This window comes from Ammospiza nelsoni, chromosome 7 (assembly GCF_027579445.1).
Source record: "Ammospiza nelsoni isolate bAmmNel1 chromosome 7, bAmmNel1.pri, whole genome shotgun sequence".
Classification (NCBI taxonomy): Eukaryota; Metazoa; Chordata; class Aves; order Passeriformes; family Passerellidae; genus Ammospiza; species Ammospiza nelsoni.
The window spans coordinates 33200659-33467274 of NC_080639.1; the positions used below are offsets into that span (position 1 = coordinate 33200659).

The following is a 266616-nucleotide window of genomic DNA, read 5'->3' on the forward strand; positions in this document are numbered from 1 at the left end:
TCGAGAAAGTGAATCATCATTTTCTGTCCTGTGTGGAGAAATCCCACAGGAATGTCACCAAACACCAGCAGGGATTTTTGTCCACTGCCACCAAACCATACCCATTTTCTTAATTAAAAAAAAAAAAAATTATTTCCTAACCATTTCCTGAAGATTCAAGGCATGTGATGAATATTGCGACAGAGATAGACCAGAGTTCTGCATCTCATTATAACCTACAGGCATGTTTATTTAATTTACATGAGGTTGTGGAGGTGACCAGAAACAGTTTTTTACTTTGATGTTTGTCCTTATGAAAGAAGGCTGTATCCATACAGAAGAGCAGGATTGGCCACGAGATGTCACCCAGCCTCTATGAGCTCTGAGGCAGGCTGGAGGGAACAGAGACCGCTCTGAAGCTGAGCCGAACGAGAGACTGTCCAAAGCAGTCACCTCCTCCCTGCACCAACACACCGCTTCCTCTGCGCTAATGGCTCTCACAGGCCAACTTCTGGTGCCGTGCAGAGCGTGTTTTACGGACAGCCTAAGCGGCTGAACAGACACAAATACCTCATTCTAATGCTTAGGAAACGTGTGGGCCGGGGTAACGCGTCCGCCCAGCGCGGGCAAAGCCGCGCTGCTGCCGGCGGCTTTGCTGAGGGACACCCTCGCAGGAGGGGGACGAGCCCGGGGCGGCAGAGGCCGGGAGCCGCCTCCGCTCACTCACCACGGCGGGCGGCGGCTGTCACCGTGCCCGGTGATCGTGGCCGTGCCAAAACACCCATGCCCGTGCCCACGGCCGCGGCCATGGCCGTGGCCGGGCGGTTCCCCTCAGGGCCGCCCTGCGCGCTCGGCGCCCGGGCACGCACTTTGCAGACGCTCCCTGGCTGCGCCTCGCCCTGTCACAGGCGCTTCCGGCCGCGCGCGCTGCCCCCCCCCCCCCGCCCCGCCCCGCCCCGCCCCGCCCCGCCCCGCCGCGCTGCGCTGCGCCCCCGTGCGCGGCCGGCACTTTGCAGACGCTCCCCGGCGCCGCCCGCCCCCGCCTGGCCCGTCCCCCGGCGGCGCGGCCGCGCCTCCGCCCGCGCTCGGCCATGGGCGCTGCGCCGCGCTCCGCCCGGCGCGGGGACCTGCGCGCCGCCCGGACAGGTGAGGCGGCACCGCGCTGCGGGGCCACCGGGGCTCCGCCGCCGCGCCCAGCCCCGCCGCGGGGGTCGCTGCAGCCGAGCGGGGGGGGCCGCACGCTAACACCAACACCAACACCCCCCCCGCCCGGCGGCATCGCCCCCGCCTGCCCGGGCGCGGCGGCGGGCGCGGAGCGGGAGGGATGCGGGCACGGGGGCAGCGCCCAGCGGCCGCCCCGGAGCGGCGGGGCCCGTGCTGGCCGCGGCCCGGCCGCCCCCGTCACCTTGCGGAACGACCTTCCGCGGCGGGGGGAGCCGCGGGGCCCCGGGCCGGGCGCGCCGGGCGGCGGCTGCGGGCGGGGGGCGGCCCCGGGCGCACCGAGAGGGTTCGCCGAGCGCGGCGGCGGTGCCGCGGGTGGGAGGATGGATGTTGGGCGAGAGTCTGTTGAAATCTCCCCCTTGTGATGCCATTTACAAGCTCTCGGTTCCACCCGGTTTGGTGGTTTTGTTCCCTCTCCAATGCTTTGTAAACCTCTAGGAAGTGAATTTGAGAAAGAGGTTTTCCTGAAAGCTGTCACCTCGGTGCCAAACGTGCCTTGGGCTGCCATAGCTACTACTTTTTCTCTTTTTTTTTTTTTTTTTTTTTTTTTTTTTTTTGTAATTTGCCAGAGGTTTGGATTGGAAAACACAGTGCTTTTTATTTGCCAGCTTCAGTGTTTCTGTCACATCAACATCACCTTGTGGTTTGGTCGCAGGGATTTCTGTGTCAAAATCACATCAGGCTGACCTGATGTGATTGCATAGGTGTGCGGACCTACATTGAACAAGCATTGTATTGTTTTTTCTTGAGTTTCAGCAACTGTTTAATGCAAAGTTACTTTGTAGCACGTTTAGGGGGAAAATAAGTGTCACTCGGTTTTGCGGAAGTAAATCTTGGTCGAGGCTTTCCCCGCTGTCAAGAGTCTGTAGGTTCCATCTTTCCCAGCTGTGCTACAGTATCAGTCTCATCTTTGGAGAGCATATTTTTCCTGCCGGCATTGGGGTCAGCAAACCTGAGAAAATGAATTCTCGATTCTTGCACTAGGTCTTGTTACATCAATCTCTCTTGATAACTGCAGCAAGAATAGAACACTTTAAATGAAGGCTTACTCTTGAGATTCGTGTTATTATTCAGTCTTATTTGCCTAAAAAGCTCTGTAGCCTTGTCCCCATGAAATAGTGTGATGGCTTTTTCAACAACATGACTCATAATCCTAAATACAGGAATGAATTTTGACTTAGTGCTGTGCAAGTGCTTTATCTCAGCAAACAGCTTTGTGTGTAAAATGCCAGTAGGGTGGAGGGAGTCGCTGGCACTCATCTGCTAATCTCTGTCCTCGGGAGGACAGCGTTTAAAGTTGCTTCCAGACTGGGGCTATGTCTTTGCTCCCAAATCAATGAGGTGATCTCAGTTCTTCCAGCATAATTTTGCCCTTTCATAAAAAGCTTTCAAAAAAACGGTTAGTTCTTGGTTTCTACATTATTGAAACCATTTTGCCTGGGGACGCAAAGTTCAATTTAGTCTGAATGGATGATTTACCTTTTTCCTTCTTGATCTCTGTGTAATGACTCTGACTGTAGTTCATGAGAAACCCTGCTTGCTGCAGCACCCACGGTTCACATAATTACTGCTGCTTGTACCAAGCCTAGCAATAGGGGAAAAGCCTTCCACCTTTCTTTCTGGTGCTTTTATTGCATTCAAGGTACTTTCACTTCAGCTTTCCCTTCTTTGCCAATCTGAGGTGTAGGGAGTAGTTTGCTCTTTAAAAGGCCCGTGGAGCAGTATGTTTACTGAAAGAAATGTCTATTCTTCCTGATTTAACATATGCAGGCTGTTTCCTGTTGCTCTTATGTAGAATATGGATTTATTTTGTACGAACAGAATAAGGATTAAATAAGAACATATGCTTCCTCTTTTCTGAGTGATAAATCCATCTTGCTGTCCCGGAGGAAGGCAGCTTATACAGCCTGGACTGAAAAGATGCTGAAAGACAAAGTGACTGAGTGCTGAATATAAGAAGATCAGGTTGTCTAAGCTCCCCAAACTAGACTGCCTAAAACTTGGGAAGCAGCCAGCAACACTGGGTGCAAATCATGTAAAATCCTTAATCTGCTTCATGAAATAGAACCTGGCAAAATAGTGAAGCGTTCTGAATTCTTAAAATGACTTAGAATAAAGACAATTGCTCATCAGTTTTAAGTCTTCTCCCTCCAAACAGATTCCCTTCTGTTCCCTTGTTTTAAAAAGTAAAAGAAAGCTTTGCATTGTTAATTTCTACGCTTCAGATAGTACGTGGAATTTTATTAGCACCACTCCCTTCCCTTCAAGTCTGAAATTATTCCTTTTTTTTATTTCATATGCTGGGTTATGTTTTTGGCATTGTATGCTCCTGTCATCTAACAAGTTCACTGCTTTTGCTTCTGTTGAGTAAAATAGCTTAGTGTGCAGTTTCATTCCTCATCTTGGCTCCAAAATTTTAATAGATTTATTTAAATTTATTAGCTATGTGGTGGGTGTTTTAAAGGCTTATGTGAATGCAGTGTTCATGTTTTCATGCAGTGTTCATGTGAGAAGATGAGACTTGGTGTTTTATGAGAGAATGGGAAAATTAGTTCAGGTTTTTTTTTTTTTTTCTGAGGAAGAGCAGTCCCGAGGGAGATCCAGTGGCAAACATCATGGTTATTTGCCAACAGATTTTTTGACTTAGTGTTTGCTTAGTCTCTTAAGTAGATGTGGAAACAAATACACTGATGAATATCAAAGTGCCAGGTTCTGATTGCATTTTCACTTCTATCACATTGTCCCCAAAGTATCTGCAGAACTCTTCTGCTTAGCCTGTTTTGGAACCAGAGTACTCCAGCAGCAATTCTTGGGGAAAAATATTGGAAGCAGCTGCTGAGGAAATGAAAATGCTACACAGTGCTAATCAGCTGGGAATCTGATGAGTGGAAACTCTTTCAGGAATCAAGCAGTTTTGCTATTACTGCATCTTCAATTTCAAAAATAATTAACTGCTTGGAGTGGAATAAGGTCATTCTTTATTCCTCTCTACTTTTGCAAAGTTAATATTTGTGCATCTCTGTCTTTCATATGCCACATAAACAAAACAAAAAAAATAAACAAACCACAAACCCAGAATACAAAAATCTAACAAATCTCTTGTCCTTCCATACTTCAGAAGAAAGAGTGGAATTTTGCATTTGCTACCCTCTGTATGCCTGCACACTCAAAATCCTCTTGTTTTCTTTCATCTGTACACCTTCTGTTATTGGCATAGAATATTGAAATTTTGAAGGTTTCCTTATCTATTTAACTTTTATTTCTTGAAGAACTCAGACCTATAATGTAATGAAGTATAATTTCTCTGAGGTATAAATCTCACTCAGATCATGTTTTGATAGATTTCTGTTGCTTTTGACCCTGTTTTGTTTTTTACTATTTCTTCCTTGTTCCTGTGAGTTGATAATTTACTGTAAATTATGGCTACAGAGAGGGTGAGTAGAGTTTTGTACAAACTTAGACTAGTTCAGTGGAGGGTTTTGGATAATGAAATAGCCTCTCTACAGTGGATGTGGTTTGAGGAGGAGCAACCATAATGACAAAGCACTGGCAACACAAGCACTGACGCAGCCTCCAGGTGTGAGGCAGTGCCTTTCTGTGGCAGTGCAGATTTTGTCACAGTGGATAGCCTTCTTCTTTTACTCGAGCTGGAATAGTCCAGCTGTCTTGAGATGAATTGTGGGGTTTTGTTCTTGCCTTTCCACAAGGAGAAGTCTTGCTGCTCTAATCAGGTCAATCCTTCAAGCCCAAGGTCTGTGCATGCAGTCAGGCCATGATGCAGCTCTTTCTTTTAGCAACTTCTGCTGGAGAGATTTCATACCTGTGTGACAGCTTGTGTACTAGGGAGACACTGCAGTGAAAGTACAAGAGGAAATGCTTTGGGGGACAGGGATTCCCTCTTACAGTACTCTAAACAGCAAAGTCCTTTTCTCGAAAGCTTAAGTCAATGCTGTGATTCATTTGATTTATTATTTATGGTTTGTATGAGTTAAGAATCCTGTGATCCTGGCCCTTTGAGTCTCACAAGGACCTCTTATTCCTCTTAGCCAGCTGTATTTTTTCATATATCCCACAGGCATTCCAAACTGTTTAACCTTGATTATTTGTCTAACCTGCTGATATTTGTCCTACTGATTTTTATATCCTGATAAAGTCCTGTAATCTTTGAAAGTGATCAACCACTTCTTTTGACCTTGTCCTTTAGATAAAAGGATTTCCCTAGATTACAAGTAGCAGGCTGAACTTGATTTTACTTTAATTGGTTGTTTCTCATGGGTCATGTAGTTTGTTACATTTCTTTATATATAATCTTTGACATGAAATGTATTCCTTGTGGTTATGTTTCTCTAGAATAGTTTTAAAGCTAAAAGCTTTTTTTCACTCTTGTTAGAGTTAGGTAATGAGGTTATTGCTGCTTGTTCCCATTGCCTATTGAGGTTGTGTTCCTTCTTTCCTGTGTGCACTGTGACTGGTTCAGCTTTTTATTTAACCTGAGCTGCTAGCAAGGCGTTCTCAGACAGCTGCTAATGGAGCAGTAGATTGCATACAGGTAAAACTCCTTCACCAAAAGGGTTTTCAGGCTTTCAGAATGCCCAGGGCTGAGTCAGCATCCCTGGAGGTGTTCAAAAGACATGCAGACCCTTGGACTCGATGTTCTCAAGCACCTTTTCCAACCAAAGAGATTTTGTGATTCTACATTGCTGTAAAAGGTACAAAATGCAGTGAATTACCGTTCCTGCCCAAGATTATGTTGTGAGAACTGGATGGTTTTTGATCTTTGGAAGATGCTGAACATTTGGGTTCTGCCACATTGTGTCATAGTCCTCTTGTCTGCAATGTGTGACCAGAGTGGATTAACACATTTTTGCTGTTTTTCTAATAAAAATCTTCTGTATGAGCATATATTCCCTTGGGCAGTAGTTCTCTTGAGTTTGAAATGCTGTCTTATCCCTCACCTCTCTTTTTTTTCTGTCCTCACCCTTTCTCTCTGATCCTTTTCTGCAGAGAACTATTACAGTTCAATGCAGCTTCAATGCAGTTTTTGAACTCTGCAGAATGCATGTGATATGCCTGGAAGACAATTTCAAGTATTTAAGGACCCACATAACTAAACTTTTATTTTCTCTTCTGTTTTGACCTTCTTTTTTATAAAATGAAGCATAAAATGTATTTTGATTGAAGATGCACTGTCTGAAACATTTCATTAGACACATAAACCTTGTCTGCATAATATACATAACTCCTTCATTCAGTGAATTTGAAAATTGGTATAGTATTCGTAATAAACATCCTTGAAGAGATAATCTACCTCCTAACAAGCTTATGTAATTGCTTGTTAAGTAATTTCTGAGTCTCTCTTGATAGGCCCTGTTCAAGTACAGTTTGTGCAATGACTTAATTTTCTGTATTCTAGATTTAGAAGAGTGAAAACACCAGCTCTAAGTTACACCAGAAAGTTTCATGCTGCACCACTACACCTCTGTATCAGGAATTCAAATTCATTTCCTTTCCCCTAGTCTCTGCTTCTCCCTGTACAGGTTTGATCTGACAGTATAGGAAAAAGGTGTGGAACATGCTGTAGAGAAGTAAAAAAAATGATTTCTCAATCTTTACCTCTCAGACTTCAGCCTAGGTGTCTCAGCATATTTGACCCCATTATTAAAGCTGCCTTGTTCCAATCAGTCCCTTAGCACATTGTTTTGGGTTTCTAAGTTCTTGTAAAAATGAGCAGTTTGCTTCCCTGTATTTATTTTTGTGAAATGCAGTTTCTCTCTCAGGATTATTGATCCTCCAAGGGCATGGTGAAATGCAGCATCATTCTGTTTACACTTCACATCTCTTTCTTTCTGCAGTTATGCAGCTGCTTTTCTTTTACTAGACTGCAAAAAATCATGCAGGAGCAGAATGCTTCCAGTGGCTTTTCTGCTGAAGCTAACAGCTATTTTACTACACATTAAATTAACCAGTTTTGAATACTTAATCTAATTTTAAGGGCTTGTAATCAGGTTGCCATATTTTATGGTTATACTTTAAATATGTTTATGGTTATAGCTTAAAATAAAACATTCGCTTGTTACTTTTAATAGAAATTTTCTTAAATACCAGTAGAGTTTTTTTAAAAAAAATCAACAATAATAGTTAAAAAAAAGAATTCTTTTGATAACTTAACTTCTTTTGAAAGACAAAATGTGCTCCTTATAAATAAGCTGTGGGTCTTGTTGGAGTACTTTCCCTGAGTTTTTTCAGCAGCTCAGCATTCCTAAGTTCACGAAATTGGATAATCAGTAAAATAAAAACTTCTGGCTGTATTAATGATGTGAGAAATGAAACCAAATTGAAGCAGTGCTTGGTTCCACAAAGTGATTTGACCTGTTACTGGATCTACATCCTGGTGGTTTGAAGCCTCTGACAGCTTATTGAATCACGTTTTGTTCCCAGTTGTGAATCTTTGTGAAGTCTTTGAGTGTCTGAAGTGACTCCCCTTGGACTCTGGATTGATAACTTAAAGGGATTATTATGATTCCTTTGAGGAAAAGGTTACAGTAACTTTCACCTGACCTATCATAGTAAAATTCTCCCCAAGGTAAATTAGAGAATATTTGAGGGAGCAAGGAGGAGCTTCAGGCTGGAAGGTGCTCAAGGGCTTGGTTTCCATCACAGGTTTCTGCATACTTGCATCTGTGATGAAGTTCTGTGGAAATTGGACTTTCCCAGTGTAAGTTTGGAATTCCCCTTGGGTGGGTGATCCCGTCTGGCTCCTGAACCTGCAAAGGAACAGTTGTTGCAGCACTGCTGATTTGTTACCAGCAGGGATTCAGTGTTGCCACAGGTCTGTGGTGAAAGGGCTGGAGCTTTCCGGTGATGTCAGGAGAGTTTAACCGCAGTGGGTGAATTCTGTAAAAGGCACATTGCAGTTTACTTAAGCTCTTTTTGACTTGATGCTGCTTAAACCTCTGGCTCTGTGTACTAAAACCAGCACAATGAGGCCCAAGTGTACACTTAAACTTTCCTTTGAGGGCTGTACTGGCTGATGCAGAGCAAAAACTTGTACCAGGTTTAGCTTCTGTTCAGTTTCCATTAAAGACCTTGTACCTTGATTCATTTCCTGGCATCGTAGTTTCCATATGTACTGGATGCATAGCTTTGGCACTGTGTAATGTCACAGAATGCCACTTCTGAGTCGCTTAAACATGGCTGGGAGCACTTTCTTACACACTGAGATATTGGCATGGATGTGGCCGCTTCTAGAGCAAAGAAAACTGTGAGCCTTATAAAAGGAAAAAAACTTCATTTTTAAAAAGCTGTACTTGAAAAATAGTATTGTAGTTTAACTATGTGTGGAAAACTGTTCTACATCAATTTTACATTTTTTAGACTTAAGAAGAGGGTTAGATGGAGATCTGAAGAATCTGTTTTCTCATTATTTGGGATTTAAAAATATTTTAAGAAGCAGGGGTTCTTTTTTCCCCTACATTTGAAGTGCAATTTTTCTTCAACCTTTGTACCTAAAGAAAGGATTTCTTCCCCATCCCCCATTAGTACTCTGGTTTGTTAGAATTGTCTTGGACTCTATTCAGACTGTTGTTTGTACCTCAAGTCTGTTCTACCTTTGAATATTGTTTCCATGGTGGACATGGAAAACTTGAGCTCCATTGCCTACTATCAATATACATTTTTGTGTTTATTTATCCAAATTTAAAAACAAAAAAGCCTCCTTACTGTATAAATTCCTGATGTACAACTCAGATTTCACAGTATTGATTTTGGTGTGCATTATGAAAAGGGTTTTTTAATGAAGGTGTACTCTTGCCCTTTGACAAGCTACAGAATATTTTTAAGTATGCCACCCACCTTATTCTTTAACTGAAATTTGACATTTAATTAAAGAGACTGCTGATGCAGCATTGTAGTTTGGCAGAAATAACTGTAGGAACTTCACAGTCTCTACCTTGCCTGTACTATGGGGATCAAGCGCTTTGCTCAGGATAAAGATGTTTGTCCAGGCCACAAAAATGCAGGATTAAAACCTTCTCATTTGTTATTTTTTAGTGACCAGCTCTGTCGTCCTTGCATTTGACAAACAGAGAAAGAAATCTGTCAAATATTATTTTCATACTTCTTTTTCTTTTGCTAATATATTCTCACTTGTGTTGTGTGTGTGCCTCAGAGCAATGCTAACCATTGTCCAGTTTACTATGGTGTTCAGGTCTTTATTTCTTTTATTGAAATTTATTTAGGATGTCATGATAATCTCTCAATCTATTGCATAATTTGGGTTTGGTGTTGTGGGTTTTGTTATGTGTGAGGAGGGCTTTCTAATCCCCTGTTCTGCTTGTAAAAACAGCATGATTTCTATGTTAATCCAGACTTCTGAATGGCTTTTGCTATTTCACTCCAAGCATTTTGTCTTCAGTTTCTAAAACCTAATATTTTTTATTTAAAAAGTTAGGAAATGTCCTTATTTGCCAAACTCCTTGACTTCTTGAATTGATTAAAAGAGAACTCGCTCATCCTGCTCCACCCACTGGACACGCCTAAATAGAATTTTTTTTTCTGTACAAGTCAAAGTTGATGAAGTCTCTGAATGCTGTATGTGCAGTTGTGCTGAATCCTTGTTATAATCATCTAATAATAGGTTCTAGCTTACCTTGTACCTTTCTGTTGGGTTGCTCATTACCTATTTATGAAAACAGATGATTTGAAGCATTGATTTCAAGCCTTCACAAGGACAGTTGGTCTTCATCTTTTTCTTTGTGCCAACAAAGTTTCCTCACAGTTCCTCTTTCCTGGTTTGCTTTTTTTTTTGTTTTCTGATGAGGCTTTTTCAAGTGACCTCAGGATGTCCATAATGATTGAGGGTGTTTTTACTGAAGGTCTGACTCACTGCCCACGTTGCACAAGTTTTGAATTCACAGAAAATGGAAGTAGCACATTGAAACTGGGTAATCCATGAATGTCCAGTAATTTGTCCTAATCTACAGAATTTTTTTCCCTTGGGATTATTAGCACCAGAGTTATCTTCCATGGTTTTGCTAATATAGTCAATATATTACTGGAATAACATATTTGGCTTGATTGTTATAAATGTTTGTGTAGAAATCTAATCTAAGGCTATCATTATACCTCCCAAAGAGAGCTAGTCAGGATAAACAAATGAAAATATTATGGAGAAAATTTAAGTTTGAAACTTTACATTGTCTCAGTGGTCTGTTAGAATGCAGGAAAGCTGAGCAGAGCAAGGCAGCAAAGAAATCTTAATTTAGACAGCTTTTAAAATTCTATCTTCTGAAATGTCCAGTAAATCCATGCTAGCTGCTGTCATGTCATAATTAAGCTGCTTCTTTCAGTCCTGAACCTCAAGTCATATGTTGAGTCCAAACTGTAAGATATGAGTTTTCCCATTGTTAAAATAACAGTCTAAGCTGGAAACTGTTAAGTGATAAAAGGAAGAAATATCATATTCCTCTGAAATACAGAGGAAAATGTTATTGAAAAAATTTATTCTTTCTTTTGTGAGGCTAGTAGCTTGAACTGCTCTTCTCTTTAAGACCACACCTAATAATAGGTATCATAAAATAAGAATAATAATAATAAATAATCATAATTGACCATAAAATCACAGAATGGTTTGTGTTGGAATGGATTTCAAGGCTCATCTCATTCCAGCCTTCTTGCAGGAACCTTCCACCAGACCAGCTTGCTCAGAGCCCCATCCAGCCTGGCCTTGAGCCCTTCCAGCCACTCCTGCAGTGAGGGCTGGGGTGTTCTGGTGTCCCCCTGCAGTCAGAGCCCCTGGTGGCCTCTGATGGCTCAGGTACACATTTACCCACTTGAGCCAGAAGAATTTGGGTGTAAGGATACCATGGTCTGTGTTGGATCCTCGTGGTTGTAGCTTACACAGCAAATGGACTGCTCAGGATGTTGAAATGCGATAAGATAATGCCTGAAATAGTTATTTGCAGGTTATCTGTCAAATCCTGGCTGCTACAAAGATAAATCAATGTAGCCCAGTGATACGCAGTTTAAAAGAGAAAGGCTTTTTGTATCAACTTTTAAGATGTGTTTGCCAGCACATTTCCCCTGGGAGTTGAAAGGAATGAGTATTTTCATATTATTAGAAAATCTATTCCTCTGTCTTTGCCTATCTTTTTCTCTTCATTAGGTTTGACTAAACAGTAAAGAAATCCATTCATCTGTGGTAGTATCAGGAAAGTGTTGTCTGTTTTCCTCTCTGCTGGTACTACAGTACTGTTTCAAGATCATTTACATTCTGCTCAGAGCTGTAAGTGATCTTTTTGGCAGCTTTGTGCATTTACATTAACTGCTGGATTGTAATAATTTTCAAATGGATTGTCTGAAAATAGATGGTTTTGGTTACATATTTATAGATGAGTATTCCTGTCTGTGGGTTTATTTTATGTCTTGTACATTTACCTAACTAATATAAACGTGGCTCTAGGAAGAACCTTGTTAGATCAAAATGCAGAGCTTTTCACTGTCACCATTCTGGAGATGGACAATATTGCTTATTGAATTTCCTTTTTTCATCTGGAAACCATTTGGATTTAGGAGGCTATTTAGGAGGGATTTTCTAGAGATTTTTTAATGCTTGAGGGAGAAGAAAGGAAGCCTTGGTGTTTACATTCTATGGTTTATAATGTTTTTGTATTGTTGAAACACAAGAGAACAAACCTAAATAATACCCTAATGTTTTTGAGTGGACCTTGGAAGTCTGACTTGTAGCTCTTATCCCTGTTATTCAGATAATGTTTGACAAATACGTGGATATTTTGTTGTACATAGGTAGTGTTTTCAATTTATATTAATGTCCATCTGCAAGATATTCTGCAGCAACATTTTCTGCTAGAAGGAACATTTTTTTGTCTCTTCCATCCATACAACTATGAGTGGCAGAGATTTGTGATTGCTAAATTTTATGTGACCCTTTTAGAGAATAGCTACCAAAGTGAACACATTTCTCCTTGTTTTTGGAAAAGCTTTTTATTTAATGACAGTGGTTCAGTTTAAACCAAGTGTTCTAAGAACTGGTTTGTGTTCCCAGCACTGCAGAGGGAAAAGCTCAACGTACATGTTTGAGAACACTGAAGAGCACACGTGGGGGAATTCCAGGACTGGTGAAAATTTCAGAAGGTAGAAGGTATTTAACATAATTACATAGCTTCAGATTGTATAAACCTTGTACAGTTCAGACAAGTGCAGAATTACCTCACCAAATTTTCCCCCTTTTTTTTTTTTATTTAATGTGTTTGAAAAGCTGCAGAGGACTGAATTTCTTAACTGAGTAAGTTCAGAAGGTAGACAAGTGAGGTAAATAACCTTCTGATATGATTCAGGCTGGAAAATATGAAATTAAATCCATGACAACGCAAGTATAATCTCATTTTTGAGTTACATAAGACTGTTTAAAATGGGTCATTAGTGTTGGGGAAAAACATGTTTTAATTTTTTAGGCTTTTTCCCCGTCCTCCCCTTCCCACACTAGAGGGAATGCTTTTCTCTAGGGACAAAGATAGGATGAAGCTAAATACATCACTTGTCTACTTTATTCTCCATCATATTGCTTCAGTGGTAATCACTTGTTTGAGATTCACCTTCAGAGATTCTGCCTGACATATGGTGATGTGCATAATGAATATATGCAAACATATAGCAGTTTGAAATTCATTCTTTATTGCACTTAGGTTTTAGTTCACAAATTGCTTTAATAATTAAAGAGATTTGGTAAGCATTAATCTATGCACTTATGGGAAATTTCACCTTAATTATTTATTATTTGTGTGAGATGAAAAAAAACCAATTTAAGACCTGCCTTGAGAGTTTGGCTTCTCTTGTTTCCTAATTTCAAATTATGTACAGGCAGATTAGGTTTCTATATTTTGAAAGTACCACCACTTTCTGGGGAGGATAAGAATTTGGTTGTTTGAGAAATGTCACCTGGGTGGCTTAGTTAGGGTTTTGGTTGATGTTCAGTTTGGGGGTTTTGGGACATTGTTTTGTATTAGGTTGTGGGGTTTTTTTAGAATGGGGTAGGGAATGTTTTATTGTTTGGGATTTTTTCAGCTACAAAGAGATCTTGGCTAGAAAGTGAGTGGCTTCCTCAGCAGCCCCTTAGAACTGAGACATACAAAGGGAAGTGCACCCAGGTGTTCTCTAGACATCCAAGAATGTAAACCTCAGAAACCAAAAACCTGTTCTCAAAAACCGGTTCTCTCACAAACTCTTTATACTGTGTTGTGGGTAACTGGGGAAAGGACTGAAATGTTCACTTTCCCATTGGTAACGTGAACCATGTGATAGTGATGATGAGCAAGAACTCAACTGCTGCAAATCTTGTTGAAGCTGTACCTCTTCCTTGGGTACTCCTGACTGTCAAAATTGTCACAATTGGTTGCCAGCAATGGGAGTTGCATCCACAAAATCCAGCTCACAGCTTCTGATGATTGAGATAATTTACTTTGAATTTCCATTCAGTGGCTATGTCCTATTAATCCAGCTTCTTATTCATCCTGATTTTACATTCTTTATAGGAGCTGACAGTAAAACTTTTCAGTTCATGCTGAAAATTACATGTTGGCAAATAAACAGGTAACCATTATAACACATCAAATCAGCATCTATTCAAACTTTGTGCGGAGCCTTTGATCAAGTACTTGATGATAAGTCATGATGTCAGTCAGTGTGCTGAGCCAGAAGAGGACAACAGGATGATTGTAGGAGAGATTCCTGCAACCTTGATGGACAGGCCAGTCTACACAGCCTGAACTATGCTAATCAAACTAGCAGGACCAGATTTGCAGCTGAAATAGCAAATTAATTATTGCCCTACTTAGTTTGCAGTAAGGTCTAGGGAACGCTGAGGTAAATTCTGTGGGCAGATGTGAGGGGGCAGCGAGTTCTGGTTGGAGAAGTGGAAGTCTGCTGGCACAGATGGAGTCAGAGTAGCTCGTGTCTTCCTCACTTAAGCTTGTCACGCTGAGAGATTTAAGCCATGCATACTGAATCACGTGTCCCACGTCATTTCCATTTGTCAAATCACAAAACCATTGTCCCTGTCACTCTCTCCACTATTTTGACTTGACTGCAATAGTTTCTCTTACCAAAAATGGCTGCTGGTAAGCATGAGCATTTCTGTGTTTTCTAAATTATTCTTCATGATCAGAAAGAGATTAAAAATTTGCTCATGCTATGTTGTAAAGCACTGTTTTGAAGAACAGAAGAGCAAAAGCTTTGAATGAGTGACAGGCAATAATGATTCCCTGATATTTGTGCTGTAGAATATTGGGGTGCACAGAGAAAGGGAAAAGAAGGGATGAAAGCACATCCTAATTTGAATTTAGGAAGCTCAGGTCCTTTTGTAGTCAACAAAGATGAGGCTTTTGGGGCTGATAATTTGAATCATCCCATAAAAGGGGGAGAAGGTCTAAGCTAAACATCTCTTTGCTACCAGAAGATACAATTTCTCCTTTTCATTTTCACCAGCCCTGATATGCACCTGACCCATCTGTTAGACAGCTTGGTTTGTGAAACAAGCAGAAAGCTAATGTAAGAAAAAGGCTTCTTTTGTTTTCATGAGCTGAATCAGCTCATGGAGGGATCTGTTGATTTGGCACATGTAGCACAAAGGGGGGTGTGAGCAGCAGGGTGAGTGCAGGGAGATCAGGCTGTTCCTCAGCTGTGAGCAGCTGGCTCTGCTCAGCCCTCTGCTGTGCCTGACCCTCTGCTCTGGGTCCAGAGGCCTCCAAAGACCCCAGATGTCCTCACTGACTGGAGTGACAAAACGACCCACTGCTTCCCCTTCTGCTCTGGTGGCAACACTGGCTGCTGTTGTCATCTTTGGATGTTATATTTTCCTTCCTCTTCTTTCATCCTGTGTAATCATGCCTTTTTTTTTTTTTTTAATATTTGAAATCAGGAAGTATAGTAGCCTTAGCAAATCTTTCTACCTTGTTAGGTATACCATCAGTAAGTAAATGATGGAAGGGTTTCTGTGGCAAATAAAACTAACTTTGTCTTCTTGATTGTAAGTAAGATATTGCAGAATTTCTGTTTTATGGCTGAACTTAAGAACAACACACTTAAAATATGCTGCCACACCTGTAACCATGTCAGAGTTCAGTGCCAAGCCTAGTGAAGCTCCCTTTCACTTGTGTCACATCTGGGTTCTTTGCCTTTTGGCAAGCAGTCAAAACCTGATTTTAGCCCTTTGCAGGCATTAAGTCTTGCTCTTAGACATCCTAGCTCAAAAGACTGTGTCCAGTGTATGGTGTGAAATTAATCAAAAGGAAACAAAATTAATGACCTGCTGTGGTGCCATCCATCATGATATCACTCAGCAGGTGTGAAATTAAGTTGCCTTGCCTGTGGATTAAATTGAACGGCGTGACGTGAACCTACAGGAACTGTTTCCACTAATACTGGGGAGCAAGTGTTTTTAAAGAGTCCAGTTAATGAACTGCTTATGCCATGCACTGCATAGTCTTATGATCATTTAACAGCATGAGTTTAGATTATGCTCCCTAAGAAGATCAAGTATTACTGTATCAGTAAAAATTGTTAAAGGCAGGCCACAGAAATGTGGTTTTAATTTCTGTAATTACTGTGCACCAGATGGTGGATGTATGCTTTTTTCCAGCATAAGTACTTCAGCTCAAATATAAGCAGTTGTGATCTTTATTTACAATTCATCAGATTTTAACCTAGGTGATAACAATTCCTTTGTTATGGCCCATTATGATGACCTTCAAAGAAGTATGTAGATAAAACCTCACTATTGTTTGTTATGGTTACAAAAAACCTTTCTTCTTGGGTTTGTTTGGCTTTTCTTTCTCCCAGATCTTAGTAACAGAGATAGCAAAAGTATGCACTAACTTTGTTTTGGAATAAGTTATCTAATGTTAGAATATGTACTTATAACATTTGGTATAAGTTATCTAATGCTAGAATATGTACTTATAACATTTGGTAAATCTTAGTTAAGAGCAATACTACAAAATACATTAGAGGTTGCTAACAACTTGAGAGAAATGAGGAAAATGAATGAAATGTATTTCCCTATTTGAATCTGAAGATCTTGTTTTTCTGCCAATTATTTTCTTCTGTCCAGTCCTATTTGCTTATGTACATGCACTTTTTCCTCCATAGTTGCTCTGATAATTGTTTTTCAAAGGATCTATTATCATTGTTGTGGAAGCTCTCTTTGACTTCCAAGTTCTTAGTGCATTTTTGCTGAATGTGCCCAGAACAGCATCCTCTAAAATGTTCAGAGTCATCTCAGCCCTTTAGAGAATGCCTGATGTTTTTGCCCTTGGCAGAAAACAAGTCATGTATGGGTTTCTTGAGGTTTTTGTTTTTTTCTTTTTTGTCTGCCTGCCCTCCCCCTTAAATTCTGAAGAGTTAAGGAATTTTCATGTTTGTGATTAGAGGAGGGCTTAGTTATGACTCGCATGGTGGTTTTCTTTGAAGTAGGACTGGCATGCAGCCATTAATACATTTTCAGGATAAGGTGTCCACAGTATATTGGCACACACCTGAGAAACTGGTCTTTATAAGTTGATTCATTTGACCTCTTATTAAGAGCCGTCTGTACTTTATACAAGCAGTACTGTTTTGTTTAAATATTGTTGATAAGAAAGATGTTAGATTGGTGAAAGTTAATTCATTTGTCGTGGTTGTTGTTTGGTGGATTTTGTGTCAGAAGATAATTCTGACATTAGCATTAGTAGGTTTTGGTTCATAACAAATGGTGTAACTACTGAGAAATGTAGGGGTTGTTTTAGAGTAACCCTCTTCAGGTGCTGTGTCACTGGCAGGGCTTTCTTCAAGGACAAACCCATAAGTAATAGCTCTAGGATCATGGGATCAGTGCTGTTGGAACTGAAGAGCTCTGTAAAGCTTTTGGGTAGAGCTGACAAGATATTTTAGAAGTTTCTTCTTTCCTTGAAAAGAAATACCTTGTTGCCCATTTCAAAATGAGGTAAGCAATTGATGGAGGCCTAATGTTTTGTGACATTACAAACACTAACAAAGTCCATCAAGTTTTTAACAGAGAACAAAGGTTATGAGATTACTATTCAGTCTATATTTCAGCTGAGGCTTTGAACTGCTTTCTTTCCTGCATTAGAAAATTATTATGTTGATATGAGTGTAAAGAAATTTGCTCTTAAGGCTTAGATTGTAACACAATGCTCTTTCCACCTTCCTTATATTGACATCAACCCAGGGATACTGTGTTCAATTGTCTGCCTGCAGTTTGGGTTTTACATTACTGGGTTTATTTAATTGTACTTCTCCCTGCCTCTTGTTGATGGCTTTTATAGTTCTTTAAGCTTTTTTAATTAATTCGTAGCTCCAGGGGAGATGGGGTGAGAAGAGGAAAAGAAATAGATTTACCTTCTTTTGTGAAACTTCTAGTGACAAGTGACAAGCCACGCAGGAGTGCTCTCTGACAGCTGTGGCAGCAAGAAAATTTAACTGTCCAGGCTAACCTTTTTGTCAGCCCACTTTGGCAGGAAAAAGGCCTCTCATGCCTGTCTTCCATGACAGGCTGTACAAGCTGGGTCCCACAGCTCTTCACTGGGCCTTGCATTCAAACTGAGTTTGTGTTGGCTGACTGTGCTTTATCCTCTCATAGCTGTGATGTCCCATCACAAGAGAGCATGAAGTGAAGGTTTCTTCACTGCAGGGTTTGATTGTTTTTTATGCATCACTGCTAGATTGTGGTATGAAGAGAACTCCAATTTCTCTGCTTTGCCTGTAGCAAGAATATGCAAACTTGGTTTGTCAGAGTTAAGCAGTGTGATGTTACATGCCTGGGAGTATGAGTTCCTGAGAAACTATTTGGATTTGGCTGAAAATGACTGAGAACTGCAGCTAAAATTAGCAGAGATGGTCCACTGCAAGTAAACTGATCCAAGGGAGAGAGAAGCAGAACAAAGTCAAACAAACCCCCTGCTTGTTCAATGCCATTTGCACCGCTGATATGGTGATATAAATGTCTGTTGGTTGCACCCTGTGTCTACAGAGCATTGTTCATGTGCCAGGTCATGCTGACAGTACTTTACCTTCTGGTGGGCCCAGAGCACACAGGGAAATGTAGATTCTGTCTACTAGCAAAGATGAGGCAGTAGAAGCTGGTTAAATCATTGGGCAGGGTTTTATTGTTGGGGTTGTTTTGGTGTTTTTTGGATGTGGGGTTTTTGGGACATTTTTGAGGTGGTTATGTGTGAGGAGTGCAAAATTTGTTTGGCTTTTCTCATGACATTTTCTATATTTTCTCAAACTGCAGTCGGTAAATGTCCCTTCCCAAAGGAATTGGTGGTCTGTAGACTTGTGATTGTCATTGTAACTCAGCCAGGGATAGACAGAAACTTGTTATATAAGAAGTCAAAAATGATGATATTTAATAAGAGGTTTATTCTGCATGGCAAGGATTTAAACTATTGTTTAATTAGGAGGCGAACCACTTACTTTGCCCTCTAGTTCGTTATGTGTTATGAAGGCTTATGACACTGACTCATATAGCTTATTACAGCTCATAAATGTCACCATAAAATTAGACAAAATAAGAGTGTTGAAGTGTACTGCCACCATTAGCTACCCAGTTGGTTTGTCTTTGGTGACAAGTTTGTAGATAAAGCGTGAATTTTCAAGTTGAAGATATCATAGGACTTGAGTATCACGCTGCTTCTCATTCTGGAGTCAGCCTCTATCTAAAAGTTGTAGATAAAACTTATTTTCTGGTCATAGCTGCTCCTTGCCAGCAGTGGCAGTCAGTGAACTGCACCAAGGTTAAAAGCCATTAAAAACTGTGATAATTGTCAGTAAGTCAGCGATGCCACTTCTGGGAACACAGTACCAGTGAGATGCTTTCATTGGATATTTGTGGTTTTGCCCAAATGGCACTCAGTCAAGGCAGGCAGTCAACAATGTGAGCTGAAATGGCCACTACATTAATAGTGCAGCTAATGACTTGCAGATGGAAGTTATTGCAGTATGCTCAAATACTTCATGTGTGTCCTGGAGTCTGCATCTTGCAAGACTCTTGTCATTGTGAAAAGGTGTGGCTTTACACCAATACATTTCAAAAATTGTCAGATGTTTTATACTGTTTATTATTTTTTACATATAGAAAATAAGATTTGGGAATGTACAAGGAAAGTAGTCCATGGCAGTGACAGCAGAACTGTCACCTGATCGCAGATCATTTTAAGGAAACAAAAGCAGCCTGTCAGATAACTTTGGTTTGCTTGCTTGATGGGGTGCATTTAGAGATGTAGGTTTTAAGTGACTGAAGATATGTATTTTTTTAAACTGTCACAATAAACTAGAATGTCACTTTTAGTTAGTCTCTGTTTGGAGGCAAATCTCCTCTGTTTTTAATAATTTATGTAGGAATTGTGTGACAGATTTAAAATGTGACAGCTCTGAAATAAGAAGATTGATGCTACTGTAGTGTGATCTGATTTGGATTCTGACCTAATTTCTTTTAGTTAGTGATTGGTATTGGACTTGTGGGGTGCATGAGCTTATGACTTTTGGAGATTACTGACTGATATTTTTAGGTTACCAGCTAATCCTGTTTAGGAATGGGATTTTCATCTGAAAACAGACAGCTCCTTAAATTCTTCCTGTTTTAATTTAGAATGACAACTGGAAATTGTACAGAAAAAGCAATGGATTGTTTGCTTAGTTCACACTGTCTTGTGCTGTGGCTTTCCGCTACACGATTATTTTATGTGTGCACAAGTTTAAAAAATGGTATTTTTCTTTAATATCTAAATAAAAGTCAGATGCGCCATTGAAGCTGTTCATTTTGCACATGCTGTAAAAGAGGTATGGGAAAACATTGTGTACACATTGCCCCAAAAATGCTCTGAGCCTTTCTGTCTGGGTTTTCCTTACATTGCCTTGTAGCTGTTTGCAAAGCAGCCAGACCATAGATACACTAACAAATGCAAATTCCCACTTCCGTTTGCTTATTCAACAACTGTGTTCCATATATAAACACTCTCCTCCAGATGTTTTTCTCCTTGTTAGCAGTACCTTTCATGTGCTTGTGAGGGATTGCAGAGAGAGCCTTGTTCCTCAATTCCACACTTAGCGAGGGGTTGCCATCTGCTGTGTGTGTGGCTGTTTGGAAGGTAAGCATTTTGTCACCTGTTCCTACAGATTGAGACCATAATGCTTTACCAGCCTTATTTATGAGGTCACCTCTGTGAATTTTTATTCAACTTTGTGAAAAGTGTGAGGAAGCAGAAAAATAAAGGCTATTGTAGCTTGAATGTTAGAATGTTATGTGGAGGGTTTTAGCTGCTGTAGCTGTTTTATTTCCTTTTTCTGTGCCCTTTATGATGGGAAAGGAAGCCAAACTGAGGTGGAGAGATGATAATTTGCACTATAAGTGTGAAGTGTATGAGTAATATCGTGCTGTATTGACAACATTGTTTAAACTGTGTGGGTTTTGTTGCTGGCTTGGCATGCTAATATTGATAGGCTTTGCCCATTTCAGTGAAAAGACATGTATTGGACTGAGCTTGATGTAAATTTCTGTGGGTGCTCCTGCCCCAAGTTTTACTGCCTCAAAAGAGCTGTTGCAATGCACACTCTGTGGCACAGAGAATTCCCCTAATGGCTTGGTGAGGTTTTCATCTCTCTGGAAAAGGGGGCTGAAGTGAAAGGCAGGGAGTAGGAGGATGTCACATTCACGAGGGAGATGTCATGCCTGAAGTGACATCCCTGCATCCTAGAACCCAGTTCCAGTCATGCTCCTGTCTTCTGCAGGCACAGAAGGTGCAGCTCTGGGGGCACTGTCAGCAGTGAAAGGCAGCAGCCAGGTCCCAGGAGCTCTCCCACTCAAATCAAAATGAACTTTGCAGGGCTTTTTTCCCCCCGTGCTTCCTTCCACAGCAACTCTTGAGAGTTATTGCGGGTTTGTTTAAGGAAGAAATCAATTCAGCTACTGTTCTTCAACAGCTGTTGGGGTATAGGGAGCATTATCTCTCACTGAGGCTTTACGTGCCCCTTTTGTCCCTTCAGAATTGCTTTAACTGTCCACCTCTGCTTCCTTTTCTTCCTTTTCCCTTCCATTTCCTCTGCAGTTCCTGTTTATCATTTGTCATTCGTTTTGCTTTTACTCACACAATATAGAAATAAATAATATCAAATATCTGCAGGACTTGATTGACTTGTATTTCTTAAATCTGAAAAAGCTGAAATTGTAGAGATTTGGTAAACTTACTCAATAATTTCCAGGAAGATGATTTGAAAACTGTATAAATCACACAGAGCTTCAGCTTTCTGCTCTTTACTTACCTGGCAGCAGTCACATGGAAGAGAAAATACTGCCTAGATACTCAAGTTCTTTGGATAATTAATTTACTTTATTTTTAATAACTCAGATTTTGAGGTATCAAAAGGGGGACTGTTTGTGGGAATGGCTTTAACTTAATTTGTATGTGTATGCATGGGATAAGCACATTCATTACACTAGTGGAGACTTGCATCTGATATAAGAGATGCTAGTCAAGTTTTACTCAATTTCAGTAAATTCCTGAAGACTGCATATATCCATGGATACTTGGTAAACAGACTTTTTAAAGCAGAACTTTGAAGTCTTACTCATAAGGCAACTCAGACAAACCAGAATCCTGTTCTGAAGATGAAGGTACCTGGAGGAAGGTACTGCTGAAAAGAGCCAGTGGGAAGATCTTTAAAAGGGACCTGAAATTAGGTGTGCTGTATTCTGGTCTTGCCTTAACTTAAATATGAGAATTGACCAAGCTTGTCTTTAATCACTTGGGATGAAAGTAGATCCTTTTCAAACGCTTAATGATATTTTGCAATGTATTCTGGGACTGTGTGGGAAACAGAATGAGTTTGACAGTAACCTGCATAAAGTTTCATTGATAAAATACTGCAATTATGGAAAGCTGTTGAGTGGAAGAATATCTATGGCTGTCCTTTCTTTCATACTGGATATACAGTTCTTTCAAAGCATTTTAAAAAGACTTGTATCATTTACTCGGATAAAGGCAGCCAAGATTTGAGGCCAAAATACATTTACTTGTGTGTAGGAAATTGTGTTGATGAAGGAATGCTTATTGCTTGGAGGAAAAAAAAGGTTTTGCAAGATGTTAATGGCTTTTTCTAGTAAATGGTTGCAAGATTTGTAGTGTTGGCTCCAAAATTCTTTATCTGCATGGGTTTTTTTAAAAACTAACTGTGCATAAATCAAGTAAGATGCTTGGAATAGATATTTGAAGCATGAAACTTATTAATTTAGTCTTTGAAGTTTTAGTAAGCCTTTAAAAACCTATACAGTGTACCAGCTTGGTACCTTGGACTGTGTCTCCAATGTGTATGTTCTCATTTGGTAGACTTTTACTGCTGCTCTTATTGCTGACTCTCAGTTTGGTTACATACAGACTTATGTTGATGCTGTTCTTACAACTGTGTTGAAAATATTTCACTTACAGCAGATCAAGATGGGCAAATGTCAGCTTCTGGTAGTAAAATTCAAGTAAGTGTGAGAAGCATCAGAATACCTTGGTTTTTTAAAACACTTTCAGAGTTAACAACTCAGTTGAAGCTGTAAATTGTGCTTAACCTCTGAGTCATTTTATGCTTATTATGTTATTCTGTATTACAAGTACTATATCTATGTAAGGAATAGTATTTAGTTTTTCACAGATGATGCCATGCTAACAAGAATAGTAACTGAATTGCTGCCACAACATTTATGGATACTTCTAGAACTCCCATGTTCCTGTGCACCACTTTGGGTGCTCTGTGTGGTTTGAAGTGTTCAGGTTTGAGTGGTTTTCCACTCTGTCAAAATGGGTTGCCCTACCTACTTAACTTTTGACTGGAGAAGTTGTACCTGTAAGGGACTGCAGCATCTGCCATGGGATGAGAGGCTGAGAGAGCTGGGACTGTCCAACCCAGAGAAAAGAAACTTTGGGAGGGAATCTTATTAATTTTTATGAATGTCAGATAGAGGAGGTGTAGAGAAAACAGGGGCAGACTCCTCCTGATGGTGCTCCATGAACATATGAGCTGCTTTAAGATAGTACTTGAAGGCAAATTTGCTCTATTTGTTTCTTGTATATTCCACATACACATCTATGTCAGTGAGTACTATCACAAACCTTGTAGTATTTGTTTGAACTACTTTATTGTGTGATGGACTTAATAAAAAAATTAATCACAAAACCAAATAAAAAATTTACAGCAATGGAAAAAAAAATCTAAAATCTAAAAGCAGAACACATAAAAAAGGCTTTCTTATATTTTAATAGCAAATTTTCAAGTAGAAGTATTGACTGTGTGCTGGGTGAGATTCATGTGGCGGTGGCCCAGTGTGTCAGTAGACTAAGGCAATTAAATACTTAGGAAGGGCAAGGGGAGGTCAACTGCCATTTGAAAAGCTGGATATGAAATCCTACACTGTCAGAAAAAGTCTTGCTTTTATGCAAGCTACCACTTAACAGGTGTTGGAAAACAAGGACACCTTTTGTCCTTTTGTATTGAGAGACACCATGTTCATGTTCAGCCAAATGAATGGTTTTTTAAGAAATTGAAAGTAGGTTTTTGGGGGCTTTTTTTCCCAATACTTTTTTTTTTTTTTTTTTTTTTTTTTTTTTTTTTTTTGGAAAACCAGAAATTGAAAGAGATGCTCTGTCGCTTTTCAAGGCTGTAACAATGGGTCATTGCCAGGCACTGCAGTAGGGGTTAAGGACGATGGAGAGATCAGGCACAATGCTGAAAACAGAAATGAAAAGAGAGAAATGCTGACTTGGGGTCAAACTTTTTCTTTTACTTCTTCGAGGAGTATATTGTTAAAGATCTTTTATAAAAAGAGACGTAAGTGCATTCAGTGGGTGGGTTAACCACTCAGTGTTTTATGTTTTATTTTCCTAAATGAAACGATCTGCTACTTTCACTACTTAAGAATAAAAAAAAAAAGAAAAAAAAAGGAAAAATGCATGAGTGTAAGTGATTTTATAGTAGTTTTCATTTTCTCTGTACTGTAAATGAATGCACTTTCAGTTTGAGTAACATCATTTAGATGGATTTCTGATTGATGGAAATTATGCCCTCTCAAATTGCTGCAAGCCATGATGATTTATTTTCTTTTGTAACTGACAAGTTCACCTCTAAACCATGTCCCTAAGAGCCATATCCATGTGACATTTCCGTCCCTGAGGAACAGCGGCTCCCCCACTTTCCAGGGCAGCCTGTGCCAGTGCTTGACAACCCTGTCAGTGATCACCCATTCACCTGCTTCTGCTGTTAACTAATCTACTTCAGTTTGCAGAGGATAGAAGGCTTTCCAAGGTTTGTCTTCTCGTCTGTCTCCTTACCTTGACTGCAGCCCTGGCTGGGTCCCTGTGGGCTCTCACTGTCACCGTGCCATCAGCTCTGCAATGCTGGGGAGTTCGAGGGCAGCACAGCAGCAATCCCTGCCTGCTGCAGCCTCTGCAGGGTCCTGGTCAGGCTTGTCCTGTGTTCATGAGGACCACGTTTCTTAGCAATGTGAACTCCTGGAACAGCAATAAATCCTCTTGCAGGGGAGGTTTGGTGCACAAACCTTGCAGCGTTTTGGTGCACAAGTCCTGGCTGTGATATCTGTATTTATAGGATTTATTATGATCCTGCAGGACCTGAGGAAGTTGTAATACTATTAGGTCTTCAGATTTGAGTGACTGACCCAGTAAAACTTTTTCTGAACTAACTGGAGTCAGAAATGTGCAGTGTTCCTAAACTCTGCTGTCCCATCTGCCTGTGGGTTAAATGAGTCCTGTCCTGGAAGGTCAGTCTGTCCTGCCTGTGAGCCACATTTTTATTCCATCTGTTAAGATGAATGTTGTGAAGATGATGCCAAGAAAGATTTTACTAAATATACACACTTTTTATGGGAATAGATAGTCCTTGAAGTGATCATGTTCTTTTCTGAATACCACAATTAAACAGATTTTGACCACCCTCTCAAAAGTCAAGTGCTGGAAAATGACTTCACATATACTTTTATATATATATATATATATATATATATATGTGTGTGTGTGTGTATATATACATATATGTGTATCTATATATATAGGTATATATAGATATATACGTGTGTATATATGTATATATTTGTATATATGTGTATATATGTATACATATATATATTTATTTTTGCTTCAGATTCTTCTTCATTCATTATGCTAGTCTGTTTTTCCATAAAATATATTGTATTTTATTTTTATTAATATATATTATTGATTATGAAGGTATTTATATTCATAACATATAAAATGCACCACTATAAAAATATCTTAAATTCAGGTGTTTAACTGACACAATGTAAAAAGGCAGAGCTGTAAACTTCAATTTCTTCTTATGAGGAAAGTTGGGAATACTTAAAACTTAAAATGCAGGCTCTTAATTTTTTTTCTATATTCAAGCAAACCACAAAGAGCAGCTGAAAAGATAACTTTCAGTACCCGTATTCAAATCTCAAACTTTTTTTATTCTCATGAATTCTTGTTACAGCTATGAATTATATTTCCAAATGTAGCAAGTAAAATATTCCAAATCCTGAAGAAATTTTTTCTATTTCGCTCCTTCTTTAACACGTTAAGAAGGATGTGGGGAGGGAGAAAGAAGAAATTAGCTGGTGCTGAAAAATTCCAACTTCACTCCTACTCTTTTATAAATTGCTGTTAGCATTCCTGGCTCCATGTGTGAGCCCGAGGTCTAAGCTTGAAGTTTAAGCTATAAACAGAGATGAGATAATTTTGTACAGGAATAAATGTGCACAGATGGAGATAATCAGAAGTGACTTAAATGTGTGGGCTTTTCTGGAGGTGCCAAAAGCCCACCACACCACACTGACGTCGATGGGGACTGCAGGTGTGAATTATGCTCAGCCGTTCCCCGTGTCTGCTTTGTAGAAGGTGAGCTGACACCCACAGGACTACCCAGGAGTGTCTCATTAAATGCTGTGGGAGTTAGTTGGGTATTTGGGCGTGTTCATAAATCTCTTAGACACCTCTTTGCATATTTATTGAGATTTCTGTAAAATTCTTGCTGTGCTGTTGACAGTTGCCATAATTAAAGTGACTTTTTTTTGTCCCCCCCCTCTCGCTTGTCTTATAGTTCTCAGTTAATTAAAAGAAATCCTAATGTTGTAGGCTCAAAGATAGAAACAACAAAAACTTTCAAGGACAGTATTTTGCATAACATGAAGGATCTCTCTAGGATTCTTTAACCTGTTGGATACATTAAAATTCAGGAAAAGGACCTTTTGTGCTTTAGAAGTCTTAATGATAAAGGCAAAAAGCAGCCTTTTTAAAATAAAAGCAACACTTCTGTAGATGCACCTTTGAGACATCAATTCTTTGAAATTTAGGAGGAAAAATATTTTAGAAACTGTTAACAAATTCTAGGCATTTTTTATTGACAGTCGTCTGGCATGACTGACAAAAACCCCTTTATTTTTCTTTGTGCTACTTCCATTTAAGGCACACTTCTGTAGTAAAGGAAGATGTTGGTATTGGCAAAGATTCAGATTTTTTTCTCACTCCTTGATAGTTATAGTGATTAAATGTAGATAGTAACAGAGCTTTTGATTGAAGAAAAAAACCCTGTCAATTAGTATTAATTTTGCAGTGACATACTCTTGCATGTAAGTCCTATATTGCACAGTAAGCCTCTATTAGGCTAATAAATCAAATTTCATTTTTCTTGAAGTTGTTTTCATCTCCATTCCCACTCTTTCCCAGCCACAGCAGCAGCCTCTCTTTCCAAATTCTGAATGTGAGAATATTAAAAATAAGAATAAAAAGGCAGAAAACCCCCAAGCGTGAGTCTTGCAGAGTTTTGACACACTTTCTGTGAGGTATAGCCTGTCATGCAGCATAAATGTTTTAACAGGCAAACACACCTCCCCCTTCCTAGTCTCAATTTAGTGCAAAAGCATTTTTCTCTGGCTTTGCTGTGCTGACAGCTCCCTGTATTTCCCTGTACACACTGGTCTGACCACGTTCCCTTTCCCATCCTTTGCTCCCCTCCTGTTCCCCCACTGACACATCATCATTTTGTCTTCACTTGCCTGTCCCCATCCTCCTCCCCAGCAGGGTTTGGGAGGTTTCCTACCTCCCCCAGCCTCGTGCTGCCCACGGTGGCTTTGCCTGGAGATCCACTCTGTGAAAAACATCTTTTTGCTTTCTGCCTTCTTCCTCCCAGCCACAGATGAGAAATCTCCCTTTAATCTCTGCAGAGCCTGGCCATGCTCAGATCTCTTCTGAGAACTCTGCTCTGCTGTGATGCCTACAGGACCAGAAGGAACTGAGACTCTCGCTCTTGTCAGCAGTGCTTCCTGAGGTTTGTTTCTTTGTGGTCCAGTCCGTCCCCACGTTGTTATCTCTGGTTGCATGGCTTGGTTGCTGGGCACAAGACAGAACATTGTCCTTGGTATCAGAGAGAGCAAAGTCTCCTAATCCTCGAGCAGGATTTACTGTGGTGCAAATGCCAGTCTGGAGAGGTAGGTGTGGCTTTAAAAACCTTTCTGTATGATAGGAGGTGTTCACTGTGTACCTCAGTGAAATCCAGGCTTGGCAAGGAGGGACCTATGGTAATTTTCCTCTTTTTTTAAAATTTCTTTTGTTGTTCTGTGGCCTATACTGTATTTTCCAGTTTGATGCATTTCGCTACCTAGAATCTGACTTTCCAAGCAGAAAAATACACATGAGGGTTGCAATTTGACTTGTGAAAAATATGGTCAGGGTTGTGGGGCTTTTGTGAATTGGAATTGCGTTTATACGTTTATATTATTTCATACATATATGTTAGTTGAGCTGTGACGTGTCCTTGCAATATCATTTTATTTATTCACTTAAAACCTCTTGACAATTTAGCCCTTAACAATACTGCTAGTTTCCCCTCCTGCTTTAATTGAAAGCTTAGGTCAAATGGAGATGAATGGATTGTCTGCAAATTTTATACATTTTATTTCCTTTGAATTCTGATTATGTTGTAAATGGTACATGAGGTAATGTGTTTTGTTGAAAACTAGGGGTTATTACTTTTGTTCTTCACCTCAATTCATCCTTTTTTGTTTGGGTTTTGTTTTACTCTGTCTTAGCTGGTCCCATTTGTTTGCTTTTCTTGAAAAATTGCACAACGGGTATTTAATTAAATATTCTTTCCAGACCTGAGCTTCCAAAACTTTCTTGCCATATTGCAAGAATCAATTTTTCATCCTTTCAGCAAAGGATGAAAAATAGAAAATGTTAGTGAATATATTTAAAGCAAATTTAATTCAGTGGATGACTATTTTTTTTGGAGTTATGCAACACTAAATTTAAAAATGAATTCTTGTCAAGGTTCTTGAATAAAAATTGTGGGATGTCTTGGCGCCTTTCTCTTTTTGAAAGGAAAAACTCTCTGCTCTTGTACTTTAAAAACTACTTTCTTGGAATTGGCTGAAGTGTGGGGAGGTTTTTTTGCAAGTGGTTTTGCTGACATTTCTCTAAGTCTTGCTTGCTTGCATTTTTAATCTTCCTGATGTTTATTTGCTTGCAGTGTTCGCAATGTCACTTCAGTTTTGCACATAAAACTTCCTAAGCATTTATCTTTCACCCACTGCTAATGTTAGATCTGGGTTATTTGTGGTTCCTGCTTTGTCCTTCAAACTCCTTCCTTCTCCCTATTGTCCAGAAAAATAAAGATGTTGACTTAAGTGGGGAAAAATGCCAATGCACCATATTTTATTTTTCATTATCATGCAGTCTGAAAGATAGATTCCTTCTGTATTTTTGTAAAGCAGATTTTGCAACAAGTCCTGTATGGTGTTTTTTCTTTAATCATTATATACACATGCCCACTATGTTGTGTATTGATTTATTTTTTTTTGCCCCAGTAAATTTATTATTTTAAAGTGATGAAAGTGTTATTTGACTGTTGAGAATTGCCTCAGAAATAGCTGACCTTCAGGGAATAATGAGATATTTTATCTAATGAAGTTTCATGCATTATAATACTTAAAAACTAAATAATGAGAGCTGCTGCTTCTACAAAGCTCTGTCAAGTACCAAGTATTTGGTGGTTTATTCTTTTGTTTTGATTTGAGGTTTAGATGGCATATAAGCAAAGGGGGAGAAGAGCGAGATGAGATATTTAAATTATACTTAAGTAAATTTTATCAGATTTGAAAAATCTGATATGCAGCAAAATAATTTTGTTCTCTAGCAGTATGTGCTTCTTGGTTAGTGCTTATATAAAAATGCAAAAAGGGTGTTATGCAAGGGAGTGTTTCTTTGCTTGACACTCACTACACAGCCACTGTTGAAACATGAAAGATTCCAGTGCAAGCTCTAAAGCGTGGCTGCTGGTGATCAAGCATGTTTACCAACCTTCAGGAAGCATATTCTGTTGTTAGAAAAGTGCAATTTGAAAGCCTGATCAAGTGAATGCATACAAATGTTGGGGGGAGTGCATGGGCTGGGAGGTGGCGTTGTGCTAGTAACAGGCACTGAGCTGCCAGCTGATTCCTGTGAAAAACTGCTTAAACGTGACTCTGCACAAGGGTGGGTTTACAAACATCTCTTTGGACATCTTCAGATTTCATAGTATCAAAAAAAGCCTCATGGCACTCTTGTGCAATATTTAATGTGACAACACTTGACTCATGTTCTAACCTCAGTGTCAATAAATGTAATTAATTATGCATTGTCAGAGCATTGAGGGGAATTTATTCTCAAAATAGGAGCGGAGGAACTAATGGAAACCAGCAAAGTCTATAAAGGATGTTTGGTTGTCTCTCTTCTGTCACCTGTGGTTAGCTATGTGGGTGTGTGGGGTTTCTGAGTATCTCCTATGTGACACTGTGTGTGAAATGTGTGAAAGAGGGTGGATGCTTTTGGAACATTTCAAAGTATTACTGCGAATTGCCATTGACCACATGAGATGATTTTCACCAATTTCAGTGAAATGGGACCCTAGACCTTGGACTTCTTGAGCCATAAATGCTTAATATGTCATTTAGACCAAATACTTTCATCATAGTCCATGTAGATCTTGAATATGTTCTTGCAGTGTCTGTGGTTTTGTTTCCTTTTACCATCTGTCTCCAGAATCCTCTTAACTGCCCATGAAGCAACATCTAGATGGACCCATGATGTCTTATGCAAAGATAATGTTGCATTTTGTCCCTGAGGACTGCTAAAAGCTAGAAATTATTAGAATTTATTATACTAGTAGAAATTATTATACTAGTAGAAATTGTTATTCTGGTGAATGTATATATATGTAGTAGAACAAATCCTATTTACTAAGGACTGGATCCTTATGGTTTGAATCAATGCAAGTGTTTGGAAGATAAATTACATAGAGAGCTGACCCTATGAAAAGTTTTTGGGGGTTTTTTTGTGAAGTTGATGTATTGATAAGACTAATGGTAATATTGAGGAATAGTAATTCTGATAACCTTCCCCATTATCTTAAATATTTTATGTTTAAGGGAGGTGTTGATATAGGAAGTTCTATTCACTGCTTGTGACTTTCTCATAAACTAAAAGCTCGACCTGTTTCCCACTCAAGATGAAAGGTGTAGCAGCTGAAGTGTATCAGGAAACAGCAATAACTTTTGACAAGCAAACTATTTCCTCTTTCAGTGGTTAAAGTCCTATTTGTTTATGGGAATGCATTAGTTCTGCCTTGCCACTTGCACTTGCAGTCTTTGTGTTTGTTGGCAAATCACTCACAGTGTTGATTTAGCATTATTTCATGTTCTGTGTTTTCTTGGTCTTGCCTGACCTGGTGTATTCATCCATTCAGTTTGTGTAGCCCTTGTCTGTCAGGCTGCTCTCTTTAGTACCTTTACATCTCCTTTACATTCATTTCCTTGACTCTCTTAGACTTGAATTTAGATATTTGCTTACCTCATCTCACTCTGGGCTTTTTTTTCCTTCCTCTTTCCTCATATTTCAATTTCTTTACCAACTTAATACTTTGTGTTTCTTACAATGACTTCCCCACTCATCAGATTTTCAAGCTTACCTACTGTTTTCTATAGAAATTTCTTCTCCTATCTGCTATTCTGAAATTTTATCTATTACTGCATCCATGAAATGCTGATGACATTTGCAAGTTCTTGCTCATAATTAAGAGGAGGAAGAGTTTAGCTCTGCCTTCCTATTGATAATATTATTTATCTGTAATCCGTTGTACCTAGATTGTGGAACACAAAATTTCTGCCTCTTTAATTTTATTCTATTGTGACTTCCCAATGAAACAAGACTCTTTTAGTCATACAGTTTTTTCCTTCATACTTCCAATTCCTGTTGGAATTTCAGTCAAATTGGTGATGAAATTTCTACAAGCTTTCTGTGAATCAGTAGCTGGCTGAGAAAGCTTCTGCTTCTACAGTAAGGGAAAATAGGGAGCAAGAAAAAAGTAGAAGAGGTGGAAAAAAGAAAATTGCAGAAAACTGAGTTGGTATTCATCTTTGCAGTATTTGGATTTCGTTGCGATGGTTAGGGCTGTAAAAGGGGGAATACCTGTTGGGGCAGCCATAGGATGTTACAGAGCTGCAGGAGCTCAAGAAACCCTTTTGGATAAAGTTAAAGCTCATTCATGCCTGAGCTGAACTGTTTTCAAGTGCACTCTTAGTAAATCTGCAATTGTGTGCTGATCCAGAACCAAAATGCATGTGAAGGAAGCGATAGGGGTTTTGAATATCTTTTTGGCCATTAACATTACAAATTGCATTATGTTCCTTGAGAGAATAACTACAGGCAACTGATTTATGAGTTTACTTACTTGGCAGTTTTCTTGATGGGATCTATGACATGAATTACTTTGGTAGCTCAGAGAAGTTTAATGTGCTCAAACATGGGTTTGCATGAGACATGCCTTGGAAGTGAATTGATAACCCACTAATAACACTTTCATTTATATATATATATATATATATATATATATATATATATATATATATATATATGTACATGCACATAATGGACTACTCTAGGAGGCCACAAACTGAGCTGCTCTGTAATGAAAATATTCCAGGAATGCAAGTGATGTCCTCGAACTGTTGGTGTTTATTCTCCAAAGCCAGATTAGATAGAATCCACAGCACCAGTGCTGACAGACACCCACACCTCTGAGCTGAAATGCTTTTGGTGTGAATGTCACGTCCTCAAAATCTGTTGGGTTCTTTTGCAGATGTGCTCCTGTTCTGCTGTGGTGTTTGCTCACATAAAGAGAGATTTCAAGACCTAAGTTGTGATTCTATGTCTATTAAAGACAGACCTCAGGCTTTATTTTCTGATTTACTTAAGGACAACTTATTTATTTGAGTTTATCTAGAACCTTGGAGAAGGGAGGGGAAGCTCCTGACTACTCAAGCATTCAATATTGTAAATAATTAAATTTTCCAAGATGTGAACGTACATTGACTTTGAAACTGCATTGCAGGGGGAATAAAGGTTTGCTTTCAGCACTGAAAATGAAGCTACTTTTGCTACCAAACCTGGAATGGGAGTATTGATAATAGCTTCAACAAAGCATGCTTTGGAAAGGAGGCCTTTCTTGTAATTAGGATTATTTATTAAAAGCACTGAGGCATTAAAGAAAGTTCATTACCCAGACCATTACTGCAGTGTGGACCAGAACCAGCAGATGAAATAGCTTTTTTGAGTAGTAGCTTATCACTATCTAGAGAACCTGAAAACCTGGGAGTGAGAGAGGCTAAAAAGAGGAATGTTGTTGTTAATGACGGTGTGTAAGCAATGAGGAGAGCTTAGGGAGTTCTGTGTTGTTCCTTTAGTACTGTGTTGTGCAAAACATCAGCTCAGAAACCTGTGCTGCTTGCTAGGACATTTTCACATTATTTTTTATCGTGGTGGTGGGGTTATATGTTGTCCTGCCTCTCCCTGCCTAGCAGTAGTCTGGGGAGAAACCACAAAATCCTATTACTAATTCATTTTCCTTATGCTGCCTGTGCCGGCTGTTTTCTGCACGTCACTTCTTTCTTTTTTTTTCCCCATTTAGCTTTGTAAGGGCTACAGCTGAAACAGAGCTATTCCTCAGAGTTTGCCAGTACAAGTTGTTCTACAGCTGTCTGGGGATGCTGAAAGAGGGGAGGCTGTTTTCCACCTACTCAAAATAGTTCAGAAGTTGTGCCCTGTGATAAACTAAGTACAGCTTATTCGTTTGCAGAGGAAACTTGTGTGGTTTATTGATCCTGCAGGTTATTGGAAAGCTGATGCTCTCCCAGCACAGCAGTGATTACAGTCAGTGACAGGTTATGCTTGCCCTCACCTGGCCCTCCTTTGAAAATACTGTTGGGGTCATGGCCACATTGTTCAGTGTTTGTCATATTTTCTCACGAAGCTTTAAAATTCTTAACAGTGTTGTGAGAATCATGTGCAGAGGTTTTGTGTGAAGGCTCATGTTATTACTGCTTTATGGCTGAATGGGTCAGAACTGTGTAGACAGTGAAACTTTTGTCTAGTGTTTCCTCTAACATTACTTTCAAGCCCTTTGGTATGAGGTTCTGTCTTCTGTAACTGTGGGTTTCTAACGGGGCTTCATTGCACATGTACAGAATTTCATGTATGTCCCTTTAAACATTTTGACACCTCTGTGTGACAAATTGTTGCTCCTTACAAAGAGAAATAAGAAACATTGGCAGTTTTCATTCTTTGATTTCAAAGTGCTTTTCTAATCTTTGGTGCTATCAGCTCTTGAAAAATACCAGTGTTAAGCAACAGGATATATGCAGGAAAGAAGTTAAAATACTTTGCTGCCCTACTAACTTTTGAATTAGATTACAAATTAAAATTTCATCCTTTCAATAATAAAGGTCTTAAATGCAGAGTGATTGAATAATCAGCAGCACTGTTGCTTCCAAACAGGTGACAGTACTGAAATTTTAATTCCATTAAATTTTGTTCTCTGGAGATGCAGCTTGTGCTTTCAGCCATTTGTCTAGCCACATAAGCTGGAATGTGTTCAACATGCTTGCCAAGAACAAATCCATTGGAAGAAATGTTATACTTTGACCCAAGTTCAAGAAATTCTAAAGCAACAAAAGATAAATATTTCTGAAGACTCATTTAATGTTCAGCTTTGCTGTTTACTTTTTTTGTCCTCCCTGTGATCTGATATGCACTTGCTTAATAGCATGCACATAAACATTTTCTATATATTTATTTCTGCTTTCCTCTCTTTTAATATTACTCTGCTGTCTTTTCCCTTGGTGTTTGTCCTTTGCAAAAGGTTTGTGTGTAGAATGCTCTAGCAACAATTAATTTAAATCAAATTAAATGAGAATTTATATTTGTTTTGATTATCTACAATTCCCCACAAATGGTAGAGAATTCAATAAAATTAACTCATTTACACAGACATACTTATATTCTTTGTTTTATATTTTTGAAAATTTTTTTCAATAAGATGTACTGAGTATTTTGAGCATGAACATGTTTGGATCTTTCCTTAGAACTTGTGGGGGGTTTTTTTGGCTATCTGTCTGGGGTCCAGCACAATTGCTGGAGACCACATTCAGTGTGTTGACCATGGATTTGAGAGGGGATGATATCTGGGCATCCACATTGATGAGAGCTTTCTTGCTGACTACAAAGAAGGTTTTGACTTTCCTCTGAGAGTTGGACAGAGCTCCTGTTGAGAGTTGCTTGTTTTTCCTCTTGGAGAGACCGCAAGATGTGATGTAACAGGCTGATTTGTGGTTAATAGCAGTGGGTGAGATTGGAGCCTGGAGTATCAGCTTGATGCAAGAAATGAGCTAATGGATCCAATTTCTATGTAATAAACTTAGTCATTCTTGGAGTGCCTCATAATTTGGTTGCTTTGATTATAGGCTGAGGTTAATTTTATTATTCATTAAAAATAAATAAAGCTTTCTGCATAAGCTCGTAGCAATGCTTGCAGCTCTTGCTGCCACAGATACTCTGTGCACTAAAGAAATGGGAGAGCATTAGCAGAACATGGGGTTGTTGTGTAGGAACCAAGGAGGTTTTGCTCGTGACTGTGGAGATCACCCAGGTGATCTGAAAAGGGCAAGGCCCTGCTTCTCTGCAGGTGCCATGGTTTCACCCTTCAGAGGACAAGTGTCAAATGTAAAAGTGAGAGTGACACAAGAAGATGTCATATATTAGCCTTTCTCTGGGAGGAGGGGAAGAGAAAAATAGATGTACTTTATCCACACTAGAAATAGGATAAAACTTATTGGCCACAAGTCCTATTTTTAAAATTCATTAAAATTAATGAAGTAACTTAAAGGTTTATTTGTGCAGTGGGCTTCAGGGACTCTTGAAGCCATGAAAGCATGCTCATGGGTAATTTTTTCACTGGTTTTAAAGGGTTTTGTAGATGGTGACTGGGACTCTCAGGCTCTGTAAGTTACTTTCTTGCAAAAAAGAAAAGCCAACCAAAGCCCAGAAAAAAACAAAAACTGTTCCTTAATCTTCTTAATCTCTTGGTCAGCATGCTGACATTCCAAAATGTTCTTTTCACTGAGAAAATGCTATTTTGGGCATATGGTTTTAATGCAGCAGCAAGAAGAAGGTTATTAATATTCCCTGTCCTTTGACTGTAAATGGCTGTAAAAATGTTCAAGGTCAGGAACATTTCTGATTTTCTGAAGTTCACTGAAGTCCTGTTCCTAGTCCTAACATTCATTCAGTTTATTGAAAGATCAGGTTAGTTTGTGATTATGTTCTTAAATGCATTGCCTAAAGTGTTTCTAATCAGTAAACAGTGTATGTGCCATGAGGATTTCAACACATACGGATTTTTCCTTATGGATTTTCTTCTGATCCTTTTTCCCCTTATCTGTTGTGTTCTTTCCTTTTCTACTCTTTCCTCACTGAAATATCACAGTAAGCAAACAGCATGAAAGGAAGAACATCAGATGGTTTAATTTTTGTAGGACTGAACTGCAGCAAGTGATGTGCCAGGTAGAAAATTTGAAACGCCTCAGAGCTCTCTGTGAAAGCACAGACCCACATGGGGGAATTAAGGTGGGACGCCACCCAAATTGTTTCTAAGTGGGAGAATTTATTTTTGAACGTGAAGGCAAGCTGCTTGCTCAAGATGAAAATTTACTTGTTTTTATGGCACCTTATCAGAGACTGTTTTCCCTTCCTTCAACTTTCATCCCACCACCTCCTGCCAATTTGTACTACATGCACATGCACAAAAGCAAACATGCCTCTCCAACCTAAAAAAAAACCCAAACCTGGAGTATTTATACTCTTAGTCTCCCTCAGTCCATCTGTCCTGCTGCTTCTGTTGTGACCCAGTGTTGTTTTGCTTTTCTCACTCCATGGGATTACATCCCAAATTGCCACTTCAGGCTCAGTACATGGTGCCACATCAGCTGTAGAGGGGTGGTGAGCGAGAAGACACAGTGACATCTGTCAGCTAGAAGAAGAGAATGGGTTGGCAGAAACATTGCTGAAAATAAAATTGAGCAGCAGTAGGAACAGCAAAACTAAGACTCCATCACGCAGTTAAGGGAAATTGTTTCAGGCATTTATTTTCTATATTAAGGAATGTAAATTATAAAATGTGCAGTTAGCAAAAGTAGGCATAAATCTGGGATAGTTGCATGATTTTTTTTCCGCTACCTATTTTTCCTGAGGAGCCTGTGAGGTGTGTAGGGAATATTTACAGCTTCTACCAGTTGGAAACCCTCACCTAGACCTAGGACTTGCAGATCTGAGTTAGTATTATCAGCTTTGCTCACATGCTTCTGCTCCTTCCAGGATGTTCTATCAGCTTTTTTATCAGACATCTGCTTTTATTGGACTGATCACAACTGAATGAAAGTTTGCTTTAATATTAACAAAAGTGTTTTGAAGTGGCTTCAAATTTATGACTTGACCTATTGAAATGAATGTTCTTTTGTTTCTGTGACCTACTCAGGCAGGATACAGCCCTTGGCACCCTAAGCAGGTGTGGATTCAGCCTTTGCTTGTCCTGCTGTCTGACCTCTGCTTTATGCATTTGACATGGGCAGTGGCAGAACAGCAGCTAAACTGCTTCTGAGCACTCAGTGTAACTGAGGCCCCTAAGTTTTGTTTAGATGAGTGGATGGTTTCATGTTAATGGAGAATATTTCCTAAGTGTGTCAGTTAATTAATTGCAGTGTCAGTACTGGAGTCAAGATGTGTGTGGTACAAAGACACTTGACAATGGTATGAGCAGACACTGTGTCTAAATGCAAGTAATCTTATCAGGAATCAGGCTTCTTTTTCTCTTCTCTGATCCTTTCTTATCTTCTACCAACAGAGCATGTGACTGTTCTTTGATTTCACTTGCCTGCATTAAGTGGGAGGCTGTAAGTTATCGTTGTTAGTGCTGTGCTTTGAAAGAAGGAAAGGTAGAAAAGGACTGAGGGAGCCAACATCTCACAGTCACAGCACAGCTTACACTGTTTCAGAGCACAGACTGGCCAACTGGGGTGGGACAGTTGCTGGGATGTTCCCCCAGGAATAAACAACCGCAATACCAGGAAATCAGTAATTTGCATTCGGTTGGGGTATAGTGCACATCTGTTTAGGCAATACAGCTGCAGTAGGAGAACTGTGGTTAACATCAGCCTGGAATTCCAGTTTATGTATACTGAAAGTGTGTCTGGCTTAAATTCTTAAAACGTAGCACTCCCAGTTTGGACTCATTACTCCTAGAAAAGAAGTTTTAGAGGATTTTAGGGCGTATTGCGTCAGTTTCTGCGTGAAGCCTGACTCCTGGCACCCCTTAGCAGAGGAGGTCTGGGATAGGCAGGTGTTTTTACTCACCCTGTGTTTGCTGTCTGTAGCTGTGGTGTGCTGTCAGCCCACAGGCTTCACACTTGAATTATCATCAGCTTTTAGGTTAGCACGCCCTTGGTGAGAACAGAGGCGGTTCATGTCTTGGTGTTTGTCCTTGGCTGCTCTGCAACAGCTTGTTCTGCAGAATCAAACAGTTGCAAACAGAAGGGCAGCTTGCCCTCTTCAGGAAACAATCTGGAAAATAGGTCAGGCAGGGTGGCCTGAGTGCACCTGAATGCACATTGTGAGTGTCTGCATGGATATATATATGTAAGAGGAGAATGAGAGATTGCTGTGACTAAAGGTTTAGGAGGCTGATGGAACAAAGCAGATTAAAACCAGCTTTAAACTTTATAACAAAACTTGAGTAGATTGACATTCACTGAACAATACCTGTTACTAAAGGCTGAGTTTTACTCATCCCTGGTCATTGCTACTGCATAGTCAAAGCAATTAGTGTGTAAAAGTTTCATTATAAATTGTGAGCAGAGGGTACTACAGAGCTGGTGCCACGGATTTAGCACTGATGGGCCTGGCACAGGTGCCATTTCTTATACTAAGCAGTACTATGCCTCCTGTCCAGCTTTTGCTGCTGTAAAAAGAAAAGCAGGGTTTTTTTCCAAAATTCAAGGTTGTGCCTTATCATTGATTAGTATTTGACCATTACTGAGTAATTCACAATTTTTTGGCCTCTCCTTTCAACCTGTGCCTGTATTTCCCAGCCCATGGTTCTTATCACATATCTAAGCTGTTTGCTGTAACATGAGGCACCTGGTACCCAGCTCTAGCTCATACAATTATTCCTAGGATAATTTCTGAACCATAAGAGGCCAGAATTTGGGACTTGCATGTTTGGCATTGGAATACTGGTCTTTTCCTAGCAGTGGCAATACTATTTTTACTGAGCCACATGGTAAAAAAATACACACACTCTATTTACTAGTCATGATGTTTAAGGTTGCTTAGGTTTGAGTTTATAACAAACTAATAATTAAATACCACTCAAGCTGCTGGTTTTATGGGTGCAAGAGCTTCTGTTTTGGTTACAGACAATTAAGGTTTTAGAACTGTGTAGCTACTGATGAATGGTGCATTCAGCTGATGAAGAGTTTAATCCTGAGTATCCTGATTTAATTCTGAGTATCCTGAGGATAGTGGTGTTCCAAGCTTACCCTAAGTACCATTTCTAATATAGGTACAGATTGGACAGAGAATATCAAGCTGTGTATATTTACATACTTATAAAGAGACTTAGCTTAATCTCTTGTAGATGATTAATTCTCCTCTTTAAAAAAATGAAGAGGAATACGTGGAGATGTGTCACCAAAATTTGTTTACATGAAGATGAACTATTTGTACTCTATTTTAAGCAAGGAAAAAAACAAAAGAGAGAGAGAGAAAGGTAATATCTTAAAATGCTGAGAAATGTGTGGTTTGCACCCTGACATACAGATCACTTTATTTAGGGTACTTATCTGAGATGTTTTTGATAGTGTGAGGCTTCTTTTGTAGCAATGACATCAGCATGGTAATGTTATCCTCTTTAACTCGTGAATTGACCAGCTGTTGGACAGGATTTTTTAAATACAGAACAGAAAAAATGTCTTTCTGATGAAGTTATATAATAGTACTTTTGGTACTTTGAAATTCTTGTGCCTGGTTAAATGGGTGTAAGGGTTAGCCCATTTTCAATGAAATATGTGAATAATTTTTGTTCACGGTAGGGGCAATTGAGTTGTAAATTGTGGTATGTTTTTCACAGAAGCTGTAATGAGTTTGTTTAAAAACAGCCCCAAACACCTGCCTGCCACCCCACAGAATGTCGTTTCAGTTGTGGTGGGATTTTGGCTGGTTAGACTTGAATTTGAGAAAGAACAAGACAAATATTGTTTATTAGAGGTGTTCTTGCCCCATGTATCCTTTCACTTTCATCCTGTTTTTCACACTTAGTGTTTAGTTTTTGTACATTACCTGCTTTGACTAAGTCAGGAGGAATTCTCTTCCTACTCTTCCTAACAGTTTCACAAACAAACTCACAACTAAAGCATCCAGTTTCCAGAGGGTGCTGGAATTATTTCAAGAGACGTCTTAGAGTGGGACCACATCTTTCCAAAGCTTAAAAAAAGGGGTGGGAAGTGGGGAAAAAAACCCCACCTGTCATTCTTTAGAAGCACAAATAAATATGGGTGTCATATCCTTGTTAGGTGTGTGCATTTGGAGACTAGACTAGGAAAAAGCCTTAGTAATTAACAGGATTGCCTCCTTTGGAACATTTATAAGATGTGCAGGAGAATAAGGGAATACACTACCACCTGGAGTTTTGGGATGTCCTACTTGGTATGGGCAGAGAGATAACTTGTCAGTCAAAATCCATCAGTGATTATGGTAGACAAATGTGTGTTTATTGCTTCAGCTCTTGCTCAGTTCAGCTATTAATTTCCTGTCAAAACAGAAATACGTGGAGACATTTCTGTGCTGCTGTCTTCATGCATTCCACATCACCCCTTGATATCTCCTGTCCACTGTCCACATAGGTACCAAATAATGACTCATTATGGGTGTGGTAATCATTAACTGGGGAATAGTTGTGTTGCAGTCCTTGACAGCTGTCAGGTCTGGGATTAATATATACCAAAGTCATATAAATATTTATTAAATATGTACCAAAGTTAGTGCAGCTGCCCATGGGAGCACCAGGATTCTGCTGTGCACTTTATAAACCTCCATGGCCACCAGCAGGGCTGTAAAGTTAATTAGTTGAGTACATGTCGTTGGGAGCTTATCAGGTTGCTGGCCACTGAAATTGCTTCAGGAAAAATAAGGCTTGTTGGTGATATTTGGGTTTAGGGTTTTCTGTTTGTTTGTTGAAATCATGGGGGCCATTGTTCCATCTGTTATTGAACTTTAGTCCTCTCTTATGGCAAAGGTTTAATATTTGCTGTCTACCTTCTTACAGTTTTAAGTGGATTTATTTTTCTGCTGATAAATAGAACAGAAAAGTCAACACCTCTTTAAGGAGGTCATTCTCATAGTTCAGTGTCATTACACTATTTCTTATACCATCTTTCTTTCTGTTCTAGAACTTTAAAAAGAAGACTGTGAAATACTTGCATTTTTAATTGCTGTTTTTAATGTTAATTATGTTCAGAGGTGTTTTTTTCCATTATCAACTAGTCATAAACAATCATTAGCACTTGTCTGTTAAAACATGGTGGTGATAGGTTTGCTTTCTTATTCAGTGTTTTCTGCTTCACAAACAAGTGATAATTGAGGAAGAAATATTGACTGTTTAACCACAGATCTTATTGCTTTAGAGGATGTTGTCAGTGCTTTCTTGAAATTAAGTCACTGAGGGAGTTTATCTGGAATATTTTAGATTTTTTTAAAAGTCATTATATTTTTTTAGACCATGGATTTTTCTATATTTTATCGCACCCAATAATGCAAAAGCATAGCAAAACTTCCAGCTTTTAATGAAGTAATAATATTCTGCTATTCAATCAGACCCAAAATATCTTAAGACGATAGTTAAACAAACAGAAAGAAGTCAAGTTTCTCCCTGCCATTTCTTGGAAAATTAACTGAAATTTATGTAGAGCAGCATTAAACAGAGTCCTTAATTTTCTCTTTTGAAACTGTTCATTTTCTTTCCTGAGATATTTTCAGTGTGAAAAAAGCCAACTTGAGGGCTTTATGATGTTTTTCACCGTACTTGCAATTAATTTCACTGCCCCATTCCTCCTTAACCAAAAGGTGGCTGCAGATTGTTCATTAGCAGTGTGAGTGCACCGGACAGTGTCTGCCTTGCCTGCTTTTAGTTTAAGTAATGTGCCTTCACTTCTACAATCAGTTTAATCAGTGATGTGCGATGTGCACACCCAAGTCACATTGAGGATAAGTGCCCCAAAGGTATTTCTGTCCAGCTGCACAACTCCTGGTTAACTGGAAGCAGAAGATCTACAGGGAATTTTAACAAGCAGGGAGCACTACTAGCAGGGATCTGAGTAATTATCCTATTAAAACAGAGCAACATCTGCATTATCTGTGCAAGCACAGAATGGAAGGGAACATTATGTTCTCTAATCCTGTCTGGGAGCATTATGAAGTTAAAAGGATAACATTTTACCAAATCTGTGTTCTAACATGATAGGTTACACTTAATTACCTTTAATTACCCCTCTTTTAGTTGGACTTTAGGCTAAGGACCCTGCTTCTAACTCTCATCACAGACCATTTCTTGCCTTTGGATTCTTCATGCCATGTTTTGTAACTGATTTTACTTTCAAAAGTTGGTCCTACTGTGTCTTGAAGGCCTTTATTACAATTCCTTTTCCCTTGTGTATGAAAAGCTCTGAGAATATTAGTTTCTATATAAAAGACATGTTGCTGCATTCAGAAGTTTGTGTTTTCAATTCAGTTGCAAAGAGCCACCTCATTTGGAATATGTTTTATGACTGAGGAATAACAGCACAGCAGAGGCCACACAGGAGCAGGACATTATTCCAGCCTCCCAACTGCTTGCAGTGGAAGCCAGGAGAGTGTATTGGCTTAAATAATGTAGATTTCTTCTTTCCTCTTTCCCCCTGAGGGAGTCTGATTTCCTGATCACCTATCTAGCCATATGCTGTAGCTCCTGCCAGGAACTCCGAGCAGTGTCACTGCCAGCTAAAATTACTTGTTTTCTGAGAACTGAATTACATTGAGAATTGTCTTAAATTGCTGCACTGGCAACATCGCAGAGTTTTGCATACACACACACACACAAATAAATATGTTACAGCAGCCTTACTTTGAAATACAGCTTAGAAACCACTTCAGGCAGGGAATTTGATCCAGATCCTGTGAGGTGTTCTCCACCTGCTTGGGCACATCACTCCTGCTTTGTTGTCTTTCCAGTGCTTTTCTCAGCCCCTTTTTGCTCTGGCTGCTACAGTGCACTGATGAGACATGCAAATTAACCATTTACAAAGCAAGCACATTGTCTGCTCCTGATTTGTACAGGTTAGAGGGAAGAACTAGAATGGATAGTAAAAACTTCAGTGTGCTAACTGTGCCTTTTTTTTCTCTTCTCTTGCAGCAGGATGGAACTGAAACACGGATATGTGTTGACAAAGGAGTTGGAATAAGACTGAGTCCTGCTCTGTGATATTTATACACCTGGACCATGAACTTGCTGTTTGGCTTCATGCTTTAGGAACCTTTGTAGTAACTGTGTGAAGCTGTTGGGAATCATGGCATTCTCTCCATGGAAACTGTCCTCTCAGAAACTAGGCTTTTTTCTGGTGACTTTTGGTTTTATTTGGGGAATGATGCTTCTGCATTTTACTATTCAGCAGCAAACACAACACGAAAGCAGTTCAGTCCTGCGTGAGCAAATTTTGGATCTCAGCAAAAGATACATCAAAGCATTAGCTGAAGAAAATAAAAATGTAGTTGATGGGCCTTATGTTGGGACAGTGACAGCATATGGTAAGTGTGTTCTCTGGATTATTTGATAATCTGATTAAGGCTTGTTCCTCAATTGCCCAAACATTTTGCTTCATAATGCCGCTCAATTAGCAGTACTTTACTCTGTGCATTTTCTGTACAAATGGAGAAAGTAGCCTTTCCTTTTAAGTGGGACAAACAAACATTTCCAGTGTCTGCTGATTTTTATTATGTCTGTCTAGTACCTCTGTCTAGTATACTTTAGGTTATTTGTTAGAACTCAGTTTTAAAAAACTTTTTTGGTGTTTTTGAGAAAGTTGGGAGGCTTTTCAGTTTTCGTTTCAGTGATGTAAGAAATTACCTGTGAAAAAACTTGCCTTAGTTTAAAATGGAGGCCTGCTACTTATTTCTTCTTTCCCATTTCACTTCTTTGTTCAGTCAGTTTACTTAATGTTTAAGTTTATTTATCTGATATAATCCTAATTAAGCTTAAGTATATCCTATTTGCCTCAGGGCAGAAAACTGTGAGTTTTAGTGCTTTGTTTGGCAGTTATTTCTAATGCTTACTCTCTTCCAGTTTGTACATGAGAGTTCAGCTTTTGTGCATGTGTCAGACAAAGCAAGCAGAAAAGAATGAAACATATTACCTGAAAATATTGCTAAAAATAAAATATAATCAAATTTCAGGTTAGGCATGGTTCCTTTTCAGTCTAAGATCACATAATGCACCTTACTTCTTTAGCAATTTTTAGACTCACTTTCTTTCCGACTTACCTATGCACTTTCAGAATGTCTGGAAAATTAGTAATTTACATTTGTTTTCTTTTATAGTTGTCTTATTATTCAGCTCTGAAGAAATTGAGTAGATAGTTGTTTTATGTTTAGACAAAGAATATAGACTAGGATGCAACAGATGGAATAGCTGCCCTTCTTTCTCTAGTTTTCTCTTAATACTCTATACTTTTTGGTGCATGCACTGAAAATATCTTGCTGGAAGGTGTCTTGTTTCTGTCAAAAGTACTTTTTCCTCTGAAAAGCAAAATTTTGAGTTGGTGTGCATTTGTTTGCCTGTAGGCATGAGATTATTATCCCCAACATAGCTAACAATTAAATTGCTTCATTGCTTAAATAACAACCTGCCCTTATTCTGTAACTCCAGATTTGTGGCTGCATGTTGAGCTATAGTGGAACTGTGGCTTTACAAAGCAACACAAGTAAAACAGAGTGGCGTAGATCAATATTTGGGTTGAGGATCTCTGAGCCAGTAGACATCCTTAGAGGATTGTGTGATTAGGCTCAAAACAAAACTTTATCTGCTGTATAGCCATTGCCAGTGTCCTGTTACTGTGCAGGGGTGCCTGATGGTGGATGAATTGAGAAAGAAAATAGACAACAAACCCCAAACAATCTGGCACCAGATATTGAAGGTAACTGGGTTAATGTGGATACAGGATATCCATAGGCAAAGTTCCCCCGGCAGCTTGTTGCCTGTGGCATTAATTTCCTGCTCCAAATCCTGCTGAGGAATAAATTGACTTGCCTCCAAACACTGGTCAAGCTCCCAAGGAGAAGTTAAACTGCATTTGGAAGCAGGTGAAATAACTTTGTGACACTTCTGTGAAGGGAAGGCCAAGGTTTGTGTAGCAATTTTAAGTCCATGGCTGACAAGATTTTTAAGATTAAAGACTTAAATTTAAAGTTTGGCCAGATGTTTTCAACAAAATAGTTTGGAAAGATGGAAAATAATAATAATGCAGTTATTTAAAATATTTCAGGGAAAAGAACTAGGGTGAGGGAATAACACCATATTAAATAATAGTTTATGAAATTGGGTAAGGTAATTACTTAATAAGTTAATTTGTCCTGTTTGGCATACCAAATGACTTGCTGCTAGCAAATAATCAGGTTAGCTCTTCACAAATAAACACATTAATAACTGATGTTAGTAATAATTGGTAGAGGCTTCTTCAATATTCTGTGAAAATTAATGCTCTTGCTTATTTAGCCTTTTTATATTTCTTAATGTTATCCTCTGATTGCTTTAAATGAGCACAGTCATGATTTCCATGTTCAAGTATAAATTAAATGTTTGCTGGTTTTGGCTGCTTTTACCCACCTGAAAGGTTTTCAGTCATTCCTTAATTGTGGTTGCACAGCTTGTTTACTTTCCCACTTTTTCTTTCTGCCCTGTATTCACCTGTTAGGTAGGTGGCTCAAGTATTTTCCTTTTTAAAGTTATAGTTCAGATATACACAGTGAATATTAGATTTATAGCAGTGAATGGCTCTTTTACAAAAATTCTGTGAATCAGTGCTTCTTCCCTCCCCTTCTCAAAGTAGCCTCCACTTCCCTTTTTTTTCTGACAAGATGTTTCTCATATCAGTGTGTTGGTATAAGAATTAAAAAGTAATTATTTTGAACCTCTTTTGTCTTTTTGATCAGTGTGTACTTTTATGTAGGCTATGTTTCTTCCTCACTGTTTCCTGAGTTATTTTTACTACTTTTTTCCTTGATTTTTTTCTTCCTTCTGTACCGTGGTTTTGTTCCTGTTGAGTCCAGAGTTTCCTTTTCTTCTGCACACTATGCCATTAAATAACTTTTGGACCACTTTAAAGGACCCAGATATGTGGACTAGTGCTTCACATTCCACCTTCTGATCTTTACAGGACAAAGGAAAACACAGCTATGATGAGAAAGGCTTTCTTTATGGCACCATGAAATAAATATGATTCTCCTTTTGTTTGGAGAAAACAATTATAAAAAACTTTCTAAAGTAATAGTCTTTTCTTATTTATTATCTCATTTGCACAAGAATTGAGATAGTCATAGGAAAAATTAAAAAAAAAGCGCAGAATGAATGTGGCAAAAATAGAACTGCTGTAGAGGCCGTAGAATGTCTTCAGATGTATGGAAAAGTTTTCTAATATAGTTCAGGATATTATTTGATTTGAAAGTTGTGTAAAACAGAAAATACATTATACCAAAACACATGCAATTATTTTATGTAATTAAATGGAAAAATAATGTAAATTCCTTGTACCAAATTCTTTAATCATTACAAGGGTAAATGAACAAAGGACAATAGTTTCATCTTCTTTGGCTTGTTGCCATTATAATTATACGGTTTTGTCTGATAGTTTTTTCCTCTTGCCCTTTGTTCTTGCCAAAGTGTCTTGTGTTCCTTCAAGGAATCTGAACAAAATGAAAGCCAAGGAAAAAAATAAGAAAATAAGAAAGAATTTTAAAATGAGGAAAAAATAAGGAAATGAAAAAATAAGGAAAAGTAAAAAAATGAGGGAAAAAAGAAAACTCTTTCTGTGTTGTCATTTGATATGCAAATTCCTGTCATTGTTCATTGCCCTCCATGCCAAGGAAGCCCTGTGTCTGACCAAACAGAGCCAATCACCAGACTGAAGAAAGGAAATGTGATTTTTGGGGTTATGTGAATACAGCAGAAAGGTTGAACTAAAATTTTTTTTTAGAAATTATTATCTATTTTTAATTTGCCAGTGCAGAAGCTGGTTATGTGGAGGAGGTGCAGGAGAAGGTTTTTGTACTGGCTTAAAGCTCTCCTTTTTGGGAAGGGGATTTTTGTTCCCAGGTGACTGAGTATCAACAGACAGTTCCTCTGATAGTGTTTGAATATGGATTTAGGTTTAGCCTCATTATTATTTAAGCAGCTTCTTATTACTTGAGCCATTGCAAAGCAAGCATTTTTCTGTTCCTGTAAAGGCTCACATTTCACCTTGAATGTGGATATCTACGAGTAGCACTGTGCTTCATAAAATATACAGGCTGACAAGTCCCATGGCCAAGGAAACTTGTATCTGAGGCTGAACAAAGTGGGGAACATGAATGCATAGAGTTGCTAATGGCAAAGATTTGCGCTGAGAAAGTGTGTGTGTATATATATGTATGTATATATGTCTATCTATATATCTCCAGTCTCATTCTTGTATCTGTTGTTTGATTCTGTCTGACAAGTGTGCACTGCATTATTAAGCAGTTTAACTTTTCATTTTCACTTGCAGATTTGAAAAAGACCCTTGCTGTCCTGTTGGATAATATCTTGCAGCGCATTGGGAAGTTGGAGTCCAAGGTGGAGAATCTTGTACTTAATGGAACAGGAGCAAACTCGACCAACAACACCACCACTTCTGCTCCCAGCTTGGGAGCAGCTGAAAAGCTTAATGTAGCAGGTGTGTAAGGCAATTACTAAAATTATTTATGATAATAAATAATTCTCTTTATCCTTTTCTCTCTTGAGCACGACATGATTTTTCAGTGTTAGATATTTGGAATGTCTTAGAAAACAAAATTCCAAGTCTAGCCTTTATCAATGACAAATTGAAGTCCAAGCTTAGTGGAAGATTTTTTTCTGTGGTAACTTGAACACATTAGAAAATCAAAATCTCTTCTCAAGGGAATAGTTCACCCATTTATAGTTGATGTTTCATGCTTTAAGTGGTTGCATTTTAGAATGATGAAACTGGGGAAATCTTTTCTCTCAAAGCCTAACTATTTAGGTTGGTATCAATCTGCTTTGCCATTCCACCATATGCACTTTATTGGTTATTAACTGAAAGAAAACATTTATTATATTTGTTGGTCATGGTTTAAAAATGTCTTTCCCTACAGTGTTTTATGGCTCTTAGGATTTGACACAGGGAGATCACCTACCTGGTACATTCAGTTAAAATAAAAACATGTTTTGAGATTACATTTGAAGTCATTAATTTTATTTGCAATGAATGGACTGTTTTGTTCTGCCACCAAGTTGAAAGAGATACTGGCAGTCCTGACTCATAGGAAAGTCTGAGTGTAAGTCCAATGATCTCTGCAGTCCCAAAAGAGAATAGAGCAGATGAGTTAAGGCAACTTGGTAAATAAGTTGATAACTGTGCTCCTATGTCTTGTCTGTCCTTGGGTTTCCTGCAAAAATAAATATTTCTGTTGAGAAGGTGTTACTTGGTGAAATTCTCAAAACAGAGAAGCAAATGCTGCCTTTGGTAGGGAAATGCCACTGGAACAAGTCTAGGAAAGCAGATTTGCAAGTGACTGCCTGATGACAGTGTGGCAGCAGAGTTGCTCAGCCCTAACTGCATTTATCTGTACCAGGGGGCTAAAGTCATGTTATCTCTTGGTCAGACAGACCTTTCCCTCCCCAATCTGCTTTGCCTTGGCAGAATTGAAGGCAGGTGAGGAACAAGTACCTAAAGAGGTGAAGCATCTGCAGGGTGCTGACAGGCTGTGCCACCTTCCTGCCACAAGGCATCCAGCACCAGATCTTGGAAAAACTTCCACTGAGATGGAAAGTGAACGAGTACAGCACTGTCAGAGTTTCTGGGACATGTATATATATAATGAAAAACATCCCTGTATGTTTTCTTTTTGTAGCTGGACAAAAGAGAGTTATTTCCTTAGATTTACAGTTAATTGGAACATGTATGCTCAAGTTGTTGCTTTAAAATTTATAGGCAAAGGTTCATTGTTCTTACCTGAGAAGGAAACATCTTTCATCAGTTCTTAGGGTGATTTGAATGTTGTTTATTATTCTTGGAGTGGGCTAAATTCACAGTTTTGGTATTCAGGAGCAGCATTGAATGAGCCTGGTAAGAGTTTTCCGTTTGCAGTGTTTGCATTACTTTGTACTGCCTGAGGCTTGCTCTGTGGCAAAGAACACAATTCCTCTCATCATGGCCACAAGTTTTTACCTTTGACTCCTGGTACCCTGAGTTTAAAATGTCTGAAGCAACCATTAAACAGCAGCAACAGGAAAAACCTTTAGGTAGGAGCTCCTTAAGGTTCAGTTAATGTATTGTGCTGATGACTGGATGATGTCACTGCTCAGGTACCTCTGGACTGGATATTACCTAGGGTCAGAGTTTGAACCTGATCCCTGTTTAAAGTGCCTGCTCTTCATCCATTTGAAGCAATCAGTGGCAATTACTCACATCAGAGGCAGCCAAATGGAAATGAAAAACTTGTCTCTACTTCTTCTTTCATGGCAGTTTCCTGACAGCATGCTCTGGAAGCCATATGATTCCAGCATAATTGTAATATAAGTATCTTCTCTGTTGGGAAGGAATTGTTCAGAAAATAAGCTAGGTGAGGGCATTGTGATAATACCAATGTTGATTTTGTCTGTAATATTTCAATAACATCCCTTTTCAATTGTGTTAGAGCAATTGAGGTAATGTGAAAATTGTGGTGAAGGCATTTTGTTACCCACAGTTTGTCATTTTACTGGAGTTGAAAGAGGTATGTGTACAAATACAGATGATACTTTTCTTTATAACATTCAGCTGTTACTCTATGCAGTGATCACAACGAACGTGTTAGGATTACCCTTCCTCTCTTTACCAGTTGTAATATTTTAATGCTGACTTTAGACAAATTCATGTTAGTGATTGTTAATAATTTTGGTCTTTGTGTGTGGACAACCATAGTGTTTGTGAAGCATCTGATTAACATAATGTTTAATAATTTTGATAATCTTTTTTAAAGGCTTCTTGAGTTGCTGCTTAAAACTCTGCAGTAAATTGTGTTTTATAGCTTTATTTGTCAGTGAAACAGTGCAATGCCATTAGCAGACTTTTCTAAAAGAGTCCTGCTTCCAGTGGAGCTACATCATGCAATAATATAAAGATGCTTATAAAGCTTTGGCTGATTGGTTTCAAAAGCAATAAAGCTGTATTTCCTTCTCTCTTTTTCTATTTATCTAAGTAGTATCTGAAAAGCCTCTGAGATATTTGATAGCCATCCTTTTTGCATCTGTGGGAAGTAATATATTCCCATATACACAGGAAAGTATTAATCTAAACTTTGGGTCTAGGAGATAAGAGTTCTCATCAGCCTTTAGAACAGGAAGCTTTGGGCCACTGCCACAAATGATACCCTAAGTAGATTTAAAGTTGCTGTTGTAGAGATGATTAAACAGAAAGGGGGAAATACAAAACCATGGCACTTTAAAGCAGAGCTTGTCTACAGGGCTGCTACTGTTGGAGCTGCATCTTTGGTTCCATGTGACAGGCACAAGATCAGTTTGGTTTAGGCAATATAGTTTTTACTATATTTACAATACAGTTGTGCTTTTCTAAGATAATGATAAAGAAATCCTTGATTTTTGTGGGACAGAATTGCACTATCATGGTTCATCAGATAGGGAGATCTGCACAAACATGATCAGAGAATCAGTCCTCTGTTTTCTTCATGTGATATTTTTGTAAGCAATGGAAGTGGGATTAGTGTTGTGTTGTGGGATGGGTTTCTTTAAAGGTGGTCATTGCTCTTTCTGTGCTTGTTTAGTGACAAGCTAAATTTTTTATAATCTTGACCATCTAACAGCCCAGATATAATAATTGTACTGAAAACTCTGCCAGACTGGTTGTTTACAAAGCGTTCTTTTGCCTTGAAAAATGCTGCTTTGAATGATTTTAATTGTGCATATTTGATCCCACAAAAATGAGCGAGTGAAGGTTTGTGTTAAATCCTCCTCAGCCTTTTCCTTGGACACAACTGGTGCTGGGGGGACCCTTGCAGACCCCAGGCTCAGGCTGCTGCATGGAACACTGCACAGTGAGGGAGGACATTGCTGTTCAAAGCTTCCATAGCTTTGCTGCCTTGTGCATGAACTCGTTCTGCTGTGTTGGCTGTTCGGTTCCCTTCTAAGAACTTCACTTATAACATCTTTCAAGTCACTCATTAAGATGCAGACTTCAGTGTATACTTGTCATTTAAGACATGATGGCTTGGATGCCTGTCAGATATCTGGCGTCCTTCGTGAATATGTAGCAAGGCAGGCTGACAAGTCAGCTTTGGCAATGCTACAAGGCTTTTTTTTGTAATGTTACTATGGTGAGAAGGACCTTTGTCGTGGTATTTCCATGCCCTTATTCCTGAAGCCTTGGGGCTGCCACACTGAAGCCTTTTAGGTCAGGGGGGAAGGACTCGGGTAACCTCAGCATCAGTGGATTCGTTTCCATGGCTCTCTTGATTAATTTTGTTACACAGCCTCATTGGGTTTAGCAGTCTGCAGCCACAGTTCCACCATAGTCCTGTACTTGCAGAGATTAAAAAAGCTAAGATACTGCATGTTGGTTTGAATTCCAAAGCTGCCCTCCTGCCTTGAGAGGACTAGAGTAGCTTTTTTCAGTCAGCACAGTGTGTCAGAGCACAAAGTGACTGTCCCCACAGGGCACCAGTGTGTACCAGTTGTAGCAGGGTGTGGGACTGCGTTGGTTTTGATAGTCAAGATAGCAGCTTCCTGGAGGTGATGTTTTGTTTGACTCGTGTTTACTGTGCCTAATTCACTGTATTCTTTTCCCACACCGTACCTGTGTATTTATTAAGATTTCCCCCCCTCCCACAAAGGCAGTTGTGTGGAGCTGGGGAGTTTTGTGTGTCCTCAGACCTGGCTGTCACAGGCAGAGGACCACTGGTGAATATTTTCCACTGCAGTGCAAAGCTGTGTTAATAATGCTGAAGGGGGCTCTTAGTGGTCCCCTGGGCTGCATTTTGATTAACCACTTGACTACTACTTGAATTCTCCTAACACTGCATTGATTTCAGTAGCGCTAATGGAACACAGCAGCACGGCTTGTGTGAGGATGGACTAGAGGTAGAAAAGTTAATTTTCTTTAAATCATACCAACACAAGTCTCTAAAATGTTGGTAGAAAGCATTTTGTGCTCTGCATTTAAAATCTTGAAACCTTTAGCTCATTTGGTTGAATATGTTGTTAGTGCTTTCAGCTCACACTGCAAATTCTCTCTTTAAAGAAATCTTACCAGCTGGAGATTAAAAATGTGAATTGAATTGAGAATGTGTTAATTAGTTGGAGAAGGGAAAGAAGACCTTACACAAACTAAACCAGCCTTAACTACAGACTGTGTCTAACCACAGATACCAGATTTCAGGACTGAAATAAAAACAAAAGAACAGTTTCAGGAATTAAAGTAAGAATAGTACTTATATTTAATGATCAAAACCAGAAGGAGAACAGAGATAAAATTGGTGAATAGATTTGATCGGATGTGATTACTCTGACCTTATAATACTAGAGAGGTTCTGAATTTTATGAAATCTGCTGATGGGAACACTTTTGACTTGAGCTATTATCTGTGCTGTATATCATCAAAAAATACTTTAATATGCACTAGTCTAAAAACCAGAGTTTAAGCCTCAAGGTTCCAAAGTACATCATTTTTAGTGTCGTGTTAAATTCTTAATACATTTCTATTCTCAGAAGAAGACCAGGCTGGTCCTTAGCAGAGTAGATTGGCTGCTGGTGTCAGCTTGCATTTTCAGCTGTATTGCAGCCTTTCCATTTGCTTTAACCAATATTGCTATTTTAAAACTCTTATGACAAACAGAGCACCTATCAAACAGCACTCACTGCTGAGTGACTAATTATAACTCTTATTCAGAATACTGTCTTAGTGGAATATTTCTAGACTTCCTAACTGTCTGATGGAGGAAAATTGAAGCAGAATTTTTTTAGCCTATTACAAAGCACATTATTTGAAGAATGTGCAACATAGAAAAGGGAGGAAATATGCATGTAGCACTTACTATTGCTTATTTTTACTGTTTTATTAAAGAGCAACCTGAAAGCAAACAAAAATCAATTCCCTACCACAGGCTGTGCTTTTAGCCACATCGTTCTCAACGTGGGTGTTGTAAACCTTCACTATTACAAATAAAACCTGTGGAATTGAAATGCAGGAGGCAGTGAAGAGCTGCATCTGTGGGCTGGTATTTAGCAGGTGCAGTGCTCACAGCAAGCAACAGGAGAGAAGCTTCTTTTCCAGGGCAGGGTTGGTGATTTAGCTCAGATGTGCCACGTGGTGCATGCTGACGTGCCAGACTTTGCACTGAAACAACTGAGGATTGTTCACAAGTTCAGGTTCACCTGCTGTGCTCCAGCGACGTCTGGTGCAAAGCTGTAGATCATTTGTGAAGGGAACATATGGTTCCTTTCTAAACATGAGGATGGAGTTTGGTAGTTATATTTTAAATATCCCAGGACCTCACAAAGAGTGTTTAAAGAGGTCTTTTAAAGTCTGCACTTGGTGGGTGTTTTATCAATATTTTTCTTTTTCTTTTTTTCCAGGATGACCTGTACCAACTGCATGCTTTTTGTTTTATAATGTGCTGTGTTCATGTTTTTAGTGTGTTAACACATTGACTTTTAATGTAACATCATATGAGATAAATGTTTAATAATTATGTATTTTCATAACAGCAGTCAAGAGGAGATAAGCTATGCATGAATTCAAAAACACTTAGGTGTGTGCAGAACATAAATTAATATAATGGCTCACATAAAGTTTAGGAGAAAAAAGTGTGTTTATTAACTGCTGTTGTTTTGTGCTAACTTGACAGCTGTATTTCTAACTTTTTCTGGCTGCAAGTTCTAAGTTTTGGCTGGGAAAAGAGATTTCAGAGCTTGCATTTTAAATTACATAAATCCTAATTAAGGGTAAAAATTCTTGTGGTTTCTCAAATACTATTTTTCAAAAAAAGTAACTTTAATGTCTGGCTTGGTTTTCCCCTTCAGGAAAGAACTATCCAACATGAATTTGCTAACAGCATAATACATCTACCCAGACTTTTTAACAAGAATCCTCATGAGATATTAGGGTTTGGGGTTGATGGAAACCTCATAAGTCTTGACTTGTATGTTAATGCTTTGGAAGATCCTGATGTGTAGATGTGGCATCCCCAAGGTTCCACTTCTTCATCTCCCTTGTCTTTATGATCACACTCAGCAGTGTGAATTGCTGGTGTCTGGTTGAGCTTGGTCTCAGCTGCTCGTGGGAAACACAAGATTTGTTCACATCTGGATTCCTGTGTAAGGAGAGCCAGCTATGAGGTGCTACCAGCAAGCTCAAGCACACCTCCATGCTGAGTTCAAATGAGCAGCAGGAGGAGCAGAAATCAGAACCTTCATACAGGGTCTGATCATTAAGGAAAAAGTTGGGAAGCATGATTCTCAACGTAGAACTCCCACTGCCAGTGGCCAAGACGAAAGGGTACAACCAGAGCAAGAACTGCCAGGATTATTCACTGGGGAATTCAGAGCTCTGCACTGAATTCTCAGGCTTGTGTGTGGAAACCAGCAGTGACTTGCCCATTTCTGCAGGCAGTTGTTGCTTTGGACAGCAGTGCTTAATGTAGATGTGTTTCCAGTCTGACTGCATCAGCTGGCTTCCTGTTCATGGGCACTGAGGAAAGACTGCTTCTCCAGGGAATACTCAGATGGAACACAATTACATTTCTCTGTTCCTTCTCCTGTTCTTTCACATTCATTTCCTCTTGTATGCACATATTGCTACATTTTTCCTGCTCTGGATAGCAGTTTTATGGAAATTGTTTCAGGGGACTATTTAAGTTTTATAGAATTGCCTTCACTGTGCTATTACCTGATCAATAGCTGAGAATGAAGCTAGTGAAAGCTGATGGAGGTGTTTGGGATATAGATCCATGGTAAGGCTGAATGGGAAGCTGGTGATTGTGTGAAGCATCTCCTCTGTCTGTGGACTATGGTGGAGAAAAAACATGAATATCTTTGAGGAAGGTGAATCCTAAGAGTGTTTACTGTTGCTGGCAAGAAGGAGGAAAGATGTCAGACACTCTTGGTAATAGTCCCAGACACGTTAATATTTCAACATAGTTGGAGGTGATAAAGGTGGGCATTAGTGTTCCATGTTCCCTGTACAGACAGATTAGCCTGGAGAGATCCCTGCTCTGTTTGTGTGTAACCCATCCCTGTGGAAGAGCAATAGTGGGACTGCTCTGAAAAAGCCTTAGCGCAGGAGGCCACAGGGCAGACCAGAAGGCTGAGAAAATCTGCATCTTGTGCTGAGAAAAATGTCTGTCTCTTCCTTTTTGCTTCTTGGTATAGGCAGGAGCAGGGAGGGCTGGCAGGGTTTGTGCTTGGGAAGTTTCTGTGTGCTTCTGCCACGGCTGATGGGAGCGCTGGAAGTGTGAGGCTGGGCAGGGTGTGAATGTTGGAAGAGGGGTTTTATTCTTGCAGGTAAAACCTTGTGAGTAATGAACAGCAGCAAAGATCTTTGCCTCTCAACAAAAACACACTGGGATGCAGAAAATGTGTTCGCACATGACAGAAGCAAAAATGTAAAGTGCAGTTGTGTATTTACCAAAAATCAGGCTGCTGTCTGGATTTTGGGCGTTTTTCCTCCATCTTTTCTTCCTTTAACAAGCCATGAAATCCCCATTAAAATGAAATATGGTATAAGTGATGGACTTGGCACTGTGTGCTGTAAAATAAGGAATTATAGCTAATGCTTATGTATTACCCTGTACTTAATAGGACTTAAGTAGAAGAGAGGATTTGCTTGACTAACCTTCTGAAGGGAAAAGACATCATATGATAGCATAATTAACTTGAGATAGAAGACATTTTTTTATTTTAAATGACAAAATTCATGGCTCATTCTTGTTGGCAAGCTATACCCAGACATTCAGCATTTTCCATCCTAAATTTAGTATGGTGCTGAAAGTTAAACTTTTTCTAGGGTTATGCTGCAGCTATGATGTACCAGAGATTTCAGAGGTCTTTTTTTCTTTTAGGAAGATCTTGAAATTGACATGCCTTATGTAAAAATGATATTTTGCATTCAGACTTAGGAGCAGATAAAAAAAAAAATGTCCATAAACCCTTTTAGACCATAAAGGTCTTCTAATGGAAATTTACTGATTTTTGAAAATTACCATATAGTAACCATGCCTCTTTATTACTGTTAGATCTCAGGTACTGATTCTGGTGTGATGCAAGTGGAAGGTCTGATTCCTGAACTGCAGTGAAGCAAATAGTCCTATTATTATGTAGCTCTACTGCCTGAATTGAGAATTTACTTCAAATTGCTGCTATCTGTGTGCATGCTCTGTATGTTCTTATTCAGAGCAGAAATCAGAGCCTGTCAGTGGTCTGGTCTGCAAGAGCCCCACAAGGATGAGAAGATAGGCAGAATATTTTGAAAGTGCTTATTGATTTGAAATTACAGAGTCATTGTACAAACCACTTTGCTTCAGTGCAATTGTCACTGGCAATACAGCTCAGTTTGTCAAATCTCTCCTGCTGCACAGGCTGACAAAGGCGTGGGGACTTCCTGCCATGACTCTTCTTTCCCCCATCAAGTTCATTTTGCAATGCTTGGCTCACATTTCAAGTTTTATCTTTAAAAGAAGCTATTTGCAAAAAAATGGAGAATAGATAGATCAGGTCGTGGGTTTTGCATATAAGGATATAATGCGACATTTTAACTTTTACCCACAGATTTTTGTTGCTATTCTATTCTAATACTGCAACTTTTTTTTGTATTTTCTTCTGGGCTCTCTAATTAGCATATTCTGGATGAAATTGTGCACAGTTACTGCCACACTGTAAAGTGCTCCCAGGTTGATGGCTGGCTGACTTTAATGATCTTGATTCTTGCCTGTAGAAAAAGCCAGAAATGATGCAGGTATAATTTAGATAGCTGTGGGATGAACTACCTAAATTGAAAACCTCCTCCACTGCCTTTGGCAAGAATCTCTCCACCATGGTAATAATTTTTCTTGCCTTAAAGGCCTGCATTAGAGGGTTCTTCTAAGAAAGTCCCTTGGAGCTGAAGGAGTAATGTCCTTTAAAACTACTGCTTTTTCTTTGGCTCATGGGCTAGAAATCCTGCTCTTTATTACAGTCTTTAATGCTTTGCAATAATCTAGAATTAAAAAAATATTAAAATGGGCAAAAAAGAAGAAAAAAATACCTTGGGAGACCATAGGAAATATTTCTTGTGAGATGTGATGAAGTGCTACTCAGTTGTTAAATTAGATCATATTGCAACATTTATTAATTGGGTCATATGTCTGGTGCCAAGTTTCGGATGGTGAGTATTTGATAAAGTGATAGCAGAGCTTGAAAAACTAGTTTTGTGTTCAAGAGCTATATATATCCTATAAATGTTTGACAAATGAAAACAAATTGTTGCAATTTAGTAGTTTCCAGCACACTTTGATTAGGAAATTATTTTCTTCTTGTTATTTTCAGTATGGATTACTTAATTTTTGAGTCTTTATACATCAATTTTTGTAATTCAGCACTTTCACTTCAAGTCAGAGTTGAAATCTGTGCAACCATTTTCTCATGTGGTCAAAAAGGAGCACACTGAGTTTTAATGTTGTAACAAATATTACCCAGTAGGACCCTTCAGTCAGTCTGGGCTGTGGATTCATGAAAATAAAAGGCAGGATTAATCTGGCTATCTGTCAGAACTGTGAAATGAAGCTCAGTTATGGTCTGTGTTTCTTTTTAGATCTCATAAATGGAGCCCAGGAACAGTGTGAATTGCCTCCTATGGATGGTTTTCCTCACTGTGAAGGGAAAATAAAGGTAAGTGAACTGGTTTTAATCTTATGTGCATTCCATTAAAAATGGAACATATGTTGCAAGAGGTCTCTACTCAGAGGTGTTAAACAAGAACAACTGAGTCAAAAAATAGGATATTTAGGACTGTGTGTCACTGCAGCATTGCTCACCTCAAGCCTTTAATACTACTGCTGCAGAGAAATAAAGTGGCATCCTCTTAAATCAGGAAAAAATTGCCATATTAAAATGCTATGTTATTTACTGAATGCCTCCTTGTTATTCAGAAATTTCTCCTTTTGGAAAAGCCCTGTTTTTCTCCCCATGATGAGTAATTTGCTTAAGATGATGCAGTGCCTAAGTGTACAACCAGAATTCTGGGATTCACAGTGCATTCTACATAAGTCCTGTATTTTACTAATAATGCACTTGGAAAGGCTAAATATTACAACCCATCAGACTTAAGCTGGAAAGAAAAGAAGAAAAAGGCAACAAAAATAAAGAAACACACTCCAACAAACTTCCAGAGATTGAGGTTTTTAAGGGATTTTTTTCCCCAAGATATGTTTCAATACTGATTTATTACTGTGAATGCCCCATCCCTAAAAGTTCAAGGCCAGGTTGGAAGGGGCTCAGAGCCACTTGGTCTAATGGAAGCTGCCCCTGCCCATGGCAGGTTTATTGGAATGAGATGATCTTTAAGCTGTCTTCCCACCTGTGATTCTATGATTAGTGGTGGACCATAGTAAAATTTCTGCTTGCTTAAATACCCAAGTATTTGTAAAATTAAAACTCTTTACATTTTGAATCTCTGATCTGTGTTTTGATATCTTTTGGCAAACAGGCTGCATAGTAACTATGTAATAAATTATTTGAATATTGAAAAATGAACTGAAGTCAATTATTTGCTTCTGCAGAAATGGCAGATTTCAGTTTTGGTAACTGAAATGTTATGTGAAATTCTAGCGGGAGCATATCGTGGTGGGGAACACACAATGCATTCAACTCCAGCCAGAGCCAAATGTCTGGATCCCAGTTTTATTCTCCTGATATTTGTCTCTGCTTGCCTGGCTGCCAGTTTGTATGAGCTGTGCTCACATCTGCTGTGCTGTTGCTTCCCCAGTATTTCTGAATGCAGGCATACAGTGCTGCTAATCATTAATAAAATTCCTGATTTGTAATTTGTGATATCTATAGCCACTTTGTCACTTCCTCCATTACTCCTGGGTGTAAAACAGAGCTGTTTTGTTGTACTTTACCCTAATGAACTTTTGTGTCTTTTGTTCTTTGCAGTGGATGAAAGATATGTGGCGGTCGGATCCCTGTTATGCGAGCTATGGTGTAGATGGGTCCACGTGCTCCTTTTTTATTTACCTCAGTGAGGTCAGTAATCTTCTCATCTGCAGAATTGGAACATCATATTGCCTTCATAGCTTTAGTAGCTGTGCTTTTCTCAAAAAAATCATCATTTTGTTCAGAATAATTGGGTAAAGAGGAAAAAGTTATTAAAACTGAATTATTAAGTGTGTTGCTATTATTCATGAACTCTGCAGGGGTTTCTAGCCTGAAGAATTCTAATGTTCGTAACTGCAGTGATGTGAGTAGCAGCTCTCCAGGGAGGCCATGTTGGGTATCCTGTTAAACCTGCATGTGAAGCTCAGTCAGAGATCTTTGCCTTTAAACACTTTTTCTGTTGCTTTTAAGGCAGCTGCTGACGTACTAATAGAGAGCATTTGGAATGAAAAATTTAGAAAATGGTGCTTGATGGGCCATTGTCCTGAGCAGCATGGCCACTTCCTGCTCAGAGACTGTTTGCGAATTGTGGAATCACAACAAAAGAACCTGAATCACAAAAAAAGAACCTGAATGTCACGTTTTTGAGTGAAGTTGCAGCTATATTGGCTAAAACCTTTGGTACCTGTCACAGCCTAAGGTGTTTTGTACACAGCTGAGTAAGGTACTTGTCCTAGTGAGGTTTTATTTCTATTTCCTGGGTAACACTTCTTTCCCAAGAATGAATTTTGTCAGTTAATTATCATGAGTTCTATTACTGGCTTGGAGTGTGCATGCACCAGAAATAGTCAGGTGTATTTGATCACTCAGCCTCTTATAAGTGAAATTTTGATAACTTATGGCAACTAGAAGGAGTAGATAAGTTGATAACTTATGGCAACTAGAACTCTTTAGAAGGAGTATTGATATCCAGTGGCTCCCTGCTTGCAAAGAACTGAAAGAGCCAATGTGGCTGCAGGATTGCAACCAATAATAACTTTGTAGCTTCTGTAGGATTGGTAAGATTAGGCTGGGATCTTAAATTATATATCTGAGATTAAAACAGTAAGTCTGTTATAATAAATGACTCAGTTGTAATCAAAGCAGTTTCTATTGATTTACTCAGTTGACTGTCACTGAACTTCTGGGGGTGTTGCTTGAAGCAGCAATAGTTAAATGCATATCCAAAACATTTATCTGAAGGCATAACAAAGGCTGGGTTGAATCACAGTTTTGACTCATTCCATTTCTAGCACCAAGTGTTGATTTATTTATTTATGGGCTGTGAAGCTGTAGAAGGAAAAGATAAAGTACAACTATATTATTTATTTTGTTATTTATCATAGAGGCTAGAGATATGGTTCCATAATCATCTGAATTTAATCTAAGGTTTCTACTAGAAGGTTTTGTTTTAGCATCAGAAGAGCTATGTTTGGTCATTAGTATTCTGTCAACCAGCAGGTGCTTCATGGTTTTAATGCAGATATATCTTTAAAATGATGATGTATCTCAGCTGAAGCCAAGACTCCAATATTATTCAATGACATTTACTATTTTGCATTTCTGTTAAATCCCAATTTTTTACATTGCAATCATCAGTCTTGAAAAGTCAGTTGATGGCATTAGCTCTTTGATAATTGATCTTTCATGGCCAAATGTGAGCAGACTTTCAGAGGCCAAATGGTTTTTTTTCAAGGGTCTTGGGATTTGAATTTTTTATTTAAGCAGCAATATTTAATTTGTTCAACTTTTCATTTCATGAAGGAATAAAAGTGCAATTAGCCCATGTGCATATTTGTTAACTTCAGAAAGAGGTATTGTCCTTTTTTTTTTCTTTTAGAGTGTTTTCTTATGACAGAATGTAAAACTAATATTGGGTGAGTGTGTTATTAACCTTTAGTTTAAATTTGGCATTCTTAATCCTATGATTAATTTCATGATTAATGTCCAGCAGCAGAGGTTGAAAGCTTAAATGTTTACGAATGCAAGCATGAAATGAAATTCTAATAACACTACAATGATGTGGATTTATGAGGTGTGTTGGCTGCTAGGGATAACTTGGAAATGCTGTTGCAAGAGTAATTTGTCAATGTGGACAGTGATGAAGAGTTGACAGTTTATAGCATGGTTGCACAGCTGAATGATAAATGTGCCTACAGAGCTCTCAAGTCAGAACTGCTGATTTAAAATATTAAAATGCATTAGGGTAATGGAAAGAATATTACTGTTAAGATTTTTCTTTTTTACTTCAAGGTTAGACTGTTGGAGTGAGATGGTTGTGTATGTGCATGTTTCAAAAGGCAATATATGCATCACATTATGTACAACCTCAGTTTGGAAAAACAATGTGCATGAAATCATGCATCTATCTACTTCTACTCTTCAAATCACCTCTACAATCTAGTGTGACAAGTGTCTTTCATACTCCTATGTGGTTTACTTTTTTTATTCTGAAGCAGTTCAGTTAGGGTGTTACATTATGCTCATCCAGTACTCTTTGTTATGTGATTTTAAACTTGTAAACAAAGGAGCCCATAATGTTTCATTTTGGTGTGCAATATGGATCAGAACCACAGAGACCCAAAGTAATTTGTCCACAGTTTATGTAAAGGTTTAGAAACAAAAGTCATAAACCCCAGCCTTTGGGTATCAGCCATGTGCTCTGTTATGTTTTCCTCCTGTGTCTGCAAAACAGAAACAATGCTGACAAAATCCAGGCTGCCCCAGGTGTCCCCTCCTGAAGAACCTGCTCAAGGGCAGGTCCCAGCAGTTCTGCCTTGCTTTGGGTGGCAAAAACCCCTGCAGGAGCTCAGGAACAGCTCTTCTGCACTGCTCTGTGTCTTGGCTGCTTGAGAACGGGAGGCAAGCATGGCAGCCCAAGGAAAGCAAGAACCAACCCAGCATGTCCAGGCTTCTGCCTTTTATTTAAAGCTGTCCCCTGTGCAAATTTGCAGGTGAAACTGAGAGAATTTTTGCATTTCTTTCTCACTGTTTTGCTTCAGGCACTGGATCTTCCCTGGAGTGTGACATGCAGCTGTGTGGTCACAGACCCATGGAATGGCTTGGGGTGGAAGGGGCTTTAAAGCCCATGGTTGTTCACATCCCTGCCATGGGCAGGGACACCTTCCACTGTCCCAGGTTGCTCCATGTCCCGTCCAACCTGGCCTTGGACACTTCCAGGGATGGGGCAGCCACAGCTGCTCTGGGTGACCTGTGCCTCCCCACCCTCTGGTCCTCAGAACACAAATTGTGCTGGAATCTTTGATGAGTGGATGAAGTACAAATGGCCTGAATTGCAAAACCAGGCTTACATCCTCTTGAATACAGAGCCAGACAGGGATTAGAAATAGCCAACATTAAACAGCAAGTTAAACTTGCTCCCTTTTAACTGTGATGCCCATAGAGAAGAGTTACTTACTTTTAAACTTAGCTCTTAGTTATGAAAAAGGCAGTTGTTTAACACTGTAATGGCATTGGCACAGTTATCATTTTCAGAGATGGCATTGCCTCTGGGCAGAAATGTGAAAAAATTAATTTCTAGGCAGTACAAAAATATATTTCACTGCAAAATGTCAGTTTGCAGCTGAAGAATGAAGCTTTTAAAAATATCTTCTAGAAAATGAGTTTTTCACACTATTTCCAAGCTTTTAAAAAGTGGGAAAAGTGGAGGGGACTTATAGATCTTTTTTTTTTTTTTTTTCCTTTATCTACATCCATGTTTCTCTGAGAGGACTGCTTTCCACACAGGAGTGGGACTGGTGGTCAGCTGATAGCTGTGGTGCAAGTTGCCCTCTGCCATTACACTGGTGCTTACTGCTAGAGCTGGGCAGATCTCTCTAAAATCCCAGGCTTTGGATCTCCAGCCCATCTTTCAGGTTCATGTGTAATTTTTGTTATCCATCTTGGATTCCAGCACTTCAAAGACTTAAAACTGGTTTGAATTCCAGTCTATGAGACTCCTGTAGCTTTTGCATGTCTGCTAATACACTGCTGGAGTGAATTTTTGTTTTCAGTCCTTCAGACTTGATGGAAACACAAGGCACAGTTTGGTAGTCGGGGTATTTTTCTTCATACTCTTACTTCTACTTTCAGGTCTAAAACATAAGCCAACGGTGATTTTGAACATGGTTTTGTTTCCAGGGTGCAAGCTGTAGTCTGAGGCACAATTTAGTGAAAATTCCTGGGTATCATAATTATAGAGATTCCTTTAATCCTTGTGGTTTTTCTACTTTACTGCAATTTGCTCACGTCCATGGGGAAATCCCCTTTCCACCATTTCTGCTGCTAATCCTGGACATTGGGCCAATGATTTGCATTTCTTCAGTGTAATGTAACATCAAACCAGCTTCTTTCAACTCTATGCAAATACTCAGAAATTTCACAAAACCAGTGTTGTTGTCTGAAATGTAAATCACCAGAAGTTCAGAGTTATTTAGATATCTTACATCTGTACCTCAGAAACTGAAATGCTAATGATGGTCAGCACTTTGTCCCTGAATTTGTTGGTGGATTGCCCTGATTTTGGGTGATTTGGGCTGTTATTTTTTTCTTCTTCTGTCACCTTAAACTGGGATTAGTCTTTCAGTGACTTGTTGGAAAAGACATAAATGCCAGTGTATGAGAGGAGTCAAATACAGTGCACGTTGCTGAAGGCAGACAAGAGGCTGTTTGCTGATTGATGTGTGAAATGTTGTGTTGCCTTGTCACCAGGGCTGTGGGTACCTAACACCCAGCATTTGAGACTGCTTTTGGAAACAGCCACATCCAAAGCTGCCTGTACCCTACTCTATTTCATTAACCAGACAGGCACTCACCTTGCACATCACAGATTCTGCAACCCCTTCCAAGGGATTCTGTCACTGAGGAAATGCTGAACAAAAAATAGTTCAACAAGTCACCTTCCCAACTGGAGCAGTGCTTTCACATCAAATTCTCAATGGGATTTGTGGCATTACAAGTTCATTAGCTGTCTTCATACTGAATGATAAATTTAAAGATGCACTTTCTTTCACCACATATTGCCATGGATTATTTTGTTTGTGTATTCTTCTCTCCTGGACTCACTTAAGAGCAGCTCGGTACCATGGATAGAAGTACACTGAGCAGTGTGTTCACCTGGTGTGTAAAGAAAGTTGTTTTAGCTTCCCTGTGGATGGGCTGCACCTGCCCTTTGGCAGAATCCAAAATGAAGATTATCCCAAGGGCTCAGAGCATGCCCTTCAGCTCCAGCTTTATTCAACTCCCACTGTTGCTTTTTGAAAGCATAAAGGTCTTGCTGAAATTTTGAATGTGGAGAGCTGCTGGCAGAGTATACTTTGATTCAATTTGGAAGATGCTCATACTACTCCAGTGCTGCAGATGTTTGTTAGGTTCTTAAAACCTTGCTTGAAGTACTTGCTCTGTAATAGAGTTGAGTGCTGCAATCTTGCCTTGCATTCAGTTTCAGTGTCTGAGGAAGAGTCACTGGAACAGACACCTGCAAAGCTTCTGTAAAGCAAGTACTCTTCAAATTTATTAGGTTTGCTTGGGTTTTTTTTCATCCTAAACCTAGCCATTTACACCCCAGAGCAGTTCAGAACAGCAGCTTTTCTCTAGCATCTGGAATCATGTAGCACTTAAATTTTGAACTTTTAAACTGCTGTGCAACTTCACCTTAAGGAGCTGGCTACTTACACTCCAGGCAGTGCTGTGACTAATGTGATTCCAAACCAAGCAGGGAACACTTGGCTTCTCAGGTAGACACAGCTTCCTGAGCAAGATCAAAGACTATCTAATGCCCTTGATTTGCATTTAATTCAGTACCAGGAACAGGAGGCACTGCTGGTCTTATTCAAAAATATGACAGTACAAAGATAAATATAGTGTGTTCTGAATAATAGCTTACATTTATATCACTCATCCAAAAAATGGTCTGTCTTCAAATCTGCAGTTGCTGCTTCCCAACAGTCATCTTTAACTGCTAATCTGTCTGGTATCACATCCTTCCTATTAAATCATCTCCATGGCAGTACAACAGAAGGTTGCTTTGGAGAGAATCAGCTGGAGAAAGAGCTGATGGTGACCCAAGGAGAGGAAGGCAGTGCTGGAAATGGGCAGGAGGAGCCCTGATTCCTCCTTCAGAAGCAACTTTAGTGTTTGGTCTTAAATGATCAAATGAACAAGTTAAAGAGCAGGATCCAAATGAGCATCACTGCCTCCCTTCACCTTGCTCAAAATTAGGGCTTGTTGTATGTAGATCTTCTATACCTAAACAGCTGCAAAGCTGAATTAATTTCTGATGGAGTTTTCATCTAGACCCACTTTAGTGATATCACAATCCTTTCTGCCATCATTGCTAAAGATCAATAAAGAAAAATGAGAGTCAGACCAACTGCAGACACTGATATTACTTTGAATCTATTCCTTAAGTGTTTATTTGTGATGAGAATTATTATAATTTATTTTCAGACTAGAGGGAATATTTCTTCAAGCACAAAAGAACTGTATTTGTTTTTCAGTCAGTGAGGCGTGCAGTGAACTGTCCTTGGCAGCCCTGAAAAATCTGCAATTCCTTTAGGATGGCTTGTGGTGCAATGTGAAATACATAGAGTCAGAAAAGGGGCACATACAGTAGTCCTTGAAATGTCATATCTTAATTTAGATCAGTTCTAATGCTAGAAATAATGCAAAATTTGTACTATTAAAACAAAGGGAAGAGAAACCAGAGTTTGTGACTCTGCATGATTTAAAATGTGGAGCTTGCAACTCTTTCCTGCCACAACTTTATAGTTGTAACAGTTAGGATTGATAATTGCCACAATTTCTGATGTGGTTCCACAGCTGAAGACCAGAAGATGTTTTCAAAGGAGGTTGATAAGTCACTGCTTTCAAATGAAACACATTGAGTAGGTTAAGTCACAGCATTCAAAATGCTTTTCTATCATTTGTCTGAGGAGCCCAAGGTTGATACATTTCTTCCCTTTAATGAGGTTAGGATGGCTATTCATTTATTTTCATGTGATTGGCCCTCTAGGCAATCATATGGTGTGATCTTAAGCCTTTAATCTGTAATGCTCCAGGCTTCTGCATCATGATTAAGCTAAAATTGTGTTTTGACAGGTCTGTGATTGGAGGAACCATAAAAGCAACTCTGACTTTCAATTCTCTGAGTTGTGAACTTAATCAGTAGTGATGGGGTGTCTTAGCCAGCTGATAAATTTTTGCATTTCCCCCTTTTCACAGTGCAGTCATGTTTCAGTTTTCATGGGTTTGCCTCCAACCCTGAGATTCCTCCTTCCCCAGAGCAAGTGGTCTAATTTCTTAAGGTACATAAATAATATGGATTCTACACAACAGGCAGGATCCCTGGGGCAGCTCAGGAGCTCTCAGTGACTTGCATCCATTTGCTATTTCTTCACTATTTCCTGTGGTACTTTTTTATTTCTAGTGGACAATAGTAGGAGTATTGCATTTGCATTGATCCTGTTTCTCATTGATCCTTGTGAATATTGTTCCTTATGTTATAATTACCTTATTTACAGCCTTCAAACATGGTGGCTTTGATTCTATAATGATTCTTACTTTTTTGGTTTGCATTGCTACAAGGTAGAACTTTCATCCTTTGATTTAGCTGGCTTTGTCTTTATAAAAAGGTATTCTAGGGCGATGGAAATGTTCCAAAATACATATTTTTGTAAGGTGTAGAAGCATAAAAAGCTTATTGAAAACATTTTAGAACTGCTCAGAGAAATTGTATTTTGAACATTTAACAGCTGACCTCTGCCTTGATCTTGTGTTTTCATTATCTTCAATGAATATCTAAATGTGACTTCTGGTGGAAAATTTGCTGGGTTAAATGAGCATTGAATTGCAAAAAGCAGTCTTAAACTTTTTCTGCAAAAAAAGCGATTTTATCTTGAAATTATCACCTTATTATCAGCTGATTACTTATTTAAGCCATCAGGTTAACATAAAGGTGAAATATGAAGGCAATGAGTGGAGGCTTTGGTCAAGCTAAAAATAAAGTAACATAATTTATTTTGATGTGATTATTTTATAGGTTGAAAATTGGTGTCCTCGTTTACCTTGGAGAGCAAAAAATCCTAATGAAGAAACTGATCAAAAAACAGTGGTAAGAACAACCATGTCCTTAATAAGGACAAACAGGAGAAATAATTCAGTAATTGTGATTCATGCAAAATATCCTGGAATCCTGTGCCACATAAATGCTAAAAAGATTAGAATTTACAATTTTTATTCCTCCATTCTTCAAAGCTGAAAAGAATCCTCCTTGACATGTGTAGCTCACGTATTCAGTCATTGCATTGTGCTCTTGGTGGTAGATTTTCATTAAAAACATTTTTGAGTTTAAATTTATGAAATGCTATACGCAGATACTGAGAAAAAATACAAATCCACAAACTGCTCACTAGTGTTAAGTATATGTGAAAATGTCCATTTTTATTGTCCCAGAAATATGGGCCTTTTTACAAAGCTGCATTTATGGAAAAGGCTTATATCCATTTCAGGTTTGTAGTAACATTTTGATCACTCCCAATTTTTTCCCATTAAATACTGTAAGCACACTGAGTTGTTTCTAAATTGTTGCAGCCTAATTATGTAGCAATTAGGTATTTTAAGATAATTTAAGATAATTGCTGGGCTGCATATGAACATTTCTTACATTATATAGATATAGGCTGCCTCTTTTTTTAAAACCAATTTATCTTAGAACAGTCTAGCTTTAAAACAAGTGTTTCCTTTAAAATTTAGACCCTAGTAATGTTTCTTCCTTTCTGGTATAATTGGAAACTTCCTTGTGTTTGGATGATTCATGAGACACCTAAATCTTGAGCCTACTGTTCTGTATTGTAATTTAGACATACCTGTGCCTCATTTTGAAGCACATGAACAATACCAGACCTTCTATTGCAGAAATAAATGCATTGTGAAACATTGCAAATGTATTCTGGGCTACCAAGTACTACTAATAAAAATAACAGTAATTTATGTAGCTTAGAAGTTTCTGTTTAAGTATATCTTTAATATTTGAACTAAAATCTTAACGTGCTAGGAGTGTATCTTTTTTCCTATTTCTATTTCTTCTTTTTCAAAGAGGAATATAAACAGCTCACATTTGAGCAGTTTTTTAACTTCTGGAAAGTGTGTTGAAGAATAACTAATGTTTGGGATGTTTCTTAATGCTTTGCTTGAAGGCTGAAATTCGTATCAACTTTGATAATCTCTACAAAATGATGTCAAGGCATGAGGAATTCAGGTGGATGATGTTGCGCATCAGACGAATGGCTGATACCTGGATTGAGGCCATTAAATCACTGGCAGAAAAACAAAATTTGGAGAAAAGGAAACGAAAAAAGGTAAATGAGAGCACTTTATTCATGTCACTTTCTGTTATATAGGCTCTTTCAACCTTCTTGTGTAGCTTCAGAATGGAAATAGAAAATATAAAAATATAAAATAGAAAATATAAAAAAATATAAAATATATTTTTTATATAAAATATTTTATATAAAAATATAAAAATAAAATATATTCATGTTTATACTCTTTTCAAGAAGTATTTTCCTGTTTGAAATTCTGTTGCAATGGGTATTTGCTTTACAGATAGTTTTATGTGTTTTGCATGAGTCAATCTTGGACTAAGTTTTCTGATCTCTATAGAGTTTTGGATAAAATAGAGACAATGTAGACTAAATACAGACTATGTTCTAAAGGGAGAAATTGTGAATTTACTGCAAGCTGATGACACTGGAGTGTTTTATGTAGTTATGGAAACAACATCTATACATCTTTGTTGTCCAAAATTGAGACTAAATGGTGTATCTTGGGTTTGGATTTGAGTAGACTTTAAGTTGAGCAAAACTTTGGATTGGATCAGTTTAGACTTCTTGTAATGAGTTCAGTTTTAAAGCCATGAGATACTTGAAGTGAAAAGGTGTAGTTCATTTGATTTAATTTTTTTTAATTACCTTAACTAGTGAAGCTAAAGGTTACAAACACAGCAACAGGTTTGCTTTCTTGCCTTGTTATTCCTGAAGCCAGTCCTGAGTGGCAGCAGCCCCATGTATGTTCATATTTCTACCCTGCCGTAAGCCTGCCTGGCTCAGCTCCTTGCTGGAGATTCTCAGTCCTTGCATTCATTACAAAATTAAATTATTCAGGTGGCAGTATTGGCTTGTTTCCTTTGATTTCTTTTTTTGCCCATAGTAGGAATTTAATAGAAAGAAAAGCTGCTGTAATGTATAACAGTTGCATGTTTCATGTCGATAAACATAATATGACTTTCCTTTCCAGATCCTTGTTCATCTGGGGCTTTTGACAAAAGAATCTGGATTCAAGATTGCAGAAAATGCGTTTAGCGGTGGCCCACTTGGTGAATTAGTCCAGTGGAGTGATTTAATTACATCTCTCTACTTACTGGGCCATGACATCAGGATTTCAGCTTCACTGGCAGAGCTCAAGGAGTAAGGAGATTACTTTCGCTTTTGAAACCAGAATTAGAAGAAAAGAATTGTAAACTCTTAAAGCTTCTATTAACAGTATATAATTTCTTGAAGCATAAAATGAAAGTGAAAATTCACCAAACAGACGATAAGATTATTTTCATGAGCTAAGTATATGTGCCATGGAAAGGATAATGTGTTTTCATTGTAGCTTCAGGCTCCTGGGACTTCATAAATGAATGTTGTAAAATTCCAACTAAGCAGCTTAGTCTTTAACATTCCAGGTGCTTTAACCAGCTGCAATGGGAAATGCTACAGACTAGCTTAATTCTGTGTCCTCTGCTTCAGTTTCTGCTGTTCTTCACTCAGTATCTCTTTTTAAGATAAAGGTTTAAGTTCTTTAAACATGTTACTTTTGATGTAGTTAATTGCTTGTGTTAGGTCAAGTTGCTCCTTACTCTTCCTTGTCCTGCTTTGCCAACTATTTCAGCACCAGACATAAAACATCTGTTTGAAGCTTGAGCACATGTGCTTTTTCTGCAGCTTTCTTTTTTAAATTACATGACAGCATTGTTTTATAGAGAGCTTATACTATAAAGCTGTCAATAGAAGGCAGAAATTATTTTGAATAATTTCAAAGCATACCATTTTTAAGCATTTCAAAGATATCATTCTTTTGCTTAAACTAGATGAAATTTTTAGTGAAAATTAGTCCTTTACATTTAATAAATGTTGAGCATCTCTAGCATTTCAGTGTTCTTACATGGATCATGATTTCAAAATAGTAAAAAAGTCAAACTTTTTTGGAGACTGGAAATATTGGAATAAATAGTATTACAGCATCAATTCAAGGTATTTGGAAAGTAATGCTTTTTCATGTTGCTTTTTCTTTGTTTAGGATTATGAAGAAGGTTGTAGGTAACAGATCTGGCTGCCCAACCCAGGGGGATAAAATTGTAGAACTCATTTACATTGATATTGTGGGACTGACTCAGTTCAAGAAAACCCTTGGTCCATCATGGGTTCATTACCAGTAAGTATAACACTCACTTGCCCTCTAATCTGCTTTGTTAAGGAGCTTTTGTTGAATAGCACATGTTAAAATACTGAAATAAGTCCATTCACATGAATTTGTTTAAAAGTGAAATACTCTTTTCTGTTGTCTTTAGCTTTTAGGATTAAAGGTGCTAATACTTGTTCTTTGCATGCCATCATTATCCCCCCCCAGCAAGCCTGAGATTCTTGGATTCAAGAATTTTTAATCTTAAAAATCTTAATTATCCTTTTGATAAATCATCATCTCTGCCCTTCTTTCCTTCCTTTCTTTACCTGCACTTCCCCCTCCCCATTTTTCTGTAAATTAGTAGGTGAGCTGAGAGATTACTGCATTTTGTTGTTTAGTTGGAATACTAGAGGGATGTTTTGCTTTCTAGTGTTTGTAACCACACTGGATCAATGATTGTGGAGATTTATCTGTTCTAATTGTATTGCCCAACAACTGCAGTGCAATTTTCTGTTCCATTCCTTAAGATACTGGGCAGAGAGTTCAGGGCCAGGTCTGAAGAATAAACTGCAGTTACTGTTGCTTTTGTGGTCTGTAAACATCTTTCCATTTGCAATGGAAGATGAGGGTCACAAGAAATGACTTTGTGCACCTTTTTTCACATCTGCAGTTTTAGAACCTCTTTTCTTTTTGTCAATGGCTTTAAGTCCTTAAGGCTCCCATGCATTGTGCAAATACACATCAGCATGAAAGAAACCCAAACCTCAATTAATGATGTTGAATTTTCTGTACCTACTAGAATTAGCTGTCTTTTTTGATCCTCAAAGTCCAGTATATCCTACTTGGAGGAAGGTGTTCATGGCAGAGAAATTGTTTTCTTTCAGCCTCAGGATTTTCTAGAGCATTGGATCTTTCCAGTGTAATTGTAAATGAGAGTACTGTGATCAACATTGCAGATTAGATTACTCTTAATCTCTTTTTTGAAGCAGGGGAGTAAATGGATATTCTGGTTTTTAGGAGCCTGCTAATAAAGATAATCCCATTTTCCACCCAGCAACAGTTTCTTGTCTGTCTGCCAGATGTAATTGTTACTAGGGGATCACATGCAGCGCTGTGGTCAGGATATGAAACCCTTCCTATAAATTTTAAATGTTTCTTCCTGTCTGCTTGCAATTACCTGTCTGGTATATCCTGTAACAAAGCTATGGTAATACATATTGAGATTATAGATTAGCTATTCAATTTTTCTTTCCTCATAGAATAATTGCATCTTGAATTATCAATCTGTTTCATACTGATTATTATTTTGTGGTAATGGCTGGTGTTTTCTTGTTTAGGAGAGCAGAATTACACTCAACTCCTTATGTATTGTAGAATTTTTTGAGGCTTTGGGGGGAGAAAAATATATCTTAATGTCTTCTACAGCACTGCCTTTCATGGACTGGAAGGGAGTCTCATCTAGTCCATAGTCTGATTGAAAAATAGATAAGGATGCATTTGTCTTTGATGAGAGATTTTTGCCTCATCTTTTACTGAAGACTGAACAAGATGCCCCAACATCTTGCTTTATATAGTTAAGCTTTTCTTTAATGTGTTTTTCTTGGCCTGGTGTTTTGCTAACTGCCCATTACTGCTTATTCTAACAGGGTTCTGGAGAATAAATTACTTCTTTCTCTTCTCTGCCAGCCCTAGGATGTCTTCTTTACTGCTTTTCCTTCAATTTGCTTTTTTAAAGTACATAGATTTAGGGGTTTGTGTCATTGCATAGAATTCATCTTTTGTATACCTTTCTTGAAACTTGTTACATTTATTGTGAATCTCTCTAATTATGTGAGGCTTTTTCTCAAGTTCAGTGTACCAAAGAGGATCCAGAGTCTAGCAGAGACTACAGAATTGATTAAAGCAGAGGAATGAATTTGTAGCTGCATGCATGCTGTCTCCTATTTTAGGATCCTCTTCCAGTCATTGTTTTTTCTCCCAGTATCATGAGTTATCTTACAAATTTAGTCACTAAAATGTTTTGAGGTTAAAACCTCAAAGTGCTTTATAACAGCATAGGCATCCATTTCTATTTCATTCCAATAAAATAAACATTATCACAAATAAAGCTGCTTTTTAGCCCTTGCTCTTTACAAACTCTGCTTTTTTTTCTTAGTTGTATTTGTGTCAGTAGGAATAATTGTTTGTCTCAAAAGAAAGTGTTTTTCAGTGGATGTGTGCAGGTCAGCTCAGTGTGGTTTATACAGACCAGACTCAGATAAAAATGAATTAAAATGTTTTTATTCACTTCTGATGAGAATAGAGTGGCAGAATAAGCCTCTGCCTTCAGAACAGTTGCTTGGTAGGAGTGCTTTATGTAATCTTTCTGGGTGAACTTGAGCCCTGAGGAAATTTTTGGTAGTTGCAAATCAGGTTTCTGGAACTACAAGCTCGAGAGAATGACCCTGCTGCTTTGGGAGTGAGTATTTCTGAAAGACTCTTCTGCACAGCTGAGAGCACCAGTGACTTTTGGTAGTGTGTGCTTTATCTGTGGGATAATTGGTGCTGCAAATAGCAGGAACACAGCAGAACACATCTCATTTTAGAGTGCACCTTATTTCCAAGCAGAGCAATGCCTGCTGGATTTTTCAGTTCTGAGGTGTGGATGTTTGAATGCAGTTTGTGTGCAGTGAATCAACACTCAAATAATTAGTTTAATATAGTTTGAGAAGTGCAGTCTTTCTTAGCACCCTCATCCTCCATGCAGCACATAAAAATCTGCTATTTTTTCATTTTTCCACAGTCTCTCTAGCAATGACTCATTCCCATATGCCAACAATCCAGCTGGCTTTTTTTTTTCTTGAAATAAATTAACGTGACAGCTATCCTGAGAAATGAGCAACATTCCCGCTTTCTGCGTGTTCTCTAGAACACATCTTTTTTAGGAGGGTTATTTTCTCTCCTAAGATTTTAAATGCAAATACTGAGTGGCCTGATGAAGTAGGAGAAGGATACCAAAAAACTGTGTATAAATATGTCCACTAGGTCAGCTCTGTTAAGATTGTGCTTCTGCCCAATACTCAAGGGGAAAGAAAAGCTCCCTTTAAATAATCCTGGGTTACTTTTGTCTGATTTTTTTTTTTTAAAGCCCTAAAATTGTCACTTCTAATGTGCTAGACAGAAAAGACTAATATGGATGTTTCTAAGGCAATTTACTACCTACCAGTCCTCTTTTTAATTAGGCAGAGAATAGAGTTATTCTGACACCAATTTCAGGGCACACTGCAATTCTCTGCAGTTTTATTGTGACATTTTAGGAAGGACAAGTGGCAAAACTGAAATTAAAGGTATACCAAATTAGCATTTTAATTTAAAATATATCCCTGAGTTATAAAAAAAATACTGTTTTGTCATTTTTAAAACTAATTATTTCACTTTAGAAATGCTAATGCATTGTAAGCAAAAATAATAAAAAAATGAAAGGCATCTAAATTATTAGGTGAAACAAATGGAGAATATGGTAGTAGGGCAGACAATCAAGGCATTCCTCCATATATTAAAATATCAGTTCAGCATAACTGCTATTAATTACATTCATTTCTAAATTTTAAATGTTTACCAGCTCTTTTCTGCTGCATTTCAAGGATTAGTTTCACCACTTGAAGCTTTGATCTCTCATACCATTCCTGCACAGACTTGCACTTTTTTCTGTCATCTTTTTTTCTGACTTAGTTTATACCAAATCATAGAAATTTTTTGTTGTTGTTTTTTTTGTTGTTGTTTTTGTTTTTTTGTTTTGTTTTGTTTTCCTGCTTTCTGGTTTGGATTTCTGTTGCTTCACATTGCCTGTCCTGATTCAGAAACCTGCATGTACTGGACATGGTTCCTCATATCCCTGTGAGCCATTAGTGCCTCTTATCTTACATCTGAGTTCAGCAAAAAGAGAACCAACAAAGCAGAGTAATGCTCCTTACATATATCTCTTGACAACCTCCAGTAATGTTGCAGTTTTTCTGTATTTTTCTCCTATTTTTCATTCTCCTGTACTCAAGTACCTGGCCAAAAGCTGTATGTTTGAGAGGAATTTTGTTTAAAGACCTGCCAAGACATGAGAGGGCTTTTATTACTGAATGATTCATCAGTGCAGAACTTGTTTTGGTCCTGCTGGAGTATTTTGTGTGATGCAGAGATAATTGCCACTGTTGTAAAATATTTTCATTGAGAACAGTTGACAGAAAACACTGCACAGAAACTGATCTGTCAGCTTTGTTGTTTGGTGAATCATAATATGTTGTATATTTTGACTTTCTTTTTGTTTGAAATATCTCTGTGAAGGTTTAAAAAAACACATCACTTTTCTCAATTTGTATTTTGAAACACACAGGTAGCATTTCATAGAAGAGTTTAAAAATTGCTGGGTTTTTTTTTTTACTTCCCACATTATTGAATACTTTTAGAGAAAGGAGCAACATATAAGTAACATGTAAATTTATTTTGGAGACTAAAATATTTTGGTTTAAAGCTGACAAATAGTTGGAGATAAGTTCTTTCACCTTTTGAGGGCTAAATTCTTTCACATTTAAAAGCCAAAATCAGGTGTTTTATTGAACAGAATATACATATGTGCTTGGAGCATGGGAAATGTTGAAAACTGTGAAAAATAACCATTTTTAATTGTCATTTTGCAGCTACCTCCCTTCTCTGCCACCTGTGAAGTTGTCCCTTCCTTAGCACATATGAGCCCAGTGCTACAATGTGCAGAGTTTGTGTTTATAACACAATTGCACATGATATTTAATTCCTGAATAAGTCTTTTCTGCAATTTTGTTTGCAGAGGGCTGAAGAACGGTAGATTCTGGAGCCCTATAATGCACTTCAGTGCCAGTGGTCAGTATGTCCAAGTCAAATCAAAGAAAATATAACTTCTAGAATCTCTATCCTATAACATGTGTTGTCTTCTTCATACTGACATTTCTTCTGGCCCTTTCTTTTTCAAGAAAATAATAGGATTTTAAATAAAGGGTGAGCATGATTCTCTCATCCTAGGCTCTTTGCATTCCAGTGCCAGGATTTCTCTCTGTTGTGTGTTGGTTGATGCAGGTAATTGAGTTTTATGCTGTTTCTTCAAAAGTCTGTGACAAAATATTTCATAAACAAATAAATAAGCTGTCTGCAAGAGCTTTTAGCATATTAAACCATCTTCAGTGCTTTTACAGTAGGTCTGAAAGTCAGAACCTGGAGACCAAATACAATTCTCTGAAGACAATGTCCTCTTCTGCTCTGATCCTCTTGGCATGTGGCCCCTGGTTGCTGCGTTTGGTTTGCAGTAATGGTTGAGAACTTTAGAAAACACATGGAAATCCTCTCTTCTTCTGCCTAAATTCTACTCCAGAGCCCTAGGAAATGCAGGTGGCCACTGTGGCATTCCCATAAGCTCTGCTTGGATTTTAAAGCATACTTTCATTCTGTGAGGACAAAATAAGCTCCAGGGCTGTTATTTGAATATCTGATATATCCTTGAGTTTGCTGTTCAGAACATCTTTGTGAATGTAATATGAACAGAATTTTTTGAAATTAAAATGTACCTTCTGTTTATATGTTCTCCACAGCTGCAAACAACGACAAAACACATTTTAATTATCATAACTATGCATAAATATGCACATTCTTATATATATATATATATATGTAGGTGTACCTACAGTAATTTATTTTTCTTTTTCAGGTGTATGCTCAGAGTTCTGGATTCCTTTGGGACTGAGCCAGAGTTTAACCATGCCCATTATGCCCAGTCTAAAGGCCACAAGACACCGTGGGGAAAGTGGAACCTCAATCCACAGCAGTTTTATACAATGTTCCGTAAGTACCTCTGTTCTTATGAATAATTTAGAGATTTTAAAAGGAATGCTGTCATTGAGAAGATTTTCTTTTTCCTTATGAAAGACAAATTCACAGTTTAATAAAATGCAACTGCTAAATGGGAAGATTTGTGGCAGTGTCTGTATACTGTGCAAAAGCTTTGTTGTGCTTTCAGTGAAAAAACAAAAATCCAGAAGTGAAAAAACAAAAATATTGAGCTAATATAAACATAGGTAGATGTCTTTATGCCCTAGGTACCTGTGGAAAGGGCTGCTTGGCTTTTCCTTCAAGTATCAGGGAGTTTGTTTTTGTTACTTCTGCTTTCTCTAATATTACTATGAAGCAATAGATCTCTGAGGAACTTGCTAGGTTACATTTTTATAAACTCCTGCATTTCATCATGTTGAAGTTTGGACTTCTGTTAGGTATAGTATTGTATTTCTGATTTTGGTCTTCAACAGCTCAGCAGCACCAGCCCTTCACTGCTTCTTTGTGTTCAGAATTTTAAAATGACCACTCACCAAAAAAAAATTTGTCTGTGCTTTTTTATGGTTTTGTAAAAAATTTCACCTAGCTGGTTTTCATATTGTATTTATCCTCAGCTAAAATGACTAACATTTATTTGCCAGCAGTATATTAAGCTACTGTAAAATAAGTAGTAGATTTCAGCACTGCTGTAGATTTTGAAGCCTCAACAAATATCTTTTGAAGTGACCCCAGCCAAACCTAAAAAAGAAACAAAACAGACACAAAAAAGAGTGGAAATTCTCTATAAATTGGGTCAGATTAAATTATTTGTGACCTGATCTATACCTAATCTTTGGCTTTATAGCAGTAGGTTCCAGAATCAAGGGATCTGTCTCTTATGTAGCAGTAATTCAGGTGTGTTGTCTCTGAAAGGTGCAGGGCAAGGGAGGCTCAGGGCAGAGCCCTCTGCTGTGTGCAGGGGCTGCTCAGCCCAAACCTGTAAGGAAACATTTCATGGTGGAATGTAAGGAAGCCTGTAAGGAAACATTTCATGGTGGAATGTAAGGAAACCTGTAAGGAAGCATTTCATGATGGAATGTAAGGAAGCCTGTAAGGAAACATTTCATGGTGAAATGTAAAGAAACCTGTAAGGAAACATTTCATGGTGGAATGTAAGGAAGCCTGTAAGGAAACATTTCATGGTGGAATGTAAGGAAACCTGTAAGGAAACATTTCATGGTGACCAGCCCACCCCCAGGGTTTGGTGCTGCTCCCTGTCTGACATTAAGACCAGGGAGGGCTCTGTTCTCTCTCATCAGCTTTCATCATCAATCTTTGAAACTTTCCTGCTTTTCACAGCAGAATTATACACGCTGCTGTCGGCTTGACACGCTTTTGATTTCAGTTGCCCTGTGAAATTCTTGAGAGAGGCATATTTTGTCTGTCAACATTTGCTGCGCAAGTTTTTCCAGAGAAATATAAGTGAAGGTTGTTCAAGAGATAAAAGGCTGCATTCACAGTTGTTGGGAAGCAAGTAACAAAACATGTGGTGGTGAAATGTGACTTGAAAGTGGTTGCAGAGTTTGTGTCTGGGTATTAGTAAGCAGAGCTTGTTTTGTATCCACATTTGCTAATATTTATCAGTTTATGTCCTAAATGGAAAAGGGACTCAATTGTGCTTTGTTTAAAGCTGGGAAATTCAGATGTGAGGCCAGTTCAAGATAGCACCAAGGGGGATGATGCACTCAGTGAAAATAGCTGGAAGAGCACTGGTGGTACAGCTGTGTGTGCACTGCTCAGTCCCTCTCCATGAAATGCAGAAGAAAATAAATCTTCTCTCTAGAGATCTCTGTTATGGCAGTACAGACTTCCACTGGTACAGTCTCTTGTGCAAAGAAAATTGCTTCATCATGGATTTTCCAAAGAGTATGACTGTATTGGAATTTTAATAAATAACCATTTCCAATTTTTCCTGCTGGAAATGACTGCGGGTTTTCCTCTGCAGGAAAAGGGGTAAATAGATTGCAGGCAAACTAATTCTGAAGCATGAGTGATTTCAGTGCTGTGGATTATTCTAGGATTTATTTTTCTTATGGTTTTTTTTTCTTTTTACTAGGTGCAGAAGAGTCAATATGTTTTGTGATATTTAAAGTTTATATTTGTTGTTTTGTTCTCTGCTGCAGAGATAGCACCATCTTTATGGGGTTGTGATTAAAAGTGCATGTTATGCATCAGTAAAGATTTTATGGCAGATTGGAGCCCTGGACAGCTTCCCAAGATCCCCAGACTCTATTATGTTTTGAGAACTCTGATTATAAGGGCAGAAAATTATCCTGAGCAACAAGCAAGCCATATTCAAACCTGTGGCATATTACCAAGTGCCTGACTGTTCTCTGAGTTTCCCAGAAGCATGAGAGCTTTTCCCCCTTTTTATGTTTGCCATGTTTTTAATTCAAATACCTTCATGCAAAATAACAGCCCTGGTACTTCTGAAAGTGCGTGATCTTGCTTAAAAATCCATCTGAGTGCTGTTTCCTGTCCATGATGTTTGAGGCACTGAATTCCACCAGTTCTAAGTGCTAACTTTAACAAAGGTTTATTTTTCTTTTGAGTGTATACTGCCTTGCCTCTCCTTTGAATGCAGTCTCTCATCCAAAAATATGAAAGGATGGAAAAATGCCCCTTTTCAGACATATTTGAAATGTGCTGTTTGCTATATAAAATTCTAAAAAGTCCTTGGGTCTAAGTGGGTGCCTGGCTGTTGCTGAGGCTTTTTTTTTGTGAATAAGAGTAATTGTCATTTGAAAGACTAAATGTAATGGCAGAGGGACGTGTGCACTGTGTATGGTTTCTCTGTTCTCCTGCATTATCCACTTGGCTGATTTTCAGGAACAAAAATGCAAAACCTCATAATTGCAATAGAATTTTTTTTAATAACTCTAGTAGAGGTTTAGCATTGCACATATCAAAAATGCCTGGGGTGTTGTCTTTGGATTTAGGAGTTTTTTGTCTTGTTTTGGGTTCTTAAGCTTTTCAAAATGTGATTAATTGTCAGCTTGTGTGCCAGAATTTAACAGGAGGCCTAGAGAGGAGATCCTGCTGTTTATTGCAGCCTTTTTCTATGTGCACTTGTGAGGCTGTGGCACTTTTTAGAGGCAAAAAATTGGAATAGCTTTTATATAGTAGGGATGGATTTCCACCTGAAGCATTGAGTGTTGGAGTCCATCACTGGAAATAAACACCCAGTCTACAAAAAAAACCAATCCAAAACATCAAAACTCCTTACTTCTAATGAGCCTAAATATCTGTGTCTTTATAGGGTGTGGAACAGTGACCAACACTGCTGGAAAAAAAGACTAATAGGGGCTAAAAATAATATTAAAAACTATGAATAAATTGCATAGCCCTTGCACACAGTCTTTTTTTTTTTTGCCTGGATTGGATTGAAAGCAGTATTGCTGACTTCACTTGCCACATTTAAATATTTTATGATCACTATGTCTGGGTGAATTAAGCAATGCAATTTGTATTCTGATTTGCATAGTGTGACTTGGTAGGCCAGTAATTAGCATGGGTGCATAATACTCAGAGAGTTGGTGTTGGTAATTCCAGTGTAGGAGGTGAACCCAAGAAATTGGCCAAAATTTATTTATGCCATTGAGCAACATCCATTTTTGCTTGCATCTTTGCTAACAAGCATAAATCCAGGGGGTTTTCAAACTGTTGGTATTGTATCTCTGAGATTTGTCAAGCTGAATTTCCTCTGTTTCTTTTATCTCTAATAATGAAATAAAGCTTAGCACACAGACAAAAAAGATCATTACCATTGGACTCAGTCCAGCTGCAGAGTTTTTATTGTCAGAAACAAGACAGAAAATAGCTGCTTACTCCAGTAGGCATATGGAGCAGGATGTAAAATTAATAAAAACTATTTTGGATAATAAAACAAGCAAATGTCTTTCAGTACTAATAAGAAGGAGGTGATCATGTTCCTTATAGCTTCTTTTCTGACAACATTCACTCTAATGTAGCATTAACCAGTATTTTCAAAGGTGCTGAATCTGCTCTGTTTCTTACAGCTCACACTCCAGACAACAGCTTCCTTGGATTTGTGGTAGAGCAGCACCTGAATTCCAGTGACATTAAGCACATTAATGACATCAAAAGGCAGAATCAATCTCTCGTTTATGGCAAAGTAGATAATTTCTGGAAGGTGAGTTTTTTATACTCATATGCTTGAGTAAATTTATGTTGATCAATAAAATAAAGCATAATTTGAAATTTGAAAGTGTCCCATCTGTCTAAACCCATTAAGTTTTTTTTCTGGAAACAAATGTATTTGAATAATTAAATTGAACATTTTGAAGTCTTTCTGTTAGAGAAACTTCTGTCTAGATTGATGTGGATCCTTTGCTATTTCTGTACACCTTTCTGGTAGAATAAAAAAATATAGTCTTAATGTCACAATAATTTTAGAAAATGCGGAAGGCTGGTAAACATAATGGAAAATTTAAGGTGTGAACTTTCATTAATCATAAGCAAACCTGTCTTTCAATTACTTCTATTCTTATATCTTCAACAAAAAATGTGCTGCATTTTGAGATGGAAAGCCTGTTTTATGAAAGGCTCTAAAATTGTGCAGTCTTATTTTATCTCCCTGTAATTATATCAGAGTTTTGTTTCTTTAGTATTGCCATTATTGTATTTTCTCTCATCTGCAGATGAGAGCAGCAGAATAACAACACCAAGATTTGGTGATGTTTTCACTAAATTAAAGTATATTGTGTTTTTAAGTCATAATGGTATGTTTTTTTCACCCATTATCCTTTTCTGGGGCTCCTTCTTCCAGGCTGACACACCTGGGAGTGTGTCCCATGCAGTTTTCAAAGAGATTACTTACTAGTAACTGGATTTCTTCCAAGTTACCTCCAGCTCTGTGTGCCCAAATACTCTGCATGCCCATATCCTCCATGTGCCTTCCCTCCTGCTAAAAAGACCTTATTTTTAAGCCTCTTGTCAACTGTGAAATGAAATTATCAGTGCCATACATAGGGCCAAACAGTGTGACAGTGGGAGACCACCTGGGTCTCACATTGTCATTCCTTTTCTCTTTATTGGCATGAGAATGTTGGGCTTGCACAGTTTTTCGAACCACAGAAGGAACATTTATTCTGATGACTCAGATTATACAGAATAAATTCTCTAAAGATGACAGCTGCAAGTAAATGGTCCATCTGTGAGACAAAACAAAACCAAAACTTTGTAAAAACAGTGGAATGTTTGCAGTGGTAGCAGAACAGGTAGAGCTGAATGCTTCTTGGCTATTGTGCTGAGAAAATATGTAGTAAATACATGAAAATGTTTATTTATTCTGTTTGGATCATGGTATAGAAGGACTTAGTGTGCCCTTGTGTGCAGTCTCTCCTCTCTGCCGAGTGCTGGAGCAGAGCTGGAATCCTTTCTTCAAGTCTTTTCAAGCTTAGGCTCTTGTCCTTTTACATGTGACTCTACTTACACTTTTACTTGTGACTGATCTCATTATCAGTCTCTCAAGAACAGCAGCATACAATAATCATCTAAACCTGACCTGATTTACAGTGCACATCAGCAGGAGGACCTGTTGAATACTAGTTGGATTTAAGGAAGAAAACAGCTCTTTAGTCACCAGGGTGTTTCTCACTGACATATTTATCTCTCTCAGTTTATTCAGTTTGTATGGATTCAGAAATATGTATGGATAGTTTATATGCCCAGAGGGGAGATTTGTGATTAGTCTCAGATTCTGTATGACACACAGGATATTCATGGACTGATTAAGATAAAAACATGGCTTTTTGGGAAAGAATATCCAGTCTTGATTTTTAAATAGCACACAAGGGAAAGGCCACAGTTTCCTCTGGTGAAGTCCTCCAACAATTGCTTTCTCCCTTAAGATTTTGCACTATTTCTGGTACAGATTTCCATATGGTTCCTTCCAGTCTTAGTAGCAGTTATAAACTTCCTCAACTGGCCTGATGATGCTTCTGTTCTTTTGCCCTGCAGGAATATAGGTTGAGGTCAGAGTAACCCACAGACATCTCCTGAAAAGCCTGTATATGCTGAGCCCCTGAGAGCTTTGTGATTCTAATCCTTAAGAGTTTTCACATGTCTGTTTTCTCTGACCCTTCTCAAGATTATTCACATTCCTCTTGAAAAGTGAACATTTGCAAAGGGCACATGGGCCATACCAGCATCAAATCCAAAAGGAAATCCTGTCTCATATTTAGACAGGTCCCCTTTTCACCATTAGGAACTCTCAGCCAAGACCTTTGTATCACTTTTCAAAGTGCTGCTTTTCAAGTCACTGCTGTATTTTATCAGTATTTCCTATCTTGTTTTTTCCAAGGTGTTTGATTTGGTATCTGGCCATGTTAAAATGTGTACTGGTAACATCGAGCAGATTAAAACTGTAACTTGCACATTGTAACTGCAGTCATTCCCATGTGCACTCATACATAAAGTGCAAATCACTGCAGATAGACTTTGAATCAGTTACAGTGTGGGATTTCTTATCTGGAGTGATAAAATCCAATTCTTGTGATCAAGAGAAAGCCTGAACTGATCTTGTGTCTGTGTAATTTGCTTATTTCACGTTTCTTTCATTTTCCCTGTTCAGTGCTCTTTTCATCTGCCACCACGGCTTGTATGGAACCAGGCTAATCTATTTATCCTGCTCCTGTGCTTTCTACTCAACATGGCCAATTAATGAGGAGGGTAATCTGCACAGAGTACCTGGGGCACTGCTGGGGCTGATCACTCATTAGAGGAGCACCGTGGGGAGGGGAGAGCGTTCCTGTCCCCAGACTTTGGTGCTTTTGGGGAATAGCAGTGACAAATCAATTGTTTATTCTAAACCAAGCAGGCTGAAGTGGGACTGAAGTGTGCACAGGACCTCTTCTCCCTGGGCCTGCATAAACCACCATGGCTCTACACAGCCACGAATATGGGTTTTTCCTGTGCCTGGGCCCAGTGACATCCACCCCATCCCACAGTGGCCAAGTCTGGGTGCACCTCCTGAGGTCAGGAAGGATGTATGGTGCAGAGGGTGTAAGATAAATCTGCTATATTTCCCTCTGTAATAACTAAATATTTCCCTCTTAATAACTAAATCCATCCTAGGTGGGTTGAGGATAACAAACAGCAGGCCCTAAAGATTTTTTTGCCACATTTCTAAAGGTTATCTTTAGAGGTAAGCTATGAAGGGCAACATTTGCCAAGATTTGGGAAAGTGTTGGGATAATAGGTTTGGGGTTTTGTTTGGAGTTTTTGGCAGTACTAAGGAGTAAAGAGAATTCTATCTATGCCAAAGTGGGGGGAAAAAGGAATTTATAAAATGTGTGTGAAACCCATAATGCTCTCCATTATCAAAATTTACTTTAATTACAGAACATTTCAATTAAAAGAGAATGTTTTAAGCCTTTCATGTTGCCTTAGCTCTTGTTTCTAAGGCTTTGTTCTTCTTCCTGCAACTTACTGTTATACTCTTCCATTAATTTGACCCTTTATCCTAGAGGAAAGAAAGAGTCAAGATTCATTTTGCAGTATTTGCTATTTCTTCTTTTTTTGTGGGTTGCTGTGAGAAAAGTCAGAAGGTTGCATTTACCAGAAAATAGGCATCAATGCATAACATAAGTATATGATGGCTGCTTTAGTATTTTGTCTGTTGGAGCAAATATTGAAAATATTTGTATATTTAGAGGCAAAATAATGTGGGAGTTTCTTACTAATGCTACTTGAAAAGCATTCTCCTTAAATATATACTGCCTGCATAGCAACTTTAGAAGAGCTGCATTGGAAATGGCTACCTTGAGCCTGTTCTCAATGGGAAAGCACATCACTGAGGCTGTTCACACTAATGTTCATTTGTAGCTCCAGGGAACATGTGATTAAATGTAATTTCCCCATCCTATGCCCTCTTGCACGAAGCAGGAGGAAAATCCCTTCCTTCTGGTTGGCTTTTGTACTTCATGTTTAGCATTGTATTTTGAATAAATATTTTATTTCAACTTTTAAACGAAAAGAAAAATAAGTAAAGGGACAGAAATTCCTTCTCATGGACTTTCTTGTGGCCGTTGTGTTTTGTGTTCCCCCAAATGTGCAGCAGCACTGGGGGCTTATCAATTGGTGAAAACTTACCCCAGAGCCTGGCACCAGGAGCACTGTCCTGCCTTATGCCACAAATCTATAAATTGGAATGAGCCAGACACTTCAGCTCAGCAGCATTTCTGAAATTCATCATTTCCTTCTGGAAGCTGGATGGATCAGAAACAAGTCAGTCAAAACAAATGAGTGCAGTAAATAAGCATGCACCTTTAAAGGCTTATTCTTTAATACTTATTATGAAAATTAGAGTTTATTATGAATGAAGAAAAAACCCCTTTTTTTCATGGATATTTACCTGCCAGTGATCAGCTTCTCACTTTGCAGAACTTTTCAGCTGCAAAGTGAATTACTGAGGCCTTACAGTACTGATTAACACAATCACCTACTGTTGTTTGGTTAGCACAAAACCCACACAACCTTTTCTTCCCCTGGTCCTACTTTCTATTTTCATCTGTACCCCTTCACTTTTCTCCTTCAGCACTTACAGTGAACAAGGATGTCTGGTTGGTTCTGGAAATTTCCATTCCAAGGACAGGAAATTACTGCTTAGATGTTGCTGTGCATTGCATGACAATGAAATTGTGAAATCTTGGGAAAACCTCGGTGTTTAAAAAACCCCAAACCTTCATGGATGAAAAAGATGAGGATAGAGAAGTGGATAAGGTTCTTCAAGCTCTGCCAGAAATCCTAAACCTTTACTGAGATGTTTTATTCATTCAGAATTTATATATGTGCTAATGTGTGTTTTATTCAGAGATAAATGGTGCCTAAAAAAGAAGCTACAAATGGACATTCAGGAAGAGCAAGAGCATGGCAGAGTTATATAATACTTCCCTTGCAAATTCTCTCTCTCTCTCTCTCTCCAGCTCTGCTAATTCAGTGTATTTCCTGAATCTGTTTCTCTGTTGATAAACTGTCGGTTCACACATTGTTGAGATCTCAGTAAGAGGTGATTTCAGTGTTTGTTTGATCAGGAACCTATACAAACTTTATTCTGCCTCTGCAGCTTTCTCTGTCATGGAGTCCCTCAAACCTCTGACCTGTTGCAGGAGAAAGAGTTAACTTAGGCATTTTTCTAAACCTGTCCCCTATGAGCTTTGTTTGGATTTCTTTGTATAGGACATTTTGAATAGTCAGTCACTATCCACATTCTTTATGCCAGCTATAGGTTTGTAAACCTCCCTCATATTCTGACAAGTTGTCTTTTTCAAACTGAAGAATTGTTAAAGAATTTTTTGCAGATTTCTGTGTGTAGCAGTGGAAACTGTCCTGTGTCTTGGATCCTTCTTACCCCTCTCAGAACACTGTCCAGTGAGAGAATGGACCAGAAATGCAATGGTGTGTGAAGAGGGAGAGAGAATAGTTCAATAATATTCTCTTTATTTCTGAATTTCTTTCTAAAAAAGTTCCTATCATTTACTTGGTTGGTGAGTGGACTGACTGGTACTGAACAAAGGACTGATTTTTTCATGGGCTATAAAATGTGTTAGTAAAATGCAAAGTCTTCATTCTTGACACTGGTTAGCTCAGGGATGTTTTTCCACACTTGAAGTGAGGACTGGTTTTCAACATTTCTGTCACTTCAGTGAAATTACCAAAAGGGTTTTCATTCTGTGAGAAGTCTAAGCAGCAGTAGGGGAACATGTTGGAAAATACTTTCAACTTGAGCACATAATGTATGATCCCCATATTCACAGTTAATGCTTAGTTTTGTACCACACAGTGCTCAGTACAAATGCCAGAGATTAATGTGGCCTTGTGTTAACTCCCTGTGTCTGAGATTAATAAGTCTTGTGCCAGCTAATGCCTCCTTGTTTACTTGTGTTAGTGATTAATATGTACTGCCTGATATCTTAATTTTGAGAACAAGGATTGTGTGTTTGAGAAAAGAAGGATAAGAGAAGTACATTATGACTTGATGACATATTTGAGATATTCTCAAGGAGAAAACATTCATCAAAAGAGCAGAATCATACCCACACAAGTCCATGGCAATAATTAGCACATGTGAATGTATTCAGAAAATGTTATAAATATGCATTAATTTCAGGAATATAACCTGGTCTCTTAAGTTATTGAGCATGCATGCTTTGGGAGAACTCCTTATGCATCCAGTGCTGCAAATAAAGTAGTTTTGGAGACAGTTAAATTTATCAGATGATCTCTTTTCTAGTCTCTCTGTCCCTTTGACTACTGAGGGGGCCTTTTTCAAAAGCTTTAAAACCCCAGGTGTTCAATATTTGTGATGTTTTAATCCAACATTTTGAAGTTAGTTTGAATTTTGTTAGTGTGAATAATTACAGCATACATTTGTCACTTCTCTGTTCTCTTTCACGTGATGGCTGTTCATTCATAAGAGTGATTCCCAATCTCTCCCCAAGAGATTTAATTCCTGTAAGAACTTCAAAAAATTCCTACAAGTTGATTGGCTTCTTTAGAAAATGCTACCAGTTTGGTGAGAGAGGATTTCCTTGGGCAGGAAGAATTGTCATTGTCATTTTGAGGGGTTTGTGTGGTTACATAGATAACTCTATTTAAATTTCAGATTACTTGGTCAGTGTAGAATTCATATTTACTAGTCATGAATCACTGAATCTTCTCCACATCATTTATGAATTTGGGGCAAATCAAGATTTATAAATTTGAAAGTTTCATCTTTGACTGTGAGGAGACTTAATCTACTCTTTGTGATTTACCACTGTAAAACACTGTATGCATTTGAATCTCTTAATATTCCCCAGCCTTTGTGCACTCTTCTAGCTCCCTGGTAGACAGGATTTTCATTATTCAGGCATGTCTTGAGAAGTCTTTGAGAGGGTGACAGTTCCTGAGCAGAGATTATGTTTGTGTCACAATCTTGATTGTCATACATTGCATGTACACTGCATTTTGGCTTACTTTTGACTCGACAGTTCTACAGATAAGCACTCAGATGATGGGACTTCTCTTCAGTATGCATTTAGGATATACACAAAGATGTAGCCCAGTACTTCCTTTTCTGAATTACATTTGTCAAGCTTTATAAAACCATTGCCTTCTGAATTTTTCAATGCAAGGAAGTGAGGCCAGATACATGGGCTGTTTTACATATGTTTTGCAGTCTGAACTTTCAAGCCATAAAGCAGTTCAGGACTCTGAATCAAGCTCTTCTGTAATGCAGTTGGCCTCTAGTGATGCTTAATTTCATTCAGTGCTGAATTTTTGGTGTTCTGTGAGGGCACCCAAATGGTCCAAAATTGCAAAATTCTGTCATTACCTTGGACTGGCAAACTGTTGGGGAAGCAGAGTTGTTAATTACCACCAGGTACTACACTGAGAAAACTAAAAGCAGAGTTTAGTTCTTGATGAACTGTGTTTCCACCACATATTTTTGTAGCTTTTATATTTAAATTATTCACCCACCAAACTTAAAATTTTGCCTCTTCATACTGTGTCTTCTTGTCAACATTGTCCTGGGGAAAGACTTATCAAACAGTTCTCACTTGATTTCTTTGATGAGAAAGGCCTTATCAAGATGCTTTTAAAAGTAGGTGGAAATGATTGATGAGCAGTAATAGCAGTTCTGCATTCAGTGATCAACAAAAAGTACTTTTCTGAATGGCATGTTTATTTTAGCTGCTGAAAAATTGTTTCAGAAAAGGTTTGTGTAGCTGTTACTCACTGTTACATTTCCATTTTGATTCTGAGGAGAAATGATTTGCCTTTTTTTAAAATGTGATTATCTTCCATCCTCTAAGTCTGGGTTTGCAGTGTGGACAGCAGGGTGAGCAGTGCAGGCTGACACAAACTGCAGACAATGTCAGGTTGGCATTAGTCCCCAGCTGCTCATGGTCTTGTCTCTTTGAATCCATCATGGAGAAAGCAAAGTTCAAGTGGTTTAAGATAAAAGAATAATTATATCTGCTCCCAAGTGAGCAACTCAGGAAGCAGATAAATAGTTGAAGGAATGTTAGTATTTTGTTTGCAAGTCACATTTCTTGCTTTATTTACATGTAGCCTTTCTATTTATAAATGCTATTTTTGCACTCTCTCATTTTCTAATTCACTCTTTTTAATGTCTATAATTTGATTATGTGTCCTGATCATTTTTCTGAGGTGGCTTCCTAGAATATATACTTTTAAGATCCAAAATAACCTTTGTCTGCAAGGAATGTGGAAATTCAGGACTACTTAATTGCAAGACAAATGTTAGTGAGCTGTAGGTAAAGTATAAGGTGCTAATAGGACTTTTATGGTGCTTTGTAGATGATTATGAAAGCAGTTGGTTTTGACTCAAAGTAAGGAAATAAAACAGTGAGATTTTGGTTGGATAAATTATCCATTTATCTGGATAATAAATGTTTTATTTGTGGTTTTAGATTCTGAATTGGAAAAGAAGTCAGTTATATGCCTAAGTACTATTCCCAGTTAAGGCTGTGCATGGTTAATGTCATTTTACAATAACTAAATATTCTGTAAAAGGTTTGTAAAATTGTCATTGCAGTCTTGAAAAGAAGTGCAATTTTAGGTAATCTTGTTTTTGTTCTTTCTAGCTGCTTTTTGCTCAGTTTTGGGGGGTTTTTTTGAGTTAGAGTGATTTGTGTCACCAGGGTTTGTGTCATGAGCCAGTAGAATCTGAGGCAAGTGCCTTGGTGTTGCTACAGGTGGGTCATGTCAGTAGCACCTGCTGCTTCCTTGCCTTCTCTTCCATTCAGAGCCCTGAACACTCCAAAGTTCTGGATGTATTAAATTCCAGGCAGGCAGGATTAAGGTATCCTCTGGAAACAAGACCAGGCCACTCCTTTTATATTTCTCACGCTCATTCCCAAAGAAAAAGTTCTAAATGGATTTTCTCTTGACGAAGTGTACGAGTTCCTCACAGTTTCTAATTGTGGCATTTTAGCAATTATGTCAGGAATATCTCTTACAGAGTAATTCAAATTTGAAGTAGAAAATAGAACAAGCTTTTAGGTTTTTTGAGTAATTTGTGTTAATTAATAAAAAGAGCAGCCACATTGAAGAAGAAAGCATCTTTGTCTTTATCTGTTGGCTGGTTTATGTGACACTTAGCCCAGGACAGTGTCTGGCAGAGCTGCCAAAGGGGCATTCAGGGGTGGCTCAGCCCGTCCTGCCCAGCACGAGCAGGGTGAAAGCAGAAACCATTGTTACACACAATAAACACGCTCTGCAGCCATGAATTCAGCAAGGAAGCTGGAAGAAGCAGCACTCACCCACCTGGGTGTGACACCTGCTCCTCCAGGGCTGGAAAAGACAGGATTTTCACCAGGCTACTTGTCCTTTGAGTGAACTTCAGTAAAATTGTTGGCCAGCTTTCACACAGGGCTGTGCAGGAACCGTGCACAGAATTTACATGACAAAAATAGTGAGTGAAAGTAGAATTGGTGAAAACTCACTTTGCTGCCAAGAAGTAGAGCAACTTGTTGCCTGATTTTAGAGCTATTACTAAGCCTATGTGCAAATATTGAGGGAAAGCCTTCTGATCTGTGTTGCAGACTGCATGTAAATACAGTCTTCAGCTAATTGCCTTGGGATGCCAGTAGTCTTTAAAACTTAAAAAACATATGGCATTGAAAATTAAAGTAATTCTTGTGTGCAAACTAGGATGGTGTACTATTTTTTCTTAATTTTTTTTTAAATGCAACATTAAAGCCGTTGCTCTTCTCTGGGTCTTTTCCAAAATGCCTTTAAAGCTTCAGGTAGGCAGAACATTTGTAGGTCTCTCATGGAACTCAGATGCTGGGTATTTAGATAAAGGGGTGTGTTCAGTATTCAGTTGGCAAAACTGCATCTTACTAAGGTGACATTCAGCCTTTTCTTCACAAAGAAGAAAATAACTTGCATCTCTGACCAAAAGAGTGAAAATTTGATATTTCAAAATGGGTTTTTTAATATTTTTAGGCCAAGTATTTTTTCAGCATGCTGAGATTGCAGCTGTCTGGTGGCATCCTGGTTTTTATCCAATTACAAATTAAGAGTGCCTTGATGTTAATTTTTTATACCTTGACTGTGAGTGAAAATGCTGCAGTTTTCTTCCAGTTTAGTAGAGAAACTAACTAATAATGTAGCGAAAGATCAAACATAGAAATCAAATAGGAATGAGTGAACTTCTTTCCCTGGCTTTTGTGGTACAGGAGATAAAAAACCAGCTCTGATTAAATATTGCTGCTTCAAATTCGTAACAACTGAAAATATTTTTTCCTTGCCATTACAGGATAAGAAGGCTTACCTGGATGTCATCCACACCTATATGGAGGTCCATGGAACTGTTCATGGCACAAGCACCATGTACATTCCAGGCTATGTAAAGAACCACGGAATACTCAGCGGCAGGGATTTGCAGTTTCTGCTGAGGGAAACCAAAGTAAGTTTGTCAAGCAAAAAAGTGGTGGCAAAAATATCTCCAAGCAGAGGGTGTCTGAAGTGCATGCATTTCACCTCCTATGAATAAGCTCCTAGTTTAAAAGCACTGGAAAAAAATTATCATGTGTAAAGGAGCTTAAGTTGTGTTCTGTGTGCCAAGAATACATTTTTCATCATGTCTCTGTTTGGTGGATTGACAGCTCATATTAGAAAATTGGGATGACAAGCTACAGTCCCATTTAACAACCAGCTTGAGAACCAGGGATAAATGCATTTTTCATTTTCTCGAATGTGATATTCAGCTCAAGGAGATTATCAGCTGAGACTGTGCTGCGTTTGCCATGCCTGAGGTCAAGGTTGGGTAACGCCCAAAAGCTGCACAGCCTGCTGTGCCCTGCCAGTGACTCCAACCCAGAGTGACCCTGCTCTCCCAGGGAGAAAAGCAGAGCTGCAGCCCTTCATTTGCCATTCACGTCCTTCCTCTGCCTCAGCTGGGCACAGAGAGGGAGCACAGGAGCGTGGCTTCTTGTGATCTGCTTTGCCTGCGCCTCCAGAGCCACGGGAACTCAAGATGAGGGATGGGATATACATAGAAATAAATTTTGTCCCCACAGTTTTGTCAGGATTCTCTGCCCTTCCCATACTCTTTGTGGCACCTTGCAGCATTCAAACACTTCAGTAGATTACATTTAAACAGAATGTTTAAGTTCGTGAAAGAAGGGGTTTGTGTGTTTAGAATTAGCAAAATCTGCAGAAGTGCGCCGCTGTTGATATTTTCTTGCGGTGCACTTCCACAGAAAAATCTCTTTAAAAAAAAAGAAAAGGAAAAGCAAGCACCTCTTAGGCTTCCCACACAACTGCAGAGATCTCCTTTTTGAAGTACTTGGGAAAATGATGGTAATTTGACATCTCTGTGTGACAGCTGTTGGTAAATTATGAGTTTTTAAGTGCAAGCACTGTGTGTATGTCCTTGATGCCTGCAGATACACATAATATTAATATTAAAAAGTCAACATTTGCTTTCGTCATAGATAATCTGAGATTGCACAGCTTTTGCCTGTGTGGAGTATGAAATCCCTGTGTTAATCATAATGTGGGAAGAATATTGACCTTGTTATAACCCCCAAGCATGAGCAGTGACTGCCTCCTAAAAAAACATGTGTTCTATTCACTGAAATAGTAAAATAAGCAAATGGGCTTCCTGTAGAATTACTGAAGTCCCTATACAAGTGCCTGTTCATAATAATAGTTATGTTTAACCAAGCCTTTCTCTAATTTTTTATCATCCATCTTGCATGTATCACATTAAAAAGCTTGCTTTTCAGTATTAACTAGATATCTAGTTGTTATTGGTTATATTTGCTGTGCTCTAAGATGCAGTGTAAAGACATATTTAATTTAGGACAAATTCAAGCTGATACCTATGTGTTGCACAGTTTAGTTGTATGGATTTTGTGACACAGGAGGGAGCAGACTACTTCCACTCACATTTTGAGCAGTAATTGCAGCATCAGATAGAAGAGACTGTGTTGGGATTATGAAGTACTCCTGAGATAGTAAATTGCTTATTTTTCACCAAAAGTATCTGGTGAAAAGCATGGATCTGTGCTGTACTGTTGTCAGAGTCCTAGAGCATTTTCGATTTTAATGATTTTTATTCTGTTGTTGTGCATTGGTTATGGTTGGTTTTTTTCCTTCATAACATTGGGGAAAATAATTTTGAGAATTTGCTGCATTTCTTAGTAGATGGCACCTAGCAAATCATTGATATGTTTCAGAACCCTGTATCAGGAAGTCAGGGTTTTAAAAATTACATTTGCAAGCAGTATTTTTATATGGCTCTTCTGAACTTTTGTTAACAGGTTTGCAAATGACAAAAGCTGTTTTCTTTTTAAGGAAATTATTTCTTTAGGATACAGCCAGCCTAACAAAACTTTGCCCTGATGATAAGCTGTTAATAGTCCATCTGCTGCTCCTAATACATAAGTATTGTCATGGAAATGAGAATGCAATGTATTTCTAATTTTGCAACGAAATGAAATTAAATATGGCTTATTGCATCATGCATTTTGCTTATTACTCCTGTCTAATACAGTTTCAATGTATCTAATTGAACAGAAAAAGTAAAACAGCAGCATGCTGGGATTGAAAGTGGAAACTGAGATCTCCCATCTCATTTTTGGACATTTCAGTTGGAGGAGGATTGGGGTGGGTGGGTTTTTGTTTTGTTTTGTTTTTTTGCTGGCTGATGCATTGTATCTCATAGGTACACTGGCTGTTCTGCCTCAGCATATGGTTACCTGTCAGTGTTGATCAACAGACACACTTGCTCCAAGTGCTGTTGCTGCCTGCATATTCACATTTCCAGATTTTGATCCCTTTAAGAGGCAACACTTGAGCACAGCTTAGTACAAAACACTGCTCACCTGTCACCAGTGGCCATCTGCTGCCTATGTGGGTCAGTTGTGTTTATATCAGCTGGATCATGGGTTGCATTGCTAAAATAAGTGCAGGTTTCTCACAAAAATCAAGGTGACTTGAACAGGAGCTTTGTGCCTGCAGGAGCCCCATGTGTGTGTGCACATGCATGCAGGGATGTTCAAGGACACTTTTTAATCATAATCACTTTATTCACTAAAGTCAGAGTCCTGTAATGAATTAAGTTGTGGGGTTTTGTCACAGACTGTGCCTGTGCTGCAGGTGTGTGAATAATCAGGGCCATAACTTCAGGGTGGGAACATCTGTGGGTGCAATGCTCATCTGGAGCATCATGGGGAGACAGCAACCTTTGTCCTTAAGCTTTCAGAAACCTTCAGATGTGTTGAGACCATGGACAAGAATTGTCTGTTTTGGTTGTGATTTCAGCACTGTGTTAGCAGGTTTTTGTTAGGTCAGCTGACAAATGTTCTGGCTTTCAGAAAGGGAGAGCTAAATAATAATTTAACAAATCACATGGTTCAGCCTAGTCAGAAGTGTCAGCTTATGGTGCAATGCTTCACTTTGTCCTTAGACAGCAAACCACCAGTAGGTGAGGGCTCAGTCCTGTGATTCTTAATCAGAGCTTTGCATTCCCAAAGTGTCTCTGGTCCCTGCAGTAGCTGGCAGGACAGAGTTCTTCCGCGCAGTGTGCAGCTGCCATTTCCTTCTGTGTGCGCTGTAAAGCAGCACATCTCAGAGGGAGGGAGCTCTGCAGGCAGGAGGGGCTGCTCGAGATTCACCATGGCTGCTTCAGCTGTGTGGAGCATGACAAAAAGGAGCCATGTCTGCAGTTCCTAATGAGGAGATGTGGAGCCATTCATCGCGGTGGAGGAGAATGGGGTAGGCGAGCTGGCAGCCTTCCTGCCAACTCCAGGGCTGCCTGCCAAGTGGGCAGCTGGAGCACTTGGACCAGGCTCCCTTGGAGGAACCAGTGTTGAATTCTTGAGAAGTATTTCTCCTTTTGAGAAAGTTTCAGATGCAACTTTTTCCTTCGAGTCACTGTGAATTTTTCAGAGAGTTCAAATTCTTTTACTAAGTGGATTTTACCATTTCTGTATGATTAATAAAAGCAGGAACAACACCCTTACAGACACAGGCAAACAAACTTTGTTTTCATATTGCCTTTTGTGAAGGAATATATATTTAAACCTCATAAAATCAGCTGAAAAGATGTTTACCTAGTGATTTTATTCTCAAGTTGTTTGAATCACAAAAGGATTGACTTTTGCAGAAAGTATTTTGTACTGATGAGAAGAATAATTATATAACAAGATAGTTAACCTTTGCTATACTCCTCTTTCTCGAGTTTAGAAGACAATATATAAGTTGAATAAGGAGGCATATTAAAGTGGTGATAAACCTACCAACCTGACAGAATAAATTGAATAAAGTGCAGTAATGCTAGAAAAGGGAGAGGAGAAGATAAACACTCCTCTGCATGAAACTAGAGCATTTGCTCTCTGGAATATGAAATTTTTTCTTAACTGTTCAGCTAGTCATAATTACAGTCAGGGAAGTAAAGCATTCAATCCTTATTTTATACTTTTGGCTATAATTTAGGAAGATTGTTTACTTACTTATGTTAATATAGTAGTCTGATGTGGTGCTGTAAACTCCACAAAAAAAAAAACCAAAAAAAAGATACTGCTTTTCATGAGAGGGGTTGTGAGTCACTTTTTGTGTCAGAGATGTCTCCACTTAACTACTGCACTGTGAGAGGACCCCTTACATTACAGCAAGAAGAGTGGTTGGTGTGATGCTGGGTGGCCAGCTCAAAAGTCTGACATTCCAAACCAGAGGTTCAGTTTATTACCAAGGTGGAGAAGGTTCCTGAGGAGCCTTTGTTATGGAAACCAAACTATTAAGGGTTTCAACTTTACTCAAGTTGAGCCAGTGATGTTGCAGACACAAATCCCCTTCTCTGCTCCGTGCAGACCTACAGGCACAGACACACTGGGGCAGCAGACCTTGCTAAAAAGGAATAGGTTAAAATAAGAAAACAACCCCACATTGCTGTTTCCATGATCATTCTATTTCTGTTTTTCTTGGCAGTTATCTCTTTTAGATAGACTTTTACAGTGCAGCTTCCTTCTGGCAATCACCATGTTCTGTGGGGTGTCAGTGTGCAGAGCCAGCTGTGCCATGTGCCCACTTAGAGTTGTCTAAAAAAAATAATGGCTTTTGCTTTCAGAAACATTGCAAAGGTGAGAAAAATGCTCAAAAACAGATTATGACTTTTTTCCAAGCACTAATCAACAAGTAAAGCGTAAAGCAATCTCCTCTGCATAGCAGTTCTGCTGCAGCTCACAGAGTGAGATCTGGACTAATATTTTTTAGCCAGGTGTTCCCACTGTGGTGTTACCAACACAGTCACATTTGGAGTTTTGCAATGTGGATCTTCAGCCCAAGGGTGCAGGTGCCCTCCCATGGTGGGCTGGGTTACCAGACCTGCATCTGATGAGAAATTACCCTGAGAGCCATATCAGCACCTGCAGTGTTGGAGGCAACAGTGAACATCACAAATTAGGGCAAGCACAGCCTGGTGTAAATCTTCACTCTGTGGGACAGAGCCTTGTCTTCCCCACAGCCTCAAATCTATTGAGGATGATGTTTGCTTCACTGGTACCTGAAAATGGGTGACTGTTATGTCTACTTTTTTCTTTTTTTCATTTCTTTCTCAGTTGGTGACTTGCAGTATTTGCTGCATACTCTTAGGAAGTACCTTGACAGATTGTTTTATCGTTTCTGGAAATAGCAAACTGCATGTAATTCAAAGGATTAGCAAATGAGAGCATTGTGAGTTACAGAAAAGGCCTGTGTTCTCTAATACTTGCTCTTTTAATCATAATAAATGTGAGGCATGTAAGATATTTCTGTTTTGCTCTTTATACCAGACAAAAATACTGACTCCCTAACCAAGGAAAGTTAATCATAGAGAGACTCACAGAATGGTTTGAGCTGAAATGGACCTTGAAGATCATCTAGTTCCACCCCCTGCCATGGGCAAGGACACTTTATAAGGGACAACTTTTTGGAGAAGGGTCTGGACTGAGTTTGGGAATTTCAGCTGGTTTGATGATGGTGTGCTGGAGGGTGATAGAAGGGCTGAAAGAAGGATTTGAGGGGCTGCAGGCAGCTGTGAGGCAGGCTGCAGGCTCAGGCCACCAGGCAGCACACACACACACCTTTTTCTATGGATCAGACACGTCCTTCTTTCTTCCTTCCTTCAAAGGAACAGGGCTGCTTAGAGGTGAGGCTGGAAAATGGATGGGAAACAGGTGGTAAGCTATTTATTATAGATTAAGTGATGGCAGTGCTCTCAGTGCTGTCAAAACACAAACCCATGTTTCTTTTCCCATGCAGCTTCCTCCCAAATAAATGGACCAGTCAGACACAGAACTCAGCAGTGCACAGCAGCAGTTTATTAAAAAAGTGCAAAACTAAGCAAACAACCCAGCATTCCCTACATAGCAGACAAACACAGGATCATAGGAGAAATTAATACTTCAGATAGGTTTAATTGCTGGTTCTCAGCTGGTTTTCTGCCTGAACTAAGGAGTAGCTTAAATAAATAATATTTTATGTGCAGACTGCATTAAATGGTTTCATGTCCTTAATTCATTGTTTTCAGCAGATTACCTTTTTGTAAATTCATTCTTTTGAGATTATATGTAGTATGCATTTCTCTGACTGAAAAGTGGTATATTTTATGCCATATATAAAACCAGAATTTACATAATTTGTCTTTAGTAGAAATAGCTTCTGGATCTTTTTATTATCAGCCACTAGATAGTTTCTCTAAGATTTAAATCAGTGAGAGAGTTGAGAAACTTTTTGCCACTTCTTTAACCTGAATATTGAGAACTGAAATTAGAATATTCAGCTCCATGCAGTGCAAATTGCATGTCCCCAGCTATGCTGAGAAGTGTTAACTTGCTTTTCTAAAATGAGCCAGCTCTGAATTTATGCTGTTGTTGCCATGGGTTGGGGAGGATTGATGCTGCAATGGCTCTGCACGACAGGGCTGACTACAGCTCTATGCATCAGTGTTAGCATCAGCTCCTGGGAAGAGCCTGCAGCTGTGAATGTTCTGGGATTCATTTCTGTGTTGCACAAGATTTAATGCAGAATAGTGTGCCTTGACCTCCTTGAATATGTGTCCTGATTGCATGACTCTCACAGTTATGAAGGTTGTGCTTTATTTTCCTCTTAAAAGCAGTAGATCTATATAGATATACATATACATATTGTTATGCAGCAGTACTGAGAAATTGCTGTTCCAACTCAGAGCTTGTAGTTCTCCCATTATACACAAACATTCAAATGAAGAATCCTATACACAAACATTCAGGTGAAGAATCCTATATTTAATTCCGGAGGTTTCATTATGCTTGGGCAGGAAAAAGGGTCAAGATTTTTTTAGACTACTCAGAAAAAAAAATTATTATATTTTCACTGGAGCAGAGCAGTGCCTTTTCTGGAGCACCTGGAATCTCAGCTGGTGCAGGAAAAGCTTTGGGATGGATTTTTGCTCTGGTTTCCCTTGGAGCCATTGAACCCTCTGAAGGTTGAGCCCTCTGAAGCCCCTGCAGGCTCTCGCTGCCTCGGTGCAGTGTCGTGAGCTGCTGTTTGCTGCCACCTACCGTTTTAATTAGGGGCCTTAATTAGTGTACCAGGAGCGTGTTGTGGTGGCAAAGCCAGAGGCTTGGCTGGTTTGGGAATCAGGAAAACACTGGTGCAGCTGTTCCTGGAGATTGCTGCTTCGGAGCCTGTGCCTGTAGGAAAGCCCCAGCAGCTCCACTTCCACACCAACCAAACCACCAATTTTTCCCCCCACCCCAAAAAAGCCCTAAAAGGGTCTGTTGTTTTCTCAGCTCCATGAAAAACCACCTCAGCTCATTACAGGTGATGATTGTCAAATGTGTTTTGCAGGACATTCCAGTACTGCTTGGGCGAGCTGCTGAATTTCTCCCATTTTCTTCTTAGCATTGCATTTTCTTCAGGCTGGTACCTTTAGAATGTGGTTTTGTTTGTTTTTAGCTAGCTCTTAGCTTTTTAGGGAATAACAAAAATTAAAATATCTCTTGTTTTGTATTTTTCAGCTGTTTGTTGGTCTTGGATTTCCATATGAAGGGCCTGCTCCCTTGGAGGCTATTGCCAATGGATGTGCTTTCCTAAATTTAAGATTTAACCCACCAAAAAGTAGCAAAAACACTGATTTTTTCAAAGGCAAACCTACACTCCGAGAGGTAAGCTCTATCAATATTGATAATTTTTTTTTTATTGAAAATTCTTGTGGGTTTCCTTTTAATAACAGAATGTAAGAGAAACTGCATTAATGTTCAAGGTTTATTGCCAGAGGTGTTCAATTGCATTTTTCTTTAGTCATTGGTGGGAGTATCAGTCCTTACTTTTGTAGGACAATTAAAATGGTGTTGTTAGCACACTTCAGTCTTTACCTCTAGGTCTGCTTTAGGTACATTCTCCCACTTCTTATTGAGACATGATAAACTGAAGTTTCTCTTGGAAACCTGATGTTCTGCCCAGGAACAGATCGTGTTATTTTGACATCATTTGAAAGTGTTTTTATTTTGTTGATGAAACAGACATTGCAGTGTACTGTGCAGGAAGTAAATAGGTGTTTAAGCAAATTATGAAAAGGGCATTTGTGGGTGGTTATGTGTGTTTTGGGATTTTATTTTTTTCTTCAGAAAAGACCTGTTCAGGCACTGTTGAGTTAAGGTATTAATGATCACCCACTGTGGTTGTGGATAAATGCTGAAGACTTTTGCAGAACTGACTCTTGAAGAAAACAGGAAAACCAAACTCCAAGCTTTTAAAACAGTCAGTGTGTTTAGGCTCTAGTGAGAGAAGACTGAAGCTAAGTAAACTAACCCCTCATCCTGGCACTGACTTTGGAACATTATTTGTTTTTTCAGTGTAGGTAGAATTGAGCCTATACTTGTAAACATTTAATAGTCACAGAGCCATTTCTGACATCAGCACTCACATCTGTGGCCATGCCTTGCTCATAGGTGTATGTACATATATTCTTTATGTATTTACATCATGGGAAAGCTGTCAGGTAACATGCAGATGATTTAGGTTATGCTTGGACCATATAAATTGTGTCCTGAGCAGCACTAGCTGGTTGATAACCAGAGGACAGTTTTCCATTTTTAATCAGGAACTTTAAAAAAAATTCTTTATAAGTTTATGATCCACAACTGTAATTGCCTTTCTTGTTATACACTGAATTCATGTCCTGTACAAGCTGAAGCTTGCCCCTTCTCTGTCTGTGTTGCTAACAAAGGAGACAGCAATAAGGGAATAAAAACCTCTTTAAACTTTCTCCTTGACACCTTTCATGACTTTTCTTCTGTGAATCCCTCAGTTTTTGTGTCATTTCCAGTGTGCCCAAAGACCATAACTGGTCAGGCTCAGGTAAATAATCTGAACCCATCTAAGTGCTTTGTGGGAATTTCAGGGCTTGGAATGCCATGATAAATCCTGATGGCATGTGTCAGCAGTAACAGAAATGCTGTGTGCCTGACTTGTACAGAAAAATAATCCTTATTGACTGCTCAAGTTCTAAGTACATCATATATATCCATACATTGCTGCCCTCACATGCCCTGCTGACCTGTCCTGAGAGTAACATTTTCTCTGACTGGTCTTCACAGCTGCATTTAGACTCCATTGCCAGTAATCCAGGTGCTGGTTCTTTGGGATTAAAAAACCCTTAAATGCTTCTCTCCATTCTTAAAGTGCTAAAGAAGAACAAAAGGAGCTTGTGTTCTGTGACATGATTATCCATACAAGAATTTGAGATGAAGTCTCCCTTTCTGGTTTTGTAAAGTAACCTTTGCAAGTTGCTGTTCTCCACAAGTAAAATGCAATGGCTACTTTTAATAAGTTTTTTAATAATGAATGCAACAGTTTCTGGCAGATCAGAAGAAAAGATCAAGTACAGTGTATCTCCTAGTGCAGGAGAAGGTTCTTCCCCACAGACACTGCTTCCTGCAATGTCTTTGTATCCTAACTACAGCATAGATTGGCAGCTGTATAAACACTGCTTATAAACAACCTATCCTGTGGGGGTTTTTGGTATTTATTGAAAAATGCAGGTTTTTTCTGAGGCTGCTGTGAACCATTTCTCTCTTCTGTAGCTTTTGCTCCCTTTTGTGTGTTCATGTGCATGTTCTCACTCCTGGGTGACCAGTCACAAAAAATACTTATTGAGCTGTCCTGTTAATTCTGAAAGAAACTCTGATATAGCATTTCTTAGTTACCCTCTTGGGCATTCATTGATATTGTTTTCTGACCAAGTGGTGAGTCAAATATTGGTTATCACTCTTGGTGAGGTCACCTTACTCTTCTCTCAATCATGAGAGTCAGCATTCATCCCTGGTTTTTAAAATTATTCTTTCTTCACTGTTGCTCTCAGAACTGTGGAAGTGTTTGCCATTTGAAGGATGCAGGGTGAGGATAACATCTCTGTCAGCCAGCCATGCAGGTCTAAGCAGGACTTGTGGCAGTGAGAGGTTGTGAAGCAGGAGGGTGGCACTGTGGGGAAGCAGGGTCGTGCTTTAATTTCAGTAAACATCAAGTCTTCTGTGGTGTGGGTCTTTGTGAGGATTGAAGCCACAAATCAGAGGTGCACATATCTGACTTGTGATCTGTGTTATCTGATTTTCAGTTTTCCAACTAAATTCACACTCTAAATTTAAAGAGAAAATCTGAAAAGTAACTCGGAAGGAATGATGCTGACTGTTGTGTCCTAACTGATTAACCCAAGTCTAATTAAGAGAGTGAGAGGCAAGGATATCTTTACACATTAATTCTTTCCAATTTCTTCTTTCAGTTGACCTCTCAGCATCCCTATGCTGAAGTTTACATTGGGAAGCCCCATGTGTGGACTGTGGACATCAATGATCTTTCTGAGGTTGAGAAGGCCGTGAAATCAATTTTGAATCAAAAGGTGAGAAATGTGTCTTCAATTTGCTGTCAGCACTTGAGTGTGGAGTGTGTACTGCACATACAGTGCTTCCTAATGTTAGTCTAGTGAGTGCTGCATTTTGGTAGGATATTGAAGAAAAAATCATTATTCCATATCTATGGTATTGAAATTCTCATGTTTTAGTACTGGATATGTCTGGTTCTTGAAAAAAATGAGTGGGTGAATTTGTATAGAAATGAGAATTTCACATGTGAATTATACAGCAATCTGTGTTTTCTGTGCATTCAGTGAGGGAGTTTCATTGTTGATTCTTGGAGCATTGCAGGCTCTGCCCTGAGTCTGTAGCCCTGAGATTGCCACAGAAGTGCTTGTGCACTTTCAGTGAGGAATGGCAATGAGGGCACTTCAAGGGGGGAAGAGTAGGAAGGAATTTTCAAAGGTTTCACATTCTGTTTTGTCACTTCAACTTCAAAACTGAAACTTAGTTAAAACAGGAGCTCTGGAATCCCAGAGGGTCTCAGGCTAGCCTTACATCTGCCACTTTGCACTGTACCCTGAGTTTCCATAAGCATAGGCATAGAGCAATTCTTACTGCCTTTAAAGAGAAAAATCAGCTAAAACTGCCGATGATTTTGTAAACTTATTTTTTAATGAGTTTATTAGTACTTTTTGTTTCTATAATGGAGTATTTGGACCAGAAGCTGCTGCCACAGAGTACACAATGAAGTTGATTGAAACAAAAACCCCTCTGACCTTAACACACTGTCTCCACAGATTGACCCTTATTTGCCCTATGAATTTACCTGTGAGGGAATGCTTCAGAGGATGAATGCCTTTATTGAAAAACAGGTATGAACTTCTTTTGGATGACTCTTGGATTATGCTGGAGAGGGAGAACCATCTCCGTTTTAAAGCTTCTCAGTGTTGCTGCTGTCCAAGTAGGAATTGTAGCTGTGCAGACCTTGGCATTATATGAAAGCAGAAAGGCAAAGCAATTTTTCAGTGTGTATGTGACTTCTTTAGCTGTGTACACACATAAAAGCTTTGGATCAAGAAAGATCACTTAAATACAGAGGTACTTTTGGATGGAATTGCAGTCTCTGGGCAGAATTGCAGCCTCTGGGCAGATTTTTCAAGTATTTAGTTTCAATCAATAAAGATTGAAATGGTTTGGAACCCAGTTACTTAAAGGACTGTTGGTCCCTGGGCATTACTGGCAGCTGAGAGCAGCAGAAGATGTTCAGTTGAGTAATAAACTGCAGGGATTTACATGGGATCCTGGTTTCTAGAAATTGTGTGTTTGCTTGGACCTCTGCCCAAGCCAGATCTGTTGCAGTAGCCAGCTCTGCCTTTTGTTCTGGCTGCTGCAGAGCAGAGATAGGAATAACCTTTATCTCTGATATGTCATTTAATTGCCAGCATTTCTTTCAAGGGCACTGGACATCTGTCTGCCCTTGTGTTTTTGAAGGTGGGTGCTTTTAAAGACAGTCCTAAAGAATAACACAGCTCCAGGTCAGGAGGGCAGTTAACACAGCAGAGCTATTCCCACTTTCCTGCCAATAAACACTTTAAGCTTTTTGCTCCTGTATTGATGACAAAACCTGTAAAAGTATCACTGCTTTTGATTATTCTACCCAAGTTAAAATTGGGAGTTTTTGTAAATCAAGAAGAAATGGAGCTCAATGTAAGGGAGAAAAAGACAAGAGATGGCACCTGTGTCTGAAACCTGTGTCTTCCCTCTGGCCCTCTCCCAAGGGCTAAGCCCTCCCTTGTGCTTCTCAGAAATCCACAGAATATTGTAATTTGTAATTTTGTTCATTGCTTTGACTAATTGTCAAAAGCTGGTGGTGTTTCACAGCTCCCAGGATGCTCGAGCACAATTTTTAGCTGCATGTACTTAGCACTTTGCCTAATTATCATGTCAGATGAACCAAAAATAAAAAGCAAAAATAGAGATTGAGACTTATTTTGATGACTTTGTGGTGAAGGCAGGAAGAACAGAGAAAGCAGCACAAGCTTGAAATGGGAACAAAGATGCTGGAATAAAGAATTGGTTAAATAAAAATGGTTAAATAAAGTTAAATAATGGTTAAATAAAAATTGGTTAAATAAAGATGCTGGAATAAACCACTGGTTCAGTGGTTGTGTGGTTGCCCATGGCAGCGGGGTCTTCAGGGGATGTTTGAGTGTGCAGAGATGGGGCCAGATACCCTGGGCAGCTGGTCACTCCATGGACAGTGGAACTGGAGCATTTAAAGGTGCCCAGAGTTCCCCTCTGGGGCCTTGGCAGAGGGTCAGGAGGGGACCAAGAAAGGTTTGGTGACCTCCCTGTCCTTTCAGACCCAGCAGCTGGGCTGAAGGCCTGAATGGTGTGAGGTCAGAGAGCTGCTGTGGGTTGTGGCTGCACACCCAGCAGTGCCTCCTTCAGCTGCCCTAAGCCAGCCTGGTGTCCCAGCTGCTCCATCCTGGCAAAACCCTGCCCTGCTGGGTCACAGCATCCCTGCCGGGCCCATCCCTGCTCCTGTTTGCTCTGTGGCTGCACACACACTCATGTCTGCTCTGCAAGGCAGCAGCAGGGGCTGGGAAGCAGAGGGAGGAGGGATTGCTTCAGTTTTGGCACTGGCATCAAAGGAGCAGCCAGGCAAGCGTGGCCAAAGCAGGTCTGGGAGCTGCTGGGGGAGGCAGGCTGGGCTGAGGGAACAGACACTGACTTTGAAAGATGTGGCCAAGCAGAGAAGTTGATAACCCAGCAGAAAATGTTTGGGCAGGACTCTGTGAGGTCAGAAAACTGACTTGGGTCAGCTGAGCCCCAGAGCTTGGCAAAGGGAGTGAGAACACTCAGCCAAGAGCAAGAAAAGACAGATGAAGGAGGACACCTCCTTTGGTCTCACCTTGAAATTTGTGGGTCCCTTCCAACTCAGGGTACTTTGTGATTCATGATTGTATAGTATTCCATTTGCAGTTAGACCTGGAAGTATGAAAACTTTCTCCTTCAGCAGAGGAATCAAAACAGAATGAAAAAAGCTCAAGCTGATATTGAGAACTGGTAAATGAATTTGGGGGCTTTGGGTCACAGTGAGGAATCAGTTCACACAAGTTTTGGTTTTGTCCAGAGGAAGCAAACCATGATGGACCAAATTATTTGATCACATTTTGGTGAGAGTTGCCAAATGTTAAAATACAGTCTGAGTATTGTGAAATGTTGTCTGAACACATCATAACAAAGCATGATCTGTCACTGCAGGATTTCTGTCACGGGCAGGTGATGTGGCCCCCATTAAGTGCCCTTCAAGTCAAAATTGCTGAACCTGGAAAATCCTGTAAGCAAGTTTGTCAGGAAAGCCAGCTCATCTGTGAGCCTTCCTTCTTCCAGCATCTTAACAAGGACAAAGCTCTGCTTAGGTAAGTATTTCTAGCACAAGTATGTTGTTTGGTCTCTTTATTGCACTGGTTTTTGCCACACTTGGAATTTAAAGGACAAGTTCTGTGAGAAGGGAAGGTGGGGAGAGCAGCTCTGGCTGCAGCAGGCTGTGAGTGAGGGCCTGGCAGGGCTTTGTGGAGTGTGTGTGTGTAATGTGACTGCTGAGAGCATCCTGCCAGGAGCACAGGGGGCACAACCCTTCTGTCACATTGTCCCGGGTACAGCATTGTGAGCCCTGCTACACTGGAGATGTTGGTGCAGATATGTAAAACTCACCAGCTGTGCATTAAGGAAAGGAATGCTGCTTTGGGATGCTCTTTGGAAATGTGTCTGTGTTCCTCTCAGAGTGAAAACAAAGTCCTCAAAACCCCAGCAGCAAATTGGCTGCTGGAGTATCTGCTTTCCAGGTTTTCCGTCCCCACATTTTGCTGAATTACATTGTACAAGTTTTTGGGGTTTGTATTTTCTTTGAGAAGTTGTAATTTCCAGTGGAGTTCAGAAGCAGCTCATATAAAAACTTGCTTTCCTGGCTGTCTAGACAAAATCATAATCCTGTGGAAAAAGCCTGTCTGTTAAATGCTGAAGGTTACCAATGTTTCCAGAATAAGTGAAAAACAAGGTTTTGCTGAAATTGCTACCCCGGTGCTTAAGCTTTGTGGTCAGCAAATGGCAACTGGCATTTTTCATTTTCTGCTGGCTGGTTCCTGGGAGCTGCAGGCCCTGTTCCCTGTAGCCCAGGAGCAGCATCCCTGATCCCCACAGTCCAGCTCACCCACCTCCAGCTGGCTCTGGGGGCTTCCCTGGGGAAGAGTCTTCCTGAAATTAAAGAGAATATCTCCTGGTTTCACATTCTTTGAGTCTGTCCTACTGAAAATCCATGGTGTATTTAAATATTAGGTTTTGGGGAATGGTCAAGAGCAGTTTTTTCTCTTTAACTTCTTTTGTTAATCTTTAGGAAACAGTAAAGCTGTAAAGGCTGCACTGCCCTCTGCAGAGAGAATCTGTACAGCAGAAAAGTCATGTTCTGGAAAGCTGCATTGTAAATGCACAGTTTAGGATCTAGTAGAGCAGGGTTTGTTATTTTTGGTGAGGAAGGTTGAAAGCTGTACCAAACTGCCATGAACTCAGGTGTGATGCAGATGACATGCTTTGCTTTTTAGGTATAATATCGAATGTCTCACCATGGAGTCTGCAAACGATATCCTGGTCCCCTCTTTTGATGGAAGGAGGAAGCACTGTGTTTTCCAAGGTGACCTGCTACTGTTCAGCTGTGCTGGCTCCCACCCTGCCCACAGAAGGATCTGCCCCTGCAGGGACTATATCAAGGGGCAGGTTGCACTCTGCAAGGACTGCCTATAGCAGCAGCAGGGCTGCTCCCAGCTGGGCACACCAGAGTCCTTTGGAGAGGAGATCCTTGGTACTCCCTGCACTTTGCTCCAGGTTTTCCACTGCAGGCAGAGCTATCATTGCTGGGCAGAATTATCTACTAAGAGAGGAGGGATTCATGATAAACAGCTGTAACTGATCTTTTCTCCCTGTAAGGACATTTGCAGTGTCACTCTTCAGATTCCTTCAGCTGTTTGCGAAGAGAAGCGAGTCTCGAGTTCGACAGTGATTTGAAGATGACTGCACAGAATAGTTTGTAGAAAATTTCCAGACCCATCAAACTTCTGTTTTTGTTGTTTGGGTGAAGTGTTTTCTATTTTTTTAATGAGTTAGGACATCCCCCATCATGGTTAGCTAAAGGATCTCAACTTCATTCCAGTAGAAAATTGAAAAAATTGTGCTTGAGGGAAGGGATGCTGGGAAAGGAGGACTAACATTTTATTCAAGGTGCACTGGTTTGGGTACAGCTTTGGCTTGAATGGCTACATAGTGGTTTAGTTCACAAGAACTTGGAATAATGAGAGAGCTCTGTACCCTGCTATTGGGTTATTTGGGCCCAGTTGTTTTTTTATTTTTTTCCTTTTTTTAATTAAATATTTGTATACAACAAGGTATTGTCTGCATCACAGCTGCTGCACCAGAGCAGCCTAAGCAGAGTGTCACAAATGAGCAGTTGCCAGTGTGTGACGCATCTTGGTGACTGCACAGCTCACTGGGGTTGTGGCATTCCTAAGTGTGGAAAAGCTACAAAAACACCCAACCATGTTTGGAATGGACTCATCACAGTTTACTGGTCCCATTTAGGGAGTAATCCTCAGAATTTGCCCATGCTTCTGTTGTAGTCTGTCTACTAGAAATACTGTGTGAAGCAAAAAGTATCAGCATCATTGGAGCAATATTATCCTTAGAGCCTCAGTTTGCTATGGCTTCCAGTAGTTAAAATGTTGCTGAATGACATAGAAGGTTAAACTCAGCTAACTATAATTATTGTATGGTAGAAATGTAAAATGTCTTCACAACTAGCTAGGTTTTTAAAGAGAAATTTTTTTCTGGAGTTCAAGTAAGAGGAGACAAAGAACTGAAAAGAAAATAATTTATCAGTCCTCTTGGGTTCTTTGATTGTTTTTCTCATTTTAGGGGGCTGCTTGTTCCTTGTTTCTTCTTCCCTTTTAATCAGGCACACCAATTACAAATTCAGAAGAAAACAAATCAAGAGTTCAGAATCTAAATCAAAATTGGGTTTTGGGATTTTTTTGAGGAGCAAGTTAACTCCTCTAAACTGCCTTCTTTTCACAGAAGTAATTTTTGTTATTTTCAGCAGAAGGTGACATGCTTGACAGCACCATTTGTAGTCAGGAAGTTACATGCTAAGATTAGTGAGAAACAAATCTGCAGTCAGAGTCTGTAGGTTTGCAATTTGGACATGTTCTCACCATGCTGGAATAAAACCCCAAATCAGCACAAATATTTTTTTTTTTTTTCATAAATATTACCAGGTAGAATGAAAGGCAGAGATGCTTTACATTTTCCTTTCTCAGACATATCTGCTTGGTTCAGATTTTTCTGGTAAGCAGTGTTCATTATCTGTGTGGGAATATTGATGGATGTGGTGACCTACCAAAGAGCAGGCAAGGGAGATGCTATTGCACTGTGGATAAATCCTCCAAAACAGTCTATGGTTAAAATTCCAATTTTAAAGCAGTGAATGAGCCTTTTGAAGCATTTGGTTTCCTGCCTCAACACTCCTGACAGTGTTGCCCTGTAACACTCCATAACATCCCCTGCACAACACAGGAGTTTGTTGAGTATCCAAAAAGGGGCTGTGGGAGCTGTTGAACAGCAGGGTCACCAGGATCTGGGTTTGATGATGTGAAAATCTGCTGTATTTTAGATTAATTTTCCAGAAACAGAACAGCTGGGTTCTCTAATGGGAGGCAACATTTTTGTATGAAAAGAAAACAAACGCAAACCAGTATGAAAATCCCTCCTGTTGCCACAGCTCAGCATTTGCTTCAGTCAGCACAAATGTAGTTTACCATAGTTTCACTGCCCTGGAAAAGCTGGGGGAGGACAATTGGAAATGGGTCTGAGCAGGCACAATTCATTCTGTATTTTTATAAAATATCCCCTGCATACCTGTGCTTATTTGTGCAACTAGAAAATGCTGCCTATCACAGTGTATGAACTTCCAGCTGGTGCTGAAAGTAAAGGCAAGAGCAGGACTTGTCTTGAGGCTGATGTGTTTCAGGCAGGAATTGATTTTGGACTGGGATATCACAGAATTATGTTGAAAACAAAGATTTGTGTGTGTGCACCTAAAGGATGCAAAGGTGGGTTCTGCTGTAGTGTAATTCTTTGCTGTAAATACATGTTTGCTTGGTTCCCCCTGTTGTAAGGCCCACATGGCAATACATACTGCATTTCATTTTGCCTCTAAACCTTTAAAGATGGGAGGGGTTTGGTATTTGTTATTATAACATTTTCTGGTCTAGTGCTTTGCTCAATGCTAAGTTTGCCTTTACCACAGCAGGGAGAGTTTATTATAAGCTGTTTTTTCATGCTGTAGCACTGTTTCTAGTCTGCTGAACTGAATTGTGCATTCTGGCAAAAATGCAACAGCAGCACTGATGCCGCTTGCGTTTCAGCCAGGGACAGAACATCCAAATTGGCTTCAGTGTCAGTGGTCTCTGATCTTGTTTCCACTGAAACCTCTAGAGAAGACTCATTAATCATGAAGAATAACAAATCAAGACCTACAGCTTCATGTAAAAGGAGACTATCGTGAGAACTGTAAGTGCACAGACTCTGCAAGCCTTGCTCACTGAGCTCCACAGCCGCCTTCCCTCGTGCAGTGAGAAATTAGTGAATCCTTCTGCAGATCAACACTCAGGCAAATCCATGTGGGACTAGTGAAAAGTTTGAGTTATTTCCTACAACCTGGTTTAGATATCCACATTTCAGGCTAGGGGGCAGCTTTCTGTCTGAGTTCCATAACTATTTTCTTTCTAATTAAAGAAGAAAGGTGTGTAGTCCTGTTCTTGCACTCAGACAGGGACATCAGAGAGGGGACTGTGCTGCTCTTTTCAGTCTCACAGTAGAGCTTGCAGCTTCCTGTGCTCAGAAGTCAGGTTTTTGCATGACTGCATTTGAATATATTGATCTGCAATTGATGGGGAAAAAAATGTCAAAAGTTGAATACACAAACCATTTTACAAGCTTTTAAACATATCTCTCATATCAAGACATTCTTTGTTTTAAAATTTTGTATTTTTGTATGTGACCTAGTTTTTTTCAAAGATCTTGTTCCTACGGGATTAGAAAACTTGAGAGAAGCATTTACATATTTATTAAAATTAACATTAAAGGCTTGCCTTTGAAAGGTAAAGTTGGTAAATACACACTGTTTAAAAATGCCAATAAAAACCTCATTTATTTCATATATGCAAGTTGATTTGCACATGTATAAATAGAGTTGCTTTTTGCATTTTTTGCTTAGTTTCTATGTTTCTTTTTGTAATTTATAGTTGCAGCAGTGTGTTTGCTTGTTCATATCAGATTATGTTTCTACAAATATTTAATGTTTATGTGCCTTTTTTACTTTCTTTGGGGTTTGGATATGTGTTTGGAATATGGACACTGTCTGAACAATATAATGGAACACTAATTCCAGGTAAATTGTGCTGATGACTTTACAACTTAGTGGTGTGAATTTTGAATGTTTTTAAGTAGTGAAGAAATCTGTTCTAAAACTATATAAGGCTTAATAAGATAAAAGATACTATAACTTTTAATAATTCCTGCAAAACGTTGCTTCTGCAAGCAGAATGCAATTTAGTGAGAATCTGTGATTTGGCATGAGAGCTCCTGCTGGGACAGGATGTCTGTTCAATGACCAGGGAGCAAAGGAAAGCCATTAACATTCCCCAGGGAGACAATGATAACAGAAAACCTCCAGGAGCAGCCAGAGCTGATTTGATGGGCAGGAAAATTGAAGATCCAGAATGAGGTTTGGGAGGTGTTGGTTTTTCAGATAAAGGTGTCTCTGCATGGACATACATGGGGCGGTTCCTGGTGCCACCAGAGAATATTGGCCTTTTATCACAGCTGAACTGGCAGCTCTCAGTGTGCAGGGACTGGTCAGCTCATTGCAGATGGATTTCCTTTTTTATGCTACTACTTTTCTGCCGTAGTGTTTTGCAAAGCAGCTGCTGATCAGATTTCAGTAGGGATGGGCTTGCAGCCAGAGCCAGGACTCTGTACCTTCTCAGCTCCACTCTGCTCCAGCTGCTTTGTGTTAGCTTCTGCACCTTGCTGATTATCAAGAATTCAGACTCACTGAAAATTTCTCTTGGTATCACCAGCTCCAAATCGGGCTGTCATTTTGTACCACTGTCCGTTAAAATCCTAGGCAGCATCCTTGATTTGTCCTTAATACAAAAGCCATTCCCTCCCCTCTCAGAGTGCATGGCCCATCTGAATTGCAAAGGGATTTCTGAGTTTGCAGCTCTGTTCATGTAAACAAAACCCAAATTGCTTTCTCAGGTATGTCTTTTGCTCAGAGTTCATTTCAGGAGCAGATTTTGCCAGTAAAATTAATTAACTGGGATGAGTTGGGCTGGATATAATCTCATCCAAGCCTCATTAACTTAGTGACTCCCCCTGGCTTCAGTGATAGCACAACTCCTCCATTAATGTTTCTTAAAATTAAAGAATCAGCCCTCCCTTTTTAATAAGTGTAAAGCACTGTACCTTAAATGATAAAGATGAAACACTTCCAGGGCATATTATTCACATATCAGCAACCAGTTTTTCTTGCTGTCACAACATAGATCAGCTCTGACTTAGTTGATGTTACTGATTAATTATTAAGGTATCAGTTGAAGATGTGGTTAAATTGCTGTTCAGTCAACAGCTGGGAGTCGGAGGGATAGAATTTTTTATTGTTTATTTTTAGAGAGACCAGGAGTTATCAGTTTCTGATTTCCCAGTCTTTTTTCCAGGGGTGCTAACATTTGGCATGGCTGTTTCCTTGAGATGTTTGTCCTGCAGCTGCTATGCCTTCAACTTCTCATTGTGATCTCTTCCCATCTCCTTTGGCCCCATTGCTGAAGGAATTGCTGTAAACTTCAGGAGAACAATGCACTGACAGATTTGTTTTCATTGGAGCTGAAATGGCCAAGTACATAGAAGATTTTTATTGAGATCTGCTTTAATAATATTGCTGTGAATGTAACATCAAAACACACCATTTTATGGGCAGTGACTTAAATCTCATCCACACGTTTTCAAGCAGTTCTGTAGGGGTTTTTTTTAAAATTAGTTTTTAACTTCCAAATATAATTATATTTAAATGGAATGTGTAAACAGCAACTCCATGTATCAAGTGTCAAATGTTTACTGTAGGAATGAGTGGAAAATAGCAGAGGCTGGACCCTAGAGTGCCTCAGGTGTGAGGCATCATTCATTGTTCCTTCTTCCAGGAAAAGCAACAGAGTGCAACCATTGCTGATGTGCCTTGCACACTGGGTCCTGTTCATTTTCAACAGTGTCATCCTTTGCATATTCATGTAATTAGAACACATTAAAGTGTGTTTTAATTCAGCAGACCTCTCTCAAGAGCATTAAGCCACTTCTTTATTAAATGAGTAAATAAAACCAGGTCCTCAAAATTTTGATAAAATGAGTAATAACTTCACCCTCAACACACAGAAACTGCTTTAAAAAATCAGTTGTGCTCAAGTGATTGAAACCCTTCTCTCTGCTGGGCAGTTCAGTGCAGGTGAATTAACTAAAATGCGCTGTGCATGGACCAGAATTTGTCACCTCATGTAAGGGCTCGCAGAACTGAAACATTGAGGACCCTGCTGTCCCCATGGCCACCAAAGCACATCTGTATTGTCACTGCAAACACAGCCCTGGGTCCTGCAGGAGCCACCAAATCCTTTAAGGAGAGCATGTAAATAATGCCCGGCATTTCCTGGAGCCATCCAGGGCATCAAGTGCATGAAACACGACCTGGCTCAGGCTCCAGCAGCTGCAAAGTAGTTTGAAGTATCAAATAGGCACACGATAAATCAAGTTAAATTGCTGTCTGAAGGCTGTTAATTTTAATGGTGTAATACCCAGAACTAATTTATGTTCATTATCGGGTCTGTTGCAGTACAGTGACAGTGAAAAATATTTTTAAGGAGTCAGGGGTTTAATTTGGTTTTTGCAAGGAATGCAGGAGAGGAGGAGGAGGAAATGGCAGTTTTTACCAAAGGAAAAAAGAGTAAATTTTGTGAGAAAAGTTACCCTGAAGATTCTAAGAGAGCCAAAAGAAAAATATCAGGGAATGTTTACAAAGCAAATTTGGGCTTGGAGACTTTGATCTCCCTGAGCTTGCTGAGCTGCCCACTGCAGGGGGATTCTCCAGAGTGCCATTTGAGGCAGCTCTTTGGGTTCTGGTCTGCATCATTCCCTGCAGGAGTCTCCCTCCTCATGGGTGAAGAGGGTCAGAGTCTGAATAAGCCCTGTGGCAGTGTAAATTTGGAAAAAACCCTATTGAAATCACTGGAAGTAAAATACTACTTTTTGCCAACAATAATGTGGAGTCAATGAGGGGTTTAAATGGACACAAGAACTTCAGGATCAGGCTGGTACTGTGGGGTGTTTGGTTTGAATTCTCCCCTAATAGGTGAATCCTTTGTTTTATTTCAGTGATTGTGTTCCACTATATTATGTTCAAGCAGTTGGATTCAACAGAACAGAACGCAGTGGTTCAGATACTGCCAAGTTCCTGGGGTTCAATAGGATGGGATTTTTTTTTTATTCTTTTTTTTTAGAACAGTAAATGTCTGTACCTTAATGGCATAGAAAAATGCTTTGTTTTCACTGTTGTAGAAAAAAAAAACTAGGGAGAATTTATTTTTCAATAAACCTTTTTCTTGTGTGATTTGGATTTATGATTGCTTTGTGCTTAAATGGGAATGCCACGAGCTGCCTTTTATCCCAAACTGCAGTTCTGGGGCTTCTTCCAACTCTGCAGCTGGGTGTTTCTGCTGTTGCCCCACCTGTGCACAGGTAAGTCCCACACCACAGCCAGCAGAACATCAGGTGAGTAATGAACTGTTGGCTTTGTTTTGTTTTAAACCTGGGTTATAAAAATTGGATAATGGGTTACATCAAGCCTCCTCTCAGGAGGCAGCTTTGTCACAGCCGTAGTTAGAAATTCCTGCTTTCTTATAAATTTACAGCACACTCAATTACAGCACACACTGAATTTACAGCACACTGTAAATTTGGGAGAAAGGGAAAGTGAGACTGGGATTGCACAGTGGCTCTCAGGCCTGCAAGGCCTACTGGCACAATACACTGTGGAGCTGCACTGTGGTAAAACAGCAGCTTTAGAGAGCATTCTCCTGCAGGATCCAATTTAATGTGCTAAGCACTCAGGAATGGAACATTTCCATGAGGAACAAGGGCTCGGGCATGAAGCTTTGGCCCACGTGGTGTTGGGGTGTGCATTCAGTGCCACGTGAAATCACCCTGGCAGCTCTGCACAAATACAAATGTCCAGAGTAAAACTTCTCCAGGGGAGCTGCCAGGGTATGTCAGAGGCACCCATTCTGCTGACAGGCCTTTTCTGCCCACCTCAGGGTTTGTTAGCCCAGCCAAGAGTGAGGGAAGGGCTCTCTGTTGTCAGCTGCTAGGAACGGGGAGAGGTTTTGGTGGAGGCATCCAAGAGTAATAGAGCAATTAATGCAGGAGCAGTATGCTGTGGAAAAAATAATAGTTTAAAAAAAAAAGACAGCTCTTTATCTGTTTAAAAATGTCCTTTTGTATTAAAAAAAAAAATATATATATATACTGGAGAGAAGCAACAGCTCATTTTTTTCAGCATTACCTTTTTTTAAGTTTGTTGAGGTTTGTTTTTAATGTGGCCACACATAAGTGAGTACTGTAGAATCAGAAGAGTACAGAAGTCAGTAACTATCAGCTTGTATTGTCCCTCTCCTGATTAATGACACACACCCTGGTAAGCAAGAGCATAAATGAAGATGTCAAACAGATGTCTGCAGGCTGGTGTGTTTGGATTTCCACTTGGCCAGTGTCTTCACTGGGGAGCTCTGTGCACTATGGCTACAGAGGGTGGTTTTTCCACTGTGCAGTGCTGCTTCAAGAGCCTTTTATGGCTGTTACAGTGTGGAAAAGTATGTGAATATCCTTCATCACTTGCCCCTTTTTATGGTCCTTGGCATACTTCCCCTTGGACTAAATTGGGTGAAAATGTTGTTGGTTCTGTGTTGCTATTCAACACACCACAATTTCCAAATGTTTCCTACCATCAAAATGAATTAGTGGAGGACACTGCTCATTCAGGCTCTTGTTCTGCTTATTTTTGGAAACATTTTCCTTCCTGTTTCATTCCCTTAATTGTTGTTCAGATTTGACATCTAAAAATCTGAAGAGACATCTGTAAAATGGTGAGCAGCTAGAGTTAGATGTGGGCTGTGTTGCAGTCACATAATGGAAAAAAAAATCTATGAAAATTGGAACTTGGAATAAAAACTGCACCATGCAGCTGTATTGGAAAGCTCCTTTGGGGGAGCTTAAATGCTGGATACTTCAACTCTCACATGCTTAGACTGGGTTTAGTCAAACTCCAGCTGGTAGAGAGTCCACAGATGGAAACGTTTTGCTGGGACTTTGTGCTGCTCTCAAAACATTTCCCCTCAGTGTGCAAGATCTGGAGCACCCACTCTGCTCCCTCACACTCCCCTTATTTGTGTTTATGCTTGTCAGGACTTGTTATTTTATTTTATTGATAGTGGAGATTGCATTTAGCTGAAATCTAGGTAGTAAATCCTTGTAGCAAAAAAAAACCTGGGACCAGTTTGCAGGGAATAGACTGCAGCTGATTGGTCTCACCATGTGTCCTGCCTTGCTTGGGAGCCTTGGCTCAGGGGTCCTTGCTCCTGCAGGACCTCAGGAAGCTCTGCCTGGCTGAAGACATCTGCTTGTGAGGAGAGACACATCAAAGCAAACCAGTGCTGCACAAAAAGGCTGAAAAAGTAAAAACTACAAAGAAAATGGACGAGGTGAGAGCCTTAGGTGGCTCAGCAGGTAGCAGCTGTTGCTGCCATTGTAAGTACAGAGGATGGTGGAAGGGAAGCTGCCAAATCCCTAGAGACCCCTCCTGGCTTTAATTCCCTCCTCACCTCCACAGGAGGGTGGAATTGGTGTGATCAGCCCCAGCTGTGCTGCAGGCTTGGGTTCTGCCCAGTAACAGGAGGTTGGCATTGTCACTTGGCCTGTTTAACAGGAGTTGCCTCCACTCCTTGCTCCATGGTGAGGTGAGGGGTGACAATAACCCTTACAGCCTGTGTCAGCAGGAGATGAACTCAGAAGGGTGCTGGCTTTGGTGCCAGAAGGGGGAGCTGACAAAATGGGACATTTCTCAGTTACTTGCACAACTAACATGGAAGAAAATGCGCTTTGAGCCTGCCTGCAGCTGAGTGGTGGTGCTGGAGTCAGCCCTGAGGACCTGAGCTCTGAGCTTCCCTTCTCCTGCAGCTCCTGGTCAGTGGGCTGGAGGCTTGGGGGCAGCTGTGCCCACTGAACAAGGAGAGAACAGGAACTGCTCAGTGCTACCCCCAATACTGATCCCTTGGCTGAAGGGAAACCAGCAGCTCCCAGCCTTGGGGGAACAGCAGAGGAAAACATCCCTGCCTGCTTGTTACTGCATTAATTATGCTCTCACATTGCATAACCTGGCCCTACGTGCCAGGCCACAGGAATGTGTTTTTGTGTGCTGCTCCTGAGCAGTTCCTGGTCCTGGATGAATACAGCCAGGGGCACAGGGATGGCTCTGTCACAGCTCCCCTCGGTGGCAGCACACCCAGCACAGGCAGAGAGGTGAGAAATCACTGCCAGCTCAGCAGAACTGTGTGGAACCCCTGTGAGAAGCATCTACACAAGTCCATGAATGCCAGGGATAAACTCTGTTCAAGGAGCTTCCTCAGCTCTTTCTTTGACTGCCAAGGAAAATGTGTTGTCAGACTGGGAACAAACATTCCTGGTCTGCATATTGTTAAGGTTTAATAGAGGGACTGGATGACCTTGGGCTAGATGACCTTTAAAGATCCCTCCCACCCCAAACTATTCTATTAATCCTTGTCCCATGGCCTAGCATCTCCAGGAGCTGGCCCACAAAAAGGAATGCCAGAAATGCCTTCACTTTTTCCCAGGCAGCTGGGACTGCAGCAATGCAAATGGTATTAGCAGTGGCAAGCACCTTTGAGGTACATTCCCAGCTGCAGGTGTACCTACAGCTGAATTTGCCACATCTGAGGAGCTTCTTGTCTGGGATCTTTGCTTCAGGTCCATTCCTGGAACATCATCAGGGAGCTTCTTTTGAGGCTCTTTTCCCACCATGGTTAGATGATGCTTATTTATTGTCTGCCTACTACAGCAAGAAGCAAAATGGAATAAATCAGCAGCAGATGTTAGTCTGGTGATTTTTTAAATGACAATCAAAACTCAAAATTCTGGCTTTTAGCTAAAAGTGAACATTATCATTTCCCATGCCTACCTGGTGTGTGTGGGTCATGGCTGGGGATTTGAGATTGCAGCTCCTGTAATCCTGACAGAGTTTTTGAGCTCCTCTCCCTGCTGAACAATATGGCCAGATTCAAAGCATCTGCTCAGTGTCACAGTCACTTTCAGGGATTAATTTGCAATTCTGAGCTTGGCCAGACTTTAATAAGTGTCAGTTTGCAGGCTCATTCTGGCCAGTGCTGTTCCTTGTGTGAGCACTGAGGCTCCCTCCTCACACCCTGAGCACAACAAAGAGCCCCTGGCAGTGCTGAGGCTGCTGTGATCACCAGGCAGGTTATCATGGTGGCCAGTGCCAAGTTTCAGGTGATTAGTCCCAGTGCTTTTGAGCTGTTGCAGCTTTTGAAAAGTCCACCTTCCCTCAGCCTAGCTAGAAGCAAACCTGCCATTTCATAGTTGGGAAAAATCAACAGGCACTGACATTTAATAAAGAAAGCTCATATAGGAACTGTTCCCTCTGAGGTGGCTGGCTCGAGCAGTGTCACAGGAGATGGATGAGCAGTTATTTTCTCTGCTATTGTCACACAGAGTCTCCTTGACGGCAGCTGGCTTTATCACCATTTCTGAGAATCTTTTTTTCCTGAACTTTACCAAGTATCACAAGGATTTCTGTTATTTTCTTGCATTTACCAGCAATGCTTTGAAGCACCTGTGGTAACTGAAAACTCTCTGCAAGTGGTCTAAATTAATCTGATAAGAGTATGATTAACTTGTTTAACCACATAGCCTTTTCAGGTGTCTGCACTTAGAAACATCCTCAGAGCATTCCAGAGTTCCAGAAGGAAGTGTGAAACTTCATTAACAGAGTGTTTAACCTTCCTTTCTGCATGAGCAGCACATCTGTGCTGCTGTTTACACTCAGCATTCTAACAGAACTATTTAATGTTTCAGCTGGGTGTTGGCTTGAGTGCCCTGCATACTTTCAGTGGTTTAGGACTTTGGTGTGGCAAAGGTTATACCAGGAGCTCACCACCATGTCCCTTCTCAGTTTTCTGCAGCACTGGGCACAAGCAGGCTGCTGGACTGCAGCCCTGGGGAGCAGCACTTCTGTAGTTCTCAAATGTCATTCTCAAAATTCTCAGTGGGACTGAGTGGGAATAAAGCCCTCGGGGAAGTGGAAAAGAGTAAACAGTATCAAGAAAACTGACAAACTCATGAAATGTCTAATATTGCCCCAGCTCTGTGGTTCTGAGGCTGAAGATGCCTGACAAACACTGTTAACACCAGCTCACAGCTCCCTTCATGGAACTGGTGTGAGAGAAAAACATAATGGGAGAAGCACAAGGGTCTTGGGGTGGCATTTGGTATTTAAAAATCCACCTGTGCTGAGTACAGTGAGCAGTGCTACACTTTCCAGTCCTTCTGGAGTCCTTGCTGAATGCTCCTCTGAAGTAGCTCCTTTGTCACCTCACAGCTGGGTGACACCATCCCGTGACAGCAAGGCACAAGCAGCATCAGCACTGATAGCACCACTTTGCATACAAATACAAACTTAATTGATCCAAAACGTGAAAACAAATGATAGCAGCAGGGCAAATTTCATTTTGCCACAAAGAATCAAGGCATGTTCTCTTTCCAATATTGTCACTCTCGTGTGGGTACTGCCAGGTCAGATAAACCACTGGGGGGATCTCTCCCAACACATATCAGTGGGAGTTGGCTTTTACTAGAGATCCTTAAGGACCTGGTCAAGTCACAGATGATGGGAAATGCAGTTTTACCATCACACCTGTGGAAAAAAAACAGTGTCTCCACTGTACATCCCTCCCTGATCAGTCTAATTGTACATCTACTCTCATATATGTAGCCTTTTGTTATGTACTAAAATGGGCATTTCTAGCTACTCACCTACTTACCATGGCCTTATTCCAACTCTACAGTGGTCTGTCCTATTTTTTATTCACCTGTGATAAACAGAAGCAATAACACTGATTCTCTGTAGTGAAAACTGACCTGGAATACATCAAATAAAGAGAAAATGGCTATAGCCAGAGAATCCAGTTTAATAGCTGCTATACAGGAAGACTTTGTTCTATGATACATTCTGGAAATAGTTTTCAAATGTTACTTACAGATACTGTATAAAATAGATACCAGTTTTATTGATTATACATCAAGATTCTTTCATCATTTAACCTGCTATTAAGTAATATATAAGATGTGTGGTGGAAAGTGAGCAACACTTTACAGGACAATCTAAACCTAATAAATAGATCTGTATCTCACCATGAGATTGAGCCACTGCTGTGCCTTTGTCAGACTACAGAGCAACCACAACGTCACACACGCTGCTACAGCTGCAGATGGTAAAATAGGAGATGAAAATCCCATTCCTTGAGCAGCTCCTCTTCCCTGCATGACTTTTTTAGCTTTGGTCTGTACAGTAACACTGTGTGTGCTTGTTTGGTCCATGCAAAGCTATGAACAGTGTCTCATTAAGAAAAAATAGAATTGAAATTGAAGAGGTATCGTTTCAGTTAATTTGGGGGTAAAATGCAGAATCTCTCTGATCACAGGAAGGGCAGTGCCTGCTCTTTCTGGGTGTCTCTTTCAACAAGAGGGTGGAAGTAGCTACTGAGGTGTTTTAAGCAACACAGTTCTTGGTGTCCAGACTCTATGTAAGATACTCTTAGTCGAAGAGGTTAGCAAGGATTGTACTCCTGTTTGTTACAGCATGTGTTTGGGAAAATACAGGCCAGGGGAGGAAAAAAAATGCAAAACTCAAAAATGAAACTGGCACTTCTTTACCCACGGGCTTACCACACCATTGAGAACACTTTCACTCTGGAATATACAACATGGCAGCTGGGTTCAAGCTGCAAACTGCATGTTTTCTATTGTCACAGGAATCAATAGCATACTGGAAATAAATAAGGAAATTAAAAAAAAAAAAAAAAAAACAAAACAAAACGCTGCGGTTTGGCTGAATCGCAAGCAGTGTGCACAATATGCCAGATTTACAGAGAGATTTCCCATTCAAACAAACTTCAACAGAAACAGACCACGGGGGGACAAACTGCATGTTCAGGAAAATACCATTGGCACCACTTGCCAGGACTTGCTGTGGCTTTACAGTCCTTGCAGGGAGAGGGCAGCACCTTCACTCGAACATCTCGTAGTGCCGGGTCTGCCTCACCCGGGGCACCATGTCCATGAGCAGCCTGCAGGGACAGCACAGGGGTCAGCTGGAATAAACACAGCTGGGGCAAATAAACCCCTAAAGCTCACAGGATTCTTAAGAAAAACACCAAAAGTTAACCTATGGGTAATATAATGCAATGTAATGTAATGTGATGTAACGTAATGTAATGCAATGTAATGTAATGTAATGTAATGTAATGTAATGTAATATAATAATTATGTATTATATTATATATATTATCCTATATATAATATTATCCTATATATGATATATAATATATAATATATAATATATAATATATAATATATAATATATAATATATAATATATAATATAATTTTGTATAATATATCATTATAAAATATATCATTATAATATAATACAATATAATATAACATAATATAACATACCTATTACATAGGTATATACTTATAATATAATGTAATATAATATAATTTATATAATATATAATATATTATGTATTATATATTATATGCTTCATATAGAATGATATAATATATAATATATTATTTTAAATATATTATTTATTATAATGATATATTATACAATATATAATATATATTATATATTGTATAATATATCATTATAATATGATATAATACAATATAATATAACATAACAATATATACCTATTACATAGGTATAGGCATATAATATAATATAATATAATATAATATAATATAATATAATATAATAATTTACCTATTCAATATGCTTGTAAAAGAAAGCCCCACATACATATTTTCAAACAATGTTCATGATAATATTTACCTGGACTTTATTACCTTATATCTAACTGCACATACTTTGTGATAACTCTAAATAATGGCAACATTACACTTAACTTTGTCACTTTCAGTTTAATGATTATTCATAATCCTTCAAAGAAAAATACACCTTGGGCTATCAATGGGACCCTCAGAATGACAACTCACTTATAAGTTTACTCAAATACTTCAAGAATCAAATATTTTAAAGACATTATAAACACAAAAATGTGTCATTTTTCCTCATGTGCCAAAACATCTCATGCCTGTGAAACCTGACATGAGATGTTTCCTTTGATAATTTTGAATTAGTCTTGTAAATAGTACTTTCAGAAGCAGTTTTATACCTCACTAAATAAAATTCTTACAGCTATAGGGTGGGTTACACCACTAGAATCCACTACATAGCACTTTAAAGTATATTTTTAGACAGGAAAGGGGAAATGCCTAGTGTTATGTATATCCTAAAACAGGTGACACTATTAAAAGGATTTAAAGTCTTTAAAGAAATGAAGACAAAGGATTTTATTTATTTAAGAATATAGATAACAGGCCAGCTATAGTCCACCACACAAAGGATCATGCACAGGACAGCCCCAGAACTGAATATTTAAATATTCATGAATAAAAAAGAACTCCGGTGGTGTAATAGCCTTTACAGCTTTCCAGAACAGTTAAGTTTTACAGTGGAAATTGTGGTTATACTGGCCTATTTAAGAGTGGTACTCCTCATTAAAATGTTAATTGAATTTTCCAAGTTGAAAAAAAACCCTAAACCCTAAACCCACACAGTTTCCAGCTGGGGGCTGACTGCAGCCTGGCCAAGGGCTGCTTCTCAGTGGGCATAATTCCAACTAAGATGCTCCATCTCCCACTTTCTCTTGTGGCAGGTAAGCCATGAGGGATAAAGTCCAAAATTTGGGTTAGGTTCCATGCAGTCAAGGGAAAATGTGGCAGCAATGAAAAGCATGGCAGAGCTCCATTTCATTTTTTTATTCTGTTTCTGATGTGAATCAAGAAAGCATCTTAAAATTCAAGAGAAACAGCATCTGAAACATGAGCAGGAGCCTTCAATTCAGAGGTTGCCAAAGGCAGGGCTGGGACAGCAATCAATAGCAAGATCTCTCTTTAATTTTGGGCACCTTTCCTTTAATCCAAAGGCAAAGCAGTGCTCAGAAATGTGCCATAAATGCAGAGAGGACTTTATCCATCATTTGTGGTTATTTTTCAGATATTTCATATCAAGTACACAAAAATCTAAAATTATTCTGATTTCTTTTTAAGTCCTGGTTGCTTTCCAGCTGATGTGGGGAACACAGCCTTTCATAACCCTTTCCACACATCCAGTTCCAGCATTGGCTGCTTGTCTAATAAATCCCAGGGACTGATTTCACTGGAATTACCTAAACTCCCAAAGGCTATGACCTCCCACCTCTGAGGGCCCTGCCTGCTCCCAGGAGATACTCACTTGATTCCATAGGCAGATATTGTGAGTCCAATTAACACTCCTATACTGCCATCCAGGAACCAGACAGAGGAATTGTGTTTAAACACTTCTGCACTAAGAAGGATGGAAAATCCCATTATTCCACCTACAAGAGAGTTGAAACCTAGAAGGGGGAAAAGAAATAATTAAAGGATGAACGCCAGGAACTCATGGAAAGGGAAATGGTTTTGCACAGTTTCCCTGTCAAAGTTTGAAGTTTTTATTCCATTCTATGTATTTATTTACATGCTTGGCACTATTGCTTAGAGCTGTAGACATTGCTGATGACATACCGAATAATCCTGGTAATATTTTCTATTTATGCTTTAGATATACCACAGTAGCTTCTTATCTACTATTTACAATTTTAATGAACATCCTTTTAGATTCCTTTTTTTTTTCTTAACCTGTTCTCTTCTTCTCCAAGGCTGTTCCTTCAAAATTCTCATAGGGCTTTTGGAAAAATTAATGTCCTTTTCCATTCAGTTCCTGTTGGATTGATTATTGATTTGGGGTTTTATAAGTCATTCCTTGTGTTCTGGTTTTAACTCCAAATTCCCCTTTTCTGATTTTTTTCCACAATAACCCAAAAGAGACCCCTGTTGTTTTACACAAAAAAAAGGTCACTGAGAATGCATTCATTTGGTAGATCCATACATTATTTAATCTAGATAGCAAATGAAATATCAAACTTGAAATATTCTACATTGCTTGGTGAGCCAGCTCTAGCCAGCTGTTGTTTACAGACTAAGCCAAGTTTTTGCAGTTCCCATGACTGCCAACAATGATACACCTGACACTTGTTCCTGAGCCTGTCCTTTGATCCACACCTCCCACATCCAGTCTTTGTCTATTTACTCATTTATACTCATTGAAATTATGCATATTGTGTCTATAGATATAAAGAATATAAAATATAAATTAATAATTAGAATGTTAAACCAGTGTTACTTCCCCTGCTCCAGCTTAATTCAGAATTCATCAGCACAAATGGATTCATGCAAAAGAATAAAACATTTCCATGCCATTCTTGGCTGGTGACCCCAAATAATTTAAAAGCTACTTGCAAAGGAAATTGTTTTCCCTTCCTGACTCTCATTCAGGCAAATCTTTCTTTGCTGGTGTGGCAGGAAATCATGGAATGGCTGCAGGTATTAATCCAGACACTGCTCAGAGTGTAAGGCCAGCACAGGAAAAAACAGGTGGCTAAATCTGGGTAGGAAACAGGTACCCAAAACCTACAGGAAAGTTGGCTGACATCACTGACTGCCACAGAGTTGTCCTCTGGGATGTCACAAAATTCAAAGCAGGAAATGGCTATTTTTATTACCCAAAAGGCCAAGAGCTTTTGCTGTAAACAAACTGTACAAATGACATTTTGCCTCATTAGGATTCATACATTCAGGATTTAAAGATATATTGCTGTTAAGCCCTACTCTAAAAAAAAATATTAAAAGAAAATTAATAGAGGTTGACATGCATAAAAGAGAATTTGCTGTTATGAAAATAAACCTATTTTTAAGGAATAAGAATTCATGCTCCTTTCACTCAAAACAGTTTGTTGGTCTGGAGCCAGGGATCACAGGAGGTAATTTAGCAGGAAACAGAAAACACTAAAAAAAGATATGCAAGGGACTGCTAAATCTGTCTCAGCTGCTGAATCACATTGTCTCTTCCTGATCATTAATAAATCAAGTACATATGTAAATATATCTTGTGAAAGCAGATATTTAACCACACATGTTAAGATCAGCCTCCTACATTTTCTAAAGTAGTTCTAGAGGGGAGAAGAGAGATAAAAACCAGGCTGAGGTAATTGTATACTTTTTTTTCCCTAATTTTTTTAATCAAAGAATGAGCAGCCTCCAGCTCAGAAGCAGTATCATTAGCATGAGGGTGTAAGGATGTAATTATTGGGAAAGAGATTCTTCTGTCATACAGGAGAACAATTCAGAGCTGGAGTGTTTTAGGAATTTTCAGTTCATATTTTGGCTGAATGAGCTGCTCTGTTTCAAAACTAAGCTACATTTGTTTGAAGGGAGGGTTCCTAGGCACAGCTCTGAAATGGTCAATGTGTCCCACTTCCACCCAGGCAGGGAAGGAAGTCAGGCTCATGGGCTGCAGTTCCCAGCACCCTTTGGTTGAAGATATTTAAATTTTCAAATGTCTAGAGTGGTGGAGCCCCTTGGAAAGGATAAGATCACTGAGCTGGAGATCTGCTGGGAGAGAATCCCAAATGCAGGGAGGCAATGGCTTAGTTGTAACCCCCTCACTGCTATTCTGATGCCTTTTTTGCTTCTTTCAGATTTAAAACATAAATACTCATGAAGAATTTATATAAGTGGGATGATAGAGATACTCATAATATGTGCTATCACACATCATCCAGAAAAAAAATTAAGTATGTTTAATTTGCTTAAAATAAAACAAAATTTATGTATCTCTAGAGTAAGCTGAGAATTGAATTTCCTTAAAGTGAAATCTGTAGCAAAGAGTAAAATAATTTAGGTACCACAACCCATGAATCATGAACACACTACAGTGTTTGTTTACTGAGTAATTCACACTGCCCTGGCAGATAAATCTGGGAGAGATCTGTGAAACTGCTGCCATCACTGTGGCCTCACCCGTGTGAAGGGCAGAGCCTGGGATTTCTGGGGATTCAGGAGCTGGAGCCCTGGCAGTGAGAGGAATATCTGGACCCACTTTGAAAGCATGATTTCCAACCTGCTTTAAAAGCAGAAGCAGTCAGGGGCTGACGCAGGGGCGGCAGGGAGGTGCTCCAAGGGTGCAGGGGAGGAGATCCCACAAGGGATCTCAAAGCCCAGCAGGGCCAGAGCAGTGCAGGGCAGGGAAGGGTTTGTCTCACGCCTGCCCTGCCCCAGCAGCTCTGCTGAGAGGCAGGGAAGCCCTGTGGTGACAAATGACACCAAAGGGATGGCACCAGCACTGTGATGATCCCTGCTCACAGCAGGCAGCGTTTCTGCAGCAGACTTTGCTTCATTTGAGCTTTCAGGATTTTACCAGGCACAGGCAGTGAGGATGGAGGTGACCTAACCAAAGCTCTCTAAATTGGTGTCACATCCCCCTGCTGCAGCCTAACTCTGACTAACACACCTCTAATCCATTATCTGCTCCACCTCTAACTCTGTAATTGCTCACTATCCACACATCCACTGCTTGGTTCCACCAGACATTACTCATAATATTTCTAGCCATAGCATACATTAGATGATTGGAAAACCAGAGTCAGGCTAAGTCTGGTTTGCTCTGTTACCTGAATTCCAGACCTGAAGCAGCTGTGGCAGAGGAGAGAGCTCTCCAGCACATTCATGGACCCCCACACTCCCACACTCAACTTTTTAATGGTGTTAGCTCATTTCAGCTGACCTCTCTGTGCTAGAGGCCAGTGGTACCACAGACTGTTCTAGGGTTTGGGTCTGGATTTTTTCCCGTTTCTCAGTGGCTGCCTTATTTCAATGCTCTTTCATTCACAGCTCTCATCATGCAGGGGCCCCTGGAAGAGTCTGTAAAAGCAGCAGGATCAATGTCACACTCACCATCAGTTATCAGTGCTCTGCTTGTAAGGACCTTTCCCAGCATAAATTTGATTACTGCCAAGACTGTGCAAAGGATTCCACTTAGAACAGAGACACTGTACAGAAAATCATCCTGGGGGAAAAATAAAAACAAAAAGCCAGACATTAGTATGTCCTCTGGTCGTGTCACACCTGTAAAATGAAAAAAAGCACTAATTACTGTGCTACTTATTTATTATTATTAGTGCTACTGAGAAACACAACCTGAGACCAAGATTTCCTACCTTATGACTTCCACAACAGCTGGTGCTTATTTTGCTTGTATTGTCACCTGCAATTGCTTTTTCAGCCATAATTAATGACAGTTCCAATCAACAAATTGTGAATTGACCCGGCCTGGTCAGAGTCAGGAGATGATATTTACCTGTGGGGCTGAGTGCAGACTGCCAGGGCATCCAATGCCTGATGCCAGCACTAATGAAGTCCCCACAGGCAGGAGGAAGGCTTGAAAATAGAATCCCACTCACCAGAGAATATAGATTTTTGTGCAAGAAATAACCATTTAATGTTGTTTCTGATTCTGGGCTTGCTTTGGTTTTGTTTCATTTCCTTTTCCAGAAGTCTGGTTCAATCTACATCCATAAAGCTTCTGATGCTGACGTGCAAAGTCAGGTTTAGCTCTTTCATAGAAAACAAATTTTTTTCATGGATGTCCATTTCACAGAAACATTCCCATTGATTAATTTGCACGTGAAACATGGGCTGCCCAGGCTCCCTCAGGAGAGAGCTGTGTGTCAGGGCAGGCAAAGAGGAGTTAGTTAATATTGTTTAACACCATTCTCTAAAGGCCACCAGGAGCCCCCCAGCCCCTCCTGCTGACTGGTTTGTGATGGTTTGCATCAGTCCATAGGCTGCAGAAAAACCCACAGCTCTCAGCTGCCACCCAAACACAGAGCTTTGAGCTACATTCATTTATTACTCTTCAAAGAAACTTTAATTCAAGCTGTTGCAACACCAGTACAAGTAAAGGAAATAGCAAGAATCCTTTTTTAATTTGTATCTGCAGGTCTAAGTGGGCCAGTGCCACTGGGACCCTGGTCCTGATGAAAACACTCTGGCAAAAGTCCCCGTTGGTACCAAACATTGTCATGGTGATTCATCAGCTGCTCCATCCATTTTTATCATTTTAGCAGCAATTTGAAACCCAAAGAAATCAAAAAATGGTTTTGAAAGCTGCTTAGGAAGACACTGGGAATTAGATTACTGGTATAATGTACTCATATCCCCAAATAAATCATTCAATATTTTTTATACAATTTTGTATGTCGTATAATTGTAAAAGTCTACTTCACTCACATCATGAGCTCATTCTCTCTAGGCCTGGTACAATATTAACAATATTAAGTAATGAGACAAAATGTACTGAGGGAAAGAGAGTAAAATAAAAGCAATGAGAACACAGAACTCAAGTACTGAGTAAAGGTGGGATAAAAAGCATTCATAAAGTTATTTTAACAGGACAACTGAAAAATAGCCAGGCAATTTCTGAGTTCTAGGGAAGGACTAAGGAAATATTTGGTTGCTGTCAATCTAACAAGGAAAGTTGGGAGCTCTCAGAAGGTCTTAAGTGACAACAAAGTTTCAAAAGTCTGGATAAACTTTGCAAAAAACCCTCAAAATTTGAGATCCTTGTCAAAACTATGCCTCTAATTTTTACACATCTTTCTCAAAAAAAAATCTATGGATCATAATACAAGGTATTTTGCAAATTGTTCCAGAGATGTTCGAAATTCCAGTTATTGATTCAGAATCCTGAAAATGCAATGCCTTGTTCCCTGTGCTATCATATGAGGTTTCATCTCTTCATGGCACTTTATTCAGAGCTTTTTCTTGTTTTTTTTTTCTCGTCATGGCATGCTACAAATTTTTGGGGTGAATTCAGTGTTTTTCCTGCACATGTCACTAAAACACAGTATGTGGAAATGCATCTTGCTATTTGTTCTGCTTTACAGTCATGATCAAAATGAGTCTTGCTACTCTTCTGGAATCCAAGAATGACCTAAATGTACAGAATGACCTAAATGTACAGAAATCTCACAGATTTCTGAATGGAGTAATGAATTACTGAACAGCCTTTTTAATAGAAAATACATATTCAGGATCTAGAAATTGTTTCTAAGTTTGACTTTTTTCCCACTGAATCACATGCAACAAGCTCATTTTGTTGCCAATACTAACCACTAACTACTAATACTAACCCCTGATTAAAGAAAAGACCAAACAAATTGAAGCTGCTTTGTTATCACTGTGGATGCAAGAGAAGGAAGAAATTAAAAACCGTGCTCTGAATGCAGATGCTTTTGGTTGTGCCAAACAGCTTTTTTGAAGGTGATATTCCCAGCTTTATCTCTAAATAGAATCCAAAATCTCTAAACACCACCCAAAATCTCTTAACAGCATCCAAAATCTCTAAACACTACCCAAAATATCTAAACACCCAAAATCTCTAAATAATACCCAAAAAATCTCCAAACAACACCGAAAATCTCTAAACACTACCCAAAATCCCCAAACAGCATCCAAAATCTCTAAACACCACCCAAATTCTCTGAACACTACCCCAAATCTCTAAACACTATGCAAAATCTCTAAACACCACCCAAAACCTCCTAAGAGCACCTAAAAATCTCTAAACAACATCTACAATCTCTAAATAACACCCAAAATCTCTAAACAGCACCCAAAAATCTCTGAGCACTACCCAAAATCTCTAAATAACACCCAAAATCTCTAAACAGCACCCAAAAATCTCTGAGCACTACCCAAAATCTCTAAATAACACCCAAAATCTCTAAACAGCACCCAAAAATCTCTGAGCACTACCCAAAATCTCTAAATAACACCCAAAATCTCTAAACAGCACCCAAAAATCTCTGAGCACCACCCAAAATCTCTAAATAACACCCAAAATATCTAAACACTACCCAAAATCTCTAAACATCACCCAAAATCTCTAAACACCACCCAAAATCTCCAAACACAACTCAAAACGTCTAAACTTTATTCAAAACCTCTAAATAACGCCCAAAATCTCTAAACAGCACCCTAAAATCTCTAAACACTATCCAGAATCTCTAAACACCACCCAAAATCTCTAAACACCACCCAAAATCTCTAAACACTATGCAAAATCTCTAAACACCCCCCAAAACCTCCTAAGAGCACCCAAAAATCTCTAAACAACATCTACAATCTCTAAATAACACCCAAAATCTCTAAACAGCACCCAAAAATCTCTGAGCACTACCCAAAATCTCTAAATAACACCCAAAATATCCAAACACTACCCAAAATCTCTAAACATCACCCAAAATCTCTAAACACCACCCAAAATCTCCAAACACGACTCAAAACATCTAAACTTTATTCAAAACCTCTAAATAACGCCCAAAATCTCTAAACAGCACCCTAAAATCTCTAAACACTATCCAGAATCTCTAAACACCACCCAAAATCTCTAAACATCACCCAAAATCTCTAAACACTAACCAAAATCTCTAAATATTACCCAAAATCTCCGAACACTCCCAGCCCCAGCATCTCCCCGCAGGAGCCACCGGGAGGCGGCAGATCCCGCACGAACCGAGCGCGGCTGCGAGCACCAAACCAAAAGGAAAAAAAAAAAACAAAAACATTTAAACTCTCTTTTTTCAGTACTCCTCTGTGCTTTCTGGAGCCCCGGAGCCGGAATAAGGACAGTGACAAGGAGGGTTTGGGGGTGTAACAGAGCAGCCCAAAGCGGCGATGCCCAAAGCGGTGATACCCAGCAGCCGGGCTGCTCCCTGGGCAGGTGAGGTTGGAAAAGAACAAAAACATCTCACTATTTTGGCACTATTGGCACTATTTTGGTGCCAAGCAGCTGGAAATGCTTCAGGACAGCAGCATTCGGTGAATCAGCCGAGGGAAGGGTAATTCCTGGAATGCTGGGCTGAGCGGAGGTGAGGGACACGCTGCAGCGCTGCGGGCTCCAGAGGGTTAAACACGGCTGTGAAACGATTCCCAAGGAACGAACTCACCCTTCGGAGAGATGGAGGCAAGGAAAGCCGTAATGGAGATGTAAATGAATAAAATCAGGCGGGCCATCTGGCCCCACGTCCCTGCGGATGCTGCCCTGTCGGCAGCCCCTGCCTCCCATCTGACAGGCACCGGGGGCACATCCAGCACAGCGCCCCACGTGTGCTCCGTGTTATTTTAATTAAAGCAGCAGCAAATTGGGACAGATGAGAAAAATTTAAATTCTGATCATTTCCATACGATAAAGGCTTCCCAGTGTGGTAAATAAAGCGCCTTTCTTTTGCATTTCTTTTCATCATATTCCCTCACTGCTACCACACTGTACGTGAGCCTTAATTAAAGGACACCTATCTCTGATTAGATGGCTTCAGGTATAGACCAGCACTGCACATAAAGCAAGGTGCCCATCCTGGGCTGCCTGCTCATTACACAGCATTTTAATAGCTACAATGTCCCTACTTAATATTTATTTTATACTGTGGTTTTATGCTTTCTTTCCTAGCAATAAAGTCTTTTCCTCTTTTACCTAAGAAAGGAATAATAGAAGTCAGCAGGCAGCTTTCCTCCACTTTGTCCCAATGCCTTGTCCCCAGCTGTGCAGTTGAGAAGGGGGGGTTGCAAAATTGTCACAACAGTTCTGCCCCTGCTTTCAAGGATTTCACCAAAAGCAGCAGTAATCTTATGGCTCCAGAAAAAGTTTGTTGGGTTTTATGTTGCAACTTTGATCTCTTCCTGAATCTATTGTAGAAAGTAAAAAAATAAAAAACTTCACAATGGATTCTTCAGTGCTTGGCTTACTAGGTAGAAATATTTAACCAATTCCCAGCCTAGAAATTAAGTTGTGGCTGATTTATGCTCCTAATCTTTCCCTAGAATGCATATTGCTAATGCTGACCCTAAAACTTTGCCCTGACTTCATGTTTTATTTCTACCAGTTCCTCTCTGCTCACTCTCCTTCTGTTACAGTCCTTCCACTTTTGAGGTGCAAAAATGTTCTCATTTCACCTGCACTGTGCAGTGTGGAGTCAAAAGGAATGGGAGGGAGGAAACTCTGTCCTTCCTTGGTCACTCATCCCACTGCAATCCCAGAACAAGCTGCTTCTCCCATCCAACAGCTGCAGGCTTCCTTCCACTCCTCTGCCCTCTCTGAACCAGCCAAGAGTTCCTCCTCACTCCTGCAGGAGCTGGGAATCACTGCTGCTGCCTTTTCCCTGCCATTTTTTCCCTTTCCAGAGAAGCTGGTGTCTCACAGTGTTTTGCCTCTGCTCAGCTGAGCCTGGCTGCTCTTGGCTGAGGAGGTAGGGATGTGTTTCTGGAATGCTGCAGATGGTGTTGGCAGGAGCAAAGTCATGGCTGGCCCAAACTGAGCTGAGTTTGTGTTGTTAAATATTAATTTTGCCCATCTCTGCAACTCACCATCTGTCTCCTGGAACCCAGCAATGACCCTTCCTCAGTCCAGGTGCTTGGTGGCCATCCTCCCCAGCACCTGCCAGGTTCTGCTCCCCATCCCTACCTTCCCACACCTCCCACAGCCTCCTGCTCCTCCAGCTCCCCCAGCAGCTGCCAAGGCATCTGGGCACACTGGGATCACTAAAAGCCCCTCTGCAGAGCCTGTTACTCAGTCAAAAAGGACTCCTTCCCCTGAAGGATTATGTTACTATATAGAGAGCAACAAAGATGTTTCTATTACAAACACTTAAAAAAAAAGAAGTCCAAATCTCTCTCACACTTTCTCCCAAGTAATAAATAGTTTATGCAATCAGTCTAAAGGGAGCTCCTGGGAAGCCAGAGGGTCTCTCTCACTAGCAAGCTTCAAAAGGGATGAGTTCTAATTGCACTTCACTGTCAGAAAACAAACCAACAGCCCAGTCTCTGACTCAAGCAGGAGACAGTCTCTTCACATGGAGATACAAAGAACTATTATTAGTACCAAAAAAAAAAAAAAATCTTATGAATGTTTAAACTTGTCTTTGGTGTGACAAAGCAATCCCACAGCACAGAATGCTTTTTCAAGAAGCAGATAACAAAGGCAGGGTGTGCTGGATGCCACATCAAGGCATGGGGCCTGTGAGCTGAGGGAGCACAGAACTCTCTCAGGTGACCTTAGGACTCCTGCAAAGAGTCTGCTTAACTATTAGATCAGTCATGCTTCCCATTCTCCCATAATTCATCCACCAAAGTTATGAAACACAAATTAAAATTGTGTTTGTCCACCCTCAGAAGAGTGAGACTGACGTTTCCTATGAGCAGGGAGCTGAGCCCAGCAAAGTATTCCACATCACCCACCAAGTGGGGAGCAGCCACCAGCTTTTCTTTCTTATAAAAGCTGGAAAAATCTCTTTATGGGAAAATCTGGAAAATCTGCTTTTCACCTAGGCAAAGAATGATGTGTAGCTGTTCATTTGCCCTAACCCTGGCTTACTCTTCAATTCAAGTATCCACAATATTCTCAATAACCTGCAAGAAGCACATGTATTTTGGGCCAAACTCCAAGCCATACACAGAAATAACAATTATAAAGCAGGATTCTCATGTATAATTAATGTGTATGATACTTTGATTTGAAATGGCAAGCAATAAATTATATATGAGGTTTATAAATGTATAGGGAAACATGTATAAGGACATATGTGTATATAATCATAAATGTTATTTGTTATGTTGCTACTGGCCTATAAATCAATGGTTGACATTGTTGAATATATGTTTATGATGTATTTATTTTAAACTGTTAAACCAATAAATCAATTAGAACTCACAAAGCTACACTGTGCCACCCCTACCTTCCTTTTTCAGCTGTAATCAATAACATACAATAGAATAACATATGGCCTAATTTTTCAAGAGATTTCATTTATGAAAGCATTGGAGGCACCACATGAGATGGGCTGCACATACTTCATACACAAACTGATTACATCTTGCCTTTGTCCTGCAGGAAATGTCACAAATATTGCATGATGCTTGCTTACTCTTGCAAAAAAGTGTCCTTTGCCATACTAATGAGGACAAATGCCAAACTGCATTGACATTACATGTGTTATACTATTACCCAGGGAAATGCAAGCAGTAACTGCATAGTAAATGGATATTGATTTACAACCCCAGGTGAAATTAAAACAGCCTTTCCCAGTGTGCTTGGGGTTTTGAGCCTTCTTCAAGAAACAAGAGAAAGTCTGCAAATTATTTGTGGCAATGGTCAAAATAAAGCACATCATTCACATCTAAATTATGTTTGTACTACCCAAGAATATCTAGTAATTGGCATGAGGAAGGTAAAGGAGCAAATGTTGAAGGGTTTTTTATCACAGAACTGGCAAGCAGCAAATGCAAACACAAAGCAATTCTCAAAACCTACACTCAAGGATTTTTAGATTCCTTTCTCAATATATTAATAAAATGTCAAAAATCACTAAAATCTACACAAAAATCCAAGCATGTCATCAACAGTATGCAAAATCACTACTGCTTCCTTATTTGCAGTGAAATGTGTGTGTATCAGATCCTCAGGGACAGCACTGGCTGTGGATATTGCTCTCTGAAACATCAATAAAGGAATGGTAATTCCTTCCCCTATTGGGAATTATCTTATAATGGCTAACACAGGTAGGAGAACAAATGCTGAAAGTAACAATGAGGGAAATATTCTGAATCTCATAGCTTGGGGAAAAGGAGCCTCAGTAAATGATTTCTGAGCCAACAAGAAATTATTCTATTTTAGGTTCAATACTCATCATTGTAGGAAAAAAAAACCATTTTAAATTACATGATCTGAGAAATATTCATTTAAAATTAACCTCAAGGGTAAACAAAAATGAAGACTTTCTCTTCCAAATGTCAATTACTGATTAGCTTTTTAATTCAGGTGTATAGAACAAGAGCTAAAATTATCAGAAATTTTAATTCCAAACACTCCAGAAAGAAGAGCAGCTGGCCTACTTCATCTAACACTTTCAGCAAGTGCTGGAACAAAGGAAAAAAAGAAAAAAAGGGAGAGGGGGGAAAAAAGTCAAAGATCTGGCTGGTGAAAAATATTTCCTTAGGGATCAATGATGTGAAACTGAAATAATAACTGCAGCATGTCATATTGAAGCAGGCCCATACAGAATAAATATTCCCAGCGAAATAAAAAATTCCCAGCTACATAAAAAATAGGACAAGAACACAGAAATAACTGGAATTTGCAGCTGTAATGTTCCCACACATCAATGGCACATCTCTCTCTCCTGTATAAAATTTGGTCTCTTTGGGTTTTTTAATCTTTCCATATTTTTTGGGTTTGATAGTGGCACTCAAAGATCCTGGGAAGGGCTGGGGGCTCTAAACAGCTCCTGTACAGGAATCTTACCCAAAAACTGAAGCATTCTAGAGACACAAGTGAAGGAAACAGCAAGATTTCCTTCCAAATGTGCTCCAAGGCAAGTAGAAAATGTCAGCACATTTCTAAATTCTCCAAATGAGGAAGCCTTAATTAAAAATATTTTCAGGCAATTGAGAATGAAGGCCACAGCTGGACAAAGGGACTGGCACACACGTGCTGGCAGAAATTGTCTCCACCCCCACACCCAAATTTGCCTCCAAAGGAAAATGAAGCATCTCTACAAATCCAAGGTGAGGTTGCATGGCAGACAAATCTCCACTGGAAGTGATAGGAAAACTCTACTCTCCTCATTTACTCCTCTCTCCAAGAATCAGAGACCCTTCATATGTTTTTTAATGCTCACAAAGGGTGATGTAAAAATCCCCAAAACTGTGAGAGAAAAAAAGATCCATTCCACCTCTCACTGCACATATTCAATATTGGCATTTTCCAGCCCTCTTGGACAAGCAGATCCCTTCAGTTGCAATATTCTCCTACATCTACCTTATCAACCCTGAAATTCATGACTTCAGTAAATAACTCATTTCAAGACACACAGCATTCCATGGATCATTGTTGAAGAACACTGCTCTACATCACAAATACCAGAAAACATTGGCACAAGGGATGGTGTTTTGAACACTGAGAATTATTGTTATTATATCTCAGTTGCTTGAAAACGAAATTTTCACAGTTAAGAGATGTATAATTAATAAAAATACAGAATTACATAATAAGTGTATAATTAACTGTCTGGCCAACTCTCCTGACACAGAGTATCATTTTTCAGGGCAGGCTTCTTTTTAATTATAATATAAATACAAAGTCCTGTGCAAAGGGAAAACCATAAGTTTACCTAATAATGACAATTTCTGGACTTGCTGCTAACTGCAGGAAATGAAATCTACAGTTAAAGTTCTCTAAAAATATCAATTCAGTGCTAAACAGTAATTTGCAAAAGTGAACATATTGCATAAATCCCTGGTGACCCTCATCCTTTGAATTCCGTGGGCTCTCCAGGCTTTCTCATCTAAAGATGGAGATAAAATTAAAAAGAAAAGCATGAAGAAAGTCACTCAATACCAAATTTGGACCTTTTGGGCCAGTAGAGCCATGGTTGCTGTTGCATGTAGGAAACAATCACACAACCAAAGCCAAAATTCCAGACAAACACTTCTCATTAAATTCATCCAGGTTATTTTAAACTAATTAATCTACCTGGTCATTCATAACCTGCCTTACAGGCTATGTCAAAGTTCACTACAGCCCTCAGCATTTCAAGCTAGGGAACCAAAAGGAGAAATCCACTATTTCTGTGTTTCCCAAGGTTTTGATGCATTCAAAAGAATTACAAAACCACTGCCTGTGCTGAAAGCCTGTGTTGTGACATAACACTACCTACTGGTTATTTTTACTTGAGACACAGCAAGAGGTAACACAAACAAGAAGCAGAAAAGGAAGGCAGGAGCAATATTAAGAAATGCAGAAAGTCGGGAGCTCTAATTGTCCTCCCTCCTGTGCCAGAGCAGATCAGGAGTGCTGCCATTCACAGGGTTTCAACAAAATCACATCCAGCATGGAAGAAAAGAGAATTCAAATGGGTGACTGGAAAATGCCTGGCTGAGCTAACCATGAGCTCCTCCCTGTAAATTGAGCAGCACCTCCCTGCAGCCTAACAGGAACCTGGGGGCATTTCAGGCCCTTACACAATGGGGAAGTCAAGGTGGAAATGCCATTAATGTGCAGTACAGCTGTCACTCTCCTCCTGGTCCTCTGAATCCTTCTGAGGGTAGCCAGACCTGCACCTGAAGCCATTATGTGAAATGGCAACAAATACAGGAGACTCCTGTTTCTGAGTGTCTACATAAGTAAAAGAATATCTGCTCAAAACATTTGGAAAATACTTCAAATGATTTCTTAATCACATGATTTTTATATTTTCTCTTATTGCTAGTATTTTCATGAAAGCAATTATTTCAAGATTCACTTTAAGGACAAGAGACTCTCTACATCAAAGAATTCACAAAATTTTTCCCAGAAACTTTTTTGCCATGTGCATATTAAGAATTGACAGATACATAACCAGTGTATCTCATATGCAACAAGAATTACAATGAGCCTCCTATAATTGATCCAGAATTGTTCAAAAGTTATTGACTCTGCTTGTAGGATTTTAGTCAGAGTTCTTTACCATTAGCGAGCAGATACTTAAGTACCCAGTCTATTTAATTTCTAAAATTAAACTTTTCCAGATCATATTGTTTTCTCCAAAACATCTGCAATTTGAAATGAACTCAGAGAAATTATTACAAAGTTCCTTAAGTTAAAGAGAAATAAAGACATAAAAAGAGAGTTTATAGCTCTGAGAACAATGCAGTCAGTCATGTTGGTTTGCATAATTATTATCATTAGGTTAATCTTGTATTCCTCACATAGAGCAGTGCATTCCCAGCCATCTCCATCCTCAGGGCTGACAGTACCAACTTTGTGTTCAGCATCTGATCCCCAAAAGCAACATTTTCCAGTTGGGTTTTTGCCGCATTATCTCCCTTAAGATTGAAGTCACACAGCTAAAATTTCACAAGATTCTTGAAAAATTACCCACATCTTCAGTGACCTTTGCTGCAATAAAGGGCAACAAGGATGTAAACTGTACCAAAAAATCATGGGACTCTGACTCACATGTGAAACTTCTGTTGAAGCACAGATCCTCTTAATTTAGTGCTGAGCTCTTCACCCGTTTTATACCAGTTTGGGACACTGGTGGAGTTACACTACCTTTCCTTGGTCCTAATGTTCTGCTCTTGCTCACACCACAAGGATAATTCCCTGGTCTCAGAATAGCAAGTTAATATCAAACCCCAATAACACAGATGTCACACAGAAAATATTTCAGGTCACTACTTTGATACAGAACTGGTTACTTCACTGCTATGCAAAAAACTATTAACAGAAAACATTGTTACTGTTATATATGATATATAGCCACACATTAAAACCAAATTACATGGTAAGATACTACAGAAATTAGTATCATTAGCAATTAGTTCATCAGTGGCCCAAGAAGTAGAAGACAGCACCCTGGATAAAGGAGCAGAGGCAGAAACTTCTGCCTCCTACTGATGAAATTTGAGCAGATTTCCCCTCTGCTCAGATGCTGATGGCATGGCCTGGGCAGGTACAGCTTTGCTGGGAGCACAATCAATCAACAAAGACCCAAACAACTGAGAAGAACAATTTCTGCTTAGAGCAGCTAAGGGAGCAACAAGCAACCTCAAAATCAGCATCACAGTGAGGCACAGCTATGGCAACTGGAAAGGTTTCTATTCAACAACATCCTCTTCCCCCAGTTATTTTTAATGTTGGCAACCCCTAGGTACTACACCTCACTGGCCATGACTTGCAGCAGTGGTGCTGTCCCCTGAGGCTTCCATTTTTCACTGTTATTCTGAGTTTGCACAGAGATATTTCACTTGTGACACAACCTTTGCTGAATCAGTTTCCCATGGGGAGATGTACTGAAAGGCTTTGAAATTAAAATACTTGCCATGTCATTTTAGAGACATGGAACAAAAGTACCATCTCTTGTCATGCCATGCTCCAATCTACATTCCAGGCAGAATTGCCAGGTATGAAAATCCTTCAGGTGTGTGTGTATGTGTGTGTGACTTCTATCCTGCCACCACTCATCCACAGCCCATGCCCTGCCAGATAGATCCTTCAAACTGCTGGTAGTACTTGAGTGCCTAGATGAGTGAGAACAGTCACAGGAGGAAGATTATCCATCCACATTTATAGGTCTGATTCCATATATTTTCCTACTGTAACTGCACTTAAAAGAATTAAAAAAGAGGAAGTACAATATCACAAAAATCATTAAATGCAAATCATGAAAAATGTTCACAATCCAAACATGAGACATTTCTCCCCACATCAGAAATAGAGCCCTCTCTTGTAGATTGAACTTGTAATGATGAAAGTGTAAGATATAGATGAAAAAACTTTTAAATTTCTGTTCCTACTGATAGAATTATTAGAGCATTTTCCCACAATGAATTAGACTGAGACATCTGAGTTAACCTGATATACACTACCAAAAATTCACCATAATTAGTGTTTTAATTATGGTTGTAACCTCCCTTTTCCCTTCTCCTTCATTGAGTCAGGACTATATATTTCATTTTCTCACTAAAGAGGAGTCAAGCTGTTGCCAGTTTGCACTGTTTGGCTACAGACAAGTTAAGAATTTGTCCCTTAGCTGACCATCACAGCAGGGTCTCCCCTCACCCTCACCTTCCTCCTCCTCAGCCTCACTGGCCCCAGGCTCACCCCCCAACCCAGTTCTGTCAAAATGTTTTTGTTGGGTTTAAGAACTGACTACTGAAAGTGTTTGAGCTAACCCAGATCATTTTGACAGAACCAGGCTGGTGAACTCCATGTGCTGGGATGCTGGCAAAGCTGAGGAGGCAGTAAACTATGAAGACTGGAAAAGAGGGCAAGCAAAATGCAAAGAGAACATGAATCACCTGCAGTCAAACAATGCACCTGGCTGCAGCTCAGTAATCTGCTCACTCATGGGCTGTGCTACTCATCTTCACCCAGATTTCCATACACCACTGAAAACAAGCTCCTGGAATTGCCCAGCTCCTTGCAAGTTTCCATGAGAACACGAGACCCATTTGGTCATCTGCACTGCTAACAGTGGGTAACAGATGGAATCCCATCTTGGCTTTCTGATTTTCCAGCTCTGCCTCCATCTCCTGGTTGAAAGGAAGGAGTTTTGGTTTCTGTGTGATGCTCTGTGGAGAATGCCACTTGGCAGGGTGAGTCCTTGAGGTCAAAGGCTAAGCACACAGCCTGACCAAACTTCACAAAGCTCTGAGTCAGGCTGTGCACACAACAACTGAACTGACAAACTCATTTTATTTGAGCACATTAGGAAGAGTCTTGTGGGAGCAGAACCACTGCCAAATGGTTTTCCCAGTGAGCAGCTTGTTAAGATGAGTGGGAGTTAATAGCCAGTACTGCAAGGAAGCAAGCAGGACAGGCCAGAGCAGAGCTGGGAGATAAAGGCCACTGGGGAGAGCTGCTCCACAGGCCAGGGAGGGGCTGCTTCCACAGCCAAAAGAAAGCAGAGAGCAGGAGAAAAGCCCTTTGTGATGCTCCAAGGTGAGTCAGTCCAAAAGCCAGCTCTCTCACCCAGCATGCTGCCCTCACCTGTTCCATCCCTGCCACACGTACATGGCTCTGGAGTTGGAGGCAAGAGCTGGAAGAAATTAAAATATAATCCAAAAATATATTTTTTCCACACTGAAGATAAAATACTGAAGCCATTGGAGAAGTAAACTGTGGAAACATTCTTCTCATAAAATTCTAGTACATTCATTAAGCTCAGAGAGGCCTCCTCTCTGTAAATGAACTCCCACAGTCCTGTGTAGAAGCTTTAAGTGGTTACACTGAGAGAGATTTGGGGTCAAACCTATAAAAAACCCATAATTAAACTCCAGAAGTAGACTAGACTCCATCACTTAAACAAAAATACTGCTGGAAGAGCAGGAGCAGCATGTGAGCCAGGCAGGAAAGGCACCTGCTAGAGCTCCACAGAGTTCAGTGGGGCTGCTGGAAGGAGACACTGGCAATTCTCAGTCCCACTGGCAGGGCAGGGAATAAAGAGAACATTTAAAAGAACAGGAATCACCTTACCACTTCTGGAAGCACCCTCTTTGCAAGATCATGGATGGCTTTGATCACAATACATATTGATGACAGCAGGAATATGACACCCAAGATAACACAAGCCCTGGGGGGGAAAATAGAGAAAAATACAAAGAAATGTTAAGAACATATTTGAAGTTGCCAACACTTCCAGGGTAACAGAAGGTGACAGAATATTAATAATAAAAAAAAAGTCTTAAGAAGCTAAAGATAGAGGTTTAAATTAAAGAACAGAATGAAACATCCAGTTCTTCTCCCATTCTTAAAACCTGGATTATGTATGAGAAGGCAGGGCACAGCAGATGATGCTCTATTCTCTGATGTTTCAGAGAGAAAGCCCTGCCACTTCTGCTCCTGATGATTTATAACAGAGCCCTCTAGAGAAGGACTGTTTCTCTCTGTGTGTTTGTTTTGCTAGGATCTCCCATTAGAATAATGAAAGGAACTTCATTCTCTTTACTAACCCAGCAGAGATATTTGGTAAATGTGGTTCCAGAGCCTGGAACAGCTGTTTCCTGCCCTTTCCTCCCCAGTCAGGCATGACATGACCCAGGAACTGGTCCACAAAATCTGGCTGACTTTGCCTAAGGCCACTTGCTGAGCCAGTGACTGCTTGACACAAGACACATGAACTTCCTGCAAGGATATGCTGACATTTCATCTGACAGCCATTCTGAAAGACAAGCTTTTCCATCCCCCACAACAGGCTTAAACCAACACAGCCCCAAATCTGTGAGCTGGAAACTGTGGATCACATTTCCTGTTGCAATACCTAGAATTGGATGCCTGCTGAATGCATCTTGCCTTTCCCTCAGCACACCTTTTATTCCCTGCACACTTCTGGGCAAGAGAGGCAAACATTCCCTGGGGAATGCCCTGACCACTGGCTGGATTTTGTTCCCACATAAATCAGAGAGTTTGGGGTTGTCTCTGTGGACTTGCCAAACACCCAAATATTTTGCAAATTTGCCAGCAGATACACAATGGCTTCAGCAACCTTGATCTGTTTCTCTTATTCTCCAGCTCAGTTTTACTGTGGCAAAAGAATTCCCATCCACCTACTTACCCAGAAATAGCTGAAGTAGATAGATGAAAAAGAAGAAGATAACAACAGTGACAAGGGTATTAATAGCAGACAGAAATGCAGACTGAGGTTTGAATAAGCATTCAGTAGTCGTATTTAGCAAGCCTAGCTTCTCCTTTATATGCTGGCTTTTGGAATCCACAGCCATGCAAAATTCATGAGTATAGTACTTCAAGCAAAAAAATACATGGTTTTTTGCCTTCTTGAGTGTATTGATTTATCTGCAAAACCACCAAGACACAACACTGCACTGTCTTCTTTTAATCTCATTTACTAGAAAGAAATAATTTCTAACTAGACTGCAAATCATGCAAAATCCAACTACAAATGTAAAAAATAACAAACCTCCTAAAATTAATCTGAGAAACTGTAGTACATAATAAACAAGTTGCAGTTGGTTATTGTAAGCATGCTCTACTTTCACTGTGCTAGACCACAAAAATGTTAATACAAGCCAGCCCATTTCCATCTGCTAACAATCACTGCTGTGTAACTAGAGCGTTTCCAACTGCACATGAAGGGTGTTAGTGCCAAGGTGCTTGGCAAATGCAACTTCATTAATAACATTCAATTAAATTAGGTGAGCAAACTGCCATTTCTAAACAGGTTGAAATCAACTCAGAAGTACCCATAAAAACTAATGAAAGAGGAGTGATGCAGAAGTGAGGGTGGACTGATAACACAGAGAAGAATTTACGATAACCCTGATAACTTTGTCCTAACCCTTGACTCACATCTCCAGCATCTCTTGAAGATCATGTCCTTATTTTACAGCCATTTCTAGCTGAGTTAGTGTCAGAGGTTACCACTGAACCCACTAAATAGTTACAGTTATAATTGATCTGTAAAGCAAAATAATTGATGCTACAGGTTTGACAGGCAGCAGAAAAGCTCTAATGAAGAATGCATGAATCTGGAATCTCCTCCAGTCCCGTGTAATATATTGCTTCTAAAAAAGGAGGAAGAAAGAAAATTTCATCAAAACATTTTAAAACAAAGTGTAAAATCTTTATTCGGTTTTCAGAAGCAATAATCTTTCTGGAATCTTTCAGAATGCAGTATAGTTTGAAGAATAGAAAACTAATTCACAAAGGACAAGGTGAGGGCATCTCTCTGATATTCAGGCAGCAATCAACTTTTAACTCAGCTACATCTCGAACTTTCAAAGTTGTTTTTTTTCTTAAAGCAATTTGGAATGTAAAAGTAATGAAAACTACAAGATAATTAAATATTACAGATTTAACAGTGAAACCACCAAGCCTTCTTTAGTTTGCTGTAGGTGTTGGTAGCTGATCATGATCTGCCAAGAGTTCTTGATGTGTTTTTGAGGCAGTATTTGTATGTGAAAATCCAGAAGACAATATGAAGTGTAATTCATTGTTTTAGAAATTGCCTTATCATTTCAGCATTATTTTGTCACATATGAAACACTCTGTTAAATTGGTTGTACTGCAGCTCCAGGCATTTAGAGTGAAATAATTTAGACTCTCAAAACCATCAAAGACTTTACACAGGTTTGGAGCTTATGTCCCTGCTAGATCACTTCTAGTGGAATTCAGACACCTGTATAAATCTTAAAAACAAAAGATTGATTCTGACAATTGAATCTTGACAATTTTCAAAAGATGTTTTCTTGAAAGCAGTATTACAACCCACATACAAGCCATTTATATTTATGCAGCCCTATAAATACCCATTTTGTACTACAGAAGCCCTGGATTTTTCACAGCCATCAGAAGCAGATCAGTGTAACTGCATTACAGCACACACAGCTGCCACCTCACCTCTTCCATCACATAGTCCCTGTGTGCAGCTCTAACAGACACAATTCCTCATTTTGATGACAAATTCTCACAACCCATAAGGAAACCAGAAAAGGAAATCAATCACTGTAAGCACCTGATATTCTTTTCCTTAATCAAAAATTTGTTGCTTTGCATAAGTCAATGGCTTTTAAGCAGGTAGCTATGAAAAGTACTGAGATTCAGGGGCTTCCATGTCCACAAACTCAATTTTCAAGCTGCTATTAGTAAGTTAGCACTTCCCCCCCTCATTTTATGATAAAATTAATTTCCTAAGGAGAGTAACTCCAATGATCCAATTCATTTGCATTCAGTAAATGCAGCAGAACAGCCTCCTAGTTCATGAATTTAGCCTTTATTCTATCTTAAAGTTTGCAATTCTTTGTTATAATTCCCTACAGATAGTGATAAGTCTAAAATTCTCTAATGTTGCCAACACAGAATTAGAGATTATTCTCACTCAGATTTCTATGGTGATTAATTTTCAACATAATGAAGCAACTTTACCTTTAGCATGGCTTTGCCACACTAAACACCCTTTCCATGAGTTGACCTCTTTCAGAAAAAGAGGCTGCTCCTCCAGGTGAGCAGCACTCAGATTGATGTAAGACTTGCAGGTTTAGATTCTCAGAGACTTGTTTAGTAACATTTTATAAAAAATAAATCAATAATAGGAATGAAATTACAAATATATGCTGAGTAACGAGCTCTGCTATAAACTACCTCAAAAGTGATCAGGGAAAAGCTACACAAGGGTGACTGGAAATGGAGTTTTTCTCATATCAACAGCCAAGGCAAAAATTTCCTCTTTTTAATCACCATCCCATTCTCTTTCTGGCAAATCTTTACAGCAGCACTGTACCAACAAGGGTTTGCAATGGAGCCCTTGGAAATTCCTCCTCTCAAGTCAGCAAAGGTGGGACAACAGAATTAAAGATTCAGAAAAAATTAGTGATGCATATGAACACAATCTGCAAAAATGTGTCAACTTTCTCCTAGCAGCTCACGGGGAGTTGTTTTGGGGCAGTAGGGAGGGAAAAGGGTCTCTTGCTCTTGATGGTTTGTCTGCTATAGCCTGGAAAATATTTCACCACCACACTTCCAGTTCATTACGCTAATGCCTGAACCATGATGACACCACATGGAATAAAACAAGTTTGTCAGGAGCAGTCTAATTGCTTCCCAATTTTTTTTTTTCTGTTCTCCCACCTGCGTCATCCATTGCAGTATCCCAGATTAGCTGACCTGTTTTGATTATATGGGTAATTTTGTGGGAGGGTTGGGGGTGTTTATTACTTTAACCAAAGCAAAGAGGCTCACAGAATAACAGAAGAGTCTGGGATGGAAGAAACCTCCAAATGTCACCTGGTCCAACCTTTCACAGCACCTAGATCAGATTCTCAGCATCTTGGAAACTCCCCACAATGAGGGCTCTGCCACATCCCTGGGGAGGTTGTTCCAGTGATTGATTGCTCTCACTGTAAAAACTTTCTGGTATCAAGATTGCTTGCCTTACTCACAGAAAACATTTTGATCATTTCAGCTGAGCTACAGGGGTAAACATGACAAAAGGAACTGAAAAAAAATTCATTGTATAGAGCACGAGGATTTGTATTCATATTCTTGAGATAGGAACTCTATTCTCACATTTGCAAAGCTGCCATCTAAACAAGCCTCTGTTCTTTATCCAATTCTCTGGCAGCCACAATGCTGTAAATAAAAGAAAATACTTCTCATTTCTACATGTATTTTGGTTACCCTACAAGAGCTGGTTTACTCTATTTTAATTCTGCATTTCCTTGATTGTTAATAATCTTACCACATTATCTTTTCCTAAAAGAAATGAGATTTCCACCATGGATTAATAGTGGAACAGTTTCTCAGAGAGGCTGTGGAGCCTTGGAAGTTTTGGAGAGCTGTCTGAATGAAGTTTTGAGTGTCTTATTCTGATCTCACAGCTCACTCTGCTCTGAGCAGGAGCTTGTGCCAGAGACCTCCTGAGGCCCCTTCCAACCTGCAGTATCCTGTGAACCCATTAATTTTTAGTCACAAAATCTTTAACTCTGCAGGCTCTGTCAAGATCTTTCAGTACTAATGACTCCTAATAGCCCACAGAAAAGGAAATGTTAAAGTCTCTGCAGGCTGTTTTCACCACTGAAGTGGTGAAAAATATTACTCTGCAAGAAACTGTAACTTCACATTAAAATGAGCTGCAGGCCAATAAGAGCTCTAAGCCCAGGAGTAATGTGTGCTTCTTCAGCAAAGCAGAGAAAATCAGTTTTATGATGGATACAGAATTTAATCTCTGAGTAAACCCACCAATAGAGTTTAAGGAAGAAAAAAAATTATAAAATTAATTATTCTAATAAAAACTGTAAAAGTGCTAAATCCTGTTTCCCTATGATTAGAAGGGATTTCAGTATTAGTGGCTGACAGAGTGAATATCATGCAGGGAATCATTCAGGGGAAGTCACATGGTGTAACACAGAAGGCAACTGTCCAGGAGGTCTTTGCTCCTAGGAAAATATTTTTGAGCATGAAGTATTCATTCACTTTCCAATTCTGTATCTTTACTTTTTTCTCAATTGTCTTCCATGTCTAACCACATGAGAGGAACCCTTTACTATCTCTTTGCCTTTGCTGGTACTCCTGTTTTCATGCTTCCTTCCCAAAACCAAACACAAATTACATTCTGTGACTGCTCCTTCATTAATAACTTGGAACTTGCAGCAACCTGCCCCACATTTCTTCTTGAGGAGAGGCTGTCAGCCTGTTTAAACACTGGAACTATGGCAGCTCTCACAGCCTACTTAACACAGCCAAGTGTAAAATGCCAGTCACAGCCAGCCCAGGAATCCTCAAGTGCAGTCAAAACTGAATGTTGGAATCTAAAGGATAAGGATTTGGGGAAAAAGGTTCAAATTTGGTCACCAAAAAAATTATTTTCTGGTGGCAAATCAGTGGGATCTGCTTGATGGAGATGATGAGAAGTATGGTAGGGAAAATCTGCTGTCACACAAGTGAGGAATAGGAGGGATTGAGCAAGGGCCACTCCTGCGATGGAAATAGAGAAATCCACTCCTTTAAATAGAGAAATCCAAATTACAATGCAGCTGTTCACTAACAGTTGCTGCTGTTCTGTAACATGGCAGTCGCATTTGTCATGAGGGTGACATCCAGAACTCTGACAACTGTAACATCTGCCTCTTAAACTCATTAAAGGATTTTTCTAAAAAGAACTAGGCACTGTGACATATTATGGTAATACACAGGCAAAAGATGCAATATCAGCCTCAGTCTTGAGAGTCCTGTCATGCTCTACTGCTAATCTAAAGCTTCCTTGTGTCCAATTAGGCAGTTATATTGGCTTCTCTGGTATCAGGTGTAGCTCCTGAAGAGGTTTAGGACACCAAACTGTACAGAATCACAGCTGTTCAGGGTATTTACACCTGCCTGGTGCTCAGTGAGGAGGGAATGGAGTCAATTTATGACACTCTTTAAAAGGAACGAAGTGGGCTGTTCATCACACATGTTCCATAATCCACCCCCAACTGCCAGGATCCAGATCAGCATCATTACAGCTACTCTGTTTTTCTCACCATAAAAAAAAAAAAAAAAAAAAAAAACAAAAAAAAAAAAACATAAGCCCAAACTAGATTACACAATAAAGAGAATACAAGTAATAGTCCAAATGACCCCTGAAAATCAATTTTTCAATTATTGTGTTGGAAAAGTGTGCTGTGATATCACATGGTCTAACTTAAAAGACACTGAGGGGAAATGCTGGTTATGTCTGAGACTCAGATCAGCTCTGCTAGGGAACCATTTCATGCTGAAAGTGTTACAGGCCTTCTAAAACTTTTATTATCCCTTAGGATTTCAACCAGTTGCTGCAGAACAGGGCATTTACATACTTTAACATCACGCAGCCGAACTGGGGCAACATTTCCATAAATAATTTGATACCCCAGGTATGGAATATCTACCAGAAAAAGCTGACAGACATTTCTACAACTGGGGGGAGTTCAAAAACTCTTATGAATTGTTTTCTAACTCCTAGGTCTGCACAGACTCTGCAGCTGCACTTGGAGTACACCTGCCTTACAACCACCCTCCTGGCTCCAGCACTGCTCCTCCCTTGCAGCAGATGATCAGAGACTCTGCCATTCCCCCGAACCTGGAAATTACACCCTTTTGAGAACCTCTATAATATTCATTTTTATGGTGATCATCAAATTTAAGCACAGGAAACATCATATCCCTGATTTTATGTACATGTGCCTATGTGTAAATAGTAGGCAAAACACACAAATCCTGCTTAATCAACCACCAGTCAAGTAAAAGGAAAGGCTTTCATGGGGTTTGGATCTAGCTCCAGTAAAATCATTGCCAAGTCTACAGATGCCACAGTTTTTGAAACAGATTTTAGAATATATAAATATATACATTTTCTATTTCAAATTTAATATAACTTGTATGTGCGATGATTTTTTGGGGTGTGTTTGCACAAGGCATAAATGCATTTCTGTCTGCGTATGAGAAAAATTTGTGATTTCTACTTTTCTCTGAATATGGGATAATGAATTGATGGAGAAATTATGATGTTTGTTAAATCAGCCATATGAAGGACCTCTTTTACCTGGCACTTTATCTGGATGTAGAATTTTGGCCAAATATCTCAGAAGAAAGAATTATTTAGAAATTTTCAGTGTGGTTAAGAAGAAACTACACCTCTCCTCCTATAAAGCAGATATCCAAGCACAGGTGAACACTCCCTTTGAAAACTCTTTACTGTGCCTCATTCTGTGGGAGAGAATTTTCACATTCTGTGAAAATGTGGTGTGAGGCCAAACCCCTGGGAGCTGAGAACCACACATGAGCTGCAGAGGTGGGCTCTGAGCTCCATGCATTTGACATTTTTCCAGATCACTTAGGTATTCCATTCACTCATCACAAAAGAGCTTTGCCTCCAGCCACAGAGGTTTGCCCTGAACTGTGGGTAGGTGTGGATTTTGCCATCTGTGCTTCGAGTCTCTTTCGTGTGCATGGTATAGATAAAATTATCTTCAGTTTTTTCAATGTGACTGATATGTTGGGTCTGAACCCAGAGGATTATTTTCATTCAACACTACCTAAATAGACAGTGCTCATTTAGCTGGGTTAACCAGTACAGCAGAGCCAACCCTCACATGAAAATTTAAATACAATAGAAATACTGAAAATTTGGGTGGTTTTATTCAATTCTGTGAACCAAGTGAGAATATGCCCTGGAACCATCTAGATCAATATGCTTTCTTTTAGAATCAGAGGAAGAGAGAAGAGCCAGACCTAACTTTGCAGTATGGCAGTCATAAAAGGTGGCTTCTAATTCTTTCAAGCTTTGAGTGCAAAAGTGGGATACATCACAATCCCCATATTCCCATATTCCCATATGCCTAATTGTAACGCACATATATTCAGTATAACTTCTGCAAGACTCCTCATGACCAGATACCAGGGCAAATATTCCCAAGTGGTGTCATCTGAACATGAGCAAGAGAGAAAAAAGGGTTACAATTACTTTGGAAGGAGAGGCTCTCGCTCTCTTAGGGTCTCATCACATTTTCTCATGTGATTTCTCACATAATTTCTGATGAGGAGCAATCAAAGATCTTTCTTGGAGACTGCTTTTAGCTAAAGCTAAAAAAGAAATTCTTGGATTAAGCTGTTATAGTTGTGTTCTTCTGAATGTCAAAACAGGTGAGAACACCAGTTCCTCCTCCCCATAATTTAGGAATCCATTAAGAAGCAAATCCCCAGACCAGGCATTCTTCAGGGGGCAAATGGGCTCAGCATCCTGAAGTTACCAAATCCGCAGCCACAGCTCAGGTGTGGAGATGAAAGTTAAGGTACAGGCACACAGCAAAGCATTTAGGTAGTGCCTAATTGCAAAATGATTCTTCTCTTCTGGCAAAAAGCTTTCTCAGAAGCAGGTGGAGCTATGACAGATATCTGCACCCCTATCTACCACACTGTAGGTTTTAATTCCTGTAATTTTAGTATTAGTGCTCATGTTTCAGACAACAGCTCCACCAACAGAAAAAAAGAAAGGACATATCTGCATTCATTATGTATTATGTCATGGCAACATAGAGCACCACAAGTGTGTTCAAAATGATTAGTCCATGATATAATTTAATTTTCTTATTAGGTAATTTAGGAATGCATAGCCAGAGTCTGAAATACATAATCAAAGAACCCAAGCAAACAAACAAACAAACAAAACCACAACACCAAAACAGTGAAAGAAACATAAGAAATATGTGTTTTCTGCTCTTGCCATAATCCAGAATGTTCATTATGAGTCAGGATTCCTATTTACTCTGGCACTGGGTTAAGAGAGATGTTGACAGACTGGTTCCTGGGAAACACAGAATTTAACTTGATACCATCAACAAAATAATATATAGCAAACACCAGCTGCAACTGTCAAGAATCATGGTTTTAAATATGCTGTACAGAGTTGGCTTTTGCAATAAAAACCCCAGTAGCCAAAAATCCCAGAATGGATCCCAGAGGCATAGGCAGATACTGGGTCCTTGTACTGCATTGTACAGAAAAGCAAGATCTTTCAACCAACTGTACTGAAAGAGCTCTGGTTTTTAAAGCTTTCCCACAGGGCTGTGGACATGTAGTTTGTTAGTCTGTTTTTCCAATCCTTCTTTTTTGGTGGTATTTCTCACTTTCTTCTCAGACACAGTTCCTGCACCCCAGCCAAGTCCTGCATTCCTGAATTTAACAGAAGCTAAAAGCTGCCCCTGGCTGTATAGCCAGTGACAAGTTCAACATCTCATGACACATTTTTCCAGTCTTCTATTAAGAAATTTCTTCTACAGCTATTGACTGAGTTTATTTAAGCACGTGAAAAATCACTGCTGCCAAACCAGTGTCAATAAAGTTCTTCTTCAGCAGATTTATATTTGCTTCAGCTACCAAGTTGCTAAGGGTTTACTAAAGGGCAGAATATTCAAGGCATTTGTAAACTGGTTATGGAGAGCAGCCAGGAGAGCCACTGACATTTCTTTGCACATCTTAAATGCCTCAGTAAATTTCAGTTGCAAATTTTCATCTTTAGTGGAAATTTCAAATTATTTCTCCAGTTATTTCAGCACTTTTTTCTTTCTTTAATTCCTTGATCATTGCTTTCTGATGACTTGTTCAGCACCTTTACATTTCCTGCATGTTAATTTACAACCTAGCAGATCACACTGAGTAGATCAAGTGCTCATGAGCTATGCATGTACTCTGACTCTCTTCCCAGATATCTGTAGTCCTTCCCAACTCCTGCATTGCCTCAAAACCTACAATTCTTTCAAGTACTCTTCCATAAAACATCAAATATTCATCCCACTCCCACATAGTCTTTCATTAATGAGCCAGCTAGGCAGAGCCAAACAGTGTCTCAATCTTGCAGTGGTTTAATTCCTGATCTTGGTGAATGTTTTAGCCTTGGCTTTCATTTCATGTGGGCACCAATGACACATACAGGAGCAGTCTGAGTAGCATCAGAAGGGTGACAGAGCTCTAGAAGAGGCAGTAAAGGACTCTGGAGCAAAAGGAGTTTTCTCATCAATGCTCCCAGTGAAAGCAGAGATTTGAGATGGTTGAATCTGGAGAATCAACAAATGGTTACAGGGCTGGTGCCCCTGCCAGGGGTTCAGCCTCTTCTGAGCTGTGTGCTGTGGTTGACACCCTGGAGGGAAGGGATGAACCAAAGGGATGCACTCTGAAAAAGAACCGTCTCATCTCACCCCAGAAAACAAGAGAAATCAAATGATCTAATAAAAATGAAACACATTAAGCTGAGTTAAGCTCAGCAGGACACATTTGCATGATGGTTTCAGCACTCCAGTTGCCCTGAAGTCAAATGGAAATGCATTGGTTCCTCTGAGCAGAACTTGGCACAGCAAGCACTTCTGTACCCTTGGGAGTGCCAGCCCATCAATGCTGCAGTTCCAACTGCCATATGGCCACAGCTTAGGCAAGACTACGCATTCCTTTCACTTCTTAGCATTTTATTCTCAGTATTTAATTCACAGCACATCATGAGTCAGGCTGTATTCTCTGTGCCTTCTCCTGGGGGTGTGTTTTTCAGTCTATCTTTATGTTCTCTCTCAATGACGTCCAAGAGCTGGGCCTGACTCTAGCGCTGCCTTCCCATGAGAGGCTTTGCACTGATTTTAACAGATTTTGGATCAATCTCTTGCTGTCAAGTTTATGAAAGAGGAGGTTTTATAAATTTGCAAAACACAATTAATTGTCAATTCCACTTGGCTTTTGCCAAGGAGAGAAGGGTTTTTTCAGATCTGTTAGGATACACAGACAAGTGTCATATCTAAATCAATAAGAGAGACCTATAAATAAAGAACTAAACTGAAGCTACTCTGGCACACCTTATTTTGGTAACCAGACCCCTGCACTAAGGCAGAATATGGCCAAGCACACAAAAACAGGAATAAACACACAGCACAATCTAAGCACCCACACAAATTTGCACCACACCACATTTGTCCAGGAGTCTGAGGGAGGAGGCCCAAAGAAAACAGGGATGGTGACAGACCAGGTGGAGTTAGAGGCACAAATGATGCAAAGATTGATTATTCATAAGCTGAGCAAGCAGTCAGCAGGCATCATTGCAACATTCTCCCAGTGTCAAGGAGGAAAAATAATTACGTGCAGTGTTTCAAGCTAAAGATTGATTAAACACAACAGGAAATTAGAAATGTGCCACCCTCAAAAATCTGACACAGTAAGAGTTGCCTTAAGCAGCACAACCATCTCACCATCTCTCTGCTGTCAGTACTGTGGTGGAAACACAGCTCTGGAAACAGGGATAACCAGGCTGATATCCAGTGATTCATATTGCCAGCACATGGGAACATTCTTTCACTTGATACTGAACTCATAATGAAACCCTAACTGTCTTCAACTAATAGGCATGGCAAGTAATTCACTGACTTAATTCAGTCTTATTAAAGCAGAGGGATTATATGAAAGAAAATTAATAATGAGCATAACAAAACAGGAAAATATGTTTACTAGTTTGCCTGTTCACTTTACTGGCTTAGCCACAGGGATATGTTGAGTCTTCTTTTGTGTATTGTATTCTTTTAAATACTTTACAAGGCTCACTTGAAAAAGCCCAACAGAAGATTTCAAAAATATGTTAATTGAATGTTGACAGGAATCTCTGTGGACACCCACAAAAGCAAGATGCTAAGAAAATGTCTGTTAAAATCTCCAAATCTGTGCAGGAAGACTAATTTTAATCACATTTTTCTGAAATTGTTTTTATGAATCAATGCCACATCAGTCTTTTATGGCCTTTTATTCCAAACTGTTCTGTATGGAGCCCTGCCAGAAAGGAACTCACAGCCCTGGCAAGCTGTTGCATGAGCCTGAGCTAAGGCATGTAAAAATACTGCTTACTTTTCCTTAGTTTTTTAGAAAAAAATTGTGAAGATGTGATTGAGAACCTCCAGTCTGGCTTTTTGCTGTTGGTTTTCTGTGTGTTTTTTTTTTTTCTTTACTTTACCAGTTATGCAACGTTTGGTTTCATCAAGCTGCCCTTTGTTAAAGGGACATCATTTGAGGTGTTTCAGCACAGAACCTACCTTACTCCCCTTTATTGTAAAATTGCAGTCCATTCCAGGGGACAGTTGAACTATTTTCCAGCCAGATGGGATGCTGCCAGAAATGGCAGTACAGAAAAAAAACAAAACCAGGCAAATATACTACAATTCTCCACCTAGATGCCCAAAATTCGAGTAGGAATTTTAAATCTTCTTTATGCATTAGTTGGAAAAATTCTTGATTCAATCTTCACCTGATCCTCTCAGCTACCATATGAATCACCCATAGAAATGCTGCACAATGATGCAGAACACAATTCCCACTGTGATCAATACTGGGCTGCATATGTAAAGACTTCCCTTCCCCCCACAGGATATATACATCAAACATTTATTATGGAAAAAATTTGCTTGCAAAGTAAGTATAAAGAAGACATGCATCACTGCTATACTCTTACTTTAAAAGACATTTAAGTGATTTGTATTCAAACTTCTTGAGAGAAGTACAAACATAATACAAGCATCAATTTCAAAAACCATACTCTAGTAATAATAATTCAGTAAGATGCGAAATGAAAGATTTACAAATCTGTTACAGATTGCAAATACAGTTCACTTGATACAGGTGCTGCAAGGGAAAACAAATTGCAAAGGCCTAACCACTGCAATGTTGGCTAAAAAGAAGCTGAAAATCCCAACCACAGGGAGGTTTGCCTGAGGAGGGCCTGCGTGTTTGGGAGCGAGCAGCGAGCTGGCAGAAGGAAAGAACACTTGCTGACAGGACAAAACGCTTTTGTCAAAGCTCTGGAATGTGCAGCCTCCCAGCCTGACACCAGAAGCTCTGCAGGCCGCTGGCAGAGGCAGAAAAAGTGAAGTTTACTCACATGTACTCCCTGTGTGCAGAGTGCACCGCGGCCGCGTTGCTGTAGCGCCACAGAACTATCGCTGATGACAAAACGTCCAGGGTGGCATCAAACTGCAAGAGAGACAGAGCAAATTGTCCTGTGGGCCATTCAGTGTGCCCTGCACTAAGAACAAAGCATTTGCCATCCTGCTGCACAGGCACAAAGCAGCTTCAAAAAAATCACTTTAACGAAAGCACAATTTATGTTTATTGAATTGATGTTCACGTTTTCGCCATGTATTATTGCACAGTAGCACACCTCAGAGCTCAGAAAGTCAATCAAAGGATTTAAAAAAATTGAATTTTTAATCTATCACCTGTGAAGAAGTTAAGAAAAAACAAACATCACAGTCTGCCACTGTAGCAATCCAAGAGTTAAAATACTAATATGATCCTAGTGCAAAGACTGTAAAGAAGTAAGTGTAGAAAAATGCCTGCAGTCACTAATTTCCTGCAAGAACTTTTGTTTCCAACCAAGAAAATATTAACTTTTTCTCCAAAATCCCACCCAGATTTCATCCTACATGAATTTATTATTCTGTATCATCAGCAAAATTGCCATATTTGTATTCCCAATTAATGCAGATGTGGTGTCAGGAATACTGAAAACCAGGCTTGTCCCCCTGTAAGAACTTTCACTCCCATGTCAAACTTCCTACAGAGTCAATCTGACCTTCAGAATTGAAAGCTAAAGATAAATTATTTGATATGAGTCATTGCTTGTCATTAGGAATTTTTTGCTCTGCCACGAATCTGAAAAGTCATGACAAGGACTGGAGAGGAAAGCTGACATCCCAAAGTCAGGAGCAGTCCTTCCATCAGCTTCAATGGGAACAGTTCAGACAGGAAATTCAGAATTTGGTTCAAGTTCAACAACAAAAATTATTTTTAGTTGAGTGATTTTGTATAAGAAAACCATATCTGTTGGGTAACATCTACAAACTATAAGGTATAAGCATGGGTTTTAATTCCAGGATGGGACTTAATGGGCAGAAACTGAAAAATTATAATTAGAGGATTTTTGCCACCCTTTTCAATTCTTGACTTTAACAATATGTTTTCTAATCCATTATTGACTTTGCACGCCTTTCCATGAACTTACCATAAGGAAAAATGCAGTATTTCATGTTCAGAAAAGGCCCTTGGAAAAGAAAAAAGAGCAGATAATATTTCAATTGCATCTCTACTTACAGCAAATCCAAAGGATGATGCACTGTATCTCATTACGGAGACAGCTGAAGGAAAGAAAATATTATTTAGAATCACTTTAAACTTTCTTTGCTTTTTTTTTTCTTTTTCTGTTGTTCAAGAGCTACAAAACCAGTTTTAACACATGGATTTACTTTCACCCAGTTCCCACTAGAACAACCTGACCCAACACTTACAAAATGCCTACAAAAAGACTTTGTGCCACAGGAAATGGTCAGAACACTGAGATTTCTTCCAAAACTGTAATGGGGGAGATTGAGCAGCATTCAGAAAGTCTGCCCATGAAACAAGCTGTGGTTGAGACGCAGATTTTAACAAAAACATTTTGAAACCACAATATCAAACTCTCAGAAAACTTAACACATCTCAAAGTGCTCCTTGCTCCAGCCAGGAGTTTCAGAACACCTGAACTGGATGACAGAAAAAACTACCCAGGCCCATTGAGACTTCTTGAGTGCCATTTTTTGGCAAAAAGCCCAAGTGTAACTCACACAGCCTCAAGAAATGCTTCAGATCCCATAACTGCATGACTTCCAATGCAAAAATGTCAGGAGGAAAACTTTTGAGCAGCCCTGGTTTTGACCACCTAGTACCTTATAAAAAATAAACAAGATTGAAAATGTGCTAATACCTAGGAAAAAAATACAATTTTTAACATTTTACTCTTCACATCCTAATTTCATCACCTCATTTTCCAATTCTAGGAAGGCTTGTGCCAGAACAAATACTTCAACAGCCCAGAGGAAAAGCAGGGAAGAAGCAGTGGGACAACTCCTCCTCTCCAGCAGTGGGAGAGGAGCCTCCTGGAGATGGGACTTCACCAAATGCAGCTCTCAGGGTCACAGCTACCCCAGGCAAGCTCTCAGGCACTGAGCACTCCATCCTCCTTGCTGTGGTTTGTGAAGGGCCACCTGAACCTCTGCTCCCTGAATAAACTCACAGAACTCCAGCTCCAGTTTGAAATAAAGCCTAGAAGGATTGATTTGACTACTCTTATATGAACAGATATCAGCTAACTTAATAAGAACATATTTTTGTAGAACAAATACCAAATAAACCAAAAAACAGACTCATCAATGACTTCGTCAATCTCAGGCTGACAAACACAATATTTAATTCTCATTGTTCATTAGAGCAGCTTGGCAAACAGAGACACTATGATTTGACTGTTCTTTTCAGTAACAGCAAGCTGCAGTTCTGTGGCACTTATCTGGAGAAACAGAAATTAAATTCTTGGGAAAAAAAGCCTTTTTGTTATGGATCTAAGATCTAGGTGTGGCCATGAGCAAGCCAGATGCCACAAATATTTGGACTTTATCATTACATTTGGCAAAAACACAAAGAAAAGTCATCAAGGTTCCTCCCAGACTCCAATTTCCTCAAAGCTGAAGAGTATTGAAACAGTGTAGATTTACATCTCCCTCTCATTTTTAAAGCATAATCTCCCACACTTCATTCCCTAGGTGAAAAAAGAAGCTGTATTTCTTGGTCAGACTTGCCAGTGATCTGCAAATTTCAACACTTCACTGCATAATAATATATTGCCTATCAAATTTTCATTGTCTGCCTCCTTAGAGGAATATAGTTTCAAAATCAGCAGACATTGCAAAAAATAAATTATGAGGATTCACAGGTACATAGAAACTTGCAATGTTCCTGTCATTGCTGCTTCCATATGATGCCGTTCAAAGCAACACTTTTACTCCTATTTCTAGCTTACCCCTCTAGTGGAATTAACTCCTCCATTTTTACTCAATTGCCAGTTTCTTTCCCAACTCAGATCCAGACTTGAAACTAACTAATTGTATGGTTCCTTTAAAAATGAATATGTAATTTCTCTGGTGCTGAACTGCATACAGATAGCAGTTCCACACCTTAAGGATGCTTGAAGGGACATATTTGGTATATTTAAAGCACAGGGAATTCTGTATGAGAACTATTTTTATTTTATGTATTCTATCACAGCAGTAACACACAATCTGTTTGTCCTGAGCTATCTAAAACAGCAATGAAAAACAAGTATTAACTAACAGTGTCACAACTCTGCTCAAACCTTTTTTCTAATTAGTGAGTATGACTAGGACTGGCATCCTACAACACTAACTTATAGTGGTGGAAGGCCATAATAAAGGCAAAAAAGAGCTTTTAAGCATTGGAAAGATGTATTTTTATATTATTTATTTGGTTTTATATTTTATACTGGTTTTCTAATGGAATAAACAACACATTTCTTTTTCTTTTAGAGTCAAATAACAATGTCAAAGCACCTTCAGCCCTGACTTAAGCACATTAATACTTCTAGCTGGCAAATACAGTCATAAAGCCCTCCAGCAAGTCATCCCAGCTTAAACAGGATGTTTGTCCATGATTCAGGCTCTGTGGCAGTGAAAGCAGCTCTAATATTGGATTACAGGGTATCAGCCAACACAGGCTGCACCAGACCAACCACATCCACTAAAAACAACTGGTTCCCACTGCAGACATTGGAGCTGGACACTCCAGCTCCAGGAATAATTTGTGACACCTTGGGCAGAAGAATAATTTGTGATCCTTTGAGAGCCCTGGGCAGAGGAATAATTAATTGTGGTCCTTTTGCCCCCAGAGTCACTGCTGGGCTCCAGGAGGGCACTGCAGGGATGGGCCCAGAGCTTCTGCTGATCCCTCACCTCCCCTCTTCCCAAAGTGCATTTTCAGCTACTCCCAGATGGGAATAAAAACCCCCCAGAGATTCCAAATGTCCACACTGAGCCAGAACAATGGTGGGGAACGAGAAATGAGGAAAGAGCAGAGCAGGCCGCACAAAGCCACTGTTGAGGCCACACTGAGCAGCTGCACTGCCATGACAGGGGAGGCCTGCTTTTAGCTGTTTTATTGGCTAAATTGGACAAGGTTTTATTACCTCTACAATAAAGCAGATAATCCTAATGCATTTTCCTGACATTTGTAAACAGAACTTGCAAGCAGTCAGAAGCTAAAAATAGAGCCAGCACAGTAAGCAACAAATCTGCCTCTGTCTCCACCTGCACAGCAATATCAGTTTGTGGAGTCTGCTGGCCTGTCAGTCAGGTTTTGCTGGAATTCCTTCATCCCTTTCAAAGTGATTCAAAATAATAATAATAAAAAAAATAGCCTATTTCCCACACATTCTACCCTCAACGAAATAAGGATTTTATTAATTTCATGTGCCTCAGACAGAAATCATGTAACTAAGGCCTTAACTCCACAGAATAGTTCCAATTAAACTTTCCAGACATCTAGTCTGCCACCAGCCTTTGGCAGGTTCAATCCAGCTCAAATTTGGTCTAGAGTGAGGACCCTGCTGTTATCCTGGGACTCTCATTTCCTCCCCTGTGCTGGGAGAGCTTCCTGGCACCTTTTTGTACAAAGCTAGGAGACAAGAAATAGGATAGAAAACTAACTCTGACTCTAGATCTTTCAAACAGAAATTTTTGGGATGAGTCTGACTACAAATGAGAGATGGATAAAAACTGCTCCTCCACCTGTCATAAAAATCTCCTCTTACCTACTCAGAAAGGGAAAAGTTATTTTTAAGCAGCTCCTCTAGATGGGACAATCACTCCATCATGTTTGCTTTGAAACTGGGCTTTCTGAAAGACAAGCTTGGATGTCAGCACATAAAATAATAAGGCTTCAAAAGCACCTGACCTGCACTTGGCAGAAATCAGTCAGGCAATCTGAACACTGCTGAAAATGGTGGGTTTATGTCTCTTTATATTACAATGCAGATCTTGCAGGTTGTACAGTCACAAGCAAGAGGAACTGGAAGTTCTGCTGAATCAGAAGTGAGACTGAAATACAGTCTGTTTTCATTGCCTAGTGTTGGTAAAACTAAACTAATATTACAACAAATATTTCAAAATAAATTCATTCCAAATAGAGAAAAACAAATAAGCAGTTATTCTCTAAAAACCCCTCACAACAACTGAAGGCAAAGAACAGACATGTCTGATAATGTTAATACTTGTTTAAAATGCTACTGACCCAAATCAACAGGTGCCTCAGTGCCTTCCCCCTTCCCCAAAATTCCAATAGAGCAAAATTTAAGGATTTTTATGCACATGCATTAAATTTCCACAATCAGCATCTACAAATGGCTGCCACACATTCAGTATCTCAGACACAAGTCTGCCTTATCTTCATGGGTAGATCCAGAGCTATCATCAGTGTCATCCCTCTAGATCCATTTTTCTATCCCAAAGTAATTGGCAAAAGTGTAAAAACATTATCTACACAAAATATTTGGCTGATTTTCTCAGGTTTTTTTGCATCAACAAGGAAAAGGCCCTCATTGCTGCTCAGTACCACTACACTGTGATGTATCTACCAAGCCCGAACTTCATGCACACCAAACCTGGATGTTCATCTCATTAGAATTCACCACCAATTGTAAAGAAGTCCCCAGGAGGGTTCATTTTTCCACCTGCCTGGAAGGTGTCACAGCAACACTCTGCAGAATGAGCTGCAGGAGAGTCCTGGGAGATTTCAGTCCTTGGGGAAGTTCAGCTCTGGGACTGAGTGAATGAGGCTCTAGAGCCAGACATCAACTTTCCAGCTCTGCCATGCCTGGGGCATCACTCTCAGGCCAAGAAACCACAAAAATCCTCAAGGCACCCTGAAAAAAATCTTTGCAGATTCGGTACAGCAAGAAATTTTGCTATTGATAGCAGTAAAACCTTCCAGGAATAATTGTCTTTCCTTGTCTGTTATGTAGTTAATTATTTTGCTTGTTTGGCAGTGGTCAAATCTTTAGTAGCTGCAAACTTCCATAACTTCTTTTTCTGCAGTGAGATACAACAGCATATATAAGTTAAATATATTCCTCATTATTTATTATTACTATTATTATTATTATTATTTTTACTACAGAAGAAAGTTTCAGGACTTTGTTCAAAGGTTTTCCCTTGAGTTTAATCAAAACAGTTCTTTCCAATTTGTTCGCATGTTAGCAGATTTTTTAATATTATTTATTACTAATATTATTATTATTGTTGATTTCAGTATTTTCTATACTAAGTGGTTCATTTTTCAATGTTTCAATTATAGAAGTTTTTAACACCTGTTTTTGTGGTTCTTGGAAAGAAATGCCAGTTCTCCCCTAACTCCCTTTGCTTACATGTATTTTTTTCCATTTGAAAGTGATTACCCATTACACCATGGTGCTCAGCAATAGTAACAGAGAACCAAGAACGGCAAAACACTCCTAAACCTCCCTTAGGCTGCAGATTCACTTCTGTTTGATTTGTTTTTACCTCTCCTTTTGCCACCAAAAGAGCAGCCAGGCCTCCCTTGGCATGTCCCACAAATGGGCCATACTGGGCAAACTCACAGGAGTGCCCAATGCTGAACTGTGAAATAATCCTGCTACAGAAAACAAGGGATAACTTTCCAAATGATGGAAACCTTGTGGAGAACACGGTGACCCAGCTGCAATACACAGCAAACTGAGCTCAGCAGTGATATAAAGAATCCTGTATAGAGCCCCTGAATGGCAGAGACACACAGACACTGACAGTAAATCTGTCCCTCATTTCAGAAAAAGAAAAAAATAATGCCTGGGATATCTTTTAACAGCTGCTGAAATATCTTCCACCTCCAGCAAGCTTTCCCTGCCACCCTTCAGTGAGCAGAGCGCTAATAAATGGTCAGCCAGTTATACCAGGGCTGTCCATTTTCTGTGGTACTCTTTGCCAGCATTGCTGGAGATGAACACCAGGAACCATTTCTTTAGGGAAAGCTGTTTGTAAAGGCAGAAATCAGGAGCTCCCATCAGGCTGAGTTAGCAGCAATCTCCAGAGCTGCTCAGGAGCAATATTCCAGCAATATTCCAGCAATATTCCAGCTCTGCAAAGCACAGGAGAGAGCAGGATCCCTCCTGTCTGGCATCCCACTGCTTCACACACGCCCGTGCTTCCTCTCTCAGGTGCCAACCTTCTGTTTCCAAACAGGATCATCTCAAAAAAAGGGAACACAAATAAATCAGAGCAAAGGAGGACTTGGTCTTTTTGTTTAGTTTTGGCTTTCCAGGGGGCCGAAGCTAAAGGAGGGCCCATATGTTACTGCTCCAGTTGAGCTTTATCAGGATACTAAATGCATATGTTGGCATTTCAGAATAGAAATAATGAAACTTTTAGGTCTATAAAAAACCAGCTAGATATGTGGTGCAAAGTCTCTGCAACTGAATATACAGGTGCATACTTTCATCTGTTGTATTTCAAATGGGGTCACTTGAAATGCCCAGAATAACTCACTGCAATGACATTAAAGCACATTGTCTTTTAATGAAATTATGTATTATTGATGCCCCAACTCCAAATATAACAACTGAAATGGCCTAGAATGTTGAAAATGCTTGTAACTGAACATTTACCAGGGAGGTTTTTGCAGCTTATGCCTACAATCCACAAGCTTTGTAATTTCAAGCCTGGAGTGAGCTTCCAAAACCAAAAGATTTTGGACCCTGAACTGGGACAAGGAATGAGTGGTACCTTGTCTAAAAATCCACAAATTACCACAAATGTTGGGTGATATCAGAAACTCTCAGCAGCTGTTTCTAAAGCCCTCTTGCCAAGATTTGTTACTTGCTGTTTCCAGACAAGGGTTATCTAGATTTAATTACCTGGGAGACTCTCCAAACACAAAATTTCTCCCAATTTTTGTTTTATTGGCTGGAGGCAAGAGAAGCATTGAGGTTCTACTCAGCACAAAAGAAAAAAACCCAAACTTGTTTTGGGAGTCTGACCAGTTAATTTAAAACAAAATTAACAGAATAAGCCAGGACACTGAGGTGAAGACCCTTATCTGACCTAAAGGGTTTCTGGAATCTTCATAGGAATTCAACCAATTCATGTTTTATAAATATATCCTCAAACCTGTAAGAGCTAGGACACTGATTAAACATTTTTACCAGTCATTGAAGGTTTTGAATTGTTAATCAAAGAGATGGAACACTGCCATTATTCTCAGGTTCTGGTAAATTCCTGTCCTGTGGTCACATTAGAAAGATGAAGAGAACCTTTCAAAAATATAATTAAAGGCTGATATTGTACAAAAGCTCAGATGTATTAACATAGAATTTATATGCAAGGATTCAGGCTAACTGCAGCACAGCCAACAATAAATGTATGAATATCATTGGCTGTGCTACTGGCTGTGTATTGGTGCTGTAAGAAAAGAAATATTGTTAATAACTTTTATTTAGAAGCACAGCACACTCAAATGTGCACACCCAGTGAGAACTGCATCCCCTTGTCCCTGACAGGGTTATTTGTCTCCATTCCTGTAAAGAAGCCTACTGGTTTCATTTTAAAAAGGTGATCAATTTGAAGTTTGCCAGATTTAGACTAGAAAAAATGTATCAGAAATGTCCAAGTGCCAAAGTTCCAGATTCATGTTATTTTTAATTTATTTTTGCTCTCTAATTTCATGCTATTTCAAACTTGACTGTGAGCAAGCTGGGGTATTTTAGAAATCAAGAGCATTAAAAAAATCAGTGCTGCTGTTAAAAAAAATAAAAACAATTAAGTATCCTCAGAGCAGCAATCAGACAGACACAACCCAGTTTAATACCTGGAATCACACTGCAATCTAAACTGTGCTCCATATAAATTGGCTGAGAGAAGTGCAACATGGAGGGTATAGATAAAGAGAGGATTTACTCAGCTTTGTCTTATATTCTAGAAGTATATCTACATTTCTAGAAGTCTTACAACTGTCCTGTAGCTTAAATACACTTCTTAAATAAGGAAAAAGACCCTATCTATGGTTTATGCTTACTCCGGTATGACTCTTCCCAGCAGCCTTTAAATTTAGAGAAAATAAACACATTTTGGCCATGGTAAGCATTTAAAACCAGTTCACAAAGGCACTGGCTCAATTCTTACTTTTCCACATTAACTGTAAGAACTCTGTTTTAGTAGCTACAATCCTTGATACAACACAGATGAATTTTCAATAGAAATTTGTCAGACAGGAAAATTTCCACTGAAATTCCAGGTGAATATACAAAGTTTTTGATCTAAGTCCTTTTATTTCCCCTAGAATTTCAACAAAATTTTAAGCAGCTCATCATATGAAGAAATGCATTGCAACAGCTTGTATTTACCATGAAAAGTTTTCCAAACAAATTAGAATCTATTTTATTTTATGGATTTTCGCTTTTCCTTTCAGTGTGTGTGTGGAGGAAATTATGGGGTTTGAGGTCATTGTAGACATGCAATTACAATTAAAATTACAATTAAAATTACAATTACAATAAAATAAAAATAAAATAAAAATAAAAGTAAAAGTAAAACAAAAATAAAAATAAAAATAAAAATAAAAATTAAAAATAAAATTAAAAATAAAAATAAAATAAAAATAAAGTAAAAATAAAGTAAAAATAAAAATAACAAGTCTCCCTATTTCAGAGGAAAGGAAACAGCACTGGGTAAGGGAGTACAGGAGATATTTGAAGATCAGGAATCCAGAATAATTCAATAATCCAGAAGGACTGGGCTCTGAAGAGAGAGTCTAACTGTGAGAAAAGGCAGGTGGATGCAGGTGGATGGCACAGTCCCACACACCCTGCTGCCAACCCTTCCACATCTCCTTCCCTAGGATTCTTATCCCTAAAACAGGGTGCAAGTACTTCCACACAGGGAAAATCATTTTACCCTACAAAAAGATGGAGAAATTCTGCAAAGAGTGACAGCAGGCACCATCAATATCTCATCTATTCTAATAAACTGTGTCCTGCTATGACCTGCCTTTTATATTTCACATTGTCAAAGCCTTCATTTTTAGATCTGCAAACTTTACCCATGGAAAATTACCCTAATTAGAAACGATCTGGAGGAGATTTATGGCATTCCCACAGCTCAACAGTTGTGAGAGACTATTTTTATACTAAAAGTATTTGAACAGACTTCTGAAAATCAAAGCAGGTTTCCTTCTATAGAGAAATACAGCACGTCTTCAGAAGTGTATCATCAAGTGCTGGAAAAAAATATTCATTTTGAAAATGATTTTGCATTTTCCCTTAACTTGCATTAGTATAATGTAATTATAATTACTAAAACTTACTTGTGCACCCCCACTGATAGGTTTCAAAGCTGATTTGGTCCTGCTGAAACCTCTAGAACACAAATGCAGTGGGAGCCATGAATGCAGAGGTGACTATTTTAAGCATCCCTCATTTTAGCTCCCTTTGAAAAGTTTTGATTTTGGAACAGAAAAGTGAGTCCATACAAAACTGCCAGCTGGACACCAAATAATGAATACACCCAAAAAAATTATAAGAAAGAGCTATTAAAAATTACATTCAAACTCGGGTATCTGAGAACAAAGGCAGGCTGAAACTTTTTTAAAAAAACATTTCTAATATAACCACCTATCTGTGTTCCATTTTTTTATGAAGGTGAAAGAAGATAGCTGCTTGGCATTTTTCTTGATATTCTTGTCTGGTTCCTCCCTTAACTCAGAGGTGGTTGTCTTGCAATGCTGTTCTTGAGGAAGATAAACATAAACAGAATAAATTCTCCTCAAGTCTACATTTGGGATTTAGAGACCTAAGGCTGCTCCCCTGGAGCCTATGCACACCTGACCAAAACCAAAGCTGGAGATTTATATTATTTAAAAATATATTTATATTCATTTCTCTATGCATGGCTCTCCTGAACGTGCCAAGAATGGAACAAGGTGTGTGAGCACAAGGCCAGAAGAAATTCACATTCATGACTTTTCATCTCATACAAAATGTTTGTTCTCTGAGCATTTTAATGAACTTAGAAATATGAAAACCAGGGAAGATCCAAACTGAAAAGCATTGGTTGTTGAAAGATAATTAGTTGCCTTCACAGCCCTTTTCATCATCGCTATCGATTTCAGAGACAAGACACATATCAGGGCACCCCTATTTAATTAGGAGGCTGGTGAGCAGCTCCAGAGCCAAAACAAGCTGCCAAGCACAATTAAGCAGGCTGCCAGAATACAGCACAATCTTAGAGATTTTCCTTTTATAAAGGGAGATTAGAAATGCACCATCCCAGGCAGCTCAGTGACTTACTGGAGAAACTTTAAGACCTGGTTTTACATACATGTCTAAACAGACTTCCAATTAAAAGTTGTTTTTTGATGTGAAAAAATTTAGATGCCTCAGCTGGCTGTGGGAAAGGACACCTGACCAGACCTCTTCAGCCCATTTTAGTATGTAGGAGCCTGAGGACCTGTTCTCAGAATTTTAGCACACAGCACATCATGCTAAGGACACCTCTACATACTTATTCACAAATGTTCAATACCCTGCTAAATCCTTCTATTTAATCTTCAATTTCAACAAGTGAGAGTTCAATTCCTGCCATTTAACATCATAAACCAGTAAAACTCTCACTGAGTTGTTCCCACACTCTCAAAATCTGCAATTGTAAAAATGCAAAATTACTTCTTGTCCCTTTATTGGTCAGTATGTTCAAAAATTTCTTAATGAGGCACATTTGACAAAGCACCAAAATTCACACCTGGAAGGATTATATTGGAATAAAGTAACAGGTATTTTCTAACAGAGAGAAAATTGGGAAAACTATCACAATTATAATAAATTGTACTGGTCCATTTTGCTAATAAACCTACAAAATGCCAAAACAGCAATGGTCACTCTGAATAAGCAACTTTATTCATTATTTAATCTCAGTACTGTCCTAGAAGTATTTATTTACATTTCCTGTATTGTCAGATAATCTGTGGCAGTTTATCACTTAGATTGCTACACTTAGAACTCATTTCTATGGTCAGAAAACTTGAAATAAAGAGATGACTGAAAATGTTGCCTTTTTCATTCAGTTAGACCAAATGGCAGATTTTATCACCTATTTCCATATATTTTATCATGGGTCATGATCAAAGTAACATTACACTAACATTTCCACCTCTGATAGGGAAAATTATGTAATTTACACAAAGCAGTGAAATAGTCCAGGTAATTCAAGTAAAATGAATTGTTTTCAGCTCACCAACTAAAAGATAGCAGGCCCTGGCTCTACTTCTTTTACAGTTGCTGGAATGCCAGGAAATCTTCAAATTTGAAGTGGATTACTAATGTTCCTTTAATAAAAACCACCAAGAAATGAAAATTCACCCTTCTTGCACAAATTTAATCAAACAGGTTCTGAACAGAAACAATTCTTCTAAATACATCAAAAGTCAAAAAGAAAAATAGAAAAAATAAATCCTCTGTGCAATCTTTTATCTTTCTAAGCTGAAATATAAACCTTCTGGGGAGACAAGCAACTGTCTGCTGGTTCTCTGTTGAATGTAACTGCAGGGAGGAATTGCAGGCCCTTCAGACAAATCTCTTGCTCAGACAATGTGTTAATCTCAACAATCTATGGCTAAGGGCTGCAATAAAGAGCCCTGCCATCAATCCTGCCTCAGGGCTGTAGCATGGGGATGTGTGACAGCAAGGATGCCACAGACACACAGCACACATAAAATAGCTCTGCACTCAGCCTTGGTCCACAGCTCAAGAGCAAACCCAATGCCTCATGTCAGCTGGGAGCTCCAAGTCATTAAGCAAAAATTAAAATGAAATATGAGCCTAACTAGCAAATTTCCCTTGTTCTGTGTTTGATTAAACAAGTCCTGTTAGTAGCTTTTAAATGCAGAAATTCTAAATAAAGCGTCTTGCAACATTTTACAACTCTTACAGTTTTCTTCCAATTGCATGGTCTTGACAAGAGGCAGCAATAGGAAATCATATCCAGCAATTCAAAGACTGGGAAGAGCTTCCCTTACAGAGCCAGAGTTGTAAAACTGAAAGAAAACCCACTAAGTGATTGACATACCACACTGCTCTGCATCTGCCCAATTTCTGAGTAATTGGCTTGACACATCTTTTGCTAATTCTGATCAAAGTAACAGAAGACTTGCAAACCACTCTGATGAGATGAGCTTCATTTATTTGGACAGAAAACAGTCCAGATAATATCATAAAAAATGTGATGATAAGACAGAGGGATATTACAAGGTTGTTCATCACTAATTACAACATATAATCGTGTCAATAAAACTCAAACTATATCAATTATTTTTTTCTGTTCCATGCACAATTCCAAGGTGCAAGCTCTTGAAAAGCCTCACAAACATATTCCCAGGATAAAACCTGCTATGTCAAGCAGCATATATGTATTTTTTAACATACAAAGAATTTCTGCTGTTGATCTTTTTGCTTTGCTTTCCTGTTATGCAGCCTTCAAAACTAAGATGAAAATGTTATGTGTCAGTATACACGGGATGTTTCAAGCAGAGTTGATAAGCACTTCACTTCCTAATGACTTTTCAGTGGAAGACACTAAGCACCAACAATCCGTGGAATCATCCAAAATATCCTCACTTAATTTTTCTGAAATGATAAGCATAGTCTCTGAAAATCCAGTTTCAAGATTCCTGCAGTTGGCCTTCTGAAAACAGATGTAACTTTAAATGAGCTAAAATGTCTTCTATGATCATCAGTCAGCAAAGGTTTTAAAAGATTTTTGCAACACTATATTTTTTAAAACATTTTTTCAGATAATTGAAAGCAAAAAACCCCAAACGCACAGACATGAACACACACACACACACACACTTTTATCATTCTTAGATCTTCATTTGCTCTCCTTTTAGAGATCAGCCAGTATCCACTCATTCTCTGGCTCTTCATATCAGTAATGATGGGTTTGGTTTGGGTTTCTTTTCATTTCTAAATCATGTTGAGAATCCTTGCTAGTTTAAAAAAGCCAGAAACCCAGAATTACTAACACCAGAAAGCAGGACTGGCATTTACAAAAACACCACTGGTCTGGATTTGTGGTCACCAATCCTGATCCTTGAAGCTGAGCTTACTTTTGGAAGGCAGAAAGAACAAGTTACTTTTTGTCACCCATGCAAAGAGAATTACAATGAGTTCCAGAGTACTCTGAATTCACCTCACTGTGTATTTCATGGTAACTTGATTGCATACATAGCAGGTACAAGTCCAGAGTCTCAGATTGTGTAAATTTACACCAAGTTTCTCACATATGTTTGTTTATTTATACTACTTGATTATCTTATCATCATGCAATTGTCTGTGTTTGTAACACTCACCTGAAATTTAACATTTCCCATTTTGAATAAAGTGTAGTAAAGTCTAAAAATTTCCATGGAAATTGAAATAGCTTGATCAATGATAGTGCTGGATAAAAGAATACTAACAAGTGAAAACATTCTTTTTCAAATATAGATTTGAAATGCTGAATGATAATATCCTTTCTTCAAATGAGAATTTTTAACAGCTTCTTAAGCATCCTGATTTCTTCCTTCTGCATACTATCTCTTAAAAATATACTGCCATACACTACTCCATTCTGTCAAAAAATAAAATAAAGAAAATGCAATTGAAAGGAATCTCCAGAGAGAAAAAAATGAATTCAGAGCTAGAGCTGAGACTCCTCTGGGGCAGGAAGTAGGAATGACACAGCTGCTCCAGATGGAAGCCATGAGATTAGTCACAGTTCTCACATCAAGTCTTGAAAGGGCTTAAGAACAATTCTGGAAGTTCTCCTGGAGCAAGAATTTATCCTGGTACAGGAAAGGAGGCATCACTCTGAACATACACAGTGCACACACGTAGTTCTAATAATGTTTTTAAAATGGATTTGCAATCTCCCATGTGTCAGAAAGCTCTTATGACACAGAAAGCAATCTTTATAATATGCATATATCTGTAGGGTCATCATTTCAAATAAAATAATTTATTTCTGGCCTCCTGTGTATTTTTTACAAACACATGACACAAAGAGAAGAGCCATGGTTCAGGATCAGTCACTAGGTACATGACAAGCCATTCTGTGGCATTTAGCTCTGCACTGTATTTTGAGTTATCAGCCACAAGACTCCACAAACTGTCCAGGAGGGATCCTGGGGCTCAACTCCCCCAGCTATGTCATCCAAAACTCTGGTACACAAATGAGCTCTTGGAATGACAGCTCACTTTCAACATTCCAAACTGATGCAATCAAAGTCCTGATTGTGGTTTGATGGATCCCAGCCACAACAAGGAAAATTCAGAGGAGGAAAGGATCAAAAGACTAAATCATACTCTAAAGATTCTATCTATTTGCTTTTCATTTTTTTCCTTCATATGCATGATCTTCCCAGGAATGAACAGCAAAAGCACCCCTCTTTTGTATAAAAGACTTCTTTGGAATCTGCTTTTGTCATAACAGGACCAAAATGACAGATCCTACCTGGCCAGCTGTGTGTTAAAGCCAACACTGATTCCTCTCTGATTTCACTGTTAGAGTTGGGCTTTGATTTAACAAAATCAACAGGTTACAAACCTTACAGTGGGAATTTTGAGCAAACTCTCTCACTGGCATGGCTTTTAATATTCTTCTAACTTCCACCTAGAAGGGAAGGAAGTGTTCACCTGTTCTTGTACAACTATAATTATTTATAAAATTATTCTTGCCCATTAGTAGCTCAAATACCTCCTCCCCATGACTGTGGCTGGCACCCACACTGTCCAAGGCTGGCTCTCCTGGGCTGGGGGGCTCAGATCTCATCTCACAGTGACACAGCACCAGCCCACAGCTGGGACCTCACTGGTTATCTGAGCAGACATCTGATAATCACTGACTCACATGCAATTGCAGAACACTTTCATTAACACTAATTTAATTGGAAATATTTTCAATATCAGAGTCTCAATAGATAATGACTTGTTGGGGTGTGATACTGATGAAGTAGGGTCCAAAATAAACCACTTCCTTAAGCACTGGATAATGGCTTTTGGCCAGTTATTGCTTTTGCTGCAAATGAAGCATTTACTTAAAAGAAAATACAATAAAGGAGTGAAAGGTGCTTATCAGGAGTTATTAAGTAAATATGATGGCAAGAACTTTAAATAAAATTGGGAATTATCTTTTTTCATGCTATATATTAATGCAAATTATTCTCTCAATTGTTTCTATTATTTCATGCCATGAAACAACAAGAAACAGTGATTATTTATTCCATATCTTTGATGCCCTTTAACAAATTCAGGATTGAAAGTCTGCAGCTTTATACTGACACAAATGGAATCAATGAATTCTTCTGTTCTACAGTGAAAGAAAGTGTAAAAACAGGTGTTGGCATTTGGGAGCTGCAGTACTGAACACAGGCCAGATAATTAATTTCATGACAGGTACCATGGAGAGCACTCTCAGAAAGAAAAGTTCATTGAGACAGCTAGAAGAATATGTGCACAAACAAATGGAAACAATTTTATAAATACTCAGTAAGATTAGACATTTAACATTCATTCAAACTGGCTGATTGTGCCAATCTAGTTTCCCTATATAATTCAGGTTCCACCTATCTAAAATACAGTCTATTATTTACTAGTTTGGCAGATTTAGAGAGAATTGGCATCCAGTCTGGACTGGCATCCAACAATCACCAGATTTAAATTCTTACACCTTAAAAAAAGGTTAATTACAGTCACTTTGATTATTTGCAAATTTGGATCTGACAATAGTCAAGGGCTGGGCCTTCAACACTCTGTGATATTCAGACAAATTCTCAGAAAAGTAAAAAAATCTGCTGGTGTTAATTTTTTTTTTAAATCTCTGGCAGCTGACCTGAAATGGATGTTCAGCATCTGTTTCCTCTCTGTTTCCACCACTTTAAATTTGTACAGTTCCATACCAAGAATTTGGTTCCATTTTCAATTCCTTACAAAATTAACTCTGTGAGGAAGTTCTGATCCATAGGCAAAACAACTGTTAAAATAAAGCACATCAGTAAGGTACTGGTTCATCCTTAAACTTCAAAAGAACTATTTAAGGATCCATGTAAAAGTTTATCACAACAAGGATAATGAAAATATCCTTTCTTCCTTAAAGAAACCCTAATGTAACTTGCAGAACAATTTGTAACTCATCTTTTATTTTACAACCAGACTGAAATATTGTATAAATAAAAATATCTAGAAGCAGCATCAAAGGAAACCCTGTACAATGTCATTACACAGGTTTGTACAGATTATTATAAAAATTAAAAGACAGAGGAGTGTCTGCGCAGCAAGTCCTGCAGAGATGAGGTAATTTCCTACAGTTTGGTCAATTAATGATATACCTTGATGTTAGTTTAAAGATGCAGGTCCTCTCTGTGATAGATTTTAGTGCAATGTGTTTCTTGTGACACATAACTCCATTATCAGAACATGAAAATTACACAAATATATATTCTTATTTTGCCTTTGGCTTCTTTTGGAACTATTGCAGAACAAGCACCATCCCTAAAGCTGCTCAAATACTGAAAATCAGTAAAAACAACTGGCCAAAACCACTCCCTCAGCCCCCAGGTGTAACTGAGGATTTGAAAGCAGAATTCACATGGGATCAAATGCAAAGTAGCCACTTGTTTACATCTCCCAGCTGAAGAAAAGCACAGTGCAGCTCAGGAAAGGTGCTAAACAAATCTCCCATGTGCTTTCCATGTGTGTGTAGGCACAGCCACACATGCACTGGGAGGAGGGAAGGTAAAGCAAACGGAGCTGACAGAAATGGCATTTGTGACATTTGTGGAAAGGCAGAATGGAAGAAGCAGAGCTGGCCTGAACCACCAAAGACAGGAACAGTCACACTTGTCAGCACCCATCACCAGCAGATCCCTGCTCAGCCTTGTGGCACCAGCAGAAAATGGGGGGAAGCAATGGGAATTGTGTGGAGCTGAGAAAACCTCTTCAAACTCAACCCCAAGGCCAGCTACCCCTTTTCCCACCTCCCACAGGGAGAGCAGCACAGTTCAGCTCCTGAGGAGAAAAGCTCAGAGCCACAGGTGAGGTTTGGGTCCAGCTTGGGCAGGGCTGAGACCTGCTTCATCCATCCTGCCACATCTTCATCTGTTGCCATGACAACACTGACATCTCCCCGTGCTGAGAAGAGCTCTCACTTTAAATATTGTATAAATGAACATAAATCTTGAATACATCTCATGCAGCTATTGTTTGTGGAATGGGGGAAGGATTGCTCTTAGTTTTATTAGAGGAAGAAATATTACACAGATCAGTCATGCTGTTATTCACTGAACATTGAAGAATTTCAGCAGTGCAAACCAGAAAAAATGTTAATATTTTTATGAGAAGCAGCATAGTAAGGAGTTCTCTATCTTGAACACAGACAAGCAGTTTTAAATTATTTACAGTCCTTAAAAATTCAGGTGTATCAGAAAGCAAGACTTTCACAATAACTTATTTACAACTAAGAAACTCAGGGTGTGTCAAGTATTTTTTAAGGTGTGTCAATTTTTTAAAATTTTCTCAATACTCCAAAGTGAATATTTTGTGGAGATTTCTAATTAACAGGTTTTGATCTTTTTTCTTTTAATTCCTTTTGGATATTAATCATAAACATTGAACAGGTTTTTTAGGATAATAACACTCCCATCTGTCTCTAGGTGAGTTTCAATGCATGGACTTGTAAACCTGTAACAGTGATTCTATTATTTTTAATTCTGCATTCATAAAAGTATTTGAGGCAAACCTAGAAATAAATTAAATCGTTCTAGTTTTCTGTTTGATTGAAATAATTTAAGAACAGATATGTAAACAAAAAGAAAAAAGAACAGTCAGCTCTTTAAAAAATCATTTTTTCACTGCAAAAGTCTATGAAGATATTCACTTAGGTATTATAATGTAAAATACTCCCAACAGAGACCAGCCTCTTGTGTGAGCTTTCTATCCTGTCCCCTCCTTTCCCTGCAGGGTGTATGGAGCATCTACTGAGGTCTGATAACACATATTTATACTTTTTATTACTTCTATACATATACTACAGAATCAGATGACACTGGGGAGCAGGGTATTTTTGCTGGCAAATACACAGCAACGTTGTAAAGACCTATAAGGGAATGCATTAAATAAGGTCAGACTCATCTTTAATCATTCCCTGCATCTTATTTGTGGCTAGGCAGATAGACAGATATTTCATCTTTTCATTTTCCTTTCACGCCCGCTTTTGGTGGCTGCTGTAGCATTTAAATGGAGTTAATCAGCTCCCTCCAGAGCAGAGGCAAGTGCTCTGAACAGAGCTGCAGGGCTCCAGGGATGCTCAGCAAATGTGTTCAATCAACACTTGCTCCTCCTGGAGCAGCGAGGATTTGCCTCTGCATCAGCTCCAGCCCTGTCTGCTGCCTGAGCAGCGTGGGGGCTCTGCCTGTGCCACGGTTTGGATTGAGGGGAAAAGGCCAAGGGGCTGTTCTGAACGCCAATTGACACGCCCAGGCTCCCTCTAATGAGGATTCTCTCATTTGCATTTGAAAACCCGCCCCAAACATGTCACAAAAGGAAACACGTGCAGGGCTGGGGCTGCAGATCTCAGTTTGCTCTCCCAGGACTCCTAATCTATATGAACACACTGAAATAAACATTTCTATTAAGCAAACCAATACAATCTCAAAACATAACATCATCTTTTCTTCTGATTAAGTTAATTTCAACAGAAAATATCAAGCTTATGAGTATAGCAATTTTTGGCACATGAGATGGTACAAAATTTGCTGCTCTTAAATATGATGGCCAAAAAAAGTCATTTAGTCCTAATGAGCATTAAAGAAAGGATCCTGAGGAATGTCACCAATAAATATCAAGTGGAAGTCCTGATTCTGTAAACTACCACACAGAAATTGGCAATTTCCCCCCTGTCCAATATCTCCTTCAAGCTGGCTAAGATTACCCAAATGCTTATATGTTTATAATTAAATTGGCTAAGATTACCCAAATGCTTATATGGTTATAAATTGGCTAAGATTACCCAAACACTTTATTATTTTAGTAGATAATAGGTTAATTCTGAAAAGATTTAGAGCCTTCCCAACCTATCACTTTACATCCCTGAAATCCTTTAAGGAAAGAACACAGGGCCACTGTGCACACAGACACAGAGGTTCCTTTCAACTCTAGAGCCAAGCTGCATGACTCCAATTTCCCAATAATTAGATAATTTTTCAGGGGTTTATTTGCTAATTATCCTCAGTAGGTTTTCAGCATATGAGAAATGCATAGAAGAAGAAAGGAAAAAAAAGAAATTCCGAGATTTCTCTAAAAAGCCTTGAATATTACATGGAGAGTAATATGGGAATGCTCCATAGATGCTCTGGAATCCTTCAACCATGACATTCCAGGTGTAACAACCTACTTGTGTTAACTGCTCTGGGTGGCAGATACCCAAGGTCTACCAGACTTCAAACTCAACCAGGCAGGTCTTCAAAATAACACTATTTCACTAAAAAGTGTGTTTAAGCAACTCCTTGACAGATGTGTAAACAGACATAAAAATAAGTGTGATGTCTAATAGCTATGTGTCATTTATTAGCTGTGGGGATTTCCTTCTTTTTCATTCTGCTAGCAGAGCTAAGAGCAGACACAGGAGGGATTTTTGCATTTGTAACGATCAAGGAACAATTCTTAATTGAAGCCAATTTTCTATGCAGAAAAACAGAACAGAAACACTTGTGAATAGAAGTGTTCTTCCTGAGAAACACTTGCTTAGGAATTTTCCCTCATAAACCTCCCTACTAGGAATTTATTAATCTGTCAGGTTTACCTGTAATGTTTCATCCTGACATAAAATTCAAGCAAGACATATTTGCCACACTTCCTTACTAATGAAAAATGCTGTTTGTGGCACTCTTATGATGCTACATGATGGTGCTTTTGAAGCATGCAGCCCTTTCTGCCAGACCTAAAAAGTATTAACATGGTCTACACTGAGGATATATTCATATGATGCTAACAGGATTTGTTCTGCCAGAACAGCTCATGTCCTGGTACATAATATGTATTTTGACAATCCCTTTTCACACAGCATGGTTACTGCCACTAAGAAGTGCGTGCTAACTTCTGCACATGATCAAAACTCCGTGGCAGATGAATTGAAATTTGAGGATTCTGATGTGTTTGGGCAAGGTTACAACTTTATCAGTATTTCCAGGATTTGGAGGGCATGAGTTTTCTACACACTCTTGCTACCTACATGCTTTTTGCAGTACCACATAAACAAAGGTATCAAAATGACTCAATCTACTGGCCAAATGTGCTGAACAAGAAATGTTGAACTACTGCCTCCATCAGAGCTGGACCTGTGGTAACAAACAAGCACTATCAGCCAGAATTGCTTGGATAAATCTTCTTTTTCCAGCCTTGCATTGATAACTATTCATTCTTACAGACTTTCTTTCAGTTCCTTTCTTCCCCTCACACAGTTAAACTGCAGTTGCTGGGTGTCCAGCTGACACAAGAGCGGCCTTAGTGCTGGGGTTTGAGTTTCTCCACGTCCACCCAGAGACTGCATCCATAACCACTGAATCTCTCCCAAACTGCAACTTCCATGACAAATTCAGCATCTGCAGCCAGAAAGGATGAAACAGGAAGAAGGAGCTGTCAGACTTATCCTAGCAGCTGCAGAGTTTTCTTCCTTCACCTACTCCCAGCTAACCAAAACATGGCACGGAGCTCTGGCTGCTGCTCCGGCTGGTGCCTGCCATTCCCTCCTCCATTATTTCCGAGGCACAGAAATGCCAGGTCTGTTCCAGGATCTCCCACACCCAAAATCTCAGCAGCAATGTGCAGGCAACGTGATTTGATGCAACTGAGACCAGCACAAGGATGCCTCAGGCAGCAGAACAGAGCAGGGATGGATCGATGCTGCGGGGTCAAGCGTTTGCAGCACCTTGGACAGCAGCAGACACAGCCCGGGCTGTTTGAACCTTCGGCAGCATGGAAACGTCCTGCCAGCAGCTCCAGAGCCACAAAAACACTTCTCCTAATCCTGTCTCACCTAAATCCTACCTCACCTAAATCTTACCTCACCCAATCCTAAATTTGAAATTGGCAAACCAAAACCACTGCACAAAGACATCATCCAAGTTCATTAGCCTCCATGTATTACTGGATTTGAGCCTGGGTCACTGAAGTCAAGAGAGACATTCAGGGAAAGTCAAGTATTGGTTTATGCAGTTGGAGAATTTCGGTGCCTTGGGTATAGATTGGAAATCTGGACAAAAACAAAACAAACCAAAAAATGTCGTGTACATGCCTGTACGTGAAAAAAAACCCAAACAATATCTACCTCTTTTGGTGATTTAAAGGAAAGGAAAAATCCTTACCTATACCAGACTCATAAACACCTCCTATGTTACATTTCTGCTGCAATGTGCTGATATTTTGAGTTACTGTAGATTGACTAAACTCAAGAAAATGCATATTATTTTCCTGAAGCCCTTGTAGATAGCACTCTCCTGCTGAGATAACTAGAAGATTTTTTGGTTTGACAGAAAGAAAAGAAAAATATGCACAAACTGCTCAACAAGAGCTGATGGCTTTCTTAGAGCACTTTAGAAATATCTGGATTTAATGTTCACCTCACAGCATTGCCAATACATCCTTGAGGGATTGCTTTTGTAAAGAAGAAAGGCATTTAAGTTTTCAAGTTAAAATAATGAAATAAAGGTGTTCTTATGTTCTTCAGTTGTCTGCAGTCTAAAAGTCCTTGTATCAGATCCAATATGCATATTAGGGAAAAAAGAAATCTGTTTGATTTCTATTTTTAAAATAACTGGAATAAAACAACGGGTACAGAGCTTCGTATGTATAATAAGCAGCCTGGAACAGACTTCATTTTCCTGCAGAATTCCTATTACATATGCAGACCCTGAAACATAAATATTAATGTCAACAACAAAAATAATTTGTATTTATATCTGTTTGTGAGCAAAACAGATGCACTTAGTAACACCAGTCATGCCACTATGGTTTACTGCAACACATAACTTTCTAAAGTATATTAAATACTCACCTTAGAGGCAGGGTTTTTCTTGAAAGACTCATTAAAATTTCCACATAAATACTGGATGTTTCAGTGGGTTTAGAGCCACTGTATTTTTGTGGTCATTCCTTTCCCAAAAACAAGGCATAAAAGTGTAATACAGAGTAAGAGTTTGCTCAAATCAAAGCTAAGTTATAGTGAGTTTAGAATTAAAATTCCACACATATTATGCCAGTTCTGTTTAACCAAACAAGAAAACAACCATGTATGGTCAAACAGATCAGATTCTATTTTACACTTTAAAGGAAAAAACAGTCACAAAAGACCAGAGTAAAATTTCTACACAAGTACAAGACTCATCCTGCTGTGGTACAGTGTAGTTTCAGTTTTGCTGCTGAAAATACTTCTGCAAACACCAAGTCCCAAGAAACTTACTTTTGTCCTACTCCTATTGGAGAGTCACACTCAGACCTTTATATGATTTAGCAACTTGCAGTCTAAAACCATCCTGGAGATGGCTAACACAACTGGGCTGAAAATAAATTCAGATTTCAACCACAAAACAGTTTCAATTCAAGCTCTAGCACATGCACTGAGGCAGTTCTGTTTGTGCAGAATGGTAACTAAATTTTAAAAAGTTCAAATAAAGAAATGTAAATAAGTAATATATATAATATTCCTGCTTATTCTGAAACTTCAATTTTTTGCAAGCTCTCCCCTTCCACCTAGACTGATATTCTAAGAATATCTGACAAAACATAGCCTCAAATGATTCCCAATATCAAAAATATTAATAAGAGGCAGGAAAAAAATAATTGAATTGGAGCCATTAATCTTTAGTGAAGGACTTTCACTGGTCAAAACTTATGACAGCTGATGACAGCAGTAGCTGTCTTACTACAAATTAGAAATAAAATCCTAGCTCCAAAGTCCTTGCCAAATTCCAACAGTACTTTTGAGCAATTCTTAGTCCTTCTGACTCAGTTTTTGAACTGTCAGTTGAGTGGGAGGTGTGAATTGAGGAAATGTTTTCATGAGTTTCCTCATTTAGCCATTTTTCCATAACATACATTGGCAGAGCTCAGAGGGAAGAAAAAAAAATCCCACTCTGCAGACTGTTCACTGTTTTCTGAGTGAATTACTCAGCTCTTTAGCTAAGCCAACACTTACACCTTCCAAGGTTTCCAGAAATGCTGAAGGCTGTAATTCTTACTCCTCAACACAAAGAATCAAATCCCAGGAACAATCCTCTTCCTGCAATCAGATTTTTGCAGGTCCTTCATCCACATGAAGCCTATTAAACTTCAAGCTATTTCTGAAAGGAAAAAAACTGCTTGGAGACTTGTGCAAATAAGAAACAGACATAATACCAATTATTATCCTAAGATAAATACTTGAACTTAAGAAAAACTTGATCAGGCTGGAGTAGGTAGGAATTCCAGGGCAAGAAGGCAGAAATGTCTCCAGCACTCAGGCCAGGACCTGGCAGTCTGATCTCTGGGGTTCCGAGGTTGTCGGCCTCTTTCTCCGGGCGACAACGGATAGAACAAGAGGACACAGTCTCAAGTTGCGTCAAGCTAGATGTAAGTTAGAAGTAAGAAGGAAATACTTTACAGAAAGAGTGGTCAGAAACTGGAATCATTTACCCAGTGAGGTGGTAGAGGCGTCATCCCTTGAAGAATTTTAAAAAAGACTGGATGTGGCACTTGCTGCCATGATCTAGCTGAACAGTTAGAACATCGGCTGGACTAGATGATCTTATAGGTCTCTTCCAGTCTTGAAAATTCTGTGATTCTGTGATTCTGTGATTTCTGCCTGATTCCATGACTTCAGAGAGAATGATACAAAATGCAAAACACAACAATCCCTGCAGGGGCCAATCAGCTCTGTAAGTTTTGGCCTGCCTTTATGAATTCACAACAGAGAGAATAAGAAACATCCATCTGTCTTTGAAACGCTTACTTGAAAGGGGGTGAGCACTCAGCATTCCCTGTCCATGAGAACAAAATGTCAGGATCCAAGTAATCCCTACAGGAATGGTGAGAAGGCAGAAACAAAGTGTGTGCCCAAAACTGGCTGTGCTACAGAGGATGAAATGAGGGGAAGAATGAAGAAACTTTTGAAAGAGAGAAACATAAGCATTTGTAACAACAGGAGGAAACAGCTGCAATCCAAGAGTGCCTGACGCTACCTGGAGTGCCCCCAGCAGCACCACAGCCCTGCCAGGAGCTGCTGGGCAGCCTCCTTGCCTGGCTCCATGTGCAGCCAGAACTCCAAGCCATGGGACAGCACCAGGGATGGCACAGGGACACCCAGAGCACCAGGGGACCTCAGGGAGTGCTGGGGATGTGCCCTGGAGGATGCACAGAACACTCACAGCTGTCACCACTGGAGGGGTGGCAGCACAACCAGCACAAGGCCAGGGGAGCCTCCAAACTTTATTTCTGTAATGAAGGGATAGGGGTGCACATATAACCTTGGGGAGGTTGGGGTTAGTTGTACAAGGGAGCTTGATGTTGCAAATAAACATTTCTCAAGTGCCTAATGTTGTGGCTTATGCATTGCACTGCTGGCATTGATCCTTAATGTACAATTTACTGATTGCCAGCTAATTACTTGCCATCAATAAATCAGCGAACCACTTTGATCCCTGTTTGATTTAATCCATGTTACCAGATCAGTTTTTCTCTCAAACAGCATTCAGATGAAGTGTCACTGCTGGAAGAAGCCCAGAAGTCACTATTGCCTAACAAATTACCCTAAATAATTTTGTAAGTCCCCAAATAACAATTCCTTGGTGGGCCACAAAATAGAGGGAGAGCTCCAGGGCAGACAGCATTTCCAGTCAGAACAGCTGTGCTCTCCAAATACACACAGAAATCCAGGTTATCATTGGATTGCTAGGAATCATTATGCATGCAAACTATTTAAAGGTATTTGTATTTCTGTGCCCTATTTATAGAGTACTTTGCAATGTCTGGAGGAGAGCCCATAGCCTAATAAATAAAAACTAACCTTTGAAAGAGTCATCATTGGGAAAAGTGCTTTTTAAGTACAATGTACCACTAAGAATCTTTAGAATCTTCTCAGTATGAGACAACATCACTTTTGCATAGCAACAGCCATCAGGCACAGTCTGAAGAGATGGATTTCAATGGATCTGTAATCCTATTACTGCTGATTTTATTTAAAAGATAGGAAGAATGAAATTAGCATGGAGATAAAAAATAAGTAGGAAAAAATAAAATCCAAATACATTTTAAACATAATCCTCTCCAGTGGGTCAAATTACTTATCTTTTCCATGTCTGCCATTATGAGAGCAGTTTCCTGTTACACTGGTTTACTAATTGCCAGTCTCCCCACAAAATATTGACAAAACCAACCCAAAAACAACAAACAGCAGAGCACACAGCACTGGTTTCTCAAGGGACACATATGTGTTGATGCATGACTGGAACATGAATAATTCAGAATCTTCCCATCTGAAAACAGTTTTTGCATAACTAAGGTATAAAACCCCCTACATTCATTAAGAAAGATTAATAGCTACAACTGCAAATGCAGGGAATTTTTTTTATTGTCATTAGACTTGGTGCTTATAATGTGAGTTTTATATAGGCAAGGATCACAATTATGTCCTGTCCATGCTCTTCATCTTCTGAATAAATCACTCCATAGCCTCTCAGTAAAATGCATTTTAATGATATTGATTGGTCAGGTGTGCCAAATTAAAAATACCACTTAAAACACCATCAGGGTAAACAGCTAAATAAAAAGCCAAAGGTAAGCTTCTGCTATGCCACAGACAACAAAATGCCATTTTGTGTCATACCCCTGACAAATCTGAGGTGTACACCTACATGGTTCTCAGGGACTCACCCTGGTCCAGAAGATAATGCTTAGCAGGAGGGAGGAAAGGCAGTGGATCTACAAAATCCATATTCTCCTTCTCTAGGGAGAGACATCTCTACTCTCTGCTGGCAGGAGACATCAGTGGATGGGATGTGTTACCAAGCCCTACAGTGAACTTGGGCTAAGCCAGGGCACTCATGATTGCCCCAAAATATTGAGATAAGGGATGGGGAGGGAATTGAGGGACAGAAATCCTCTAGGTTTCTGTTTGTGTGGTGTCCTCAGTGCAGTTAACCATGCTGCATGCTGTTCAAGAAGACACCAGCAAAGCCCTGTCTGCTGTACTCTGTCACTTAAGAGTTAGCAAAGGATGATGTCCAACTATTAAACTTTTTTTTTATGGATGAAAATGTGCTTATGCTTCCAAAGAGCAGCCTCTTCCAAGAAAAACAAAGTACCAAACCATATATTAAATATCCCATAACACTTTATAAGTGATTCTTCTCTATTAAACAAGGTTAAATGGGCCTCACTTAAATGATTCTATTGAAATATTTATGATTTGTATTTGTGGACTTTGTTTTTCTCTGCAGAATCCACTAATGATAACAGGGTAATTCAATACATATGCACTACCCAGTACTATCCCATCAGCAAAACATATCAAGCTCAGCTACAAAAGATCTCTGATGGCTGAGATCCTTAAATTGTATCCTAAAAGTCTAAGGGCTGCCTATGCAACTCCATCAGATTTTTAAGCTTGCAAATGCATCAGAAGAGCAAATGCTGAAAGGTTTGCTCAGGTTCCTCATGCCAGATTGATTATATCAGACATCAAAGTCCATTGCTTAAGTTTTAATTCATAACTACTTCAGAAACAGCACAAGCACTGATCAATAACTTACAGAGGTCCCTTTCTTCAAAGCATTATTCTGTAAAAGGCAAGAACTTTAGATACTGTCACTAACTGCTGGGATTTGCTGAAGACACTTCTGGAGAACCAGTGATGTCCTTGCACTAATTATGAAATTAAAATACTGCAGGACTCATTGAGACACAGAAAATGAGCCAAACACCTCTTCCTGTGCATGAACTGTGAGACCTTCAGAAGCAAATACATGTAAAGAGCTGAAATGCATTTGAATGCAAATCTAAATAAAGCATGTGATCAACTCAACAAATCCACTAGAAACATTTTTTTCTCCCAGTGAAGCTTTGAACCTCAGCTCAGACTCAGCCACCCAGCTCAGGCAGGGGCCACTGTTTTAAGAAGAGTCAACAGTGAATGTTCAAAGGATAAAACAAGCAGGAAACCAAAGAACAGCTCCAATGAACTCCTCTTCCCATCTCTTTGCTGTTTCATTGCTCTCTTCAGTCCTTTTAGCCCAGGTCTGCACAAAATAAGCCCATAGGCCGAGTATATCTTGCAGCCACCAGTAAGACTATACTGTATTATGTTATAAATGATATTTCAAGAACACTGAATAATTTATATCAAGTATCACTTGTACTTCCAAATGCTAAGACATCAGAAGGCACTATTCCAGGATTAGAAATAATCACTGCATAAGTTGGAAAGAGCTGTTCCCCTTAGGTAGAATATTAGCTACCAAAAATATAAGTGAGATTTTCCAGTTCCTCCAAATGTTTTCAACTTGCAAAATCAGAACCAGAAAAACTCATGCTATGAAGTCAATAGTGAAGCTCACAGTGCAACCATTCCAATGCTGAATTGGTCTTCAATGACTACATACATATATATATATATAGATGATGATGATAAAAAGTCAGAATTAGAAAAAAATATGGAAAACTTGGGCTAACAAAATTATTCAATTGAAATACTGCATCTGGGAGACAGAATTCACTATAGAGGGAAACATTCTTATATGGCAGGAGGGGAAATAGGATGTATTCTTGAATATATATAAATTTTTACACAGCATAAACTTAGTACCAAGGTTATAAAATATTCTTCAGTGAGGAGAGCTTTCAGTCCTTGCACACTAGATCTCCTAGTTCCAATATTTATGAAGGAAAGATGTGTCACATGTTTCTCTTGGTATGGAACTCCACAGGAGGCTTTTGATTTAGTCAAAAAATCATTTCCCATTTAAAGCAACAAGATGCTTTAAAGGATGGAATTATTAAATTAAACTTTCCAGCATCTTTTTGTTGATATTTTTTTCAGTGGTCATTCTTATTCTAGGTCCATTAACATTTTTTATTGATAGACCAAATTTTAGGGATCAAAAAAGTACAGTACACCCCCCCAAAAAAGTCTCTAGCTCTACATAAGATCTTAATTTCCAACATTGCCTTAAACAAACTTTTACTCTAGAATGGCTGGCTGCATAATTACCATTTAATTATCAGATGAAACAGATCAGACAGCTCAGAGGCCCTTTCTTTGATAGCCTTGCTGGTTTAATAGCAATGCATCCTTCCCAGCTGCCATGTGATGTGTGAAAGCTGCTGGAGTAGAACTCCACAGTGGTAGCACCTTCAGGTTCTGACACAAACACAGCTTTAATCTATTCATTTATACAGCACTGAGCTTGTTAAAACAGTTTGGTATTTTGAGTTGGTATAAATTTAACTCATGGTGCAATTTTTAAAATTACAATTTCCCCCAGTAGATTGCTTCAAAGCATAGTGGTGAATTTATAAGATTCCTCCTGAACTCCTGCACTAATAAAATAAATATTTAATTGGAAATCATTTTGATATTTCTTTCTCTTTTCAGAAATCAATGCACATTTAGGACTGTTGTTCAGTGAACTCAATTATATTTATTACTGAAGTTCCCATGAGGACTATTACCATGCTCTGCTCTGTCTGATAATTACAGTGCTGTTACACATGGAAGCCCAGCACATGCCCAAGTCAGGCTGCAGGTCAGAAGCCAACAATGCATAGATATTTGTCATTAATTCATTAATGTATGTCTCAGCTACACAACCATTCCTTCATTTTCAGTTCCTAGTGAAATGTGCTTCAACCAACACTGGCTTTCCCAAAGATATTTGGTACAAAAGCACTCCTCACAAGCAGTTGTTATCCAACCACTCTTGGGCTTCCTCCTGAAATTCTGAGTGCTGACAGAGACTTGACTCAAACTTCACAATTTCATCGACTTCAATGCCTGATTTGATCAATTTCCAAAGCTGCCTGTTCGCACAGGACACACCATGACAAACACAATTAAATCTGAAATCACCAGTTGCTAATCCCCAGCAAAGATCTTAAAAACAGCAAACTTGATGGAAGGCCAGTGCCCTGGCCTAAGAGTCCTTAAGCATTAATAAACCTAAATATAACTCTGAAAATACTGCAAATTTCCCTTAAAATGAAGAAGATATGGAAAATAGTTGCAATATTTCTATAACAACTCCTCTTAAAGATTTTAAGAAAACATCATGTAATGCAAAACTATCCACTGGGAGAATGTTCAAAGAGGTGATCTGAGATATTAAGAGTCAAACTTCTAAAATCAGTATTCAAATTATTCTTCTTCAATGTAACCTTCCCAATGGCCTGCAATAGTAAATATGATCCAATTCACAGGCATTCAATGATAAATAATAAACCAGAAGCATAAAACACTGCAACACAGTACAGAGTTGGGACCTGAATTTGCACTTTTAGACGTGATCAAAACAACAGCAGAATCAGAGCCAAGGAAAGCACAGAAACAAAGAGGAGCTGGTTAAAATGCCTTTGACACCTCACAGCAAGAATATCAATGTTCATCTTATTTAGAGCCAGGTGACATCCAAAGAACCTGCCCCTGAAGTCAATAGTCATTGTATATAGAAATCAAGACCACCTACTTTCACCTGAGAATGATAAAAATGTAATAAAAAATAAAGTTTTCAGTGATCAGAATGGTCTGAATTGTACTGTTTAAGCACTTAAACAAAGCATACCTTGAGATTCAAAACAAGTGGACGCTTGGAAAAAAAAACCACAAAACCAACAGGTATAGGGGAAAAAAGGAGGAAGAGAAAGGGAATAAGCACTTCTTTAAAATGGTCTAACTTCTAAAATAGTATCTCATATTACTAAGCATGTAATGTGATTCTAATGGAGTTTTTCTTCTAAAGTCTTTTTATTTAATTCAGATAATTTAAAAAATTCCCCATTTTTCAGAAGATAAAGTTAAATTAAAGAGAAGAAATATCAGAGGGGACAAGTTACCCACTGATTTGGGTCCCAACAACCCACCGTGTCCACCAGCCCTGACTCTGGGCTTGTGCTCATCTTCCTTTAGGAGTCAGTAGCATCTCAACAGAAAACTGGAATTTGGGCTGCATCTCTGTTCTCCTTCTCTCCATCTGGGTGAGAGGAGCAGGAGCTACATTTTTACTCTTTCAGGCATTGAAGTACAGGCAAACACAATTTCTGTCTTTCTTAGGACCCTCAATCTCTCTCTTGCCCAACAAACAGCATTTAGGGTGATGTGCTTTTCCAGAATAAGACTGCTTCTCCCTCTCCAACCTTTCCCTTCCAAACCTCAATTACAAAACAATTGCTTTCTCAAGTACTTCTGGAGAACATAATTAATTTTTTTAGGATGACAAGCCATTCAGTTGCTAGGGACTGAAAACCTTTCAAACATATTGCTTTGAAGGCTACTACATTCAAGGCTGACCTAACTCTTGCTAAAGGCAATTTAACCATATGAACTACATCAGCAAGACAGTCCTGTACCATGAAATAGCTAAAATATTGCATCACTACCTCTACAGTGAGCACAGAAGAGAGGAGGTGGCCTGATATTCTTTATCTGTTTGATAAATCATCTATCTTCACAATAAAAAATTTTAAAATATCTTAAAAGCTAAGAAACTTTGAAGAATGGTTTAATTTGATTGAAAACAATGGAAGTGCATAAAGAATTAATGTCTCCAGGTTCTGTTGCTTTCCTATCCCTTAAATCGATATTCTCTCTTTCTATAATCCAAAAAGAAGAAAGTAAAGAAATTGTCATTTAATTTTTGAGTCAGAAACTTGATAGTTGCTCGAAGCAGCCATCCCTACTATTTTTACAAATCTCCAAATTCAACATGTGTTCCATGCAACGTTATGAATCACTTTGTTATTTGCTAAAGAGCTCAGATTTAATCACCATTTCCCACAACAGCAAAGTAACAGGATGTTCTGCATCCCTCCCCAGTGGAAGTGGGCACGGCACTGGAGGCAAACACTGCGTGTGAGCTGCTCCCTGTGACTCAGGGCCACAGCTGCTGTGGAGTGAAACACAGAGCAGGCCAGACCTTCCAAAGGTGGTGAAATGAAAATTTTATACAATTTATAACTCTCAATGCCCAGACTTCCCTCTTTCCAACTGTCAAACAGACAAAAGTTGGTGTGGAGTGATATCAGGGTTGGCACAGCCCTGTATTGCTGCCACTGAAAACAGTGGGACATGGAGGGTTGGGTTTTGTTCTTCCACTTGGAGTTGACCACCTCTGGAAATGAACACAGCAAGATTAACAAATGTTTCGTGTACAGAAAACTATATTCACACTTGGGATTTCATCATAGCAAACAAAGGCAGAAAACATTCCAGAAGGGTCACCTGAGTCAAGGGGAATGTTTTCTAAAAACCAAATATTCCTTGCAATCATTAGTATTGTTAGCAAATAAATTATTAACCTATTGAAGAAAGAGGAAAAATCCTACAAAACCACCTCTGAGGTCAGGGAGTTTGTCCCTATCTATTGGAATTCTGAACAACCTTGTTTGGAGGTTTTATAATAGAAGAAGCTAAAAGAAGGAAATTGAACAAAACCACATGTAATTGCTTCTAAACCTCCTCCAAGATCCTAAGTACCTTCTTCTGTATTTCTTTGCTTTCTATAACTATCTAGCACAGTATTGTTTGCCTAAAACTGGAGGAATTCTATACCATATTCTACTACATCTACACTTAGAAAAATACATTCTTTCTTTAAAATCTCAAAGCTCAAGATCATGCATCTTACTAGGGCTGAGCAGCACAATGTGAATAACCTCAATGAAAACAAAACAAATAACATCAGTGGTTTAAAATTCTAAATTCTTTTTAATTTCTAATTCTTAATCCTAAATCACAGTTACTAAAACCAAGTGCAGCCCTCAAAATCTAAGTGCAAAGTGGTGACAGAAAAGTTAAGTGCCCTACCAGCACCAGAACTGGAAACTGAAGTCAGATTTTCCTAAAGCCAGGCACTTATTGCATGTCAAATTCTTCCCAGCTACTGATGTTGCCCTATGTCAAAGGATTCCTACTGATTGCAGAGAAGATAACGAGCACCAAATACCTCCCAAACAGAACCCCTTCATCAACATCTTCTGCTGACCCAGGGCCTCGACATTTCTCATCCTCATTTCATCAGCATCACAAGACAGAAGCACACAGAGGCAAAAATCAATTCTGGTTGAAGTTACAGAAGTGAAATCAAGGCAGATACACTCTGTGAGCAGGGGAGCTATGCAGCATCATTAATGGGATACATTTTATTAATTGCCCTGCACCTTACCTAGTGAAATCATTGTATACACACACAAAAAGAGCTGAGAAAACAGATTGTAAATGTTAAGGTCTAAAAGGTGTCTTTGCACTGTGCAGTAACTAATATTTTTTGCAGTTCTATCTGCCAGCAAATGCAAAGCCCAGGCCACCAGGAAAGGGAAAGAACCATTTCCATTCCTTCCTAATCGGACCCTGGAGACTGACACACTTAAACCAAAGATCAAATCTGCTGCTTTTTGGAAAGAAGCTGCTTTGTAACTGTGAAACTGCCTTTAAGGGACAGGGAGCAGTATCATTTCTTAAACTAACCGCAAAATGTATCACCTGGATGACAGTTAAATAGATTAATTATGAGCAAAGGCAATCAGCTCCTCACGTGACCTCTACTGCTCTTGAATAACCTACTTATACTTGTATGAGAAATTAAAACAAACAAACACAGCTAAATTCCAGAAGCTCCAGAAAACTCAATTCTTTCCATTCAAAAGTGTATTTTCTCCAAAGATTTCTGAGCGTTTCAAACACTGACAGTGTAGGACAGTCCTGAATAAAACCAGTATTGTAACATTATCTGCCATAAACACCCTTGCCTCCTGTGCCAAGCAGCAAGAGAACTGACTGTAGGGCACAAGAGTGCAAGCATGACTTTAAAACCCTTGTCCCTCAGCAGCCCCAGCTCTCCTGAGAGCTTTGACTTGATCTGGAACTGAGAACATGCTTTTAGATGCACTACATCCCCTCAAAGTAATTTCTTATTACATAATACTTAGCAAGACCCATAGTTTGTGCCCTTGCTTTAGACCACAGGATCTGCACACTTATGTTTGTATGTTTATATGAGATTTCCAAACCAACTATTTAGTCCTGCAGCTTCTTTTGCAGCCCAGTTGTGCAATCTGTTTCCCCACATGTTCTCTACTATGTAGGGCAGGGTGATGGAATATCACCTCCCTGTTTGTGAAGCAGTTTGCTGCCAGGTTTGATGGGTCTCGCCCTGGATGATCCATTTCAGAGTCTGTTTCCACTTGTGTTTAGCACTGACATCACTGAGTTCCATCCTTTCTGTCCAACTGGGGGTATGCTTTCTTTAATTCTACATGAAAGTCCTGGAATCCCCAGGCCCAACTACATTTTTAATAGCGCCTTTGAAAGAAAGGCTGATTGTGCTCACCTCAATGCAACAGCACAGTAAAACCAAGAATGCACAAAGGCAAACCAAGCATCAAAACAACTCCCACCTCTAAAAACACCCAAGACATCTGCCCACAGGATGATTAAAAAAACCTTTTGGCTTTTCCTCATTCTAGGAACACTGAGCTTTGCCAGTGCACATGAGAATAGCAAAGACACTGGGACTGAAAGCAGCTCTTTACACAAAGCCTGTTTCAAAGATTTGATACCAGGACTTTGTGACACACAGGACACTGAAACCTTCCCAGGATTAACCTGCAGACCCAACAGGGGCACTGCTAGCACATAATCTCCTGTTCCTGAGAACTTCTCTGTGTGTCTTCCCTACTTCCCCATCCACATCCTCAAGTGCCACACAAGGCTGGATAAAAACAAGGCAAGACAGCAATCCTTTAGTAGTTCCTCCTCAAATCATCTACCTGAGGTTCCTCTCCATACCAGGCACTGGAATAATACAAATAACAGGCTCAGAAAAGAGCACAGCAGCACAGGAAAATATCCTTTAAACAAGTGATGTGCATTTGGTAATGAAAAATTGATTCCACCAGTAATAAGCACCATCAAACTTAATTTTTAAACAAACTTAACCCAGCATTTGGGGTGCTTTTTTATGTTGTCTAAGCCATACCATACCTACCAAACCTTTTCTCCTCTACTACAGAGGTTGGCTTATTATTTTGACTTGTTTTTTTGCAAAAGCAAAACTTAGCAAGGGTTTTTACTGCTTTGCAGAAACCTGCATTGCAGCAGGAAGCCTATGCAGAAAATGTGCAGAGTACCCAGCCAGGGTAACAAATCACCAGCTCACTAAACTCCAGTGTGCCTCACGGTCACTGCAGAGCAGCATTTATTTCACACTGAACTCTAAAAACACCAGGGGGAGCGATAAAGGGAACATTCATATGCAGAGAGCTGTTTATTATGGTTCTAAGACAACATGGCAAGACTGACTTCTCCATTCTATAACAGGGGAAAACAAACTTCCAGCCACCTAAAAAAACAACAGGGACACCATTCTGCTGGACAGTGTTCATTTTGGCACACCTCCTTAGCCTTCATAAATTGATTTTTGCTTCTTTTTTCAGCTACAAGGGGCAGGGAAGCATCCTCCAACACCACAGCAATCTCCAGGGACATGCATGCTGTACCTAATCTGGTGCATTAGACACCCATTTCACTTCCCTGTGTCATGCCCTGAAAAATATTCACAGCTCAGTTACAAATTACCAGCAGATTCTTACAGAGTAGTAAATGCAGTGACCAATCTGTCTATATATTCTGTGAATAATGTAACTTACCTAGTTTTAGACTGCCACCTGAGCCAGCCAAACCTCAAATGTCTGTTCAGCTCTTGGCAAAATAAAAAAGAGGAAAATATTTTATAACCTCAGGGAATCCAACTGCACTTTTCATACAGCTTTCAAGCCTTACTTTGAACTCTGGACTGCTGAGCTTTGTTACAAAAACCTCCAGCTCAGTTTTTCCCAAAAAGAGAAAAAGTACATGCAACTAACCTAGCATAGCTCAGCAAAAAATAACATCAAACATGAAAAGTTACACTGAATATCAGGTCAAGACATGGCAAAATAGGTTCTGCCTTGAGATTCAATGCCTCACTGATGTGTTCCAGACAATTGTCAATAGTTAAAGCCATCTGGCTGCTTGAACAGACTTCCAAATGTTTTAAACTGCCATCCTCTGTAAAGATTTCCTCCTTGATCTCAAGAAATTCATGCACTCAGAATTCAAGGCAGGTTATTTCCTAGCATTCTCCTGTCCTTTTAATTTCTCAATAGCACTCATTTGGCAGCAATTTCAAGTTGTAAAAAACCTTTCCAACCTCTACCTGACCAATAAGAATGGTTACTCAAAGAAAGTGAACAAAGATCAGCTTACAAGCACTGAAAAACCAATGTTAACATTTAACTTTCTCTACCACCTGTGAAAGGGAGAAGAAAAAAGGAAAGAAAGCAGAAAAAAAGAATATTCAAGCCCCTCAGTACTTCAGGGAGGCCCTGCACAAAGTGAAGCTATTCCACCAACAGCCACAACACTACACACCTGCCCAACCCTCTCCTCTTAGTCTAAATTGTCTCCAAATTATTCCAGCTCATCAGTAACTGGGTTAATTACACCACCAAAACACAATCAGGAGGAGAACCACATTCCTCAAAACCCACCAGCCCAAAACACATCACTCAACAGCAGAGTTACCCCTGCACAGGCAACAAGAAATCAAACACATCTAAATGCATTCAGTACATTACAGCATTAGAAATTCTGTGACTTTGAAATAGTTCTCAGAAGTTTAGCAAGTTAAACCACAACAAACTCTGGAAATTATCCCACAAATTATCCCACAAATCATTAGGTCTAATACTGAGATGGAGCAGCCAGCAATGCCTTCCTCCACATACAAAATTCAGAGCATGTTGTCACTCTGAAAGACATAGGTTGTATATAAATGTGTCAGCTATTATATAACAAAACACTCCCATTTTTGGCAGAAAAATTAGTTACCTTTTCATTTATCAAAGCCTGATCTGTGCAGATGGAGAACAACCTTATGAGAGTAAAATAATTTTCCCAAAGCCACAAAGAAAGCTTGGGCTATGCCCAGGATTAGAACAGTCCCTGGAGCAAATTCTTGGCCCAGCCTCCGTGAACCTAGCAGGATCTGAGTTGTTAATTCACCTTTTTTCCCCAGTGTTTAAAAATGCTTGTGAGAGTCAAGATAGACTGCCTTAAGCAAATATCTCCTTACAAAAGTGAGAAAACTTACTACCAAAACACCAAAGAAATGCAAAACAGAGTCTGAAAATACTTCTAGTACAAGTTCATCCTATCATTTGTCTTATGCTTTAGGGACTGATGCTTATTTGTTTCAAATTGAAATAAACCCATGGAAGTAAACAAATCTCTGGCCTTCAGTTGAATATCTGTCCCTATAAATTACCCTAAGTATATTCAGGTGATTCCAAGTCTAAAGATTCCATGAGCCATTAAACATCACTTGCAACATTATCCCTTAAATCACAGCCTTGTTTTCATCCTCCAGATGTTTCTCAGCAGGCAAATGTACACACAATAACCCAGTGAGTATCTCTTAGTGGGAGAGTAACAGGAAATTTCACTTTCAGTAGGGTTTGCTCAAGTGGCAGGACCCAAAACACAGAAATTCAATCATTTGCCTGCCCACTTCTCAGTATCAGATAATTGTGGGTTTGGTTTTCTGACACATTCACAGGCACTAACTACGGGTTTCCCACAATCAGAACTCTTGTGGTGAGGGGCACATAACTATGATTTCTACCTCTTTAACTAAAAATTGCAATAATTTAATTTGCTGACTTAGATTTTCACGGCTAGAGAGGATTGTTAAACAATCTCTCCTTGTTGCAGGCAATTGCACACAGAAATATCAAGTCATGCTAAATGAAAAGGAGACACAGTTTACCATTAGTTTTTAATGTGCCACAAAAATGAGCAGATGAATTGGCTCTTTTGGGTGCTATTAGTTCCACACAGTTAGACATTACAGCCTGATACATGTCAGCCTCAGCAGCAACTCACACAATAGGGATGTCTCTCAATTTGGGAGGTACACAATAATCCTCTGGGCACACACACAGCCCTGTTTCACACAACAAGCTGAGACTGATGCCTTACATCTGCCTTCCTTGCTCCTGGCAGCACGCTCCAGCACACATGCAAATTGATGCCCATGGACCAGCGCTGCTGGAGCTGCTGAGCAGCTTTCCCCCAGCCATGGATCTAGGAAATGATCTGCCACCACTGCAATCACCAGCAGTTTTGTCTCTGGCTTCCTTGGCCAGGTCTGATGCTGGGTGCTTGGCTCTGCCCTGTGCCTTCCATGGAGCTGTGAGCAACTCAATTCACACTAAATGTGAATTTAACATCAACATTTCCAGTATGCCTTAACCTGTCTATTGTTCCCTACCAGAATGGGATTACATGGAGTTTTGGTTTTTTTTCCCAACTACGCATCCTAGTTGACACTGCAGGCTGCATTTCCATCCTACTAAATCTCCCACTGAACAATAATAAATCTTTCTTCTAAAATTTTTCTTTTCAGATCCTGGGGAAATGTGACAGTGTTCAAAGGGGTTCGAGGATGAGGGAAGAGATGGGATCTGACTCCATGTTTCAGAAGGCTTCATTTATTGTTTTATTATATATATTACATTAAAACTGTACTAAAAGAATAGAAGAAAAGATTTCATCAGAAGGCTAGCTAAAAATAGAAAAAGAAAGAATAAGTAACAAAAGCTTGTATCTCAGACAGAGAGTCCAAGCCAGCTGGCTGGGATTGGCCAATAATTAGAAACAACCACGAGACCAATCACAGATGCACCTGTTGCATTCCACAGCAGCAGATAATCATTGTTTACATTTTGTTCCTGAGGCTTCTCAGGAGAAAAAATCCTAAAGAAAGGATTTTTCAGAAACATGTCTGTGACAGAGAAATACTGTCATTCTTTGGCCATTAAACATTTCACTAAAGAATGTGATCTGTGGATGATGCACTTAGATGTGTATTTTCTTCACTTTGATACATTGCAAAGATGCATTGTACTTAACAGTTCCTTGAAGCAAAACCTTTAATAGCAGAAAATAAACAATCCTCACATCTGATGAGAAAATTCCACTTAGGATTCAGCCAAAGATCCTGTTCTGCAGTAGATGTTACTCATTCTAAGCATCACACCTGGCACAAAAATGGCTCAGAGATCTCTCCAGAAAGGAGAGCTTGTGGTGCAAGTGCCAAAAGCCACTTATCCTGCAACAGTTCCTGGAAGGCAGATGCCTCTTGTCTACCTATTTTTATGGTATCTGTCAGACCATCCCACTTCCTCTGCAGTTCTTCTGTCTAGCAAAATACCAGCTGGTTATTTCTGGTCATTCTTCTTTGACTAAGCACTGACTAATCTGCTGCTTTGAACTCTGAAGATAAGCTTCTCTGTCCCTTTTCCTGCAATATCCAAAGAAAAGAACAGTAATGGAAGTCAGACATGAGAGTCAAAAGAGATACACAGGAGCTCTTAATGGTTTTTCTGAAGAAGATTGCTTTGCGAATGAAGGTTAGGTCCATTAAAAGCTATCTTGTCTTTCTCAATCTCCAGACTTCTTGTTTCAGTGTTTCATAAAGGCTGTGATGATGTTTATTTGAACCAAATCAATTTGACCAGGTTGTACCACCCGTTTAGCTCAATCTATAAAAGTTTTCCAAGCTTTAGATTGAGCAAACTGGATTTTTCACACAGTATTTCATGTGTCTCCTCTCACAGAGTGTCATGGCACGAGACCTACAGGAGAACCCATGTAGGACATGAGGTTTATGCTCTTGCTGGTGGCATTTTCAGAAACCAAAGTGTCCTTCAGCCCATACTGGGCTGTTCACCTCTCCAGGGTGGTGCCCCCATCCACACAACCTCGTTCTCTGTTATTTCCTCTGCTCCCACTCTGTGAATCCCCCCCAGCTCTCACCAGGCACCGCCGTGGCTTCACATCCAGCTCCAAGGGATGGAGCTGCTGGAGCTCCAGGGCAGGGTAAAGAACACATATTATTTATGAGATTATTTTACTAAGTCCTCCCACAGTGCAGTTTTAATAAAATGAGTCATTCACAAATAATATCCTGCACTGAGAAAGTATTAAAATCTAACAAATTTCTACGTTCAGTAAAAGGAACTCAAACACTGTTGATGAAAAATCACAGAAAATAAGTGCCAAAAAGGGAACACCAAGCACTATCAACCTCCACAGTAAAGCAAAAGTTATAAAAAAATAACTGAGGTACCAGTTTGAATTTTGTTGCATATTAAGTTGAAAAACATGAATATTTTAAAATTTCTGGCAGAAGAAACCTAAGAAGAAAGATGTGCACTGATTTTCATTACTTTCACTACCATGACCACAAAGTTGGAATCCAGTAGTGCTTTAAAAGCTCACAAAATTCAAACAGTAAAGTGAAACTGCACAATGAATATTAAACATACATTTTCTGTCATTAATATTGATTTTCAGCTCCAGATACGGAGAATTACAACTTCACCTTTGCCAATAAGCAAAGAAGTGCATTTTTAGATTGGGAAATCAGGGAAAATATGAAATGATCTATGAAAACCAAATTTTATTGGTATATCAGGCATTCATAAAGAAATTTGTTAATATATTCATGCCTTTGCACAAACCTGCAGCAGCTGAGGCACTACTTTGGGGAAGTAATTCTACAGCAATTGAAAATACATTTGGCTTTTCAGACTGCAGGGATGGTCCTTCAAAGGCCAAATGTACACCCACTTGTGTGATGCAGCAAATACAGCAAAAGCAACGACTGAGACTTTTGCTGGAGGATCATTCATTTTCAATTTTATACATAAAATTCAAGCAGTTTTTTTATGGATAACAGTTAACACCAATCACATGCAATAAACTTAATGTTACCTTTTTTTCTCCTATCTACTTCCATCTGCTTTTAGTCAAGATACACATTTTTCACTCACTACAAGGTAGGGATGGCTGTAGGGAACATCATTCCCACACCACCAAGTGGTCTGCACAAAACCCTCCCCATTAAGTGTTAAATTCTTTGCCCATAAGAAAAATTAACCCTCTACCTACACCTGCCCCTAATGGCACAGTAGAATTTTCTCAGGGATAAGAGTAGGACCCATGATATCCATACAATTACTTAATAATAATTACATGTGGTTATTTACACTTATTTGTATATTGCACCTCGCTACACAACTGCATTCTTATCATTGGAACCTCTGAACCATCACACACAGAGTTGTCTTTGACAGAATCCAATCAGGGATCTGATGGCAAAACCACCAAATTTCAAGTGTCTAAAACCTCTTGCTATAATTTAAATATAACACATATTACCTATGTTACATAACATAGATGCCAATTCATTTGAAAGATGTTACCATTCTTACTGGTCTAAATGCTGCACAGACTCATTCCAATTTTCTCCACACAAAATAAATCCAAACAAAATCTTGGAAAGGAAAAGTAAAACAACAAGGGAAAGAACTGTGATTGTGATTATTACACCAAGCAGCCTAAACAATGTACTTGCACATTTCTCACTCTCCATGAAGTCGTGTTACAGTGTTGGTTTTCCCCCATCATCAGCACCCTGTTTTAATTCCAAAATTCTTTGGAATGATCATTTCTCATGAGAAAAAAATAACAACTTAACATAAGTAATTATTAAATTGCAATTTTCTAATGCAAAAATACAACAGACCAGCGTGTTTTAAAGGTCAGCATTTAACCACCAATTCAGCTGTTTTAACAAACTCCCACCATAGCAATAATTTTTAATTGTTTGCTGTTCAAATACATTATATCATTATCTAGCCTGTTCTAGATTTCACAGACTTCTACCATCATTTTCCCTGCCAGCTAAGGAAAAGATTTCATGAAGTGTGAAGCACTGCAGATTTTAGACCCACACTTCTGCTCAACAGTTATCAGTCTTGAACTTGACATCCATATGTTATTTTCTCCTCCCAAAAAATTCACTTAGAGCTTTGTGTGCCTGGAAAAAAAAAAATAGACAGGCCTTTACTGGCCTCTCAATTCATTTTCAGTGAATGAAAATTGCATTTTGTTGCTATTAAGTACAGACTGATCTATACAAAAGGCTTCTTCTGCCAGGGCTGCACAGGCAATGGATTTTTTTGTCCTTTAGCTTTTATGTGGAACATGGTTAGGGGTTTTTTGTCCTTTAGCTTTTATGTGGAACATGGTTAGGGGTTTTTTGTCCTTTAGCTTTTATGTGGAACATGGTTAGGTCCAAACTCCATTTTCACCTGTAACGAGGATGACAGGGAAGCACAAGAGTGACCAATATCAGGATCCTTCCTTGGGAATTTGAGTTCCACATTTCATTAACACTTCTGTGAGGCTGCAGCCCTGAAGCATCTGTCTTTCTGTAACTGATGTAATTAAACACCCTGAAAAACAGGCAAAGTGAGGCATCTGTAGACTACCATGGAGGAGCTTTAGTCTCTATTTAGTCTTTACTTGGTTTAAAGTGCTTGCATGGAATTGTGACTTGAAATGTAAGTTTCTGAATAAATGCAATGTGCTCTACTCAAGAAAATAAAAATATAAAAAAACCCTTCTCTCGGGTCTTTAGGAGTAAGAAATGCAGTTCTGTATAATTCCTTGAAGAGAAAACACAAAGACCAAGACTTTTCACATTTTCTGTGATCCTGGAGAGCTCTGTTAAGGTTCCCAGACGAGACACTCCAAGCTCAGCCTGAGCGCTGAATGCCCATCATTTGTCTGAAATTAATGACCTTTAAAGAATTAAATATCCAAACTAAAGAGCCTCACAACCATGAACCTTCCCCTACATTTTTCTTTAGTAGTGTTAGTATGATTCACAGCTGTGCCCAGGGTGCACTAAGCATCGTGCAAACATCAGGGAAAGCCCACATATATTTAATTTTTCAAGCATGAATAGAAATGGTCCACAGAGAAAATGATATATTCATCAATAAATTAATCAGTTGTCTGAGATGAAGAGTGACAGATTGCATCAGTACATCCACACATGAGCATCCAGAGAACAACAATTTCAATTGCTCAATGTTTGTTCCATGTAATTTGATTTGCATGCACCTGAGTAGAGGAAAACCAGTAGTCATGTCCTATAGCTAACCCACATGAGACTTTATGACTCAGTGCAGTCATTCCAGTGAAAAAAGTGGGCCTGGATACACAATTTCTACATTTGCTGGCATTTATAACTGTTAGAATCTGAATTAGCATAAAGCATTAATCTGAAAGCAACACCTACCCTGAAATTTGTAAGCATTTGCACCATATATTTCAAACAAAATGCCTCCCAGTATGTGGGAGCTCACCATGATAAATCACTTTTCAGCGATTCGTTCTGAAACACAAATAATTTTTTATATAAAATCAGTATCTGCATTTACATTTAGTATCTTATCCATGGGCTGATGGATAAGCTAATAATGTAAAATACTCCCACTCAGAGAATTCTACCAGCTGAGTTTCCACCTGTGATACAGATAAATGAAATTCACCTTCTCAGAACACCAGCACCTCTTCCTGCACCAGAATAAACACACTAAACACTTACCAGGATGTGGATTTTGCTGCACTTGGTTATTTCTGTGCAGCTGAACCTTACCTGTGCCTGTGGTGAGCTGAAAGGGGAATCTCCAGGGCAGCCCTGGGACAGATGTGAGCAGCCACTCCACGTCCCATCCCTCTGCAAACAGCCCCTGGGACAGATGTGAGCAGCCACTCCACGTCCCATCCCTCTGCAAACAGCCCCTGGGACAGATGTGAGCAGCCACTCCACGTCCCATCCCTCTGCAAACAGCCCCTGGGACAGATGTGAGCAGCCACTCCACGTCCCATCCCTCTGCAAACAGCCCCTGCCCCTCTCCCAGCGACCAGGGCTGCTCAGACCTGCCCTGGCCAAGCCCTTCACAAAGCTCTCATTGACAAACCCACACATTCTGAGCCTTCCCTCAGCCCCTGACCACAGAGAAAGCCCTCAGAGCAGAGTTTGGTCTGTGCATTGTTCTGATGCAGTGCTAGCACTCCTCCATTCGCTGTGGAACAATTTTGGCTGATCAGATCAGGAAGATGAATGAACACTGCTTTCTGTGAATCACAAGTCTACACTGGACAGAAAACAGCAGACAGAACAAGATTGTTTTCTGCTTTGACAATATTATCAGAGATTAGCTGCCTGAGCAGAAACTGAGCTGCAACAGCAGAAGCTATATTTGTATATTTTTCCAAATTACGCTTTAGCAACATAAATGTCAGGAAACTAAGAATAATGGGTTTCAAAACACCAGAGTTCTACTCCACCTGCTCTCCATTATGATTCTTAAACTAGGCTCAGTATGAACACACAGTACTGCAGCTACAGAAAGAAATAATAGTTGTTATTATGAAATGACTGCAGCCTTATACTACAGAGATATACACTGCAAAAAAAAAGTTATTATTCTGTTATCACTCTTTTCTCTGTTATCATTCTTTCCTTACATTACTGTAATCCAGAAATAATTTTATTAGAACTATTATTCTGGCACTTACTTGGGGTGCTAAGGAATAATTTAATGTTCATTTTAATAACTTTTATCATGCTCAGACTCTGTTTATTGCTATATATTTATAACAAAGTAAATCCACTCTTGATGAGAATTCTACAAGTATGCACATTTCAGGCAGCCCTGAAATGAAGAGCAGAATGAATTTATTGACCAGGCATTGATTAGCACTTGATCATGAAAATATTGCACAAAACAACAGTGCCAGAATATTTTGTGAGCACCAAATTTTCACCCACTAAAGATGATAAATGGGGCTCCCCTGACTTCAAGGATCTCACACATTTAAGTCTACAGAGATTTTACTGAAGCCTGGTGCAATTTCATGCTGGAGAGCAACATCTGCAGCAGCTCTCAGAGCCCTGAGACCACAGTGGTTGCCACAGAGTGCAGGAGCAGCATCAGAGACAGCAGCTGGAACTTCCAAATGCTCTTTTACGAGCATTTCTGCAGTAAAATTAAGTTTATTAAGTGCTTGACAGTAAGAGATCTGTTCTTTCAGCTAAGTGGAAAAGCTGATTTCATGGTCTAAGTCCTGCTTGTCAATATTAGTGAACGGAAGGTGACAACTTCATTTTCCCCTTCAACAATGATTCTGCTCCATACCCAGCCTAGCTTAGCTCAGCTTCCTCTGAAAGGGTAGTCAGGCACTGGAAAAGGCTGAACAGGGAAATGGTGGAATCATTATCTCTGGAATTTTTCAAAAAATGTGTGAATGTGGCACTTAGGGACACTGTTTAGTCATGAATGTGGCAGTGCTGCATTAACAGCTGGACTCACTGATCTTAGAGGTCTTTTCAGCCTTAAAATTCTGTGATTTATGATCTCAAGCCTTGTTTGCCATAAACATTACCTAATAAGGAAACTACCTTATGTATTCAGATCAAAATGAGATTTTTCAGTCTCCTTCAAAATTGCCAAGTGAAAGATCAGAATTCCTTATTCAGAATAGGGCAGCATCATAATCCCACCAAAAGAAAATACTCCATACCAGTCAAAATAAACCATTCCAACTTACTCAATGCTGGAAAAACACAGTGCTGGAGGCAACTAGACCAGCCTGGAAAGGAAGGGAGGGGAGTGGACCATAAAAAAGGAAAGAAATCTGCTTACAAACACTTGGTTGGAAAAGGAAGCTCCAGAACCTCTTCCTTACTCTCCACATGGGCATCACTCCCCTCAGCATTTTTCCTACAGTTATCAAATAACATCAGTTCCCTGGCCTAATATCTTGACTGTATCATGTGGGACACACTTGCAAGAAAGCATTTTGAAGCCTATAATGGGACAAAACAGGAATTTAAATGAGGAATTTCTAGGGGAGTGAGGAAGAGCAGTGAGAATGGTCAGTGTAGCCTGAAAATTACCAGAGCAGATCCCTGTTTTTCACTGAAATGGAACATTAGGGCTGTATTTCCAACACTTCACCATTACAGACAGGAGGTAAAATGGAAAGAGGATGCTTTAAATAGCAGTTGTTTGCAGATAATTGTCAGTGTTAGGTACCCCAAGTGACAACTAGATATTTCTATCAAACAGGCAGCAAACTCTGGTCACCTGGCATCTCTCCCAACTCATGGATTGGCTGGAGGAAGCTGCTAAAAGGACAGCACTGAGGATGAGAGCAGCCAGTGCAAGGCAGTAAAATGAACAGAACTTCATGAAATTGCATGGGAACAGCAAAGTGACCCCAGAAGTCACTGTATTTCCTTCAAAGATTGAAAATTTTTAATAGTAAAGACATGAAAAGCCCTGGCAAGGCTTTTGTGGCATGTAAGTTAACTGCCAACTACCTAATAAGAGATTCCATACAGATTTAATATGTATTTGTGTGCTGATTCCTCTCTTACTCTCCATAAATTTAGTCTCAGCAAACCATGGGGACAGACACATTCCAAAAACATATAATTAGTTACTGATTTCAGTAGCTCAGTGCCTATCCCCTCCAGCTGAATATGCAGCCACAGGATATCCAGACAGGCACTACATTCTTCGCTGTTTGTTTCTCTAAACACTACCAGACTGCCAAAAAACAAGGAAAGAAAAAAGGAATTCAGCCTAAATAATCTTTAAAAATGTTTTTAAGGATCCTTTTAAAAGACACAGTTTTAGTTATTTATATTACACTTAATTCTTGCAACCCTGACAAATGAAAAATAAAATTAGGCGTATCACAATATTCCTTAAAACTATAGTGTTAATAGGTAACAAGGTTATTCTGTAACTTAGTATTTACCTTAATGTTGCTTCAGTAGCAAAGACAGACCACTGTATTTCCATGAAGCAGAACAAAATGGAAACTTGTTTCACTCTCTTGTTAACATTCAAATTCTTTACATTGTCAGATTCCGCTTTCAAGTGTCCCTCCTCTTTTTTCTTATTTCTGAACCAAGTTATTGTACCTGTGTTTCCATATAAATTGCTCTGTGTAATATATGTTGAGTTTCCAGAGACCATTTGGTCAGGTTTTAATCACCTCTCCTGGGAGCTGACACCAACCTCCAGCAGCAGGTCATACAATGCAGATCAGAATAACAAAAGACATGCTGCTGTGATTCCAAAATAAAAGGGAAAAAACAATACAAGTCTGTCTTTATCAAGCTTAAGAATGATGTTTTGGGACTTCTTTGATTTTCTCCTAGACAGAACCTTCCTTTTGTTTGCATTAAAGCATAAATTCAACCACTTCTGATTTTTCCTCTCTCTAAAACAGAGAATGTGCCACCGAAAATATTTTGTTCCACATTCCACGTTTCTTTTTGTCTTTCATGTGTTTTAATTGCCCAAGATACAAAGCTCGTATTTGGCAAATTTGCATTGAACTCAAATTTGTATTTACACAATTATGCATTTTTTCCTGTTTTGAAATAAAAGAAATAGATTTTAATTTTTCCCACATAAAAGTGATTTGGATTTTGTTTGGATTTTTTTTTCCCATTCAAATTCTTTGTATAAAGGTAAATTAGAAAAACGTCATGGAACTTATAGAAAAACACTGTTCAAAAAAGAAAATGGAATTTCTCTTTCAGATTAGCATTGTTTTAGGCTATCTGTCAGTGTAATACAGATAAATTATAGCATTCCCACTACAAATCTCAAATAGATTAAGATTTGTCATATTTGACCTCTTTGGCAAAAGGCAACCCACTGCATAATGATTTTTACACTGTCCTCCAAAATGAACAGTTCCACATGTATAAATGCTAGCAGGAATCAACATCTCCTGTTTCTTTCTCCGACCTTCAACAATCCCATACTCTGCAGAAAAAAACCAAGCAGTTTTACTAATTTATAAGCACCATGCAGACACAGGCAGTCTAGAGAAAAACCTCTTTAGCAGTTGCAAAGAAAAATAAAAAACATGAGAAAGCTTCTACAAAGAAAGAAAATTCTAAGAGACCGAAAGAAAAACAAAAAGGAAGAGGTGTGAAATTTAAAATATTCCCAATACTCACTGAAAGCAGCCACTGCAAGAGCCAGTGTGACAATAATGGAGACCCAGGAAACCCACAATGCCTTCTTTCTGTAGCTCTGAGCTTCATGAGGTTTTAGCCTTGTACTGCTTTCTAGTAAACCTGACAAGCAATAAGCAAAGAAGGTATGAACAATGCATCGCTCCTTCCAAAAACACAGCTGTGTTAGTTCAGCCCTAGAAGACACATTTGCATTCCATATTACACACAGAAGCAATACAGAACCAGATCCTGCTCACGTTATTAAGGTGAAGTGAATGAGGCCACCAGAAACATGTGAGTAAGCAAGAAGAGCACACACAAGCTGTTTTGACTCCACACATCAATCCCTCAAAAAGAGCACTGCATCCCAGTCATGGAAATTCACAAATCAATGTGATTTCCACCTGTACCTCTGCACAAGAAATGGCTCAGTCCTATTGTCCCTCAGATCAGAATCTGTTTCAGAACCTGAGGATCCTGGGGCTAATTAACACAGGAGAAAATCTCCTGCTCACCAGTCCCAGTGGAATCACCTCCCAAAGCACAGGGACACACTGCACATACTGATCATCAAAGCACAAGTGGGCATGCCCCAGAATCAAAGCTGTCACAGCTGGAAAAGCCCCTTCAAGCACCTTGTCCTTCATTTGGGGTAAGAACACATTCCCATCTAGAACTAATTGAAGAACCAACTCTGTCCTTGCTGCAATGGGTGCAGAAGGCTGTTGAACACAAAGGAATGCTATTGCTTTTTCTCTTTTTTGATGCTTTCAGTCTGTGCAAGTCTTTTGTCCATTGATCTTACATCACAGAGAATGCAGGTTAAACATAAATTAATATTTTTTGGCTTTTATTCTCTCAGTCTGAGTCTAAAGCCACTTCTAAAATGCACTCAGAATTTTACAAATTTCCATTTTGTAAATCCCATTCTGATTAGTTTATGTTTAATACATCCATCTAATTTGAAACATACACTCTTTGTCACCATTATGTTTCAGCTCAAATCTGCTTAACTGGAGAGAAAACCTGATGGCTTTAAATTTCTTAATGAGTTACTCCAGAAGATGTGGGTGGCTCCTCTCAGATGATGAGCACTTTTCAGAGGGATTTGCCTGCACTGAATGCATTGAACTGACACACTGGTTTACCAGCACGGCTTTCAGTGGCTGCTCTAAGGTCTCAGACAAAGGGTGGAGAACAGGGGCTGTGTCAGACCAGCACCAGATTAAAACAGAAGAGCTGAAGCTGTCACTGTCCTCACCTCCCCCAGTTTTCTCTCTGGTGGCTATTGCCACTTTCAAGGCAGGGACATCTGATCTGGTTCTCAGTGTACTCCTGAATCCACACCATGTTTAACCAAGTTTATTAACCTTCACAGATATTACTTTCAACTGACTGTAATACACTGGCTGAAAACTGCAATGGTTTTGGAATCAATTCAGAACTGAATCAGACATCTCTGCCTTGGGGGCAGCATTATGTCAGCAGAGGGGCAGGCATCCAGGGGTGGTGAAATTTGAGCCATCAGATTTTATTCTGCCACTTGGAGTCTGTTAAAATTACTGGTTGTAATCCCAGCATAATTGGTGGGATACACGCTGTCTTGGAAAAATTCTTTATGCCTTTTACACCCCAGTTACAATAAAGCACAGAGAGTTTCTTTATGGGAGTTCAGAAAGCCACTCTGAGAATTTCATGCTTGTATTGTATTTTTAGAAAATTTTAGATATTATGACACTTTGTGCTACACACTCCCCCCTTAATGAAAGAATCTACAAACTTAGGACCAGGAATCTACAAAATATAGGAGCAGGCCCTATACTGGAATTATGTCTATTTCTTATTACATGCATTCTTTGTCTAATACACAAAAACTGAGAGATGCCAACTCCAAAAGCCCTGAGTCTTTTACTGATAGTGTTGCACAGCTATTTCTCACATGCCTGCTTTCATTTGTGTGAAGAATTTTTTTTCCCCACAAATGTTTGGCCTATCTTCTGCTACTATATATAACGATGTACAGTTTAATTGCTGTCTGCTATAAGCAATTCAGCAACATATCTTGAAACATAGGAGGGATTTCTACTAATCTAACCATAGAGAAAATACATCTTTCACATTGTGTGTATTCATCCCTCCTGTCCCCTCCCCAAACAAGGATTTCAAATTATGGTCCAAATCTTCTTGGAACATAAAGCAAAGGTTTTCTCAGCCAATTTTAGCTCTCAGTATTTCCAACCTCAAGTAAACACAGATCAGAATGACAGATATCCTCACCTGTTTCTTTATTTTAAGACATCTTTTAATTCATGGCTACAACTCGTATTACCTGGGAAGCCCAACATACATGGTTGATACTAACAAATCAAACAATACCCTAATTAAACTGAGGGATGAATAACAAGTCCCAGAGCTAGTGCAGCACTCCTGATTACTATTCACATGTCAAGCACATGTCCAGTATGACAGAGACTGCAGTCTTTATAAAACTCCACCACTTCTGCCGTGTGTGTGTGTGTTTCTCTGTCTCTCAAAATGGCTGGCATACTCTGGCTGTCAGCGATGTGATCCCTTCCTTCCTGAAATAATTCAAATACATTTTCTGCCTTTAAAATTTTCACCCCCAAGAAAGATCGTATCATTCTTAGGAGTGTCCTGAGGCCAGCACACAGAGATACAAACTCATTCACATGACTACCAAGCCCATAGAATGAAAATTATTTAGAGGCAACAACAGCTCATTAATTTACACACAAGAACAAAAATCACAAGGTAAACTTCCATATTTCTTCACTGACCATAAGAAAGCAAGCACCTACAGGAGGATGAAAGTTAATCTTTCAGTATGACCTGCACTGCTTCAAAAATAAAAAGCTACCATCTACAAATGGAATTCCTCCGCCCTGAAATTAACATACTGAGTAATTTTATTGCCAATAATTTATTTAACACATGGATATCCTTGAGGTATAGAAAAGATGAGGAACTGATTAAATTCACTGGATTTTTAAATTATCTTTCAGCATCTTCACATATTAACAGATTTTCTTCCCATAAAAAAATCAGAAGGAGAAAAAAACCTGCCTAACAGTTGCAGAACACAAGCTTGGCATATTTGTGAAGTGATTCTAGGATATTCTTTACCATATGCTGACTTACCAGAAGTACTTTTCTATTTGGCTAAGGGATCATTTTAAAATGTCAAGTTAGAAATTGTGGAAGAGATAAGGCTAATAAAAAACCTGTTCACCTAAGGATGTTAATTTAAGGGTCCCATCCACAAAATTATCACCGATTTTGGATCTGGCTCTTAAAGAGCAAATATCTAGTTCCAAAATTTAGGGTTAGTATTTATTTTTAGCAAACATGGAAGCATCATCTCTATAACTGGATCTGGTATGATTCACTGGAAAAGATTGTAGGAAAAAGTACAATCTAAAAGGACAGACTGCTAACATTTTCAACAGGGACAACCTGCAAAAATCATACCAGATTTCCCTCTACAATGAAATTATCCTGGTACACATGGAACCAGTAACTACAGGAAAAGCAAAAAGAAAGGTACTGAAGGGCCATAGAAAGAGCATAGAGGCAAGGAAGAAAATTAAATCAGCAGCTTTAGCTTCATCTCCCTCATAGAAAGAGGTAGGTTAGGTATAACAGACACTATCTTTATGGAACTACCCTTAATGCCAAAGGGACAGCTTTCACCTTTGGCTCTGTCATCCTGGGCACTAATTAGAATTTTCTGTACCCAAACTTCTGTGTTGAAACCATAACCAAAATTCCTCACTCATGTAAAAGGGAGCTCAGACTGCCCTCAGGCAGGCACAATGCCTGTCCCCAGCCACTGGCAGCGACAGTGAGGGTACCCCTGGAGCAAGGGCTGTCCCCAGCCCCAGCACGACTGGAATTTGTCAGGAAGGTGGTGAATGCTCTTCCCCCTCACTCCTCTACTTCGTGTCTACGATCTGTGAGCAGGCACGGGCTTGGGAAGCTGGGCATGGAGCAGGACATAGAGGGGATACGTGTAAAGGGGCTGTGGATGAACACTGGGAACACAAAAGCGACTCCCGGATGGTGAAAGCAAAATGGAAAAGGAAGAGAAGGCAACAGAGAGACAGGCTAAGGGAAGAAATAGATGAAATTCAAAGATGGAGACAAATTGTGTGGAAGAGGAGCCTGGAGGCGTTGTGGAGGACAGGGCAGTGGGGAGGGTTAAAATGGCAGCTGCCTTTGTGGGCGGCAGGTGAGTGAGCCCTGAACAGATGTCCGAAATGGATGTGCTTGGCACCAAAGCGTAACGCGGTTTGCCAGCCGGCACCTTCCAAACACCTGGTCAGGTATTTCCGTCAATAACAAAAACCAGTTGTGTGGAAGTGCACACCTCGGTGGGGGAAGGGAGACAAGTGCCCCGACTTTAACCCGCAGCCTTGCTGGGGCGGACCCCCAGAAACGCCGCGTTGTGCCGCTGCTCGGGGGGCGACTGCCACCACCCCGATGGCTCGGGCACCTCGGCGGCCTCCGAGGAGAAAGCCGGGAGCTCCGGGAGCGCCGATGCCGCCGCCACCGCGCCCCGGGCCGGGCGCTGCCTGCGGAGCCGTGTGCCGCCCGCAGCCGCCCCGCCGCCAGGCAGGCAGGCAGGCGAGTTCCCTCCCGGGCGAGCTGCGAGCAGCCACGAATAGAGTTTATAAAAATACTTCAAAGCTGTCGCGGAGCGCTCGCACGGGAGCTAAAACGGGGCAGAGCTTCGAGGGCGGCGCGGGGGGGATGTCGAGCGGCTGCCAGCGGCGGGATGAGGGGTGGGCGAGCCGGGCTGGAGGGGGAGTTCGGGGGGCAAGAACCGGTGTGTGCTGAAGGGCTGGAGGGGAGGGGATGGGACGGGCAGGGCGGCCGCGGCGGCATGGGGAGGGTACGGGTCCAGGAGAGAGCGACAGAGGATGCTGCAGAGAGGGTGTCGGAGGAGCCGTCGGGGTGGGTATGAGGCTCTTCGGGACTCAGGGGAGGTGGTGGGGCTCGCCACAGCGCAGGGCAGCGTGCAGGAAGGAGGGGAACGGACAGACGGACGGACGGACGGCGCTCACCTCTGTCCTCCAGCCCCTCGCTGAACTGCCCGCTCTCCCCGATGCGCAGCTGCTCCTGCTGCTGCTCCCGGGGGGCGCCGGGCGGGTTGGCGCCGGGGGGCTGCACGATGGCGGGGTCCGGAGTGGTGTCCAGGGGCGCAGCGGGCGGCTCCATCTCTGGCGGGGCGGCGGGAGGCGGCCGGCGGCTGCGGCGGGGAAGCGAGGAGCGAGCGGAGCATCCAGCCCGGGTGCGAGCCCGGGGAGAGGAGGAGACTCCGGCTCAGAGCATCAGGGAGAGGGGGACGGGCAGCGAACAAACTCCGGGAGCGCCGCTGCCCGCGGCCGCCTCATCCCTGCCCGCGGCGAGAGCGCAGGTGGAGCGCGGTGCCGCCTCCCGGCGCTGCCCGTCCCCTCCCCGCCCCGCCGGGCCCGGCAGCGGGAGCCTCCTCAGCCTCCCCTCGCCATGGCGGGCTCTGCCTCCTCCTCCTCTCCTCCTCCTCCTCCCGCAGCCGGGCCCGGGGGAAGCGCTGCCCGGGCGCTGTCGGTGCCGGAGCGCTCCCGAGCCCTGCCCGCCTCGCCTCCCCTCACGCAGGTAAAGACACGGCTCCCCTTGCCTGGGGATGCGCTCGTTCTCGCCCTGCCTCTGCCCCTTATCGGGATGGGAGCAGAATCGCCCCACACAGGCGCCTCTCAGAGCCCGCAGCGCTGTCGGTCTGTGACACTCAGAGTTGCCTTAAAACTGCCCTCGAACGTGGAGCAATCTCATGCTGAAGCATGGGGTTACCCTTGCTGGCCTCCTCAGATTGCTCACCTGCCTTTCCTAGGGCTGCACAAGACTACAGACAAAAAAAAACTAAAATCTTAAGAGCACAGCAATGCTTTCTAAAAATGCAAAATTTCACAGATAAATCTGTGTCAGGGCTGCTTGCTCGTCTATACTGGTTTCTGATGGCTAGATGGAGAGGTGCAAACAAACAAAGCATTCTTTGTGCGGGCACAGTCTCCCAACTGCATGCTTACTAGCAGGCAGATATGTTTTGAAGCTGCAGCATGTTTTTGACTCGAAAAATTTGTCTAGGAAAATATCAAAAGACAATTAAGCATTGCAGCCCTGGTCCTTTGGTGATACATAAGGCTACAATCCCGATTAAAGTTGTGTGAAGATCAGGTTGCCTTTCTCCTTTGAGAAATTAGTGAATTTGGTGAGTATAGAAAGGCCAGCAGGAAATTAATATTGATGCCAACACAGGGACATGATTTTATGAACTGTCAGAATCTTGGCTATGTCAGCCTTGCAAAAAGTTTTGTAGTAGTTTAGTAATACCTGTCTAAAAATTGTCAGTGCAACATTATTACCAATATGTCTTAATTTTAAGAAATGCCTCTTAAAACTGTATACTAATCTTCTAAATCTTTCAATCTGCATTTATAATAATAAATCATTAATTATTTGAAGAAGTATAAGTAAAATATAAATAAATGGCATAAAATATTGGTTTAGAAATTGATTGGCATTTTGGCAATCTTGTGGAGTGGAGATGGCTGTTGTAATGTGAGGGATTGGTGTTTTTACCTAATGTTATGATTTTTTTCTGTATAGTATACTACACTTCTGTATGAAATATTTTTGAAGTCTTCATGACTCTCACCCAAATTTCACCTTCACCCCTAGCTATCCTACCCTGCTTTGTGATCCTAGAGCTCTTGCTCTTCTAGCTGGATCAGCATTAATATGAATATAAGCAATGCCAAAATTACTTGATTTTTCCTCATGAGATGGTAAATTACAACATACCTATTTGATATTAATGTCAAAAGAGTTTTTTTCTCATGTGCATAAGTTAACACAAGTGAGTCCTTTTGAGGGAACTGTTATTTTGAGGTTTGGACTGAGTTGGGAGGGGTTGAAAACTAGTAATTATATTTAAAAATTGATTTTTTTTTCTTTAAGCTCTCTGTATTAAGCTCTGGTTACCCAGAACCTGCAAGATGCTACAGCAGATGGATGTATGAATGAGAGAGGTAAATGAAAAGTAGAAAAGCCTCACCTTTTGTTGCTTACCATAAAAATAGATTGTGGTGTGTTTCTTTCACTTAAAATGTGTCTGTAAAGTGAGAATCCTTAAATGAGTGGAACCAGTTTTGTAACCTGGTCAGAGAGAAGGAATGGGGACCAACCACTCTTTGGGACCTTGCAGGGACACAGAAACCTCTGGTGGCACCATCCCATGCAGAGCACAGCCAGGACAAACCATGAAGGGTCCCTTGAAATTGCTGCAACAGATGCAATGCTCCCCAGTGCAGTTATTGCAGGATCCCTCCTCTTTTGTGGAGATAAATCCATATCTGATCCATTCCAGTAAGAACTCCCTTATTCCTTGAGAAATGAGAAACTGACCAGTGGCTCTCCTTGAACACCACCTCCTTTCTCTTAGTCTCTCTGAGCTATTTTGGTATTCTTAGAACTTCCAGAAATCAAACCAAGAGGAAAGTGCCTGGAGATTCCTAATTCCAGTTCTTTAAAAGGAGGTCAAAGGGGTACGTTTCCAAATGATTTAGAGAAAAATAGGAACTAGGAACACCAAAGCACAAGTTTTAAACCTTAATGGGTTTCTTTCTCTTTTTTTCAGTTGCCCTCAATTGCTGTTCTTACATAAAACTGTGTCTGGCAGGGACTGGAGCTATCTCTAATTGTATAATTGCTATAGTGTTCAGGCCATAGCAAAGAATATGATGCCTGCAAAGAGTATTATAGTTTCTTTTAAATTACTCTCTTCAGTGCTTTCAAACACAGCATGAGAAGGGTCATACACTGCATTTAGAAAATACAAATTCAAAACATCAGGCAGATCCACAATGAAGGGCCTTTCAGAGCACTCCATTGTCTATACAAACTGGCTACTAAGGAGCAGAAGGACTGTCATATCAGAGCTGCTGGAAGCTGCTTTCCAGAATTGCCTCTTATTTCTCATGACATTCACACAAAGTGTATTCAATTGGATAAAGATATAGGGCTAGATTTTTAAAGGCATGGATCCTGTTTTCCAGCCATGTTGGACATCTTGCGTATGAAACCCATAGGCAAAATTAATGAAGATAAAAAGCCTCACTCTAATAGCCATATTAATACATTATTTTATTTCTTGGTCCCTCAAACCTCCCATTGGTGGATAGGAATAATGGAAAGCCAAAATCAATTTAAAAAAAAAAAAGTCTCTGGATTCTCTGGATTCAGTCTAACTAGACTGACACCATCGTAATATGCTGTAGCTGCTGCAAGATTAATACACATTTGCAGAACTTTGTTCCCAGCTGGAGCTGCCTGTAATTTTCATAATATTTTGACTCCCAGAGAAAGATTTCAGATGAGATGGCAGTCTCATGCACCACAGCAAACAGCAACAACACAAAAAACTTCTTCCTTATCTGTATTGACTGTGGTCTGCTTTTGTTGTGGCTCTTTTATCTCCTTCCTTCCTTCCTTCCTTCCTTCCTTCCTTCCTTCCTTCCTTCCTTCCTTCCTTCCTTCCTTCCTTCCTTCCTTCCTTCCTTCCTTCCTTCCTTCCTTCCTTCCTTCCTTCCTTCCTTCCTTCCTTCCTTCCTTCCTTCCTTCCTTCCTTCCTTCCTTCCTTCCTTCCTTCCTTCCTTCCTTCCTTCCTTCCTTCCTTCCTTCCTTCCTTCCTTCCTTCCTTCCTTCCTTCCTTCCTTCCTTCCTTCCTTCCTTCCTTCCTTCCTTCCTTCCTTCCTTCCTTCCTTCCTTCCTTCCTTCCTTCCTTCCTTCCCTCCCTCCCTCCCTCCCTCCCTCCCTCCCTCCCTCCCTTTCTTCCCTCCCTGCCTATGAAGAATGTCAATTGGATTTGAATTTCTGGTTTTCCTTTTCATTTTAGCACTACTGACTGGAATGTTTTCACTTGAATTAGGAGAACACAGTGATGCACTCAAAGGTTCCTGAGAAGGAATTTTGCTTGGTTTCATTGATGTTAGGTTGTCCATGTTCCATATTGACCAACATCTTAAGTGCAGCACTTAAATTAAGAGCACTCTTGCCGGTTTGGAAAGAGCTGGTCAGCTGACCTGGTGATTATTTGTTATTGTGCTTAAAGGCATAAGAGCAAGACAATCCCACACACCATTTCACACATGCACTAAACACAAATTTTGGCAGCAAAATTCTGTGTTTGTCAGTGGCATTGTATTGCAGGAAGTGCAAGTGTCAGCCAGGATGGTTTATTAGTTTAGTCTATCAGACATTTCATGGCTGAGAGTCAAAAGAAAATTCTCACTTCTTACTGGATCAATATGCTTTCATGGCCCTACAGCAGGAGCAGGGCTGCAGGGACATATCTCAAACAAAACTAAGAACCAATGCAGCTCTAAAGGTGCCCATCAGTCTCATAAAGGTCATCACTATAGCTCATCTTCACTGTCACTCCTCTAGGACAAAGTCTGAAACTGAGTTATCCTGGTATTCCAAAAGGCAGCACCTTCCATAAGTGTTTGTGGTGCTTAAGAGCTCAGTAATTTTGCACTACAGCTCCCTATTCATGTCTGTCTGTGGATGAGGTGATAAGATACTTGAGATCATTTAGACATGTCCTTCTCTAATGATTAGATGATTTATGTCTGTTTAGTGATGAAAACCTCTAGATTCTGTATTTCACTTTTTTTTTCACAAATCTTATCACTTCCTTTAATAGTCCCTCAACCATTCTGTGCAACATCGGCTGCCATAGCCTTCTTTTCTCCTACAGTTTTCTTCTACAAACAAGTTAGGCTGCACACTGTAGGATGTTTTTTAACTCTTTGGTTTTTTGCTGGTTTATTGGGAAGCAGACACAGATCTTGCTCTTGTTCTGTAGCTCACCTGTAGCCCCACAGCATTTTCAGTGCTCAATAGGATCAGACCACCAGGTTCTTTTAACCTGGTCTGGATACCTCTCAGCCTAGTATTAGTCACCTGTTTTCATAATTTTAAACTAAAAATAATGTTGATGTTGATACTCAACAGTACACTACTTAAGCTTGCTTAAATTATTATCCAATGTATGTCAGTGGTTCAGTGTTTTTCTCTTGCACTGGGTTAAATAGAGTTTAAATTGAAATTGTCTCTCTTCTTGGTATTTTTAGACTGAATATTAACTTTGGGTCAAAAGTAATCAGAATGTTATTTTGGCAAAAGAATATGATAATTCAGTGCCTTTTCCTTCAGGCTGTGAAGAGTGCCCATAATATGATTCCCAGAGAATGCAGCATGCAGTGACCTTGGTGAGTAATTGATGAGACCTCACATAAGCACCTACCCTTTCCCTATACAATGCTGTTGCAGGATCATATTTGCAAAAAATGCCACAGCCAGCACGAGCCACAAGCACTGATAGAATCCATTGTGGCAACAAAGGGGGAATAAAAGCAGAGGCTGCAAAATATGTCTGAAAATGAGCAGAAAATCTTGGAAAAGATTCTTGACAGTGAGCATTTTCAAACTATTTTAAGAATCGTTCTTAATTCAAGACAAAACTGCTGTGTAAATATGGGAAACCATAAAAACTAATCTCATTATTTTGTTCAGAGAAATATTCTGCAGTTAAGCAAGACTAAATGTGTCTATTCCAAACAATGTTGTTTCTTTATACCACTGCAGACCTCTTGTTTCCAGGTTTTGTATAATGAATAAAACTGGCTTATTTGACAGTGGTTTTATTTCATTGTTAATATTCACAAGTATTGAAGATAAATAGAAGAGAAAATTCATTTTCAAGAGGTAACAACCTGTTACTTAAGTCATAATCTTCCTCTTTTTTACTTTTTTCCTGCTTTCCACACCATGCAGAGAGATCTTATTCCCAATGAGACTCTAGCCATAGCTTATTGGATGATGTGACTTTAAGCAGCTGATGTTTGATTTTTGCATCAAAGAAAAGAAACAAAAAAGCTAGGAAATTCCTAGGAAGAAAAATAATATAATTTTGTAATAAACTTATTCAATTGCTTATAATTACTTGATGATAATTCCCATCCTAAAGCATTTTAACAACCAGACACTTCCAACGTATTTGCGTAACTTCAAGTATTCTCCCATTCATTTTGAAAATTTATACACATTTTTCCATTAAGTTCATATGATTAAACATGAGATAAGTGAACTACAGAAATCACAAAACATTCTTTTTATCACAAATAGATTGAGTCACTTTTGCTGAGTGCATTCCTCCTGATGCTCCAGTCCATTGAGCCCCTTTTCCCAACATGCCAGACCCAGGTTTTGTTAAAAAAGGCTGCATGAAAAGGTAGATACACATTTACTTCATACTCAGATTCCCCCCTTGCATGTATGAAATATTTATAGTTTATAAATTTTATCCTGTGCATTTAAAAAATGAAGAAAATTATGAGTGGCAATCCCTACTTTGAAGGTAAGGTAAAGGCAGTAGACTTACCATAAAAATTGTTTCTTTTTATGTCTTTTCTGACACAGTGCTAATGCCTGTATCAGAAAAGACAGAAAAAGAAAAAAAAAATAGGTTTTATGAGGAATAGTGCCCAATTCACATCTTTTCTCATATTTTAAGCTCTAATTTGTGATTTAGTTTGGTGTGTTATTCCTTGTGACATCAGCAACAGAATTTCTTTTTACTGCTTTATTTTCATCTTTATCAAAAGACCCTGTGTGAGTGTTTGAGGGAATTTCCTTTCTACTCCTCTTAGCTTACTTCTTCTTTGCTCTTGAGTAAATACTCCACAGCTCACTTTTGCTATAAGTTGTTTGATAAACTCTATGAGATAATAATATTTCTGCATTTTATTGAAGAGTATTTTATCATTTTCTGGTGCCAAATGAATTGTTGCTGGGGATCTGCACATTCTCACCTGAGTATTTAGCAAGGGTAACTATAAAGAGTGTTGAAAAAGCCTGATAGCCACTGCCAAAATTAATATTTTGTAAAACATGTTCTTCCTAGCCAGAAAAGCATTCACATTTCACTGTGTGCAAGTTTTGGGGGCTTTTTGACACCTTCTCAAGCAGATGTTTGACACTTTAAATCAAACTTTGCTTGATGGACATAAAATTTCAAATACCTAGAGGAATCTGTTACCCACTTAATGGTTTTTGCCTGTTTGATTTTGTTTCTGGTTGCTTTTTTTTCCTGGAGGAAATAAAACTAGTTTCCTGAGTCCTGACATATAATTTGGGTTTGAATAATTAATTTTAATGAAGGGAGATGCTGTAGGTAAAATAATTAAATTCTCTAGATACTAATTTTTTGGAAGAGGCAGAAATATTGTCAACAACCTACAGGAGAGTGATAATAGATTTCTGCATTCTTTATTTTCTCAGTATATTGATTGTTTCTCATCCTCCTAAAGAGTGAAGCACATAATTCATGTTGTACTTCTTGTAAGAAGAAATGGAGGCCATTTTTTAGTGGAATTCAACCCCAAATTCTGAACCCAAAAGCCAGGCCCTTCTCTGTATGCAGCAGTAGGAAAAGCAATGGATGTCTATTGGTCTTGCATGGGGAAATACACTGTGAATATTGACATTTGTCTATCCATAGTGAACTCTGTCAGATCTAGATTTATGGAAGATGGATAAGGTAGTTGGTTAATAACCCCAATAAAACATTTATGTTATATTAGCAGTTGTGCATGGCTTTTAGCATTTGCCAATTTTACAAGGGAGAAGAGCATCTTTAGGAAAATAAAGAACTTTTCTCTATAGAATGAAGATTTTTAAATCCATCTACAAATGCCTTCTTAAACAACCAGTAAAATTAAAATTTAAATGCAATTGAAGTTTGAAGCTCAAAATATCAGTGAAATTTTGAACCTCTGCCTGCAATAAAATTGTCCTGTAACCAAAAAGAAAGATGACAATATCAGTCATATAATTTGATCAGACTATGATGAAAGTCAATTTCTATCTCTTTCAGATTCTGTCTAAAGCTTTTGATGAGGTCTAAAAGTTATCAAGGGACAGGCAGCCACAGAGTAATGCAGGCAGCTCCCTCTCCATCATCAAGACTCTTGATACTTTGGTATTTGGGTGCAGGGATGCCTTAATAGCCACAGAAGTTTCACTTAATTTCCACATTCTTCTATTTTATTGACTGATATAGTTTGATTATATTTTGCCCTATCCACTGACTAGCACAGCTGATACTGGGCTATACAAATGGATGGTATTTATATATTTAGGCAAACAGAGGCAATATCTGTAAATAGAAATAATAAGTTTCATTAAACCAACTGGTTTAATTAATTTCCAAATAATATGCTCAGAAAGTGTAGCTGGGTGTACAGTCTTCCTGACTTCTGGATTTGTGTCTCCAAAAGTACCTGTTTTCTTCACTTTTTTCTTTAATTAAAAGGCTGCCCACAGACTTTGTCCTATCTTTGTACCAAAGTGTCTTCATTTCACATGTCTGGGTTTTGTCACATTTAGGATACCAATGTATAATTTGTTAGCAGGAGATGCATCACAAAGTGACTTTTCCAGTTGAGTCAACCACAAGCCATATTTGGGTCAGACAGGATTTTTTGTGTGTGTCACAAGAAAAAAAGATTCTTCCTATAAAGTTTGAAATCCAGCTAACGGAGGCAAGGTGATGTGTTTTTTAATTAGTTGGACTTTTAACAAGTGGACCAATATTGTAACACAGACATGTGAAGCAGATAAAGGACTCACTGTGGCAGTGACAGCCTCAAAACACTCATACAGACCCACTGCACATTTCATGTGCAAAAGGAGCACAGTTTCTGCAGCTGAGCACACTTCCTGCAACAGACAATAATTGCAAGAGATTATTGGAGTTTGGGTGTAGTTATTACTTAGTTATAAGATAGATCTGGCTTTTTTGTTCATGTTTCTTAACTTACACTCCTCTAACTTTGCTCTGGATGGCTCTTTCTTGACTTACTCGTTTGAGCCTTACTTGCAGGCTGAGAATTTGGGGGGATACATTCAACTTTTTAATAAGATAATTTTTTTCTCCATAATTCTGCTGTGCAAAATCTCTTTTACCACTACAATAGAATTGTTTGTTCTTCTCCCTTTTCAAAATTGAAGAGACAGAATGAGAATGAATGGCCTGAGCCAGTCACAAACTGTGTCATGAGAGGTTCAGATGGGACATTAGGAAAATGTTCTTCACTGTGATGTTGGTGCATCACCAGAAGAGGTTACTGAGAGAGGGGGTGGAAATTTGTCCCTTGGAGGATTTCTAAGTTCAGCTACCACAAAAGCCACACAGCTGACCTGGGATAGTGATGCTTGTGGTCCTTCCCAGAGAAAATGGTTGGACTAAATGATCTCCACAGGGTCCTTCAGGCCTAAAGTTCTTTGATTTAGCCAATATAATCAGGGATTATGCTGCTGTAAGGTTTTACCTTGTAACTGATAAATAAAGTCATATCGAAGCAGGTAGACACAAAATGTGCAGAGGTTTAGAGAAAGTGATAATTCCAGCCTAAGAGCAGGTTAATTTACCAATAAAGGATAAGTGCTATGTTTTCCTGAAGGATAAAATCCTGATGAATTACTCCTCTTGGGTTGTTGCTTTACTGTTGATTTTAGAAGGGCTCTCAATGGAGTACATTACTTATCTGATAGTCTATCTATGCCCCTTCTTCTACTCTCTCTTTTTATGATAAGTCTATTGCCCTCACCTTATATAACTTTGAATTCTGGTCACTTTGTTTCCTTTTTTATTTATGGGTACAGAAAAGTGACTTTATGCTTATAAAGATCATTAATTGTGAAACTCTCCAGAATTGCAGGTTGTTCTGGCTGATGTATCAGTAAACTTTAAATTGCCTCCTTTATCAGGCTGAAGTTTGTGTAATTGTGTTTACCAAAAATTCAATCTCTACATGAAATTTAATCAGGAAATAAAATCAAGAAGCTACCGAGGTCTGTTTCACATCCCATAATCACTTTAAATAGAAGTTCACTGAAATTGTATGCTTATCTTAACTTTGAGGACAAAACATCTTTGGAAGATATTTAAATTTTCATGGAGTCATGGAACAATTTGAGTTGGAAGAGACCTTAATCATCATCTGTAAAGATTTGTTTTTGTGGAGGTTCTTTTGCTTTAAACTTATTTCCATATTAAACCTGTCCAGTGGTTGCAACACTAATTAGATTGATACTGCATGGGATATCCAGACTTGTTGCATCTAAACCTGTTGATTTTCCCACTAGATGGCATTATGCATTAAGTGCAAGTTAATAATAGGTTGACTATAATTGCACATGCTAAAGATTTAAAAAATAAGAAAATATCTATTGTGTTTGCTCTTAGTCTATGCTTAGAACTGTGGCTTAAAAATCACTTGACCTACTTCTACCCAACAGCAACCCAATCCATCCTTAATGCATCAAATATGGATTTACTCAAAGCAATAAAGGAAGTCAGCCATGGCAACAATATCTGATCATGTGTGCAATGTGCTTTTTAGAATAAAACTTGCCCAACCATTTCTGCATTTAACATTTAAAGAGTGACTTCAGTGCTGCAGATTGCTTCCTTTCCGGCTGCATGGCTCCAGCTGAAGTGATGGGAGGTGTCCTAAGCAAAGCTGCAGTGCTGAAAATTGTTCTTAAATAAAGAGCCCCACATGAGCTTTTTTTTTATTTAGTAGCTAATTCAGGATAGGTAATCAGAATAATTTATCACTTCAAGTTTAAATATAGAGATGCTGCTGTTTCCTCCACCCAGATGAGCTATTAGCAACTCCTTTATAAAATTATGTGGTGCTCAAAAGTGAGGCTTCTAGAACCTCAGGTCCTGACCAGTGAAGGTCCATCTGAGGTGGAGCAGAAGTCCCACACCTTCAACAGAACTGATCAGATATGTGTTATCCACATATCTGTATTCTGTATTCTGGCTGGGTTTTTTTCTTTATTCTTCATGTAGAATGTAAGAGGCTCCAGGCTGGAAAGGGACAATCCAATATTGCAACATTTTTCTGCAAGAGAGGTGTAGAGTATGAGCTGGATGAACCAGTTCAGATAGCCTGGGCCAATAATGGAAAAGTATCCAAGGACAAGAAATCAAGTAAATATTAGCTTAGTATTAAAAAGGTCTTTTAAATCCTCATGCTGTTGGAACACATAATAGAAAAGTAGAACTTGTGCTTGTTTCTAAATTGGTTTTTGTGAAGAGGACAAATTGATGCCACCTGGGGAAACTTACCAAAAGATTGCCATGAACTCAGGCTGTTAAACTGTTTGTGTTTTTTGTTTAAAACTTTGTTTTACTCATGCTATACCCTAAGGTTTGATAAACTATGAATTTAATTGTCCTGTGCAGTGCATGGGTGTAGACAATGCAATGTGTGATTCCTTGACACAGAAGTGCTTATGGTTTGTGTTTGCCTGTGATGGGTGATGGGATTCAACCCTTTTGCAACACTTCTATAAAAAACCTCATGAGATCTGCCTTCAACCAAATTGTTTAAGTACCTACAAACTGCAAATAGGAACTAAGATATGGATCCATTGAACTAGAGCAACTGTTTTTCTCTTGTCACTTGAGATGAAGAGATTGAATGTAGATTTTAGTTGGTTAGTAATATTATAAAATAATAGGCATTAATCATGTTAATGCCTATTAATATAATAATACATTAATTGTATTATTGATTAATTTTAATAAACACATGTATTTCATTAATAGGATCCAAAACTTGAGAGTTTCACAAATGGTATGAAATCATATTGCTAGTTACCAGATTTTCATATGGAAAGGTTAGTGACAGAAATTTCCTTTATTATTTAGCCAATGGTGAACACTCAGTGGGAAGCACCATCCCAATCCTGGCATTTGAAGCGTGCATTCTACATTGGGATCCTAATGGTTGTGCCCCAAGGGATTTCAATACACCCAGTTGCTCCATAACATACAGCAGAGACAAGCAAGCATGTTAGAAAAACGGATATTTGGAGGCATTTCTGTTCCTGAAAAAGCTGAATTACTCGAGACAAAGGGATTTTAAAGCACCCATTCCCCAGACAGTGCATGATACGAATGTGTAAAACTTTGATTATAAATCAGCACCGTGCTCAGCTCTCCCCAGTCCTGCTCTGACATTGCAGAGGGACCAGGGAGGGCCAGCCTGGGTCACACCCCAGGGCCATCGATGGGAGATTTGTGCTCTCTGGGAGCTCTGCAGCCTCTGCTTGTGCTCCACCAACTGCAGCCTGCAGCACTCACAGGGAGCTGCACCAACAGCATTTTAAATTCCTGATTTATAACGCACATCTTGCTTTTGAGGCACCAAGCTGGCACGGGCCATCACACAGAGTCCAACAGCAGCACTCTGGTGTTTAATTACTGAACTCATTTACCTGTGATTCCTCATTTAAATGGGTCTGTCTTTCCAGGTCTGTCTTTCCAAATTGCTTTTTGAATCTCCACTTGATTGATCTCTGCAGTAACAACTGGGTTTCCTGGTGACTTATGGGGTCTTTCTGTTGGGCCTGAAATTATTAATTAACATAGAGCTCTTCTAAAACACCTGAATTTTTTTTCAGTTGTTAAAAAGTTTAAATGAAACATTGTGTGGAGATGAGTGGCAACATCCTGAAGGGGAAAACATATCTTATTTAGGAGCAGCTTTTTTTCTGATCTTCACACACAGAAATTAACACAGATGTTTTGGTGCATCTGCAATACAGTCCTGGCTGTAGTTGTGAGCACGAAAGTGCCAATTTCTTAATCTTTTTTAGCAAATAAAGAAAAAACAAAACCAAGCAAATTAGCAAAGCGCATTTAAACACAGCCAGGAAGTCGTGGATCTATTTTAGAAATTGAAGAAGGTGGCTCATCCTCAGAGGGTGTTATTAAATTCCTAATGTCAGAATAAAAAAAACCAAAAGGCAGTTTTACCTGCCTGTTTGTAGCTGGACTCAGCTAGTGAAAGCAGGCTCCAGAAATGTTCTGGGGAGGAATTCCCTGCCAAACTCCCCCCTCCAGATTAATGAATAAATGTAGCTGCAGCACAAAACCCCAAACATTTACACTGAAAACACCTGCAGAGCTGGAGAGGTGTGTGCTTTGGCACTCAGCTCCTCTCTGAAGCAGAGAAAGCTCTGAGAACCCTCTCCTTGTCCCCAGAACTCAGATATGCCCAAAGGGTGCCACAGAGAGGCCTCTGCAAAGAGGGAAAAATGAGGATTTGGCTATCTAGCAAACAGGAAAAAAGTTGTTGAGACAACATACAGCAGGAGTTATTACTTGTTTTAGGCACCAGCCTTCAAAATAATTGAAACTATTTCAGATGTTACCATGGGATATTAACTTGAAAATTATGATTTTTTGGTATCTGTAAACTTCATTCCATCTGTTCTTTCTGGCCCATGTTTATGCTGCTGGTATCTGTCTGGCTGCTGTCATTGCCCAGGAGTGAACCTTGGCCTGGTTCATGCTTAAATAGAGTATTTTTTATTTGCTTGAGTCTAATCACAGGGAAAAAAAATAAAGTTATATTTTTTTAACACTAACACTTTAGAAAATATCTATTTAATTTACACTTTTTGTAGAATATCTCTATGCAGGATAAATGCATGGTAAGTGTAAATTGTAGGATTGCAAGTGTAGTGTATAAAGAAAATAATTATGTTATTTGAAGGTTAGCCATATAATTTTCTTTTATTCTTTTAGAATGGCAGTTGAATTTCAGCTATGTAATATTTTCTAGCAATAAGGAATTTTTAATGGCTGCACTTAGGTACAGAGAACACGGTAATGGTGAGGAATTTGGCAGAGGACAGTGTTTGCTTTCACCACTGTGTGATTCATCAGAACCCTTGCAGGATGGTGGTCACAGAGCAGTGCTGCCAAAGGCGTCAGCAACCTTGGACACCTTTACATTACAAATTTCAGTGACACAAAAAGGCTGTGGCAGCTGTCCCCGCCTGGAGAGCATCACCCTGAGCTTGGTGGAGCTTCACTGTGCAGAGTTAATAGCTGAGACCTTGGAAGCATCAGAGGGCACCAGGACAGTGCCACACCTGAGCTAAAAAGCCCCAATGCTCTGCAGGGCTAAATGGGCTCAGGGCACAGAGCAGCAGCAGCAGCTCTGATGTCTGTGTAAACAGAGGCTCTCACAGCTCTTTGTGTCTGCAAAGGCTTTTTAATAACAAAGAGGAAAATCTGCTGCCCTTCAGGATTTAATGATGAGCACACCTGCACTGCTGCCGCCGTGAGCTGCTTTAGCTGGCTGTGGGTTGGAGGTGTGTGTGCCTTTCCAGTTGTCTCTGTGAATGTGCATAGAGAAAACCCTGGCATTGCAGTCTAGCTGTCTCTGTGAGCCACCAGGAGCTTAGGCAGCCACTGGAGTGTTTGTTTTATTGCACTGGAGAACAGGGAATCATAATACCACTCATTCTCCAGGATACATCTTGGTTAAGGACTCTACTGGTGTAGCTGTACCTGGATATGTCCTCCTGGTGTAGCTGTGCTAGGTGAAATAATGTTTTGTTGAGAAAAATAGCACTTGAGAGCTTCACGTGGAAAGTGCTGCATGGGAACTGCATAATGCAATTCCTCATTAGGAGGGAAACCATAACCATTGTTGCTCTTCCCTGCACAACTCAGACCACACCTCTCCCACTGAAGTCTGTGTGCTTTAGAGTCCCAGAAGAGGTTTAAGTTCTAATTTAATAGGAGAGGTTTAATTATTTGATACCACAGGAAAAAAGAATAGAATTACTGACTTTTGCATCCTTTCCAAATCTGACATTTCCAAGCAGGTCTGTGATGGCAGTCTCAGAGGACCCGTGCAGTCCCCAGCACAGCCAAAGGATAACCTGTTGCTAAGCAACCGATATAAGTGTGCTGCTCAACATTTATTTCATTTGGAAAGAACGTATTCTTTAAGTACTTCATCTTAGCTACCAAGCACAAAGAGTTTTCTCCTTGTTTTTCTGTAGCTGTGCACGTCTGTGAAACAGCCAATTTGCACAACCAAATGTGCACTCCCAAGAGCAGGAGCCAGAGAGGAGCAGGCAAAATGGAAGGTATAAAAAACTGGCACGAGTGCTTTAGCCCTTTCTGAGATCAGCATCCTGAATTTGCCTCTTTGTGTCTTTGTTCAGCCTGATTGAAAACGGGCTGCCTTGGAGCATGGACGTGGCAGAGCTCTCTGCAGGGCTCTCCAGTGTTTGTTGGTGCAGCCTCTTTTGAAGATGTCAGGGTTTTCCCACTGACACAAAGAAACACTTTTCACCCCGACCAGCAAAGCCAGAACATAACACTGAATTTCCATCCTGAAGACTCCAAATCTCAGATTCTGCACTTGTTTCAGAAAAACAGCTAAATATCTTCAGAAAAGAGCACTTACTGCCCTCCAATTAACACCACTTTCCCTTTAGTGCCAGTCCCTACAGTGAAATGAAACCCTGTAGATCTGCTAGGCTTTTGTGTGTGTCTGAAATCAGCCTTGGCTGAACAGCCTCTAGCTGGATTGTCCTTGGAGGAGTTGTTAGTCATGTTTTCCAGTTCGGAGTACATTTGGTGCCTGAGTATCTCAAGAGCTTTTTCTTCCCAGCCAGTGAAGGTCTCTCTGCTGCTGGCCCAATGGCTCATGCTGGATACAGACAGATGTCTCACTGCCTCTGACCAAGTGGCATGGACACTCACTTTGCCTTCAACTGGTGTGGCTTCCAGATGATGTGTTTTGACAAATGAAATGCAGCGTGGGAGTACTACAGTGTTTGCAAGCTAAGCTGTGTCTTGGGAGCAGTAACTAACAACTACAGCTTTTTTTAGAGCTGAGGAAAATTAAGCTCAGTGTTAAAGAAACGCAGCTGAGCTCTGCATGGAATCCTGCAGCTTTGGTGACTGAAGACTCTTGGTGTTTTGGACTATTCAGGTGCACAAATCTCTCCGTGCCCCTCTCCCTCACTTCACTCTGCTTTCTGTGCTCAAGCAGGGCATTGTCTTGCAGACATCTCTTCATTGGAGATGTCTCACTTTAAGTGTTTGCCTCCCATCAGGATAGAGAGCTCCCAGAGCTGAATCAATATTTCTTTCTTCTGTCAGCTGTAGTCCATGCAGGAGCTCTGCTGTCAACAGGCTGACACTGCAGTGCCACATCACACAGCCTGGCTGTCACACCTGGGGGCAAGAGAGACAATTTGCTGCTTAACCTGGCAGCCTGGCCATGGACAGATTGAGTTGGGTTTGAGACAGAAATAATTGCTATTTTCCATTGCAGGGTTTTGATCTGTTAAAGCAAATTGTTGGCTGTCTTGCTTCATTTAGGGAATACCTTCCCAAAACTGCTGCTTCCTATTTCTTTGGAACATTCAGTGACCTCGTGCTGCAGAGAAGTACAAGATCAACCAACCAACCAACCAACCAACCAACTGACCAACTGACCAACCAACCAACCAACCAACCAACCGACCAACCAACTGACCAACCAACTGACCAACTGACCAACTGACCAACCAACCAACCAACCAACCAACCGACCAACCGACCAACCGACCAACTGACCAACCAACCAACCAACCAACCAACCAACCGACCAACCAACTGACCAACTGACCAACTGACCAACCAACCAACCAACCGACCAACCAACCAACTGACCAACTGACCAACCAACCAACCAACCAACCAACCAACAAACCAACCGACCAACCAACCCTGTCACAAGAAGCTGACATGAAAAATAACTCCTATGAAAGTTATCTAACCAAATCCAAAGCAGAGTTGTTTAATGAGTGAGCAAGCAGGGAAATGCAAGAGTCTGGGTTTTTTTTCAAGCACAAATAAAATACAGAGGTCAGGAAAAGGATAAAACAAAATGGGCCAAGTTGCTTGTTTTTCAAGGCGCTTGATTTCAAGTTGCAAGATTCACAACAGCATTTGGGTTTGGGGAAAGAAAATCAGCATTTTTCACTAAAAAAAAACTAATCAGGGAATGGTTAACAAACACTCACAAGAGGACGGTGTGTGAGTAACATATACTGAAATAAAACTACGGGGGGAATAAATTACAGACAAAAATACAGCGCAAATAAAGAGCAAGGGTATCTTAAGCAAAGTGTAATTCTAAATTGAGTAAAGGGCAAAAGATGAGATGTAGTTTCACAGGAAATCTGAAATAGCTCCAGTTAAGCTTAACTTAGGATGCAGAAGCTCGTATATTTGAAATACATCTATGTATTCCTGTATATTTGAGGCATCTTGAGAGGCTGTAAGCACCATTATGCAGTAGCTTGTGTAAATATCCTGAGTGAACCAATGATGAGGAGGGGGAATATAAAATGCAGAGCATAGATTTGGCTAAAATTCAATATTTTGGAGGGGGTTTAACATAACTTTAAAGAAAATGCAAGAAAAATAGAGAATAGACGAGGATGTGTGATTCTTCCAAGGGTATATTATATGCCCTCTACAAATAATTTTACAACCTAAGAGGGAGAAAGGAGGAAATTCAAGTCAGCATGCTTAATACATTTATACTAACTCAATTTTATTGACTGATTTTTGACATTGTAGATGCTGTGTAAAATAAATCCCTTCATAGTGCCGATATAAACAAATATTTTCCCTTTGCCCTCGGTCAGCTGCTCAAGTACTTTCCCTTTGCCCTGGGGACTTTCTGCTCAAACTCTTTGTTCTTTTCAAGAGCCACTCCTCTGGAATGAGGCTCCCTGGTTGGCCACTGTATGCCAGTCTCCTGATAGGACAGCAGGTGGATCTGGGCAGCAGCCAAAGGGGACAACCTGTGACCCAGGGACAGCAGGGGTGGCAGCACTGACACACAAAACTTCAGCGCTGGAGGAGAATTTCTCCTCTGGCACGTCAAAAATGAAAATTGATATTCACAGCCACATTCTACCTAAGGAATGGCCCGACCTGAAGAAGGTAATAAGAGTTTAGATATTCAGTGCCTTAGGTTATCAGCAGCCATTTCTACCGATGTGATTTTTGAAAGAATAAATGAATGAAGGGTTCTGGGGTAAATATCTCTACGTTTTTTGTCTAATTTGGGATATTTTTCCAACTCTAAAATATTTGTATTTCACTACTTTGAAAAGACTCCAGTCAGAAGAGCATGTAAAACTGGGGTCTGTTCCCCATTATTTATTTATACTGAAGCAATTCTTAAAGTTTTCCTTGAGTTTTTTGAGACACAAAATTTTTGGATAATATGGTATAAATTCCACTTTCTTGATAAAAATAGAGCTGTTCTGTTCCATTCCTAAATGGTGTTCACTTTTGTTTTAAATAAAATAAATAATCAAATATTAGACAAAATTAATGTTAACTAAGACAAATTTATTCACATCATTATACCCACAGGCATGAAATCATTAACTTCAGTGGGAGTGGGGTCACTCTAAGTACAGCTAATTGATCATGATAATTTTACTAATATCTGTCCTTTTTTCAGTTACTGGAAAGCAGTAGCCTGTTGTATTTAAAACAGCAAATCTCAGTTGTCAGAGCACTGAAGCTATAAGTGAATTTCTGTTAACTTATTGTTGTTGTTGTTGTTATTGTTGTTTTTATTATTCGGTGTCATAAATTTTTTCTTGTCCACAATGTTTTTTCATGATCCTGTGAAATGCATTTTAGAATGAAAAATGTCATTTAGGTTTAATGTAATCAATCTGAAAGGATTTCATATCTAATAGTTCTGCATTGCTGTGATTGTAAGCAGTCCAGTTTCAGTCAATATTAGGGAGAGAACGGCTGGGAAATGTAAACAGCATATTAGAAAAAAAAAAAAGTCATGAGAAAGCCTGGCATTGAAAACATACATAGGATTATTTCTTCATTAGTTGTGAAAAATAACATCATTATGCACAAAACCTCCTGGAAAGGAATGTTTGTTTCCTTGTTTGGCTAGGAAGGTTTTTATAAATATCTATTTGAACGTCCTATTTGTAATAATAACAGCTCCTGATGAAAAACACATACACTGGATAATGTAGGTGAGGCTACAGATACTTTTATAATAATTATATCTGTTTTAAATGGATAGGAGGTTAAATATTCATACTAGAAAGACAGGTTGCTTTTGCACATTTCAGATTTTGTTGTCTTTTGTGCAATAACTTCATAAAAACACCTATGGAAGTCATTCTGATTTTATATGGGTTTTTTTTTAAAAATGGAATATTTTTGTCTGTAGGTACTTTAAAAGGGCAATAAGTTCACTGACTTAAAATGACCCCAAGAATTCCTTGATGTTCACAGATGTACATCAAGACTAAATTCACTGATGTTAGACACTGTGGACCAGCATTGCATTTCTTTAAACAGAGATAAAGAGGCAAATACCAAATTTTTAAAATTTAATTTCCACCTGCTAGGTTTTTTTCCCTCTGTTCTGAGCGATTCAATGGTTTATTAATGGGCTCAGAGTAGAAAACAACTCTCAGAATTCCCTGGAGTCCTCTGGAAATTCAAGCCATTAACACAGATCATGCAAGGAAAACCAATGAGGCATCTTAACATGCACACATTTATTTAGTGCTAAACTTCTTGTTTCCAGCTTTGTAAATACTGGACCTTCAAACTGGAAAATTCTATTGTCAAGGTACTGATTTAACAGCCTAGGGAAATATCACAGGGATAGAAAATCACAGAAAGAACAGATATGGAATGTCAATGCCTACAACTAATACCTGAGGGGAAGAAAGAATAAAATAAGTTCAAAATCAGTGAATTTCTCTATTGCCTATGGGCTCCTTCAGTACCCATTTCAGGTGCTTGTTTTCTGCTCAGCTTACAACTGCAATTAGCATGGATCTAGTTTAAGTTCTTGTTTGTTATCACTCATTGAACTTTCCCAAAATTTCAGTATTTTTCATGTGTGCAAACCTCTAGATGTATAAATTTAAATAAAATTTGCATAGTTGCGTAGTTAAACAGAGCACACAGCCTCAGTGACTGCATCTCTGGCTGGGGTCAGGAGGTTTGGCTCTTCACACCCACATCAGGAGAGCTCACAGTGGCACTAAGTGATGATTTGGTATCACAGGAAATTCAGGACTGTGTCCAAATCGTTTACACTTCTGCAAAACAAATACCTGCTCTTAGTTAGTTTCATTTTAAATGTTTCTCTTTTTTTTGGAGAAATGGGAACTTTGAGCATTGTTTTCACCCAGAGATTTCAAGAGTTCATTCCTTTCTAATTGATAATTTATGGAAGTAAAAGGAAATCAGCATCTCATGTTTTGTAGGTTTTGCCTTTTTTGCATGAACAATTCTGAATCTCTCTGGAAGAATCAATGAGCATCTAAGCTTCTCCTTTTTAGCTTCTCTTCCCTGTTTAAATATTAATAGACAAGAGGCTGACCTTCACTCCTGCTGCTGAGTCATGGAAGCTGAAAAGAGGAATCAATGCATCTTTGTGCTAATGATTAACTGATCACAGATTGGAAAGTTGTCAGCTCCATTTTCACACTTTAACATTTTTGGTGTCAAAATTATTTCAGTTAGAACCTCAATGTAGTAAGCAAGTTTAGGCATTTCTAAGGCAGTTGTTTAAAAATGTTGTTGAACTGGAAACTAAAATTCCAGCTGTACAAACACCATTAGTCCAGTCCAGCTATACACTTCTGATGTCAGTGAGGCTACTCTGGCTCAGAGCTCAACACGTGTAAGGGTTTCTCCTGAATGAGGTATTTTAGTAAGAACTGCAATTATTATTATTATTATTATTATTATTATTATTATTATTATTATTACTGCAGAGAGCTAACTAGCCCTGGCTTTCTCTCCTTTTCTCCACAGAGATATGGATACGGTGGATGGGTACAGCTGGATCATCACTGCAAGGTTGGGGCTCTTTGGTGCTCAGAGCTGATCTTGTGTCATCATCAGGAATAGAAACTCACAGGAGATATATTAGAGAAGCAAAATGGCAATAAGATTGGCTGTGTCTTTGATACAGATTTCTCTAGAGGTCTATTTCCTATGAAGTAGTATCAGGCCAAGTCCTGATAGACCTCAGCAGAACCTTTTGCCTGAAGGATGAAACTCACACCCTCTTGTGTGAACCAGCATCCATTCTTCTTCATCATGTCACTTTAACACTTGGAATGGATAGTTCTGAGAAAGTCTTTCCAACAAGAAAGGTCAGGCTAAAGCAGATTACATACAGATTTGGGTTGAGTTAGATGCAGTCATCTGTATGACAAGCAAACCCAAAAGGAACTGATATTTTAATAGACAAGAACAAGCCACCTGGTAAACCAAAGCATGGATGACACAGCTTTTGGGATACATGGCGGCTGCAGGAAGGAGACAGGGACTGGACACATTTCTGGTGATTTTGTTACAGGTTTGATGCTAAAATTCTGTGCTAAAAATAGTTTGCAGAGGAACTTTGTGGCAAGTCAGTAATGGCCTTACACACCCCTCCGAGAATTCCATCCGGCCTACTTCTGCCTGGAAATGCTGCATGACAAAACAAACGTGCATGGCAAAACAAAATCCTGTTCAGACATGTGGAGCTGAGGATGTTAACTCCTAAGATTTAAAAAAAAAAACCCCAAAGGCCTCCCATATCATTCTTTGAAGAAACACCAGGATCAAACTGGAAGAAAATAATTACAGGCATATTTTAAAAGTGCATTTTGGGATGTGACTGAGTAGTTTAGTGAGGGGAGAATTTTAAATGTAATGTGCTGAACCAAATCAGCCTGCAGGACTTAATTTTTAAATGTCTCTTTCTTAATTTCCACATACATTAAGCAAAACAAATATTAGGTAATTTTTAGGATGGGATGGAATAGAGAAGTATAGAATAGAACAGTAAAGTCCAGGTGATCTATTCATATGTGATGAAGTGCTTTGTTCTACTGTGCCTTTTTCTCACACCCCAATTTTGTTTTTTTATTGGATAACCTGTATCAATACACTAAACTTTTCTTAATGCATTTGAGTGTATGGCTACAGTAAACCTCTCCATCAGGTTGGAAAACCAGTTTTACAAGAACCTGAAGTATTTCACCAGGGGATCAGGACCCTGCAGTTGGAATATTTCACATAATTTTCACAACCCATGATACAGCTAACAAGTAACTTGACAGGTTGCCAAGGCAGCACACTTAGATTTGTTGAGGATGGCTTTAAAATATTCATTAGGGCAGTATATTTGTGAATGATGTATGAAGATAGTAACAAATTCAAGGTTAAGAACAGTTTGAGTTCTCAGAAGAGGGGGACAGAACCCCCCCTGGCTGGGCACACTGGTAATAAATATTCTGATTTAACAGGTTCTTTTCTGTAGAAAAAAATTGACAGGTTCCTAAATAAGACCAATTTTGTGAGGAAAAATAAAATGGCCTTTGGAGAGAGAGAGAAATCCCTTTTTTGAAGGGCCCAAAGACTGCCTTGCCCTCAGCTCCTGTTTACTGGGAAGGCGAAGGAATGGCTGCTGGGTTTTCTTGTGTGGATTTCAGCTTTCACCTGCAGATGGAGTGTGTTCTCTGCCCAGGGCCTCTGCACTGACCCAGCCCACATGCACAGCACCAGGAATTCCTCTGACCTTCCATTTACCCCTGCAGTAGATTAAAACAACCAGGAAATACTCAGGGCTTGCAGCTGCTGGTGAATTGTATCTCATCCGTTTGTGCCAGCAGAAATCCTGTTGTGTCTGTAGCAGCTGGTGGGCACCCTAATTGTAACAGACAATTTCCTTAATGTGGCGACACCACCTCTCTTTGAACAATTCACAAATCAACCAAATATGACATTTCAAAAGTTTCCAGGATGATAAAGGAACACATTTCGTGACTCTGATAACATTTTGAACTTCCTAGGTCTGGAAATTGGTGACATATGAGAAAGTTTTACACTTATTCAAGTCATGGTTTTATACTGTGTTTTGTTTGGGACTTTTTTTTCCTCCAAATTCTTCAATTTTTTTTTTCTTACAAAGCAGAAAATATAATCTGAAGACAACACAATAGGTCTCCTTTTGTCTGAGTATCACTGGTGATAAGAAATCACTGGACTGAAATTAACTGTGTTACACAATTATTTCTGTAGTTACTGGAACCATAGTGATGCTATTGAACACACACATACCCAAAGGGAAAATTTAGCACAGATTTAATTAGAGCATTGTTTTGAGGTCAAAATTTGGTTTGAGGATAAACTTGGATTAAGGTACCTGGTATGTCTTCCAAATAAATATACAGTGATGTACATTGCAAAAGGAAAGGGATTTTTTAATATAATTCTGAAGAATTAAATCAGAACTACCAATGACTGTTTTATTCATATCTATTTTTAAAATAGTTTCTGTTTAAAAATACCTACTGAATAGAAATAAAAGATAAAAATTTTGCCACTGTATTTCTGTAAGGAGCACAATATATCAAGAGACTATAAATTAGCAGATACTACTTTGTCACATTTATAATATATGAAAATGTCATTTCACAGGGACAGGCAAAGATGATGAAGGATGGAAAGGTTTTTAGAGTTATCCAAGAGAACTGCTGGGATCCAGAGGCACGGATTAAAGAGATGGACCAGTCAGGTACAGTTCCACAAAGGAACTCAAATCATTGTGCTTCATTTAGAATAACAACTTAGAATAACAACTTCACTTAGAATAACAACTTCACTTAGAATAACAACTTAGAATAACAACTTCTCTGTCAATCCATTTGAAAGTGCTCAACAACAATATCAAAAAAAGGTTTAGCATACTAATTCCTTGGTTTTAATTTGCTGATAGTAATTGGAAACTGATATTCTTTATATTTAGAAGGAACCTGTGCCCATAACTTTCCTCATTCTCAGCAGCAATTTATTCCCCACTAGAATTTATTAATTTTGGAGGGATTTAAGACACTAACTTGACAAAAGTAAGGATGACTGACCCTGGACTTGAAATGGTAAATACATTCCGGTTAAAATATGATTCTCAAAGGAGAAGGAAGCCCTTTCATTTTTGTTCCAAATGTTAAAAATATTCCTTTTACACACAGGATTTCTTGTATGTTTGTTTCCTTTTCTAATACCTTTTTTCTGTTTATCCATGTTTCAACCTCATTTTGTGGTTTTCCTGTAGGACTCTGAGCCTAGAGAACTGGTACAATTACTTTGTCAGAAAAGGGTTTTCCTCGTGTAGAAATTTAACCAGATGCCAAATTTGCAAATTTATTTTCCATCATCTTCCATGCAAGCCACTAAATAACATTGGTAACATGGGAAACTGAGGATGAGGGAAGGAATTTCTAGGCAGATCAATTATTTTTGCTAGTTCTTATTAACACTGTAATTCCAAATTACTCTTGTAAGAGAAATATTATGTTACTAAAGATTATTTTTTTCTTAGATTGAGGCCTGAATAGCTCCTACATCAGTTTCCCAGTGGACACCACTTGAATATCTTCAACTTTTCATAAGGAACACACACCTGGATTGCCTAAAAGAGTGGATATTGTACAAGTAGCATCTTTATGATTATTGCTTCCTCCTCTCAGGCCTTATCACCCTCAACAAGCACATTCAAGAGGTTGTAGCCAGTGGGGAGTTGGTCTCTTCTCCAAGATGACAAATAATAAACAAGAAGAAACTGCCTGAAATTGCACCAGGGGAGGTTTAGATTTGATATTAGCAAAACTGTCTTCGCTAGAAATGTTGTCAAGCCTGGAACAGCCCTGGTGTAGTCCTCATCCCTGGAAGGATTTAAAGGATGTGCAGATGTGGTGCACATGGGGACACAGTTCAGGGATGGGCTTGGCAGAACTGGATTCATGGCTGGAATCAATGCTCTTAGAGGTCTTTTCCAACCTAAATTATTCTGTGTTAGGAGATAGTCTGGGTTATTCTTCTTAGGGAGGTTTAGTGCAACACATCACATAGGCTAGCTTGGGAACCCACCAGGTAGTGAGCACAAAAAATGTAAACACAATTTAGACAATTTTCATCTACTTCATTTGCAGCCTGGAAAAGCAGTATTTGAAACTCCAACCATTAGACATTTAATGGGAATGCCAGAAAGCCTTTGCAGACTGAAATATGCTACCTTGTCACAGAATCATAGAATCATGGCCTGACTAGGTTGTAACGTTTCTCTGAGTTAGCTCAGGGATTTTGGGGATTACCAAATCACTCAACTACACAGTGGATCATAAATAGCCTTTGGGCATCTTTCTCTTTCAGATGTTTCCCTCAGCACTAATGGCAAATTTCTACAAAGCAGCTCTGCCCCATATGTTTGTTGTAGACAAAGGGAAAACACAGGAGGATTTTTTTTTCAAGTTTTTGCAGCAGTTCTCCAGAAAAAAAAAAACGTATCATGAAAGCAGCATCACAATATTTCTTCATGAACTAAACAGTGCTCACTTGATTTAAAAAAAAATGTAAACCTGTATGTTACAGCACCATCTGGTGACTTGTGCCCTAAAAATGTCCCTTTTTATTACAGCACTCCAGACATACAGGCATCAGCCAATTAATGATGTGGGAGGGAAAAAAAGCCTTTGTGTTTTTCATTCTTTCATCCTTACTGCTCAGCTAATGATAAAGACTATGGACCACATTTATTCCTTTTTGGTTTGGAAAGCTCTAGCTACTTAGTTCAAAGACTGCTTTCTCTTACACAGGCTGAGATAGATTATACCCAAAATTTAACCTCCAAACATGGCATAATTCTGGGACAAAGATGCAAGAAGTCTCCCAGCTGAACTAAACTAGAATCAGTCACTGAAAGTTATTTTTGATTCAGAGAGATAACTTGGTTAAAAGGCTTTGTTTGTGCAATGCCCAAGAAATCTTGCCAGTAATAAGAAATGGTCTCCAGTGGAGCAAAGAGACTCAATTAGTTCTCCCAATCATATGTCCTAGGTCTAATTGATGTACATACTTCTATCTTGATCCACTCAATAAAGCAAGCTATCCATGTAACTCAATAAAACAAGCTGTAAAAGTAATTACCATCACAGTTCTGTGACACAAATCATCCCAATTTTGTCTGAGAAAATATATCAGTTCATCCTAACTGCCTTTCCTTGTTATTTTCTCCTTTGTAAAACCCTCTGAGGAGGGTAAAAATGCAGAGGTTTTTCTGTGCTGATTCTTCTTCCTAAAGCTAATGTCTAGGAACAGTCAGCTTGGAAATGTACCTTTAAGGTTTATGTTAAATTTGCTCAGAAGTGTAAAAATGGATTGAAAGCAGATACAATGGTTATTTTTGAAAACATGGAGAATGTTCTCAACAGACTAAACAAGTGCCCATATGGGTGGATGATCTAACTTGGATAATTCAGTATTTATGGAATTTTGCAGACCTAATCCTTACCCCTAAACCATTGCTGCTGTACATAATATTAACCAGATCTTGTAGCAATCTGAGTCAGCTTCTCCTCCTGTGTCCTACTTAAACTTCTGAGGAGGAGGATAAATCATTTTAATCATTCAAATATTTTGGCAAGTCATTTAGAGTTCTCCTAGAGTTCATTCTGCTGGAGGTTTTTTCTGCCATCTTTTGTTCTAGTAGTTTTACTACTAACAACCAAGTTAAATTTTCTAAAGCATGACAAGATATGTGCAAAAATACTATAAACAAACCTATAAAAACACCAAAACAAAACAGTTTTGCATGTAACTATTTTGTGAATTCCTAATTACTCTTTATTGTTTATTTTCTTTGTCTTCCAGGTTTGTTGTTTTCACTCTGTAACCTGTCATACAAAATATTATAATAGAGATTTGTGTTTGAGCAGAAACAAAATAACATGGACTTAATTCTTTTTATTTTTAATATCAAAGTTGTTTCTGAAAACAAGCAGATTTTTTATATTTACAACCTCAGCAGTCCAGACACAAGATGAATGAAACCTAACACAATATAGCTTTGGGAACACTTAGGAAAACATTGTTTAACAACAATTGTTGACACAATGTTATTTATCTTTGGGCTAATACATTTATTTATTTAATATATATGACAAATTCACCCCAAAGTAAACCTGAGTTAATGTATTCTGTTGGGTTAATGTCAGTTTCATTCATGTGAGAGTAATACTAAATTGCTACTTTAATTGTTTGTACATGTGCATACTAAATCCTTCTAAAATCAAAAACCCTAATTTCCCAAATTAGCTAGTATGAATATAGTAGTGTTTATTCTTTCTACTTAGAAAAAATATCCAAATCCTAATAAATTGATACACTATGAGTTTTATTGCCATGATCCTTAATTTAAAAAAAAATAATAATTTCTCTATGTCACTGTTAAATCAGTCTTTCTTATCATTAAAGCCATTACATTCTGCCTCTCAAACCAAAGTACTTTCTTATTTATAATATTTTATCAAAAACAAGAATGAAGTATTAATATTTGCTTTTTCTTACTCAGGAGTCACTGTCCAAGTCCTGTCCACAGTCCCTGTAATGTTCAGCTACTGGGTAAGTTCCAACTAAGATATTTCATAATTCATGTGTAGCAACGTTTTTAAAATACAAAAGCATCTTCCTACAAATTGAGGTAATCACTAGAACTGTTCTGCTGTGAAAAGGAAAAGGCAAAAAAGGAGTGCAGGTGTGAGAAGATGTCTGCAGGATGTCGTGGCAGAGCTCCACACCAGAGCATACCCAGGGAGAAAACATAAAACAACTGAATTCCTTATGGGGGCAGCTGGAAATGGAGAGAAAAAATATCCAAAATGAATCCATGGATAGCAGACAGACACATATGTACACATTCCAGAAAGTTAGGCATCAATCAGTACTTTCTCAAGGAAAAAAAAAAGACATAAAGGATGCATTTGTGGCCTTGTCCCACTTTCTTTTAAATGTGGCATGGGACTCATTAACCTAGAATGCTTTGAATCCTCAAATTCAGGAGCAAATTTAAGTTCCTATGTTCCCCACGTGGTGATCTTGAATGCTTCAAAGAAATAAAGACAGGATGAGGAGATAAATCACAGCAAAATGCTGTTCTAAATACATTCTGGATGTGAGTATTTAGCAATGTGCACAGGTCAAGATGCTTATATGTAAACAGATTTGTGCATTTAGAACTATTGTGCTAAGCCCACATATAAGAAGTACCATTGATTTTCATCATTTCTGGTTAGTAACATCTCTTCAAAACTTTATTCTGGTGTCTAAGGGAATATTTTCCATTAAATATGTATTGGGAGGAAAAAACCTAGAGATTGATTGCATGGATATTGCACTTCCTTGTTAGAATTATGGATGTTATCTCCTTCTAAATGTTAGAGAAGTTTGCTCAAGCTTTCTATGTAGAATTCACATGCTCCAACATCTCACATTTCTTATTTTTATTTCTTCAGCTCCAGTAATAGGAGAGTAAATATTCATTGCTATGTATAAAAATTATATACTGAGGATTTTGCATGGGGATAAACAAAACCAGGGGACTGCTTTACACAAAAGACCAGGTACTTATGTGCATCAGCAACCTGGGCTTTATTGCACTCATCCTGAGCAGTAAAGGCAACAGCAGTTGATGAAATATTCAAGAGAAAAATAACTGTACCCAGAGGTTTTAAAGCAAAGCAGAATTTAGCTCTATTTTCCAGCTATTCAGAACTGTAAAGCAAATTTGGGTTCAAACCCTACCAGTTGTCTGCAATGACATTTATCCAGTAACTTCCAAAGGCGATAACATTTGAGAACCATATTTAAATGCACTGCTCTGCTTCACATCTTACCAGGCCAAACCTCAGGATACTTTAGACCTTGCCCAGCTGTTAAACAATGACTTAGCTGCTACAGTAAAGAAGCACCCCAAGAGGTTTGTTGGGCTGGGCACGTTGCCCCTGCAAGCTCCAGAGCTGGCTGTGAGGGAAATGCAACGCTGTGTGAGTGAGCTGGGCTTTCCTGGAGTGCAGATTGGATCTCATGTCAATGAGTGGGACCTGAATGCCCCAGAGCTCCACGATGTTTATGCTGTGAGTAGCTGTTGCTTTCCTTCTTTGGGGGAATTCTGTGATATGGAAATCTGTCTAAAAATGTCTGGGAGCACACTGAGTCATCATTTGAGCCTTCTAATCTGCTTAGTGATCAGAGAGACTCAGCTTTAGTTGTAAATCATAATTCTTTATAGGATATAATGGCAATGATACAAAACAGTCTGAAACATATTTTACAAAAATGAATAACAAATTTTGTTTTATTATATGAGTTCTCACTGTAGATCTGCCTTCTTGATTTGTGAGGATAAGTGCAATATCAAATAAAGCACTGTTTGCATTTGAGTTCAAGTTACTGTATCCAATCCTATTGAAATAACTGATAAACCCCCCTGAGATTATCAGAGATAGCACCAAAGTACCACACAGAACTATGTAAACAGGACCAAAACTCCCAAACTCAATGTATTGAGTATCAAATGAATTAACAGATAGCACTTCTTGAATAGCCTGAGATCCAGATGAGGTGGTCATTTGTCTAAATTAGGGGTTTAATCAATGTCCATTCTGAATCTGTTTCTCAAGTTATTAGAGCTGTCAGTCTGGAATTGATTCACAGAGGTTATTTTGTAGGATGCTCAATTTATTCAGAAACTCTGTTGGTGCAGCACCTGGACTGCTTGTTTTTATGGCCATGTACAGTCAGATACCAACATCTGCCCTTGGAGATGCCCACATTCATGGGATCACAGCATGGCTGAGGTTGGGAGAGGCCTCTGGGGCCACGTGGACAAACCCCCTGCCCAAGCAGGGCCACCTACAGCCAGATCCCAGGACCATGCCCAGGTGGATTGCAAATATCTCCAAGGATGAAAACTCCACAATCCCCCTGGGCAATCTGAAATTTCCTGATCTCCACTGAAGCTTTTATTCTAGGGGACAAACAGCCCCAGTTCTCTCAGCATTTCCTCACAGGAGAGATGCTCAGTCCCTCCATCATCTTGGAGCTCTCTCCAGTAACTCCATGTCTCTGCTGCTGAGATCCCTCTCTTCTTCTGGGATCTCTCTCTTATACTGTACATCCTTCAGCTTATGTTTCACACATGTAGGAAGTTACCCCTTTCATTTTTAGAAACATCTCTGGATAATACAGATTATGAAATTAAGCCGTATTGGATAATGAACTTTGCCAAACTACCAGGCCAGTCATTGAATTGCTATTTTTAGTTTACAAATGTAGATGGCAATTATGCTCCACAATCCAAAAGTTGCAGCTTTTATTTATGCATGTATGGGTAAATAAACCCAAATTTTTCAAATGTGTGACAATCTCCTTAGCAACAAGAGCATGTCCAGAAATACATCTGACAAAACGAAGCTGTTAGATCCTGGTTAAGCATATGAATGACTCTGATGACTGTGAATTTAAATTTAAGCACACAGTTAAATTACAGTCAGAGTCAGCATCCAACACTAGTCTTCTGTTTGCCTTTCCAAAGATGTCAATAGTTTTGGAAGAATTACTGTACTTGGGTAGAGATGGATTGTTGATAAGAATACAGCCAGATTTTGAACTCTTAGGAAGAATTAGGAATAATTTAACATTTTTGTAAGCTAGGTAGAGGACAAAATGGGACAAATGTAGTGCAACTCAATGAAAATTTCTGAATGCAGCTGGAACAACTCTGCAAAACCATCTCAAATGATTCTACAAGACAATTGGGGAATTCATTCTCATATGTGTAATGTAACCAAAAGAATGTTTGCTTGAACTGATTTTATACCACAGGATGGCTGAAAAAACACAGCTGGAAAAGCATTTTTGTACTGCATTATTCTGTGAAACACTTGGTTCACTAAAAGATGTTATCATCTATGCTTCCAGTCCTGTAGCCACAGGAGGAGCTGTGAAACTGAGTGAGGACTTCAGAATATGGCCCAGAGGAGTAAATACAGCCAACTATTGCTTATAGTCCTTACTTGTGGGCCTATTTTCATTACTAGTGCTACTGCAGGTCATTGGAAAGCATGACTGAGATCTAAGATGCATTTTGCTATGATTAATCAAGATTCAGACTTTTTCTTTTTGCTGCAGGCTGCTGAGAAATTAAATTGCTGTCTCTTTGTGCATCCCTGGGACATGCAGATAGATGGGAGGATGTCCAAATATTGGTTTCCCTGGCTAATAGGTAAATGTATATTTACTTTGCTTAACCTACATTTATGAACTGGATTATGTCCAGGAGATTGCTGCCAAGTACAGTACAAGTACAGAGAAAATTACATCATTTTTCTGTCAAACTTTCTTTTTTTTTAATCTAGTATTATGATTAAATCTGTTGTGTAAACTCAGTAGTCATTTGTTTCTAAGCTTGTTTAGCTTTTCTTTTAAATACTTAGAATTCAAATTATTCAGACTAGCAACAGAATATAGTATTCTCTTTTGCCCTAAATACAAAGAGCAGATAACAAGAAAGAAGTGAATCATCTCAGAAATTAGCTCCTCAAAAATAACAGGAGTAAATGAAGGAGTAAGCAAAACCAAACATTTTTTTTTCTATAATTTGTTGGGTTATTTCTTAGAAACAGGTCGATCAGACAGGAAATAAATCTAACTTTACATCAGCTGTAGCTGAAACAACATGTACTTCGAAAGCTCTCAGTAAGTGTGGGATATTATCTAGTTTCCATTTTTTCCCCATTTGATAGGTAAATTGTAACAATGAATAACAGGAGCGTGGTTATTCTGCTACCCAGAAATGTTTAGACCTGATTCTACCCTCATGCATTTTGTTTTGTGTTGGGTTTTTATTGCTTGGTTTTGCACTGCCACCAGTTCTGAAAAGCATACACCACATATATATAATACACACTTCTGCTTGGAAAATCTTGCTGTCCCAATCACCCATGCATTATCTTGAAAAAATATCAATTAGTCTTAATCAAATTAGGCTCAAAAACACAGATCTAAGAAGAAAATAAAATTACTGCACTTACTTAACAAAGTGAAAATAGAATATTTTCTTACGAAGCCTAATAATGCTTTGCATCTGAGCATGTGGTAAAACATTAATAAAAATGACCCTTGCAGATGTATAGCTGTTGTTTCCCCCATAAATATGGGCAACTCAGTTCCTGATTTCAAGCTGCATGGCTGAAGTTAGGCATTTAAAATGGCATGATATTCTAATTATGTTGGGTGTGATCAGAAGCTGAGAACTGCTGTAGGAACCTGAATTCCTGTTCTCTTCCTAACTAGGCTTCCAGCCCAGCCAGGAGCAGAGAGACAGGTTGGTTCTAAACTGTAGGATCTGGCATCGTGTGGTAACCAAACCCCAAATCTGTGTTGGAATATCCATTTAACATATCTGCTCCACGTTCCACACAAAATAAACCCACAAGCAGAGGGGAGAACACACCCTGGCATATTCCAGACTTGTCTCTGAGCAAGGATAATGGGAATCAGGCCTGCACAGGGTATCTCAGGACATACCCAACCTGTCTATCGTCTGTCCTAGTGGTGTGGAGTAAAAACTGGACTTAAAATTCAGAACACCTTCACCTCCAGGCCTGTGCCTTCATTTCAGTTAATTAGAGTTCAACTCTGTGTCCCTCCAGTGGAAATAATGCATGACCTTTGGTAGCTGTCTGGCAATTATTACTTTTTTAGTTGGCTCAAGGCTAAGGGAAGAAAATGAAAACAACATTTAAAAATCAAATAGGATTCAAATAATCAATAAAGCTCTTATACCATTTAGATGTTTTTCTTCTTAGGCATGCCAACAGAAACAACCATGGCCATTTGCTCCATGATTATGGGAGGAATTTTTGAAAAATTCCCTAAGCTGAAAGTTTGCTTTGCACACGGAGGTGAGTAGTGTACCATGTGAAACTCCTGCTCCTTGGCTGAGCATGGTACAGTTGTATTTTCTGGTCTCTCAGCTAATGGGGTCACCACGTGAAGCCTGCCACCAGCTGAGCACTGTCACCCCAAAGAAGACAGCCTGACAGATCAGCTGCTTTTATGAGCACTCTCTAGCCTGCAGGGCTCAAGCTGGTACAACAGTTAAGGGAAAACAAAAAGGAAGGGCAGGCAGTAGGTGGTTTAAGGAAAAGCACGAGGAAGCAGCAGGAGGAATTTGGGTATCACAGTAGTGAAGAAGTGAGAAAAATAGAGACAGAAGCTAATGAAGGTAAAGGAATAAAAAACCACTGGTGCAAAGCACTTTCTTCCTAAAGAGCTGACAGAAAAACTTATGGACCTTTGGTGATAAGGTGGCTTTTTTCCCCTCTTACATATTCTCAGCTTCTTAAAATTATTAACAACTCCTTCTTGCAGGTGGAGCTTTTCCATACACAGTGGGTCGAATCTCACATGGCTTCAACGTGCGCCCCGATTTGTGTGCCATGGACAACAAGGTGGATCCCAGAAAATACCTCGGCTCATTTTACACAGACTCTCTTGTCCATGACCGTGGGGCTCTAAGGCTGCTAACAAGTGTAGTAGGAGAGGTGAGTTTTAGTGCTTCCAGAAGTGGGTGAGTCATTACTCAGTTAATTTTCCAGGAAATATCAAGAGGAGAAGAGAAGAAGAAAGAAGACAGTGTCACCCAGTGTAATAAACTGATGGGCTTCTGCCATGTTGATAATGCTTTTACCATATGGATTTATTGAAATGGTGGGTTTAATCCAGGAAATCATGCACTGTCAACCTTAGTTCCATCCTTCTCTGAGCTTATTCAGGATGGGACTTCAAGCAAAGACTGCTTCTATTTGGAACCTGGTTTTCAAATTACTTAATTTTCAAATTCAAGTGCATGCTTGAAGAAATCATATTGTATTTCCACTTGGAAGTTATAGACAGAAAAAACATCAGTAATAAGGAAAGGTTTTGTGAGTATCTCAGAGAGACAATTAGACATTATGGGTTTGCAGAAGTATTTTAGTTGTTGGTAAAGAAATCTTTGTAGTTTAGCAAACTGTGGTGTTTGTGAGGTCCCCAGGATGAGGTGAGACATAAGAATCTGACTCCATGTTCTCAGAAGGCTGATTTATCATTCTATTCTATTCTATTCTATTCTATTCTATTCTATTCTATTCTATTCTATTCTATTCTATTCTACTAGAACTATACTAAAGAAAGAGAAAGGATGTATCAGAAAGCTTAACAAGAATGGTAATGAAAGCTTGTGACTGACTTCTCAGTCTGACACAGCTGATGGTGATTGGTCATTAATTAAAAACAATTCACATGTTTGGATAAACAATCTCCAGACCACATTCCAGAGCAGCAAAACATGGAGAAGCTGAAACTTCCCAGCTTCCCAGGAGAAGAAATCCTGGGAATAGAAATCCTTCTTCTATTGCTTTCCTTACTGTGGTACTCTGAGCTCAGGTATCACACTGTAAAATCTGTGGGTTTTCAGTTCATGCTGCACTTGAAGTCCGTAGCTTTGGGTCTGGAGTTCTGCCTGCAGCTCCCCTGCAGGACTTGTGCCTTTTTGGAAAACTTTGCATTTGAAGATTTATGGAAAATCAACCATGTGGCAGCACAACTGCAGCTTGAAACAATAGTATGGAAACTTTTGTGACATGTATATGTTTGTACAATACAGTAACACTGCAGCTCTAAGGAGTGGAGACAACGTCTTTTTGGTTGAACCACCCTGAACCAAAAATAGATTTATGGAAGGAGCCCCATAAAATGTGCAAAACGCCTGCCATGGAGCCTACTTCCATTAGAAACAAGTAAGATAAAACCCAGGTCAATTTACTCAGAAAAGATCTGGAATAAGCTGTTAGTAGTGGAAAGTTCTGATAACATCAGTGGGTATTAAGTCAGGTGTCATTTGCCATCTCTGTGCCAGGGATTAATTTTAGGCACCAGATGGTTTACAAATAAAATACTAGGGCTCCCACCCAATACTGATTTCTTTTAATTTCTGTTGCCAACCTCTAAATAGCAAACAAATCATAGTCCACAGCCCAGTAGTTTTTGATATGCATTATCTTTTGAATCAACTGTAGCTTAAAGCAAGGGGCTTTAAGGTGTTTTTTAACAATAGATTTTAAATTTTTACTGTGTGTGATGTGCTCGTCCATTCTACAAGACACCCAAAGGCTTATGGAGTAACAGCTCAGCATTTGCCTCTGTTACCTCCATTTTTAAGAAATCTCCCCAAATCCAGACCATGTTCATTCTAACTATAATTTCTTTGTACATGCAGTTCTAGTACACAAGGATGAGTCTAGCTCTTGAATTTTAAATTGCCAGTGCAAGGAGAAAAGATCACTCACTCATTTTCTTTTACCCATTTTAAAACATTGGGAGACATGTTTTGCCATTGTCAGAAAGACCTTGGTAAATTAGGAGCTGAGTGACTCAGGCTGGCTGAGACCACAGATTCTTTTTGTGATCTGAATCTGTTAAACTGAATTGTAGATGTCAGGAGCAAAGCAGGAGGGAAAGCTCAACACAATGCTGAATCCATTGCTGAAGAACTGAAGTTTTTTTCTGTCTGAACTTCTGTAGCACACAAGTCTTGGGGCACTTCTGCTTCAAAGTCAGAAGTTTTGCATCTCAAGGCTGCTCTAAACTATTGCTGCTGTGGGAAAGCTGCTGTCTTTGCACCACACTTTAATGTCTCTACTTTCCATTCTAAGAAGCTACACATGGATTCTGGTCCTTAAATGTGATTAGTCTTTGCAACTAGAATTTTGAGGAGAGAGGGATTATGGATTGTAAATTGATAATCTAAAAAGGCACTCAGCATTAGCCTCTCTGGTGTCTTATTTTGTCATCAGAGTATTAAAATTCATAGTCTTAACACAATAAATTTGGCTACCGTAGTACACAGGATATTGGTGTATTCTTTAATTCTCCTCTGAGTACTTTCAATTCAAACAATGTGACATCAGGTGCAATCCCAGTGCTGAAAAGTCATGAGTCAGATACCAAAAACATGTTTTTTACACTCAGGAGAACTTTCTCTTTTCAATTGCCTAAGGCATCTTGTCCTTGAAAACAAAAACATTCACATCACGATTTCAAACTTTACTTTATAACCACGAAGATTAAAAAGCTCCCTCTTTTTCTAAGGAAAGTTGACATTCTCACATAACACCCTTCCATGAGTCAAATGCTTAAAGAAACACCAAATATCTCAGCGCTTTCAGCGCAGACATGTGTTGGCAGAGTAACACATATAAGATTAATAAATGCTGGGCTAAAAACAATGTGATGGAGTCTTGAGGCTGACACTGTAACTTTGTGAGCTGCAGGTTTGAAATAGGCCAGGTCTCCAGAGAAGAGCTCAGAGCTGTGCAGGAAGGGCTCGGTGTGAGGGAAGATGTGCTTGGACATGGCTTTGTGTCCCTGGGGAGCAGCCACTGCCTGGCACCAGCGCCTGGCGTGCTGGCCTTGAGCTGATCACAGTTAAAATCCACTGACAGCTGGGATCAGTCGTGTCTATTTAGTGTCATCCCTTCTTAGTTTGGGGTGCAGGTTAATTTGGGATGGAAGCAGAAACACACACTCCTGAGAAAGAATTTTGTAAGAGTGCAGAATTGCTGCAGTCCTTCGCTCCCCCCGTGGCGAGGTAGTGTGAGGTGAATCCAAATAAACACAAAATCCCCAACGTTGCTGGCTATAAAAAGTGAAGAACTGGGTTGACATGGGATTAAATGATTCAGTGCATCCCTGCAAAAACTTCCCCATGGTGATTTCTCCAGAGCCATCATCCAAAGGCAAAGCATTCTCTGGCCAGAAGTTCGAGCTGAACTGACTACAGCATTTTGGACTTTTTTTCAGGTGCATCATGGCCGTAGGAAAGAAGGCAAAATTCAAGGCAAATACAATTTTTCCTTATGTAAGAGGATGAAGTCATGCTTAAAGCTTTCTGAGATTCATTTTCAGATTAAGGTCCTTATTACTGTGAGAAAAGTTGTGTTGAGTAGCAAGGTCCAGTGAGGTTAATCATTAGCCCCATGTACCTCTCTAATAGGAGAGATGTGCTAATTAAGGAAACGACCTCCAAGTCTTCTAGGGAAAATTGACTTTGTTGATATGGTTTGGGATAATATAACAGTACTTCCCTTATGCTAGGAGCTTTATTCATCTGCAGAGGCTTCCCAGCACTCCTCTGAAGCTGGCTGCTAAAGACAGGTATTGCAACCCGACTTTTATACAAATGAAGTACAAAATTGAAGCTCAAACAGCACAAATGAGCAGCCCAAGATCGCTGGGAGCACAGCAAGAATGCTGCTTCTAAATTTTTCTTACTGATTTACAGCTCTTAATTTTACTACTAATGAATAGATCCCATGATTATGTGTGAAATACTTTCAAACAGAGGGAAAAAATATATCTGCACAGAGAGGAAAAGAAAAACATATATTATTGCAGTGAGGATGTGGGATTTATTTCTGGTTTAGTATGTAGGAGATGTAAATAAGAATATACAAACCTTCCTGTCTTACATGACCTTCCCTAGTAAACAGATGGACAAATTCTGTTTCCTTCTCTTTTACTTAAAAACCCACTTTCTCTCATAAACTTGGTATGGTTTTTAGTTTTTTTTTTTTTTTAATCATAAAATACATGGCATTTGTTTTTCTTTTGTGAATAAAGCATCTTGGTATTGAATGCTATAAATAAAAGAATATATTTAGGTGCTTCAAAGTACACACATCCAAATTATTTTGTTTAGTCTATGCCCAGAACTGCATTTATTAGACAGAGGGTATAAATTTTCCTATGTTAGTCTTATGTTAATTATTCTATAAGAAATTAAAACACAGGACAGAACATACGAGAGAACAATAGAATGTGTCTCTTCTGTCGAGATTTGGGCAAAGGTTTGTGTAGGCTCTATCTGAAACTTTTGGGTGACATCTAGTGGAGATTAAAAAAAAATTTTAAAGCGATTGACAAAAAGCAAAACAAACCATTCCAGAAAATAACTGAATGATGTTTTCTTCACCCTATTTCAGTATTGAACTCTGAGTAAAAGAGTCAAACATTATAACAAGTTCTAATTGTGTTTTATTCACCCAAGAAATAGACACTCATGCCTCAAGCCTGGGATTTGTATTTTCAACTTTCTGCTCATGAGAATTAAAATACCATAACTTCAGTTAGATACCACAAGAATTATTAATAAATATCCTGCAATTTTTTCCAAATAAAACTCATCCAAAAAACTCTTGAGTCATTGTTTTCAAGCTTTGTTCTTATCCTAGTGGAAATTATGATCTTCATATTCAGTTTCATAATTAATCAGTCCAATATATACATCTAATTTCTTGTACTTCATTATACATTCCAGAAAGCATGTGTTCTATTGTTTAATGTTAATTAAAAAGAAATTTAAAATCTGGAAAATATTAAACTTATGAGTTTAACATATAATATTAATGTTACTATACTGTTGTACATATTAATATCCATATTATTTAAACTCTATTGTTTAATGTTACTACAAAATGTAACATTCTTTTTTATTACCAGGACAAGGTTATTTTGGGGACAGATTACCCTTTTCCACTTGGGGAACTGGAACCTGGAAAATTGATTGATTCAATGGATGATTTTGACTATAAACTGAAGGTATGATTTTTACATTTGAGGCATTTTCCCTCCCTTTTAAGTCTCTGTATGTGACATGAGATAAAACATTGAAAAATCAGTGTAGTACACTGACTTCTGCAAAGACTGGAGGAGACCCTTCAGTCTCTTTGCAGCAGTTCCCTTTAAAGCACAAATAAAAGCATTTGAGTTAAATATGAGCTAAGCACAAACATATGTATGTGTTTTGTTTTTACAGGATAAACTCAAGGCTGGAAATGCTCTGGAATTTTTGGGTCTTAGCAGAAAACAATTTGAATAATTATGAAGTACTAAAGCAACTAAACTTCTGAAATAATATCCCTGTATTTCTGTTGGCATGTACAATTGTGCAGATGAAAAATAAAACTGACAATTATCTGACAGTCTCCTGTTGTTTCCAAAGCAAAAGCAAGGGTACTGGAAAGGAGTATGCAGAGGTATTGCCTGAGGATTTAGGCTGTTTTTAAACAATTCTGAAATCCCTGCTTTCATAATAAAGGAGAGATTTCATCTTTTGCAGCAATAGGAATTTCTGAATTATATTCAATGCCATGTTATTAGGACTTGATTCCCAGGAAGGAAAGAGATGAGAAAATTATGTACTCACTACATTTCTGTCTTTGTTATGGCAGCCAAACAGAATCTGAAAGAATATTAAAACAGAATTTAAACAATGTTGATGCCCAATAAAAGGCAACATTTTCTTTTATCCCCTGGTGGAAAATGCAGCCCACCACACTCAGCTCAGCACTGCAGGTGCACTTGTGCTTTGTCAATGTTGTGACAGGATGGAAAAGGTCTGTGTGGGGACTTTATGTATCAGCTGCCACCTACAGCACTGGGAACTTATTCATCAGAAACAATTTGAACAATATGGGTGTAGGTGCAGAAATAATGTATTTATGTGGGTATTTCTTGGAGTGTCACTGTCACTGTCACAATAAACACTAGTGTTTGGCAACAGTATGGGTTAATGTTCTATTCCTTACCAAATGCTTCCCAAAAGTAAGGCTGAATAGTTAAAATGTTGAAGTGCTAATGCTCTCCCTAGCTTAGTCCTGCTAGAGGAATGGAAAGGTGGTTTGTTTTATAGACCACTGATTGAAACAGGTTTTCATTATTATCCAGTGAGTGCACAGGCATCCTCCTCCCAGGAGAATTGTGTACCAGTCAGAAAAATGTGGATTAGCATTTACAGTCTTTGTTCTTGTGGGAACATGGGCTGGCTATGTGTGGTGTCACCATTCCTCTGCTCAGCCTTGGGACATTCCAGGCTAAACAGTATTAGACAGAAGTTGTGTTTAGCTCTGGCCACAGCTGAACCTGAAGGATGCTGAACATCAGCAGTTCTGCTGATCCCAGCCTCTGTTGACAACAAAGAAAGCTCTGTCCTTCTTTACAGTGCCCCAACCCACCCAAAAAAAGAAAAGTGATTTGTGAAGTAGTTGGAGCTTAATTAGTCAGCATCTCAGAGATTTAGAATATCAATTCTTTATGTAAGAGGAAAAGAAGAGCCAGAAAATAGCTTTAACAACATTTATTGTCCTCAGGTTTGCAAGACTTCTGTTGACCTTTTTCATTTAAATATCCACATGCAGGCATTGAGTTTTCAGCATGTATGATTTTTCAACCAGATTGTTTTAATTAAATTTCAAAGTCAAAAGGCAATTTCATTCTCATATTTCCCTTCAGTATACCTGATTCTCACAGATGTTTAAATGGATTTAAGAGGAAAATACATTGTGATTCCTCCAATACATTTTAATTGGATTAATTCTTCAATTTTTTTTTATGAATGAAACCAGTTAAGTTAATGAAAATGCAATGTCACATCTTTGGGGACCAAGGTCTGGAACCTCTCCAATAGCAAGAACTGCATTTAATTACTTTAACCTGTGACTAAATGGGTGATTGCAGTATCCTGCATGGGAGTTAATTAATGTGCATACCCTGCATAAATCATATTCATTATGCCTCATTATGCCTCTCATTATTTAATTATATTCTACCTATTATGTTAAGATTTTTAAGACAGGGAGATATCTATCTATCTATCTATCTATCTATCTATCTATCTATCTATCTATCTATCTATCTATCTATCTAATCTTCCCTTCATCTTTTCATTTCATTAACGAAGCTAATGTAAAATTCTAATTGCAGCCAGATGAGAACATTCTTAATAATCCTCCACCAATTACTGCAGGAATAAAGAATCTAAATTGAACACCCAAATTCCATGAACTTTACCCAGTGATTTAAACAATGAGGTAAAATATTGTACCTTGATTGTTACAGACACACAAATGTGAAGTCCAAGATCAGCTAATTACATGAGAAGTCTCTGAGGTTAAATTTCCTCTGGACATGCAGGATTTTAAAGAAGATATATATATTTGGGAAGATCAGGCAAGTAATTCTTCATATATATAGTATATATATATATACAATAATGTATACTTTATCAGTATTCTGTCGGGTCCAGTTCTAAGATTACAACTTCTTGCATAAAATTGGCACTGAAGTTGTAAAAGAGCTCATGGTGATGCAACTTCAGATGAACAAAACCACTGCAGACTGGCAGTGGCATGCACTGAACAGGAGCAGAACTCTCATTTTCATGCACGGTGGTCAGAATTTTAAATGCCTTTTTGCACCCTTTGAAGCCTGAATCCATAAACTCAAACCACGGCTGAAATCCCATCCCTGAACGCGGAGTGAGAACAAACGGCACACTGCAGGGGCATCACTGACGTGCTGGAGCTGCTCACCTGCAATGACACAATTCCTAATAATAATTCATCATTTTCTTGTGCATTTCTTGAGTATCCACAAGCTGATATTAGCAGAGACGGGAATTTTCTAGGAACTAGTTGTGCATTCCAAATCTTTCCCTCCTTCCTCCCTTTCCATGCCCTCCTCCAAGTACGCTGTTCTGTGATTAGCTTGCATTAAAAAACGAACCCTCGCTTCAAGCATTTTTATCTGTTTTTCACTTTATTAAGCATAAAGGTATCCAGACTGAGATTAGATATTTGAATTATCGTATGAAATAGATACGCAGTTATGGGGCTGTCAGGCAATTGGATACGCTTTACAGAGAGGCGATGGAGTCAGCATGCGGGAGGTATTCAAGGTGTTACACCCGGGCACGGGGCGATGGGTTCCCTGGTTTAGCCGGGTTACAGCGGCGGTGCGGGGCTGACGGGCGGACTGGATGCCCTCAGACGGCTCCATGACCCCACAGCCCCTTAACTCCACGACTGGATGCCCTCAGACGGCTCCATGACCACACAGCCCCATCCCCTCACGGCCCTCCCGCCGCGGCCGCCATGGCCGCTCCTTCAGCCCCTGCAGCCCACGTGACCGCGCCCGGCGCGCGGCCGCCCCGCCGCGAGACTCTATGGCAGAGGGCGCGCGCGGGCCCGGGAGCTCTCGCGAGAGCCGCGATGGAGACGGCGGGAGGAGGCGCCGGAGGAGGAGGAGGTGTCATGGCGGCGGCGGGCGCGGGCTCCGCGGGGTCCGCAGCGCGGGGCGGCGGCGGCTCCTCGGCCGCGTCGCGCTGGTTCTTCAGCCGCGAGCAGCTGGAGAACACGCCCTCTCGGCGCTGCGGCGTGGAGGCCGACAAGGAGCTCTCGTACCGGCAGCAGGCGGCCAACCTCATCCAAGACATGGGCCAGCGCCTCAACGTGTATCCGAGCGGGGACGGGCGTGAGGGCGGCGGGGGCCGCGCGTGGAGGGGCGGCGGGAGACCTTTTCCCTGGCGTGGGAGCCGTCCCCGGGAGCCCTGCCGGTGCTCCGCAGCCCCGGCCGGCGCTCCCGCGGGCTGGAGCCGTGGCCTGAGGCACAGAATGGGAGGAGGAGCCTGGCGAAGCCCCCGCGCCGCGCTCTTTGTCGGCGCTCGGGGACGCGGCTCCCCGCCTGCCCTCACGGCCCGAGCTGCTCCTCGGGGCTGCTCTGAACTAAACCCGAGCTGCTGTTTTGCCCGAAACGGTGAAACTCCTTAGCCGCTCTTTAGTGTGATTTTTTTAAAGGGGAAAAAAAAAAAAAACGATCAGAGCAAGGCCAAACCCTCAAATCGCTGACTGAAATAGTTGAACTGGAACAAAACAAAAGCACTCGAGTGTTTCAGTGTGTGTCGCCCATTGAGGAGTTCTCGTTCCGTGGGTGACTGTGGGGAGCCTGGCGTAGGCATCTCCACATGGTCTGCGGAACAGATGGGAGCGATACGTGTTAATATCAGTTAAGAATGTGTTAATATCACTTAAGTTCTGAAGTGTCACGTCCCTAATCCATTTGCGGCTGAAGACAATATGTTGTGAGCAGTGATTGATATGGAAAGCACATCGCTTTCAGTTCTTGTCGACAATTTTCTTAATATGTAGTGTTTCCTTCATTTAAGCTTCCAGATCTCAGCTTACCATAAATACTGCAATTGTTTACATGCACAGGTTTTATATGCATCATTCCTTCACAAAATTTAATCGAAATGTAAGTATGATTTATGTTTGGTTATAGCATGCCCATAATTTTAGCAGTTCTGACTGAGAAGTGTTTCACGCAGGAGTGTGAAGTGTGATTTGTTTTTAGGAATTCTAGCTTCTTATCAATGGTTTGGAAGCAATAATGATACTTGTTTTCAACTTAGGATTACTTTAACTAGTGGTAATTAGATTTTATCTTCTAACATCTAAATGAAAAATAAATAGGCACCGTCAGCAAGCACTTTCAGATGTGTGAGGAATACATTTAGATGTTTCAAATGTGGCTGGTGTTTATGTGCTGAAGCTTGAAAGGCTAATGTGTAGGAACACCCATTTTTCTTGGTGAAGTCAGTGGAAGTTCTGGCATGGTGTGTCTGACAATGAAAATGTGGTTATGTGTGTATATGCATATGGATTATGTGGCTGTTCCTGAAGCAGTGTAAATTGTTTTAGCTGGTCTAATCTTAAGTGGTAAGTCATATTAGATAAGAAAAATTTTACATGTGTTGAGGTAAATCGTGTTTTGTCTAGTAACCTGGACACGTTGACTCTGCGTTGTTAAGAATAGAATTTTTCAGTAAAAATGCTGGCTGTTATTGGGGAACATTGTAACAGGTATGGAACTGGAGATAACAACTTGAGAGTGTCAGGCTTTTTTTTTTTCAGGTCCAATGCTGGATGCAATAGGTGGAAAAACAGTAGTAATATAATAGTCTAGGTGTTCTTGGGGTTTGTTTGTTTTTAGGAAGAACAGTTAATAGTAATGATGGTTTAAATGTTGAGGATGAGTTTTCTTAGATCTAATGACAAAACAGATTTAGACAGATGTTAGGTGTAGGTCAGAGCAGACCTTTACCTGCCAAGGGGTAGAATCCTGCAGACCTTGCACTGTCTGCAGCTGGGGCAGGTACACAGGGGGGTACAAGGAGAGCCAACTCTTCTTCCTGTCATGAATTTGTTCATTATTGTTGGCTGAGCTAATGGGCATCTTGTTTGGTGCCTCTTTAGCTGGAAGCACATACTCATTTGTAGGTACATTTTAGAAGTGTATATAATTGTTTTTCATGGAAAATCTGAGCTAAACTCAAATTTCCAGCAGCTTGTTACCAGAACTGCAGTGTTCATCCATACAAGTCCCTCTTTCTCCCCTCCTGCTGCTGTTCTGCCCACCTAGCAGTAACCTGGAGCTGGGGAGGCATCCAGAGTTTTCTGGGACTGTTGAATGGTTTGTGGGCTTGATAAACTAGAGCTGCTTGGGGTGGAGAGATGGCTCAGTGTGGATGTGTTTATATATAGACCCACATACCTGTTCTGTCACCTGCTGGAGGGCTGCTGGTGCTGTCAGCTGGTAATCTGGGCTAGATTTAGGCAGGAGGAAGCTTTGGCTGCTGTGTTTGGGTTTTCTCTGGGTGCTGGTAAGTGACAGTCACTTGGACCTGGCAGTGCAGTAGTGTTTGAGTGTGTAGTGCTCTTTATGTGAAAACCATGGCTTAAGTTGAATTATGAATGTTAAAATTCACAAGTAAGCAATGTAAGGGCAGACTGCCATGGAAACTGCAGCTATTACAGGGGAGGGAAGTGTCCTGTTTAATTAATTCTCAGGTAATAATGTTCAAAGTTAAAGGCAAGTGAGCTGCAGGTTGTACCTCAGCAGTGCTGACTCTTGCTGAACTCCTTTTTGTAATTCTTAATGAACATAAGGCCAGAGAGTGGCTTTGTGTAGGTGCTGGTGGGCAAGAGCATTTTCTTTTTACAATTCTGTAGGGCAAAGAGGGTCTCAGTGAATGGAGTCGCTTTTAAAATACCCTCAAACCATCCATTGGGTCCTCTGTAGAGAAAGCACAAACCAAGAACTCTAATAAATACTTAATATCAAATCTCCAGAGTACTTGGCAAGCTAAAAAGTGTAACAGTATTCATCTCTGCAAGAAGAAGGTAACCCTTGGACAGGAATAGTAAGGTACTGGCAGTCTCAAAGGTAAGACCTATAGTATATGCAGCATATCTCTCATATTTCTTTGTTGTGTGCACGTGGTGCTGTTTATCCATGGCAGAAAGGAATCTGAGTGCTGGGCTAGAAAATTAAATGGCCATTAGTCAGAATGCCTTATGATCTTTAGCTGAAAAAATGTGGCCTGTGTTGTCTTGTTTTATTGGTGGATGAATGTTTTTAGTCTGGTTATAAGCACTTGCACATTTATCATCGTGTAACTGCCAGGTTACACAAATACACATGTATGTCATGTGTGTGACATGCACTTAATTGTTAACAAACAGGGATAGTTGTTGTTTTATGGGCTTTTTCTTCAGTATAAGTTACTGCTAAACAGTTTCACAGGCTTTCAGGAGTTTGAGTCATCTGTGAGCAGGGAACAGAATTCCCCACAGTATCTTCAATCTGTAGAGCCTCAGGGGTGGCATGTACCAGTTAATGCAGTCTTGGTTCATTGAGAATGTGTTATATGTACTGCTTATTGGCCAAATATCCCCTTTTTTGTGAAGTTACTGTGAGCTAGCAAGTCACTTGTGAGTTGCTCTGGGTTACCTACTGAGTACATGCATTTAGTACAAAGAAGAAAATATTGAGGTTTGGATGTTGCAGTCAAGGCAGGCAAAGTCCTGGCAAGGTTGCTGTGCCCCAGTGAGGATGGAAATTTGCTTTACCAATTCTGGGAAGCAGATTTGGATGCCCTGACTACTAATTTCCCTGGCTGAGCAAATGACAGGAGCTACTGTGGATCTCCTCAGCACAAATTATTCTTTCTGCATTGCTGACCAGGGCACAGGAACTTTGGGTTGCTGAGTATAAAGTTAGTCTGTGCTAATATTGGGATGGAGAGGGAACTTGGTGGCTTTTTATAGGCAGTACTAGCCTCACTATTATTAATTAAAATTCTTCTGCAATTACTGTTTCTATAGTACTTGTGTTACATTGTTATATAGCAAATAGTTCTTTTGGGTGCTTACTCTTCAGTACACTGTGATTTCAAGAACAGAAAGGGGGGGAAAAATCCTTCATATGCTGGCAAGAGAGGTAAGGCATCCAAATGGGAGCTGTAGTTTTTCAATATAATCCTTAGAAATGCCATGTGGAATACCAGCCAGCCAGCTGAAAATAGTCTTGATGATGTCAAGGGGTTTTTGTGACATACAGTGGAGCTTAGTGAAGAGCCTCAAGAAGGCTGCATGAGAATTGTTTTCCTTCAAGTGCAAGGTAGGTGAGTTGTGTGGAGGCTGTTTTGTTTCCAGTCCTCTGCATTCCCTTCCTTGTGCCCTGGCCAAATCACAGTATTAAACAGTGGACTTTGCAGTTTTGCAAAGTTCTTGAAACTTTCATAATACGCTTCAAGCTCTAGTGAGGCTGTTTTGGGTACTTCAGTTCTGGTTTTAATAGTGCAATTTAACAGATTTGCTGCTTTTATGCAATGTGAGCTCCTGGTTATAATAAAAATAATTCCTCACAGCTCTTTGTGTTCAAACTTGAAAACCCTCATAGACTGGAAGCACTTAATGTCTTAGGCTAAAGTGGATCAGTCTAAAAACGTGCCAGTATTGGCATTGGAAGGGAGAGGGAGATCTCAGGAAACTGCATGCATGCTGCTGATGTGTTCTGAGATTTTTTTGAGTGCCTTTGTCATTGCACTGCCTTGTGCTTCTGAAGTGAAAAGGGCTTGTACCACAGTTCCCAGTGAAGCTTTTGTACAATGCTTTTGGGTTGTGTAAACAGGGCTCTTATGTTTTGGGGATTTTTTCTATTTCTGTGAGACTTGGCTATTAATAAAGTGGGATTAATGTCATATATCACATGTGCTCCGAAGATTTCCCAAAGACTATTTGGGGTGCATAGTATATAATTACTCTAAGTTATTTTGATTGATATCAAATTAAGATATTTATATATAGGAAATACACTATTACTTTGTCAAGTATGTTTCTTTAATTTTGCTTTTTTTGTTCTACTTTGCTTGGTTTTTTTTGCCATTTTTGGTAATTGGAAATGAATGAAAGCATTTGAGTAACTTTGCCAGTTATACACTTAGCAGGGTGTGTTCACTGAAGACTGCATTTGTGCCAAGTCTGGAATTTTACTAGGGTGTCTATTTTTCTGAATCAATACCAAGGGAGCTAAAAATAATGGCCTACTCTAAACTGGGAGTGAGAACCCTTGTCCTAGATAGGATAAAGACCTGAAATTCTTTGGCCAGAAGCAAACACTTCTTTTTGAAGGAAATGGTTAATTGGGCTGCACATAGATTTCTGATGGACCAGAGTTATATGAGAATTCATCAGCTTGGCTCAGTCAGCCTCCAGAGCTGTGTTTTGTGTAAGGTCTTGGAAATCAGGAATTGTGTGGAGACTTCTTGGCCAGTTCTGATTTACTGAAGCAGATCAGGAGAGATCCTGAAGTCAGCCTGCTGGTGCTTTTTTGGCAAGTAGAACTTTGGTGCAGTCAGACACAGAGTAACAGTGAGTGAGAATTTGCTGATGGTTTAATTATCTGGTCATTGGTGACTTGGTTCACATAATGCCTCTGTGAAATGGAAATGTTTTCAGCCATGGCAGTTGTTGAAAATTGAGTAAAATACCTTTATGTGACATATTTGTGTTGGGTTATGCCTGCGTGTGCTGCCTGACATCTTCTGCATTTTCTGCCACTTCAGAGCTGTTGATACTCTCACTTTCTGAACTCCAGAAAGTGTTTCCATCATATTTACTGTTTAAAAGTTTTACCTCCCAGTGTGAGACACATTTCAAGTAGTATGTCCTTGGCAAAGGAAACCCCTTCCAGAAATTTAAATCATTACTTCAAGCAGTGGGAATAGGAACTTCTACAGAATCATCAGGAGTATTAAATGACAGTGCTAATATGGCCTTGTTCAGCAACACTTCACCTTGGGTTTTCATTTCATTTGTTCATCAGGCTTAGGTTACAAGATTCTTGAAAAGAAAACAGGGGTTCTTGTCTCCCTTGTGAAAGAATTTGCTCCCTGTGACTTGTTTTGGGTGGTTGGTTTTTATAGACTGAGATTTTTGCTGGATTTCTCATGGCACACTTCTACTCATCAAAGGGTATTGCCTTACCAGGGTGTCAATTTTCAAGTCTGCCAACTTTAAAGTTTTACTTAAGATCCAAGCAGACATTTCAAAGTGATTTAAGGATGCAAAAAAGTATTCTCACTACATTTGAAAGCTTCTGAAATTTAATCCTTTAAATGTTTAAGTAGTTTGTTGCAGTTTTGCATATATTGTAAATTTTTATACCAAATGTTTCATTTTGGCATAAAAAGGGGCTGCTTGCTGGCAAAAAAAAGCAAATCTGACTTTAGGGGAGCTATGCCTCCTATTTAGCCTAGTTTTGTTTGGACATTGAATGAGAAATCCAATACTTGCACCATCCATTAATTAAATACGCAGCAAGGAGCTATTTCAGTCTCTGAATAAATGCTTTCTACTGGCTTAATTTTAATCAGCTTTTGTCTAGATGATTTCTAGTACCATTTTAATTCCTGGTTAACATGGGCAGCTTTTGCATGCAAAGAGAACCTAATTGATCAGTGGTTTGTGGTTTGTTGTGTTGTGTCTGCTCACCTCAGTCACTGTAGCAGACAACAGGCACCAAAATTCTACTTCACAGCTAACTCCTAGGTGATACTGAACTGTCACCCTATGACACCTAGAGTTTGATAGAAATTTTCATCTTTAAATGCAATGTCTAGTCTTTACTGACATTTGTAAAACTGATGTTTTACAAATCCTTATGCTTTGTTCTCCAGATACTGCTGGGCATATAGTAAAGTTTCTAAGAATATATGTGTATATATAAAGTTTCTTGTACTTGTAGAGCCTATGTTTATATAACAAGCTGTTTTTATTAAAGTTCTCTGCAAAGTTTCTCACTCTTTGGAAAAATTAAATGCTACCAGAACTTGTGATCAGCTGTTTTACTGAAAAGATGGTGTAGTGAGTCGCTCTGTGCAAGAAATTGGATGAACTTTCTCATGAGGTATATTTAACTTGAAACAGCCTGTTCTACTGTGACTAAGTCTTCTGGGCCAAAATATTTCATGTTGAACTAGAATTAGTTTGACCTCAGACATTTTACTCACAAATGTAATTTAACATTATGCTACTCCTTCCCTGTGCTGCTGAGAGGATTGCATCAGTTACAGAATAAAGCACGACTAGTTATATTTTTGTTGCCTTGCATGACTTCAAAACTGGAAAAAAAAAAGCCACAAATCCAACTTCTTAAACCTTTTCTGTGCTAGTTTAGACTCTATAAAAATTCAAGTCCTGCTTGTAAAAAGTTTAAAAATACACATGTTTTTCTTCTTCAGATAATGTCTCCCACGGCATTGTTTTTGGCTGCAAAAGTGGAAGAACAGCCACGGAAACTTGAACATGTTATTAAAGTAGCAAATGCCTGTCTTCATCCTCAAGAGCCACAGCTGGATACAAAGAGTGATGTAGGTGGAAGTTATGCTTTCAAAGATGCATGGTTTGAAAGATGTCATTTCATCTAATGATTTGTTACATTTTCTTACTGGAATATTGCTCTCTGCAGCCTAGGAAGAAAAGCCTTTGTTTTTTGTAACATTTAAGTCTTTCTATTACTTAATGCAGTTTCTTAAAGACTCACTTAATTGTTATGAAACTTGAAGAGATTGCTCCATCTTGAAATTCTTACAGCCCCCACCTGACCTCCCAAAGATGCTTTGCTGGAATAGATTGTCTGAGACCCAGACTAAGTTAATCTTGTGAAAGGCAGGCAGGGGGAGCTGAGTTTGTAGCAGTGAGTGTACTGGTGGAGGAAAGGAACCCCAGTGTGAGGTGCTGTGAGCTGTCAGTGCTCAGTGCCCTGGGTACTGCTGCTGTGTCCTGTTTTGCCAGTGCTGTGCCACAGAGGCAATGTGGGAGTGAAGTTCTGATTTTGTGTCTTCACCTCTCTGCTTGTTTGTTCCAGGCATACCTTCAGCAAGCCCAAGAGCTGGTTATACTTGAAACAATAATGCTTCAAACTTTAGGTATGTCTTTCTAAAGTCTCCTGTGCAGCCAGCTTGCCATGAAGAGCTAGTGGGACCCAAATAACTGGATTTTTGATGTGCTGTTGGCACATTAGAATTTAACTGTTTTCCTGTATAACTTCTGAATTTAGTTTTGTGTTAGCAGTTCTGCTGTGTTCACTGTGGAGAAGAAAGGTGTGTTTGTACTTGTGAAAGAGATGTTTCTGACAGTTTGAGGTAGAAATGTGTAGGCTTCCAAACAGATTTTCCTCCAAGTAGTAATTCCATTGACATTTCTTCCCATAAGGTAGCATGCTGTAGTAGGCTGGCTGTGCATGTCCTGGAGCTGGAGAGAGCTTTGTACCCAGTGCTCTTCCCCATTCTGCCTTTCCATTATGTAATTCAGCAGGTGCTGACTCTGAAGAAAACAAGTTGGAGTGTAGCCATTTAATGGATTCAGATGATTCCAAAACTTGAAGTGGAATGTTCTGTCAAGACACTCTTCTGACTAAAATACCACAGAGACAATTACAGCCAGAGGCTTGAGAACACTGACTTGCTTAGATATTCTTAAATACCACTTGGGGTATTGTTAAAAAAAATAGCTCACAGTAGTGACCTAGTTCTTAAAACAGTGTCATAAACCAAGAAGGGTTTCTTAAGTCATGGATGTACAAATTGATTTAATTTCCAATTTCATACCTGCAACATATTTAAGTGCTAGAAATCAATTAATTGATGTATACATGCACACCATTGTGTTTGCAGTACAGTTTTTACTGACTTACTAGAAATTGTTCAGATATATTCAGCTTTAAAAATACAGTAATTTCCCAGGTTATGTGTGTACAGGTTTTGAGATTACTGGAGGAATATTTTAGTCATGGATTACAAAGTGGCTTTACCATCTGCCATTGAAAAGTATGAAAAGGTAAAGAATAAAAGGCACTTAAATAGTGTTACTTATTCTACAGTGCAAAGGTTTACAAGTATTTTAGGTCTGTGGGGGAACATAAGGGGTTTGCTTTTTATTTTACAGATGCAATGTATAATTCTAAAATGTATTTGTAACCCCTCAGGTTTTGAGATTACCATTGAACATCCACACACAGATGTTGTGAAATGTACACAGTTAGTGAGAGGTCAGTGACTTTTAACCACTTCTGTAAGTCCTTTTTCACCTTTCTTGTAAAATCTGAAAGTAATGTTATTTGTCTAACATGATTTTTCTTTCACCAACTATGTTATCCAAAGAGTATATTTAAAATTAATTATTAAAAGTTTGATATTTACCTTTAGAGAGTCACAGAGTCCAGTCTTTTGTCCTTCTTTTTTTTTTTTTTTTTTTGTTTTCTTATTAGCTTTGTTTTTAATAGTACCTGTTGCATGTGTCCTGGAGTGCCAGAAGCAGTGAGCAGTTGCAGACTCATTGGCCAGATCCATAGTTTGGTGCTGAGCTGATGATTTTTCACTCTGAAGTAGTTTTGCCCATTGATGGCTAATGCCAGCTTTTTGTCTTAGCAAATCTTTTCAGGTAATGCAGTGAGGGATAGGGAGTGCATAGCAAGTCTGCTGTCACATGCAAATTGGTGTGACTAATTGTTTTTCTGTAGCAGTGTGTCCTTACTTGCTCTGGATGGGAGCACAAAACCCCAAACTTTTAGTTAAACATATCCTGTAACTTGTCTGCAGCTCATTCATGTGACTGGCTAGAAACCTATTTTCTTCTCTATATTTTTGTGGCATTTTGGCATATCTTCTTTAATTCTTGAATTGGTTTCTTTTGGAGCTTTAAAAAAAGATTAAAACACCCTCTTATAAGATGTAGGATGAAAAAAAATTAGGAATCAGTTGTAAAAGCATCTAAAATAAGCTTTTGACTTTAATTATGTTTCTTAAGTAGAAAAGTGTTTTGAAATAATTAGACCATGGTTGTTAGTCTCTAGTTATTAGCTGGTTTTGCAGTGAAAAATGCATAAGTGCTTCTAAGTTTCTGGTGTTTTTTCTTCTCCCTCTATTAAATATATAAAATTTAGGTACAGCCTGACCCTGTTAACTAGATTTGGTTTGTAGTAACTCTGGAATTAATGGTGTTCTTTTAAGGAAGGTGTCTCTTATTTGCTGTAGCTTCCTGGTGAATGTCTTTGGACACTGAGTAGGGCTGGTGCTGTAACTTACTTGCATTTAAAGTAGTTTTATTGCTCTCTTTGCTGTAAGATAAGGATTCTCTGCTTTCTGCCCAGTTGTGGTTGTGACTTGGTGCATGAGTCCAGTTGCACCTGAAGTCTCGGTAGTCTGCACCAGCTGCTCTGTAGGGTTTTGCTTTGGCTTTTCTTAGCTGTTGGTCACTGTAAATGTGAGCACATTTTACTCTCTTGGGGAGCCCCTGTGCTTCTGTTTGGTGTCTGGGGCTGTGGGGAGGGGTGGGGGAATGTTGTGTTGCCTCAGGATTTCCACATCAGTGTGTGTCACTCAAGCCTACAGGCACACTGCTACACAAACTGGATTTCCTTTCTTCAAGGGTAGATACCACTCTAAGGCAGTTCAGCCTTTCCCTTTGTGTTTTGTAAGCTAATTTTTTGTACTGACAAAATTCATACTTTGAAGATACTGTTAATTTTTAAATTTGATATCTTTAAACTAGTATTTAATGTCAGAAGACTTGAAAAAATACTTAGAAGTCTAAAGTGATATCAAGTCTTGAAATTTGAAGACTTCAGTGAGGGCTGAAAGTCCATGTAGCTCAAGGACTGGTGAATGTAATGTCTCTGATGTTTAAAACCCTGCTCACTGGAGGAGGTGTGCTCCTTAGTGTGTGTGGGGATGGAATCCTTGGCAGCATGTCCCTAGGAGTGGTGTAGACTGTGAACACAAGATGTGAGTACCTCATAGTAAAATAAGAAAAAGGAAACTAATTAATTCATTTAAAACATGAGGCCTGAGATTTGAAGTCATGCATGCAAGTCAGGCAAGGACAGAATAACAGCCATGGAACATTGGTTTGGTGTGTTGAGAGGACAGGGAGATGGAGCCGTGGGCACTGTGATTATCTTCACAGACACAGTGGTAGGAGTTTAGTTTTCTGTCCCTGAACATTTATTTATTGGACAGTGTGGGTTTTCAAGGCCAGTAGATGCAACACTCAGATATCTGAGTACTGAAGCTCTTAAAATATACCTGAGATTTTTCAGTGTTAAACCTTTAGTGTTAAAGGGATTGACTGAGAATTTAAAGAAATCCAAGGTTACTTCATCCAGTTCTGGAACATCATCTTGGACAAAAAAACCCCACCATTTCAGAAGGCAGAAATACCTTTTTGGAATAAAGATGATTAACTTACCCAAGCCTGTTATGATTAAAACTTCCAACTGCATGCTGAGAGAGAGGAGGAAGGGAGGAATCTCATGTCTGACTGAGTATCAGAAAAGAAGCAGCAAAGTTAGCTGAGGTCTGCAAATGTGCCTCAGGATCTGACTTAGGGTTTGTGCCCTGCATTGTCAGGTGGTGGGAAAGGCCCTTTGGCTGACTAAACTGCAGTGCATCAGAGGATGGCTGATTCTCTCCATCACTTTTTGCTGTCTTGCATCCAGGGTAATTCATTTTATGCAGTCACTGTTAACCTGTTACTAAGATTTAAGCTATATCCCCTTTAAAAACAAAATGAAAGAATAAAAACCAAGGTTGTGCTGATGATGCTCAAAAAACTCAACCAAGTGCTTTGTCAGAAGACTGTCTAGTCTGGCAGTGGCACACCAGAATCAATTGCTGGAAGCTGAAGATGAAGTAGTAAGTAATAAATATAATTGCTTCAACATACAACTAAAGAAAAAATGAATTCTTCTCTAAAATTGAAAGCCTTTTGAAGGTGTTACTAGACAACACAGATCATTGCAGAGAAGGGGTGACTGGATGGATAGATAATGATTAATGATGTTCAGGCATACAATATCCAGTTACTCCTTCTGGTGTTCAGAGACTCGTTGGTTAATGAAATTGTTCCATCTTTGCAGTTTGGTCAGTATAGCAGACAAGGAAAATGGTGTGGGCTTAGTATTTTTTCTGCACCATTCTTCCTCAGTGTCAAGAGACTGAGAAGAGGAGACAGGACCATCATTCCTTAGGATCCCACAGGTCCAAGGAATCTGGAGGCAGTGGATATGGGAGGGCCTGTCAGCAAGCTTCAGTGTCCATTCCAGGAATGCTCCAGTAGTGAAGAGAAGAAAGGAAAAAAGGAAAGGGGAAAAACAACCCCACCAAAACACCAAAAACTGTTCTGGTTTTGGCCCTTGCTGCCTTCAACACTAGCTGAGGGATCAGCAGTGGAACTGCCCTGGTGCCAAGAGTGTGGCATTGTCCTCTTACATGCGTGCAAAATCAGTCTGTTCTCAGCCTGCTTCTGGTGAAACTTGGAATCTGTATCCTCATCTCCACCTTGGGAAGTCTTCAGTCACTCCTTTCTCTGTGCTGGAACACAACCTTTTGGAACTGAAGATGAGATCTCAAGGATTTCTAGGATTGTTCTCACTGCTCTGCAGGTTATCAGGTATCTTGAACACCCATGATCCTTACTAATCTTTAGTGAAAATTGCACTGTCAAATCCTTCAAATATCCCATGGTATCTGTGTGGGGATGCCATTGCTTAAATCAGGCTGAGGACAAAATCAGCAGAAGACAAGGTGAAAATGCATCAGCTTTTTCAGAGGGTATTCCCATGAGGAAAATTTGAATCTTAGTGGTGTGGAAAGATGTGAAACACCAGCTGCACTCCAGCACTTGCTACAGGTGGCCGTTCCATTCTGAACTTTGACCTCAGGTTTTGTAAAGCCACCAGGACTGCTCAGACCTGAATGCCTACACCATGGCCTCCTCCAGCCCTTCCCAGATACAACAGGCAGCCTCCAGCATCCCTGTGTTCAGAGCCTGGGGCTTTTTGCTTTTGCCAGAAGGACTTCAGCAAGCTTCTCTCCTCTGATGCTGACTGGCTTATCTGCCATCTCCTCTTTCTGGGAAATGCTCACACATTGTCAGGGGCCAGGCATAGCCAGTTACCAGCTCCTAATGGGGACTTGGCAGTCACATTTTCATGAGCATCCCAAGATCCAAGATAAGCTGTGCTGAAGAAAAGACTCAGGTGTCTTGGAACTGCAAGCAGTGAATTGAGTGGCTATGCCCAGTAAAAAGCATTTTGGTTTCCAGTTGGCAGTTCCTTGGAGACAGCCTCTCAGAAGGTGTGTCAGACAGCAAGTCCTGTTTCAAAAATTGATGATTATTTCACTGATCCCTGTTTTATGGCTGCTTCTGCAGCAGTGAGACAGGATGGATGTTTGAAATCACTCCTGAATGCTGAAATCTAAAACTGGTCATTCATGGCTGGTGTCATAGCCATCGGTCCTGCAGCTTGTGAATTACAAGAGCAGCTCTGCTGGCTTGTTCTAGCCCCTGCTTCAAGGTGATTTAAATTTTGGAGATGCACTTTCCACTACTATAATGGAAATAAACCACCAAAATATAGGAACCAAAATTCATTAGGTTTAATTTCATTGATGGATTCTGCTAAACCAAAGCTGCCCCACATAGAAGAGTTTGGGATGGATATTTTCAGTTGTGCCTTGTGTTATCAAAGGCTTTAGTTGTGAGCTGAAGTTTCTTGCTGGTTTTGGCAATGATTATTATTTAGCTGTAAGTAAATTGAAACAGAATCATACTGCTTTTAGTATAGGTAAGGTATTGAGCACAGTAATTTTTGATTGAGGCTAAAGTGTGTGTTTCAAGATGTGATTCTTTTCTTCCAGGTATGTGTTATGATTTACTCATCTTTCAAGCTGATGTTAAATAGAAGTTTTCTGGCATCTGCTTTTCTTCCTTGTCCAGAAGGGGCACTTCAGTGAGAGTAGAAATGCTTCTTGGTCTTGCTCCCTTAATTCAAACATGTAACTTTACAGAATATATAAATCATTGAAGATCCGTTAGGCGTTGCTTTGATGAAAAATGAAGAGCAAAGACATCAATTTCAGTCTTACTCAACCATTGTGTATTTTTATTTGTTATGACAATCTCATTTTACTTTTTTTTTTTTTTTTTTGGTGATTCCATCTTCTTTGTAGATGGGAGGAAGAGTTTAAACTCCTTGGTTTTTTAGCATGCAATTACCATTACAGCGTGCAAACTAATTATTATGGCATAACACATTGTCAGTTCATCTTCTGATTATTATGGATTAGTAGAATTTGTGTGTAGGAACAGATCCTATTACCTTGCAGCTTCCACATTGTTCCTCGATTATGGCACTTCCTGTCTGTGTAGCATAAAAACAAATCTGAATTTTATTCTTTGGCAGTTATTAGAAGTTGAGTTTAATCACATTTTAATATGCTTTTCAAAAACTAAATTTAAAAGCCACTGTAGTATTTCTCAAACTTTCTAGAAATATTATTAAAAGTTTACCAGTATTCCCTTTGACATAAAATCCAACACTACGCTCTCTGCAGGTAGCACTGATTTCAAGTGATAGTGTCAAAGTAAGAATTCAATGAAGGCTGCATTCAATCTGCGGTTAAACCCCTTGTGCCCAGCTATTCCATTAAATGCATGTTACAGTAAGTTCTCTTACCTGAGTGAGGAGCGTTGGGGAGTCACTGCAGGGGTCAGCACTCTGTGGCTGTAACAGCCCGAGTCAGATTTTCATTCCTGGCATGTTGCAGTCCTGTGGTTTGTTTCGCTATTTTTTTTCTGACTAACTCAGATGAATTTGTCTGTTTCCTATTGAAGCCTTGCCATAGACTTAACAAATATGGAGCAAAATGTTATGACTACAGTGCTCTCAATTAGAAGGAGCAGAAAACTGGTTTTTTTTTTTTTTTTCCCCACGTAGCTTGGGTGCTGGCTGTGTTCCAGGGCTTTGGGAGAGAGCTGTGGCTGTTTCTGGGGAGGTGGGAGGGTGCCACGGCCCGCTCTAAGAGCAGATGGAGCACTGTGAACTGGCTGGGACTGCCTGCCTGCTGCACTCCCAGCTCCAAGCAGGGATCCCTGCAGGTGAGGTGGGGAAGCAGCGCTTCCCAGAGGAGAGTGCTCAGCTGGCAGCTGTTGGAGGGGAGCTGTGCTGTGGGCTGTGCAGGGGAGGGAGGGGCACTGAGGGAATGACAGGTCCAGCTCCAGTACCGAGTGTGTCTCAGTGTTCTGTGTCTCAGAAAAGATTATTCTAAAGGCTAGTTAGCTAAAGCCAGATCAACACTTTAGAAATACCCAGCAGTGAGTTTTGAAAGGTAAAACTGCTTGAATTTTGGAATGAACCTGACAAATTAGTGCGGATCTTTAATCTCTCTTGTTTTTCTTTTCTTACAGCAAGCAAGGATTTGGCACAGACATCCTATTTCATGGCTACCAACAGGTTGTTATCCTGAACCTCTTTGTTGCACTGTTGTAGCACACTATAGCTTCCTTTACTGCAGGGCCCCCTGATGTGTCTTACCCTTGTTGCAGTGGGGGACTGGGCCACCTCCCGTGGTGGTACCTCCCCGCCTGCAGTGCGGTGTATTGGACAAGGGCCTGACGGCACAAAGGGCTTAAATGCACAATGAGAAGTGTAGTGGTGCTTTCTGATGACTTTTTCTCGATTGTGAGTGCATAAGTCTAAAATTGGTAGCCTGAATAGCAGCTAAAGATTACAAAGAGATAAACTTAACCTAGAAATCCGAGCATCTTGGTAAGTACAAAACTATTTTTAGTTTACACTTGTAGTTAATGGCAGTTTTCTCTTAACTTTAAGTATGTTGATTCAGTCTTAACTTATAAAATTCTAGTGGGCCTAAGATATTTTCAACTAGCTGAGTTTTCTTTTTAGATAGACTAGTACTAGCCCAATGTTATTTCTTTTAGAAACAGCTCTTTAATCTTAATATATAGTTTTAAAGCTTAAGTACTTAGATAAATTTATAGTCCTAGGATTCCAAGTGGGTGTTTTGTAGACATGGCCTGTCATAGAAAGAATTAGAGAGCAGACTTTAGTCTTGATTACTTCAGTTTGCCTCTTGCAAAACTACTTTAACCTTTATTTAAGAGAATTACATTATGTGTAGATACAGTTTTTAAACAGTATCTGCTGTTATTAGAACTGTTGAAATAAATAACTCCTGGTGGTTCCTTGATGGGCAAGATTCTGTACTTAAGCAGCTGTTAAGGGAATTTATGCTAAAGCAGTGAAAGTGAACCAATGTGTTTGTGGTGCTGGAAGCTGAGGACAACATCACAAACGTCACAAATCCAGGCCTGGTGAAGGCAAAGCCCACAAATAACTCACCTGGCTGCTGGGGAACTGCTGGGGACCTTCTGATTGTCTCATTCAGAGACTGCACAATTAGCTCTATGCATTATACTGCAGAATTTAATTCACCATATTATACTGCCCTTTCTAGTACTTAAGTACAGTATAATAATTGGTAAATTTATTTACTGTTCATCAGGCTTTTGATAGCAAAATCAAATTAAACTTTTCTATCGGATAACAGAGGGTCCTGCCCTCTGTTTTCTTAGGGCAGTAGGATATCTTATGAACTTATTCAACAAAATGTTTAACTGCTGTTGATTGACAAGCTGTCTCATTCTGTATGTTAATGGTTGGTTTGTTTGGGTTTTCTGTTTTACATGTTTGATTTCCTTTGGTTCCTCATTACGAAATGTGTGCAACAGCCTTCACCTTACCACATTCTGTCTTCAGTACAAGCCCACAGTGATAGCATGTGTGTGCATTCACTTGGCCTGCAAGTGGTCCAACTGGGAGATTCCAGTATCAACTGATGGAAAACACTGGTGGGAATATGTAGATCCCTCAGTTACTCTAGAACTACTAGATGGTAAGTCGTGCTCCTGTCTCATTTTGAAATTCAAGGGTTTATTCATGTAAGGATGGAGCAGATTATGTAGTGAGAGCATTCAGCTGAAATGAAGTCTCCCTGACTTCATGTGCTGTATCTTCAGTGAAAGAAAGGGATAGGAGTGGGGAGAACTTCAGAAGACAAACTTGGTTGGGCTCTTGGCTGGGGTGTCCACATACCTTTTGCAGGTGGAGGATAGAATCCTGCTTTTAAATGCTTTTCAGAACCAAGACAGAGATGGAAATCTGTCAGTGCACATTCATGCAGTCCTGATTGTTTCAGGTACCTCAGAGCTGTTTCAGTGCCTGTGTCCATCAGGCTGTACATAAAATTGCCATGTTTATGAAGGCACTTCTGTGTTAACAGTTGGGTGTAGCCTGTGGGATCTCAGACTCTGGTAAGAGGAAAGCATATGCCTAGAACATCCTACACCTAGAAGTTTGCTGTCTTTCAAGTTAGTATTTACTACAGTGGAGTCTGAATTTGAGGGCCAGGTGTGCTGCTGTAGAGGAGGGGGGAGCTCCTGGGGCTTTCAGATCTGTGTGTTGGACTTGGCTGGTCTTCAGTGAAATGTTTGTTTCACAGTAGTGGTGGAGCTCTCCAGGTTTCAGATGGCCCAGCACTGACTCTCTGTGCCTGCTGCTTTCCTGAGCTGCTGAGCTGTTCTTCCTTAATGGCACTCTGGGGAGGGAGGGTTTGAAAGTGAGAAATTGAGTACATGTCATGTGAAGCACAGAACCTGATTGAGCTTCAAAGTGCAGGTTCAAACATCTCTGTCTTAGCAGGCTTCTTTGAGCTGTAGCTGCAGTTGCAAACACCACCCTGCTGCCTTCCCACCTGGCTGTGGTAAACATGCATTGTTTGGATTTGTGAAATCCCCCAGGGGAATGCTGTGAGCTCCTTGTGAACATCACTTCATCCTTCAGGCATTTATGCAGCTGGGGTGTTTAACAGACCCAGGCAGACCAAAGAGCTGAGGTAGTTTTGCACTTGGGAGCAGCTTAGGTTATAATTTACTTGTGGAATTCTGGAGAAGCCAGTTCTCCCAGACCTGTAAAAGATGTATTTTTGCATTCAAATCCTGACTGTACACAGTTGTTTTTAGCTTATGACTAGAATTAAGTCTCAATGAAAAGTATTTTTATTTGCAGCTCATGAGCATGGAGATGTGTACTTTCCTGTGGGCATACTAATTGTAAGGATCTTTGTTTTATAACACAGCCAGCTACTCCACCTTGAACACAAATTATTTCAAAGCTGTTGTTCAAAACAGAGTCCTTCCAAGGGTG

The 266616-nt window shown here is 39.4% G+C and overlaps 4 protein-coding genes and 1 long non-coding RNA gene across 9 annotated transcripts in view; 4 read left to right on the top strand and 1 right to left on the bottom strand.

The window, feature by feature from the left end:
- Positions 1–1029: 1029 nt before the first annotated feature.
- On the top strand, positions 1030–113061 carry MGAT5 (alpha-1,6-mannosylglycoprotein 6-beta-N-acetylglucosaminyltransferase). Of its 2 annotated transcripts, XM_059476405.1 has the most exons (18): positions 1030–1125; positions 12263–12351; positions 43129–43520; positions 47510–47677; positions 57803–57879; positions 59146–59235; positions 67163–67234; positions 68319–68480; positions 69418–69587; positions 70465–70599; positions 76274–76407; positions 80454–80587; positions 90728–90877; positions 98457–98603; positions 101219–101335; positions 102089–102163; positions 104559–104716; positions 105896–113061. In XM_059476405.1, exons 3-18 carry the CDS (start codon positions 43283–43285, stop codon positions 106092–106094), a joined length of 2226 nt encoding a protein of 741 aa, XP_059332388.1. In that variant the 5' UTR covers positions 1030–1125; positions 12263–12351; positions 43129–43282; the 3' UTR covers positions 106095–113061. The 2 variants fall into 2 exon arrangements, with proteins under 2 accessions (XP_059332388.1, XP_059332389.1); XM_059476406.1 differs by lacking the exon at positions 1030–1125 and having other exon boundaries at positions 12278–12358.
- Positions 113062–118713: 5652 nt separating this feature from the next.
- TMEM163 (transmembrane protein 163) lies at positions 118714–206800 on the bottom strand. The gene is made up of 8 exons (XM_059476046.1): positions 206504–206800; positions 201420–201539; positions 154413–154456; positions 153202–153293; positions 139809–139905; positions 125693–125804; positions 122115–122256; positions 118714–119878 (listed from the first exon to the last, which is right to left on the bottom strand). The coding sequence occupies exons 1-8, from the start codon at positions 206655–206657 to the stop codon at positions 119818–119820; spliced, it is 822 nt and encodes a 273-aa protein (XP_059332029.1). The 5' UTR covers positions 206658–206800; the 3' UTR covers positions 118714–119817.
- On the top strand, positions 123882–126229 carry LOC132075536 (uncharacterized). The gene is made up of 2 exons (XR_009418781.1): positions 123882–123944; positions 125630–126229. It is a non-coding gene; the product is annotated as an uncharacterized LOC132075536 (long non-coding RNA).
- Positions 206801–224229: 17429 nt separating the features above from the next.
- On the top strand, positions 224230–245351 carry ACMSD (aminocarboxymuconate semialdehyde decarboxylase). 2 transcript variants are annotated; one of them, XM_059476059.1, is made up of 10 exons: positions 224230–224370; positions 227251–227295; positions 229912–230008; positions 233840–233889; positions 235164–235400; positions 237457–237550; positions 239136–239231; positions 239701–239873; positions 244870–244968; positions 245186–245351. In XM_059476059.1, exons 1-10 carry the CDS (start codon positions 224314–224316, stop codon positions 245246–245248), a joined length of 1011 nt encoding a protein of 336 aa, XP_059332042.1. In that variant the 5' UTR covers positions 224230–224313; the 3' UTR covers positions 245249–245351. The 2 variants fall into 2 exon arrangements, with proteins under 2 accessions (XP_059332042.1, XP_059332043.1); XM_059476060.1 differs by lacking the exon at positions 229912–230008 and having other exon boundaries at positions 224235–224370.
- A 3090-nt stretch (positions 245352–248441) lies between these two features.
- CCNT2 (cyclin T2) overlaps positions 248442–266616 on the top strand; it is a 25699-nt gene continuing 7524 nt past the window's right edge. For 2 of the 3 annotated variants that reach the window (XM_059475854.1, XM_059475852.1), the window contains exons 1-7: positions 248442–248659; positions 249378–249459; positions 255791–255919; positions 256417–256477; positions 257536–257598; positions 263799–263844; positions 265143–265306. In XM_059475854.1, the coding sequence (XP_059331837.1) occupies positions 248460–248659; positions 249378–249459; positions 255791–255919; positions 256417–256477; positions 257536–257598; positions 263799–263844; positions 265143–265306 (745 nt within the window). In that variant the 5' untranslated portion in view covers positions 248442–248459. The remainder of the gene's footprint in view (positions 248660–249377; positions 249460–255790; positions 255920–256416; positions 256478–257535; positions 257599–263798; positions 263845–265142; positions 265307–266616) is intronic. The other variant, XM_059475855.1, reaches the window with a different exon arrangement.

Coding starts and splice junctions, on each gene's coding strand:
- MGAT5 (XM_059476405.1), top strand. CDS start 43,283: ATGGCATTCTCTCCATGGAAACTGTCCTCTCAGAAACTAGGCTTTTTT. Junction 70,600..76,273: donor CCATCATGGGTTCATTACCA/GTAAGTATAACA, acceptor TTTCTTTTTCAG/GTGTATGCTCAGAGTTCTGG. Junction 104,717..105,895: donor AAGGACAAAGCTCTGCTTAG/GTAAGTATTTCT, acceptor TTTGCTTTTTAG/GTATAATATCGAATGTCTCA.
- ACMSD (XM_059476059.1), top strand. CDS start 224,314: ATGAAAATTGATATTCACAGCCACATTCTACCTAAGGAATGGCCCGAC. Junction 230,009..233,839: donor TAAAGAGATGGACCAGTCAG/GTACAGTTCCAC, acceptor TTTCTTACTCAG/GAGTCACTGTCCAAGTCCTG. Junction 239,232..239,700: donor AGTTTGCTTTGCACACGGAG/GTGAGTAGTGTA, acceptor TCCTTCTTGCAG/GTGGAGCTTTTCCATACACA.
- TMEM163 (XM_059476046.1), bottom strand. CDS start 206,657: ATGGAGCCGCCCGCTGCGCCCCTGGACACCACTCCGGACCCCGCCATC. Junction 201,540..206,503: donor CGAGGGGCTGGAGGACAGAG/GTGAGCGCCGTC, acceptor ATTGCTTGTCAG/GTTTACTAGAAAGCAGTACA. Junction 122,257..125,692: donor CAGAGCACTGATAACTGATG/GTGAGTGTGACA, acceptor TCCCCCTTCTAG/GTTTCAACTCTCTTGTAGGT.